The sequence below is a fragment of the Rhinopithecus roxellana genome, chromosome 13 (genome assembly GCF_007565055.1).
Source record: "Rhinopithecus roxellana isolate Shanxi Qingling chromosome 13, ASM756505v1, whole genome shotgun sequence".
In the NCBI taxonomy this organism is placed as follows: Eukaryota; Metazoa; Chordata; class Mammalia; order Primates; family Cercopithecidae; genus Rhinopithecus; species Rhinopithecus roxellana.
The window spans coordinates 77,584,506-77,871,358 of record NC_044561.1 but is presented as its reverse complement, the minus strand read 5'-3'; the positions used below and the strand labels follow the sequence as shown (position 1 = coordinate 77,871,358).

Below are 286,853 nucleotides of genomic sequence, written 5' to 3'. Positions count from 1 at the left end.
ACCAATGTAATCGAATAGAGAATCCAGAAATATTTTCTTGTACGTATGGTGGAATGATTTTTGACAAGTGTGCCAAGAACATTCAATGCAGAAAGGACAAATTTTTCAACAAATGGTGTTAAGAAAACTGGATGTTCACGTGCAAAAGATACGCAACATTACCTTACAACATATATAAAAATTAACTCGAAATGGATCAAAGACCTACATATAAGACCTAAAACATTAAAACTCTTAGAAGAAGATAAGGCGAAAGCCTTCATGACATTGGATTTAGCAACAATTTCTTGGATATGACATCAAAAGCACAGAGAAAAGAAAAACAAGGAAATTGGATTACATCAAACTGTAAAAATTTTATCGCTGAAGGACTCTATCTAAAACAGAGTGAAAAGATAACCCATAGAATGGGAGAACATATTTCTAAATTACATATCTGATAAGGGGTTAATGTCAAGATTAAATTTTTAAAAACTCCTATATCTCAGCAACAACAACAAATGCAAACCAGTTCAAAAGTGACAAAGGACTTGAATAGATATTTCTCCAAAGAAGATATACAAATGGTCCATAAACATCTGAAAAGATGCCAAAAATCACTAATCATTAAGGAAATGCAAATAAAAATTACAATGAAATAGCATTTAATACCCATTTGGATAGGACTATTTTAAAAATGACCCAAAAAACAAAATAATGGCTATGAGGATGTGGAGAAACAAACATTTACATACTGCTGGTGGGAATGCAAAATGTTGCAGTCACTATGGAAACCAGTGTGATGGCTCCTCAAAAACCCTTTCCCACTGTGACTGTGCATTGAGGAAAAGGAGATCATCAGGCCTTCAGAGACCAACAGACGCTGGCTCTGAGGTAACACTAATTCCAGGAGACCAAAACATCACTGTGGCCCACAACTCAGAGGTCAGGTGATCACTGGAGCTTTAGGTCAGGTTTATCCCACAGTGGGCTCAGTGAGTCCACAAACACATCCTGGAGTTATTTCCCAGTCATGGAATGGATTATTGTAATAGACATACTTAGCACCTGACAGAATCCCCACATTGGCTCCCTGACCTGTGGAGCAGGGCTATTGTGATGAGAAAGGCCAAGTGGAAGCCACTAGGACTGACTCTGCCTAAAAAAGTAGTAAACCAAAAGCAATGCCGCATTCCTGGAGGGATAGCAGAGATTAGTGCCACCATCTAAAGATAGTTAGGGCTGGGCAAGGTGGTTCACGCCTGTAATCCCAGCACTTTGGGGGGCTGAGCAAAAGGATTGCTTGGGGCCAGTTCAAGACCAGCCTAGGCAACAGAGTGAGATCCCACGTCAACAAAAAATTTAAAAATCAGCCAGTCAGGGTGGCATTTGCTTGTGGTCCCAGCTACTTGGGAGGCTGAGGTGGGCAGATCACTTGAGCCCAGCAGTTCAAGGCTGCAGTGAGCTATGACGGTTCCACTGCACTCCAGCCTGGGTGACAGAATGAGACCTTGTCTCTTAAAAGAAAAAAAAAACAAAAAAGCCCGGGCGCAGTGGTTCACGCTTGCAATCTCAGCACTTTGGGAGGCCGAGGCCGGTGGATCATGAGATCAGGAGATCGAGACCATCCTGGCCAACACAGTGAAACCCCGTCTCTACTAAAAATACAAAAAAATTAGCCAGGCGTGGTGGCGGGGGCACCTGTAGTCCCAGCTACTCAGGAGACTGAGGCAGGAGAATGGCATGAACCCGGGAGGTGGAGCCTGCAGTGAGCCAAGATCGCGCCACTGCTCACCAGCCTGGGTGACAGAGCAAGACTCTGTCTCAAAAAAAAAAAAAAAAAAAAAAAAAAAAGTGGGGTGGGGTGAAAGATGCAGGGGTGATGATTCCCACCACATCCCACAACATCATTCAACTCATCTATTTGGCATGTGCTAAAAACAAATAAATCTTGGAAAATGACAGTGGCTTATCATAAGATTAACCAGGTGGTGACTGCAATTGCAGCTGTTGGACCAAATGTGTTTTCATTGCTTGAGCAAATCATCACATCTCCTGGTACCTGGTATGCAGCCATTGATCTGACAAATGTTTTTTCTCCCTCCCTGTTAATAAAGCCCACCAGAAGCAGTTTGCTTTCAAGTGGGAAGGCCAGCAGTACACCTGCACTGTCCCGCCTCAGGGTGCGTCAGTGCTCAAGCCCCTTGCCACACTTTATTTCACAAGTGAACTGAAGGATCTTGGTTGCCTTCCCCTTCCAGAAGACGCAACACTGGTCCGTTACGTGGACGGCATGTTGATTGGTCCTTGCCAGCAAGAAGGAGCAACCACTCTAGACTTATTTCTAAGACTCTGTCAGAGGATGGGAAATAAAGCCAACAAAAATTCAGGAGCCTTCTATCTTAGTGAAATGTCTATGGCCCTAGTGGCCTTTCTAAAGTGAAGGATGCATTGTTTCCTCTGGCCCCTCCTGGAACAGAAAAAAAAAGCACAATGCTTGGTGGGTCTCTGGATTTGGGGGGCAACATGTTCCTGACTTGGGCAGCTACTCCAGCCCAGGTACCAAGCAACTAAAAGAGCTGCTAGTTTTGACTGGGGCCCAGAACAAGACAAGGCTTGGAAACATGTCCCTGCTGCTGTGCAAGCTGCTCTGCCAGGTGGGCCGTGTGACTCAGCAGATCCGATGCTGCTGGAGGTGTCAGTGGCAGATGGGGATGCTGTGTGGAGCCTTTGGCAGGCCCCTCTGTGTGAATCACAGGGAAGGCCCTTGGGATTTTGGAGTGAAGTTCTGCCATCTTCCTCAGATGACTACCCTCACTTTGAGGAGCAGCTCTTGGCCTGCCTTAGTACAGGTTGAACACTTAATTAACCATGGGCCACCAAGTCACTGTGTGCCCTGAGCTGCCCGTCATGAGCTGGGTGTTATCTGACCCAGAAAGCCATAAACTTGGGCATGCACAGCTGCACTCCATCACCAGTGGAAGTGGTCTTTACAAGATCAGGCCTCAGCAGGCTCTGAAGACACAAGTAAGTTACACGAGGAAGTGGCCCAGATGCCCAAGGTTCCCACTCCTGCTACACTGTCTTCCCTCTTTCAGACAGACCAGTGGCCTCATGGGGAGTTCCCTACAATCAGGTGACAGAGGAGGAGAAGACTCTGACTTGGTTTACAGATGGTTCTGCACGATAGGCAGGCACCACCTGAAAGTGGAGGCTGCACCATCACAGCCCCTTTCTAAGGGACATCCCTGAAGGACAGTGGTGAATGGAAATCCTCCCTGTGGGCAGAACTCTGGACAGTGCACCTGGTTGTGCACTCTACATGGAAGGAGAAATGGCCAGATGTGTGATTATATAGATATTCATGGGCCGTAGCTAATGGTTTGGTTGATGATCAGGGACTTGGAAGGAGCATAATTGGAAAATTAGTGACAAGGAAATTCAGGAAGAGGCATGTGGATAGACCTCTGAATGAGCAAAAAGCATGAAGATAGCTGTATTCCATATGAATGCTCATCAGAAGATGACCTCAGCACAGGAGGATTTTAATAATCAACTGGATAGGATGACCCAGTCTGTGGATGCCAGTCAGCCTGTTTCCCAGCACTCCCTGCCGTCACCAATGGACTCATGAAAAGGGTGGCCATGGCGGCAGGGATGGAGCTTACACATGGGCTCAGCAACGTGGACTTCCACCCACCAAGGCCAAGCTGGCTACGGTCACTGCTGAGTGCCCAATCTGCCAGCAGCAGAGACTGACACTGAGCCCCCAATATGATACCATGCCCTGGCATGATCAGCCAGCTACTTGTGGCAGGTTGATTACAGTGAACAGCTTCCATCATGGAAGGGGCAGGGCAGTGCTTTGATCTTATTGGAATAGACACTTACTCTGAATATGGATTTATCTTCCCTAAATGTAATGTTTCTGCCCAAACTATCATCAATACTGTGGAATGCCTCATCCACCACCATGGTAGTCCACACAGCATTGCTTCTGATCAAGGGACTCATTTCCCAGCAATGAAGTGTGGCAAGGATCCATGCTCATGGAATTTATTGGTCTTATCATGTTCCCTACTATCCTGAACAGCTGACTTGAGAGAATGGTACAGTGGCCTTTTAAAGACTCAATTACAATACCAGCTAGGTGGCAATACCTTGCAGGGCTAGGGCAAGGTTCTCCATGAGGCTGTATATGTTTTGAATCAGCATTCAATATATAGTGCTGTTTCTCCCATAACCAGGATTCACAGGTCTAGGAATCCAGGGGTAGAGATGGGAGTGGCACCACTCACTATTATCCCCAATAACCCATTAGCAAAATATTTGTTTCCTGTTCCAGCAATTTATGCTCCACTGGCCTAGAAGTCCTAGTTTCAGAGGGAGGACTGCTTCCACCAGGAGACACAATGATTATTCCATTGAACTGGAAGTTAAAATTGCAACCCTGCCACCTGGAGCTCCTTATGCCTCTAAATCAACAGGCAAAGAAGGGAGTTACTCTGCTGATTGATCCAGACCACCAAGGAGAAATTAGACTGCTGCTTCACAATGGAGTCAAGGAAGAGAATGTCTGGAATACATGTGATCCCTTAGGAAATCTTAGTGTTACCGTGCTCTGTGATCAAAGTCATTGGAAAACTACAATAACCCAAGCCAGGCAGGACTACCAACGGCCCAGACCCTCAGGAATAAAGGTTTCAGTCACTCCACCAGATAAAGCACCACCAGCTGAGATACTCGCTGAGGGCAAAGGGAACACAGAATGGATAGTGAAAGCAGTTAGCTACAGATACCAGCTATAACCACATGACAGTTACAGAAATGAGGGCTGTAATTGTCGTATTTCTCCCTCATTGTATGTTATGAACAGGTTTGTGTGTGTGTATGTGTGTGTGAAGCAAATGTCTTCGTTTTATTACCCTTCTTATTCCCTTATCATGTAAACAAGCTGTACTGATTTTGTATCATAGTGTTTCAGTATTGTTAACCTTTTATCTGTCTTAGATTGGGCTGCTATAAAAAATTATAGCTGGGTGACTTAAATAACATTTTATAACATTTTATAAACCATCGGCTGAGTGACTTAAACAAGAAACGTTTATTTCTCACAGTTCTGGAGGCTCAGTCCAAGATCCAGGCACCAGCACATCTGGCGTCCAGTGAGGGCCTGCTTCCTGGTTTGCAGTTGACCATCTTCACATTGTCTCTTCCCGGGCTGAGAACAGAGAGGAAGTGAGTTATCTCATGTCTGCTCTTATAGGGCACTAATCACATTCACAAGGGCTCCACCCTCTCGACCTAATCACCTCCTAATTCCATCACATTGGGGGTTAGGACTTCAACCTATAGATTTCGGGGGAACACATTCAGTCCATAACAACATCAAGTATTTAAGTTACAGAATATGAAGAAATCCTGCCTTGCTCTTTCCAGGACCAGCCCTCCTCTGAAGTGCTCAGTCAACATTAGCACACAAAAAGATCACTTTGGAGATTCCAAGGATGTTAGGAGTTGTACGCTAGGAAACAGGACAAAGACCAAATACACATATTTCACAATATCACGTGTACACTTACAAATAATGAACTTTATGGTATGTGGATTATACCTTAATCAAGCTGTTTACTTTTTTTAAAGGCCAAAACGTGTTCAGATGTAACCCAAAACATCAGGACTTCAGGTGCCTCCTGACACTGACCACAGCTGGCACCTTTTCTTCCTCCCGCACCATGTCCTGCACTCTGTTGAAACTGGGTTTCCCATTAATTATTAATTTTTCTCCAGAGAATACTTGTTAAAGGAGAATTAATGCTATTGTTTTAGAGCAAATGCTGCCCAAATACTGTCTTTAGTAGAATTGTAATCAGCTTTACCCACTTTCCATCTAATCTGATTGAATCAGATTTTCTACAAAATCTTTTTTTTATTTTGTTGCTATTAAAAGGTCACCAATTTGATCTGCCTCAAACTCTAAGTTTTTGGGATCCATTTATAATTATAAGTTCACAGATGACCTAACCAAGGACTGAATTACAATGCTTTTAATTACAATAGAAAAAAGGGAGGAGAGAGAGGTGGACGTTCACCGCAGTGGAATTTGGGGGAATGCTGGGTGCCGCTTGGCTGAATCTATTTTAGCCTGTCTTCTCTAGCCCCTGGTTAGAAGTCTGTTCACCATAATGCCTTCTGACCCTCTGCACTTACTCCATCATAATTATCCTTTAATACTCTTATAAATGAACTTTTAGCTTATCTTCCATTAATTCTCCAGAACAAGCAAAGCCATCTAAATAAAGTGTTTAACCCTTTCCTGGTCTTCCCTTTCCCAGGGGTCCACGGAAAGTTGCTAGGCAGGGAATTTCATTACCCTCCTGTGTAGAAGTGAACTTGAATCAGTCACCTGTCTCTTCTCCTGACCACAAGTGAGGCTCACAAGTTGCATGTGGAGTGAAGTGGGTACCCCAAGGCCTCTTGACATGAGGCATGGGAAGGGCACAGCTGCCCCAAAGATGAGAAACACCCAGGGCACCGCAGGAGTCCAGGTGCTTGGCGTGGAGCACTCGTGGCCTTTGCAGCATTGTGTGGGCTCCGGGTCACACTGGCCAGGAAGGGTGGTCCACAGAGGACTGGGGCTTGCTCTCGTCCTCATACCGTGTGGGGAAGCTCCACTTTGGGGGCCAAGCAGCTCAGTGGGGGCAGGAAAAGAGCTCCAGGCCAGGCTGATGTGAGGCTCCGATCTCCACCCTGCCACTTGGTGGCTGTGTCCTTGGGCAATGAACTTGGCCCCCTCAGTCAGTTTCCTTGTCTGTGAAATGGAACTGGGCTTAGTGCATGTTCCACAGGGATGTGGTGAAACCTAAAGGAACGCAAGGCAGCTAGAGCTCAGTACAAGACCAGTAAAATTCCCTACATGGCGCTGTCGGGCCGAGCCTTACCTACCCCACTCATCTGCACGCCCTGGTGGTGCTTCCTGCGAACACCTATAAATAGGATTTTTGGACGGAGAGCTCACGTGGCAGCCAGGAGTGCCAGAGAGTGAATGCCTGGCCCTCAGGTACACATCTCTCATCCCTCAGGTGGATGCCCCTCAGATGGAAACCTCTCAGGTGGGACTCCCCTCAGGTAGATGCCTCTCAGGTGTGATTCCTCTCAGATGGACGCCCCTCAGATGGACTCTTCTCAGGTGTGTGCCCCTCAGGTGGACGCCCCTCAGGTGGATGTACCTCATGTGAGATTCCCCTCAGGTGGATTCGCCTCAGGTAGATGCCCCTCAGTTGTGATTCCTCTCAGATGGACGCCCCTCAGATGGACTCTTCTCAGGTGTGTGCCCCTCAGGTGGACACCCCTCAGATGGATGCCCCTCAGGTGGATGCACCTCATGTGAGATTCCCCTCAGGTGGATTCCCCTCAGGTGTGTGCCCCTCAGGTGGACACCCCTCAGGTGGACACCCCTCAGGTGGACGCCCCTCAGGTGGATGCACCTCATGTGAGATTCCCCTCAGGTGGATTCTCCTCAGGTGGATGCACCTCATGTGAGATTCCTCTCAGGTGGATTCTCCTCAGGTGGATGCCCCTCAGGTGGATGCACCTCATGTGAGATTCCCCTCAGGTGGACGCCCCTCAGGTGGATTCCCCTCAGGTGGACGCCCCTTAGGTGGATGCCCCTCATGTGGATGCACCTCATGTGAGATTCCCCTCAGGTGGATTCCCCTCAGGTGTGTGCCCCTCAGGTGGCCGCCCCTCAGGTGGATTCCCCTCAGGTGGATGCCCCAGGTGGATTCCCCTCAGGTGGATGCCCCTCAGGTGGACACCCCTCAAGTGGATTCCCCTCAGGTGGATGCCCCTCATTGATATTCCCCTCAGGTGGACACCCCTCAGGTGGACACCCCTCTGGTGGACGCCGCTCAAGTGGACATCCCTCATGTGAGATTTCCCTCAGGTGGATTCCCCTCGGGTGGATGCCCGTCAGGTGGATTCCCCTCAGGTGGACACCCCTCAGGTGGTCACCCCTTAGGTGGACACCCCTCATGTGAGATTCCCCTCTGGTGGATTCCCCTCAGGTGAATGCCCCTCAGGTGGACGCCCCTCATGTGAGATTCCCCTCCGGTGGATGCCCCTCAGGTGGATGCCCCTCAGGTGGACACCCCTCATGTGAGATTCCCCTTAGGTGGATGCCCCTCACGTGGGATTCCCCTTGGGTTTGTACTCAGTCTCCAGAGTCCCCAGAGGTCCCTGCTGGGATGAGGCCCTGGTCACCTACCACAGTCACTTGCAGAATGATGCTGGTATTGGTTCCTCCCCTGCCTGCCTCACTTTCCAATCCCTTATTAGAGTTTTCTGCAATCACCAAGAAATGATTAGTTTTGTCCGTTTTGTCCCTACCCCATCTCCCACTTAGCACCAAAGCTGGGCCGCAGTCAGCTGCCTCCACTCTGTTTTCCAGCTTCATGTTTGGGTTGCATCTCCCTTCCAGGCCACCAGTCGACCACCTCTGGTCAAACCATACCCACAGGTGAGCCGCCTTGCACACTGGGAAGACTGCAATCATCACCTACTGTCTTATTCAGGTGGGCTTTTCCCAAGCAGACGCAGCCACTGTCTAACCAGTGTCTCCACCGCCTCTGAACTCCACGGAGCTCCCACACTGTGCTTGACCTTCAGGAGATTTTTTTGAATACCAGTTCGTGTTCCCTGCCCCCAGGGAGTTGGAGAAACAAGAATGACTCACATCTCTGTAGGGTCAGCCAGAATGGACATCATGGTTTGGAGTCCACAGAAGCAAAGCCAAGTCGGGGATTCATGTGCATGTGGTTTATTGGAGGGTGCTCACCAGAAGAGAGGGAAAGGAGGAGGCAGGGACTTTGTACCCCACCCACCCACTTCTCCACCCACCCCTCCTGGCACTCAGAGGCCACAGGCAGTCGGAGAGGTGGAAATTGTAGCTCTGGGCCAGGCAGCTTCTGCTCCCAGAGGGGTCCAGGAGCAGGTGGCAGGAGTGAGGCCTAAGCCCCCACAGCACCTGGGAAGGACACACCCTTACACGAAAAGGGGATAGCAGGGTGTCAGAGCAGGGACCAAAAGGCATGTGCTAAAATGGCCTAAAGATTCAGACTGTCTTAGTCCGTTCAGACTGCTATAACAAATACCTTAGCCTGGGTAATTTACAAACAATACGAATTTATTGCTCACAGTTCTGGAGACTGGGAAAGCCAAGATCAGAGCACGAGCAGATTCAGTGTGGGTGAGAGCCTGTTCCTCATAAATGGTACCTTCTAAGTGTCCTCACATTGTGGAAGAGGCCAGAGGCTCCTTGGAGCCTCTTTTATAAGGGCACTACTCCCATTCATGGGGGAGGGGGAAATCCTTATAACCTAATCACCTCCTAAAGTTCCACCTTCTATACCATCACATTGAGTATTAGGGTCCAGCATATGAATTTGCGGGGTGGGGGTGTATCTGAGTCCAAACTCACTCTGCTCACCACATGGCAGCCAATAAGTCATGAGCAAGGAGCTAGGGCAAAGAAAGTCACTTATTTCAGAAATTCAGCAAACCAAGAAGATGGTGACTAGTGTCCTAAAGTACCATCCTAAAAGGCATGAATCCCAAGCTTCTTTTTACATTGAGGAATGGGGGAACAAGAAGGGGGTTGAGGTCAGGAGGTGACCGATGACCACAGACATGTTGGAAGCAATGAGGATCTGAGGAGGTTGTGAAGTGTCTTTGTCCTTGGTCAGGTTGCAATCCTCCTACAAATCCTTAACACAACATTGTTACTTGTGTGTGCACCCTATTTATCTCCTTGGGGGTTAGTTTTATAAAGGAACTATGGTCATCCTTGCTTTAGTTTAACCAAATTCCTCTCATAGTTAGCTTGGCCCATGTGCAAGAATGAGCAAAGACAGCCCGTGAGGGTAGAAGCCAGAGTCAGCTATGTTCCATTTCTCTCGCTGTTATGGGGGCACCAACACTCAGACCAGAGCACAAGCAAGGGTATGTCTAGAACTCCAGGGCCAGAGGTCCCAAAGGATCTAGAAGGTGTAGAAGGACCAAGACTCAAAGTCAACACATAATCCAGACAAGGAGAGCTTCTGGTTCAATCATGTTGGTTAACATAAAAACATTGTGTACGAAGTGTTACGTAGAAATAGAAATACATCGCATTTAGTGTAGAAATAGAAATACATCACATTTAGTTATACAGTTGATGAACCCAATCCTACAGAAAAATGTAAAATGTTATAAAAGTTGGGCTGTTCCAGGAAAGCCAGAGCATCGGGGACTACCTGTGCCCGTGAGAGGCTTCCCTAAGAAACCAGAGTGTTCACAAGAGGCAGACGGTGCTGGGGGGCCGGGGTTCAGGAACCAGAGTGTTCACAAGAGGCAGACGGTGCTGGGGGGCCGGGGCTCAGGAACCAGAGTGTTCACAAGAGGCAGACAGTGCTGGGGGGCTGGGGCTCAGGGGCCTTTAACGCTTTTGCCTGCTGACCTTGGAAGCAGCCCTCACAGCCAAGGCCCTCCCTCCCTGCAGCTGCCTCACACCTGGGTCCTCCCTGGCAGGAGACTCTCGTCTCTGTAGGGTCAGCCAGTTTCTCCCATGTTTATACTACAGAAGAGCAAAGCAGAAATGTCTGCACATAATCTTAGGACAACCGTGGTGCCGCCAGCTGGAGTGCAGCGCCTGCCTCCCTGTGGGCTGAAGAGGGTTCAGGTCATCAACTGAGAAATCACACAAGTATAAGTTTGGAAAGAAGAGACTGTTTTTTATCAAGAGTTATGGCCTGAAGGTGGTCATCCTGCAGGCTGGGAAGCACGGCCTCCAGCAAAGACCAGAGACAAGCAGGAGACAAGCAGGAGGAGCTTCATGTTGAAGAGGTTGGCTAAACATACATATTCAATGGCTGACAAGGGTAGCTATGAATATTTATGAGAATGGTCCTGATGCATGCATATTGAACAAACATGCGTATAACAAATGGCCCATGTTCACTTTAGGGTAGAAACTTAACATTGAAATGTATTACAGTTAGGCCCTATACATCAAAGGCCATACATCTTTCCAGGACACAGGGCACACCAGCACAGCCTCTGTAAACCGGCTAGGACCAGTCCATAGTCAGTGGCCTTTTGATCAGGAGAAAGTTACGAAAATCAATCTCCTGTCCAGTGAAAGCTGTAGTTATGACTGGTGGAACAGGAGGTCAGCTAGGCAGTATTTGTGAGCTGGACAAGTTGTAACTGTTTGAATATCGCTTATCTCAAAGCCAGTGTTCATTTACTGCTAGAGAAAAAGAAAAACCTGTGGCAGTTAGGACACCATTTATTATTTAAGTGGAGGGCACACGACTTGACCCTCACCTGGAATGGCCTTAGGTCAATCCAGTTTATGATTTAACATCTTACTGCCACACAGAATCTGTTCTGTCAGTCTTATGATCTCTATTTCAACACAAATCCTGGTCAGTTGTGTCTAAACCACAAAAGGGAGGGGGAAAATGAGGTATGTCCGACCTCCTGCCCCATCATGGCTGGGAACTCAGCTTTTTAATTATTTTTCTGGGGTCCCCTTGGCCATGAGGGGATCCATTCGGTGGGTGGGGGGCTTAGGATCTTCCTTTTAGTTTACAAGATCCACACCCTAGACAGAGTGAGTGGAAACAGCACGGGGGTCAAAGGCTTTGAGGTAAGCGGCCTCTGAAGCTGGGCCTCTCTGGCCTTGATGCTGTGACAAGAAAGAGGGCATCAGGGACCTGCGTGGATCCCTCCTCCTCCTTCTTGCCTCCCTCCAGTCAGCATCAGCTCAGGCCGAGGAGGCCCCCATCCTTGGTAAGTAGAGTCTCCTTTGGTCTTGGGTCCCACCCTGGCCACACACTTTCCTTCCTTCAGTCTGCACGGCCCTTGCTCCACTCAGGCCCCACACTTCAAGCTTCCTGCAGCTGAAGCTGCACGATGAGATCCCAACAGTTGGCACTACCTGAGCCTGCCCTGGGCCTGTTTCTCTCCTGACCCTCTGAACTTCCTCTTGGGCATATTCATCCATTCCAAAATGTTCAGCCGGGCTCGCCACACCTGCTGGTGACTCCCAAACCCAGACCAGCAGTCTGGTCTCTGTCCTGAGTCCCGACTGGAATCCAGATGCCTGCTCAGCACAGACAGCTCAGCCCAGGGGTCAAGCCCGCCCGCCACCTCTGCTGGGTCACTTCTCCCCACCTACACCAGGAATGGGGTGCCTACCTGAACTTTCCCTGAACCCCACATGCAATTAGTCCCCACATCCCCTCCTAACCAATTCTTAGGGCGTGCCTCCTCCCAGCCCAGGGTTACTGCCTGCTGCAGGCCCCATCCTCTCCCTCGGAATCCATGGTGTCTCCCACAGTCTCCCTGCACTTGGTCATTGCCTGCTGGGACCATCTCAAGACCAGCTGACCCCTCTATTCCCCTACTCAAAACCCCCTGTGGCTCCCCCTCGTCTTTGGATGAAACTCACATTTCTTAGCTCCCCTCTGTTATTTCCCCCATTCCAGCCTCACCTAACCCCACAGAGGCCACACTCTCCGCCCCCTCCAGTCTGCCCTCCTGGAAGCCCCCTCCTCTTTCTTTCCTTCCTGACTCCTGTGCGTGGTTCCAGCCTTGGCCAAGAGTCCCCTCCTCCAGGAAGCCCCTGCATCCCCGCTGAGCCAGGCACCTTCCTTTGAGGTGCTTTGTACCCTGAGAGGCCTCCAGCCAGGTGCATAGAAACAGGAAGAGCCTCCATGCATGCCAGAGGAGTGGCTGAGACCATGGCAATTGTGGGCATATGCTGCTTGCACGCTGTTTGTTCCATGAGCAAACCACTCAGCCTTTCTGAGCTTCAGTTTCCCTCTCTGTGAAATAGAGATGGTAAATGTGCTTTTAAAAAAATAATAATAATGTTGTCAGTGTAAGTGCACAGTGTCTGGCACATAACAGATGCCTGATAAACATCATGAAATGGAGTAAAAATCATTAGAGATACCTAAACCCTCCATTTTAGAAAAACTGAAAACACAGACCTGAGAAGAAGAAAGTCATTAGAAAACTCTATATGTGGGTCTCTGTAACAATGGCTCAGGTAGCTAACCGTGTCATGTTACTTACTGTGTTTTTCAGGCCATGTGGACAATGGCTTCAAAAAAGGGAGGCATCTACAGGGAGAGACCAGAGGACCAAGTTGATGCCCAAATAGATAAAAGCAAGAAATGGTCAGCAAGGGATACAACATCTGAATTTATGAAATAGCAGTTACCTAACTGGATCTGGAAAGAGAATGGAAAGCATGTAAAGCACAACCAGATGGAAATGGTATGGGCTCCAAAAATGTCCCCATTGCATACAACCCCCAAAACCCCTCTCAGGAGCACGGTCGGTCTGACCTCTGCAGAGGAAGACTGGCTTTTTGTGTGAGTTCAGGCCTCATGCTTCAGGCCTACCCCTCCTAATGGACGCACACATCCATGAAGTCTTCGCAGCCCGAACGGGGAGCTTCAGAAAGCCCTCCTCCTAGCTCTGCCTGTGAGTGGCCCCTCCTCATTCTACCACCTAGGTCATCCCCATGGAACATGAGGTGCAAGGAGCCAGTAGACACGCCAGAAGGTCCTGACAAGTGATGACAAAGAGAGAGGAAGTTGGAAGACCCGTATTCCAGTGCCAACCCCATGGCTCACCATCGGCCGTTCTCTAGTCTCCATTTCAATCATCAGGAAAATGGGAGGGTAAAATAGATAGATTTGTGTATTGTATGTTTTAATTTTATTCTTGGAAAAGAAATACATGCAGATGGTTCAAGTTTAAAATTACAAAAGATATTCGGCAGCGAGTCTCCCTCCCACCCCCATCCCTGCCTGTGTCGCCCCTCCTGGAGGCAGCTAGCCTGTGCGTGCTTTAGAGGTAGTTCGTGCATTTACTAACAAGTGCATCCTTTGCTTTGTTTACACAAATCGCAGCTCCCACACACACCTCCCATACTTTGCATCACTTGCTCAACACTGGGCTTTGGAGACTGTCCAGTGCACACACACAAGTGCTATCTCGTTTCTTTTTCTTGAGGCTGTCTTCCACTCCATGGAGGCATTGAAATTCTGGGCAGCTTCTCAGGGTCCCTTCCAGCTCTGAGATTCCAAGTTGTCCATTCAAATGTGTCTTTCAGTTGCCCACAGTGGGCTGAGGTGGGCACCCCTGCCACAGAGGAGGCTTCACCTGTCCTCCCCTAGAGGTGCTCTGGAGAGGACCCCCTCCCATAAACCAGGCCACTCCTCACAGCAGACCTGGGACAGTCACTTTCTAGCCACGTGGCAGACTGGCAGGCAAACCGGACCTGAACATCTTTGTTTCTAGGCTGTGAGGGACAAGGCTTCCACAACTACATGGGAGATTCCCGGCAAATTCACCCCATAAAATAACCAAACACATTTTAGGAAATGCCTGGCCATAAAAGACGGCCCTCACCTTTCCCCAGAGCTGGTCTGGTCCCTGTGTCAGGATAACGTCCCACTAGGCTGGTTTGTCTCTTAGAAAAGAAAAAGAGAATTAGGTTCTGAGGACAAAAAAGGCTGCATCCTCATCTGGTGCCGGGGTTCCCTTGTCCAGCTACAAAAACAGCACTGGGGTCAGCCTACAGAACTGCCGCGAGCCCCACGGAAGTCTCAGGCAGACCACACACTCGCTGGCGAGCCTCCTCATCCAGCAGGGAGCCAGCAGGACAGAGGGGGAGTGAGCACCACAGAGGGTAGAGGAGAGAGGTGGGCAAGCAGAGAGAGAGGGAGCAGACGAAGCCAGGGAAGTGGGCGTCTGAGGCCAAGCAGGAAGATGGGGAGCACACAGACCTACCTGTTAAAGTCACCAGAGGCCCCAGACCTGAGAAACAATGGCATAGAAAGGGTATCCGGAGCAGAAAAAGACTGATTAGTAGGCCAGTAATTAGCTGTTACCTAATGCTGCATAGCTAAATGTCCATGACTTAGTGGTCTGAAACTGCAACAATCATTTATCATCTCTCACAGTTTCTGTGGGTCAGGAATTCACTAATGGTCTGGCTGGGTGATTCTGACTTGGAGTCTCCTACAGCCTGAATGTGGCCCCTGGAAAGCATGTGCTGGAATCGTAATCCCCAGTGCAACAGTGCTGGGAGGGGGCTACTGAGAGGTGATTAGACTGTGAGGGCTGTGCCCCCTTGAATGGATTAATTCTGTTACCATGAGAATGGGTTTGCTATCTCAGGAGTGGATTCATTATAAAAGAACAAGTTTGATCTCCCTCTCTCTGTCTCTCTCTCCCTCCCCTCTCCCACCTTTTGCCATTCCACCATGGGATGATGCAGCAAGAAGGCCCTTGCCCCCAGTCTTGGACTTCCCAGCCTCCAGAACCATGAGCCAATAAATTTCTGTTGATTATAAATTGCCCAGTCTATGGAATTCTGTTATAGCAGCACAAAGCAGACTAAGAGGGCTGTAGTCAGATGTCAGCCTGGGCTGCCATCATTTGAAGTCTCTGCTGTGACTGGGGGATCCACTGCCAAGGCAGCCCTCACTGGCTGCTGAGCTGGTGCTGGCTGCTGGCAGGAGGCCATAGCGTCTCTCTGCATGGGCCTCCCCAGGGTTGCTTGGTCGTCCTTTTGGCATGTGGCTGGCTTCCTCCAGCATGAGTCACCCCAGAGAGCAAGGTGGGAGCTGAAGTGCCTTTTCTGACCCATCAACATTCTGCTGGACACAGAGGCCAGCCCTGATTGAATGTGGAAAGGACTGCATGAGAGTGTGGCTCAAGGAGGCCAGAACCATTGGCAGCCACCTGGGAGACTTGGCAATCACAAAGAGAGGGAGATAAGACATTGTATGGAAACTGTGAGTGGCTGTGTCAAGTTTATAATATTCCGTAAACATGGGTAGAGGAAGATAAGGATGAGTGATTAGCAAGGGGAGGAGAAAAAATAGAAAGCAAACTTTGTGCTTCCACTAGACAGTGGTACCTGAAACTTTTTTTCTTTTTTTTTGAGACGGAGTCTTGCTCTGTCACCCAGGCTGGAGGGCAATGGCCCAATCTCAGCTCACTGCGAGTTCCTCCTCCCAGGTTTACGCTATTCTCCTGCCTCAGCCTCCCGAGTAGCTGGGACTACAGGCGCCCGCCACCTCGCCCGGCTAATTTTTTGTATTTTTAGTAGAGACAGGGTTTCACCGTGTTAGCCAGGATGGTCTCGATCTCCTGACCTCGTGATCCGCCCGTCTCGGCCTCCCAAAGTGCTGGGATTACAGGCTTGAGCCACCGCACCTGGCCAAACTTTTTCTTTTCTCACCTTCCTTGTTACTTTAAATGGTTTTAAATAATATCAGTAATGCATGCATGTATCTTCACAGTAACAGTGTCTAACAAAGCCCTCCTTAACCAAACCACCTTGAATGCCACCCCTCCCCAGAGATCATCACTGTAACCACGCTGAGTCACAGGCCGGCACTTGCCCTCACAGCTTTCCTTTTACGTTGCAGTGTGTGTGTGTGTGTGTGTGTGTGTGTGTGTGTGTGTGTGTAGGAAATGAATTTCATTTCATGAAACATGTAATTCCATTTTGTATTTTTTGATGTAAATTGTATCATATCGTTGCTCTTAGAATTATTTTTCCATTTATCAATACGTCTTGGACATCATTGTATGCGGATGTATGTAAGTGGACCTCATTCTTTTTGACCACTGCATGGCATTCCACAGTGTGGCTACACCATGACTGTAACCATTTCCCTAATGAAAAATATCCAGGTGTTTTGCATTTTTTCTATTACTAGCAGTAAACCTTGTACGTGCATCTTTGTACACTTACTTCTAGACTATTATTTCTGAATATATATGTGTCTTCAGTTGTCAATTCTTAATTTTATTATGTTGTAATCAGTAAGTGTGACCTATATCATGATTTCTATTTTTTGGAGTTTGTTGATCATTTCTTTACAGTTTAACACGTGACCAATTTCTGTGACTCTGCTATGTATACTTGAAATAATATACACTCTCTGGTGGGTAAAAAGACCCATTAGCTATTATGTGATGTTTGTCTCTGTTATTCAAGAGTTTTGTTTATTTTTATCTTCTTGATCTCTGTCAGTTTCAAAAGCTGTGCATTAAAAATCTCACACGATAGTAGATTTTTAAATTTATCTTTGTATTTCTATCAGTTTCAATACAAGTTGCTAATATTTATTCACCGCTTGCTGGGTGTCAGGTCCTGTGATAAGGACTTAGCATATATTATCTCATCTGATCCTTACAACAGCCTGTAAGGGAGGCATTATTATTATCCTTGTTTTTCAGATGAAAAACCCAAAACAAAGAGGAACCTGATATCATATACCTAAAAAGTAGCAGAGTTGAGACTTAACCTACTTTTGGCTCTAAGTATGCAGCACGGACCACACATCATAATTGCTTTTCCTGGAGCCCTGCTCTTATTTTATGTAGCCCTGAGAAAGAAAGAAAAAAGCTGCCAATTTCTATGACACAATGCTTTCTTATACATGAGAGTTTTTATATTTATCGAAAAAGTTCTTTTAGACTTTTTTTTTTTTTTTTGAGACAGGATCTCGCTGTGTCACTCAGGCTGGAATGCAAGTGGTATCACGGCTCACTGCAGCCTCAGCCTTCTAGGCTCAAGCAATCCTCCTACCTCAGCCTCCTGAGTAGCTGGCACTACAGGTGCACATGACCATGCCTAGCTAACTTTTAAAATTTTTTTTGTGGAGAAGAGGTCTCACTATGTTGTCTAAGCTGGTCTCAAACTCCTGGGCTCAAGCAATCCTCCCACCTCAGCCTCCCAAAGTGCTGGGATTACAGGTGTGAGCCAATGAGTCACCATACCTGGCCTTTTAGACTTATTGATAAATCATTTTGTCATAGATTTCTCCTGAGCATATACAAAAAGGATACATATGTGTCCTAAGACTTGCTTCCTCCCAGAACCCGATGCCTCTGTGTCACTTTTGAATTAGAGCCAGCTCTGTCCCCTGAAGAGCATTGGGGATACAGGATTTATTTGAACGTGCTCCAGTATTGTCTCCAAGGTTTTCTTCCAAGGCATTCACATCCATTCACATCAGCACTGCTGCTTTATTGATGTTACCAAGAAATGTCAACAGAAATTAGGAATCACGGACACATGCTGTTTTGCTCTCGCTCTCAGCTGTGTGTTGAGAACGCAGTCGTAGGACAGCAGGGTGATGCAGGAGAGCTGCTGGCATCGGCAGAGAGAAATGGGAAGACAGCCACATCTTCAACTGAAGGCAAGCTGCCCAATGCATGGAGCCCCTAGGGCTGCCTGCACTTACACGAGCTGTTCAGACACCATGGACACCAAGGGTATTTGAGTGGTTGAAAGGTTGAAGATGATTCTACAGGATGGCAGCAGAACCAGGACCAGGGGAGCACCACCAAGGAAAACCTGGACACAGCCACCTGGGGGCAGGAACCACACCTCCTTCACTTTATGAGAAACAAATTCACTCGTCCAAACCCAAAGAATGGACTCAGAGACCCGGAGAACGGCAAAAGTGAGAATCTTAATGACAGTCTCGCAAGATCGTATATCTGACGGACAGGCGCACCCAGCACAGTTTCAACAAGCAAGTTATCCCCTAGTGCACAGGCCCCTCCCCCGGTTCCTCAAATGCCAAGTACTATGGGGGTCACAGTCTTCCTGGACGTCACCTATTGGTTGTTGGGTAGGGGTTTCAGGCATTTTCTTTAGAGTTGTCTTGCTGCATCTTGTTGCAGCCACAATGCATTGCAATCCTAGTTAGCTCAAGGGCTCCTCAAGTATTTGACTTATGACCTAAGTAACTGGGCAGGCTGATAAGAACAGACAAAGTGAGCTATTTTGCAGGCTAGTAAACTTTCATCTTAAACTAAACTTCTTTGGTTCTGGTGAGGGCAATTAAGGGGGCGATGGGCGACAAACATGCATCGGCTCTCCAAGCAGGGGCCTAGTATATCCTGTTTCTTCTGTAGTTTGCTGACCTAAACTGATTCAAGGCACTATGTCTTGGAAATAAACCACTATATACATTATTTACTTCAAGTTCATCATCATGTTCCCAGCGCTCAGCATAGTGTGGGAAACAGAGACAAGAGACAGCAATGGAGCCTTCAATGCTCTAACGGCCCCCAGATCGCTGTGTAAACTCCTCCTGCCCATCTGCCCTGATGTGGAGAGTGCCTGGCAGAGCTGTGTCAGGACTGGAATTTAGTGAGCAGGTCCATGGCATCCCCGCTCTTTTAGTGGAAGAAACTGCACCAGGACGACTATCTTTAGAGCTTCCCAAACCACACTGTTACTCTGCCTTCTGTTTAAAATCTCTTGAAATTCACACTGCAATGGCACAGTCCCTCAAGTCTCTCCAAAAAAACTGGGGTACTTAGCCCCCCGTGATGGCAAGTGAAGAAGACTCCACCGCGTTCATGGGCAAATTATCCAAGCATTTATCAGCCCCTAGCTTGGAAATTCTTTGGCTGACGAGTTTCTGCCTCCTGGTCTGTCCACATTAGGAGAGGACTGGGCGGGGGCTTGGCCAAGGTGAAGTAGCTCCAGGAACGCTCACAGAGACAAATCCTTTGCCCTTTTCTGTCCTCTCTCCTGCCAACACCCCACATGGGTATTTTGCTGAGGAATGAGCGTGCCTTCACCAGCACGGGGATGTCCAGCATCTGTTGGCACATGTTTTCCGAGTGCTCCCCATCCCTCCCTGGTTCCAGAGTGGGTCATACAAAGCACAGAAAACCCTCTCTGTCTCAAGACAGTGTAGCTAGCAAGTCAAAACTAGCACCACTCATTAGATAGTGAGCAATTCAGTGCTAATTGACAGAAAATGGGTAAAAAAAAAAAAGTTCACAATCATATTTTTAAAGTAGTTTTTATGAAAGTATAATATTCATACAAAATCATAAATGTACCAATCATAAATGTATAGCTCATTGAATTTTCACAAAATGTTTACACCCAGATCAAGAAGAGAAAATTATCAGAACCTACCAGCACCATCCCCCCCATGCAAGGATCCTACTGTCCTGGCTTCCAGCACCACAGCCTAGCTCTGTCCGTTTTTGAACGTAGTGTAGCTGGAATCGTAGAATGTGAATGCCCTTCCTCCTGGCTTCTTCCACCCAATATTACGCTGGTGAACTCACAGGTGCTGGGGTTCACTCATCGCCGTAGATGTGTGGCATCCATTTATCCATGCTGCCCCATTGGTGGGCATTTGCCATCTCTCCCATTTAGGACTATTACAAACAGTTCTGCCCTGGAGGGCTTGGCAGCCACACATCCCCATGCCTGTTGCATGACTGTCCAGCCAAGGACTTGCTGGGTGCAGGGGGCACCTGTGGTCAGCTCTTATGGATATCCCCAGCAGGTGCCCAGAGTGGTTGCCTCATGGTTCTATTTAGTGATCCTTATGGCTTCAAATTTAAATAAAACTACCACCCAGGAGGGAAAACACACTACTACGGAGCACCTCATGTATCCTGGCATGAGACACAGCTCTCACCAGAGGACGGCATTGAGTAAAGGAAAGGAAAGCAGCCATGCAGTCACAGGTGCCCTTGAATTTCCCCTGGGAAGTCACTCGGAGGGGAGAGGGGGAGCGAGGAGACTGAAACTTCAGCTTTCAATAGACACAGCTGTGAAGACGATCCCATGTCCAGGAAACCTGGAGTGCCCCCAGAACATCTCTCATCATTAAGAAGGCAACGACAGGCTTCCATGCAGAGGCTGCCAGTAGCCAGGAGGGAAGGCTGTCTGGGCTCACGCTTGCCAGGCTGGGTGTTGGTCCACTCCCCACTGTTGTTTACATTGTTTATCATTCATTCTCATTCTCTCTCTCTCTCTCTCTTTCTCTCTCTCATTTCTCTTTCCCCAATTCTCTCTTCCCATCGCCACAACTTGTGTCATTGTATTTATAAAAGTCAAATAAGGTGACTCCATTTTATCATCCTCTTTTTCAAAGCTGATGCAGCTAAGGCTCAGAGAGGCTAAGCAGTTAGCCCAAGGTCACAGAGCATTCACACACACACACAACTCCCTGGCGCCTCAGGGCATGATCTTTCAGCTGTACCATCTCTCTACAAAGCCACCAGGATCATATAATGAAGAATGTAAAGAGACTCTCTTCCTACCAGAAAGTCCCTTAATGTGAGCAAACCCCTAGGACACCAGAAGGACTCTGTGAGATTTGCGTAGAAATCCCCTGATATTTCAGTTCTCCCAGTGAGTGGACACTATTTCTCATCAGGAGGCTTCGATGTCTCTAAATTTGCCCCCAGTGTTCTGAAAGGGGTAGATTACGCCTAGGAGTGACCAGCCAATTGTTAAAGAAGATTTCAGTCGAGGCTTTGCTTGTGAAGGTGCACTGCTCACAACTTAGCTTCCCCTGTACGGTTCACAAATGTGAAGGACCAAGCAGAGCATTTATGAGTACCAAGGCTGTGGCTCACTCTCAGGTCAGAGTTTTAATTGTCCACTGTCTGCATCTGAGTAAAGATGCATCCGTCAAGTCCTAACATGGAACCTAGATCAGAGCCTTTCTGCCCTGAGTAGGTCTTGATCCAGAGATCCAGTAAGGGCCCCTAGAAACAAGCATGAATGCCCCTGGTCCTTCCAACCTCCCCAGAAGCAGAGAGAGGGCACGCAGCTGGACTGGGTTGCTTTACCTAAGCTGTGGCTCATGGATGGGGTGCCTGCTGGCTGCCCCGACCAGTAAGGAGGGGACTGCTGTTCCGGAAAAGCATGGTCCTCTCCTCTGGCAAGTCCACCACCATATTCCAACAGGGTAAGCACAGTGGCACGCAGGGAGGGGAATAACCCAGTATCACAGGCAGCCCCAAAGAAAGGGCAGTGGGACGAGTGAGTGTGGTCTCCAGTTTTCTCACTGGAAGCCTACAGGCCTTCCAGGGCTGGGCTACCTGGAAGTACCAGACCTTTTAGTTTACATCACTAAAAACCAACCACATTCTTACATCTCAAAGAACTTGCACTTAAATCAAACTGCCAAAATATAATCAAGTTGCATGACTCTGATTTTAATTTAAGGCCTAAATTTCTCCAGTAGTGTAGGGAACACTCAGGTGACCAGTGTTGGGAGCCATATCACCAAGTGGCATTTGCTGGGGAAGCCAAAGTCCCCCAAAAGGAACTGGGCCTGGAGAACCTTATCAATATGTCATCAGTAACGTTAACTGCCCCTTGATTAACCTTTTCCTCCACGACTCCTATGACATTCTTTCCAACGGTTTTGAAGACAAAGCAAAGTGTGCTGCCAAGCCCTCTACAGGCTTCCTTGGGCATAGACAGGCCACATAACATTTACTGCAACTTTAAGAAATTGTTTAATAGGAAAGGAATCTTCCTAAAAGCATTTTCTGATCATCATTAAAGAATTCAATCCCCTCTTTTAGCTTAGAGATAAATAAAGTCCTGATTACTGGAACAAAGTACCTTGAGAATTTCCCATTTATTCCCCGATGATATAATCCTCATGCCAATAAATTGACCATGTGATGTACATGCTCCTGTAATGCCACGTGTTAATGTCAGGGAATAAATTCACAATCTGATTTGATTTTTTTTGGAGGGGAGAGAACCTGAAATAACATAATGCAGACACATAATCAGCAGACACAAAATAAGCTGTTCATCCGATTTCACACACACTCACAACCAAACCTCACTTCTGAAATCACCATAATTACTTTTTCAAATAATTCATTTTTTAATGATTATAAAAGTCTGCATTCCTGTTGTGGAAAATATAGGAAATAAGAAAATAACAATCACCACTAAGCCTATGATCCACAAATAAGCCCTGTTAACATTTTTGGTCTTTTGTATTTTAATACTTTTCAAAACATACATAATTTACAACCCAATATCACATTGTAGATGCAACTTGTACTGATTTTTTTTTCACTCTACATGCAATATCATCAAAGTATGTCAAAATGTGGAAGGATATATGCTAAGGTGTTAGTGATAACCTCTGGGTGTTATTTCTTATTTGCTTTACGCTTTATTGCCTATATTTTCTAATTTTCTATAATGCACATTCATTATTATGAAAAGATTATTTTTAAATTCAGAAAGATTATTTTCCATGGCTGCATACCATTACATCTTATGGATATACCCTGATCTACTTAATCTTTATCAAAATGGTGGACAGCTGCCCTTTCCAATATCTTGGGATGTGTTCATGTGGTTACATGTTTTTGTGAAATTTGCAAGAGTAAACTATAACCACAGTCATTTGAGACCACTCTAACTTCCCTCCTGCACATCTTTGCTGTCAGGTTGTACTGCGAGGAAGTTGAATTGAGGGCATTTATGGGACTCACCATCATTTCTCATTGTACCTGTTACTGCAGCCACCTTAGCACGGGGATGCTTTCAGGATGCTCCCAACATCAGCAAATCTATGAGGATTTAAGGGGATTCTAGGAAGATGGCAGCAGTGACATGGGTTTTGAATCTCCTTGAATCCTACACAAAAATAACATGGAAATTAGATAGTAAAACCAAAAACACATGGACAAATTCACAACAAAACTAGATGATACAGTCCCCACCCCCTAGGCCCTACATACAAGCAAGTGGGGGCGACCACCATGGCCACAGCCCTGCGTGATACCAGCATCTGCGTGGAGGGAGAAGAGGGAAGCAAGGGAAACCTGGGAAAAGGATGACTTGGGAAAGAATTCAGGACAAATGAAAATCATCTCAGAAATGAGGGCTAAACTGGAAGGAACACAAGAGCAAATAACAGGCAGTCAATGCACTGAGAGAAATAGGAGGAATTTGTTTTAGTTGTTAAGGACATAAAGGAAAAAATAAAAAGGACTTTTAAGGAAATGACAAGTAGGCAAAAATGATTCAGCATATAGGTAATAAAGTATCTAGAGAAAAAACCCGAAGTAAAATAGTAGAACAAATACTGAACTCTGCAATGGCAAAACAAAAACAAACCAAAAAAACTTTCCCATAATTTAAAATTCAGGAAACAACAAAAAAGAGTTGAAACTACATTCTGAAAGAGCACAGTGAGTACCTGAGAATATCAACCCAAAGGACCAGCACCAAGACATAGGCTAGGAAAACTACTGAACTCTATTTTTTTATTTATTTATTTTTTATTTTATTTTATTTTTTTTATTTTTTGAGACGGAGTCTCTCTCTGTCGCCCGGGCTGGAGTGCAGTGGCCGGATCTCAGCTCACTGCAAGCTCCGCCTCCTGGGTTTACGCCATTCTCCTGCCTCAGCCTCCCGAGTGGCTGGGACTACAGGCGCCCGCCACCTCGCCCGGCTAGTTTTTTGTATTCTTTAGTAGAGACGGGGTTTCACCGTGTTAGCCAGGATGGTCTCGATCTCCTGACCTTGTGATTCGCCCGTCTCGGCCTCCCAAAGTGCTGGGATTACAGGCTTGAGCCACCGCGCCCGGCCGAAAACTACTGAACTCTAAAGACAAGTAAATGATTCCTTTGCGAATCTGGGTGGAATAGACATGAATGAACATAAAATCAAAGGGAGAGAAAATCTGATTACCATTCATGTGGAGAGCAACACCTACTCCAAAAGGAGATGGAGGAATCAATTCTGCAACCCAAGGAGCTGCTCTCGGTCAGTGCCATGGGGCTTCGTCTGTGCAGGGGGCACAGGCAGGCCTGGACGCCCATGTGTGGCAGCATGATAAGGCCCGGAAGGGAACATCACACCCAGCCCAGACTGGCATGGAGCCACCAGTTGGACACCCGCATGGGAGCGTAAGCCAAGAGGGAATCCTCTAGGAGGAGTGGGCCAAGCCACACAAGTGCAGGGAGGAGAGAGGAGGGAGGAGGGAGAGCCACATTGTGTCATGCTGGAGTGAGTAGGTTTGTGGGGACTCGAATGGGCCCTTTCTACCAAAGCACAAGCATTCAGGACAACCATCACCAAGTTCAGCTGCAGTCCTAGCACCCTACTGCTGTCTGTTTCCACAGGAGCACCAGTCCAAAAAGTGTATCAAGGCACATGTACATAGAACTGTGACATGCAGTTTGGCTTTGGAAATCTTGAGCAATGCACCATGCCCAGGAAAACCGTAGATGTCCTTGACTGTCCTGTACCAGAATGACCAAATCATCGCCGCATCTGCACAGTCCCAGAAATAAAACCACCAACCTAGTTTTCAGCCAGCTCAGTTTTTAAGTTAGTAAATATACAGCTGTAAAGTTCAAAGTCATGAAAAACAAGGAAAGACTGAGTGACAAACGAAAGATTAAGGAGAGAGACGTGGTGACTAAATACTGCAGGGCATCCAGGATTCAATTCTGAAATGGAAAAATTACATTGGTGGGAAAACTGGTGAAACCCAGCTGAAGTGTGTCATTTAGTAAATGGCATTGCACAGGGTGAATTCTTAGTTTTGATCAATGTCACATAGCTATGTAAGTTGCTAACATTTGGGGAAACTGGATAAAGGGTATTTGGGAACTTTGTACTATGCCTGAAACTCAGCTATAAATCTAAAATTATTTCAAAATATAAAGTTTAAAAAATAGCTAACACTTTGCAATAGTAGCACAGAAAAAAACAACTAGTTATTTGGCTGAATCAGTTTCTTTTTTACCTTTTCGATGGTCCTTAGAACATCACAAGGTACTGTGGGTGGGTCCCAAGTGTTCTGCCCCTGTGTTGAGGTCAGAGCTCTCCCTGGACTTGCCACTATGATCCCCTTAGCAAGGAACTGCTGGGGATGCCCAGGAGCTCTGGTACTGGTCCCTACTGTGGCCATGAACTCCCGCATGGAGAGAAGTCAGTGGGTGACACCTTCCTGGACTTTCCCTGTGCCTGTCCAGCCACTGTCCTCGACAGTTTTGCTCTCTGACTACAACTGGATGTGGGGATGTTGTTGATGCACTTGAAGGGTTGATGCCTCGCCCATCCTTTCTCACCCTGCAGCACAGTGCTGATGCAGCTAAGACCATGGCCCTGCCTTGCATGCCCACAAAACCACACCCACACCGTCCCAGAAGGTCTCCCTTAGTCTGGCACCAATGCAAACAGCTCAGCACTGTCATCACGTCCTGGGCCTCCGACTCTGCCCCATTTGCTAACCCGGACCCTTGCCACGTCTTCTGGCTCCAGTCCCCAGATAGCAGAGCCTGACCCCAGCCAGATGCAGGCTGTCAACCCCGGAGGGAACCCAGGGGCAGGAGTAAGGCTGGGGAGGCAGAGCTGACAGAGGTGGGGTGGGATATTGAGTCAGCTCCTCTGTCTGCTTTTGGGAGTGTGTCTGAGAACAGTCCCGGGGAGGAAGGGGAGCATTCCCCCACTGGCCCCCGTGCATGGCTGGTCCAGGCCCCTGTGCGCTGGCTCACCACCGGCAATGCACACTCCATGACCAGGGAGCCCCACGCAGGAAGGCAGAGGCCATGCCAGGCCACATTACCTCTGGGCAAAGCTCTCAGAATCCTGCCAGCATGCAAGGAGAAACTGAGAGGATGGGCAGTGGGGAAGGTAGGGTCCAGGGCAGCTGCCCCATCCTCCCAACAGAGCAACTGCGAGTCTCTGAGGCATTCTCTGCCCAGGAACCCAGCCAAGCCCACATGAGGGCAGGTGGGAGGGCCAAGGGGCTAACACCCCCAGGGCAGCCTCAGCCGCTTAGTGTTAGTGGATCAAGACCCCAGCTTCCCCACCTGCCAGGTAAGACAATGCTGAGGTATGGTCCGCACATGGTCCTGGGGGTCCCTAGTAGGTGTGAGCCCCTGCTGCCCACAGTGGAAACCTGTGTCAATGAACACTCGCCGGCTGGCTTCCCTCCCTCCCACATCCCCTCCCCACAACTGCCTTCCAGGACCACATTCACCACTTGCACCCAATCCTACCCATAGGGACTGCTTTCAGAGAATCCATTTAAAACTGATTAAGTGGGCGTTGGAACCCTGCACTGTCTGATTCAGACCCAAAACGTTTAAACACAATGCCACTACCCTCGGTTGTTGGGAATGTTGGGTTATTCGTGGGTTCCATTTGGATACTGGCCCTGTGACGGCCACAGGACATGGGACGCCACCCATCCACTGATGCCACCTTTCTACCTCCTGCCCCAACAATGCCTCGCAAAATGGGCACCAGAGACTCTGGGCACGTTCCGTGCTTCTCCAGATCCAGGGACCACGGAGGAGGGAGACTGTCTTCACCTCTCTGCTCTGCAGCTTTAGATCCTGCAAGCCACACACCTTCCCTGTGGCTCCAAACCCCTCCACGGGTTTATCTCCCCCAAGGAAAAATCATCACGGGGTTCTTCCTTTTACACGCACTGGCTGCAGCCACAGCCTGGGGGACCAGGGCTGGACGGCGCCACAGGCAGGAGAGGGCCCGGACTCCCGAGTCACCTCCCGAGTCACCGTGGGAGGCTAATCAGGCCACGCTGACCTTCGCCTCCAGCACGGCCTCCGCTTCACTCCCTTCATGGGCCTGGGCATCATCTCTGGGCCTGGGCACACCCTAGGACAGTCAGAGGCGGCGGCTTCCATGCACCTCCCTCCCTGGGGCCTCACCCCCTTAGTTCTCTCACTCCAAAACCTCCCGGACCCACCACTAAAAACCCTTCCTTTAAATCACCGGGGAGTAACAATGCGGCTGTTGCGGTGGTGGGTCATTTGGTTTTGGGTCGCGTGACCTCAGTGAGTGTGTCTCCATGGGGGAGCCGAGAGCGCTGATGTGCCCCCCGGATGCGGGAGGGTCCACTCCAGGATCGCTGCTCCTGGAAAACCGCGTCCTCAGTGAGGGTGCAGCCCAAGCCCCTCCAGTTGGGGGCTGGCGGGGGAGGGAAGGCACTGGAGGAGGAGGCCCAGAGGTGAGTCCGCAAAGCCAGGCTGCCAGGCTAACCACGCCCAGCTTCCGCCAGCCACCGACTAGGCTGCAGAGACGCTTCCAGAACATCATGCGGGTGCGCTGGCCGGCCCTGGGTGTCTGGGTCGAGGCCCCTCCAAGCCCACCTGGGAGAGCACTCCCGCCTCCCACTACCCGGGGCGCCCACCACCCCGGCCTCCGCCGTCGCTCCGCGACAGCACCCCCAGGGCCCGGCGTCCTGGGCCTCCGACTCTGCCCCGTTTGCTAACCCGGACCTTCGCCGCATCTTCCGGCTCCAGTATCCCCAGGAACCTCCTCCTTTTCATCGCTTCGACAAGACCTTTTGAGGCCACATCTCGAGGCAACATCTCTCTGTCCCCGCTTTGTTTGGCTCTCAAAATTGTGCTGTGCTCCCTCATCTCAACAGCGTTACGTTGATTTTCGAGCTCTTCCTGGCTCTCCCTGGCTCTCCCTGGCTCTTTGCTGGCGTCACTCGGTTCTCCGCGCATCCCCGTGCGCACGTGTTAGCTGTGCCAGCTCCGTGCGAGCTGCCATTGTTAGGGTCGGTAGATTACAGCGAAGCTGCAGTTAGCAGCTCCTCTGCCTGGCCCTGCACACCGTGAGACCCCAGGCAGTGCCTGGGGCCGCCTGGGGAACAGAGGAGGGAAAAGCCAAACCCTGCAGAGGAAGGACTAGAGCTGGCAGCCAGGTCGGCTGCAAAAGGAGAGAGAGGTGGGCAGTCCAGGCCTGGGATGAGCCAGCCTAAGCTCAAATCGCAGTGTCAATGGGCTGGTCACTTAGCCCTTTTAAGCCTCAATTTCCTCATCTCTAAAATGTGGATAATAACAGGATCCTCACAGGGCATCCAGAGGTGGAGGCTGTGCGATGAACCGAGCCTAGGCCTGTGGAGTTTTCTGTGCTCCCTGCTCTTGCTGTTGTCATCATTAGCCACCGTTTTTGCAAATCTCGGAAGCCTCTTAGACAGAAAACCAGCTGTTCTTGATGACCACTCGTGAAAGGAGAAGCAGATTTTTTAATCAGAATGATTCAAAGAACTTTCTCCCAGCAACAGTTGTTAAATCCAGGCCTTGGAATTTCTCCGAACGAGAATTCTGCTGGGTGCCCTGCCTCACACCTGTAATCCCAGCACTTTGGGAAGCCGAGGTGGGAGGATTACTTGAGGCCAGGAGTTCAAGACCAGCCTGGGCAACACAGTGAGACCCGTATCTACAAAAAGATTAAAATAAAAATAAATTAGCAGAGTAAGGTAGCGCATGCCTGTAGCCCCAGCTACTCAGGAGGCTAAGGCGAGAGGATTGCTTAAGCCTAGGAGGTCAAGGCTGCAGTGAGCTATGATTGCACCACTGTGCTGCAGCTGGACAACAGAGTGAGACCCCGTCTGTAAAGAAAACAGTAAGTACAAATAAATAAAAGAGGATTCAGTATCATCAGGCTTGAGTGGTTCCTGAGAGAGAAAAGACCTAGATCATTCCTTAAGTTCCTCCTGGAGCCCCAATATCTTGATTCTGTGATTCTTCACATCTCCCTAATTAAATTGTCTGGTTTAATCCTCTCCTTGAGTCCTCTCCTCGGCCTCTGTCCTCCCCAGCCTTGCATCCATTCCATGCCCACCTTCCGTGCTGGGGATGACTTACTAACTGCCGGCTTGCAGATTCACAACCACTCAACAATATGCTGCACAGACAGACTGCCTTGCTCCATGGACACCCTCCTTTGTGTGAAGACCAACTGCTTATGGGCAGTTGGAATGTCTTCTAAGCAGACAAAAGGACTGCTCAAGTGTGCAACTATTTGGGGGCAGTGGCCACTCCCTCCACTGGTGGTTAAGGGCTGTGCTGCCTGGAGCCAGCTGCTGAGTCCTGGAGAAGAATAGAGCAGGCATGTGGACGCCACAAAAGCTGCCCAGCCCCGTGCCCCAGGCCAGCCCAGGACGCAGCACATCCTCAACATATGGGTCCCCGGGGGGTGTTCCCCTCATTTAACAATCATGACTTTCCCCTTCAGGAGACAACAAGATTTGGAAACCTTAAATGGGCTGTGTGACTAAATTAAATTCCCAAGGCAGCCAGAACCAAGACGCTAATTGCCTTGGCTCATGGTTCTTACCCTCCATGAGACAGATTGGCTCATTTTTCAGGCGACTAATTATTAATTTGAAGCCATGAATAGAAAGAGATGGGAAGGACCTGTCACCTCCGGCTTGGTGAATGCTAAAGCTTTGTCATTTGCAGGCACAGGAGAGTGCCGGCAGGCCTTTGAGTGAGCCAGGCGACAAGTCAGGGGTCCCATATGTACAAACTGCATCCTGGCATTGCTTCTGCTCTGTGCAACGTGGTGGGAGCCCACTTAGAATCAACTGCCAACATCAGAGTTCATGGGACACAAGGACCATGTTATCTGAGGCCTCAACAAATTCAGACTTCGGAGAGATCTCCAAAGTTTGTATAAAAGTCTCTGCTGGTATAAAACAGTGTAATTCTGAGTTACACTGTCAGAATTTTAAAATGTTAAAGTTCTTTATACAACTTTAAACTTGTGTCCTAGCCGGGAGCAGTGGCTCACACTTATAATCCCAGCACTTTGGGAGGCCAAGGTGGGCGGATCACCTGAGGTCAGGAGTTCAAGACCAGCCTGGCCTATATGGTGAAATCCCTGCCTCTACTAAAAATGCAAAAATTAGCTAGGCATGGTGGCAGGCACCTGTAATCCCAGCTACTCAAGAGGCTGAGGCAGGAGAATTGCTTGAACCCAGGAGGTGGAGGTTGCAATGAGCCAAGATCACGCCACTGCACTCTAGCTTGGGTGACAGAGTGAGACTCTGTCACAAAAAAAAAAAAATTGGGGGGGGGGGGGCGCCCAAGATGGCCGAATAGGAACAGCTCCCGCCTCCAGCTCCCAGTGTGAGCGACACAGAAGATGGGTGATTTCTGCATTTTCAACTGAGGTACCGGGTTCATCTCACTGGGGCATGTTGGACAGTCGGTGCTGGTCAGCGGGTGCAGCCCAACCAGCAAGAGCTGAAGCAGGGTGAGGCATCGCCTCACCTGGGAAGCACAAGGGGGAAGCGAATTCCTTTTCTTAGCCAAGGGAAACTGAGACACACAACACCTGGAAAATTGGGTAACTCCCACTCTAATACTGCACTTTGCCAAAGGTCTTAGCAAACAGCACACCAGGAGATTATATCCCACACCTGGCCCAGAGGGTCCCACACCCACGGAGCCTCCCTCATTGCTAGCACAGCAGTCTGAGATCTAACTGCAAGGCAGCAGTGAGGCTGGGGGAGGGGTACCCGCCATTGCTGAGGCTTAAGTAGGTAAACAAAGCCGCCAGGAAGCTCGAATTGGGTGGGGCCCACCACAGCTCAAGGAGGCCTGCCTGCCTGTGTAGACTCCACCTCTGGGGACAGGGCATAGCTAAACAAAAAGCAGAGAAACCTCTGCAGATGTAAAAGTCCCTGTCTGACAGCTTTGAAGAGAGCAGTGGTTCTCCTAGCACAGAGGTTGAGATCCAAGAATTGACAGACTGCCTGCTCAACTGGGTCCCTGACCCCTGAGTAGCCTAACTGGGAGGTATCCCCCACTAGGTGCAGACCAACACCTCACACCTCACACAGCTAGGTACACCTCTGAGACGAGGCTTCCAGAGCAAGAATCAGACAGCAACACTCGCTGTTCAGCAATATTCTATCTTCTGCAGCCTCCGCTGCTGATACCTAGGCAAACAGGGTCTGAAGTGGACCTCAAGCAAACTCCAACAGACCTGCAGCTGAGGGTCCTGACTGTTAGAAGGAAAACTAACAAACAGAAAGGACACCCACACCAAAACCCCATCATTACATCATCATCAAATACCAAAGGCAGATAAAACCACAAAGATGGGGAAAAAGCAGTGCAGAAAAGCTGGTAATTCAAAAAATCAGAGCGCACCTCCCCCTCCAAAGGAACGCAGCTCATCGCCAGCAATGGAACAAAGCTGGATGGAGAATGACTTTGACGAGTTGAGAGAAGAAGGCTTCAGTCGATCAAGCTTCTCAGAGCTAAAGGAGGAACTACGTACCCAGCGCAAAGAAACTAAAAACCTTGAAAAAAGAATGGATGAATGGATAACTAGAATAATCAATGCAGAGAAGACCATAAACAAACTGATAGAGATGAAAACCATGACACGAGAACTACATGAAAAATACACAAGCTTCAGTAACCAATTTGATCAACTGGAAGAAAGAGTATCAGTGATTGAAGATCAAATGAATGAAATGAAGTGAGAAGAGAAGTATAGAGAAAAAAGAGTAAAAAGAAATGAACAAAGCACCCAAGAAATATGGGATTATGTGAAAAGACCAAATCTATGTCTGACTGGTGTGCCTGAAAGTGACGGGGAAAAATGGAACCAAGTTGGAAGCACTCTGCAGGATATCATCCAGGAGAACTTCCCCAACCTAGTAAGGCAGGCCAACATTCAAATTCAGGAAATACAGAGAATACCACAAAGACACTCCTCAAGAAGAACAACTCCAAGACACATAATTGTCAGATTCACCAAAGTTAAAATGAAGGAAAAAATGCTAAGGGCAGCCAGAGAGAAAGGTCAGGTTACCCACAAAGGGAAGCCCATCAGACTAACAGCAGATCTCTTGGCAGAAACTCTCCAAGCCAGAAGAGAGTGGGGGCCAATATTCAACATTATTACATAAAAGAATTTTCACCCAGAATTTCATATTCAGTCAAACTAAGTTTCATAAGTGAAGGAGAAATAAAATCCTTTATAGACAAGCAAATGCTTAGAGATTTTGTCACCACCAGGCCTACCCTACAAGAGATCCTGAAGGAAGCACTAAACATGGAAAGGAACAACTGGTACCAGCCATTGCAAAAACATGCCAAAATGTAAAGACCATTGATGCTAGGAAGAAACTGCATCAACTAACGAGCAAAATAACCAGCTAATGTCATAATGACAGGATCAAGTTCACACATAACAATATTAACCTTAAATGTAAATGAACTAAATGGTCCAATTAAAAGACACAGACTGTCAAATTGGATAAAGAGTCAAGGCCCATCAGTTTGCTGTATTCAGGAGACCCATCTCACATGCAGAGACACACATAGGCTCAAAATAAAGGGATGGAGGAAGATCTACCAAGCAAATGGAAAACAAAAAAAAGCAGAGGTTGCAATCCTAGTCTCTGATAAAACAGACTTTAAACCATCAAAGATCAAAAGAGACAAAGAAGGCCATTACATAATGGTAAAGGGATCAATTCATCAGAAAGGGCTAACTGTCCTAAATATATATGCACCCAATATAGGAGGACCCAGATTCATAAAGCAAATCCTTAGAGACTTACAAAGAGACTTAGACTCCCATACAATAATAATGGGAGACTTTAACACCCCACTGTCAACATGAGACAGATCAATGAGACAGAAAGTTAACAAGGATATCCAGGAATTGAACTCAACTCTGCACCAAGAGGACCTAATAGATATCTACGGAATTCTCCATCCCAAATCAACAGAATATACATTCTTCTCAGCACCACATCACTGTTATTCCAAAATTGACCACATAGTTGGAAGTAAAGCACTCCTCAGCAAATGTAAAAGAACAGAAATTATAACAAACTGTCTCTCAGACCACAGTGTAATCAAACTAGAACTCAGGAATAAGAAACTCAATCAAAACCACTCAACTACGTGGAAATGAACAACCTGCTTCTGAATGACTACTGGGTACGTAACAAAAGGAAGGCAGAAATAAAGATGTTCTTTGAAACCAATGAGAACAAAGATACAACATACCAGAATATCTGGGACACATTTAAAGCAGTGTGTAGAGGGAAATTTATAGCACTAAATGCCCACAAGAGAAAGCAGGAAAGATCTAAAATTGACACCCTAACATCACAATTAAAAGAACTAGAGAAGCAAGAGCAAACACATTCAAAAGCTAGCAGAAGGCAAGAAATAACTAAGATCAGAGCAGAACTGAAGGAGATAGAGACACAAAAACCCTTCAAAAAGTCAACGAATCCAGGAGCTGGTTTTTTGAAAAGATCAACAAAATTGATAGGCCCCTAGCAAGACTAATAAAAAAGAAAAGAAGAATCAAATAGACGCAATAAAAAATGATAAAGGGGATATCACCACTGACCCCACAGAAATACAAACTACTATCAGAGAATACTAAAACACCTCTATGCAAATAAACTAGAAAACCTAGAAGAAATGGATAATTTCCTGGACACTTACACTCTCCCAACACTAAACCAGGAAGAAGTTGAATCCCTGAATAGACCAATAGCAGGCTCTGAAATTGAGGCAATAATTAATAGCCTACCAACCAAAAAAAGTCCAGGACCAGATGGATTCACAGCCGAATTCTACCAGAGGTACAAGAAGGAGCTGGTACTATTCCTTCTGAAACTATGCCAATCAATAGAAAAAGAGGGACACCTCCCTAACTCATTTTATGAGGCCAATATCATCCTGATACCAAAGCCTGGCAGAAACACAACAAAAAAAGGGAATTTTAGACCAATATCCCTGATGAACATCGATGCAAAAATCCTCAATAAAATACTGGCAAACCGAATCCAGCAGCACATCAAAAAGCTTATCCACCATGATCAAGTGGGCTTTATCCCTGGGATGCAAGACTGGTTTGACGTATGCAAATCAATAAATGTAATCCAGAACCAATGACAAAAACCACATGATTATCTCAATAGATGCAGGAAAAGCCTTTGACAAAATTCGACAGCCCTTCATGCTAAAAACTCTCAATAAATTTGGTACTGATGGAACATATCTCAAAATAATAAGAGTTATTTATGACAAACCCACAGCCAATATCATACTGAATGGGCAAAAACTGGAAGCATTCCCTTTGAAAACTGGCACAAGACAGGGATGCCATCTCTCACCACTCCTATTCAACATAGTGCTGGAAGTTCTGGCTAGGGCAATCAGGCAAGAGAAAGAAATAAAAGGTATTCAGTTAGGAAAAGAAGAAGTCAAATTGTCCCTGTTTGCAGATGATGTGATTGTATATTTAGAAAACCCCATCATGTCAGCCCAAGATCTCCTTAAGCTGATAAGCAACTTCAGCAAAGTCACAGGATACAAAATCAATGTGCAAAAATCACAAGCATTCTTACACACCAGTAACAGACAAACAGAGAGCCAAATCATGAATGAACTCCCATTCTACAATAGCTTCAAAGAGAATAAAATACCTAGGAATCCAACTTACAAGGGATGTAAAGGACCTCTTCAAGGAGAACTACAACCACTGCTCAAGGAAATAAAAGAGGACACAAACAAATGGAAGAACATACCATGCTCATTGATAGGAAGAATCAATATCATGAAAATGGCCATACTGCCCAAGGTAATTTATAGATTCAATGCCATCCCCATTAAGCTACCAATGACTTTCTTCACAGAACTGGAAAAAACTGCTTTAAAGTTCACATGGAATCAAAAAAGACTCCGCATTGCCAAGACAATCCTAAGTCAAAAGGACAAAGCTGGAGGTGTCACGCTACCTGACTTCAAACTATACTACAAGGCTACAGTAACCAAAACAGCATGGTACTGGTACCAAAACAGAGATATAGACCAATGGAACAGAACAGAGCCCTCAGAAATAATACCACACATCTACAGCCATCTGATCTTTGACAAACCTGACAAAAACAAGAAATGGGGAAAGGATTCCCTATTTAATAAATGGTGCTGGAAAAATTGGCTAGCCATAAGTAGAAAGCAGAAACTGGATCCTTTCCTTACTCCTTATATGAAAATTAATTCGAGATGGATTAGAGACTTAAATGTTAGACCTAAAATCATAAATACCCTAGAAGAAAACCTAGGCAATACCAGGACATAGACATGGGCAAGACTTCATGTCTAAAACACCAAAAACAACAGCAACAAAAGCCAAAATTGACAAATGGGATCTAATTAAACTAAAGAGCTTCTGCATAGCAAAAGAAACTACCATCAGAGTGAACAGGCAACCTACAGAATGGGAGAAAATTTTTGCAATCTACTCATCTGACAAAGGGCTAATATTCAGAACCTACAAAGAACTCAAACAAATTTACAAGAAAAAAACAAACAACACGATCAAAAAGTGGGCAAAGGATATGAAAAGACACTTTTCAAAAGAAGACATTCATACAGCCAACGGACACATGAAAAAATGCTCATCATCACTCGCCATCAGAGAAATGCAAATCAAAACCACAGTTAGATACCACCTCACACCAGTTAGAATGGCAATCATTAAAAAGTCAGGAAACAACAAGTGCTGGAGAGGATGTGGAGAAATAGGAACACTTTTACACTGTTGGTGGGACTGTAAACTAGTTCAACTGTTGTGGAAAACAGTGTGGCGATTCCTCAAGGATCTAGAACTAGAAATACCATTTGACCCAGCCATCACATTACTGGGTATACACCCAAAGGATTATAAATCATGCTGCTCTAAAGACACATGCACATGTATGTTTATTGCAGCACTATTCACAATAGCAAAGACTTGGAATCAACCCAAATGTCTCTCAGTGACAGACTGGATTAAGAAAATGTTGCATATATACACCATGGAATACTATGCAGCCATAAAAAAGGATGCGTTCATGTCCTTTGTAGAGACATGGATGCAGCTGGAAACCATCATTCTCAACAAATTATCACAAGAACAGAAAACCAAACACCGCATGTTGTCACTCATAGGTGGGAACTGAACAATGAGATCACTTGGACACAGGAAGGGGAACATCACACACCGGGGCCTATTGTGGGGAGTGGGGAGTGGGGAGTGGGGAGGGATAGCATTAGGAGATATACCTAATGTAAATGACGAGTTAATGGGTGCAGCACACCAACATGGCACATGTATACACATGTAACAAACCTGCATGTTGTGCACATGTATCCTAGAACTTAAAGTATAATAAAAAAAAAAACTTGTGTCCCATGAATAAACCACACCTTTGACACTATTAATATTTTTAATAAACTCTACGATTATCTTGGGAATGGTACAACTTCTTTGCACTGTATTTTGGTATATTAAAGGCATTCATTACTCATTAAACGCAAACAACTAGGCCAGGCATGGTGGCGCACGCCTGTAATCCTAGTACTTTGGGAGGCTGAGGTGGGTGGATCATCCGAGGTCGGGAGTTTGAGATGGGCCTGGTCAATATGGTGAAACCCCATCTCTACTAAAAATAAAAAAAAAAATTAGCCAGGCGTGGTGGCAGGCGCCTGTAGTCCCAGCTGCTCGGGAGGCTGAGGCGGGAGAATGGAACCTGGGAGGTGGAGCTTGCAGTGAGCCAAGATTAGGCTACTGCACTCCAGCCTGGGCAACAGAGCGAGACTCCGTCTCAAAACAAACAAACAAAAAAATTATCCAGGCTTGGTGGTGCATGCCTGAGGCAGGAGAATCGCTTGAACCCAGGAGGTGGAGGCCGCAGTAAGCAGAGATCATGCCTTTGCACTCCAGCCTGGGCAAAAAGGGCAAAACTCCATGTCAAAAAAATAAATAAAATAAAATAAATGCAAACAACTAAAATTTACCATAACTTTTGGTAACTCATTTTCTCCCCAGCTTTCTATTATTTAAAGTTTCAAATATATAGAAGAATTGATAGTATTTACAATGAATCCCCATAGATCTACCACATACATTCTACAATTAATGCTATCAATTGTAAATCAAAGAACATGACTGAGGCAAGCCTCAATCATTTTAGGAAGTTGATTTGCCAAGGTTAGTGACATGCCCAGGAAAGACCATAGATCCACAGGAAAAATTGTGGTCCATACCTTTCCTGAAGAGGGTCTGGGGATGTCAATATTTAAAAGGAAAAGAGTGGGTATTGGAGAAAGAGGAGGAAATTTTTTAAAGATGTGGGTAGATAAGAGGCAAATGGTTGTACTCTTCTGAGCCTTGATCAGCCTTACATGTGAGAGGAGGACAGAAAAACAGGCACTTATGCTTTCATGTAGCTCAGTGACTCTACATTTTTACATGAAATAAAATAGACATGGGGCAGAGGAAGTAATCAGATATGCATTTGTATCGGTGAGCAGCAAGACGAATTTGAGTTCTGTCCTTTGTACCACAGTCTATCACATTTGTCGTGCATCTCACATGAAGTTGCTGGCATCAGGGCGCTTTGCCTCTAAACACCTCAGCATGTATACCATTACCAGCCATGTTTATGGGGATTTGTGGGTAAAATGTATATAGAATGTCACATCCACTACAAAGCTCACCTTCTGTGAGTTTGGACATGTGTACTCCTGTCAAGATGCACAGGATTCATGCCCTCAGAAGCCTGGCGTCCCTTCCCAGTCAATCCTGTCCCACCTCCAACTCACCCCCAGTCCAGCCCCACAGGCAACCACAGTTCATTTTTTTCACCATAGTTATAACTCATTTTTGCTATAATATTTATATCCCAATATACCTGGAACCTCAATAAGTAAAAGTGGTCCAGGGCCCTGTCATCTTCCATGAGGTCCAGAGAGCCTCCTTACTATTCTTCTTTTTTTTTTTTAATCGGCAAATCATCAATGTGCCCCTCCAGGTCTAAGAAGGTGAAGGGCAAATTACAAAACACAAGCTGGCTTTAAGTCCATGAGTCTGCAAGATGTCTTTTTCTTTTCTGCAAACAGGGAATATTAAGCCTGGTTGCTTTGCCTGTTCTCATGGGACACTTTAAAACAAGCAAAGTGTACACTTTGTTGGAGAACACAGAGCTCTTTGAATATTTTGAATTGGAAATACAATCTCAAAAAAGAAAAAACAGAATGAGATTGATGTAAAAATCCCAGTTTTTAAGCAAAAATCAACAATGGATGCTAAAATTAACGGGTGGAAAGTTGAGTAAGAAGATATTTACATAGTCTCAAAGTATCTCCAATGAGATACTTAGCAATTTCAAAAGGAAATATGGTAACGTGGCAGTGGAGAGGCCTGGCAGATGCCGCCTAAACCAGGGATGAACTCCAGCATCATCAGTGACCAGACAAACTCAAACCCACGCCTTCTTGCAGGACGCGCAGAACAGGTACATCACTGCGGTGGTATTGTTAATGAAACCACATCATCTGAATCTATCAGATGAACCCCAAATTAAGTGTCATTTAATAAAATAATTTACTCTCAAAAACAGTCAAGGTCGTGGGAAAAAAAGACTGAGGAATTGTTTCATATTAAAGGAAATGAGACATGACAGCTGATTGCAAGACATGATCAAAGACTTTCTTTTGCTATAAAGGACATTAAATGGAACAACAGCAAAATCTGATGAAGATACATAAATTATAAAGAGTATTATATCAAGGTGTGTTAATTTCCTAATTTTAATAACTGTACTGCTGTTGTGAAGAGAAGATACTTGTTATTTTATAACAGCTTTGCTGAGATATAATTTTTATACCATAAAATTCATCCTATTAAAAATTCATTCCATGGTTTTAGCATATTCATAGTTATGGTATTATCACTTAGATTGTTTTAAAATATTTTCTTTGCTCCAAAAAGAAAACCATTAGCAGCCATTTAGCCACTGTTCCTTCCTTCCTCCTTCCAGCCTCTGGCAACCAAGAATCTACTTTTTATCTCCGTGGATTTGCCTATTTGAACAGTCCATGTAAATGGAAACATCCAATATGTGGCCTTTGTGTCTGACTTCCCTCACTTAGCAGAATGTCTTCAAGGTTCATATGGGTTGCAGCATGTCAGGATGTCACTCTTGTTGTGGCTGAGTAGTATTCCACTGTGTGGGTCTACCACCTTGTGTTTATCCATTTATCAGTGGACAGACATTCAGGTTGTGAATAGTGCTTCTATGAGCATTTGTGAATAAGTATTTATAAGTATTTGTTTGAATACCTGTCTTCAATCATGTAGGGTATATATCCAGAAGTTTAACTGCTATATGGTATTTTTATTTTTAATTTTTTTTTTGTTTTTTAAGTTAGGGTCTTACTCTGTCACCCAGGCTAGAGTGCAGTGGCGCTATCTCAGCTCACTGCAGCCTTGATCTCCTGGGCTCAAGCAATCCTCCCATCTCAGCCTCCCAAGTAGCTGGGACTACAGGCATCCACCATCACGCCCTGCTAATTTTTTGTATTTTTTTTAGAGATGGGGTCTCACTGTGTATCCCAGGCTGGTCTTGAACTCCTGGCCTCAAGCAATCCTCCTGCCTTGGCCTCCCAAAGTAATGGGATTACAATAACGAACCACTGTGCCAGGCCTATTTTTAACTTTTTGAGGAATTCTCAAACTGTTTTCCAGAACAACTGCTCCATTTTACAATCCTACCAGCAATGCATGAGAATTCTAATTTATCTCCCTTTTATTTTTTTTTCCAGACAGAGTCTCACTGTCACTCAGACTGGAGTGCAGTGGCATGATCTCGGCTCACTGAAGCCTGTTTCCCGGGATCAAGTGATTCTCCTGCCTCATCCTCCAGAGTTACTGGAATTATAGGCCTGCACCACCACGCCTGGCTAATTTTTTTGTATTTTCAATAGAGATGGAGTTTTGACATGTTGGCCAGGGTGGTCTCGAACACCTGACTTAAAGTGATCCTCCCACCTTGGCCTCCCAAAGTGCCAGGATCACAGGCTTGAGCCACTGCACCCAGCTGAGAGTTCTAATTTCTTCACATCCTCACCAACACTTGTCTTCCTCTCCTTTGTTTAAATCAGAGACAACCTAATGAAAGTGAAGTGGTATCTCATAGTTCTGTTTTTCATTTCCATGATGTCTAATGATGTTGAACATCTTTTCACAGCTTTTTTGGCCCTTTGTATGTTTTCACTGGAGAAGTCTATTGAAGACCTTTCACCATTTTTTAATTGGGTTGTTTAAGTTCTGAGAGTTATTTATATGTTCTGGAAAGTAAGCCCTTCTTACACATACAATTTGCAAATATTTTCTCTCATCCTGCAGATTTTCTTTTCACTTCTTGAAAGTGTTCTTTGATGCACAAAAGCTTTTAATTTTGATGGGTTGCAGTTTATCTAGCTTTTCTTTTGCCATCTATGTCATAGCTATTGTCATAGCATTATATTGCCAAATTCAAAGTTATGAAGATTTATCCCTACACTTTTCTCTGAAAAGTTTTACAGTCTTAGCTCTGTGTTTAGGTCTTTGATCCACTTTGGGTTTATCTTTGTATACAGTATGCAGTATAGTCATTCTTTTGCATGTGGATATACAGTTGCCCCAGTATTATTTGTCGAAGAGACTTTTTTCCAATAAATGATCTTGGCACCCTTGTTGAAAATTAATTGAACATAGATGTACTGGTTTATTTCTGGACTCTCAGTTCCATTTCACTGATCCATCGTTATGCCACAACCATGCTTCTTTGATTACTGTAGCTTTGTAGTCAAACTTTGAAATTGGAAAGTGTGTGTCTTCAAACTTTATTTTTATTTTCAAGATTGTTTTGGCTATTTGGGGTCTCTTGCAATTCCAGATGAATTTTAGAATCAGCTTTTTCATTTCTGCAAAAAAAAAAAGACCATTGGTATTTTGAAAGGCATTGCAATGCATCTGTAGGTCACTTTCAGGAGCACTGTCATTCTAACAATTCTTCATCTCCCAATCCACAAACACAAAGTGACTTCCCATTTGGGTCTTTTTAAGTTTCTTCCAGCAATGTTTCATAATTTTCAGTGCATAAATCTTGCACCTCTTGGTTTAAATTTGTTCCTATGTATTTTATTCTTTTTTATGCTATTATAAATAGAATTGTTTTCTTTTTTGATTTTTTTAATAGAGACAGGATCTTGCTCTGTTGCCCAGGCTGGAGTACAATGGTGATCCTAGCTCACAGTAGTCTCAAACTCCTGGGCTCAAGTGATCCTCCTACCTCAGCCTGCTGAGTAGCTGGGACTATAGGCAAACGCCACCACACCTGGCAACTTTTTTTAAGAGACTGGGTCTTGCTCTCTTGCCTAGGCTGGTTTTGTACTCCTGGCCTCAAGCAATCCTCCTACCTCCGTCTCCAGAAGTGCTAGGATTACAGGCATGAGCCACCACACTCAGACAAGATTGTTTTCTTAATTTGTTTCTCAGGTTGTTCATTGCTAGTGTACAGAAGTACAATGAATTTAATGTATTGACCTTGTACACTGCAAATTTGCCAAACTTGTTTATTAGCACTAGTGGATTTTTTAATGAATTCTTTAAATTTTTTATATGTAAAATTATGTCATGTGCAATAGAGATAATTTTACTTCTTGCTTTCCAATTTAGATGCCTTTTTTTCTTGTCTAATTTCTTTGGCTAGAACTTCTAGTGCAATGTTGAATGGAAATGGCAAAAGTGGGTATCCATTCCTTATTCCTGATTTTATAAGGAATGATGTCAGTCTTTCACCTTTGACTGGGATGTTAGTTGTGGGATTTTCACAAATGTTCTTTATTATATTGAAGAAGTTTCCTTCTACTCCTAGTTTGTCAATTGCTTTTATCATAAAAAGGTGTTCAATTTTGTCAAATGCTTTTTCTGCATTGATGGAGGTGATCATGTTTCTTTCCTTCATTCTATTAACGTAGTATATACAACGGATTGATTTTCATATATTGAACCACTCTTGCATTCCTGGAATAAGTCCCACTTGGTTATGATGTGTACTTCTCTAAAGACGTTGAATTAGATTTGCTAGTTTTTTGTATTTATACTGCTATGGACTGAATTGTGTTCCCCCAAAATTTATAGATTAAATCTCTAACCTCTAATATGGCTGATTTAGAGATAGGGCCTTTAGAAGGTAATTAAGGTTAATAAGTTCATAAGGCCTAATTCAACAGGATTGGTGGCCTTATAAGAAGAGGAAGAGAGAAATATCTCTCCCTCTCTCTTTCATCACATGCACTCAGAGCTAAGGCCATCTGAGTACTGCAGTGACAAGGTGGCCATCTGCAAATCAGGAAAGAGCCTCCTCCAGACAACCTCACTGGGCCTTCATCTGGGACTTCCAGCTTCCGGTACTGTGAGAAATAAATGTTTGTTGTTTAAACCACCCAATCTATAGCATTGTGTTATGGCAACCCAACATGACTAATATGTGTACTAACAAGGTATATGATCTATATTTTTCTTTTCCTGTGATGTCTGTATCTGACTTTGGTATCAGGGTAATCCTGGCCTCAGATAATTAGTTAGAAAGCTTTCCCTCCTCTTCTATTTTTTGGAAGAGTTTGAGAAGGATTGTTGTTAATTCTTGTGTGAGCACTACTTTGCAATCCTTAATGACACACATGCAGATATTCACATAATAAATCTTAAGATATCTATGTATTGACAAAGTATTGAAATACATACATAACCTACCAGGTAAGACTAACAGTCTGAATATAGGGGTTCAGCATTTTATTCTTCCTTAAACAATATCTTCTGTTTGGGAAAATAATTTTAGTGTTAAATTTGCAATAACATATTGTTTTTAATGTGTATGCCCAACAGTGATTTTTATAAACAGTTTTCAATATTTCATTGTTTCTCAGCATACTCCAACTCATTAAATCTTTCCCAGTCTTCCTCCTGGGCATGCATATATGTCAACACCAGTTCATTTTCCCATCCAGGGTACTCATTGAGCCTTGTGTTTTGGGAAACTTTGACCTGAGTATAACATACCAAGGACAAAATCTCTGTGACAGGTGACACAAATAAATATCGAAAACTTAAATTCACCAGAACAGAGAACCACCACAGTCTCATGTTGGATGTCAAGAAAAGTGCCATGAATTTCATCACCAAGAAGGTGTCCTAGAAACATCAATAAAGCTCTTAATACTAAAAGAAAAAAAATAATTTCTGCAGTTTTCAAATACTATCTTTTCAGAAGATACTTTCACGACTCAGCCTCCTGACATAACTGGGACTCCAGGTGCACACCACCACACTCAGTTGATATTTCTTACATTTTTTTTAGTGATGGGGTCTTGAAATGCCCAGGCTGGTCTGAAACTACTCCTGGAATCTAGCAATCCTCCCACCACGGCCTCCCAAAAAGTTGGGATTACAGGTGTGAGCCACCACCCAGCCAGAAGATACTTTTCCTACAAACTTGTGTACATAGCTTATATGTCTGTTATACAACTAAAGTGAAACAGCAATGAACAGAGTAAACACATATTTGGTCTGAGGTATAATTCCATGGACCTTCCATGGATCATCAATTTTCAAAAATTTAGAATGCATGGAATTGTACTCAACATTACACTGTGCTGAAAAGACTGCAATGGCACATTAGGGCCTTGCAGCCATCTCAGGCTGTCATTGTGAACACTAGTCATAGTTTAATAAAACTGGGGAAATGCTGAAGTCAGCTTAAAAGAATTCTGAAGAATAAGATTTACTATTATTACCCTGAGAAGTCTTGAGCTACCTTAGAAACAAGAAACAAAACCTAGTAACATTTAAAGTTGGAGCAGAAAAAAATCCAGTCAACCTGAAATTTTTTTTTAATGACAACTTTTCAGTTAGAATTTTTGTTTTGAGAAAAATAAGCTTAGTATAGAAATAAGATAAGAAGAAGACATAAAAGATAAGAAATAAGATAAGAAAAATAAGTTTAGTATAGAAATAAGATAGCCAATTTCTTTTCCATAAAATCAGTAAGTGGTAGTAAATCTGTCCATTATATTGAAGACCATCAAAAATGGGATTGCTGCCATGCATTTCAAATAGGAAAATGTTACGGACATTTTAACGTGTAAAAGGTATTTTCCTGAAGTAGCCCCTGCGGTATTAATATTTTGTTTTTCAGGAAGTTGACTATTAGGATATACCTATTTTTAAAGATTAGTAACTAATCATAATTTCCTTAATAAGGGAGCAAGTACCAAATTTCAAGAGAGCCATTATGATAATTCGTTCAGATTTTTCACAAAGATTTCTCTAGCTGTTTCCAAACAGTCTATGGAAAACTCACCCTTTAGGGATAAAACACTTGAGAACTGAAGTGTACAATGTAATCCTGAAATAACATAGCAATTATTTTACAAAAAAAAAAAAGTCTCTATATCAACAAGAAAAATAACCTTTGGGATAACCGTAAAAGAAAGAAACAAAATGAATGTAAATGACTCCAAAGCTGAATTTACCTGGACTTCTTCAGAAACTCCATTTTATGCCATCCAGGTCTGAGTTAATTAAAGGAACCTGTGAAAACAGTCACATGTGTCTGTGTTTTTGTGAAAAGAAAAAAACAGTTTCCTTTATTTGAGGTCTAAAGTATTTTTCTCTTCCTTCATTCTTCCTCTTTAATGGGTCGTAAATTCTTATCAGTAAGTTAGAATTCATAAGCTCTTCATGGGTGGGTGTGTCTTGTGTATTCTAGCCCACTAAGGAATAAATTTCCAAAGCAGTCTTGTTTTTCCCTTAAAATAATTAATTAGCTAACCAGTTTAAGAAGGAAGTTGCAGAAGGGAGGACAAAGCACCAGTGATCTCGCTTCTCAGTTTCAATCATTTGAAATTATGACTCATCAGAGAAAATGTATCATCAGAGAGTATCAGACTGATACTCTGCTTATCAGAACACTGCTAACTTTCTATCGATGAATGTGAGTCATACAGCCACCAAAGAAAAAATGAAGAGCCACCTGGCAGAGACAAATATATTGTGGCTGGAAGAAAGAGATTATTCGGAGACACACATAGGTCTTTGACTTCTTTGATCCCTAGAGAATATTTCAAAGTCTGCAGAAAAGAAAAGCAGCAGACGTCTTCTGGAGGAGAATCAATCTGATTTTCAAATTTAATGGCCAAAAAGATGGCATTTGTACTTGGCCTCACATTTAAATTAGTTAGAACTTCAAAAATGCTAACTTCCCTAGTTCCAAGAAACAAGCATTCATTTTCCTCTTTGAGTGTCTAATACTGGTTAAAATTCAGTGTTTCTAGAGACTTCAATCATCAGTTCTACTAAGCAAGGTAACGTTATCATTGTATCCGGGGCTGAACACTCGAAGTTCTCTAAAACTTGTAAACAGGATTGCTCTCATTGCCATTCAGAGAGATGACTTCTTTCTTAGCAGTGGATGTCAGCTTACTCTAGGTAATGTCAGTATTTTTAGAAGCATGTAGAAGAAAGATGCCAAAGATAAGATGCCAAAGATGGCAAAGATGCTATCCACTTGGGATCTTGATGATATCTCCAGCCTTCATGCCATACCACTCTTGGAGTAAGATGGCAGAGCAAGTCACTACCATGGATGTGAAGAATGCAAAATAAATGGGAGTCACAGGAGATGTAGTTAACGGTGTCCAGTGCCTTGAGATAGTTAATCTGTGTAGTCACCAAAAGCACAAGTATAGCCAGCAAAACAGTGACCAGGGTATGCTTCTAAACTGTCTTCCATTCTAGTAATTCCTTAATGGCAATTCCCAGGCCTTTGGCAGAAGAAACTGAAAATGCTCCAGTCAAAGAACAGATTGAAATATAGACCAATATATTGATCTGTCCTTTCTTGGGAGCCACAATCAAAATCAGTACCAAGAAGATCACAATTATGATCACAGCAAAGGAAATAAATCCTGGGTCTCTCAATTTCATTTCCATTTCATGCAAAGAAGTGACTTCCTCTTCTTGTGGGGGATGGATAACCATCACAGTTGACCCCAATATGCAGCCTGTTTTCCCATAAATGTTCAAGTGCTCATTTAAAAAATAAGAAGATAATATTGCACTTACGAGAACACTCAGAGGGCTGGGAGGGTGGGGGTGACCAAGATGGCAGGTGCAAAAGCATAAGCCGCAAAATGTGCAGCCTCCCCTGCTCCCACAGCTAGCACTCCTGCCCCCCAGAGCCATCCTTCAGGTCAGAATGTCCACCTTGTCCAGCTCTAGTGATGCCTTTTTTGACCAGTTGCAAGAGACCCTTCTTTTTCAATATGAAGCTGGAGCTAATAAAAATACTGGAGGTTACTGCCAGTACCTAGACCACATAAAGACTGTATTTGTTTTCTACGTTTGCTGAAATGCTCAAGTTGGTTATGCTGGAATTCAGGTCCGTGTAGAGGACCGGAGAAGCCAGCAGCTGTGACACTTCTGTGATCTCACACCAAGCCTGGGAGGAGTTTAGACAGACCAGAGACAGCACATATCCTTCTCGGCAGGGTTCTCTGTGCCACAGCCTAACATGTGCCCCCATGTCCCTGGACGGGGCTCCTGGATGCAGATGCTCTCTCCTCAGTCACCTGGGCCTCTCCTCCCCATGGACCTGCCAGATTGTTGTTAATTCTTTTTTTAAAAAAACTGCTCTATTGAGGTAAAATGAACATATAAAAAGCTGTATATATTGAATGCATACATTTCGATAAGTTTGGGGATAAGTTGTACCTGTGAAACCATCACCACCATCAAGGTTATAAACACATCCATCACCTCCCAAAGTTTCCTCCCACCCCTTTATTATTGTTATTATTATTGTTATTGAGACAGAGTCTTGCTCTGTCACCCAGGCTGGAGTGCAGTGGCATGATCATGGCTCACTCCAACCTCCGCCTCCCAGACTTAAGTGATCCTCCCACGTCAGCCTCCTGAGCAGCTGGGATCACAGGCACAGGCCACCATGCCCAGCTAATTTTTGTATTTTTAATAGAGACAGGGTTTCACCGTGTTGGCCAGGATGATCTTGAACTCCTGACCTCAAGTGATCCACCTACCTTGGCCTCACAAAGTGCTGGGATTACAGCTGTGAACCACTGCACCCAGCCCCTTTATTATTTGTATTTGGATTTTGTTTTTATCACTGTTTTGATAATAACACTTACCATAAGATCAACTTGCCTTAGTAAATTTTAGGTATACAATGCAGTATTGTTAGCTATAGGCATCATGCTGCACACATCTCCAGAGCTCATTCATCCTGGATAACTGAAGCTTGGTACCTTCTGATCATCATCTCCCCATTTCCCCCTCCCTCCAGCCCATGAAAACCACCATTCTACTCTCTGCTTTATTTTTATTTTTTTATTTTATTTTTTTTTTTTTTGAGACAGAGTCTCGCTCTGTCGCCCAGGCTGGAATGCAGTGGCCGGATCTCAGCTCACTGCAAGCTCCGCCTCCTGGGTTTACACCATTCTCCTGCCTCAGCCTCCTGAGTAGCTGGGACTACAGGTGCCCGCCACCTTGCCCAGCTAGCTTTTTTTTTTTTTTTTTTTTTTTTTTTTTTTTTTTTTTTTTTTTTTTTTTTTTAGTAGAGACGGGGTTTTACCGCGTTAGCCAGGATGGTCTCGATCTCCTGACCTCGTGATCCACTCGTCTCGGCCTCCCAAAGTGCTGGGATTACAGGCTTGAGCTACCGTGCCTGGCCTACTCTCTGCTTTTATGAGTTTGATTATTTTAGAGTCCATATTGCTATGGTTTGAATGATGACATCCCTCCAAAATTTATGTTGAAGCCATCCCCAATGCAATAGTATTAAGAGGTATGGCTTTTGGGATGTGATTAAGTCATGAGGGCTCTACTCTTATGAATGGGATTAGCACCCTTATTTAAAGGCTCGAGGTCAAAAGGAGTGCTCTCTCACCCTTCTGTCTTCCTCCATGTGAGAACACACGCATCTCCTCTGGAGTAAACAGCAACAAGACACCATCTTGGAAGCAGGGAGTAGCCTTCATCAGACACCAATGCTAGTGTCTTGATCTCAGACTTCCCAGCCTCCAGAAACATAAGAAACAAATTTCTACTGTTTATAAGTTACCCAGTCCCAGATATTTTGTTATAGCAGCACAAATGGACTAAGATACACCCATAAATGAGATCCTGCAGTATTTGTCTTTCTGTGCCTGGCTTACTTTGCTTAACATAAAGCAAAGTCCTCCGGGTCCATCTATGTTGTCACAAATGGCAGGATTTCCTTCTTTTTAAGGACTAAATAATATTCCTTTGTGTGTATATACTATAATTTCTTTTTATTAAGTGAAATCAAATTTGTTAAGGAAGTAAAGGAATGTAAGAATGACTACTCCATAAGCAGAGCAGTCCTGAGGCTGCTGGTTGGCTGTTTTTATGGTTATTTCTTGATTATGTGCTAAACAAGGGATGGATTATTCATGAGTTTTCAAGGAAAGGGGTGGGCAATTACCAGAACTGAGGGTTCCTCCCCTTTTTATACCATATAGGGTAACTTCCTGACGACGTCATGGCATTTATAAACTGTTGTGGTGTTGGTGGGATGTCTCTTAGCATGCTAATGCATTATAATTAGTGTATAATGAGCCAGAGGTCACTGTCATTGCCATCTTGGTTTTGGTGGGTTTTGGCCAGCTTCTTTACTGCATTCTTTTATCACCAAGGTTTTTGTAACCTGTATCTTGTGCCAACCTCCTACCTCATCCTGTGACTTAGAATGCCTAACCTCCTGGGATGCAGCTCAGTGGGTCTCAGCCTTATTTTACCCAGCCCCTATTCAACATTGAGTTGCTCTGGTTCAAACACCTCTGGCATATTTCCCCCCTCCCTTTTACAAGGGAACCCTTAATCCTAAAGGCTGTAAGCAGATGAAATCTATCCTCTTTAACTTCTTCAGGCTGAATAGGGGCAATGATATTCCCACCTAACTATTAGGGCATCTCATATCCAGGGTAGAGAGGAGCTGAGTCAGAAAGCATGATTATGGTGAAAAACAGCCCCAAAACAGCTGATGAGACTAGAATCTAATAACAAGTGTACCACATTTTTGAAACATAATTTTTCTCTCTCCAGTCTCACATTTTTACAAGACAAATCATGGTAGGATGGATTTGTTTCAAAAAATAAGCTTTAGCCTTATACTTGGTCAGATTATTTATAAAGTACAGCAAGAATAATTTTTCACATAGGCTTTTTTAATTGGCTTTGATGGAATGTTGTTCCATAAAATGAATCTCAGATAAGACTTTTTTCAAAGCCAAGCCCAGGGTTGAGTTTGTACCCTCAAATACCTATAAGTTGGAAAATTCCTTTCCTCTTGAGGTCACAGGGTAATTTGGGGCTCCTGGGCCTGTTAGAAAGTGACATGCTTGGCCAGGCACTGTGGCTCAAGCCCGTAATCCCAGCACTTTGGGAGGCCAAGGAAGGCACATAATGAGGTCAGGAGTTTGAGACCAGTCTGGCCAATATGGTGAAACCCTGTCTCTACTAAAAATGCAAAAATCAGTTGGGCGTGGTGGCATGCACCTCTAGTCCCAGCTACTTGGGAGGCTGAGGCAGCAGAATCGCTTGAACCTGGGAGGTGGAGGTTGCAGTGATCTGAGATTGCACCACTGCACTCCAGCCTGGGTGACAGAGTGAGACTCCATCTCAAAAAAAAAAAAAAGAAAAAGGTGACATTCTTTACTTACCACAGGTTGGAAACCCTGTACAGGGACTATGCAGACAATGTATGAGGCCAGTTTTCCCAAGGGGCTTTTATTGGCTCTATAAGTCAAGTTTGATTCCTAAAAGGAAAGCATGCCATTCCAGTCAAAGCCTTGATAAATTAAGCAGCTTCTCCAATTGTGTCCTGTTACAAAAGAAAACAGATTATTATTGCACTTATGCAAATAACTATATTGCCATAAGTTAAGAATACTCACAAATAGTTTTCAAATTCTGGAGAAAACAGGTAGAGAGAAACAAATATGCTCCAAATTTTGTTCACAGGAGTATACTTTACTCAATTGTTAAAAGCTGTATATAGCTCAAAAGAAAAGTTTCCTTGACTCTGGAAAACAAAACAAAGGATCCTCAGCATTTTAAGCAAAAAATTTCAAAAAGATTACTTCAGTTTTCTATTAGATCAGTCCATGCAGTTAACTCCTGTTCTGTTTGATATTCATGAACATTTCAGCTCTCCAAGAGAGTTCCAAAAGTTTTTTTTCCCCTATTTTAACATCACAGTCTCCAAAGGTTATCAGATACCTGCATTCAGGAACATCTGTCAAAGTCCTATAGCTGATTATAAACCTCATTTTAAATAGGATCAAAGCAAGACAATTGTCTGTGAATGACAAAAAATCTTAGGACAGTCACTATTAAAGCCAAAATAGACTAAGAAATTTGGTTACTTCTTGCTGGCTGTCAAGATGGCTGACAGTAACTCCCAGTGAGGTCAATGCGGAAAGCAGGTGATTTCTGCATTTCCAACTGAGGTACCCAGCTCTTTTCATTGGGACTGAATAGACAGTTGGGTGCAGCCCACGGAGGGTGAGCCAAAGCAGGATGGGGCATCACCTCACCCAGGAAGTGCAAGGGGTCAGGGAACTCCCTCCCCTAGCCAAGGGAAGCCGTGAGGGACTATGATGTGAGGAATGGTGCCTTCTGGCCCAGATACTATGCTTTTCCCACAGTATTGACAACGTGCAGACCAGGAGATTCCTTCGGGTACCTATACCACCAGGGCCCTGGGTTTCAAGCACAAAACTGGGCAGCTGTTTGGGCAGACACTAAGCTAGCTGCAGAATTTTATTTTTCATACCCCAGTGGTGGGTGGAACACCAGTGAGACAGAAATGTTCACTACCCTGGAAAGGGGCTGAAGCCAGGGAGCCAAGTGGTCTAGCTCCACGGATCCTACCCCCATGGAGCCCAACAAGCTAAGATCCACTGGCTTGAAATTCTCACTGCCAGCACAGCAGTATGAAGTCCACCTGGGATGCTCAAGCTTGGTATGGGGAGGGACATCTCCCATTACTGAGGCCTGAGCAGGTGGTTTTCCCCTCACAGTGTAAACAAAGCCACCAGGAAGTAAACAAAGCCACTGAACTTGGCAGAGCCTACCACAGCTCAGCAAAGCCACTGTAGCCAGACTGCCTTTCTAGATTCCTCCTCTCTTGGCAGGGCATCTCTGAAGGAAAGGTTGTAGCCCCAGTCAGGGGCTTACAGATAAAACTCCCATCTCCCTGGGGCAGAGCACCTTGGAGAAGGAGCAGCTACAGGCTCAGCTTCAGCAGACAAAGATTCCTGCCTGCCAGTTCTGAAAAGAGCAGCAGATCTCCCAGCACAGTGCTCGAGCTCTGCTAAGGGACAGACAGCCTCCTAAAGTGGGTCTTTGACCTCCATGCCTCCTAACTGGGAGACATCTGTCAGCAGGGGTCGACAGACACCTCATACAGGAGAGCTCCGGCTGGCATCTGGAGGGTGCCCCTCTGGGACAAAGCTTCCAGAAGAAGGAACAGGCAGTAATCTTTCCTGTTCTGCAGCCTCTGCTGGTGATACCCAGGCAAACAGGATCTGGAGTGGACCTCCAGCAAACTCCAGCAGACCTGCAGCAGAGGGGTCTGTTAGAAGGAAAACTAACAAACAGAAAGGAATAGCATCAACATCAACAAAAAGAATGTCCACCCAAAAACCCCATCCAAAGGTCACCAACATCAAAGAACAAAGGTAGATAGTGCCATGAAGATGAGGAAAAACCAATGCAAAAAGGCTGAAAATTCCAAAAACCAGAATGCCTCTTCTCCTCCAGAGGATCACAACTCCTCACTAGCAAGAGAACAAAACTGGATGGAGAATGAGTTTGACAGAAGTAGGCTTCAGAAGGTGGGTAATAAACTCCTCTAAGCTAAAGAAACATGTTCTAACCCAATGCAAAGAAGCTAAGAACCTTGAAAAAAGATTAAAGGAATTGCTAACTAGAATTACCAGTTTGGAGAAGAACATAAATGACTTGATGGAGCTGAAAAACTTCGTGAAGCATACACAAGTATCAACAGCCAAACTGATCAAGTGGAAGAAAGGATATCAGAGATTGAAGATCAACTTAATGAAATAAAATGTGAAAACAAGATTAGAGAAAAAGAATGAAAAGGAACAAACAAAGCCTCCAAGAAATATGGGACTATGTGGAAAAACCAAACTTACACTTGATTGGTGTACCTGAAAGTGACAGGGAGAATGGAACCAAGTTGGAAAACATTCTTCAGGATACATTCTCCAGGAGAACTTCCCCACCCTAGCAGTACAGGCCAACATTCAAATTCAGGAAATACAGAGAACACCACAAAGATACTCCTCAAGAAGAGCAACCCCAAGACAAATAATCATATTCACCAAGGTTGAAATGAAGGAAAAAAATGTTAAGGCTAGTCAGAAAGATCAAGTCACCCACAAAGGGAGGCCGATCAGACTAACAGAACTCTCTGCAGAAACTCTACAAGCCAGAAGAAAGTGGGGGCCAATGTTCAACACTCTTAAAGAAAAGGATTTTCAACCCAGAATTGCATATCCAGCCAAACTAAGCTTCATAAGTGAAGAAGAAATAAAATCCTTTACAGACAAGCAAATGCTGAAAGATATTGTCAAAACCAGGGCTGCCTTACAAGCGCTCCTGAAGGAAGCACTAAATATGGAAAGGAAAAACCGGTACCTGCCACTGCAAAAACATATCAAACTGTAAAGACCATTGACACTATGAAGAAACTACATCAACTAATGGGCAAAATAACAAGCTAGCATCATAATGACAGGATCAAATTCACACATAACAACATTAACTTTAAATGTGAATGGGCTAAATGCTCCAATTAAAAGACACAGACTGGCAAATTGGATAAATAGTCAAAACCCATTGGTGTGCTGTGTTCAGAAGACCCATCACACATGCAAAGATACACATAGGCTCAAAATAAAGGGATGGAGGACTATTTACCAAACAAGTGGAAAGCAAATAATAATAATAATAATAATAATAATAAAGCAGGGGTTGCAATCCTAGTCTCTGTTAAACAGACTTTAAACCAACAACGATCAATAAAGACAAAAAGGGCATTACATGATGGTAAAGGGATCAATGCAACAAGAAGAGTTAACTATCCTAAATATACATGCACCCAATACAGGAGCACTCAGATTCATAAAGCAAGTTATTAAAGACCTACAAAGAGACTTAGACTCCCACACATTAATAGTGGGAGACCTTAACACCCCACTGTCAATATTAGACAGATCAACAAGACAGAAAATTAACAAGGATATTCAGGACTTGAACTCAGCTCTGGATGAAGCAGACCTAATAGACCTCTACAGAATTCTCCACCCCAAATCAACAGAATATACATTCTTCTCAGCACTGCATCACACTTATTCTAAAATCGAGCACATAATTGGAAGTAAAACACTCCTCAGCCAATGCAAAAGAATGGGAATCATAACAAACAGTCTCTCAGATCACAGTGCAATCAAATTAGAACTCAGGATTCAGAAACTCACTCAAAACTGCACAACTACATGGAAACTGAATAACCTGCTCCTGAATGACTACTTGGTAAATAATGAAATTAAGGCAGAAATAAATAAGTTATTTGAAACCATTGAGAACAAAGGCACAACATACCAGAATCTTTGGCACACAGCTAAAGCAGTGTTTACAGGGAAATTTTTAGGACTAAATGCCCACAGGAAAAAGCAGGAAAGGTCTAAAATCGACACCCTAACCTCACAATTAAAAGAACTAGAGAGGCAAGAGCAAATAAATTCAAAAGCTAGCAGAAGGTAAGAAATAACTAAGATCAGAGCAGAACTGAAGGAGATAGAGACACGAAAAACCCTCCAAAAAATCAATGAATCCAGGAGCTGTTTTTTGAAAAGATTAACAAAATAGACCACTAGACAGACTAATAAAAAAGAAAAGAGAGAAGAATCAAATAGACTCAATAAAAAATGATAAAGGGGATATCACCACTGATCCCACAGAAATACAAACTACCATCAGAGAATACTATAAACACCTGTGCAAATAAACTAGAAAATCTAGAAGAAATGGATAAATTCCTGGACACATACACCCTCCAAGAGTAAACCAGGAAGAAGTTGAATCCTCGAATAGACTGATAACAAGTTCTGAAATTGAGGCAGTAATTAATATTCTACCAACCAAAAAAATCCCAGGACCAGATGGATTTCCAGCCGAATTCTACCAGAGGTACAAAGAGAAGTTGGTATACCATTCCTCCTGAAACTATTCCAAATAACAGAAAAAGAGGAGCTCCTCCCTAACTCATTTTATGAGGTCAGCATCATCCTGATACCAAAACCTGGCAGAGACACCAAAAAAGGAAAATTTCAGGCCAATATTCCTGATGAACATTGATGCAAAAATCCTCAATAAAATACTGGCAAACCGAATCCAGCAGCACATCAAAAAGCTTATCCACCATGATGAAGTCGGCTTCATCCCTGGGATGCAAGGCTGGTTTGACATATGCAAATGAATAAACGTAATCCATCACATAAACAGAACAAATAACAAAAACCACATGATTATCTCAATAGATGCAGAAAGGGCCTTCAATCAAATTCAACACCCATTCATGCTAAAAACTCTCAATGAACTAGGTATTGATGGAATATACCTCAAAATAATAAGAGCTATTTATGACAAACCCACAGCCAATATTATACTGAATAGGCAAAAGCTGGAAGCATTCCCTTTGAAAACTAGCACAAGACAAGAATGCCCTCTCTCACCACTCCTATTCAACATAGTATTGGAAGTTCTGGCCGGGGCAATCAGGCAAGAGAAAAAAATAAAAGGTATTCAAATAGGAAGAGAGGAAGTCAAATTATCTCTGTTTGCAGATGACATGATTGTATATTTAGAAAACCCCATCATCACCAGGCACGGTGGCTCACACCTGTAATCCCAGCAGTTTGAGAGGCCAAAGTGGGCAGATCACCTGAGGTTGGGAGTTTGAGACCAGCCTGACCAAAATGCAGAAACCCCATCTCTACTAAAAATACAAAATTAGCCGGGTGTGGTGGCACATGCCTGTAATCCCAGCTACTCAGGAGGCTGAAGCAGGAGAATTGCTTGAGCCCAGGAGGCGGAGGTTGCAGTGAGCCAAGATCGTGCCCTTGCACTCCAGCCTGGGCAACAAGAGTGAAACTCCTTCTCAAAAAAAAAAAAAAAAAAAAAGGAAAAGAAAAAGAAAAAGAAAAGAAAAAATAAAAAGAAAAGAAAAGAAAACCCCATCTTCTCAGCCCAAAATCTCCTTAAGCTGATAAGCAACTTCACCAAAGTCTTAGGATACAAAATCAATGTGCAAAAATCACAAGCATTCCTATACACCAATAGCAGACAAACAGAGAGCCAAATCATGCGTGAACTCCCATTCATAATTGCTACAATGAGAATAAAATACTTACGAATACAACTTACAAGGGATGTGAAGGACCTATTCAAGGAGAACTACAAACCTGTTCAAGGAAATAAGAGAGGACACAAACGAATGGAAAAACATTCCATGCTCATGGATAGGAAGAATCAATATCGTGAAAATGGCCATACTGTCCAAAGTAACTTATAGACTCAATGATATCCCCATCGAGCTACCAAAGACTTTCTTCACAGAATTAGAAAAAAACTACTTTAAATTTCATATGGAACCATAAAAGAGCCTGTATAGCCAAGATAATCCTAAGCAAAAAGAACAAAACTGGAGGCATCATGCTACCTGACTACAAGCTATACTATAAGGTTACAGTAACCAAAACAGCATGGTACTGGTACCAAAACAGATGTATAAACCAATGGAACAGAACAGAGGCCTCAGAAATAATGCTACACATCTACAGTCATCTGATCTTTGACGAATCTGACAAAAACAAGCAATGGGAAAAGGATTCCCTACTTAATAAATGGTGTTGGGAAAACTGGCTAGCCATATGCAGAAAACTGAAACTGGACACCTTCCTTACACTGTATACAAAAATTAACTCAAGGTAGAGTAAAGACTTAAACATAAAACCTAAAACCATAAAAACCCTAAAAAAAAACCTAGGCAATACCATTCAGGGCCCAGGCATGGGCAAAGACTTCATGACACAAAAAGCAAAAGCAACAAAAGCCAAAATTGATAAATAGGATCTAATTAAATTAAAGAACCTCTGCACAGCAAAAGAAACTATCATCAGAGTGAACAGGCAACCTACAGAATGTGAGAAATTTTTTGCAATCTATCCATCTGGCAAAGGGCTAATATCCAGAATCTAAAGGAATTTAAACAAATTGACAAGAAAAAACAAACAACCTCATCAAAAAGTGGGAAAAGGATATGAACAGATACTTCTCAAAAGAAGACATTTATGCAGCCAACAAACATGAAAAAAAGCTCATCATCACTGATCATTACAGAAATGCAAATCAAAACCACAATGAGATACCATCTCACTCTAGTTAGAATGGTGATCATTAAAAAATTAGGAAACAACAGATGCTGGAGAGGATGTAGAGAAATAGGAACGCTTTTACACTGTTGGTGGGAATGTATATTAGTTCAACCATTGTGGAAGACTGTGTGGTGTTTCCTCAAGGATCTAGAACCAGAAATATCATTTGACCCAGCAATCCCATCACCTGGTATGTACCCTAAAAATTATAAATCATTCTACTATAAAGACACGTGCATATGTGTATTTATTGCAGCACTATTCATTATAACAAAGACTTGGAACCAACCCAAATGCCCATCAAAGATAGACTGGATAAAGAAAATGTGGCACATATACACCATGTAATACTATGCAATTATGAAAAAGGATGAGTTCATGTCCTTTGCAAGGACATGGATTAAGCTGGAAATCATCATTCTCAGCAAACTAACACAGGAACAGAAATCCAAACACCACATGTTCTCACTCATAAGTGGGAGTTGAGCAATGAGAACACATGGACCCAGGGAGGGGAACATCACACAACGGGACCTGTCAGGAGGTGAGAGGGCTAGAGGAGGGATAGCATTAGGAGAAATACCCAATGTAGATGACGGGTTGATGGTTGCAGCAAACCAGTATGGCACACGTATACCTATGTAACAAACCTGCATGTTCTGCACATGTACCCCAGAACTTAAAGTATAATAAAATTTTTAAAAAGGAATTTGGTTACTTCTATGGCATACAACAATTTTACATAACAAATATAACTATTAATAACATACACTGAGTCATATCAGAATTATAGGAGTTTTCCATAATTTTGGAACACATACCAATAATATATTTATACAAATATAGCCCAAAGCACTTCATATTTGACAATAGTTTCTGTATGACTTTTATACCAAATAAACCAAATTTCACCTTTAGATTAGTGTACTCTTATGTCAAATCCAATTCTTAAGAAAACCTTATAGACAAATCTACCTAATTTTAATATTTGACCATAAAATAAGATTCTCATAAACCTTTTATAAACCTTTACAAATTTTTGTGAAAGAACAGATCAGTGCTCTAAGAAAAACCTGTTGTGTTCAATTTACGGAAAAACTAAGTAATACGCCTTTTACTTTGGCCGATATGTTCATACAGAAAATTTTTTACAAGATTAATTTTTCACAAACTTTCCACAACTTGTTCAAACCTTCAACTTTATCCTACCTAACTTAAAATAATCCTTTAGCCTTCTAAACTAGGCCCAAGAAAACCCATATTCGATTGCCTTCTTATAATCTCTTACCAAAAACACATTTCACTTTCCTCACACACCTTGCATGTAAAACTGTTTCTTCAGTAACCTACTAAAAATCATTACAATTTTTATTTTTCTGACAAAATATTTGATTTAAACACTTAATATTTTTAAGCCAATTAATCAGAGCTCTTTCATATATAAATATCACACACAGCACATATAAATGCACAGTCAGACAAAAGATCCAGTAGTTGTAGGGTTTTTCATTTGCCAGTTTCTTACTTAGATTACTGGTTTCAGGGTGGAGCCCTTGGAGGAACAGGGCCAGGAAAGCATGCAGTTTCTGCAGCCTAATAAGTGGGCACAACTGGAAGGCAAAAAAAAAAAAAAAAAAAAAAAAAAAAAAATCCCCAAAATTAAAGATCCCATTTTTCATATTGGATCCTAGATCCCCAAAAAAGAAACACTACAGAACAACAGTGTAATTATTTTACCATGCGTTTCATTGCAAAGCAATCCAAAGACAATCAGCACATTATATGATTAGCCCATCCCCCTGAGAGTCTTATCTCTCACTGTGGGTGTGGGGACATTTTCATACCTTCTAGGTAGCCAAGAGCATGCTTCTCTGATCCAAACATACAAAGAGCTGAGTATCTCCCCATAACTGCCATTAGCCACCCCTGAAAGTATATTTCCTACCTAGTCATTACACACCAAATCTCTCTCGCAATGTGAAGTAATATCTGATATCCCCAGAAGTCAAAAATGTTGGATAACACAATACAAAACAGAACAGAGCCTTAGATTTTGAGAGAGATCTATCCACTTTCAGTTCCTGGGGTTTTATGAGGAAAACAGAGGATTTTCCCAAAACAGGGTCTGTGGCATCTCCTATTTTTCTCAAGGAGTTCCAGGCTGTTAGAGCTTGAATATGTGGTTTTAATTAAGCTGACTTTTAATCATAGTGCTCTCTTAAAAAATCCTTTTAAATCTCTTATTACCCAACATTAGTCTTGCCAAATCACCAGTATTTCTGACTTTTGAACTTTACCAAACATAACCTCCTGGGTGCTCAGAGAAAGGAAAATTCAAGATGGTTCATGGAGGGGAGGAGAATCAACAAACGGTAAAGGTCATATAGATATCAAACAAGGAGTGACTCATTCCCTAAGCCAGGAATTGAACCCTGAACCAAGGCTGCCATTGGAAACAGACAAAGCCTTAGCCACAAAGCTTCAGCATTGGGCAGTTTCCACTGCTCTTCCCAGAAGGGGCCTAGAGTAGCCAATTTTGAGCTTTCGATGGCTTTTAACTGCTTAAGATAATTTTTAGAGCCAACTATGACATGAATTCCAAAATTCCTGTTCTGTGGATGGTGGAGACCAAGAGAAAGTACTGAGTACTGCCACATGGTTACAAGGTCAAGCTCCCAAGGACATGAAACAAGATGAGAGGGAAACTTTATCCAGTTTTTTTTTTTCAGAGACCTGCAGCAAAGTTTGTAACTGACCAGTTTGCTGGGTTGACTTGTACAGCAGTCTTATGGGGTCCTAAGCCTGTGTTCTATCCTAAGGTACTCGTCTTTATGACAGAACAATACAGAAAGACCAATTTATAGCACAACGTACACCAGATTTTCTATAGTAGCCACTCCACTTAGCCCCCAATATCAAACTGGCAAGGCTCAACCTTGCCCCCAGATGGGCCCTGTCATGTTTAATCCACTGCACTCCAGTGGGTGCTCATAGGTGTAAGAAGAGAGTCATGGATCTCTTGGCCACACTTGTCTGTAATAGAGCTTCTGCAACATCGAGCTGGAGAGAGATGTGAGATGCCATCTACTATGGTGCATCCATTGCCCCAAATCAGGAGCTCAGGTGGGGAGGGAGTCCATCTTCTTGACCACATCCACCTGGAATCAAACTTCAAGCAGGGAGAGGAAGGAGATCATGGATCAGTGCCACAGACCCCACCATTCTTACCAACATTTAGTACTATTCTTGAATAAATGCTTTTCCATTTGCAGGATGCCTTTAGGAGAATTTCAGAGATTTTATGTGGCTGTTTCTTTTTAATAATTTTCACCAATGATGGTTGTTTTGCTTAGGAGAGGGTCTGCAGAGCCCTTGATGCCCCCATTCCAGAAGTGCACCTCCAGGGGGCAATGAGTTCGGGCTGGTTGATATATAGCACTGTTTTGGCAATAGCTGACTAGTACAACAAGCCTACTTCTTTCTCCTAAAATACCATCAAGCATTCACTGTTTACTCTTCGCTACTCATGGAGTAGATATTGTTTTTAATCCCCATTTTACACATGATAAAAGCAAAGCTCAGAGAAACTGAGCTTCATCTCACCATCAAACAGCTGCTAAAGCACAGTGGTAGAACATGAAGCAGAGCACATTTAAGTACATGTCCTACTGAAAGAGCTGTGTTATTCACATGTTAGTGTGTGTGTGTGTGTGTGTGTGTGTGCATGCTGGTATTTATTTCATATGAGGAGGGTCACCTTCTTCCTAAATTTTAAGTATTTTTAAAAACATATTATTTGGGTTCATAATGGAGTGTGAGTAAAGTAGTTAAGATATATTGGCCGGGTATGGTAGCTCACATGTATAGTCACTCTGGGAGACTGAGGCAGGAGGATTACTTGAGTCCAGGCGTTTGAGACCAGCCTGGGCAACACCGCAAGACCCTATCTACAAAAAATGAATAAAAATAGCCAGGAGTAGTGGCATGTGCCTGTGGTCCTAGCTATTAACACTTTGGAGGCTGAGGTGGAAGGATCCCTTGAGTCCAGGAGTTCAAGATTGTAGTGAGCTGTGATTCCACCACTGTGGTCCAGCCTGGGTGACAGAGCAAAATCCTATCTCAAAACGAACAAAACAAACAAATAAAAAGATCTATCAATTATAATAATAACTTTTCTGCATTTAATTCATAAACAAGAAGATTCCAAACTTACCTAATAAAATGCAATTATGTCAGGGTCTCTCCCTTTTGACAGATTCGGAGAGAAAATGCGGTCTGCAGGATGTTCTCCTGTCTGAGCCTACTCGTCATGATGGGAACGCAGTGCTCAAGAAGCACATCCTGGCCCATGAGAGAAGGGAGGGAGTAGGCTAGAATAACTCTGAGCTCCCTTTCTGCTCCAAAACTTTAAGATTCCATGAGCTAGGATGTCAGTGACTCTCCCCACTATGGCCTTCGGACCCTAGTTTTCCAGCACCAACTTCAATCAGCTCCAACCACCAGCATCTCATCTCTGTGCCAGAACCTGCAAATGCAGCAGGTTAGACATACAGAGGGATTCACACTCAACAATGACCGACAGGACCCAGTGTATAAATACCCCAGCTCCCTCCTTCCTCAGGCTCCGTGTCTGGGAAATCCCAACCAAGGCAGCGTGAATCCAGAAGTGTTTCTGTGAAGCAGAGAAAACGTGACTGAGCAGAAATCAGGAGCAGAGCTGTGTGAAGCCATGAAGAGGAGGGCACAGCCAAGGGCAGCCCTAGTCTGGGCAAACTGTGGGGTCAGCAATGCGGGAAGAGCAGGGGACTGGAGGCTCAAGGGTCAGCTCTTGCTACATGACATTCCAAAATACAGATCATCCCTTTTTGTTCATGATCTAAGGTGTGGCAAAGCTCAAAATTGGGGGCACATCATGACCCCTCAAAAGTTACAAGGAACTTTGACATAAAATGGGGCCTCGGAGCTGTAGTAACCTCAAGCCAACCCAGCCCTGGCTCTCTAGAGGGAGAGAGCCAGGCCCGGGTTGGCACCAGCCACATCTCATGCCCATCCTCAGCAGAAGTCACCCCTGCAGGAATGCCAGGGTCCAGGGGACACCATGGCCAAGCAGACACTGACAGAGGAACTCCAGGCTTAGCAGCACTGCATTGACCTTTCTGCCTATCCATGTTACCCCTCTTTCAAGGCCAACCTCCTCCAGGCCCAGTTGCAGCACTCTGCCTCCTATGCGGTCACGAGGAGTACTTGCCTGGAGCCAGGCCCAGTGGGTTAGGATCCTGGCTTGTGAGCATGACTCTCAGCAAGTCTTTTTTTTTTTTTTTTTTTTTTTTTTTTTTTTTTTTTTTGAGACAGGGTCTCTGTCACCCACGCTAAAGTACAGTTGCATGATTTCGGCTCACTGCAGCCTTGACTTCCAAGGCTCAAGCAATCCTCCCACCTCAGCCTCCCAAGTAGCAGGTACCTCAGCCTCCCAAGTAGCACCACCACGCCTGGCCAATTTTTTATATTTTTGGTGGAGAAAGGGTTTCACCATGTTGTCCAGACTGGTATCAAACTCCTGAGCTCAGGTGATCTGCCTGCCTTGGCCTCCCTGGAATTACAGGCGTGAGACACTGTGTCCAGCCACGGCAAGTCTTTTTGCCTCAGTCTCCTCATCTGTAAAATGAAGATAATAATAATTATCTCAGGAACTGATTTAAATAGTGCATGTACCAAAGTCAAGAAACCTGGCAGACACTGTCTTAAATAAGTGATCAAAGTTAACATCACCAACAAGGAGACATATTGACATCACAGGCCTCCTGACAAGATACATTACTTCTGTGGCATTATTACCAAAAATGTATAATCTGAACTTAGTTGTGAATAAACATCAAACAGACTCAAACTGAGAGGCCTTCTACAAAGTAACTGGCTCGTACTCTTCAAAAATGGCAAGGCCGTGACATATACAGAAAGCCCAAGGAACTCTTCCACATTGTGGACAACTAAATGCAGTGTGTGATCCAGGAGGCAGTCCTGGGGCAGAAAGGAAGAGGGAAAAGGAAAGACATTTTTCGTTCTGCTTTGTTTTTGCTCTGAAAGACCAGACTGGTACAGTTGGTGAAACTTGGGATGCGTGGACTGGATGGCAGTGTTGTGTCAGTGCTAAATTTCTGGTTTCGATGAGGGCACTGTGGCTGTGTAGGAGAGTGTAGGAGCTTAGGAAGAAGACTGACTCTCCAAAGGGAGAGGGCCAGGCCCAGTTAACAGCTGTAGTTATTAAACTCTGGAGCAATTGCTGTCTGCCCCGCACAGTCTATGATTATAGATAGTCTTGTTGCTTAACTGCTCAGCAGACAGATGCTCGATTTCTGGGGCCGTTGCATATTTGTAACACTCAGGAGGTCTAAAATATTGGCAGGCAAGTTATTTTATCCAACATGAATGGGATCTAGATTTGCCAGTCACTGTGCCAAGCACAGGGAGGCAAAGGGACCCGAGGATCAGGCCCAGGCCTTCGTAGAATGTGCCCATTCCAGCAGGAGTGGCTGGAGAGCTCCCCACAGATAAGGGCAGGATGGGGTGCTCTGTACCAACTAGTGAAATGAGAACAACCTCAGGAATGCAGAGGAGGAAAAGGAATGTGTGTGGAAAAAAGACAAATGACACGGAGAAGTAGTAAGAGCAGAAAGACTGTTTAACATGACCTTCAATGTATTTTCTTTGAGATGAGTGTGGGCTTGCCTGAAAAGGTGAGAAGACAAGATATGTTCAAGGCATTCAGCCATGATGGCACCATTGCACTCCAGCTTGGGCAACAGAGCAAGACCCGGTCTCTGAGGAAAAAAAAATACATATATAAATATATATATACATATATATGTAATATATGTATGTATTATAATAATGACTTTTCTGTTTTTAATTCGTGAGAGGCTTCCAAACTTACCTTAAAAATGTACATATATCAAGCCACAATCTCTCTCTTGACAGAACTTGGGAGGAAAATGGGGGCTGCAAAATGTTTTCTTGTCTGAGCCTCCTCTTCACGATGGGAATGCAGTACTCAGCGAAACACATCCCACCTCCACGAGAGTAGGGAGGAAGTAGACTACAATAGCTCTGAGCTACCTTTTTGCTCCAAAATTCTAAGATTCCAAGAGCTAGGGTGTCAGTGACCCTCCCCCAATGGCCCTCAGACCCTAGCTTTCCAGCACCAACTCCAGTAAGATCCAACTGCCTATATCTCATCTCTGGGCCCAAAGGCTCTTTCAAGAACTTCAGTGTGCAGCAGGTCAGATATGCAGAGGGAAAAACACTCAACAATAACTGACAGGACCCAGTGTATAAGCACCCAGCTCCCTCCTGACTCAGGCTCAAGGCATTATGACTTATGACTCAAGGGATTGAGTCATCATTTATAATAGCAAAACTTGGAAATATATGGCAAGATATGTAATAGCCACACAACACCTCTATCTTCCTTTGGAGTGCAGTGGTGCAATCACAGCTCACTGCAGCTTCTCCAGCCTCAGACTTTCCAGTAGCTAGAGGTCTTGCTATGTTGATCAGGCTGGTCTTGAACTCCTAGGCTCAAGCGAACCTCCTCCTCGGCCTCCCAAAGTGCTGGAATTACAGGTGTGAGCCATGGTGCCAGGCCAAAAAAAATGTGTAGACAGCCCCAGCCTCCTCCTTGTGATACTATACTGCCGCCTAATGTCCTCTTAATAAATTACACCAAATACATTCTCCACGTGAATTCAGAAATAATGGAATAAACAAGGTTGAAGTTGAACCATTTTAGTGTGATAGAAAAACTTTTTGGAAACCAGTCTGCACATATGCACGTATGCTTGTGTATGTATGAAGTACATCTGGAGAACACAAATAAGCTGTTAACAGCAGATGCCTCCGGGAAAGGGAACTGGCAGGCTGAGAAATCTACCAAAATAATAGTGATGATGGTGATGGTGATGATGTTATTTTGTATCTTTTAAATTTTGAGGCATACGATGTCCTGCTAATTGAAAAAAAATGTTTAACTTAAAAAAAGCATTTATTAAATGTTGCTGCTATGATGACTAAGGGGCCATCTTTTCTTCATTCATTGATTCGTGTTCTTAACAAATACTTACTGAAAGCTTCCTGTGTGCTGGGCACTGTCTGGAGGAAAAACAGTGAGGAAGACACGCTCCCACTCTCCTGGAGCAGAGATGCTCAGAGGACAGCCCGGGACACCACATAGTGAAGGCGGCCGAACCCACAGCCTGGGTCCTAGGCTGGCTGGCCATGTGGAGCGGCACCCACCCAGCCCTGCGGCCGTGGGTCAGTGCCGTGGGGAGCAATCACATGCAATGGGCTTCAGCCCTGCATTGGGTCTCTGTTTGGGCACTTCAGCCTTATCCTAATTAATATGCACTTCACAAGCAGCATATAAGGGACATTTTATTCACCCAGCAACAGAAGCACACACATTCTTCTCCAGTGCCATGGAAAACTTACAAAAAGTCACAAAGAGGGATACAAAGCTCATGTCGACAACCTCCACAGAGTGGATATCAGAGATGACACTCCCTGGCCACAGCTCAATCAAGGGACAATTCACTGATTAAAAGGTAAATTTAGAAATTAATTCAAAAATTTAAAAATGTTTCTTTTTTTATCTTTTTTTAAAGTTTATTAGCAATCTAAAAAAAATACTGGTTCATAGGACATAAATCAAAGAAACCACTAACTTGCTAATCTCTACGACATACAAGTTCTATTTATAGTTATGAACTTGACAGTAGGCCAAATTTAGGGTTTAAAATCCAAGAAACAAAAAAATATATATAGAATTTTAACCTCATAATTATTTGAATGTCATTTTGGAAAAGTGCTACTTGAGACGCAGACACTGAGGACATATCTGTATGTGCATGTTGGTCCTGACCCCCACCTTCCTTTGTACTCACACTAAGAAGCACCCCAGTTACTAGAGTAAACAGAATAAAATGAAAGAAGCTGTGAAAAATTACTTATGAGAGAGGGGACATGACCACAGGCAGAGGTGCTTCCTAACTCGTACTGTGAAATTCTCTCTCTTCAAAAACTGTCCTTAAATGTTTGAGGTGATGCATATCCCAGTTATACATATGTATAAAAATGTCACATGTACCTCAAAAATACATACAACTATGATATAGCAAATCGTTTTTTTTAATTCTTTAAGTTATAGGGTACATGTGCACAACCTGCAGTTTTGTTACATAGGTATACACGTGCCATGTTGGTTTGCTGCACCCATTAACTCACCATTTACATTAGGTATTTCTCCTAATGCTATCCCTCTCCCTACCCCCCACCCCCCCACGACAGGCCCCAGTGTGTGATGTTGCCTGCCCTGTGTCCAAATGTTCTCATTGTTCACTCCCCACCTATAAGTTAGAACACGTGATGTTTGGTTTTCTGTCCTTGCAATAGTTTGCTCAGAATGATGGTTTCCAGCTTCATCAATGTCCCTGCAAAGGACATGAACTCATCCTTTTTTATGGTTGCATAGTATTCCATGGTGTATATAATCCAGTCTATCATTGATGGACATTTGGATTGGATCCAAGTCTTTGCCATTGTGAATAGTGCTGGAATAAACATAAATGTGCATGTGTCTTTATAGTAGCATGATTTATAATCCTTTGGGTATACACCCAGTAATGGGATTGCTGAGTCAAATGGTATTTCTAGTTCTAGATCCTTGAGAAATTGCCACACTGTCTTCCACAATGGATGAACTTACAGTCCCACCAACAGTGTAAAAGCGTTCCTATTTCTTCACATCCTCTCCAGCATCTATTGTTTCCTGACTTTTTAATGATCACCACTCTAACTGGTGTGAGATGGTATCTCATTGTGGTTTTGATTTGCATTTCTCTGATGGCCAGTGATGAAGAGCATTTTTTCTTCCGTCTATTGGATGCATAAATGTCTTCTTTTGAGAAGCGTCTGTTCATATCCTTTGCCCACTTTTCGATGAGGTTGTTGTTGTTATTTTTTTCTTGTAAATTTGTTGAAGTTATTTGTAGATTCTGGATATTAGCCCTTTGTCAGAAGGGTAGATTGCAAAAATTTTCTCCCATTCTGTAGGTTGCCTGTTCACTCTGATGGTAGTTTCTTTTGCTGTGCAGAAAATCTTTAGTTTAATTAGATCCCATTTGTCTATTTTGGCTTTTGTTGCATTGCTTTTGATGTTTTAGTCATGAAGTACTTGCCCATGCCTATGTCCTGAGTGGTATTTCCCAGATTTTCTTCCAGGATTTTTATGGTTTTAGATCTAACATTTAAGTCTTTAATCCATCTTGAATTAATTTTTTGTATCAGGTCTAAGGAAGGGACACAGTTTCAGCTTTCTACATATGGCTAGCCAGTTTACCCAGCATCATTTATTAAATAGGGACTCCTATCCCCATTTCTTGTTTTTGTCAGGTTTGTCAAAGATCAGATGGCTGTAGACGTGTGGTGTTATTTCTGAGGGCTCTGTTCTGTTCCATTGGTCTATATCTCTGTTTTGGTACAAGTTCTGTGCTGTTTTGGTTACTGTAGCCCTGTAGTATAGTTTGAAGTCACGTAGCGTGATGTCTCCAGCTTCATTCTTTTTGCTTAGGATAGTCTTGGCTATGCAGGCTCTTTTTTGGTTCCATATGAACTTTAAAGCAGTTTTTTTCCAATTATGTGAAGAAAGTCATTGGTAGCTTGATGGGGATGGCATTGAATCTATAAATTATCTTGGGCAGTATGGCCATTTTCATGGTATTGATTCTTCCTATCCTTGAGCATGGAATGTTTTTCTATTTGTTTGGGTCCTCTTTTATTTCCTTGAGCAGTGGTTTGTAGTTCTCCTTGAAGAGGCCTTTCACATCCCTTGAAAGTTGGATTCCTAGATGTTTTATTCTCTTTGTAGCAATTGTGAATGGGAGTTCACTCATGATTTGGCTCTCTGTTTGTCTGTTATTTGTGTATACGAATGCTTGTGATTTTTGCACATTGATTTTGTATCCTGAGACTTTGTTGAAGTTGCTTAGCTGAAGGAGATTTTGGGCTGACATGATGGGGTTTTCTAAATATACAATCATGTCATCTGCAAACAGGGACAATTTGACTTCTTCTTTTCCTAATTGAATACCCTTTATTTCTTTCTCTTGCCTGATTGCCCTGGCTGGAAATTCCAGCACTATGTTGAACAGGAATGGTGAGAGAGAGCATCCCTGTCTTGTGCCAGTTTTCAAAGGGAATGCTTGCAGTTTTTGCCCATTCAGCATGATATTGGCTGTGGGTTTGTCATAAATAGCTCTTATTATTTTGAGATACATTCCATCAATACTGAATTTATTGAGAGTTTTTGGCATGAAGGGCTGTTGAATTTTGTTGAAGGCCTTTTCTGCATCTATTGAGATAATCATGTGGTTTTTGTCATTGATTCTGTTTATGTGATGGATTAAGTTTATTGATTTGCATATGTTGAACCAGCCTTGCATTCCAGGTATGAAGCCGACTTGATCATGGAGGATAAGCTTTTTGATGTGCTGCTGGATTTGGATTGCCAGTATTTTATTGGCGATTTTCACATCGATGTTCATCAGGGATAATGGTCTAAAATTCCCTTTTTTTGTTGTGTCTCTGTCAGGTTTTGGTATCAGGATGATGCTGGACTCGTAAAATGAGTTAGGGAGGATTCCCTCTTTTTCTATTGATTGGAAAAGTTTCAGAAGGAATGGTACCAGCTCCTCTTTGTACCTCTGGTAGAATTCAGCTGCGAATCCATCTGGTCCTGGACTTTTTTGGCTGGTAGGCTATTAATTATTGCCTCAATTTCAGAGCCTGTTATTGGTCTACTCAGAGATTCAACTTCTTCCTGGTTTAGTCTTGGGAGGGTGTATGTATCCAGGAATTTATCCATTTCTTGTAGATTTTCTAGTTTATTTGTATAGAGGTGTTTACAGTATTCTCTGATGGTAGTTTGTATTTCTGTGGGGTCGGTGGTGATACCCCCTTTATCATTTTTTATTGTGTCTATTTGATTCTTCTCTCTTTTCTTCTTTATTAGTCTTGCTAGTGGTCTATCAATTTTGTTGATCTTTTCAAAAAACCAGCTCCTGGATTCATTGATTTTTTGAAGGGTTTTTGTGTCTCTATCTCCTTCAGTTCTGCTCTGATCTTAGTTATTTCTTACCTTCTGCTAGCTTTTGAATGTGTTTGCTCTTGCCTCTCTAGTTCTTTTAATTGTGATGTTAGGGTGTCAATTTTAGTTCTTTCCTGCTTTCTCTTGTGGGCATTTAGTGCTATAAATTTTCCTCTACACACTGCTTTAAATGTGTCCCAGAGATTCTGGTACTATTGTGTCTCTGTTCTCATTGGTTTCAAAGAACATCTTTATTTCTGCCTTCATTTCGTTATGTACCCAGTAGTCATTCAGGAGCAGGTTGTTCAGTTTCCATGTAGTTGTGCAGGTTTGAGTGAGTTTCTTAATCCTGAGTTCGAATGTGATTGCACTGTGATCTGATAGACAGTTTATTGTGGCTTCTGTTCTTTTACATTTGCTGAGGAGTGCTTTATTTCCAACTATGTGGTCAATTTTGGAATAAGTGCTATGTGGTGTTGAGAAGAATGTACATTTTGTTGATTTGGGGTGGAGAGTTCTGTAGATGTCTCTTAAGTCTGCTTGGTGCAGAGGTGAGTTCAAGTCCTGGATATCCTTGTTAACATTCTGTCTCATTGATCTAATATTGACAGTGGGGTGTTAAAGTCTCCCAGTATTATTGTGTGGGAGTCTAAGCCTCTTTGTAGGTCTCTAAGGACTTGCTTTATGAATCTGGGTGCTCCTGTATTGGGTTCATATATATTTAGGATAGTTAGCTCTTCTTGTTGAATTGATTCCTTTACCACTATGTAATGGCCTTCTTTGTCTCTTTTGATCTTTGTTGGTTTAAAGTCTTTTTTATCAGAGACTAGGATTGCAACCCCTACTTTTCTTTTTTTTTTTTTTTTTTTTTTTGCTTTCCATTTGCTTGGTGGATCTTCCTCCATCCCTTTATTTTGAGCCTATGTGTATCTCTGCACATGAGATAGGTCTCCTGAATACAGCACACTAATAGCTCTTGACTCTTTATCCAATGTGCCAGTGTGTCCAGAATTGGTGGGTTCTTGGTCTCACTGACTTCAAGAATGAAGCCTCGGACCCTCGTGGTGTTATAGTTCTTAAAGATGGTGTGTCCAAAGTTTGTTCCTTCAGATTTTCAGATGTGTCTGGAGCTTCTTCCTTCTGGTGGGTTCGTGGTCTCACTGTCAGGAGTGAAGCTGCAGATCTTCGTGGTGAGTGTTACAGCTCTTAAAGGCAGCGCATCTGGAGTTGTTCGTTCTTCCTGGTGGGTTCGTGGTCTCATTGGCTTCAGGAGTGAAGCTGCAGACCTTCGCAGTGAGTGTTACAGCTCATAAAGGCAGCATGGACCCAAAGAGTGAGCAGCAGCAAGATTTATTGCAAAGAGCTACAGAACAAAGCTTCCACAGTGTGGAAGAGGACCCGAGCAAGTTGCCACTGCTGGCTCAGGCAGTCTGCTTTTATTCCCTTATCTGGCCCCACCCACATCCTGCTGATTGGTCCATTTTACGGAGAGCTGATTGGTCCACTTAACAGAGAGCGGATTGGTCCGTTTACAATCCTTGAGCTAGACACAGAGTCACAGAGTGCTAGTTAGCTAGATAGAGAGTTAGCTGGATACAGAGTACCAACTGGTGTATTTACAAACCTTGAGCTAGACATAGAGTACTGATTGGTGTATTTACAAACCCTGAGCTAGACACAGAGTGCTGATTGGTGCGTTTACAATCCTTGAGCTAGATACAGAGTCACAGAGTGCTAGTCCTCCAAGTCTCCACTAGGTTAGCTAGATATAGAGTACCAATTTGTGTATTTACAAACCTTGAGCTAGACACAGAGTACTGATTGACGTACTTACAAACCCTGAGCTAGACACAGAGTGCTGATTGGTGCATTTACAATCCTTGAGCTAGACATAGAGTGCTAGATGTAAAAGTTCTCCAAGTCCCCACTAGGTTAGCTAGATACAGAGTGCTGACTGGTGCACATAAGATCCTCTGGCTAGATATAAAAATCCAAGTCTTCATCCAGTTCAGGAGCCCAGCCGGCTTCACTCAGTGGATCCTGCACTAGGGTTGCAGGCGGAGCTGCCCACCAGTCCCCAGCCACACCTGCACTCCTCAGCCCTTGGGCTGTGGAAGGGACCGGGGCCATGGAGCAGGGGGCGGTGCCCGTCAGGGAGGCAGCTAAGGCCTGGCGAAAATTTGAGATTTGAGTGTGGTGCCAGAGGGCCAGCACTGCTGGGGGACCTGGCGCAACCTCCGCAGCTGCTGGCCCAGGTGCTAAGCCCCTCACTGCCCTGGGTGGAGGTGCCGGCCAGCAGCTCCGTGTGCAGGGCCCGCTGAGCCCACACCCACGCCGTTGGAACTCACATTGGCTGGGGAGCACAGCCCGGTTCCTGCCCGCGCCTCTCCCTCCACACCTCCCTGCAAGCAGAGGGAGGTGGCTGCAGCCTCAGCCAGCCCAGAGAGGGACTCCCATGGTGCCATGGTGGGCTGAAGGACTCCTCAAGCGCTGCCAGAGTGGGTGCCGAGGTCGAGGAGGCACTGAGAGTGAGGGCTGCTAGCACACTGTCACCTCTCACCAGTCTGTGTCTTTTAATTGGGGCATTTTCCCCTATTTACATTTAAGGTTAATATTGTTATGTGTGAATTTGATCCTGTCATTATGATGTTAGCTGGTTATTTTGCCTGTTATTTGATACAGTTTCTTCCTAGTATCAATGGTCTTTACAATTTGGCATGATTTTGCAGTGGCTGATACCGGTTGTTCCTTTCCATGTTTAGTGCTTCCTTCAGGAGCTCTTGTAGGGCAGGCCTGGTGGTGACAAAATCTCTCAGCATTTGCTTGTCTGTAAAGGATTTTATTTCTCCTTCACTTAGGAAGCTTAGTTTGGCTGGATATGAAATTCTGGGTTGAAAATTCTTTTAAGAATGTTGAATATTTGCCCCCACTCTCTTCTGGCTTGTAGAGTTTCTGCTGAGAGATCTGCTGTTAGTCTGATGGGCTTCCCTTTGTGGGTAACCTGACCTTTCTCTCTGGCTGGCCTTATCATTTTTTCCTTCATTTCAACTTTTGTGAATCTGATGATTATGTGTCTTGAGGTTGCTCTTTTGGGGTGTTCTCTGTATTTCCTGAATTTGAATGTTGACCTGCCTTGCTAGGTTGGGGAAGTTCTCCTGGATAGTATCCTGAAGGGTGTTTTCCAACTAAGTTCCTTTCTCCCCGTCACTTTCAGGTTCACTAGTCAAACGTAGATTTGGTCTTTTCACATAGTCCCACATTTATTGGAGGCTTTGTTCACTTCTTTTTACTCTTTTATCTCTAAACTTCTCTTCATGCTTTATTTCATTAATTTGATCTTCAATCACGGATACCCTTTCTTCCACTTGATTGAATCAGCTATTGCAGCTTGTACATCTGTCACATAGTTCTCATGCCATGGTTTTCAGCTCCATGAGGTCATTTAAGGACTTCTCTACCTGTTTATTCTAGTTAGCCACTTGTCTAATCTTTTTTCAAGGTTTTTGGCTTCCTTGAGATGGGTTCCAACATCCTCCTTTAGTTCAGAGAAGTTTGTTGTTACAAACCTTCTGAAGCCTTCAGCTCATCAAAATCATTCTCTGTCCAGCTTTATTCCATTGCTGGCAAGGAGCTGCAATCCTTTGGAGCAGCAGAAGAGGCACTCTGATTTTTAGAATTTTCAGCTTTTCCGCTCTGGTTTCTCCCCATCTTTGTGGCTTTATCTACCTTTGGTCTTTGATGCTGGTGACCTACAGATGGGGTTTTGGGGTAGATGTCCTTTTTGTTGATGTTGATGCTATTCCTTTCTGTTTGTTAGTTTTCCTTCTACTAGTCAGGTCCCTCAGCTGCAGGTCTATTGGAGTTTGCTGGAGGTCCACTTCAGATCCTGTTTGCCTGGGTATCACCAGCAGAGGCTGTAGAACAGCAAATATTGCAGAACAGAAAATATTGCTGCCTGATCCTTCCTCTGGAAGCTTCATCCCAGAGGGGCATCTGCCTGTATGAGATGTCAGTTGGCCCCTACTAGGAGATGTCTCCCAGTCAGGCTACATGGGGGTCAGGGACCCATATGAGGAGGCAGTCTGTCCATTCTTGGCGCTTAATGCTGGGAGAACCACTGCTCTCTTCAGAGCTGTCAGACAGGGATGTTTAAGTCTGCAGAAGTTTCTGCTGCCTTTTGTTCAGCTATGCCCTGCCCCCAGTAGTGGAGACTACAGAGGCAGTAGGCCTTGTTAAGCTGAGGTGGGCTCCACCATGTTCAAGCTTCCCCAGCCACTTTTGTTTACCTACTCAAGCATCAGCAATGGCAGACAACCCCTGCCTGCCAGGCTACTGCCTCACAGGTCGATCTCAGACTGCTGCACTAGAAGTGAGCAAGGCTCCATAGATGTGGGATCCACCAAGCCAGGTGCGGGATATAATCTCCTGGTGTGCCGTTTGCTAAGACCATTGGAAAAGCACAGTATTTGGGCAAGAGTGTCCCATTTTTCCAGGTACAGTCTGTCATGGCTTCCCTTGGCTAGGAAAGGGAAATCCTCCGACCCCTTGCTTTTCCCGAGTGAGGCAATGTGCCACCCTGCTTCGGCTTGCCCTCTGTGGGCTGCATCCACTGTCCAACCAGTCCCAATGAGATGAACCAGGTACCTCAGTTGGAAATGCAAAAATCACCCATCTTCTGCATCGATCATGCTGGGAGCTGCAGACTGGAGCTGTTCCTATCTGGCCATCTTGGAACGGAGAGAGCAAAAATATTTCCAAATAACACATGGACAGAGAAACATTGTAGTAGTAGACTTTAGAAAATGTTCCAAACTGACAATTACAAAAATACAACATAGCCAAATGTGTGGGACAGAGCTACAAGGGTGCTTACAGGAAATGCAAAGCTCTAACTGCATTTCTTATAAGATAGGCTGAAAGTTGACTTCAAGTAAGACAGCAGCACATCGCTCCCACTGGGCAGCCTGGCTTGGGGCTCCCTAGTAGGGATGGTTTTTGAGGGTGACCTCATCATAGTTCTGGGGTCATGTAGAGGACACTCTGGTGTTACTGTTTCCAATGCACCAAGGGTGACTGTCTTCTGGTGACCTAGCTACCTTGGCCCAAGCATTCTGGGGCCTGGGAGACTGGGAGGCAGGAGATGGGTGGGAGGAGAGGCAGGCCCCAGGTAATAGGGGAGTAGGGCTAAGGAACACAGGTAGCCAGCCTGAGTCAGCTCCCTCAGCCTCTGTGCTGAGAAATCTCGTTCTCCACTTCTCTGCCCTGAGAAACCTTGCTGTCTGGAATCCTGTCGCCTGCAGATGCTCAGCCATGCAGGTCACTCCACAGAGAGAAGCAGCCTGGAGCTCTCACCTTGGCTCACAGCCTCAGATGAGAGGCTTCCGGATATAACATGGCACGTTCATCTTGAGCTTGTGCCCCCAAGTCAGCCTTTCAGCCCAGTGTGATGTGTTGCCATGTGACCCACAGCCCTGCTTTCAGCCTGTCAAAAAAGGCTTCATTTTAAACTTCACCTGAACTCCTCCCTTCTCCGCAATCCTGTCTATCCCATGCTGAAGACAGGAGGCCTCTGATCTGGCTTCCTCGCCGCAGTTACTAACCCTCACTTTGTCGTGGACAGCTGTGCCTTGGTGCCCTTCACCAAAGGGGCTTTATCAGGCGTCAGAAACACCCTTCCTGATGGCGAGGCGCTGGGCTGTAAAATATATACACATTTTTTAAAAAGGCAAATGCTTGATGACACAGTGCTATTTGGATTTTATTTTTTTGAATGCTTAGCAATGCCCTTTCTCAACAAAACAAAACACCATTTTACTTGAATTCCTTAGATAATGGAATTGGCTGCAGGCAGGGTTTGTTTTTTCACCCCTCGAACGTTAAAAATAACCTGGAGAGAGCTATCTGTACTGAGCATGAAGGAAATAACACATACAGTGGTCCATTTCCAAGACAGGGTGCCTTGAATTGGTTTAGGTCAGCAAACTACAGAAGAAACAGGATACACTAGGCCCCTGCTTGGAGAGCCGATGTCTGCTTGCCATCTCCCCACCCTCCCCCTACCCCATTGTCTTAGTTGCCCTCAACCAAACCAAAGAAGTTAGTCTAAGACGAAAGTTTACTAGCTTGCAAAATAGCTTACTTTGTCTGTTCTTAACAGCCTGCCCAGATACTTAGGTCATAAGTCAAGTACTTGAAGAGGCCCTGAGCTAACTAGGATTGCAATGTATTGTGGCTACAACAAAATGCAGCAGAACAATCCTAAAGAAAATGCCTAAAACCCCTACCCAACAACCAACAGGCAATGACCAGGAAGACTGTGACCCCATAATACTCGGCCTATGAGGAACTAAGGGAGGGACCTGCGCACTAGGGGATAAATTGCTTTTGAAACTGCTAGGTGTGTCTGCCCATTAGACACCCGATCTTGCAAGACTGTCATTAAAGTCTCACTTCGACTGTTCTCCGGGTCTCTAAGCCCAAACTTTGGGTTTGGATGGGTGAGTTTTTTTCTCACAGCATGACCTACTCTCCACCAGTGATGTGCAGCACTGCAGTGAGCAGAGCAGAAGAGCTCTCCCTCCCCACTCACCCACCTGCCTCTTGGTTAGACATAAGTTCTCTTGTAACTTCTTTGGCTTCATTTCTTTTAAGTAAGAATAATAAAGTTTTAGTCTTTAATTTAAAAAAAGAAGATAGGCTAAAAATTAATAAGTGTTTAGCTTAAACTAGAAAATTTTAAAAAACAATACACTCTAAGTACAAAGAAAGAAATACTAAAGATGAAATAAATTTAAAAATATTAAACAAAGATACAGAGGAGTTCCACAAAGCCAAAAGTTAGCTCTTGGGGAAGAGAAGTAATAAAACTTAGGCATTTCTGGAGATGCTGACCAAGGAAAAAAGGAAAATTTACAAATTAATTGTTATGAGTGAAATGGAGGCTATCGCTGCAAATACTAAGAAGACGTGAATAATGTTATACCAATAACACTGAAAACTTACGTGAAATGGGATGATTCCTTTAGAAAAATGCCAAAACTGCCTGGAAAGGAGAAAGCTTGATTAGAAATGGAATCAGTGGTTTAAAATATTTCACACAGAAAACAGAAATATTCCACACAGAAAACAGAAATATTCCATCAAATATCCAAGAAATAGAAACTTCAAAACTTAAACACATTCAGAAGATTTAAAAGCAGAAAATCTCCAACTCATTCTGTAAGGCTAATTTAATCTTGATAGTTTCTAAACAAATACTATATTAGAAAGAACATTAGAAGCCAATCTTTTTGTGAATGTAGGAGCAAAGAACCTAAACACAATGTTAGCAAGTCAAATCCAGCAATGTATTTTAAAAGTATGCTTTATAATGGGAATGCAGGAATGATTCAATGTTAGAATTTATCATATTAACAAATTAGTGGGCTGGGTGTGGTGGCTCACACCTGTAATCCCAGCACTTTGGAAGGCTGAGGCAGGTGGATTGCCTGAGGTCAGGAGTTTGAGACCAGTCTGGCCAACATGGTGAAACTCTGTCTCTACTAAAAATACAAAAGAATTAGCTGGGCGTGCTGGTGTGTGCCTGTAATCCCAGCTAATTGGGAGGCTGAGACAGGGGAATTGCTTGAACCAGGAAGGTGGAGGTTGCAGTGAGTCGAGATCATGCCACTGCACTCCAGCCTGGGTGACAGAGCAAAACTCTGTCTCATACAAAAAGGAAAATTAGTGGAAAAAAATAATATCATGTATAGATGAAGGAAATGCACAAAATAAAATTGAATATTCATTAATGATTTTTCAAAACTCTTAAACTAGAAATAGAAGGAAATTTTCTTAATCTGGTAGACGACAACCTATACAATGTAAAATGCTAAAGGCCCTCGTGGAGAGAAGACAGTCCATTAACAGCTACTCTAAATGGGACAATCTGTTCACACCAGTCTCCCCCTACCAGGACAGTCGACCAATTGCCCAGAACATTATTACCTGTGTTGCAGCTGCACTTCATGTGGTCCCAACAAGACTGTCACTACAGTGCAAGGTGACGTCTGTTGGATTATCCATTGGGAAGCTAAAAGAGACCACACAATGGCCCATGTGGCAGGCAGGAATCATAAATGCCAAGTTCTCTTGGGGAAGAGTAGGGTTTCCCTCACATTTTTTCCTGTTTGTAGTAGATTTTGGAAAATGGAAGGCTAGCCATGAGCAGGGAAGATCTTACTTTTTTGTTGAGTTATAGGAAAAATATTTGGTAGAGAAAGCAGTGATTTGTGGTTATAGATTTCAGAGGAAGAAATCAGAGCAGTGGCTAAGATGTTTTGTTTGATATTATTAAATAATGACCTATGAGTGATGGTATGTTAGGTTGAATTCTTCTAAAACAAATTCTAAAGAACAATTTGAGTGCAAGTAGTCTATTTAGGAGGTGACACCAGGAAAAATCAGTAGAGGAGTGGGGCAGTGAGACAGGGAAAGGAGGAAAGCCAGTATGGGTTACCACGTGGGACCACTGTGCTCAATTCCACGTAGACACGCCAGAGAGTTGTCCTGAGCAGAAAGGGAGCCAGGGTCTTTGCACCTGACATGGGCTGAGGGCTGCTCTCAGAAGCATTACCTCCTGGCACTTCTTCTGCCAAAAGAAGGCCCTGCTGTGGAGAGTCATGGGAGCACACAGTGGGATAGACATGGGCAGGAGGCCTGGCAGCCTCTGCTACAGACACTGCGCAGTCCACGTTCTGTTCCTTCACTGAGCAGACAGCTTTGCAGCTGTCCTCCTGGACTTTTGTGAGTAGGTGGGCACATGTGAGCAAGTCATACACAATAGTGGGCTTCCTCCACTACTACTCAAGTTAGGTAAATTGAGGCAGCTTGATAACTCATCAACCTCTTCTAAAACATTCTCACCCCCAAAAAGCAGGGCCAGGCACTCCTCCCTGCTGTCAGAATACTTGCATACATTTTCTGCTGAAGCCCATGTCTCAGTTATCTGCTCCTGCATTCTTAGGGTGGGTGCCCATTGGCTTCCTTCACTTTCTGCCTGCAGGGCTGAGCTGCTTCTGGCTGACAAGTGAAAACATCAGAAGCACCCTCATCAATCGATCCATTTCTTCAACAAATATTTTGAATACTGACTTAATTTGAGTTTACCTAAAGGCAATTTGAGTCAAGAGCTTAGATGCAGGTAGTTGACCTGGGAGGTGATTCCCAGAAGCAGGAGAGAGAGAGAGTGTGTGTGTGTGTGTGAGAGAGAGAGAGAGAGACAGCGCGAGAGAGAGCGAGAGCACACCGAGGAAGATCAGAGGACCACCCAAGGGGGCATTATTGAGCTGATCACCACTGAGGGTCACTGAGGCTCACTTCTACTGAGGGCTCAGAATTGGTCCTCTGGGGACAGAAGGCTGAGGCATACATCCCCAAGTTAGTTAAGGGTTGCTGTGAAGCAGGTTCACTGTGCACTGGTTACCAACATGTCTGTGTCCAGTGAGAGAGAATGCATTCATACTCAGTAAGTTATATGAAGCAAATGTATTACTTACAGACAGGCAGCAAGGGACAAGAGGAGCATTCATTGCAAGCTAGTCGTCCAAGGCTCAGGAAATCTGCTCAGGGCAAATGGAGTCTCAACTGGGCAAGCCCCACTTTCACCACAGATGAGGGATGCCAGAGAGCAGCCTGCCCTGGGTTTAACATCCCAGGGTAATGTGATTTGCTGGGCTGTGTTGAAGGACGTCCTATTTTCAGCAGGAGACTGGAACTGACCTTGGGCTGTTCAGCCAGCTCTCCCTTATCTCACGATGTTGCAATCCCAGCACATTCTGCAGTTATTCCTGAGAACTACATGGAAAAAGGGGGACTGGGTCTGTCCAAGGCCAGCCAAACTGTCCTGCAGTTACCCCGGGGATGTTAAATTTCCCTGAATTCCAGGCTGTGCCTGCTCCCAAGGCTTCTGGAGAAAGTCACAAGATAAGCCTTAAAGAGGACAGCAACAAGATGCTTGAGGAGGCAGCATTTAGGGGAACTCTCCAAAACAACCAGAGAGCTGACGGCAGAGGCAGGCAAGGGGCATTAGCACTGCCAGTGTATGCTACAGGCACCTACCATGTTCCAGGCAGAGTGCCGGGCATGCAGCAGTGAGCAGGACAGACCAACTTATTTCTTCTCATGGAGCTTCATTTCAGTAGTGGAACAAAGAATTTACCAATAAACAAGTCAGCAAATAAGTAATGACGGGTGTCGTCTTTGCAAAAATTATGACAATAAGAAAAATATGACATAGGAAAATTACCACAGTGAAAAAAACCTGACCTAAACCAACTCCATCGTCTAACCTCCAATCTGCCCTTGTTCATTCCCAGGCATAGGCCAAACAAATTTGTGGAGAAACTTAGTTTATAATTTCACTTAAAACCAAATATAACAGCCCGTCCCTGAAACAAACCTCCTTCTTGCTTGGGGACCAGACCACCTTTGTGAGAATAACAAATTAGCTACAAGATTAAAAATTATGGGCCAGGAGTGGTGGCTCACGCCTGTAAGCCCAGCACTTTGGGAGGCCAAGTTGGGCCGATCATCTGAGGTCAGGATTTCGAGACCAGCCTGGCCAACATGGTGAAACCCTGTCTCTACTAAAAAATATAAAAATTAGCTGGGCATGGTGGCAGGTGCCTGTAATCCCAGCTACTCAGGAGGCTGAGGCAGGATAATCATTTGAACCCAGGAGGGGGAGGTTGCAGTGAGCCGAGATCGCGCCCTTGCACTCCAGTCTGGGGGACAAGAGCAAGACTTCATCTAAAAAAAAAAAAAAAAAATTATGGCTTAGGAGTCATGCAGCCCGAAGCCACAAGATTCCTAACCCCCTCAATTGCTCTAATAAATAATACTACTACTACAAAACATAAAATTGGTGTTCAAGGTATTTTTCAGACCCTGCATTGTGATAGACTAGCCACCCAGACTGGTAAACTGGCTAATCTGGTCTTGTGATCCCAACCCAGGAACTGACCCAGAGCAAGACAAAAGCTTCATCTCCTCGTGATTTCATCCCTAACCCAACCAATCAGCACTCACCATTCCCTAGCCCCCTGACTGCTCAACTATCTTTTAAAAACCCTAGTCTCCAGACTGGCACAATCCCAGCACTTTGGGAGGCCGAGGAGGGCAATCACTTGAGAGCGGGAGTTCAAGACCAGCCTGGCTAACACGGTGAAACCCCGTCTCGACTAAAAATACAAATAATTAGCTGGGCATTGTGGCGTGCACTTGTAATCCCAGCTACTATGAGGCTGAGGCACAAAAATCACTTGAACAGAAGGTGGAGGTTGCAGTGAGCCCAGACTGCACCACTGCACTCCAGCCAGGGCAATGAAGCAAGACACTGTCTCAAAAACAAACCCCCCAAAAAATTCCTTAAACTCTGAATCTGAGGAGAGGCTGATTTGAGGAATAATAAGCCTCTGAGCTCCTATTTAGCCAGCTCTATGTGTACTGAACTCTTTATCGCAATTCCCATCTTGAAAAATTGGCTCTATCTGGGCAACAGGCAAGAAGAAGCCGTTGGGTGGTTACAGTGTGATGAGTGCTATGAAGGAAATAACATAAAGGGTGATAGAGAATAACTAGAGGAGGCATTCTAGATAAAATGGTCTGAGGAGGTGACATTTGAGCTGCGTATTAAACACTGAGAAAGAATCTACAAACGGAAGATCTGGTGCAAGACCTTTCCAAGCAGTGTATATCACACACAAAAGCCTATGCCAGCAAAAAGATTTTACTTTCACAAATTCTAGAAACTCTAAGAGTAAAAAAAATGGTGAAAAGAAATGAAGTGATAACACATATTGTGAGTGCAGCAGGCAGAAACAGCGCCATCACCGTTTCACGACAGGATCTCATAATACTAGGAAAAGTGCAAATTAAAACCGTGAGATACAGTTTGGTCATTATTGGATGGGGAAAGATCCAAAAGTGTGGAAAGACCCCACTGGTGAAGATGTATGGAAACCCAAGGTCTTACACATTATTTGCCAGAGTGTAAATTAGTACAGTGTCTAAGGGGGGCAATTCAGCCATGGTTAGCTAATATATTATTCTAAAGGACATATCCCAGTATAGCCAATTCCAACTCTAAGAATATTTCTGACAGACATACCCACATGCATGCACAAAGACAGTCCATGGGATCCAGTCGCATTATTCCTAACTGCAAGCAACTGGGAAAAACTTCAAGGTCCATCAGTGAGGGCCCGCCATAGGCTAACCTCTGTAATAACCAAATCTCAGTGGCAGTGTCCAACCAGGTGCTTGTGGGTGACCTTCCAACAGGGACTGCATTGCCCGGCTGACAGGCCTGGTCTATGTACTGTCCGGGCATCCCATACAGTTAGCACTCATTCACCCTCAAAAGCGTCCCATCTTGAAAATAAACTCTTGCCCACTTGGTGCTTTAGGAACCTGGGCTTCTTCCACCAGTAACTCTCCCAGATGTCCCAGTGCGCAGGTGGGGCCGTCCTCCAAGGCCAGGCCTGGCTAGGGCGCACCCACACCTCCTTGGCCAGATGCTGTGGGCCAGGAAGGGGCTCTGGCCCTTGCGGGAATGAGGGTGCCTAGCATAGGTGTGCACGTGGGCAGCCCCCACTGTGGGGCCCCTAAGTAAGCCGGGGCCTGCGAGCCAGGACAGTCCGGAGTTGCAACCTTGGTGATTTCTAGGCAGACATTAGAAAATGGGGTCAAAGGCCGGGTGCGGTGGCTCATGCCTGTAGACCCATCACTTTGGGAGGCCGAGGCAGGAGGATCACCTTAGGTCAGGAGTTCGAGACCAGCCTGGCCAACAGGGTGAAACCTCGTCTCTACTAAAGATACAAAAATTAGCCAGGAGTGGTGACGCACGCCTGTAATCCCAGTTCCTCAGCAAGCTGAGGCAACAGAATCGCTTGAACCCGGGAGGCGGAGGTTGCAGTGAGCCGAGATCGTGCCACTGCACTCCAGCCTGGGTGAGACCCTGTAAAAAAAAAAAAAAAGAAAAGAAAATGGGGTCAAGAAATGGGGGGTGGGGAGGAGTGGATTTCATTAACCTGCCTGCTCTAATGTGGCTGCATTTCCATCATGCATTGTCCTAAAAAAAGAAAAAGAAAAAAATAAAATGTAGACGTGGAGGGATGGGGGAAACTGCACGGGGCGGTCCAGGCTGTGAGGCTGCCCCCTGCCAGGCACGACGAGGGTCAGCTCTGCCGCGCCGTGAGGAAACCGGCCAAAGAAACCCCTTGAATCTGGCGAGGCCCCGCCCTGAGACGCTCGGGGAACCAGACTGCCGACCCCTGTCTCTGGGCCGACGCCAGCCCGGCTGTGGACTGGAGAAAACCGCAACGCTACCAACGGAAACAGGACCCGTCCACCGCACTTGCTCAGGTGGGTCTCCGACCCCGCCCGCGCCTGCGCAACTGGGTTCCCCCGGCCCGCGCCTGCGCAACTGGCCCCGCCCCCTACCCAGTCCGCGCCTGCGCAACAGGGACCCCGCGACCCCCCCCCCCCCCCCGCCTCCTCTCCCGCCTGCGCCTGCGCGGCTGGGTGCGCCCGCCCCGCCCAGCCTGTGACGCCACGTGCATGTGGGCGGAGCCCTAGGGAATCGTGGGGTCGTATCCCGCTGTTGGAGGTTGGGGTGGCGCCGGCCGGGGCTGGGGAGCCCGAAAGACCGGCTGTCGCCTGCTCCCCGGAAAAGGGCACTCGTCTCCGTGGGTGTGGCCGAGCGCGCGGTGCAGGGTAAGCGGCGGGCCAGGGCGCTGGCGGGGGCGGCCGGGGATCACCGACTGCAGGCGGGCCTCCACACGCGGGCGCGCTGCGCTCCGGAGGACGGCCTCGGGGTCACTCGCACCCGGGCTCCCACCTCCTGCTGCCTTCCTGTCCAGGCTTCACTAGGGCTCCCTGGACGTCTGGGCTCCGCTGGCCGGTGGGGGGCAAGTCCAGTGTTTTGGGCCACAGGGCGGGCCAAATAGCAGGGGCCTCTAGCCCCAGGGGGCCCCAGCCCTGCTGCGTTCATTCATTCAGCCAGCTTTTGCGGACCCGCCCCCAGTCTGCGTCAGGAACAGGCCCCTCCGCTCCTGGATGAGCCTGGCGGGGAAGCCTCGCGTAGCAGTTTCTGGGAAACAGGATCAGGCCGCTTGGACAGGACTGAGAGTGTAAGGACGATTCACCCTGGCATTGGGGTGATGTCCCGAGGAGCTCATAGGTGGTCAGGGCGGTTCTGCCCGAGCTGACTTGTGAGCCGCGGATGCCCGGACCGAGGGAGGGAGAGCCCCTGATGTGGACAGACTAGACTCCTTCAGTGGAAAACATTCAACAGCCAGGAGAGCGTGGAAGAGGAAGGAGAGATGGGAGGGCCCAGGGGAGCGTGGAAGGGAGGGTGTTTTTATTATAAGTGCAAAGGAACCAGCCACCGGGAAGTGCCTGGGCAGCTCTGGGTGTCCCTCCAGGCACCTGTATTCCAATCTTACCTGCGCGAAGCCACACACCCACGTCACACAGGATGCGGGGAATTCAGCCATAGCCTGCAGGCAGGGAATCTTCCTTGGGAGAGGTGGATTACAATGACTCTTCCTCCCACCCGCTGTGCAAGAGCCATGGGCGGCGGGTAGTCATTTTTGAAGGACCTGGCAAGCACGGTACCAATCTCGAAAGAGCTTTTTGTCTCCCTCCCCTTGCCCTGGAGAGAGTGACTGGCTAGCGTGTGTGTCTGCCTCCTGAAGCTTCGGGTAAAGGACCAGGAAGATGGGCAGCCCGTTGTGTCAGGAGATCTGGAAGCGCCTCCCCTCCCACCACCTCCTGTATAAAGGAAACAGCAGGTGGTGTTGACGGGCCTTTCATGCACCGGTTTTTGCCAAGGAGAGAAAAACCTATTGAAACCTACCAGGAGGATGAGTGGAAGTTTCTAATGTGCTTTATTTTTGGATACAGCGTGCGTGGCAGGCATTTGCATTCATGGCCCTTCCGTGTACTTGAACTGAAAACCTGAAGAAACTGGCCAACAGATTAGGCAGCCATCAATCCACATCAGATGGCGCCTGTATTTCCAAGAGGTGGCTTGCCATCCCCATCTCCTAGAAAGCCAACCAGGGGACAGGGCAGCTCCTACCACCGACAACACTGCTCCACCCTCAGATTCTCCTCTCTGACTCCTGCCTGGAGGGTGGCCTCGGCAGGAGCCACACCTCTCTGTTTGCCTGTGTGCACCCTACTTCCTATCCCTGCCTCCCCTTGGTTCCCACCTGCTACCTGCCTTACAGCCTCATCCCACCCTCTCTCTCCTTTAAAGAATAGACTGAGATGACATCGTTTTCCTCAATGAGTCTGTCAGGGAGAACGTGATCAACAAATTCACACAGAAACTCCATTGCCCCTCCTGCAGGTGTCTCAGCCATGGGCAACACCTTAATCTAGTGGAATGACATCGGTGTTAAGATCTGGGCCACAGGGACATGGAGGTGACCTGTTCCTTGGGGAGAGGGTATGGTGAACATGACTGTAAGAACTCTTCTTCCCACCCCTATGCATGAGCAAGGCTGTTCCTGGTTCTGTGCTCTCAGTACTGTGTTCTAGTTAGACTCTTGTTTTTGTCTTCCTGAACTTGGTGTGTAACGTCAGTAATTATGTCTATGTAAGGTATGTCTATGCATGTGAGTGTTTTTGGATATCTAAGGTAGTATTGTACTTACAGGGAAGGCGAAGTGATAAAGCACGTTCAATGTGGGGACTGAAGCTGGGGACTTTTGTGTGCTCCACTACACACTGACTGCAATCTCAGGCAGGTCCGTTTACACACATGCCCAGGGCCTTGGTGCTGTCTTAGGGAAACCCAGGGCTGTGAGGTGGGCTTTGTGGAGCACTGGACACGGGACATGGCACATAAAGGGTTATTTTAAATGGGTAGACAATAAATAACTAGCAACTTTGCCTCTAGATTTAATATGCCACCTGTGAATCTGATCATGTAGAATATGGTTCTTAGACTAACAAAGGACATGATAAGACTTGATTATGGTGCAGGTGCGGTGTCTCACACCTGTAATTCCAGCACTTTGGGAGGCCGAGGTGGGCAGATCATTTGAGGTCAGGAGTTTGAGAGCAGCCTGGCCAACATGGTGAAACACCGTCTGTACTAAAAATACAAAAATTAGCCGGGTGTGGTGGCGTGTGCCTGTAATCCCAGGTACTTGGGAGGCTGAGGCAGGAGAATTGCTTGAACCTGGGAGGCGGAGGTTGCAGTAAGTCGAAATTGTGCCACTTCACTCCAGCCTAGGTGAGAAAGTGAGACTCTGTCTCAAAAAAAAAAAAAAAAAAAAAAAACTTGATTACATAAAAAGGATTTTATTAAACATATTCACAGTTGTAGGGTGTTACTATTGCTTTTTGTCCTCACTATTCATCCCTGGATTGTTTCAGAACTTTCTCTATAAATACTGTAATTTAATTAAACATTTGATGATCACTTAGAAACCTGAAACTTTGGGTTATAGTCCACTAAGGAAGGGAGACTGTTGTGGTATGAGAGGCGCTACCTTGGAATGGACATTCCTAGTGCCACGTCTCTTCTCCCAATCTCAGCTAACGTTGCCTTAATGTGCATCATTCCCAGCCCCAAGCCTGTCACCTCTCATAAGGCCTGTCCTGTTTCCCAATGATGTCCCTCTGGCATATCAAACTCAGCATGTTGAAAACCTGATCACTGCTGCCTCCTGCCAAACGGTCCCTTCCCAGATGACCTGTTTCAGCTCATGGCCATCACCCAGTCCTGTGGCATCTGTGATGCCTGCATCTTCCTCCTACTGCCCATTCTCCCCCTCAGGGCACTGCTGAGCCATCAGCAGACCCCCTTCAACAGGTGCTGGCTGAGCTGCTGCTGGGCTCTGGTTTTGTGTTGGGTGTTGGAGGTTCTGGGATGGGGGCTGGTCCCTACTCCTGGAGTAGGCAGCATCTAACCAGAGCGAGAGGGGCCTGGAAGAAGAACTGCACATGTCATGTGCTATGGAAATGGCAGAGCAGCCAGGAGCCCAAGGGAGGAGCTCCGCCAGCACATTTCAGCAGGAAGAATCTTAGTAAGGCATGATCTGTCTCCTTCGTTGAGAGAGTAGGGCGTGAGTGTGATCAGAACTGTAAAACGTTTTGTATTTGACACAGTGGGTGGGCCCTGCTCTCTTTATCCCCATCCCTCACCCCACAGAGTTCCTTAAGTCCTATATCAACAGAACTTATTTCTGTTACCTGCCTGGCCTAGCCATTGAAGGATTTTTTTTAAAGTTGCAATAAAATAGGCATAACACAAAAGTTACCAATGTAACCCTTTTTAAATGTACAGTTCTGTGGCAATAAGTGCATTCACAACCACCATCACCATCCTTCTCCAGAACCTTTTCATGTTCCCCAACTGAAACTCTTTACCCAGTAAGTCCTCACCCCCCTGCCCTCAGCACCTGCCCTTCTACTCTCTGTCTGTATGATTTGACAGCTCTAGGTAACTCATGTAAGTGGAATCCTACAATATTTGTTTTTTTGTGACTGGCTTATTTCACTTAGTGAAATGCCTTTAAGGCTCGTCCATGTTGTAGCATGTGCCAGAATTTCCTTCCTTTTTAAAACTGAATATTTCATTCAAAATTCAATTCAGTTCTAAACTGAATTTTGTGTATCCATCTGTCAGTGGATGTTTGGATTATTTCTGTCTTGTCTGTTGTGAATAATGCTTCAGTGAATGTAAGTGTGTAGCTCTTTAAGATCCTGCTTTCAACTCTTTTGGAAGTGGGATTGCTGAACCATATGGTAGTTCTGGCTTTGATTTTCGGAGGAAGCTCCATGCTGTTTTCCAAGGCAGCTGCACCATCTGACTTTCCCACCAGCAGAGCACAAGGGTTCCAGTTTCTCCACATCCTCACTACTACTTGTTATTTTCTATTTGTTTGATAGTGGCATCCTAATATATGATGTGATAGGTCATTGCAGTTTTGCATTTTGCTAATGACTCATGATGTTGAGCCTCTTTTTGTATGCTTTTTATCTGTTATTTTTTAATCAGATTTTTGTGGTTGACTTTTAAGAGTTCTTTATATATTCTGATTATTAACCCCTTTCAGAGCAGATGTACTGTTTGTCTATTTTCTCCTGTTCTGTAGGTTGTGTTTTCATTTTGGTGATTGTTTCTTTTGCTGGGTAGAAGCCATTTAGTTAATGTAATTCCACTTGTTTATTTTTGCTTTGATTGCCTGTGCTTTTGGTGTCATATCTAAGAAATCATTGCCAAATTCTTTATTATTTATCTTGGTGGATTTTGTGTTCAGGAATTTGTCCATTTCATCTAGGTTATCCAGTTTGTAGGCATACAGTTGTTCATAGTACTCTCTTATAATCATTTTTATTCTGTAAAATAGGTAGTAATGTCCCCTTTCATTCCAGATTACAGCTATTTGAGTCTTCTTTCTTTATTCCCTAGTCAGTCTAGCTAAAGGTTTGACAGTTACGTTGACTTTTGAAGAACCAAATTTTAGTTTCATTTATTTTCTCTATTTTTCTATTCTCTATCTTCCTCTAATCTATTATTTTCCTCCTCGTTTTTTACTTTTTTTCTCCTCCTTTTTTCCTCTTCCTTTTTCTAGCTTTATGTTTAGTTTGTTCTTTTAGTAGTTATTTAAGGTGTACAGTTAGGTTGTTTGAGCCCTTTCTTCTCTTCTAAAGCAAGTGTTTATAGCTTTTCCTATTGGCACATTTCCCTGCTGGCACTGTTTTTGCTGCATCCCGTAAGTTTTGGAAGGTTGTGTTTTTGTTTTCACTTATCTCAAGGTATTTTCTGATTTTCGTTATGACTTCTTCTTTGACTCTTTGGTTGTTTAAGGTTGTGCTCTGCTGAATTTCCACATGATTGTGAATTATCCAGTTTTCCTTCTGCTGTTGATTTCTGGTGTCACCTCATCATGACTGGAAAAGATGCTTTGTATGGTTTGGATTGTGTAAAATGCATTAAGGCACGCTTTGTAGCCCACCGTCTGGCGTTGCGCGTAGGCTGTTCTGTTACACTCTCGCTCTGTAGTGTGTAAAATGCATTAAGGCATGCTTTGTAGCCCACCGTCTGGCGTTGCGCGTAGGCTGTTCTGTTACGCTCTCACTCTGTAGTGTGTAAAATGCATTAAGGCACGCTTTGTAGCCCACCGTCTGGCGTTGCGCGTAGGCTGTTCTGTTACGCTCTCGCTCTGTAGTGTGTAAAATGCATTAAGGCACGCTTTGTAGCCCACCGTCTGGCGTTGCGCGTAGGCTGTTCTGTTACGCTCTCGCTCTGTAGTGTGTAAAATGCATTAAGGCACGCTTTGTAGCCCACCGTCTGGCGTTGCGCGTAGGCTGTTCTGTTACGCTCTCGCTCTGTAGTGTGTAAAATGCATTAAGGCACGCTTTGTAGCCCACCGTCTGGCGTTGCGCGTAGGCTGTTCTGTTACGCTCTCGCTCTGTAGTGTGTAAAATGCATTAAGGCACGCTTTGTAGCCCACCGTCTGGCGTTGCGCGTAGGCTGTTCTGTTACGCTCTCGCTCTGTAGTGTGTAAAATGCATTAAGGCACGCTTTGTAGCCCACCGTCTGGCGTTGCGCGTAGGCTGTTCTGTTACGCTCTCGCTCTGTAGTGTGTAAAATGCATTAAGGCACGCTTTGTAGCCCACCGTCTGGCGTTGCGCGTAGGCTGTTCTGTTACGCTCTCGCTCTGTAGTGTGTAAAATGCATTAAGGCATGCTTTGTAGCCCACCGTCTGGCGTTGCGCGTAGGCTGTTCTGTTACACTCTCGCTCTGTAGTGTCGTTGGAGGCCTCTGTTTCTTTGTTGATCTTCTGTCTCATTTTTCTGTCTATTATTCAAAGTGAGACATTTCAGTCTCCTAGTATAATAATATTACTATTATTGATAGTTGTCTATTTCTCTTCAATTTTATCAGTGTCTGGTTTATATATTTAGGGGTTTTGATGTTTGTTGCATGTATGTTAACAATCATTTTATATTCCCGGTGAATTGACTATTTTATCATGATATAATGTACTTCTCTGTCTCTTGTGACAGTTTCTGACTTAAAGTCTCTTTTGTCTGATATTGGTATAGCAACCCCTGCTCTCCTTTGGTCACTCCTTGCGTTGACTCTTTTCCGTTCTTTTACTTTCAGCCCATATGTGCTCTTAGATCTAAACCGAGTTTCTTGTAGATAGAATACACAGCTGACCCTTGAACAATATGGGTTAGGGATACCAACCCCTCACCTGCAGTTGAAAATCCAAGTGTAACTTCAGTCTAGAATGCAGTGGTGCAATCATGGCTTACTGCAGCCTTGAACTCTGGGGCTCAAGTGATTCTCCCACCTCAGCCTCCCCAAGGAGCCTGGGACTATAGGCGCACACCACCACGTCCAGCTAATTTTTTGATTTTTTATAGAGACAGGTTCTCCCTATGCTGCCCAGGCTGGTCTCAAACTCCTGGGCTCAAAAAAAACCTCTCGCCTTCGCCTCCCAAACTAGTAGCCTACTGTTGAAGAAGCCTTACTGATAACATAAATAGTTGATTAACACATAGTTTGTATGTTATATGAATTGTAATCTGTATTATTACTATGAGGTAAGCTAGTGAACAGAAAATGTTATTATAATAAGAAATCATAAGAAAGAGAAAATGTATTTGCTATTTAGTAAGTGGAAGTGGATTATCATAAAGGTCTTCATCTTCATTGTCTTCATGTTGAGTAAGCTAAGGAGCAGGTGAAAGAGGAAAGGTTGATCTTGCTGTCTCAGAGGTGGCAGGGGTGGAAGAAAATCTGGATATAAGTAGACCTGTACAGTTCAAACACATGTTGTTTGAGGGTCAGCTGTAGTCAGGTTTTGTTTTTTAATCTATGCTGTCAATCTGTGTCTCTTGATTGACGAGTTAATCCATTTATATTTAAAGTAATTACTCATAGGAAAGGACTTGTTTTTGCTATTTTGTTGTTTGTATATATTTTATACCTTTTTTTATCCTTCATTACTACCTTCTTTTATATTTAGTTGATTATCTGTAGGTTCTGTTTTTGATTCCCTTCTCATTTCCTTTTTTGTATATGCTACAGATATTTTCATTGTGGTTACAACCATAGGGATTGCATGCATAACATCCTGAAGTTATAGCAATCTATTTTAAATTGATATCAACTGAATTTCAGTCAGTTCACAGTAACCTCTCCTTTACAATTCCATCTACCCCCACTTTGTTATTGATGTCACAGATTACATCTGTTTGTATTGGGTGTGCACCCATTAGCATAAACCTGTAATTATTTTTATGCATATATCTTTGAAATCCTGAAGAAAATATTAAGTAGTGTTGCAGACCAATTGTACACTAATACTAGTTTCTAAATTTGTCCCTCCATTTGCCTTTGCTGGAGATGTTTGTATTTTCTTACAGCTTTTAGCTGCTGTCTAGTGCCCTTTTGTTTTAACTTCCAGGACTCCCTTTAGCAGTCTTGTAGGGCAGATCTAGTGGCAGTGAACACCCACATCTTTTATTAATCTGGAAGTGTCTTCATTTCTCCCTCATTTGTGAAGGACAGTTTTGCTGAACATAGAATTCTCCATTGACAGATTTTTTTTTTTTTCTTTTAGCAGTTTGGGTGTATCGTCCCACTGCCTCTGGCCTCCGAGGTTTCTGGGAAGACATTGGCTAACAGTGTTACTGAGGATTCTTTATACATTATGAGCCGTTCTTTTGCTGCTTTCAGTATTCTGCCTTTGTCTTTACACAGTTTGATTACATTGTGTCTTAGTGTGGGTCTCTTTGGGTTTATCTTATGTGGGGTTTACTGAGCTTCTTGGATGTTTATATTCATGTCTTTGGTCAAATTTGGGAGGTTTTTAGCTATTCTTTCTTCATATAATTTCTCTGCCCCATTCTCTCTTCTCCTTCTTAGACTTCTATAATGTGCATGGTGCATGTGAGGGAGGCCCCTAAGTCCCTGAGGCTCTGCTCACTTTCCTCATTCTTTTTGCTCCTCTGGCTTGATATATTCAAATGTCCTGTGTTCAAGTTTGCTAATTCCTGTGCCGACTCAAATTTCTCCGGTCAGCGTTTTCAGTTCAGTTTTGTATTTTTCAGCTCCACAATTTCTGTTTGATTCCTTTTTATAATTTCTCATTTTGTTGTCATATGTTGTTTTCTTGATTTATTTTCATTCTTTATCTGTTTTCCTTCAGCTCTTTTAAAAGGCATATTTAAGATAGTCATTTTTAAGTCTTGGTCAAGTACGTCCAGTGCCTGCATTTCTTCAGGGATGGATTCTGCCGCTTCATTTTCTTCCTCTGAGTGAGCTGTGTTTTCCCGTTTCTTTGTATGCCTTGTGAGTTTTTTGCTCAACATTGGGCATTTGAAAAACAGCTCCATGTCGCAGTCTTTGCAGACTAACTCTGTTTTGGGAATGGCCCCCACCAAATAGCAGGATCTGTCTAAGCCTACCGATCAGCTCAGGATGAAGGCTGAAGTCTCCTCAGGTTTCTTCTGAGGATGCATCTTCCCTGGGCCTGTGTATGTGTTTTTTTCAATTTCCCCATGTTCGTGACTATTTAAAAATATCTTCAAGCTTCCCTTTGGAATATACCAAGAAATGTATTTGGAGTTACCTTCGTTTTTCTTTTCTTTTTTTTTTTTTTTTTGAGGCAGAGTCTTGCTCTGTCGCCCAGGCTGGAGTGCAGTGGCTTAATCTTGGCTCACTGCAAGCTCCGCCTCCCGGGTTCACGCCATTCTCCCGTGTCAGCCTCCTGAGTAGCTAGGACTACAGGTACCCACCACCACGCGCAGCTAGTTTTTTGTATTTTTTATTAGAGACAGGGTGTCACTGTGTTAGCCAAGATGATCTTGATCTCCTGACCTCGTGATCCGCCTGCCTCGGCCTCCCAAAGTGCTGGGATTACAGGCGTGGGCCACCGCGCCCGGCCTGGAGTTACCTTTGTTTTTCTATCGTTGTAAGTTTCGATTCTGGAATTGGGGTTTGGTGGTGTGATGTGTTGCTCACATATGCCCGGAAGTCCTGTTCCTAAAAGGACTTTGAGATCAAGGAACACATATTTAATCTCCCCTTTATGGCTTGGTTTTAGTTCCTCTTTCCAAGTTGAATAACCAATTTTTCATTGCTGTTTTGTTTAAGTTGGTGCTCTGAAGCTTAATCTCAGTACCCTTAACTCTGAATTGTCAAATTTTGATAAAATGTGTGCCCCTTTTTTTTTTTTGTAAGAGAAAGCAGGTCTTAATGTCTGCCAGAACATAATTTATTTGCCTTGTTGGCTCCATTAAACTTTTATAAAGCTTTAAGTACATATACATCTTACTTTCCCAAAGTCTCCCCCAGTCCCTCCTTGGGCTTGAGATGTTCTACTGTATTTCTCACCTGTCATTCTTGCCCCAGGTGTGCGTGGGGTTGTAATCACCCTACAGCTTTGCCTAACAGTGCCCACAACCATTTCCCTGACTTCCTATCTGAGCTCTGAGCTCAGAGTCAGGTGAAACAGAGATCTGTTCCTCAGGCAGCCCAAGACAGATTAGGATGTTGCAGAAAGGTCCGCTCCGCTGCCTCCAGGTCAAGGGAAGGAATTGGGAACTGGGCTGCTGCTTTCATCAGGCGGCACCGTGCTGGGGAGGCATGGGGCGGGAGCCAGCAAAGCACCCCAGAGTTCCTGACATCCTGAATGTGGCTGCTTCTGGGCTGGGCATTCTCTTGGTTGCTGTAGATCGTTGCCTGTTTTGCAGAGCTCCTATGCAATATTTTAACCAGTCTCTAGTTGTTTTTAATGTTTCTCTGTGGGAGAATGAGGGCCTTTGAGCTTCTTTTACCGTCTTGCTGTGTCCTCTCCCTGTTAATGGATTTTCTACAGGATTCTGTTGTGTGTCTGGTGACGTTATAGAAGGTGCAGGGGTGGAGGAGCAGCCTCTTCCATTCTAAAGAAGGGCTTGGATACCATGCTGGGCAGCAGCAGCACAAGACAAACTGAGTCCCTGCCCTGGGGGCTCACGGCCTAGACGGGAGACACAGACCTACAGGAACCAGGTCTATTAATACTGGTTTCATCACAGCTGGTGGTGGGTAAAGGGAGCTCAGAGAGTATGTGATGGGGTATGTGGAGGTTGGGGGCATCCGGGAAGGGGGTGGCAGTGACATTTCAGTGGAGGTTTCAGAATGAAAACACGGTGCCAGGGTGGTGGACAAGTATTCTGGGAATGGGTATCAGTCTGTGCCAGGGGCCTGAGGCAGGGAGAGGCTGAGTTCAAGGGGCAGAAGGCGGCACTGTTCTCAGAGCACTGTGGGCAAGGACAAAAGAGCACGATGAAGCAGCAGGGGCCGGCAGGAACAGGCCCAGGCAGAGGCTGCAACATGATCCTGAGAGCTGTAGGAAGCTCCTGAGTGTGGTGGGACCCAGGCCCAAAATAGGGCTGGGGAGGGGCTGCACCTTGGCACCTGCCAGGAGAGCCTTTTTGCAGCCCTGCCCATGGCAGATGCTCAAGGAAGGGTGGTTTTCCTGTCTCCTGCCTCAGTGTGGGTAGCCAGGCCACTGGTGAGGCTTCTTCCCTCGGCACGGGGCACTATAGCAGTGCTTGTCTTACCTCTCTGGGCCTGAGAATAGCCAGCTGTGGCCACAGGTGGGGCCTCAGTAAGGAGGGGCCAGGAAGGGCCTGCTCCCTGTGCTCTGCCCCACGGGCCCTGTCCTTCCATTCTGCTGTGCCCAGACAGCCTCAGGTAGTGCAGGTCGCTGCTGACTTGCCCCTTGGACTGCCACTGCCCCCTCCTCAGCAGTGCAGCCATGCTGTCCTTGGCTCCACAGAGATGTCACCTCCTGCTGCCCTTCTGTAAAGCCCGTGTGTGGCACGTGCTTTCTCTGCAGCCTGTTCTGAGCACACTGAATCCCCAAAGTCACGAGGGGCTCTCCCATGAGCAGCCCCACCTTACAGATGAGGCTGGCCCCCTCGAGGGGCATCTTGCCCACTGTCATACGTGGCTGCAGGCAGAACCGGTACCCCTTCCAGCCCAGCACCCTCCTGACCCCTGCTCCCCTCGGAGTGGCCACTCACCAGGACCGACCGAGAGAGTGAGCGGGGGATAGGCTGATGGACGTTCCCCAGGGTTGGCGGCCCTAGAGTCGGCCCACGCTTCTTGTCCTTTGAAGCCTCAGGCTCCTACATGCTGCCTCACACTGGAGTAGCCAATGAAACTTGAACAAATGCTTTCATTTTGGGTGTATTGATCCAAAAATATTGGTACCCAATGAAGTTTTTGCTACGCTAGTAGAATTTTTGTAGGCTTTGAAAGTATACAGACAGTATTTTCTCCTTGGCAGAAATGGGCTATGTGAATGAAAAAAGGTATTCGTTATGAAACTTCCAGAAAAACGAGCTACATTTTTCAGGTTTGTCTGGGGCTCTCAGTAGTTGCCCAAGGGCTGGAGTTTAAACCTTTCGAAAAGTAAATTGCCTGAATAGAAGTATAACTGAGGATTGAAAGACTGAATCAGATATGTGCTTCTGTTCCCATGAACAGTTTGGGAACACCATTTACATGTGGCTTTTTTTACATAAATCACCATGTATCCCAAGCTGCCGGTGGGACCCTCCCTTGGAGGAGCCAGCAGCTGTGGCCTGTGCGCCAGGTCAGCAGCTGCAAGGTGTGCGACCTTGAGCAGGCTGTCCTACCTTTATAAACCTCAGTTCCTCTTCTGTGAGATGGGGATCACACCTTCTGGAATCATTATGAGGATCAAATGAAGCTTCTGATTCCTGGGGGGAACATGGAGCGGTTTCAGGTTGAACATTTTGTCCCTAGACCTGGGGACGTCTGACTCTCCTTGGAACTTGGCACCCTAACGTGCTCTTCCTGCCTCTCCCCCTTCCCACCAGCAGCCGCAGCACGGTCCTTGGCAGACAAGGATGAGAAAAATATCCAACCACGGGAGCCTGCGGGTGGCGAAGGTGGCATACCCCCTGGGGCTGTGTGTGGGCCTGTTCATCTATGTTGCCTACATCAAGTGGCACCGGGCCACCGCCACCCAGGCCTTCTTCAGCATCACCAGGGCAGCCCCGGGGACCCGGTGGGGTCAGCAGGCCCACAGTCCCCAGGGGACAGCTGCAGACGGGCACGAGGTCTTCTACGGGATCATGTTTGATGCAGGAAGCACTGGCACCCGAGTACACGTCTTCCAGTTCGCCCGGCCCCCCAGAGGTACCCGCCTCTCATGGCAGGGCTCTCGGGATCTTCTCCCCTGTGCTACGGTGTTGGCCAGGCCCCCTGCCGCAGACTCACCTGGGAGCTTGTCTAAACGCAATTTCCCAGAGATGCTGATGCCGATGTAGGCTGGGGTCCAAGCATCTGAATTTCCTGGGAGTCCCAGATCATTCTTACACTAGTGAGTGGTGATCGTGCTGAAGGACAGCTGAGACCTTGAGGGTGTTTGGTGGCCCATCCTCCCCACATTCACCAGCAGGTCAGGTGGCTAGGACCAGGATTTAGGCCAGTGGCTGTCTGGGGCTTTGTGGGGAGTTCAGGCAGGAAGTATCCCCAGATTCAGGCCCATGGGAGGCAGAAAATCAGGAAAGCCAGATAAATAGCAAAGGCTCCTGGGCTTGACCAGGAGCTGCCAGGTGGGCCAAGATGGCCAGGGGCAACAGCCGAGAGGGGTCTCAGCTGGAGAAGGGAGCTGGAGCCTGGACCCCGTTGGCTGTGCTTCTAGGGTGGGCCTCAGGCCGGGATGGGTGACTTCTCTTGAGGGGTCCCCCTTGCCACCCGTTCCTCTGCTCTCCGACCACCCTCTTCCCTTGGTTCCCTGATGCCTGTCTCTTGCCCGTGACCCTGAGGTTCGCCCTCCATGTGTCTCTAGCCATAGCCAGTGAGAGATTGCAGCTCCTGTCAGGCAGGTCCCCTGGGTGTCCCACGCTCTTCTTGGCTGACCTGGAACCTGTGGGGTAGACACCATCCTGGCATTGCATGGTTCTGCTGGCGCTGGAGACTTCTAGCTGCTGTCTCCAAAGCTGGGTGCTGTATTGTATTTACTTTTGACTCCATCTGCTTTATTTTTTAACTTATTACAGTAGTGAAATATTTAGATGCCATATATGCTTATCTCTAAAAGTGGCTTCGAAGCCTGTAATCCCAGCTTCGCAGGAGGCTAAGGCAGGAGAATCGCTTTAACCTGGTGGGCGGAGGTTGCAGTGAGCCAAGATCACACTATTGCACTCCAGCCTGGACAACAAGAATGAAACTCCATCTCAAAAAAAATTTTGTAATGGAACTTTTAAAAAATTAATAATTAATTAAAAAGTAAAGCTTCTTCGAAGCTAAGTGTGCAACAGACATCAGCCTGCGATGCTTTTGGAGCCATGTCCCAGGGTTTTCTCTTTGGAGAGAAAAGACCTTGCGAAAAGTTTTGTCCCTGATCTTTTCTGGTCCAGTCTTCGTGTCTGAATTTAGTATTCCTCCCTGTTGTACGCATGAGTTCATGCCACTCCTAATAGTACTGCATTTTTTAAAATGCAGAAAAAACCCTAATCTTGAGAACCCTATAATAAATTCATTTCAGAATCAACGAAATGGTGTTCCTATTTTCAGTTTGAAGTCACTTGTCCTATTCCACTGTTTATTGAATTGGCAAGAATTAACTGTGTTAAAATTGTTTTTTTTTTTTTTTTTTTTTTTTTGTTTTGAGACGGAGTCTCGCTCAGTCGCCCAGGCTAGAGTGCAGTGGCCGGATCTCAGCTCACTGCAAGCTCCGCCTCCCGGGTTTACGCCATTCTCCTGCCTCAGCCTCCCGAGTAGCTGGGACTACAGGTGCCCGCCACCTCACCCGGCTAGTTTTTTGTATTTTTTAGTAGAGACGAGGTTTCACCGTGTTAGCCAGAATGGTCTCGATCTCCTGACCTCATGATCCGCCCGTCTCGGCCTCCCAAAGTGCTGGGATTAAAGGCTTGAGCCACTGTGCCTGGCCAACTGTGTTAAAATTTCACACCGATGTAGTTGTTTCATATGTAAATTATCTTCAGTTAAGTTGGATTTTTATTTTTTATTTATTTTTTTATTTTTGAGATGGAGTCTCGCTCTGTTGCCCAGACTGCAGTGCAGTGGTGTGATCTTGGCTCACTGCAACCTCCGCCTCCCGGGTTCAAGCAATTCTCCTGCCTCAGCCTCCCGAGTAGCTGGGACTACAGGCACCTGCCCCCACACCCAGCTAATTTTTTTGTATTTTTGGTAGAGACAGGGTTTCACCATATTCTCCAGGATGGTCTCAAACTCCTGACCTCGTGATCTGCTCACCTCGGCCTCCCAAAGTGCTGGAATTACAGGCGTGAGCCACCGTGCCCGGCCGTAAAGTTGGATTCTTAAAAAGTAAAATGCAGGGCACAGTAGCTTGCACCTGTAGTTCCAGCTACTCAGAAGGCTGAGATGGGAGGATTGCTTGAGCCCAGAAGTTCAAGACCAGCCTGGGCAACATAGCAAGAGCCCATCTCTTTAAAAAAAAATTATTATAATAAATATAATTTTTAAAAAATAATAAGTAACGTTCTGGCCAAGACATTAGGTATTATACTCATCTTGTTCTGATGAACAAAGAGTCAGAATTTAGACAAGGAGTAGCTGAAGGGCCCCTGCCACTTGGGGATTGGTCTGTATTGTCAGCGTCTGTCTTTAAAAAGTGTGGCTAGTTGTGATTGTATGTGTTCTCATGTGTGTATTCATAGTTGTACCCTTTTCAACATGTTTTCCCCTTAGAAACTCCCACCTTGACCCATGAAACCTTCAAAGCACTGAAGCCAGGTCTTTCTGCCTATGCTGATGATGTTGAAAAGGTAAGGATCCTCTCCCGTGTCTCCCTGTTCAACTGCGGAATGTGTTCAAGCCAGTTATTTTCGTTTGAATGTGGTAGGCTATCTTCACAAGGGAAGGGGGCTTTGACGGTGCTGCCTGGGCATTTCACGCCATTTGGGATGGTCAGATGAGAGAAGGTGTGCAGCGCGTGAGCCCAGAGGAGAACGCGCCCCCACCTGGCTCCATCCTCTGACTCCACTGTGTCAGCGCTCAGTTCTCCAACCTGGGGGTCCCAGGGTCTTGGTACAGGTCAGAAGCACAAATCCTACAAACTTACAAAAATCATTATTTGACAGTTTACTTATTCATATTTTTACACTAATTTTGTCTTGTGAATTTTGCATAATACATTTTTAATGTGGTTTCTGATTGAAGATAGCAAACATTGACTGAAATAAAAAATTATTGTTGGCCGGGCCTGGTGGGTCACACATGCAATCCCAGCACTTTGGGAGGCTGGGGCAAGAGGATCTCTTGAGCCCAGGAGTTCAAGACCAGCCTGGGCAACAGAGTGAGAACCCCATTACTACAAAATTTAAAAATCAGCTAGGCATGGTGGTACACACTGTCATCCTAGCTACTTGGGAGACTGAGGTGGGAGGATCACTTGGGCTTGGGAGGTCAAGGCTACAGTGAGCCACGATTGTGTCCCAGGTGACAGAGTGAGACCTTATATCTAAAGAAAAAAATTAAAAACATGTTGCGGGCTGGGCAGAGTGGCTCACGCCTGTAATCCCAGCACTTTGGGAGGCCGAGGCGGGTGGATTACCTGAGATCAGGAGTTCCAGACCAACCTGACCAACATGGTGAAACCTCATCTCTACTAAAAATACAAAAATGAGCTGGGCGTGGTGGTTGCAGCTACTCGGGAGGCTGAGGCAGGAGAATCACTTGAACATGGGAGGCAGAGGTTGCAGTGAGCCGAGATTGCGCCACTGCACTCCAACCTGGGGGACAGAGTGAGACTCCGACCCCATCCAAAAACAATGTATTATGCAAAATCCACAAAACCAAATAAATAGAAATTTAATTAAAATTGTCAAATAATGATTTATGTAAGTTTGTATCATTGCTACTTCTATCTCAAGTCCTTAAAGCTTACAGCTGCACTAATGCAGGATGCATTACTGCAGGATGCCTGATTTTCTACTGAGGCACCCACAAAATGGACTATGGAGAGAGTTGTAACTTCCTTTTGGTTCAGGCATTTCTTAAGTCATGAGCTAGTACATTGCTCTTGTCCACAAATGTGTCATGGTCTCAGACGATGTAGTTCAAGCCTTGCTTTCCTGTAGCTTAGTTAAAAAAGAAATTGAAATTGGTGATTCTAGAGTGACCTTACAGTTAAACCTGATTAAATTAGATAAATTTAGAATAAGCTCCTAGGATTTTTAAGGCCTTAGTTGTTTGAGTAGGTGACACACATTCAAGTGGGACAAATGTCCACGCCCTCCAGGGTGACAGCACAGATGTCCCTCCTGCTCCGAGCTGCCTCGGAGGCCCACGTCCTGGCTCTCTTAGCATCCTTTGAGGCTGGGTGATGTGTATGTAAACAGAGGCATCTGTATTCTCCCCATTTTTACCTCACACCCATGGTGGTGTCCGTACCGAGGCCCTTGGCTTTGCTGCTGAGCAGGATAGTTGGACAGCGTTTATGTCTGCATGTGCAGAGCTTCCTTAGTTTTTTTGGCTGAATGTTACTGCATGGATGCTGCACACTTATCTAATGGAACCAGTCCCCTTCTGAAGGACATTTAGATAATGTCCAATCTTTCTCTCTTGACAGTAGAAAAAGGCTGCACCTGACACATGCTTCATTACCCACACATGCAAGGGGCATCTCCCAGATGAATTCTCTATTTTTTTTTTTCCCAAGATGAGGTCTCTCTCTGTCACCCAGGCTGGAGTGCAGTGACACAATCACAGCTCACTGCAACCTCTGCCTCCTGGGCTCAAGTTATCCTCCCACCTCAGCCTCCCGAGGAACTGGGACCATAGGTGCACACCACAATGCCCGGCTAATATTTAAATGTTTTGTAGAGATGGGAGTCTTGCTGTGTTGCCCAGGGTGGTCTTGACCTCCTGGGCTCAAGTGATCCTCCCACCTCAGCCTCCCAAGATGAATTACTGGAATGGGATTTCTGGATAGGAGGAATGTGTTTTTCTCTTGGACAGATGCGGCCCACGTGTCCCCACAGAATCACGCCGTCTACAACACCCGGCCGCCTTCCCAGGCCTTCACTCTCACGCACACACCAACATAGGGCCTTATCCAGCCTTGGGTTCTGGATCCAGCACTCTGGCAGGTGAAGTGACTCCTCGATGTAGGTGTCATGGGGTTTAGTGCCAGGAGGGACCCCAGAATTGCCTAGTGCCACACCTTTGCAATGTCCAGCGAAGCTGAGGCTCACCTGAGATTGCCCGTGAGGATTGGCACAGGTCTGGATGTGGGCTTAGGTCACCAGGCTCAGTAGAACAGCTTATTCTCCTGTAGAATAAGCTTATTCTACAGGAGAACAGGCTCATTCTCCTGACCTGTCCTCCCCCTGCCGTGTTTCACCTGGTCCCTGTGTTCCCACACACCTGCCAGTACCACTTGCGTCACTGTTTCCTGCAGATTTTGAAAATCAGGAAAAAAAATTGTATAAAAGCAAGGGCCAGGGATGGTGGCTGACACCTCTAATCATAGCACTTTGGGGGGCTGAGGTGGGAAATGGCTTGAGGCCAGGAGTTCAAGACCAACATGGGTAACACAGAGACATAGTGTCTCTATAAGAAGTTTTTTTTTCTTTTCTTTTCTTTTCTTTTTTTTTTTGAGATGGAATCTCGCTGTGTCGCCCAGGCTGGAGTGCAGTGGCGCCATCTCAGCTCACTGCAAGCTCTGCCTCCCAGGTTCATGCCATTCTCCTGCCTCAGCCTCCCGAGAAGCTGGGACTATAGGCACCCACCACCACACCTGGCTAATTTTTTGTATTTTTAGTAGAAACGGGGTTTCACTGTGTTAACCAAAATGGTCTTGATCTCCTGACCTTGTGATCCACCTCGGCCTCCCAAAGTGCTGGGATTACAGGCGTGAGCCACCGCACCCGGTCAGAAGTTTTTAAAAATTAATTGGGCATCGTGGCTTACGCCCTTGTTCCAGCTACTTGGAAGGCTGAGGCAGGAGGATCACTTGAGCCCAGGAATTCAAGGCTGCAAATGAGCTGTGATCAAGCCACTTCACTTTAGCCTGGGCAACACAGACTGTCTCCAGAAACCAAAAAAACCCAAAAGGGTGGAAGCAGCACGTGTGACCCTGTATGCTGCATTTGACAAACCCTGCTTTGCTCTTACCATGTTCACAGAGTGCTCAGGGAATCCAGGAACTACTGGATGTTGCTAAACAGGACATTCCATTCGACTTCTGGAAGGCCACCCCTCTGGTCCTCAAGGCCACAGCTGGCTTACGCCTGTTACCTGGAGAAAAGGCCCAGAAGTTACTACAGAAGGTGAGCCTGGCCATTCCCCAGTGCCATTAGCCAGCCCCCAGGACCTCCTGATGACTAAAAACACCTGCTGTCTCACCAGTGCCGCACCATCAGGCAGGACACAGATGCTTCTGAAGAAAAGTTTGCAGCATCACTTTTAGGTGGATGGATGATGGGCAGATGATACTTTGTTCCTTATGACATTTAAGGTTATTTGTGTTTTCTAGAGTGAATCTGTGTTTTATAGTAAGGAAAGCAGCTTGATTTTAGAAGTGTACTGTGGGCTGGGTGCAGTGGCTCATGCCTGTACTCCCAGTACTCTGGGAGGCCAAGGTGGGCAAATCATTTGAGCCCAGAAGTTCAAGGCCAGCCTGGCCAACATAGCAAGACCCCATCTCTACCAAAAACACAAAAATTAGCTGGGCGTTGTGGCGCATTCCTGTCATCCCAGCTACTTAGGAAGCTGAGGTGGGAGGATTGATTGAGCCCAGGAGGTCAAAGCTGCACTGAGCTGGTGATTATGCCACTGCACTCTAGCCTGGGCAGCAGAACAAGACCTTGTCTCAAAAAAATAAATAAAAATAAATAAAAGTGTGTGGTGCCTTCAAGGGACTTGATCCTGGTCAGAAGTTGGTGTGTGCTGAGCCCCGGTGCTGCAGCTGAAGCCTGCTTGTTCCCCATGGCAGCTGCTCATCCTGCTCCTGGTCCGATGCTCATACATGACTGTCGAAGAGGCCCTGTGGCCTCTCCCAGTCCCGGCACGTCAGGGCCAGTGTGTCCCCAGCCGCCCAGAATTCCCCAGTGGGTCCTCCTCACCCTCTGTGCTGCCTCCACCCATTTACTTGTGGGAGGAGGGCACCCGGCACGCCTGTCAGGGTCCCTCACAGGGTTGGATTGTGGGGCCTGCGTGCAGGTGGGGTGTGCAGAGGTGCTGAGGCTTCTGTGGGTAGATTTTGCTGAAAGGTGGGCAAGGAAATACCTCCAGAGGCCAGGGCCCTGGTGAAGGTTGCTGTCTGCCTTGGAGGACTTCCGGCTCCTTTATCTCACATCCCAAAGCAGGGCAATGTTTAGAGCCCAGCAGGCCCAGTGTGCCCCAGCTTCTCCCAGTCTGTGCAGCCCCCAGAGCCCTTCTAAGCCCCAGCTGGCTTAGGACAGGGTCTCCAGGGCAGCATGGGCCTCAGCGAGCCCTGGCGTTAGATTAACTTGCAATGGATTAGAGAGGCCTGAACAGACTCACAGAACATTGGCAGGTGCCCCTGGGGTTTCGTTACTGCCTGCCAATAGCATGATGCAAAACCCTTGACCTTAAATTCTAAAGGATGAAGAAAGCTGATCTGAGTGCAATAGTATTTACGACTAATTGATCACAACCAGTTACAGATTTTTTTGTTCTTCTCCACCCACACTGCTTCACTTGACTGACTAGCTAGCTAGCTAAATAAATAAATATATTCATTCATTCATTCTAAAGGATGAATTAACATCTCTCTTTACATTTAGGTGAAAGAAGTGTTTAAAGCATCGCCTTTCCTTGTAGGGGATGACTGTGTTTCCATCATGAACGGAACAGATGAAGGTAAAGTGTCTGGAAGCGCCTCTGGACAGTGGGGCTGTGCAGTGAGGTGGGCGGGAGCGATCCTGCTGCTTCTAACCACCCCCCACCCGGCCCCGTGTGGGAGCCTCTTCCCCTGTCAGGTGCTCCAGTGAAGAATCATGGCCGTTACAGCCCTGTTCTGAGTCACAACTGACATGTCACAAAAGGGTCTTTTTGGGGTCATTGTCAGAGACAGATTATCTTGACCAACCCCAAACCTGGCACGAATGGAGTTTCTAAAAAACATCGTGTTTTTAGTTTTAAGAACATTTGGAGAGAATCTCCAGTTGCCGCCACATTTAGAATATTGTTGCATTGTTAATTCTAAGAGACATTTAAGGTTCCTCACTAGCTCGTGATGGGTCTTCAATATGACCTTGAGAATGAGTGTGTATAGAGGAGGAAGGGGAGCACTGGGTTCTTTTTCTACTTCTTCCAAAAAGAGGAGGCCAGTAATAACCAGAGGAGAGAAGTGGCATTTGGTGAAGTGCTTTAGGATTCAGTTTGCTGTGTCCCAGGACAGTCGGCCGGAAGCTGCTGGATTCATTTATGAGAAATGCTCCTCTCTGCCAATGATCCAAAGGCTGGGTGTAGTGCAGAAGTGATCCCTTCGTGCTCCCTAGATCTGAAAATTGTCATTTAATGGTCCTGTGTGTTATGCTCTCAGCATCTCAAGTGATTAAAATAATGCCTGTGACACTCTCTTGTAGGCGTTTCGGCGTGGATCACTGTCAACTTCCTGACAGGTGTGTGTACACTGCATCACAGAGGCTAGTCGCCATAGTCGCCTGTGGAGGGCTCGGCCAGGCCTTTTGAGAGCAGGAGCCTCATTTCTGCTCTTTAAGATAACCCCTCAGGGTTTGGCAATGTTGCTGACTGACCATAGGGTGTTGGGGATGGATGGGGTCAGCCATCTGACTCACAGGTGTAGATGCTAGGAGTGGGGTGCTTCTCTGCAGATCTGGGGCATTTTTCTCCCAGCACAGCCCCTGCCCTGTCGCCTGCAGAACATCCACCAGGACCCCCATCCTCTCATTTCTAAGAGAAGTAATGAATCAAACCAGTCATATCTTCCAATATTGAATGTGATGTGAACGCTATTCACCTTCTAATTGGATTCCTCTGCTGTAGGTGGAACAGGGAACAGAAACATCTGTTTTTAGAAACAAGTGACAAGGAGTCATTTTTCTTAGCGCATGTGGATTTTTGTCCCTTTGCTCGAATTATGGGAAAGAGCAGTGTTTCTGATGTACGTACAAAAAGGAAAGAAGTTTCCTGTCAGGTTTGCCCATTTGCCACTTTGGGGGATAGAAGTGTTAGGAGGTGGGTTGGGAGCCTCTGCCTGAGATGCTCTGGGGAGTGGAGACGGGCTGATCAGAGCAGGGCCCAGCTCTTCCTGGGAGCTAGGCGAGCAGCCTCCCTCTCAGTTGATACGGCAGTTTCAGTATCTCCCCTGAAGGTTCGTGCTGTCCCGTCAGGATCCAAATTAAACCACTGCTGGTGGAGCCATTACTCTTGTCCCTTAGATATATAGTGTATCCTTAAATGGAGATTTGTCAATAGTTGAGAAACATCTCTGTCTTGTTTTTCTTTCCCCTGAGGGCCTGGCTTTCAGCCTGGCTTTTCTGCTGTTCTCGCCATCTTACTAATCCCACGTGCTGTTTTTGCTTGCTGTGCTCCAGGCAGCTTGAAAACTCCAGGAGGGAGCAGCGTGGGCATGCTGGACTTGGGCGGAGGATCCACTCAGATTGCCTTCCTGCCACGCGTAGAGGTAACGAGCCCCTGCCGACCGCACGCTCTTCCCACCCCAAGGCCACCCCAGCATGGGGGTGCAGGGTGGGGCCTGCTGAGGTGCTGCGGGGTGGGGTTGGCCAGGCCTCTGGACCCCTGTGGTCATTTCCTCGTCTGAGAGCTGGACTCACTCACAGATGATGCTTCTGGCTGGGAGTTTTAATTCCACCAGGAAAAAAGCCAAAAACAGAAATTTGGTTTTTAGAGGGGTGATAAATTAGAGAATAACTAGAAACGTTTGGGCCAGAGGGTGTGAAGTGCTGCCTCCCTCCCCTTCAGGGTTCCGAAAGGAACAAGAGCAGAAAGATTTCATCCAGTTCGTAGGTTGGGAGGGAGCTTCCAACCTTTTCAAGATAAATATCCTAAAGGAGATGAAAACACTTCCCATTGAGGCGTCTGCTGCTTTAAAAACAGTTCCTTCCTCACCCATTCATCCTTCTGTTGTGGGTAGTTTTCCATGGTAGGGTGGGCTTGTAGGTACTGATATGAGCGTCGTCGTGGCTGTGCTGTGTTTGTCAGCATGGGAGAGGTTGCCTGTGGGAAGGAGGCACCGTTCTTCACTGGGATGTTGGCTCCTCATTGCCTGCTCCTGTCTCGCAACCAGCAACCTAGTGAACAGCTCCTTTAATTGGCTGCACCTGACCATCCCCTTTCTTTCACATGAATTCAGTGGGTGGAGGAGAAGTTTCTAGAAAGACCAGCAGCAAGCATAGTTACCCTCGTTCTTCCCTAGGGCACCCTGCAGACCTCCCCACCCGGCTACCTGACGGCACTGCGGATGTTTAACAGGACCTACAAGCTCTATTCCTACAGGTCTGCTTTCGGGAATAGGCGTGGGGAGGCGCCATGGGGCGGGTATGCAGCTCCCGGGACCTCACATGGCCCTCTTGAGGTCATGGATGGCAGATCCTGGTATTCCTGTGCTGGGAATCCACCCAGACCTCTCTCTCCTCCTCCCACCTCTGTCCTCCTTTGTCCTTTAATTTGTCTACAGTATAGCATATTCCTCCTTGTGTGCTTATTCTGTTCTGCTTTGGAGAAGGTTTGAGAAGTGGGAGGAACCAGGGCTGCACAGGAGTGTTCCGGGCCACCTATTGCCATGTGCAGGCTTCAGTCGATTCTTGTTAGAAAGCAGGAGCATCCCAGACTGGGGTCGAGTCAGTCCCACTCACCACAGTGTCTGCAGCTCCTGGATGAGCTCCTGCCATATGACAGGCCCCTCGTGTGTTGAATTAATTAGCTAAGTTTCCTCAGCTGACAGAAAGAGGCTTTTAGAAGGAGCAGAGAAGCTCACTAACTGCCTTGCTGCAAGCTCCCCCTTCCCCACTCGGGCTGGGTCTCAGAGGTGAGCCTGCCATGCCCTGTACCTGCCATGGCAGCTGCCCTCACTAAGGTGTCGTTCCCACAGCTACCTCGGGCTCGGGCTGATGTCGGCACGACTGGCGATCCTGGGCGGCGTGGAGGGGCAGCCTGGTGAGTGGACATGTTGCCCCGGGCCCGCTCTTGCAGCCTCTGCCCTCCATTCTCAGTGGGAATGAGGAGTCCCTCGGGAGGGCGGCAGCTTGGCCCTGGGGGAGAGGTCCCTCCTCCCCTTCCGCCCCACTGCTGTCCTGCTGCACGCTAGGCACCCGGCCAGGCTGGGGCATGCAAGTGGAGGGCTGTGCTGCAGATCTTGTTGGTGGCAACCTGATGGGGCAGGAACCCAGGGTGGTGGTGTACTTGTCCACGTTCCAAGGTATTTCTTTCTTTATTTTGAGACAATGTCTCACTCACTCTGTCACCCAGGCTGGAGTGCAGTAGCATGATCCCAGGTCACTGCAGCCTCTGCCTTCCGGGTTCCAGCAATTCTCATGCCTCAGCCTCCCCAGTAGCTGGGACTACAGATGTGTACCACCACACCCAGCTAATTTTGTATTTTTAGTAGAGACGGGGTTTCACCATGTTGGCTAGGCTGGTCTCGAAATCCTGCCTTCAAATGATTGCCTGCCTTGGCCTTCCAAAGTGCTGGATTACAGGCATGAGCCACGACACCCAGCCCCAAGTTATTTTTTAAAAGATGCTGGTGAAATCCCTTCTGAAGCACTGAGCTGAAACTGAGGGAAACAGAGAACTGCATACTCATTCCCTACGTTGGGAGCCAGCTTTAGGGATATGAAGACAGGACCTTGTTCAGACAGCATGGGAGGGCCGTGGGGTGGGTGCTGGGCTCTTGCCATCGGGAAAGGTTTTCTCTCTCGCTCATGATTCCAGCCTTGCAAGAACATCCCTCCTCCCTTGCTCTGCGAAGGGTCATGAAATGTGGCTTGGCCCTTCCTGAGATGTGGAGTTGGCCTGGGGACACAGCCTGCATCAGGGTCAGGACCTCTGCTCCTTACAATGGGCAACACAACGGGCATGGACTTAGGAGATCTCAGGATTGCCATGGTCTGCTTCAGGGTCGGGGGCACGGCCCTGAGGCTGGTGGCACCTGTCTTCCCTGATAGAACTGACCAGGCCACAGAGGCCTTCCCAAGGCCTTAGTGTCTGATGTGTGTATGAGGCGCTCAGCAGCGCCCACGTGTGCTCCCGCCAAATGCCCTTACCTCAGCCCCCAGTGCCCCATTGGCCCAGCACCCCTGCCCACCTCTTCCAAGGGCCTGGTATCTGACAGAGAGGTTGTTCAACTGGAATTTTCATTCTCCCATGCATGCCCTACTTCAGTTCTTTCTTTCAGATCTTGGTGTTTATCTTCATAACGGTATTTCTTTTGTTGCAAACAAAAACCATGTCTATGTCTCAGAAACACCTGCAGCCCTTATTCTGGGGCCAAAAAACACCTATTATTTAGCCAATGAGAAAAGCCAGGTACCTCTTTGCCGCTTGTGGTTCCCCGGGAGTCGCAGCTCGGACACTGAGTCCTCTCCCACCTAGCAGAGCAGCAAGAAGGTCTCCTCGTCAGGGTGTACAGAGTGCCTGTTTTGGACACCTGGGGGCTGTGAGGACCCAGGAGAATGAGTCTCTCTGTTTTGTTACTGGTTATTGCATAACAGACCCCCCAAGTAGAGTGAAAGAACAGCAAACAGCAGTCATGGCTGGAATCTCATGGCTGACCACACAGGCTCATCTGGGTGGCACCTCTGCTGGGGTTCTGGGGATCTGTGCACGTGCCTGTGGCTGTGGTGGCTGTCTAGATCCCCCCTGCTGGGGTCCTGGGGGTCTGTGCACATGCCTATGGCTGTAGTGGCTGTCTAGACCCCCCCCCAGCTGGGGTCCTGGAGGTCTGTGCAGGTGCATATGGCTGTGGCAGCTGTCTAGACCCCCCTGCTGGGGTTCTGGGGGTCTGTGCAGGTACATGTGGCTGTGGCAGCTGTCTAGATCCCCCGCTGGGGTCCTGGGAGTCTGTGCAGGTGCATACGGCTGGGGTAGCTGTCTAGACTGGGTCTGTGCATGTGCCTGTTGCTGGGCGGCTATCTAGACCTGGGTGCTCTTCCACGTGGCCTCGCCCCAGCAGAGCAGCCTGGGATGCTTTTGCAGTGGCTTCAGAAAAGGAAGGCTACCCTGAGGCCACCATTTCCTGCCCATTCCATCAAGGAAAGCAGGCCCAGGCCAGAGTCCAGGGATGGGACCAGCACCTTTTGGTGGGACAGCAGCCTGCCGTCCTCGAGCATGATGCTGGGGCCAGCCCTGGGACCAATACGCTTCCTTTGCTGGTTTTGAGCCCCCGGCTTGTGTGTATTGGAGCAGCAGATTCCATTCAAGGCATAGTGGCACCTGGCGGCACTTGTCCTGGCCCTGCCACCAACCTACCAGCTATTCACCGCCTCAGTCACCTATAAAACTGGGTGATAGCCGGGTGCGGTGGCTCACGCCTATAATCCCAGCACTTTGGGAGGCCAGGGCAGGAGGATTACCTGAGGTCAGGAGTTCAAGACCAGCCTGGGCCAAGACGGTAAAACCCTGTCTCTACTAAAAATACAAAAATCGGCCAGGCGTGGTGGCGGGTGCCTGTGATCCCAGCTACTGGGGAGGCTGAGGCAGAGAATTGCTTGAACCCGGGAGGCAGTGGTTGCAGTGAGCCGAGATCGCGCCACTGCACTCCAGCCGGGGCGACAGAGCTAGACTCCGTCTCAAAAAAAAAAAAAAAAAAAATGGGTGATGATGGCTCCCCTTCTAAGAGGACTGTTGTCACACTTCACTGAACAGCCCTTGACCCAGTGCATGGCACCCAACATGCCCAGGGCCGTGGGCTGGGCATGGTCCTGGTAGCAGTGTGCTTCCTGGCCGAAGAGGCTTTGCTGCCGCTTCCCAGGGAGGTGTTGCCTTCCCAGTGGACCTGGAAGCCACTCAGGTTCCCCCATCCAGTGTCAAGCCAGGGCCTCCATGACTCCTGGCTCGGCCCTAGTCCATGGCAGTGATATACCTTCCTTTCTCTTTCCTTTTTAATCTCTGTTTCAGCTAAGGATGGAAAGGAGTTGGTCAGCCCTTGCTTGTCTCCCAGTTTCAAAGGAGAGTGGGAACACGCAGAAGTCACATACAGGGTTTCGGGGCAGAAAGCAGGTATGGGGAAGGTTGCTGCTTGTTGGGTTTTGCGGGAGAGACTGGCGGCCTCCTCTCTCCCTTGCCTTTCCCACATCCCATGGGATGCTCCACAGGAGGCTCCTGACCTCTCCTTGAAGAGCCTGTGCCTGCCCTGGAAGTGAAGGTGGTTTGGCTGAAGGGGCCTGTGCCTGTGCTGAGAGCTGGTTTCTTCCCTCTGCCTCTGCTCAACACTCCCCTGACTGTCACCAGAAGCTTCCTCCTGAGGGCTGATTTCCTAACAGGCCTGCAGGGAGGAAGGACTGGACCAGCTCGGGGCTCAGATGCAGGACAGGAGGGAGTGAGGGAGGGTCTGCTCCTACCTATCCTGCTCAAGGCCATGGAGCCCACTCTTGTCCACTGGCCCTGGGCAGGCTCTGGTGCTCTGCGCCCTTGCAGTTTCTTCTGAGAGAAATGTTCAAACACCACTCCCAGACTGGGCACTCAGCATAAGGAGTGCGTGCCTTCAGGAACCGTACAGGTCCCTCCAACTCAGTCACCCACTGGTGCATGTGCTGGGGGGCCGCATCAGGCACAGCAGAACTGCGCAGCTGCGTTCCACAGGAGGAGCCAGACAGTGAAGCTCATCGGAAAGGCCTTCCAGGAGAAATAACATGGGGGTGGGGGTCTGAGAGGGCGATTGCAGCTGTAACTAGGACAGCCAAGGACGGCCTCGTGGGGTAACATGGGATCTAAGACAGGAGGAGGTTTAAGGGAACTGCACAGATCTGAAGCAGCAGCACCCCAGGCCGGGCAAGCAGCACACCCCGGGGCCCTCTGGCAGCTGCTGTGTTTAATGAATGAGGAGAAGGTGGTGTGGCTTGGCGAGGGACAGCAGGAGGAAATGAGATCAAAGGGTCGGAGCGTGGGTCTGTGGACCATGGGAACCCTGGAAGCACTCGGAAGGACGGGGCCTGGTGGAGCATGACTGGGAAAGCCGGGAAGCCGGGTCAAGATGTGGGGTGTAGAGGCGCCCTCAGATGTCCACACGGTCCATTGGCCTCCGGGGTCCTCTGTTCCTGCTCTCCCCTAAGCCATGGGAGCTTGGCAAGTGAGCTGGGCCTCCACTTCCTTATCTATGACATAGGGAGGGTGCCGGCCCCCCGAGGAGGTGGGACGCAGGGCTGGCAGAGGGGGAATGCAGGGCAGATGGTCCCGACAGGCCAGAGGCCGGCTGGTATCAGGCATCAGCAGCTGCCTCCTCAGAGTCCAGGTCTGCGGCTGCTTCGTGCCCACAGTCTTCGCTCCCTGTCCCAGGACCGACAGTGCCCTGGCTCCTGAGGGCTGCTTTGGACCTGCTTGAGGAGCCGCCCCAACTCAGGGTGGGGTCTTAGGGGCTTCTGGACCTGCCTTTTCCTGACCATTCAGGTCAGGGTCTCAAGTCCCCTGGGAGGGGCCCCAAGCAGCTGTGAGGCCTGGGTGCTCGGAGCCCACTGACTGCTAGCCTTGTGCTTGTCCCCAGTGGCAAGCCTGCACGAGCCGTGTGCTGCCAGAGTGTCAGAGGTCCTTCGAAACAGAGTGCACAGGACGGAGGAAGTGAAGCATGTGGACTTCTATGCTTTCTCCTACTATTACGACCTTGCAGCTGCTGTGGGCCTCATAGGTAAGGGGGACCGGATGGGCTGAGCAGGAAGTTCGGGGCGGCGGGGGGCGGGCGTGGAGGGTGTGTGCTCCCCAAGGCAGAGGGCTAGTGTCAGGCAAGCAACCCTGTTGTCACATCCCGGCAGGAGGCCAGAAGTAGATTTGAGAAGGCATCTTGTCCTGAGTAGGAAAAGATCAGTTCTTTGAGCCCTTCAGTAAAACCTCATGGCTGGTGACTTGCTGTTGATTCCAGTTCCTGGTAGAAGGCAGGTCCTGCCCTGCACTGGCCCACGTTGTCTCAGACTCAGCCGCTCTGCCCCACCCTGTAGCCCTGGCTACAGGAGGCCTCCTGTGACCTGCGGGTGGCTGCCCTGTCCCCGTGGGAGGAATCAGCTCACTGAATGTGGAGTCTCTCTAACTCACCCTGCACAGCCCAGGAAGCCAGATTAGGGCGGAAAAGGGTATTCAGAGTTTGCTGAGGCTGGTGGTGGTCAGGCTGTGTGGGGACTCTGGAGGGGGTTGCAGAGTCACTACCATGGTGAGAACATCAGAATGTATGGCCTGTGGTAAGGATAAGAACACTACTGTTTTAAATAAGCTAACACAGTGCTGGCTCTCTGGGCCCCACGGCCTCCGGTGGGTGTCTGTGCTGACAAAGCTACCGCTGACTGGGCCTCGGTGGAAGATGGGTGGTCAAAGTGGAAGGCCACCAATAAACCACTCCTCACTTTATTTTTCAATAACTTTTCTTTTTTTTTTTACATTTGGGAAATTGAAACCAGAATACTATTGCTGAGCTCAGTGCTGTGGTTTCAGGAAACATTTCAATTTCTCTACTTTTATTTTTCTTAACTTAAAATTTTACTCAATTTGGGGTCCTGGGTTCCTGGTGAGCTTTCTCGGGCGACATTGCAGGGTTGGGATGTGGGGTAACCCTCTCAGCCCCCAAGCCCACCCCACGCCACATCACCCAGAAGCTGCCCTCAGAGCATGTGAGTGGCCATCTACAGCTGGAGGTCCTGCCTCAGAAGCCAGTCAGTGCCTTGGGGCTCTCAGGCCGGTGTTCCCCACGCCAGCCTCGTGTCTCAGTGGCATCGCCAGCCTCACGGTGCTCCTGCAGACTGGGTGTTGTGTCTCCCACAGATGCGGAGAAGGGAGGCAGCCTGGTGGTGGGGGACTTTGAGATCGCAGCCAAGTACGGTGAGTGATGCTACGGGGGCCGTCTCAGCAGGTGCAGGTGCTGCATGATGCTCATGACGCTCATGACGCAGGCGCTGGCCCTGACTCTCCTGGGTGTAGCCCCTCCTAAACGGTGGCCACAGGCAGGGGCCTTGGCGGCCCCAGCTGAGAAAGGACCACTGTCGTTGTCCCACCCCCATGGGTCGTGAGGAACTGGGTCCCTCGATTCTGCTTCCTCTGATGCCATTTTACTGCTACTAGGGTAACCCCAAGAGTGATTTCCCCTGGGATGTCCCAGTAAGTTCATGATTGTCACAAAACCCTTAAGAAGCCGAGGGCCTACAGAGTGGAGCCTGGGATGTGGGGTGGAGGGCTGTCCCCGGGGTTGCAGGTGACTAGCCCAGCAGAACCTGTGCCACACACCTCGCCCCTCCACTGTCTCCTTCATGCCTGGTCCAGCAACCAAGCCTTGGCGAACATCTCCTGCTCCTGGTTGCCCTTCCCAATGTGTGGGTCCAAAGAGCTGAACTTTGTACATCTTTCCAGAAAAAGTACTACCCTTCCCCTCCCCCAAAAGTGGCTTTTTTTAAAGCTTTTGTGTCATTTTCCCAGTTGTGCTCATGGACACTGGGTATCCACAACTACAGCAGGAAAAGGCTTTGAGCCATAATCCCAGGACAGTTCTTGGTGGATTTGACCTTCCTCAAGAGCAGGAGTGGATTGTTCTGAGCTGGCTTTGGTGTTTTCTTTCCCCAGAAAGCTTACGTTTTATTCAGGTTGACACCTGGGAGAGATGTCCAGGGTCTTAGGTGTAGAAATGTGGCTTGGGAGACGTTGGCCCATGACCCTAACACCAGGCGTGCAAGTCCCCTTGGAGCCCAGAGCCAGTGGCAGCTGAGGTTGCTGCCCACCTGCCTGTGCTGTGCACTAGGTGCCTTCTGCGCTCAGCTGCAGTCTTGTCTGTGAATCCGGAGTGTGGAGCCAGCGGGTGCCTGTAGTGGGTGGAATTGGGGTCTGCACTTGCCCCTCCACCCCTGGGTGGGAGTCACCTGGAGCCTGAAGGGATGTGTCCCATTCCCAGTGTGTCGGACCCTGGAGACACAGCCACAGAGCAGCCCCTTTGCGTGCATGGACCTCACCTACGTCAGCCTGCTACTCCAGGAGTTCGGCTTTCCCAGGAGCAAAGTTCTGAAGGTAAGGATGCCCTCAGGGCACACCGCAGCCCCTTTATGGAGTGAGGGGCCTGGAACCACTTCTCTAGTTGCTGGGGTTGTGTCCCCCAGCCCATCCCTGGCTTCCAAGGAGCTGCAGTCTCTGATGCACAAGCCTTTCTTGTCTGCGTGATGGTCCCCTCTCCCTCTCTGTCTTTTCAAGCTCACTCGGAAAATTGACAATGTTGAGACCAGCTGGGCTCTGGGGGCCATTTTTCATTACATCGACTCCCTGAACAGACAGAAGAGTCCAGCCTCGTAGTGGCCGAGCCACCCCTGTCCCCGTCAGCAGTGTCTGCATAAATCCTCCTGTCCTGGACGTGACTTCATCCTGAGGAGCCACAGTACAGGCCGTGCGTGGTGGCACTTTCTGCACACTGACTCTGGGACTTGCAGAAGGCCTGGTGCTGCCCTGGCATCAGCCTCTTCCAGTAACATCTGGCCAGAGGGCTGTCTGGACCTGGGCCCTGCCCAGTGCCCCCTGCCTGCCTGGGCTCCAAGTGGGCAGGACCAGGACAGAACCACAGGCACACACTGAGGGGCAGCATGGTTCCCTGCCTACCCCATCCCTGCGCCCCGTCCGCGGGGCTGTGGCTGCTGCCGTGCGTGTCCCTGCGATGGGAGTCTTGTCTCCGAACCTGTCAGTTTCCTCCCCAGGGCAGATCTCCCCTTCCTGCGACTCTGGGAGGTGGTGCAGGCTGTCCTGGCTGCTCTGGGGAAGCCAAGGGACAGCCATCACACCCCTGAGACAGTGGGTCTGGGTGGCAACACTGGCAACTCTGGACTTGAGCGTATTTGCCTCTTCCTTGGGTATGAATGTGTGAGTTCACCCAGAGGCATGCTCTCCTCACACCCTGTGTGGTTTGGGGTTAATGATGGAGGGAGACACCTCCTCACGGATGGCAAGTGCCCATTCTTCAGGGAATCTCCCAGCATGGGCGATGCCAGGCGTGAGCTGCTGTAAACAATTTGTGGCTGTGCTGCTTGAGTGACGTCTCTGTCATGTGGGTACCAAGTGCTTGTGTAGAAACTGTGTTCTGAGCCCCCTTTTCTGGACACCGACTGTGTCCTGTGAATGTATCGCTACTGTGAACCGTTGCCGCCTAGCCAGGGCCATGTCTTAGATGCAGCTGTGCCGTGGGTCGGCTGAGCCACAGTCCCAGAACCAAGCTCTCGGTGTCTCGGGCCACAATCCATCCACCTCAGGCTGACCCCACCTCCTCCATGGACAGTGTGAGCCCCGAGCCATGCGTCCTGCTCAGTGTGGCATGGGTGCCCAGGGCCGAGCCCGCCCCGCTGCTTCAGTGAATGTACAGTGCCCGGCATGAGCTGAACCTCATGTGTTCCACTCCCAATAAAAGGTTGACAGGGGCTTCCCCTCCTCTGGGCTTCCTCTCGTTGAGTGACAGCAGTACTTGCCCACCTGGCACCTGAGATCCCTGTTTACTAAAGCTTAGAAAAACTGCCAAACGGGGTGGCGTATTTCCAGTCCTGTCGATGTCCCTCCTGAGGACGCAGCAGTGGAGGGCCCCTGGGGGCCGGGGCTGGTGAAGGGTCTGGCTAATGGCCCCAGCCCTCCCAGCGTCTGTTGAGCACAGAGCTCCTCCCATGCCAGGCCAGCAACCCACAGCATGGCCAGGCGAGGCCTGGGCACATCACCTCGGGTGAGCTGCAAGTCTCCGCGTCATTGTGTTCAGCAAGGATCTGGTTTTGGTCTGGAAGCGTCCCAAAGGTGTTGCATGCCAGGGAAACTGCAGACCAGCCCATACCCTGAGTGCTTGTGCCTGAAGCCCCCGCAACCAACTGTGACAGGAGGACAGGGTCTGGCCCTAGGGCCTCCCAGGGCTCAGCGAATGCTGATGGAGCCACGTGGTAGAGGCCTGCGCAGAGCAGGAAAGGACAGATGAAAAGAGGAACAGTTTCCTCCCTCCCAGAGCCCGGGCCTCACAGTGGGCAGGGGCAGGAGAGGGGTCTGGGCGGAAACCTTCCTGAGGTCTGAGCAGCTGTGTGCCTGCAGGGCACTCGGGGAAGGGACGAAGGGAGGACAGCCACGCTGCACACCGGTGCGGCCCCAACCCTGGAGGCTGGAGGGAGACCCTGGGACAGGTATGAACCCCTCAGAGAACTGGAGGCAGCTATTCTCTGCCTAGCAGTCTCCTCAAAACGTAAACCTTGGGGAAGAGGTCTGGAGGTCAGCGTATGACACAGGCTGAGAAAGAGCAGGAGAGATGGTCCCTCAACGAGTCAAAAGTCACATTAGGACTAGGGCTAGGAAGCTTGCTTCTGGTGGGCATGATAAGGCCTATCCTCCCCAGGCTCACCTCCCCCGCCTGGGCTGGGTCCCCGCCAGCGCCTTTACTTCCGTAATATCCACTAGCTTAAATCTTTAAAGAACTCTGGAGGCTGAGAATCAAACGCATGAAGGTAAAGCCAAAATCAATTTGGTCCATTTAAAGAAGGTCGGTGACCTCATGCCTGAAAAAGGCAAACAACTGGAAGTTTTCCAAAGGTGCACCAAATAAGTCATGGAATATTTCTGGGCCCGGCAAATTATGCAAGTAATTTCTCTCTGAGTGTCTTTTGTGATAATGAAGTAGGCTCTCATTTGTCAAAAATAGCTACACATGTACATCGTAAAAGAAGCAAACTAGGATTGCTTGAAAATTCTGTTCCCTCAGAGGATGTGTGCATTGACGAGCTCAGACAGGTCTCACACACCCCAACGCCACCCCACCCCACGTACCCCACGTCACTTAGCACCCACTGCTGCCCACTGAGCTGCCTCAGTCCTGCAGTCCCCGTGTCTGGATGGCAGGACCGCAGAGCAGTGAGTTTCAGGGCATAAGCAGACGTCGCCACGTTGCCTTCAATCCTATTGAACAAGCATCGGTGCTGGCCCCCTCCATGTCCTAACAGCCACAGCCAGTTTAATCTTTGCCATTCTGGCAGATTTTAAAAGATGGTAACTGATAGTTTTAATGTGCATGGATATCTGGTATATCTAAGTTGTATTTCTTTGAAACATCTGTTCATATCCCTTGCCAATTTTCTATAAGATTATCATCATTTTTTTAAATTGTAGATCTTTATTTATTAAGGAAATTAGCCCATTGTGATACAATGTGTTCAGAATTTATCTTTTTGTGACTTCTGTTTCATGTCATAATTAGGAAGGCTTCTCCACAGAGATAGTTTTAAAAGTTAACCAAAAGGTATTTTTATAGTTTTAGTTTCTTAACTTTTTGTTTGTTTGTTTTTGAGACACAGTCTCACTCTGTCAGCAAGGCTGGAGTACAGTGGCACGATTTTGATTTCGGCTCACTGCAACCTCTGGCTCCCAGGCTCAAGCAATTCTCCTGCCCCAGCCTCCCGAGTAGCTGGGATTATAGGCACGTGCCACCACGCCCAGCTAATTTTTGTATTTTTAGTAGAGATAGGGTTTCACCATGTTGGCCAGGCTGGTCTCGAACTCCTGACCTCAGGTAATCCACCCACTTCGGCCTCTCAAAGTGCTGGGATGGGAGGCATGAGCCACCACGCCTGGCCTTGTTTTTTAATTATTCATTTATTTATTTATTTTTGAGATAGAATCTCCCTTTGTCACCCAGGCTGGAGTGCAGTGGTGCAATGTGGGCTCACTGCAACCTCTACCTCCCAGGTTCAAGCAATTGTCCTGCCTCATCCTCATGAGTAACTGGGATTACAGGCACCCGCTACTGGGCCTAGCTAATTTTTGTATCTTTAGTAGAGATAGGGTTTGAGTCTTGTCCAGGCTGGTTTTGAACTCCTGACCAGGTGATCCGCCCATCTGGGTCTCCTAAAGTGCTGGGATTACAGGCATGAGCCACCGTACCCTACCTTGACATTTTTAAATATGTTCAGGCACAACAAATCATTGTCGCAGGGTGAATTTGATTTTTAGAACCATTTCAGAGTCGTCAGAAGGCAAATGTGGCCGGGCATGGTGGCTCACGCCTGTAATCCCAGCACTTTGGAGACCAAGGCGGGTGGATCTCTTGAGGTCAGGAGTACAAGACCACCCTGGCCAACATGGTGAAACCCCGTCTCTACTAAACAAACCAAAAAAAAAAAAAAAAATTAGCCACGCATGGTGGTGTGCTCCTGTAATCCCAGCTACTAGGGAGGCTGAGGTGCGAGAATTGCTTGAACCCAGGAGGGAGAGGTTGCAGTGAGCCGAGATCGTGCCACTGCACTCCAGCCTGGGCAACAGTGAGACTCCGTCTCAAAAAAAAAAAAAAAAAAAAAGGCAAATGTGATATTCAGACTAGGTTAATACCATTTTTGGATAAAATCAAGGATGATGGCTGGGCGTGGTGGCTTATGCCTGTAATCCCAGCACTTTGGGAGGCTAAGGTGGGTGGATCACAAGGTCAGGAGTTTGAGACCAGCCTCACCAACATGGTGAAACCCCCGTCTCTACTAAAAACACAAAAAATTAGCTGGGCCTGGTGGTGCATGCCTGTAGTCCCAGCTACCCTGGAGGCTGAGGCAGGACAATTGCTTGAACCCAGGAGGTGAAGGTTGCAGTGAGCAGAGATTGTGCCACTGCACTCTAGCCTGGGTGACAGAGCAAGACTGAGACTCCATCTCAAAAAATCAAGGATGATGATAGAAATGAGGCAGTTCCACGAGGGAGCTCTCAGGAGCACATGGGTCTCAGCCATCAGTGGCAGAGTCCTCCGGCAAGGTCTTTGAGGAGCCACACTTGGGCGTGCAGTCTCTGGTAGAGATGTTTAATATGACCTGTGTGGAGGCCATGAGATGTGGGGCATGTTTGAAACAACTGGGGCTGTTCATCCTGCAACAAGGAGCTTTTGGCTGGACAGTAATATGACAGGTATCTTCACTATTACTGGAGGATTGTCAGACACTGGCTTTTGCCATGTGGCTCCAGGGGCAGCAGAAGTTATGGGGACACTGCTGTCGGGTTTCTCACTCAAGCATTGCTCACTCATGCAATGAACGATGTCCAGGGCTAAGGTGGGCTCGTCCTTGGGATGTGCCCCTTCACCTGTGGGCACTGGGGTGCTTGAGAAAGGAGCCTGCGTGAATGAGAGGTTAGAGTCAGGTTCTTCCAGTGTCTTCACACTCATCAGATTCTTGGACTCGCCTTGAAAATGATTTTGAAAATCATGGTCAGGTAAGCATTACGTCTTTCCCCCTTAATTGTAAATGAATAACGGTAGTTGTGTTTATGGAGTGCTTGCTGTGTGTCAGGCATGGTGCAAACTGGACTGTGTCTCGTGTGGTCAGAGATTGAATGCTCAGCCTCAAGGCAGGTACCGTGCATCTCCATCCTGCCACCGAGAGAGAAGCAGGCCTGCAGGAGCTTGGGGACTTACCTGGACCCGCTGAGACCCGGTTCTGCAGGCGTCCTACACCTAAAACAGTGGGCCACCTTGCCTCCCTAAGTGGGAAGTGTTTCCAGAGGAATGTTTACTGATCACATCAGGCCATGTGCTCATTCTCAAAGGCAGGTCTCTCCACTGAAGAATCAGCCATCTCCATAACAGTGTGCTTGTAATGCTTACAAAAATAGTTACACAGCTGAGAGAAATAATAACTCCCTCTAGGCCTCACTGCCCCTTTATCATTTTAACAGCCTCTGATTATTTTCCTGTTATTGATTCAGTGGATAAAGGTTTCCATTTAAGAACTTAAGTGCAGCCTTGTGAATCTTACTACCTGCCACATGATTTACATAGTTCAGAAGCAGACATCCCCCTATAAGGCCTCCTGTTTCAAGAAACCTCTCTAGAGGTCAGAAGAGCCCACAGCCAAGTTTTATGGCACAGCACAGGGTGGTAGGATGGCTCTAAATAAGCTTCCAAGAGGGTCGAGTGTTCAGCTGGTACAGAGATGTGGTTCCTCCAGACCTACCAGGGAGGACAGCCAGGGATCGCATGGTTTTGTAAATTAAAATGCCCAAGCTCAGAGGTCTGCAAGGATTTACCTTAAAGCAACAGGGAGGCTGGGTGTGGTGACTCACACCTATAATCCCAACACTTTGGAAGGCTGAGGTGGGCAAATCACAAAGTCAGGAGTTTGAGACCAGCCTGGCCAATATGTTGAAACCCCATCTCTACTAAAAATACAAATACTGGCCAGGCATGGTGGCAGGCACCTGTAGTCCCAGCAACTCGGGAGGCTGAGGCAGGAGAATCCCTTGAACCCGGGAGCGGAGGTTGCAGTGAGCTGAGATCACGCCACTGTGTCTCAAATAAATAAATAAATAAATAAATAAATAAATAAATAAATAAAGCAACAGGGGAGGCTGGATGCAGTGGCTCATGCCTGTAATCCCAGCACTTTGGGAGGCCAAGGCGGGCGGATCATGAGGTCAGGAGTTCAAGACTAGCCTGGCCAACATAGTGAAACCCTGTCTGTATTAAAAATATAAAAATTAACCAGGCATGATGGCCCATGCCTTTAATCCTAGCTGCTTGAGAGGCTGAGGCACAAGAATCACTTGAACCTGGGAGGCGGAGGTTGCAGTGAGCCGAGATCGTGCCGCTGTACTCCAACCTAGGGGGCAAAGCACGACTCTCAAAAAAACAAAAAACGAAAAAACAGGGAGAGTTTTCCTGTTGATAGTCTCTTGGGCTGTCTCTTGTTTGGGGCTTTATGAATAAGGCTTCTGTGACCATTCTTGTGCAAGTCTTTTATAGGCACGTTTTTATTTCATTTGGATGAATATCTAACGGCAGAATGGCTGGGTCATATGGCATGTGAATGTTTAACTTTATAAGAACCTACTGGGCTCGGCGCAGTGGCTCACACCTGTAATCCCAGCATTTTGGGAGGCCGAGGCGGGCAGATCATGAGGTCAAGAGATCAAGACCATCCTGGTCAACATGGTGAAACCCTGTCTCTACTAAAAATACAAAAATTAGCTGGGTGTGGTGATGTGTGCCTGAGTCCCAGCTACTCAGGAGGTTGAGGCAGGAGAATTGCTTGAACCCAGGAGGCAGAGGTTGCAGTGAGCCAAGATTGCGCCACTGCACTCCAGCCTGGCAACAGAGTGAGACTGTGTCTCAAAAAAAAAAAAAAGAACCTACCAAACCATTTTCCAACACGGCTGTAACAATTTACACTCCCATTAGCAGTGTGTGAGAGTTCCTGTATAATATAAACCAGGGTTTTCAGCTTTCTATACATTAAGAGATTTCAAAGGACTTTTTTTTTTACTGACTCTCCAGACATTGGCATAGTATTCAGCCTTAACAAGAACTGAATTTCTAGCCAGGTGCGGTGGCTCACGCCTGTAATCCCAGCACTTTGGGAGGCTGAGGTGGGCGGATCACAAGGTCAGGAGTTTAAGACCAGCCTGGCCAACATGGTGAAACCACGTCTCTACTAAAAATACAAAAATAAAATTACCTGAGTGTGGTGGTGAGCAGCTGTAATCCCAGCTACTCTGGAAACTGAGGCAGGAGACTCGCTTGAACTCGGGAGGCGGAGGTTGCAGTGAGCTGAGATCATGCCATTGCATTCCAACCTGGATGACAGGGTGAGACTCTGTCATTAAAAAAAAAAAAATAGCTGGGCGTGGTGGCAAATGCCTGTAGTCCCAGCTACTTGGGAGGCTGAGGCAGGAGAATCGCTTGAACCCAGTAGGCAGAGGTTGTGGTGAGCCGAGATTGTGCCACCACACTCCAGCCTGGGCAACAAAGCGAGACTCAAAAAAAAATTAAATTTCTGACCCATGCCGCAACATGGTGAACCTTGGAAACGTTATGCTAAAGTGAAAAACGCGAGACACAAAGGACTCCGTAGTGTATAATTCTGTTTTTGTGAAATGGCCCATCCACAGAGACAGATTGGTGGTTGCCAGGAGCTGGGGTAGGGGAGAAGGAAGAGTAACTGACTGGTGCGCAGGGCTTTTGGGGGGTGATGGAAAAGTTTAACACTTAGATTATGGTGATGCTCGCACAACTCCGTAAATATACACTAAACCATGGGCTTGTGCACTTAAACAGGTAGCTTTCTGCTATAAAAATTATATCTCAGTAAAGCAGTTTGAAAAATGAAGACTCGAACTCTAGAAGGCAACAGTCTGAAAACAATAGGTTTCCTCCAGAGAGTTCCCTTTAGGTAAAGCTCATGCTTGTCTGAGAGCAGATGACCTTCCCTTGTCTTTTCAAACCTTAGACTCTTTCAGTCTTGTCCTTGTCTCACCTTAGACCCTGAGAGGAGCATCAGACCTGCTCGTTTGCTGGTGAACCCAAGTCCAGCAGGTGCTGCCCTGGTGCGGGGGTCCCTCAGCCACCTGTTGAGTGGCGGGAGGTTGCCTGTAAAAAGGAAGGAATTGAAATCCCCACTCTAGGGATATTGGTCCTCCTCCACACCCCCACCCCGGCATTTCCTAGTGCGGCCAGCGATCATCTTCTGTTTTCTCAGTGGGTGCGCCTGGCCTGGACTCCACCCAAGCCAAATAGCCGAGGTGAAATGGTTGGGCAGAGCAAACAGGCTTTCGCCAGGAGCCTTCCTTTACTTCCCCTTGGACAAATCACACTGGGCTCAAAGCCTCCGCTGGAATTCCTCCTGCTGCTGCAAGGCCCAGAGTGGCCACATCACCTGCCTGATGGAGTCGTGAGTCACTAGCTCTCTCTGGGTTTTACCTTGACCTAGTGAATGTTTTTCTAAGAATATTTTCTTATTGAGGTATCATTTTCATATAATAGGACACACAGATCTTAGGTGTACAGTTCAAATCATTTTGGCAAATGCATGCACCCATGTGGCTCACACCCCTGTCAAAATAGAGAACATTGCTATTACCCCAGAAAACTCCGCGAGTACCCTGCCCCTGGACTCTAGCAGCCCCTGTCTGATGTCCATCATGACGTATTACTGTCACCCGTTCTGGAACGTTATGTAAATGGCATCGTCCAGTGTCTGCTCTTGTGTGTCTGGCCTTCAGCTAAGCATGATGTCTGTGAGATTCATGCAGGTGGATGTGTGCAGCTCATTCCTTTCCATTGCTCAGTAGTAATCAATTATTTCAATATACCACACTTTGTTTCTTCATTTGCCTGTTGATAGTCCCCTGGGCTGTTTCCTGTTTGGAGCTTTATGAATAAGGCTTCTGTGACCATTCTTGTGCAAGTCTTTTATAGGCATATGTTTTTATTTCTTTTGGATGAATATCTAAAGGCAGAATGGCTGGGTCATAGGGCATGTGAATGTTTAACTTTATAAGAACTTACCTACTGGTTATAACCGGTTATAAGAACCTACCAACACGGCTATAACATTTTACTCTCCCATTAGCAGTGTGTAAGAATTCCAGTTGCTCCACATCCATGCTAGCACTTGGTACTGTCCGTAATTTTAATATTAACTGTTCTTGGGGGAGTACTGCTATCCTATTATGCTGTTGTCGTTTATTTAACAGATAGGGTCTCACTAAGTTGCCCAGGCTGGACTCAAACTCCTGAGCTCAAGTGATTCTCCCACCTCAGCTTCGGAGTAGCTGGAACTACACCTGCATGCCACCAAACCTGGCTCCATTGAGTTTTAATGTGCATCACCCTGAGTGAGGTAGTGAATTTTAAAGGAGCCTCCAAGAATCCTCCTGCCCAGGCCAGCCTGCCTCCCCTCCCAAGCACCCTATTGCCTGGCATGCTGCATAGAGAGCCAATGGGACTCCTTCATAAGGATTCACCTGTGAGCCTGTATGTGCAAGGCAGCGCTACGGACGTGGGTTCCTCACCCAGAGGTCCACACTCCAGGGTAGTGAGTGGCCAACTCCTTTCGTAAAGAGCAGCCAGTAGGGGCCGGGCGCGGTGGCTCAGGCCTGTAATCCCAGCACTTTGGGAGGCCGAGACGGGCGGATCACAAGGTCAGGAGATCGAGACCATCCTGGCTAACCCGGTGAAACCCCGTCTCTACTAAAAAATACAAAGAACTAGCTTGGCGAGGTGGCGGGTGCCTGTAGTCCCAGCTACTGGGGAGGCTGAGGCAGGAGAATGGCGTGAACCTGAAAGGCAGAGCTTGCAGTGAGCTGAGATCCGGCCACTGCACTCCAGTTTGGGCAACAGAGCGAGGCTCTGTCTCAAAAAAAAAAAAGAAAGAAAGAAAAAAAAGAGCAGCCAGTAAATATTTCAGGCTTTGCAGGTCATGCAGTCTCTGTTTTGGCTGCTCACCTCTGCTGTCGAAGGGTGACAGAACCTTAGACAACTGTAAATGAATGAGAGAAGCTGTGTCCCTACTTGATTTCTGGACACTGAAATTCAATTTTCATATCATTTTAACACCATGATTACTTGGATTTTTTTCAATAATTTAAAAATGTAAAAGGTATTCCTAGCTTGAGAGCCGTACAAAAACAGTGGGGTTACCAGATCCAGAGGCTCCTGTGCTTGGTGCTCCGTTTCAGGCAGGCAGAGCAGCCAGCTTGGGGCACTTCTGCACTAGGCAAGCTCTCAGGAGCGGCTTCACAGTGAACCAGGCCAGCCCTGCGGAGCTCCAGCATCCCACCTGCTCCAGGAGGCAGCTTCCCCAGGATGAGTCCAGGTGGGGACCCACACCACTCCCAAGGGAAACACCAATGGGCCAGAGGAGGGCGAGAGACAGGCGGGGAAGGGCTTGAGAGTGCCACATTGGTGTCCACAGCCCCTTCCTGCCCAGCAGGCGGCTCCCAAGCTCCCTGATTACGGGCTTCCTCTGTCTCCCTCCAGCCTCGCTGACCTCAGTACTGCTCCCTGCTCACCTGGTCCCTTCGGAATCCACACATCAGGATGCCCACTAGCTTTGGCCCAGTGTTCGCCTTCACCCTGGCCACCTCCTCAAGTCTGTCTTTGCCCTGCCCATGCCCAGCCTGGGGACCTGCCAGGAAGGGGTCTGGGGTGGGGGTGTAGGATTATTGTCTTTCTTGTGAGGTAGTGGTTTGCAGGAAGGGTGTTGGGCTCAGATCTCCATCTGGGGAGTGGAGTCTGCACCCTGTGGAGGCTCTGAGGAGGGGCCCAGGGGGCAGGAGGACCTGTGCGGAGTCTACTGCAGGGCCCCAAGCAACAGGACCCCAAGAGCAGTAGCCATGGGTTGGAAGAGGGTTGTGCATCCTCACAAGGAACAAAACAATGGCCGGGGATGGCGGCTCATGCCTGTAATCCCTGCACTTTGGGAGGCCGAGGTGGGTGGATCACCTGAGGTCAGGAGTTTGAGACCAGCCTGGCCAACCTGATGAAATCCCCTCTCTACTAAAAATACAAAAAATTAGACGGGCACGGTGGTGGGCGCCTGTAATTCCAGCTACTCAGGAAGCTGAGGCAGAAGAATCGCTTGAACCCAGGAGGCAGAGGTTGCAATGAACCTAGATCGCACCAAAAAAAAAAAAAAAAGCAAGTCAAGTCCTGAGCTGGTGGCTCCTGGCCTCCTCCTGGGAAGACTGGCTGCTGGGCAGATTCCTTGTAGCTTGTGGAGAAGGCCTGGGTGTCGCTGGCACCACTGGCCTTAACAAAGGACCTAAAGCCCTGTTGGGTGTAGGGAGGGCCAGGAGGCATTGGATAAAGTAGGGAAGACGATGGCAGGCCCGTGACGGTGGGATGTGGGACCCCGCAGGCCCGTGGCCCAGGTCCGGGGAGGTCCACCACACCCATAGATGCTGCCCATAAGGGGGTGGTTGCCAAGTGTGCCCGCAGTGCACTTTCACACTTGTATACACCAGACAGCAATGAAGAGCTTCTCCAGACCCCACTCCTCACAGCCCCTCCAGTTGCACACAGCGAGAGGTTCAGCCGCTTGCTTCCTAACAGGGTAGAGGTCTGACTCCTGAGGGCTTCAGGGAACAGGATGTGCTCTTTTGGGCCGGTCCCTCACAGAGGATTACTCATCCATGTGGGAGAGCAAAGTCGTAGATGACTCATCCTTGTGTTGGTGTGAATATGCCACAGTGTATTTATCCATTCCAGTGATGATAGACGTTTGCATTGTTTCCAGTTTGGGACTGTTCTGAATAGGGCTGTTCTGAACGTTCTTGTACATGCCTTGGGGTGAGCAAAAGTATTCATTTCTGTTGGGTGTTTTCTTTGGAGTAGAATTGCTAGGTCATAGGGAGGCGTTTGTTTAGTGAACACTGCCAGTTTTTCAAAGGGATTGTACTAACCTATAAGGAGTTGTGTTGATGTGGAAACTGAAGGCGCCGAGAAGCACATAAGGGTCAGTGGGTGACATCAGGGACACCCCCAAACTGATATTGAGGGGGTCCAACCTGAGGTGTTCAGCACCATTTCACAGGCGTCCCAAAGGACAGGGGCTCCAGCTGACACTGTCAGTCCTGACAAGAGAGGACTGAAATAGTATCTCCAGCATTTGCTGTAGGATTTGGATTTGAGGGGCTGTGAAAGGGGAGAATCTTGGAAATGCCAGGCTGGGAGTCTGGAGACGGAGAGCAGCATGCTTTGATGGAACTGTGGGCTGTGGAGACACAGGCTGAGGAAGGAGTCGGAGCCCAGGCAGGCTGGCAGGCTGGGCAAGTCCCATGGGTTCAGAGAAGGGGCAAGGGTTTGAATGCCTTCCCCTCCAGAACTTGTGTTGAATTTCGATTGCTGGTGTAATAGTATTGGGAGGTGGGGCCTTTAAGAGGCGATTAAGCCGTGAGGGCTGCACCTTTATGGTGGGTTTAATGCCTTAGTGAAAGGGCTTTGGGAGTGGGTTCTCTCTTGGCTTTTCACTTTCTGCCATGTGAGCATGCAGTCCTCCTCCCCTCCGGAGGACACACCGTGCAAAAGACACCATGGAAGAAGCAAAGGGCCTCACCAGGCCCCAAACCTGCTGGCATCTTGACCGCGCACTGAGAAGGATACTCCATCCTTAGACTTTTCAGCCCCCAGAACCGTGAGGTTGTATTAGTTCATTTTTGCATTTCTCTAAATACTTGAGACTGGGTAATTTATAAAGAAAAGAGGTTTAATTGACTCATAGTTCTGCAGGCTGTACAGGAAGTGTAGTACCGATGTCTGCTCAGCCTCTGTGGCGGCCTCAGGAATCTTACAGTTATGGTGGAAGGTGAGGTGGGAGGCAGCAGATCACATGGCCAGAGCAGAAGCAAGGGGTGGGGCCCACACTTTTAACCAGATTTCACGAAGACTCACTATCTTGAGAACAGCGTCAAGGAGATGGTGCTAAACCATTCATGAGAAATCCACCCCATTATCGAGTCACCTCTCACCAGGCCCCACCTCCAAAACAACATGATTACAATTCACCATGAGGTTTGGGTGGGAACACAGACCCGAACCGTATCAGAGGTCTTTGTGTTTTGTGTGGATGTGAAGCTCAGTGCCTGGCTGGCAGTAGGTGCACTACAGATGGAGCCAGTGTCTGATGAATGAAGGAAGGGTCCTTTGCTGGTGGGGTCCGGGTCTCACTGACCTGCTGTCCCCTCAGGGCCTAATGGGTGGGAAGTGGCCAGATGGAGGACTCCTCCTGGGTTGTCTGAGGACACCGGGCTGGCGCACTTGGGTGGCGCAGAGGCAGTTCCTAGTTTTCCAGGGCCACTTGTTTTCCAGCGCCATTTCCACAGGTGCTGTGCTGATCCTTCTCACCTTAATTCAGGCCACCTGGAGAGAGCCAGACTTTCTCAGTGTGAACTTAACCTGTCCTCTGGAGAGGCAGGACATTTTAACAGCCAGGCCCGCGGGTGCACTGGAACCTTCCACTCATTGCTATGCTGGCAGGTTTGTGTTGGCCAGACCGGGTGGGAGGACCCCTGAGCGTCTAAGTGCCGATTTCATCCCGGGCCTGATACTGACTGAGCAGGAAGTGGTGGGGTGCAGACATGCATATCAGTGGCTCAGCCTGGCCTTCTGAGCCCTGCCCCTTGGATGAAACCCACCGCCTGGTCACTCTGGGGCAGTGGGGAGTGCAGTCCATTGCTCAGCTCCACAGTGACCACCACAGCTCCCAGGGTGGGCCCATTTAACATATACCCTCTCCCCCAAAGTCATGTTTCTGACTTGGAAGACAGCAGGGTGGTGGCCCCAGGGTGTGATCAGCTTGCTGTCTCTTTAGCATGCTCATCTGTCCCTCACTAACTCCTGTCAGGGGAGGGTTGGGGCAGGGTACCAGACCCACTCTCGTCCCAGCTCTGGAACTCATCTCCCGGTCATTCAGTAGCAGCGGTTAGGCCGAGCTCACAGATGCCTTGAGGCCCCCTGAGAGCCCCTGCGCCCCCATCTGCATACTGGGGAAGTCCTGGTAGAACTGGGCCACTGGGTTAGAAACGCAGCCCGCCCTGCGGCAGAGATTCCCACATTGCACAGTGAAAATATGCCCGGGAGATGGCCAAGTGCGGTGGCTTATGCCTGTAATCCTAGCACTTTGGGAGGCCAAGGCGGGTGGATCACCTGAGGTTGGGAGTTCGAGACCAGCCTGGCCAATATGGTGAAACTCCATCTCTACTAAAAATACAAAAATTTAGATGGGCGCCTATAATCCCAGCTGCTCAGGAGGCTGAGGCACAAGAATCGCCAGAACCTGGGAGGTGGAGGTTGCAGTGAGCTGAGATTGTGCCATTGCACTCCAGCCTGGGCAACAAGAGCAAAACTCCGTCTCAAAAAAAAAAAAAAAAAAAAAAAATGCCCTGGAGGTGCTCACTAAGCAGGTGGAATTCTGGGTTTGGGCTTTGGGAATGTGCTAGTCACAAGCCCTGTCAAGAGTTTTTTTTTTTGCAAGTTTGGGAAACTGCCTTAAGTATTACCTGCACTTCTACAAACAGTGTCCTAGAAGCCTGTACTGTGTTACTAGGGAATGTAATATACTACATATGTTAGTGTGCAATACACTGCATTATGTTACAGCAGAGTAAGTGATGTTTATCCTTCTCGGTGTACTGAATCAGACTCAGTGTGGGTTTGTCCCCCAGGTGGCGATGCTAAGTTGCGTCACTTCATGAGGCTGGAGTCTGCCATACCTCTCCGTTGCAAATTCCTTTTCCCTTTCATAGCTAATAAAGGTAAAGTGTAGGGTGAGGCTTTGAGATGCAATGAATCCCCTGTTCCCCTGTGGCCACTGTCCAGTAGTTCTCAAAATCTCCTGTATTGATTTGGCATCCTGTAGAGAGGAACGACTTCCTTCTTCCCCATCTCCATTTCGTTTCTTCTTAGTATCACTCTGGTCTCATGGATTCTTTTTCCTTTAATGTCACTGTGTTAAAATCATTCATGTCATGAAGAATATCTGTTGACACACCCCAGTGAAGGGAAGGCATCAGTTCCACAGTGTCATTCCAGCTGGTGGGCTCTTTATTCCCTTGAGCTTTATAATTACCAGCCTCTCAAAAGTAATGCATTTGTTATTTATCTTCATTTCCTGAAAGCCTGGGTCTGTGTTCCTTTCTAACATGAAATTGACCAGCACAGATCTGCCAGTGGTGTTGCTGGGATCCCAGAGAGATTTTCCCTCCACACCTGTGGTCTCAAGGGCTGGCGGTGCTTCTGAGTCACTCATTTTGTCAGCAATCAATGACATACTCTTCAGGTCCTCAAGAAGCTTAAGCCTAGCAGACCAAAAATATGTTTTCCACACCCCACTTCTAAGTCCCACAGCATTTTAATTCATTCACAAGACATCTTTCATCTCTTTTTCTGAGGCAGACGACAGGGGACTTGCTACAGTTCGAATCTTAAATACCTATTTAAAAGAACTTTAGGCTGGGCACAGAGACCGAGTTGGGTGGATGGCTTGAACCCATGAGTTCAAGAGCAGCCTAGGCAACATAGCAAAACCTCATCTCTATAATAAATACAAAAATTAGCTGAGCATGCTGGCATGCACCTGTAGTTCCAGCTACTTGGGAGGCTGAGGTGGGAGGATAACCTTAGCCTGGGGGATCAAGGCTACAGTGAGCCGTGATCACACCACAGCATTCCAGCCTGGGCAACACCATGAGACCCTGTCTCAAAAAACAAAAAGATAAAAGAACTTTAAAGGTAACGTATTATCTCCAACAACACAAAATAGCTCACTACAATAGTAACTAAACCAGAAGCAGCATCCATCCCTTCTTAGTGATTTTTAAAAAATGACCTCCCAAAAAGAGAAGACAGAGACGTAGAGGACAGTCTAAAACAGGGATTCCCTGATGCTGAGGTTAGTAGATGCTCTGGCCTGGTCACTGCTCTCATCCAGGCTGCCAGAACAATCCTTTCTCTTAGAAGGGTAAACCTGCTTTTCAGCTTTATATAAAATAAAAGCATAGCCCAATTTCTTTCCCTTTTGCCTGTTCTGAAGCCTGGCAGTTTTGTTGCTAAAATGGAAGATGAAGCTGAATCCAACTCTTGGTTATTTACAGAAGGAAAAAAATCTTTTCCCTGGCCCATGTTAGGGTCTCCAGCTAGGGTGCCTCTAATTACACCAGCCAAAGACAATTCAATCAGGCAAGAGAAAAACAAGTTAATTGGCATGTGCATTGTACTTACACATGGCAGTACCTGGCAATGAATAACCCAAAGTGTGGTCAGAACTTGGGTTCATCTGTCATCTTAGGCTGACACAAAGGAAAAGGCCTGGAGCTTCTGGGCAGGAGAGGCATGTTATGGGAAGGTGTCTCGGTCTATTTTGTGTTGCTGTAACAGAATACCACGGACTGTGTGATTTATAAAGAAAAGTGGCTTATCTGGCTCATGGTTCTGAAGACTGGGAAATCAAGAGCATGGCACTGGCATCTGGTGAGGGCCTTTATGCTACGTTGTCCCATGGAAGGAGGGTGGAAGTGCAAGAGAGGGTGAAAGAGACAGAACAAGAGAGGGCCAAACTCATTTTTATAACAACCCACTCCCACAATGGCATTAATCTATCCTTGAGGGTGGAGGCCTCATGGCCTAATCACCTCTGAACAGTCCTACCTCTTACACAATGGCAATTAAATTTCAACATGAGTTTTGGAGGGCATATTCAAACCTTAGCAGAAGGTGCCCAGGAAAAGTGTGGTAAACAAGGGTTCTTTAGGAAGGTTTGTTATGCAGAATAAGTCAGTACCTTCTTCCACTGATAAGAGTTGTTACAAGATATCCTCTTCCTTGCATGGAAGAGGGAGACATGGAAATTTCCTTTATAATAAATGTGAATTTATTGTACAAAATTAAAATGGTTTTTAGAGCCTTTCCTGTGGTCTGCTGGTCTTAATGGCCTTTAACTCAAAATAATCCACATGCAAAGAGGCATATTTTGGGGTGGCGTATCCCAGTGCCCCTCAGATGCTTCGTTTGTTAACTGTCCAAGTGGATACCCACTTCAGGACCTTTGCATTTGCTATTCCCCCAGATTCATTCATTCCGTTGCCCTGTGGCCTAGACTGTAACCTCAACTCACTGCAGCCTCCACCTCCTGGGTTCAAGCGATTCTCCTGCCTCAGACTCCCAAGTGCTGGGATTATGGGCATGCGCCACCATGCCCAACTAATTTTTGTATTTTTGGTAGATACGGGGTTTCATCATGTTGGCCAGGCCGGTCTCGAACTCCTGACTTCAAGTGATCCACCCACCTTGGCCTCCCAAAGTGCTGAGATTACAGGTGTGAGCCACTGCACCTGGTCCATTCTTTCACTTTTTTTAGTCTCAGCTCAAATATCACCTCCTGTAACTAACAGCTCAACCTGCTTTTCTTCACAACACTTTATCTAAAAATTATTTATTTGAAAATGATGGCCAGGTGCGGTGGCTCACGCCTGTAATCCCAGCATTTTGGGAGGCCGAGGCGGGCAGATCACCTGAGGTCAGGAGTTAAAGACCAGCCTGGAAACATGGTGAAATCCCGTCTCCACTAAAAATACAAAAATTAGCTGGGCATGGTGGCGGGCGCCTATAATCCCCAGCTACCTGGGAGGCTGAGGCAGAAGAATTGCTTGAACCCAGGAGGCGGAGGTTGCAGTTAGCAGAGATTGCACCACTGCACTCCAGCCTGGGTGATAGAGCAAGACTCCATCTCAAAAACATTAATAAATAAATAAATAAATAACCTGAAAATGGCTGAGATAATTAATCCTGGGACTCATTTAGCCACTCCAGCAATATTAGCAGCCAGAGGAGGTGAGGAGACATGATGGTGAGAGGGCTCCTCCTTGCATCAACCTATATGCATTATGAAGAGTCACATCATGAAGATTCAGTATTGGACTAAGTGCTGCAGGAGAGGGGAAGTACCATGGCGGCTCCCAGGAAGAAGAAATTACATCTGGGTAAGATAACTGTTAAAGAAAAAAAAAATCAATAGCATTTGTTAAAGCATGGTACCAAAGACTTTATTCACAACCATCATGATAGGTACAGGGACCACTGCAACGGGGTCTTGCAGCAGGGGAGAGAGATTGGGCTCAACTCCGAAAACAGCATGGGCAAGTCGGCATTTATAGCCAAGGACCAGGGGAGGGGTCAGTGGATGGACAGTTACTAAAAGGACACTTCAGGGGTCTGAGGGATTGTGGCTAAACCACCTCACAGGATTCCTGCTGAAGGCAGGCCAGGGTGATTGGACATCATGGGGGATGGTGGAACACGGGGAGCCTGATCAGATGTCACCGAGGGGGATCAGCTATCAGGGGCAGGGAGTCCTTGCTAAATTGACAAAGCAGGGATTACTAAAACGGATGTCACAGGGAAGCGTACAATGGCCCTAGGAGAAGGCTCAGAAGCCTGACTAGAGTTTGGTCAAAGAATTTTTGTCAGGATCTTGGAAAATTTCATAAAGTGTAGCTATGAAAGAAAGGACTTAAAATTTATTTAACCAGAGCACACAGAATTAGAAGTCAATTCAGTAAGAGAATATATAGGCCTTAAATCAACAGCCATTAGTGAAGTCTGTGGCCTCTAGTTTTTCTTACTAAAACTTACTCCAATTATAAAAGAAATATTGTGGAAAAAACAGGCAATACAAAATGTATGGAGAAAATAAGGAAACCCCCCCCAATAATTCTTCCATTCAGAAATAACCAGTGTTTAGGTTTGGATATGCACCTGTGTTTCTAACACAGTAGTCCATAGCCACATGTGGTTATTTAATTTAAATTTAAATTGACTAAATTAAAATAATATTTAAATCATTACTGTCATTTCTGCATTACATCCTTATTCTTGTCTTTCATTTATCAGTATTGTGTCATCTATCACACCTTCCTAGCTAGCTATTAAAATAGTCATTCCTTTTAGCAGCACAGTGGTTTATGATATTAACTTTGAGCATAGATACGTTGTTCTGGGCTTGTGCAGTGGAGCAGGGCTTGGCTGGGGTGAACCTTGGCTGTTTCCCTTATTAGCTGTGTGGGCTTAGGGAAGAGTTAACTTCTCTGTGGCTCACTTTCTCCATTGTCAAGCAGGGGTAATAGCAGGCTATTTGCAGAGATCAGGAGTTAATATATGTACACTGCAAGTAATGATCAATAAGTGTCAGCTCCTCCATTCTTTGCCAGGTGTGCACCACAGCTGGGGGATTAACCTTTACCACACCACAGCAGAAAACATTTGCATAGCTTGCTTTTTGTCTTTTGAAGCTTTCCTTGAACTCTATTCCCCAGAGTGGTAGAAGTGGTCATGGGGCACTATCGTTTTTTTGACTTCTGAATTGCCAGATCACCCTCAGAGAGATTGCATCAGTGTTTGGAGCTTGCAGCCAAGCTCGACCCCACAGCCCTGCCATCTGTGCCTGAAGTTCGATCTTGTTGGCTCCAGAATCCCTAGGATATAGTGCAGGAGTGAATCCCGAGCTGGAGCTGGGTGGGCTGTGGGGTCATTCCAGATTGATTAACCTCAGACCTCTGAAGTCTGCAGCTGGAAGGGGCTCCAGGTAAGAAGATAACTTTGAAGCATCACACCAGGAAACCTACTACACCTGGACTTTTATGACATCTCCCGCGGGCAATTTTTACCTCCATGAAATTCAGTAACCTTCGCAGCCCCTTCAGCCCAAGACCACCAGGAGCAAACCTGTAGTCCCACAAAATCGGGTGTACTGACCCACTGCAATGAGGGAGAGCCTCCCAAGAACGAAGGGAAAGGCAGAGTTCTTATGGGAATGGGGGAAGGCAGAGTTTAGGTGACCTTTACATGAAGCAGGGTTCCCATAGGCTGAGGCCAGCAGGACTGTATTCCGCGGGGACCAAGTTTGGGAAGCTATGTGCAGACGCCCCCTATCTGGAGCTGCAGCCTGGGTTGGGATGGCGGAGGCTAAATCTTGGTTAGTGGCTGAGCTCCCCGGCCAGACACGCATGTGTCCTTCTCCCTGCTGTAATCTCAAAGCGGACAGCGTCTGCCGGGTGGTTTCGGGAGCAGGGTTTCTCGGAGGGCTAGGGGGCTGCGGTCTCTCCGAGGCGGGGTCATGGTGGCACTTGGCTGTGGCTGCCTCGCGCCCTCGGGAATGGGCATCTCCCGTTCGCTGGCAGTTCGTTTTCTCCACGTCTGCCATCGGCCTGGAGTGGCAAGCAAATAGCTGGTATTTTCAGAGCCGCCCTGCCCCCGACACAGAAGACCGGGCCCAGCAGGCGTTGGTGGATGCCTTTCAAGCTGTAATCAGTTTCCCCGAACGTTTACCAGGCCTCGGCCACAGCCCGGGCCCAGCGAGCTCCCGCGAGGCACCTGGTGACCCGGTGTAGGGCGTGGGGACCGGCCCCAGGAAACCCCAGGGCCCGAGGGCAGGGCCCCCTCCCGCACCGCCGCCGGGCTGGCAGGAGCGGCCAGGACCGCACGCTCCAAGGCTCCGGGTCTCTTGCCCCCTCCAGTAGCTCCCACTTTCTGCCGGGCTTCCCCAACGAGGGGGCAAACCCCAATCTCAGATGGCGTGGACAGGTCGCTGCTGCCTCGGACCACACTAGCGCTCTCAGCTGTGAGCCTGGACGTCCGCCCCGCCCCCCCGAGGCTCCGCCTCGCCGTCCCGAGGCCCCACCTCGCCTCCCCGGAGGCCCCGCCCCGGCGCAGCGCGCAGGCGCGGCCCGTCCCGGCCGCAGAGCCGCAGTGCCGGGCGCCAGAGCAGTTGCACTATCCAGGCGCTCTCGTGTCTCGCCGCTTTCCTTCTCCATCTCTTTTCCTCCGCCTCGGCCGGCGCGATGGCGAAGCCGCTGACGGACAGCGAGAAGCGGAAGCAGATCAGCGTGCGCGGCCTGGCGGGGCTGGGCGACGTGGCCGAGGTGCGGAAGAGCTTCAACCGGCACTTGCACTTCACGCTGGTCAAGGACCGCAATGTGGCCACGCCCCGCGACTACTTTTTCGCGCTGGCGCACACGGTGCGCGACCACCTGGTGGGCCGTTGGATCCGCACGCAGCAGCACTACTACGAGCGCGACCCCAAGGTGAGGAGCTGCCCCGCCCTCTGCTCCCGGGCCCGCTGAAAGGGCGCCAGTCCCGGAGCCGCGCCGGCGGGGGTCTTTGCGGGGCGGCCCGCTGGGCGTTACCCGCGCCCGTATCTTGCCGGCGGCCAGGCACAGCCGACTGGGGAGTCGCCTGGAAGCCGCGGTCGGCGGGGACCGGGCGTTCCCTGCGCAGGGCCGCGGCCACAGGTCCCCTCCACTGGGATCCCGCGCCGTCCCCCGCACATGATGCTGAGCCCGGGAGCCTGGCGGATGTTCCCGGTCTCTTTCTGGCCGTGCGCTTCCGCGCTGGCTGCAGAGCGGGTGCTCCCCGCCCCTGCCTCCAGCCACCTTTTGTTTTGCTGCAGCGGCCTGTGGGAGAAGATGGGACTGGAACCCGGCCTGTGCAGCCTTGTGGGTTGGAAGGGGGTGAGCTCGGTAATCTGCAGGGAATTGTGAGACTTTTTTTGTGTGCGCTGCTTAGAAGAAAATCGCTGAAGGTGCCTGCTTCACGCAGAAGGGTTACGAAGCTCAGAGCTGGAGATGGAGCCCTTGAAGAAGGCTCTGTCTTAGAGGTTCTCATACCTCCCTTGGAGAAATTTACTTGGGTTAAAGTTCACAGAGATTGCCTTACTAATTGTTACTTTTTATGTCTTGCAAAAATTTGAGTAGTTGAAGTCACTGATTGTCCCCGTTACTCTTAACCATATTAACTATGGGCCTGTGTTCCTGCCGATTTTTTGGTATTCCTAAACATACATACACATTTTTGAAAAGTATAATGCACATACAGTTTTTTAGATTTTCTGTTTCATTCGTAAACATTTGTAACTTTTTCACTGATAAACAGCTTTGCAAGTCAATGGATAGGATGGTAGGTGTCAGTTTGATAGGTACACGGTAGTCTTGCACAGCCCCCTATTGCCAGTTTTTTGTTGTGTTGTTTGTTTTTTAACTTTTGACCATGGAGAATTGTATCTTTCTACTACACTAACGTAGAGGGAAAATTGGTGAGGAAAAGACACACTTCCAGACCTGAAGCCACTTGGCAAAGATTTTACTTGCAGTGTACACCTGGGCACCGAGGACTTGCTTTATGGATGGTATTTTAGAATATTTTTGTAGGGCATTAAGATATGTTTAATACAGTAATTGCTAAGAGATTGATTGCTTTGCCATACTTTTCTGGGACATTCTTTTTTTCTAAAATAGAGAGGGTAAAAGGGACAGATTTGTTAGAATACCAACTGGGGCTCTTCATATTTAGTATGCAAAACATAGAAAGAAGTGGCAACAAATGGCCAAAACGGGTTATAACAAGGGCTTGGGATGACTTTGCCAGGAAAAGCAGCCAAGAAGCAGTGGCTCCCCCAGAATTCCCTGCTGTTGGGAGAGTTCTGATGCACAACACCATTTTTTTTTTTTTTTTTTTTTAATTCTGAGATGGAGTCTTGCCCTGTAGCCCAGAGCTGGAGTGCAATGGCGCGATCTCAGCTCACTGCAACCTCTGCCTCCCGGATTCAAGCGATTCTCCTGCCTCAGCCTCCCTGAGTAGCTGGAATTACAGGCGCCTACCACCATGCCTGGCTAATTTTTTGTGTCTTATTAGAGACAGGGTTTCACCTTGTTGGCCAGGCTGGTCTCTAACTCCTGACCTCGTGATCCACTTGCCTCGGCCTCCCAAAGTGCTGGGGTTACAGGCGTGAGCCAACGCACCCAGCCTACAACATCATTTTTATTGTCTAAGTGGTTTATGGCAAGGACATAGCTCTGCCTTCACATTCAAGGGCATTTCCTTGGAGCTGCACCAGGACTCAGCTCTCCACCTTAGGGTGCCCATTGGAGTGTTTATATATAATCAGATCATGGAGAGGCCAGCGATGGGCTCAGGGATTACGGAAATGACCTTCATGAACAAGATAGTCCCTGCAACAAAACAGGTTTTCTGATCCACTGTGAGATCCGTTTTGATTGTCTACTGTGGTGGCTCTTGGTGGAAACCTTTCTCTTAAACCACAATCTGTAAGGTGTAAAGTTGTAAACTTTTCTCTTAAACCTCACAGTCTGTAAATAAGCTGTGTGCCTATGCTGAATAGGAAGGACATATAAAAGTGGAAAATTGGAATTTAAGTGCTTATTTGGCTAATTCATGATGAAAATAAACTTGCCATCCTTTCTCTGGAAAAGTTTCATGTTTGCTGGTGATGGACCAGCAACCAGTCCCACCAGAGCCAATGAGAGGAGGTGGGCTCCCAAGAAAACACCTGCTGTGCCTCCCCCTCAGCCAGAAATGACCTCAGATATTCACCGGTACACTGCAGACTGGTAATATGACACTCTAGAGTTCCTAAATAGAATGCTTGTTTTTGTTACTTTTGTCTTTTTAAAAATTATGCGGCCGGGCGCGGTGGCTCACGCCTGTAATCCCAGCACTTTGGGAGGCCGAGGCGGGTGGATCACGAGGGCAGGAGATCGAGACCATCCTGGCGAACACGGTGAAACCCCGTCTCTATTAAAAATACAAAAAATTAGCCCGGCATGGTGGTGGGCGCCTGTAGTCCCAGCTACTCGGGAGGCTGAGGCAGGAGAATGGCGGGAACCCGGGAGGCGGAGCTTGCAGTGAGCCGAGAACGTGCCACTGCACTTCAGCCTGGGTGACAGAGCGAGACTCCGTCTCAAAAAAAAAAAAATTATGCAAGTCCTGAAGGAAAAATTATTACTGGAGGAAAAATTAGAAAATATAGATAAGCCAGAAAGAAAAAAATTAACTGTAATACTGTAACCCACTTCTATCACCCACTTTGTAAATGCTATAAATATTTTGTGTTCTGCATTGTTTTTTCTGTATTGACAGAAACTTGTTTTTAATACATAAAGTAGCATTATACAGAACCTATTGTTTCATAACTCTTAGCACTTTATTTGTGGTAAATAGCAGAAAGAGTAGAATTTGGAGTGTTCAGAGGAAGATTTGTCAAGCTTTGCCATGCTTGGCGAATCAGCACATCAAAACATCTGGCTAACATAGAGAACTTTGTGCTTGGCAAGAGGGGGCGGTTGGTCATGAAGATGTTTAATGGATTCTCTGAAGTGGTGGCAAGGTGGCGAGAAGAGTCCAACCTGAAGCTGCAGAGCCTGGCATTGCACTGCATGGAGAAGAAAGGGTGTGCGTGATTCCATGCTCCTTTTCATCCTGGCCTTTCCATTCGGTCTGTGCAACTGTGGGCTTGAATGCATTTATCTGCCATTCTTGGCCTCAGTTTTCCCGTCTTTAAAATGAGCGGAATCAAGCTGATGATCTGTTTCTGAAGTCTGTTGCCATTCTGAAATGTTAGAGTTTCCATTTCATATTGAATTGACATTCCATCTCCATCCAAAGAGAATTTGAGAATGCTTGTGCTAGATGCAGCACAAAAGGTTCACATTAGAAGGCCTCAAAGTGAAGGTTGGGGTGGGACAGTGAGGGTCAGGACACAAAACGCAGACCAGGATCCTGGCAATGAAAGCAGCCCATGCCCAGTTATGAGAGTCATGGGGCCCCTTCTATAACATCCCGAAAGGACAGGTGCACAGTTGATTCTGTGGGCCTTTGTGAAGCAGTGTTGTCGATGTGCCGACCCGCTGACCTGCAGCACCCCTGCAGTGGATTTAACAATCAGTTTTTGAGACTCTTCCCGTAAGCTCCCGGCATGACTACGACACAGATTAAGGAAAAGCAGCTCTACCTTGGGGCCCACACTGCTGTCCTAAATATTCCTAATAAGATAAACACAATGAAATACCATTAATCTTTTGGTTTGGCTGGACCCAGGAGTTAAAGATGATCTAGAGAAGTGGTTTGCAGCCCCTGCTGCTCTGTGATCCCCGCTTTTGGGATTTGTTTTAATTAGTCAGTTGTGGGACCAGCCTCTGGAATCTTAACACTCCCAATTTTTCTGATGTATTTCTACTTTTATGTGTGAAGTTCAGCTTGCATCTCCTGGGCAGGCTTCCCTGACAGCAGATCGCTCAAAGTCATTTTCTCTGGCCAGTAACTGATGGTGGGTGCTGTTTTGTGTTGCTGACAGCCAGCCACTTGGAAGGTAGGCCCCAGCTGTCATTTTAGCAGATGGAGAAGCCTGCAGTGTGTGTGCCTTCAGTTTCTGCAGAAGACTGCCTGGCCTTTGCCCTTGCAGGCTGTGGTGGCTGGTTTTTATGTGTCAGCTTGGCTGGGCTGTTATGCCTAGATAGTAATGTGGATGTGCCTCTGGGGGTGGGAGTAGTGTTTCCCACACGGTCAGTCAGTGACTGTCTACCTGGATGTAGCCTGAGATCCCACAGGCCAGAGGCTCAGTCCCACAAGACTTCTCCACCCCAGATGTCAGTTGCACGTCAGGACCTCCCTTCTGACCTCTGACCAACAGCCTCCTCAGGTTTGATGATTTGCCAGAATGGCTCAGGAAACTCAGGGAAACACTTCACTTGCGTTTACCAGTTAATTATAAAGAATACAACTCAGGAACAGCCAGACAGAAGATATGCAGAGGGCAGGTCTGAGGAAGGGTGCAGTGGCTTCCATACCCTCTGCAGGTGCCACTGTCCCAGCACCTCCAGGATTCACTGAACTGGAAGGAAGCTCTTCCATCCCCTTCAGCTGGAGATTTTATGGAGGCCCCAGTTACCTGGCGTGATCATTGGCCATTGGTGATGAGCTCAGCCTTTAGCCTCTGTCCCTTCACTGGAGGTTTGGGGGTGGTGGGAGGGGTGGACCTGAAACTTCCAATCCTCTAATTACAGATCTGGTTCCCCTGGCAACCAGCCTCTGCCCTTAGGGCTTGCCAAAAGTCACCTTGTTAAGGTGTGTTGGAAGGGGTTTGTTATGAATAACAAGACACTTATTTCATCTTTATTGGTCTTATCACTTAGGAAATTACAAGGGTGTTAGGAGCACTGGCCAGGAAGAACAAACATATATATCTCATTACATCACAGTTTCACAGCCTCCTATGGGGGAAGGCCTTGCAGAACAAACCCTGCCACCAGCTACCTTGCACTGGAGCTGCAGCTTGCCTGGGTCTCCAGCCTGCTGGCCCACCCACCCCCCCCCCCAACAAGTTGCAGCCTTGCACTTCCAGAACCACTTGAGCCAATTTCTTATATCTGTCTCTCTCTCTACACATACCTTACTGTTTTGTGTCTCTGGAGAACCCTGACTAATCCACAGGGGCCGTGGTTGCTTTATAAAAATATGGCCGGGCGTGGTAGCTCACACTTGTAATCCCAGCACTTTGGGAGGCAGAGGCGTGTGGAGCCCCTGAGGTCAAAAGTTCTAGACCAGCCTGACCAATATGGTGAAACCTAGTCTCTACTAAAAATACAAAACTTAGCTGGGCGTGGTGGTGTCTGTAGTCCCAGCTATTTGGGAGGCTGAGACAGAAGAATTGCTTGAACCAGGGAGGTGGAGGTTGCAGTGAGCCAAGACTGCATCATTGCACTCCAGCCTGGGCAACTCTGCCTAAATAAAATAAAATGAAATAAGGTAACCGACCTCACCTCCACATCTCAGCCATATTTCCTTTTAAACTTTATGTGATTTCAGACTCTTAAAAAGTTGTAAGAATAATACAAAGATTTCTTGTAATTCCTGTATACCCTTCATCTGGATTCCCCAGATACTAAACATTGTAACACACTTTTTTTTTTTTTTTTTGAGGCGGAGTCTCGCTGTCTCCCAGGCTGGAGTGCAGTGACTGGATCTCGGCTCACTGCAAGCTCCGCCTCCCGGGTTCACGCCATTCTCCTGCCTCAGCCTCCTGCGTAGCTGGGACTACAGGCACCCGCCACCTCGCCCGGCTAGTTTTTTGTATTTTTTAGTAGAGACGGGGTTTCACCGTGTTAGCCAGGATGGTCTCGATCTCCTGACCTCGTGATCCGCCCGTCTCAGCCTCCCAAAGTGCTGGGATTACAGGCTTGAGGCACCGCGCCCGGCCACATTGTAACACACTTGTTAGGTCATTTTGTCGCTGTAAGTTCATTTTTCTCTGAATCATTTGAAAGAAAGTACCAGCCTGACCAACAAGGTGAAACCCCATCTTTACTAAAAATACAAAAATTAGCCAGGTGCGGTGGCAGGCGCCTGTAGTCCCAGGTACTTGGGGGACTCAGGCAGGAGGATCACTTGAACCTGGGAGGAGGTTGCAGTGAGCTGAGATCACGGCCCTGCATTCCAGCCTGGGCAATGGAGCGAGACTCCGTCTCAAAAAAAAAGTAAGTTGTAGCCTTGTTGCCCCTTCACCCCCGAAAACAGCAGTGTGTACTCCGGAGAAGCAGGGAGGCTCTCCTGCACACCTATATAGAGCTCTTAAACTCTGGGCATTTTCATCGACACAGTGCTGTCGTCTGCAAATCTTTCCAATGTCACCAGCTGTCCCGCTTAATAAATACAAATAAAATGCAAAAATACAATTATGAAAAATACAAATAAGTAAATTGGGAGAACTTTAGAAGTCTTTTCAGATTATACCTATTCTTTTATTATTATTAAACAGATCAAAGCTTTAAGCCATTTGGAAAGTCACAGCATCCTAAGACATGCAGCAAATAACTGCAGGAGATAGGAGCTGGCTCTTTCTCCCCCATGCAGAATGGCGTTCTTAGGATACGGTGAAGGGCAGAGAAATGAACACAGATTTAGAAAGGTAATGGACACTAAGATAGGTTTGGTTAACAGTGTCTTCAACAGTATCTTGAGGAGGAATGACATGTAATTTTAGGTGTAGCTAAGTGGCATTTCTTGGCCGGCAAACACTTAAAATGAAAGATTAAAGTAGTGGTTAAAAATGGTGACTGGTAGCTCACTAGTTATAAATATAGTTTGACACGGTCCAGATCACTTAGTGTAAGTTGGTGAGGCTCTGTCAGTGATAAGGAGAATGCTCCCATCGCTTTCTGGCTCTGGATTAGTACTGAGTAGACTTTTTGTGGAGCTTAATTGAATAGAAGGCAGGAGACAGTGGACTGTGGCAATGTGTGTCTTGGATGTAGAAGGAATTTGTTCACTGCAGAACCAAGTGATCTCTAAGATCCCTGTAAGTTCTAAAGTTCTATAATTATTTTACATTTCATTTTCAGAATTGAGCAAACAGACCTGTGTTTGAGTCTAGGTACTAGAGTGAGAAGGAAATCCACGATACATGTTGAGAAGCCTGTCCACTCCTCACGGGAAGCCAAGATTCCCTGGCATTTAATTCATTAAGAAAGTGCTGTGTGACTTCACAGGCTGGGAGCTTGAGAGATGTGCTAGCTAATCCTCACGTCCTTACAGCAGATACAGTAGTAGGTTATCAGATTGCTCTGTGAGCAACTCCCCAGAAGCACCCTCAGACACGGTGGAGTGGACACTGTGACACTGTCAAGGAAGCCAAAGACCAACCTCAGCATCTGGTGGGTGGGAGGCCCCTCAGCGTCTCTCCTCCCACGGGACCTTGGTTCCCCTGGATGGTGTCTTGAGACTGCTTAGCTCACCAGCAGGAGCCAGCAGGTCCAGCCCAGGGAGGTGACCCGTTTGTGTCTGGAGGGGCCAGGAGCCCCCTCTCCAAGGCCTGGCTGGTGGAACGTGGTGCCCACTGGCCTCCAGCTGGCTCAGTGGACCGTGTCCCTGTGTCTTATCAGGGCCAGCTCTGTCCACAGTGCCTGGGTGGCAGGGAGGGACAGTCTGCCTTGTGAGTCACTCTGTCCCCATTTAGGAACCAGTAGAGGGTGGCTGGTCTGAGGCATGCTGGCACTGATAGAATCGAATACACAAAAGGAGAGTTGCTGTGCTTTCTTGGGGACAGGAGGACCAGTTTCAGATTTTAGACCAGATCTACCTGCAGAATGAGGCTCTTCAACTTGGTGAAAGCAGCTGCCCAACTCTTTTTTTTTTGAAGTGGAGTTTCGCTCTTGCTGTCCAGGCTGGAGTACAGTGGCACAATCTCTGCTCACTGCAACCTCCGCCTCCCAGGTTCTAGCGATTCTCCTGCCTCAGCCTCCCGAATAGCTGGGACTACAGGCGTGCACCACCACGCCCAGCTCGTTTTTGTATTTTTAGTAGAGACGGGGTTTCACTACGTTGGCCAGGCTGGTCTTGAGCTCCTGACCTCAAGTGATGTACCTGCCTCAGCCTCCCAAAGTGCTGGGATTATAGGCATGAGCCACCACGCCTGGCTCCAGCTCTTTCTGTTGTTTCCCTGAATGTTGGGAAAGTTCTTTCTTTTCCCACCAATTCAGACACCAGTGTTATTAAATGAAGACTCTAGTTAAAAATCCCTTCAGAAAAGGGAGAAAAAATTGGCGGTCTCTACAGGCCTGATTCTGTGAACCTGTGTCTGTGAGAGCACAATGAGGCCCTGCCGGTTGGTGTTACATTCTCTTTTCAGAGTCTGTTAACTCCTGAGGTGTCCTTAGATGATTGCTATGTTGTGTACTGTTTGTGTCGATCACATTTTCATCTATTTTTGAGCTTTATGCTTTTCTATTATTTGCCTGGTTGTGTCGGCTTTGCATGTAATAAATAAACTCTATTTAAAAAAACACACACACACACTGGGGGGCTTGGCTTGAACCCAGGAGGCGGAGGTTGCAGTGAACCAAGATTGCACCATTGCATTCCAGCCTGGGCAACAGAGCGAAACTCCATCTCAAAAAAAAAAAGAACAACAGAAAAAAACAGGCTGGCTTTAGGCTAGTTAACACTTGTTATGGTCATATTGCAAGAAGGGACCATGCTGGGAAAAGCAATGGCCCAGTTCAATCCCAGGCGGCAGGGCCTCTTTAGAGCGGAGCTGCTGAGCGGGGAGGTTAAGGGATCCTGTTGGCATTTTCAGGCTGAAGCAGGTGAGTCCAGTTCTCCAACCAGCACTGCCTGAGCAGGGAAGCCCTGTTCACAGTTGCACAGGAGATGCCAGAGGGGAGTGAGTGGAAAGAGACTGTCCTGCAGCAGCAGGATTTGGGGTCATGGAAGAGCTAGGTCCCTAGGCTGTTGCTTGGACAAAGCCTATGGCTTTACATGATTTTTTTCAGAACTGCCACCTGCCAACTTATTAGGCTCTGCATTTCTCCTTGAGAAGTCTGATATGGTGAGGGGAACCAACTTTGCCTGAGTCCAAGCCTAGCCCTGTGCGAGCCCACAGGTTAATGTGGTCCTCTCAGAGGCTGAGTGACTTGCCCAGGTCACCCAGCTAGCCAGGGCGGGGAGCTGGGATGGGACCCCAGCCTGTACCATTCGAGTCTGCATTTTCTTGGCCAGCTCCTCCAGCAAGCCTCTTTCAGTTTCATGGTTTTCACTCGTAACCATCTTAAGGTAAAAGCAAAATAGACACATCTCAGCAAATGATGAAAGTTCTTAAATTGAAACAAGTCGCAGAAAAGCCTCACAACAACAAAACACATTGCAGTCCCCAAGGACAGAGCCTGTGGCAGGGCAGGCCCTGGGCAGTGCCTTGGGGACTCTGCTTCAGCAGGAGGCTGCAGAAACCTCGATGTCTGCATGCAACCTGGAGGACAATTGGAGACGCGCAGGCTTCGAGTCTAGGCCCAGCACTTCCCGCATCAGGACTGTCCCTTACAAACAGAGATCATCAAGCTCTTGGGACGTAACTGGTAAACTTCTTCCCCACAGTAGAAAAGTTCCTAAGTAGAAGTTAGGAACTTTTGCAGAAAGAGCAAACTACAACCTAAAAATACACATTTTAGCCAGGTGTGGTGGCGCACACCTGTAGTGCCAGCTGCTTGGGAGGCTGAGATGCGAGGATCACTTGAGGCCAGGAGTTTGTGGCCAGCCTTGGCAACACAGTGAGACCGTCATCTCTTAAAAACACACACACACACACACACATTTTTAGTTAAAGGCAAAATCATTCTGATCGTGTTCCTAGCCTGTCAGCTTTTTATAAAACCTCTTGTTAATAATTGACCCACAGTATTTTCTCAGACAGCCAGGGTCTAGCTGGTCTCAGTATGATTTCACACTGGTTAATAAACCCCGCCTGGACAGTGCCTGTGGCTTCCTCTGCAGGCGGGGAGTCGGGTGCTATGGAAACCCCATAGAATATTAAGTTCATTCAAATAAGTCCAGCGTGATGAAAGTCTGCCGGAGGCCTGGCTGTGAGTGACAGCAGCAGTAGTTGTACTTATAGTGGCTATGAGAACACATTAATTATACTGCTGTAATGTCTTGTGATTTAAAAGACGTTGGAATTTGTGCAGTAATGTAGAAGCCTATATTCAAATGGACAAAAAAGTAAGAACAGGCCATTAAAGACAGAGCTATGATTTGTGTGTGTGTGTGTTCTTTCAATTTGTAGATTTTGATATTTATAGAGTATTCTTAAATTATGTATTAAAAACTTGATGGGCCAGGAGTGGTGGCTCACGCCTATAATCCCAGCACTTTGGGAGGCTGAGGCGGGTAGATCACCTGAGGTCAGGAGATTGAGACCAGCCTGGCTAACATGGTGAAACCCTGTCTCTACTAAAAATACAGAAATAGCTGGTGTGGTGGCGCACGCACCTTTGTTCCCAGCTACTTGGGAGGCTGAGGCAGGAGAATCACTTGAATCTGGGATGCAGAGGTTGCAGTGAGCCAGAATTGCGCCCCTGCACTCCATCCTGGTCAACAGAGTGAGACCCTGTCTCAAAACAAAACAAACAAAAAAACCCTTTATATATATATGTATATTTTTTATTTTTTGTAGTGATGGGGTCTTGCTATGTTGCCCAGGCTGGTCTTTCACTCCTGGGCTCAAGTGATCCTTCTACCTCGGCCTCCCAAAGGGTTGCGATTATAGACCACCACACCTGGCCAAAAATACTTGAAACGTTTTATTCAGCCTCTTTTCAGTGAGCCTGGTGATGCAGACATTAGGTGTCCTCGGTCTTCCACGCCAGTATCTTTCTCCCCAGTCCCTCTCATGCTTCTCCCGCTCTGGTTCACTTTTTTCTCAGCCAGGTTTTGTTTTCAGCTTTGCTTTTGTTTTGCATTCAGTGGTACCTTTAGTTCTGTGGTAGTTTTATTTACTTATTTATTTTACTTTCCTATGCTTGGTTGGATCCTTCTGTAACAGTCATCATTTCTTGACTTCCTGGGTAAGTCTATGTTTATGTGGGTAAATGCTTTGTGCTCTTTGGCCATTGTAGTTTTTTGTTTTTTGTTTTTGAGACAGAGTCTCACTCTGTCACCCAGGCTGGAGGAGTGCAGTGGTGTGATTGCAGCTCACAGTAACCTCTGCCTCCTAGGCTCAAGCGATCCTTCTGCCCCAGCCCCCCGAGTAGCTGGGACTACAGGTGTGCACCACCATGCCTGGCTTTTTTTTTTTTTTTTTTTCTTTTAAGACTGAGTGTCGCTCTGTAGCCCAGGCTGGAGTGCGGTGGCACGATCTTGGCTCACTGCAACCTCCACCTCCTGGGTTCAAGTGATTCTCCTGCCTCAGCCTCCTGAGTAGCTGGGATTACATGTGCCCACCACCACGTCCGGCTAATTTTTGTATTATTATTATTATTGTTATTTTTGTGACAGAGTCTCGTTCTGTTGCCCAGGCTGAAGTTCAGTGGCACGTCTCAGCTCACTGCAACCTCCGCCACCTGGGTTCAAGTGATTCTCCTGCCTCAGCCTCCCGAGTAGCTGGGATTACAGGTGCCTGCCACCACCCCCGGCTAATTTTTTGTATTTTTAGTAGAGATGGCATTTCCCCATATTGGCCAGGCTGATCTCAAACTCCTGACCTCGTGATCTGCTCACCTTGGCCTCCCAAAGCACTGGGATTACAGGCATGAGCCACTGTGCCTGGCCAATTTTTGTATTTTTAATAGAGATGGGATTTCACTATGTTGGACAGACTGGTCTCAAACTCCTGACCTCAACCTCAAGTGATCCGCCTACCTCGGCCTCCCAAAGTGCTGGGATTACAGGCGTCAGCCACTGTGCCCGGCCTTTTTTTTTTTTTTTTTTTTTTTTTGTAGAGATGGCCTTGAACTCCTTGACTCGAGATCCTCCCGCCTCAGCCTCCCAAAGTGCTGGAATTACAGGTGTGAGCCACCGTGCCTGGCCTCATCTATTACTTTCTTTGACAAGAGGTATATTAACATAAAATTCAGATACTATACAGTTCACCCCTTTAAAGCATACAGTTGGATATACTGGTTTCAGGATATTCACAGAGTTGTACTTCCATCACCACAATCAATTTTAAAACATTCTTCACCCCAAACAGAAACTCTAAGCCTTTTTTATCACCCACCAAAACCTCTAATCCCCTACCCTTAGGCAATTACCAATCCCCTTTTGGTTTCTTTAGATATGCCTGTTTTGGACATTTCAGATCAACGGATTCATAGAATGTGTGGTCTTTTGTGGCTGGCTGCTTCCGTTGAGCATGGTGTTTTTGAGGTTCCTTCATGTTGTAGGACATGAAGGACTGACATTTGGGTTGTTTCCACCTTTTGGCTATTATGTACAAGTGTTGGAGGGGACACAGGCCTTCATTTCTCTTGGGCGTGTATATACCTGGGAGTGGAATTGCTGGGCCAAATAGTACCTCTGTTTTTCACTTTTTGAGGAACTGCCAAACTCAAAAAGTGCTAGAATTAGAGATGTGAACCACTGCGCCTGGCTCATTGCAGCCTTGACCTCCCAGGCTCAAGCAGTCTTCCCACCTCAGCCTCCCTTGTAGCTGGGACCACAGGCATGCGCCACCACGCCTGGCTAACTTTTAAATTTTTTGTGGAGAGGGGTCTCATTTTGCTGCCCAGGTTGGTTTCATACTCCTGGCCTCCAGCAGTCCAAAGTGTATGAGCCATAGTAATTGTTTTATTAATTTTATTTTTGGAATGTTCATTGCTAATGAACATTGGATAGTTATATTAATCATGAATAATTAATTAAAAACAATAAAGATAACTGATTTTGTGTTAGTCTTATATTCTGCTACCTTGCTGAATTCATTTATTAGTTCCAAAAGCCTGAATGTGGCTTAGATTTGTGACAATTTGTTGATCACTCCTTGTCTTTTATGACTTTACAAATTTGATGACTACTGGTCAGGTATTTTATAGAAAATTCCTCAGTTTGGGTTTGTCCGCTGTTTTCTCATGATTACACTGGGGTGCTGGTCAGCGTGCTCAGCGTCTCCGCTGTCAAGTTGCTGCCGTTTCCTTTCTGTGCTCCTCAGCGGGATGTCGCTACATCCAGCCCACCCTCAAGGTGGCAGACAGGGAAGTAAGCTCCTCCTGGAGTGAAGAATATCAGAAAGAGTTTGGCCCCTGGTTAAAACCACCACAGCAATTAGTAAATATTTCAGGGGAGATGTTGGCTGTGCAGATACCCTGTTAGTCCTTGGAGTTGTGCCCACAGATCTTATCATTCAGCCCTGGCTGCTGCAGGCCCGTGGATGGCCATGAGAAGTACTTGGTAGAGAAAGTAGGGCACCTAGAACCCCGCTCAGGGCCCAGGAGGCACTGCATGGGTGGCCGCCCTTGCTACAACACCTCAGAGGCACAGAGCTGGCTCATGTGGCAACCCCAAGCCAGCCAGCCAGCAGGCATCGGCCAAGAGACTTCTGCTGGGGAACATGGATGCGTGCATTCAGCCGTCTCTGCTGGCGTTCATTGGTGCTTCACGTGGGTGCTGGAAGTTGTGCTCAGGGCTTTACATTGAGTACTTGAAGACATGGCCTACATTACATCCGTGTTAGAGATGTGAAGTAACTTGCCCAAGGGCACATGTGTGGTAAGAGGCTGAGCTAAGTGCAGACCTGGGTGTGTCCAGTTCTGGGTGCCTTGGCCCTAACCACCAACCTGCCCTGCCTCCCCACACATCATGGAAGTTAGTGTGCGTTCATCCAGGTGCTTGAGGGTCAGGGAAGAGACGGCCGTGTTGAGGAGGGATCTCCCAGGTGGGCTGCTATGGTGGGCTGCAGTCAGCAGGCTGCTTGACAGAGCAAGCCCAGTTTTTGTGCATGGGATTGACATAAATGAAATCCCGAGTGGGGGCTTCATGGGTCCTGTCATCTCTGTAACCTTCCTAAAGTGCAGAATGGAATGAGAAATGTGATTCTTTCTTCTGCTTCCTCAGCGCATTTATTATCTTTCCCTGGAATTCTACATGGGCCGCACGCTGCAGAACACGATGGTGAACCTGGGCCTTCAGAATGCCTGCGATGAAGCCATCTATCAGGTACGGGGCCTCGTGGCTGGGCTCCTGGGTGGCCCCTCGTGGTGCTTTGAGGTCTGAATCCATTTTCCCACGGAGGTGAGCCCTGATGTTAAGACTAGCAGCTATCTGGGAATCGGGAGACTTACAGCCTGTTCTCCCCTCCTGGAAGGAATGGGTTGGTGGGGCTGCTCTCTGTTTTTGAGAGGAGAAAGTGAGAATTGAATGGACCACAAGCATGAGGTTGAATTGGGATGCGAAGGTGTGGAGGTTCTAGAGGCCATCCCACACCCCACCCCACCTCGGGTGGATTTAGAGCACCGTACCAGTGGTTGGTATTATTCCATTTTGACTTCATCAAACTGTTAACCCACATCTGGTTTCCCTCCCTCCACTCCTGAGGTGACTTCCGGAGCTTACCCTAGTTGTCTAGTTGTAAAAGCGTCATTTCTCCCCTAAAAACAAAAACTGTCTTTCCTTGGGAGTCCGTCATTAGCACTTGCTCACTTTGAACTTAATCCTTTCATGGTTCCTTTGTGGTTTTAGAGCAGAGCAGCCATTGGCTTCCTTGTCTGTCTTCGCTTCCCTTCCCAGCTGAGTCTCTAGAGTATAACCTTTTACCTGCGTATAGATGGGTGTCTTCATGGCAAGGCCACTCCACCTCAGCACCATGCCATCGCCTTTGCTTTGCTTGGGTTTGGATGTGGGTGGGAGGAGTGGGGAGGTTTCACTGGGGGCAAATGTCTTGCGTGGCTGGGAGGCAGCTCAGCGTTGCCTGGGGCTCTGTCTCCCTGTGCAGGACGTCATGGCTGTGTCTGTGCACAACAAAATGCAACAAAAACTTTACTCCCCGTGTTCAAAATTAGCTAATGGCGCTGAAGGTTACCCTGGCAGGTGACATGTCATTTATATCTGTTTACAGACTGTTAACATTAGGACATGTCTGTAAGAAGTACAGAACATGCAATATCTTAGTCTTGTCTTTGGATTTTACCATTATAGAATGCATTTTATTTTTTGAAACATTTTATGCAGTTCTTACATATAGTAAAAATTTTAGGGAATAGTTTGCATCATAACTATGCAATATGTTTATAATTTTTATTCACAAAAAAATGAATGTTAATTATAGAAATTTAGAAATTGCAGGCAAGCATATATCCTTTTAAACTTTGTATACTTGATGGGAGGTTCCAAGATGGCCGAATAGAAACAGCTCCAGTCTACAGCTCCCAGCATGAGCGACACAGAAGACTGGTGATTTCTGCATTTCCAGTTGAGGTACCGGGTTCATCTCACTGGGACTTGTCGGACAGTGGCTGCAGGACAGTGGGTGCAGCCCACTGAGGGTGAGCCAAAGCAGGGCGAGGCATCGCCTCATCTGGGAAGTGCAAGTGGTCAGGGAATTCCCTTTCCTAGCCAAGCAAAGCTGTGACAGACAGCACCTGGAAAATTGGGTCACTCCCACCCCAATACTACGCTTTTCCAACGGTCTTAGCAAACGGCACACCAGGAGATTATATCCCGCGCTGGGCTGGAAGAGTCGCACGCCCACAGAGCCTCGCTCATTGCTGGCACAGCAGTCAGAGATCCAATTGCAAGGAGGCAGCGAGGCTGGGGAAGGGGCGTCCACCATTGCTGAGGCTTGAATAGGTAAACAAAGCCATTGGGAAGCTCAAACTGGGTGGAGCCCACCACAGCTCAAGGAAGCCTGCCTGCCTCTGTAGACTCCACCTCTGGGGGCAGGGCATAGCTGAACAAAAGGCAGCAGAAACTTCTACAGACTTAAATGTCCCTGTCTGACAGCTTTGAAGAGGAGTTTGAGATCTGAGAACAGACAGACTGCCTCCTTAAGTGTGTCCCTGACCCCCGAGTAGCCTAACTGGGAGACACCTCCCAGTAGGGGCTGACTGACACCTCACACGACCGGATGCCCCTCTGAGACAAAACTTCCAGAGGAAGGATCAGGCAGCAACATCTGCTGTTCTGCAATATTCGCTGTTCTGCAGCCTTGCTGGTGATACCCAGGCAAACAGGGTCTGGAGTGGACCTCCAGCAGACTCCAACAGACTAGAAGGAAAACTAACAAACAGAAAGGACATCCACACCAAAATCCCATCTGTACGTCATCATCATCAAAGACCAAAGGTAGATAAAACCAAAAAGATGGGGAGAAACCAGAGCAGAAAAGCTGAAAATTCTAAAAATCAGAGGGCCTCTTTTCCTCCAAAGGAACGCAGCTCCTCACCAGCAATGGAACAAAGCTGGACAGAGAATGACTATTGAGTTGAGAGAAGAAGGCTTCAGGCGATCAGACTTCTCCGAGCTAAAGGAGGATGTTCGAACCCATTGCAAAGAAGCTAAAAACCTTGAAAAAAGATTACATGAATGGCTAACTAGAATAAACAGTGTAGAGAAGTCCTTAAATGACTTGATGGAGCTGAAAACCATGGCACGAGAACTACATGATGCCTGCACAAGCTTCAGTAGCCAATTCAATCAACTGGAAGAAAGGGTATCAGTGATTGAAGATCAAATGAATGAAACGAACTGAGAAGTTTAGAGAAAAAAGAGTAAAAAGAAATGAACAAAGCCTCCAAGAAATAATGGGACCATGTGAAAAGGCCAAATCTACTTTTGATTGGTGTAACTGAAAGTGACGGGGAGAATGGAACCAAGTTGGAAAACACTCTTCAGGATATCATCCAGGAGAACTTCCCCAACCTAGTAAGGCAGGCCAACACTCAGATTCAGAAAATATAGAGAATGCCACAAAGATACTCCTCGAGAAGAGCAACCCCAAGACACATAATTGTCAGATTTACCAAAGTTGAAATGAAGGAAAAAATGTTAAGGGCAGCCAGAGAGAAAGGTCAGGTTACCCACAAAGGGAAGCCCATCAGACTAACAAAAGATCTCTTGGCAGAAACTCTCCAAGCCAGAAGAGAGCGGGGGCCAGTATTCAACATTCTTTTTTTTTTTTTTTTTTTTTTTGAGACGGAGTCTTGCTCTGTCGCCCAGGCTGGAGTGCAGTGGCCGGATCTCAGCTCACTGCAAGCTCCGCCTCCCGGGTTTATGCCATTCTCCTGCCTCAGCCTCCGGAGTAGCTGGGACTACAGGCGCCCGCCACCTCGCCCGGCTATTTTTTTGTATTTTTAGTAGAGACGGGGTTTCACCGTGTTAGCCAGGATGGTCTCGATCTCCTGACCTCGTGATCCGCCCGTCTCGGCCTCCCAAAGTGCTGGGATTACAGGCTTGAGCCACCGCGCCCGGCCATCAACATTCTTAAAGAAAATAATTTTCAACCTAGAATTTCATATCCAGTCAAACTAAGCTTCCTAAGTGAAGGAGAAATAAAATCCTTTACAGACAAGCAAATGCTGAGAGATTTTGTCACCACCAGACCTGCCTTACAAGAGCTCCTGGAGGAAGCACTAAACATGGAAAGGAACAACTGGTACCAGCCACTGCAGACTCATGTCAAATTGTAAAGACCACTGATGCTAGGAAGAAACTGTATCAAATAACGAGCAAAATAACCAGCTAACATCATAATGACAGGATCAGATTCACACATAACAATCTTAACCTTAAATGTAAATGGACTAAATGCCCCAATTAAAAGACATATACTGGCAAATTGGATAAAGAGTCAAGACCCATCAGTTTGCTGTATTCAGGAGACCCATCTCACATGCAGAGACACACATAGGCTCAAAATAAAGGGATGGAGGAAGATCTACCAAGCAAATGGAAAACAAACAAACAAAAAAAGCAGGGGGTTCAATCTTATGCTCTGGTAAAACAGGCTTTCAACCAACAAAGATCAAAAGAGACAAGGCCATTACATAGTGGTAAAGGGATCAATTCAACAAGAAGAGCTATCTATCCTAAATATATATGCACCCAATACAGGAGCACCCAGATTCATAAAGCAAGTCCTTAGAGACCTACAAAGAGACTTAGACTCCCATACAATAATAATGGGAGACTTCAACACTCCACTGTCAACATTAGACAGATGAGTGAGACAGAAAGTTAACAAGGATATCCAGGACTTGAACTCAGCTCTGCATCAAGCAGACCTAATAGACATCTACAGAACTCTCTACCCAAATCAACAGAATATACATTCTTCTCAACACCACATCACACTTATTCCAACATTGACCACACAGTTGGAAGTAAAGCACTCCTCAGCAAATGTACAAGAACAGAAATTATAACAAACTGTCTCTCAGACCACAGTGCAATCAAACTAGAACTCAGGACTAAGAAACTCAATCAATACCGCTCAACTACATGGAAACTGAACAACCTGCTCCTGAATGACTGCTGAGTACATAACAAAATGAATGCAGAAATAGATATGTTCTTTGAAATCAATGAGAACAAAGACACAACATACCAGAATCTCTGGGACAGATTTAAAGCAGTGTGTAGAGGGAAATTTATAGCACTAAATGCCCACAAGAGAAAGCAGGAAAGATCTAAAATTGACACTCTAACATCACAATTAAAAGAACTAGAGAAGCAAGAGCAAACACAATCAAAAGCTAGCAGAAAGCAAGAAATAACTAAGATCAGAGCAGAACTGAAGGAGATAGAGACACAAAAACCCTTCAAAAAATCAGTGAATCCAGGAGTTGGTTTTTTGAAAAGATCAACAAAATTGATAGACTGCTGGCAAGACTAATAAAGAGGAAAAGAAAGAAGAATCAAATAGACGCAATAAAAAACGATAAAGGGGATATCACCACCGACCCCACAGAAATACAAACTACCATCAGAGAATACTATAAACGCCTCTACGCAAGTAAATAGAAAATTTAGAAGAAGTGGATAATTTCCTGGACACATACACCCTCCCAAGACTAAACCAGGAAGAAGTTGAATCCCTGAATAGACCAATAACAGACTCTGAAACTGAGGCAATAATTAATACCCTACCAACCAAAGAAAGTCCAGGACCGGACGGATTCACAGCTGAATTTTACCAGAGGTACAAGGAGGAGCTGGTACTATTCCTTCTGAAACTATTCCAATCAATAGAAAAAGAGGGAATCCTCCCTAACTCATTTTATGAGGCCAGCATCTTCCTGATACCAAAGCCTGGCAGATACACAACAAAAAAAGAGAATTTTAGACCATTATCCCTGATGAACATGGATGCAAAAATCCTCAATAAAATACTGGCAAACTGAATCCAGCAGCACATCAAAAAGCTCATCCACCATGATCAAGTGGGCTTCATCCCTGGGATGCAAGGCTGGTTCAACATACGTAAATCAATAAACGTGATCCATCATATAAACAGAACCAAAGACAAAAACCACATGATTATTTCAATAGATGCAGAAAATGCCTTTGACAAAATTCAACAGCTCTACATACCAGCAACTCACAGTAAACTAGGTATTGATGGAACATATCTCAAAATAATAAGAGCTATTTGTGACAACCCCACAGCCAATATCATACTGAATGGGCAAAAACTGGAAGTAGTCCCTTTGAAAACTGGTACAAGACAGGGATGCCCTCTCTCACCACTCCTATTCAACATAATGTTGGAAGTTCTGGCCAGAGCAATCAGGCAGGAGAAAGAAAGAAAGGGTATTTAGTTAGGAAAAGAGGAAGTCAAATTGTCCCTGTTTGCAGATGACATGATTGTATATTTAGAAAATCCCGGCCGGGCGCGGTGGCTCAAGCCTGTAATCCCAGCACTCTGGGAGGCCGAGATGGGTGGATCACGAGGTCAGGAGATCGAGACCATCCTGGCTAACACGGTGAAACCCCGTCTCTACTAAAAAATACAAAATACTAGCTGGGCAAGGTGGCGGGCACCTGTAGTCCCAGCTACTCGGGAGGCTGAGGCAGGAGAATGGCATGAACCCCGGAGGCAGAGCTTGCAGTGAGCTGAGATCTGGCCACTGCACTCCAGCCTGGGCGACAGAGCGAGACTCAGCCTCAAAAAAAAAAAAAGAAGAAGAAAATCGCATCGTCTCAGCCCAAAATCTCCTTAAGCTAATAGGCAATTTTAGCAAAGTCTCGGGATACAAAATCAGTGTGCAAAAATCACAAGCATTCCTATATACCGATAACAGACAAACAGAGAGCCAAATCATGAGTGAACTCCTATTCACAGTTGCTTCAAAGAGGATAAAATACCTAGGAATCCAACTTAACTTACAAGGGATGTGAAGGACCTCTTCAAGGAGAACTACAAATCACTGCTCAATGAAATGAAAGAGGACACAAACAAATGGAAGAACATTCCATGCTCATGGATAGGAGGAATCAATATCGTGAAAATGGCCATACTGCCCAAGGTAATTTGTAGATGCCATCCCCATCAAGCTACCAATGACTTTATTCACAGAACTGGAAAAAACTACTTTAAAGTTCATACAGAACCAAAAAAGAGCCTGCATTGCCAAGACAATCTTAAGCCAGAAGAACAAAGCTGGAGGCATCACACTACCTGACTTCAAACTATACTACAAGGCTACAGTAACCAAAACAGCATGGTACTGGTACCAAAACAGATATACAGACCAATAGAACAGAACAGAACCCTTAGAAATAATACCACACATCTACAACCATCTGATCTTTGACAAACCTGACAAAAACAAGAAATGGGGAAAGGATTCCCTATTTAATAAATGGTACTGAGAAAACTGGCTAGCCATATGTAGAAAGCTGAAACTGGATCTCATCCTTACACCTTATACAAAAATTAATTCAAGATGGATTAGAGACTTAAATGTTAGACCTAAAACCATAAAATCCCTAGAAGAAAACCTAGGCAATACCATTCAGGACATAGGCATGGGCAAGGACTTCATGTCTAAAACACCAAAAGCAATGGCAACAAGAGCCAAAATTGACAAATGGGATCTAATTAAACTAAAGAGCTTCTGCACAGCAAAAGAAACTACCATCAGAGTGAACAGGCAACGTACAGATGGGAGAAAATTTTTGCAATCTACTCATCTGACAAAGGGCTAATATCCAGAACCTACAAATAACTTGAATTTACAAGAAAAAAATCAAACAACCCCATCAAAAAGTGGGTGAAGGATATGAACAGACACTTCTCAAAAGAAGACATTTATGCAGCCAACAGACGTGAAAAAATGCTCATCATCACTGACCATCAGAGAAATGCAAATGAAAACCACAATGAGATACCATCTCACACCAGTTAGAATGGCAGTCATTAAAAAGTCAGGAAACAACAGATGCTGGAGAGGATGTGGAGAAACAGGAATGCTTTTATACTGCTGGCCGGAGTGTAAACTAGTTCAACCATTGTGGAAGATGGTGTGGCGATTCCTCAAGGATCTAGAACTAGGAATACCATTTGACCCAGCAATCACATTACAGGATATATACCCAAAGGATTATAAATCATGCTACTATAAAGACACATGCACACATATGTTTATTGCGGCACTATTCACAATAGCAAAGACTTGGAACCAATGCAAATGTCCATCGGTAATAGACTGGATTAAGAAAATGTGGCACATATACACCATGGAATACTATGCAGCTATAAAAAAAGGATGAATTCATGTCCTTTGTAGGGACATGGATGAAGCTAGAAACCATCATTCTCAGCAAACTATCGCAAGGATAGAAAACCAAACACCGCATGTTCTCACTCATAGGTGGGAATTGAACAGGGAGAACACTTGGACACAGGAAGGGGAACATCACACTCCGGGGTCTGTTTTGGGGTGGGGGGAGAGGGGAGAGATAGCATTAGGAGAAATAACTAATGTAAATGATGAGTTAATGGGTGCAGCACACCAACATGGCAAATGGATACATATGTAACAAACCTGCACATTGTGCATATGTACCCTAAAACTTAAAGTATAATAATAAAAAATAAAAATAAAAATAAAAAATAAACTTTGTACACTTTTTTCTTTTTTTTTTTTTTGAGGCGGAGTCTCGCTCTGTCGCCCAGACTGGAGTGCAGTGGCCGGATCTCAGCTCACTGCAAGCTCCGCCTCCCGGGTTTACGCCATTCTCCTGCCTCAGCCTCCCGAGTAGCTGGGACTACAGGCGCCCGCCACCTCGCCCGGCTATTTTTTTGTATTTTTAGTAGAGACGGGGTTTCACCGTGTTAGCCAGGATGGTCTCGATCTCCTGACCTCGTGATCCGCCCGTCTCGGCCTCCCAAAGTGCTGGGATTACAGGCTTGAGCCACTGCGCCTGGCCCACTTTTTTCTTAAAAGTGATATTTTACTTGCAGTTTAGCTTTTATTTATTCTTGTGTTTGAAATATTTTCGTGATCACTGGACTTTCAGTGTTTCCAGGTTCCTGTGCTGGGTGGGTGTATCTAGGTGCGAGACAGACTGCCAGATGCTTCAGGTGGAAGAAAACAGTGATGCTCCCATTTCTAATGGAATACCAAAAAGAAAATGTGGCGCAAATGCATTGTCAGGCCTGAGTTGTCCAGAGGAGCAGTTTATACTAAAAAGTAGTGGTTCAAAAGCAGCAGCCCACTCTTGATTGAGCTATTAAGGACGCATTAAAAGTGATCTTCATTATGAAACATTTTACACATACACGAAGATTGAGTGACTGTTACAGTGAACCTGTGCCACACACCCACCTTCTGCCTTCTCCAGTCACCAGCTCCACCTCACGGCCAGTAGTGTGTTCGTCATACCCCACCACATGCAGGTTATTTAAGCCAATCTGAAGCAGCATGATATTCACTTGTAAATATTTCAGTAGGTGGCCGTGCGCGGTGGCTCACGCCTGTAATCCTAGCACTTTGGGAGGCCGAGGTGGGCGGATTACCTGAGCTCAGGAGTTCGAGACCAGCCTGGCAACAATGGTGAAACCCCGTCTCTACTAAAATACAAACAAACAAAAAAAAATTAGCCGGGCGTGGTGGCATGCGCCTGTAGTACCAGCTACTCAGGAGGCTGAGGTAGGAGAATTGCTTGAACCCAGGAGGTGGAGGTTTCAGTGGGCCAAGATTGTGCCACTGCACTCCAGGCTGGGCAACAGAGTGAGACTCCGTCTCAAAAAAAAAAAAAAAAGTGTGTGTGTGTGTATATATATATTTATTTTTGTAGGTGTCTCAAAAAGATAAGGAACTCCTAAAAATAGTTATATCATTATTCCTAAAATACTGACAGTAATTCTTTTTTTTCTGAGATGGAGTCTTGCTCTGTCACCCAGGCTGGAGTACAATGGCGCGATCTTGGCTCACTGCAACCTCTGCCTCCCGGGGTTCAAATGATTCCCCTGCCTCAGCCTCCTGAGTTGCTGGAATTATAAAGCACATGCCACCACTCCCAGCTAATGTTTGGAGTTTTAGTAAAGACTGGGTTTAACATGTTGATCAGGCTGGTCTTGAACTCCTGACCTCGTGATCTACCCACCTCAGCCTCCCAAGTCAGTAATTCTTTAATGTCAACTTCTCAGGCAGTGTATAAGTTTTTCTGATCACGTTATAACTTTTTAACAGCATGTTCAGAAACTAAATTGCATTTGTTTTTTTAAACCTTTCTTTTCTTTTTCTTATTTTTTTTGGAGACGGAGTCTCGCTCTGTCACCTGGGCTGGAGTGTAGTGACACTATCTCAGCTCACTGCAACCTCTGCCTCCCGGGTTCAAGCAATTCTCCTGCCTCATCCTCCCTAGGAACTGGGATTACAGGTGTGTGCCACCTCGCCTGGCTAGTTTTTGTATTTTTAGTAGAGACAGGGTTTTACCATGTTGGCCAGGCTGGTCTCAAACTCCTGATCTCAACTGATCCATCTGCCTCGGCCTCCCAAAGTGCTGGGATTACAGGCATGAGCCACTGTGCCTGGCCACATCTTTCTTAATCTATAGATATCTCCTCTTTTTTATTTTCTGCCTTGCAATTAGTTTGTTGGAACTGGGTTTGTCCTGTAGAGTTTTCACAGAATTTACATTTGACAGACTGGGTCCCCATCTGGTGTTTAACCTACCACTGTGTCCCAAGGATGTCTGCTCTCACAAGTTTTTATTTTTTTGAAACAGAGTCTCGCTCTGTTGCCCAGGCTGGAGTGCAGTGGCTTGATCTCGGCTCACTGCAAACTCCGCCTCCCGGTTTCAAGTGATTTCTGGCTAGTTTCCGCGTTTTTAGTAGAGACGGGATTTCACCGTGTTGACCAGGCTGACCAAACTCCTGACCTGAAGTAATCTGCCCACCTTGGCCTCCCAAAGTGCTTGGATTACAGGCGCGGAGCCACCACACTCGGCCTGGTCTTACAACTCTTACTCAACATTGTACTCAGAGTCTTGGCCAGGGTATTTGGCAAGGAAATGAAATAAGAATCATCCAGATTGGAAAGGCAGAAGTAAAACTAACTCTATTTGCGGATTACATGATCTAGAAAACCCTAAGGAATTGACTAAAGACCATTAGAACTAATAAATGAGATCAGCAAGATTGCAGGATATAGGATCAATCTACAAAAATCAACTGTATTTCTATGTATTTGCAATCCAAATGGAACATTTCATTAATTCAGTCCAGATGGAATAAATCCAAAATGAAATTAAGAAAATAGTTTCATACCATTTACAATAGCATCAAAAAGAATAAAATGCTTAGGTGTAAATTTAACCAGAAAAATGCAAAACCTATACCCTGAAAACAAAGACATTGAGGAAGAGCTAAATATGGAAAGGGATCTCATGTTAACATCTTGGAAGACCCAATGTTGTTAAGATAGCAGCACTCCCCAAATTGATCTACAGATATAGTGAAGTCTCCATCTAAGTTCCATTTGGCTTCTTTGCAGAGATTGACAAGCTGATTCTAAAACCTTGCTAGAAATGCAAGGGAAGTCCGGGTGTCGTGGCGGGCAGCTGGAGTCCCTGCACTTTGGGAGGCTGAGGCAGGTGAATCGCTTGAGCCCTGGAGGCAGAGGTTGCAGTGAGCCAAGATTGCACCGCTGCACTCCCGCCTAGGTAACAGAGCAAGACAGACTCTGCCTTTGAAAAAAAAAAAAGGCCAGGCATGGTGGCTCACACTTGTAATCCCAGCACTTTAGGAGGCCAAGGCAGGCAGATCACCTGAGCTCAGGAGTTCGAGACCAGCGTGACCAACATGGAGAAACCTCATCTCTACTAAGAATACCAAATTAGCCGGGTGTAGTGGTACATGCCTGTAATCCCAGCTACTCAGGAGGCTGAGGTGGGAGAATTGCTTGAGGCAAAGATTGTGAGCCGACATCACGCCATTGCACTCCAGCCTGGGCAAAAAGAGTGAAACTCCGTCTCAAACAAAAAAGAAACAAAGAAGAAAGAAAAAACAAGGGACCAGGAATAGTCAAAATAACCAAAAAGAAAAGAATCAGAAGACTCACACTTCACAATTTCAAAATTTACTGCAAAGCAGCAGTCATCAAGACTGTGTATTAGAAGCATAAGAATAGAACAATGGAGTTAGAATTAAGAGTCCCAGAAATAGGTTGGGCATGGTGGCTCACACCTGTAATCCCAGCACTTTGGGAGGCCAAGGCGGGTGGATTGCATGAGCTCAAGAGTTTGAGACCAGGCCGGGCAGCATGGTGAAACCCTGTCTCTACAAGAAAATCTAAAGAAAAAAATTAGTCAGGTGTGGTGGTGCTCACCTGTGGTCCCAGCTACTCTGGAGGCTGAGGAGGATTGCTTTAGTCCAGGAGGTCGAGGCTGCAGTGAGCCGAGATCGTGCCACTGCACTCCAGCCTGGGTGATAGAGCGAGACCCTGTCTCCAAAAAAAAAAGTCCAGAAATAAGTCTTATATGTATGGTCTGTTGTTTTTCTGCCAGTTAAAAAAATTGCGGTAAAATATACATAACATAAAATTTGCCATTGTAACCATTTTTAACTGTACAGTTCAATTGCATTAAGTACCTTTACCTGTTCTTTATCCATCACCGCCATCCATCTCTAGAACCTTTTCATCTTTCCTAACTGAAACTCTATACCCATTAAAAAATAACTCCTCCTTTCCTCTTTGCCTAGCCCCTGAAAACCAGTGTTCTGCTTTTTGTCTCTATGAATTTGGCTACTCTAGGTACTCATGTAAGTGGAATCATACGTTATTTGTCCTTTTGTGACTGGCTTATCTCAGTCAAACAAAATGTCCTGAAGGTTCATCCATGTTGTAGCATGTGCCAGTACATTCATTCCTTGTAAAGGCTGAATAAATTTTTATTATGTGTATATACCATATTTTGTTTATCCATTCGTCTGTCAATGGACATTGGGGAGCTTCTACCTTTGGCTATTGTGAATAATGCTGCTGTGAACATAGGTGTACAAATATCTCTTTAAGATCCTGCTTTCAGTGCTTCTGATTATATACCTAGAAGTGGAATTGCTGGATCATATGGCAGTTCCATCTTTAACTTTTTTTGGAACCACCAAAATGTTTTCCACAGCAGTAGCACCATTTTACATTCCTACCAAAAGTACACAAGAGTTCCAGTTTCTGTACATCCTCACCAATGCTTCTTTTGAATTGAAAATAGAATGACTACTATTTTTTGATAGTAGTCATTCTAAATGGGTGTAAAATGGTGTCTTATAGCTTTTATTTGCATGTTCCTGATAACTAATAATGCTGAGCATCTTTTCATGTGCTTGTTGGCCATTTGTATATCTTGTTTGAAGAAAAGCCTGTTCAAGTCGTTTACTCATTTTGAATCAGGTTGTTTTTTTGTTGTCGAATTTTAAGAATTCTCTATTTGTTCTAGATATTAGTAGCTTATCAGATATGTGATTTGTGAATATTTTCTCCCATTCTATGGCTTGTCTTTTTACTGTGTTGATAGTACGTATTATATTACTCTCTACATAAAGACGAGGTTTCACCTTGTTGGTCAGGCTGTTCTCAAACTCCTAACCTGAAGTGATCCACTTGTCTTGGCCTCCCAAAGTGCTGGGATTACAGGTGTGTGCCACTGTCAATAGTATCTTTTGATTCACAAAAGTTTTTAATTTTTATGAAGTCTAGTTTGTTTATTTTTTCCTTTGTTGCCTGTAAGATTGGTGTCATATAGATCAATAGATTTTTTTGAAAGGAAATAGGTACCAAAACAATTCAGTGGAGAAAGATGTCTTTTCAACAAACGGTATTGGGATCTACATGCAAATAAATGAAATTGAACCCCTACCTCACACTACATACAAAAATTAGCTCAAAATGGATCAAAGACCTAAATGGTAAGAGCTAAAAGAATACAACTTTTAGAAAAATATATAGAGATCAATCTTCGTGACCTTGGTTTAGAATGATTTCTTAGATATGACACCAAAAACCCAAGCAACAAAAGAAAAAATAGATACATTGGACTTCATCAAAATGAAAAACTTTTGTGCGTTAAATAAAGACAACCTACAAAATGAGAGAAAATATTTGTAAATCCTAAATCTGATAAGAGTCTAGTATCTAGAATATATGTGAAGAACTCTGACAACCACAAAAAGACAACCCAATTGAAAAATGGGCAAAAAGACTTGGATGTTTCTCCAAAGATGATATCCATGTGCACAAAAAAGATGCTTAATGTGATTAGCTATGAGGGAAATGCAAATCAAAACCACAATGAGATGCTGCTTTATACCCACGAGAACGGCTATAATCATAAACACAGAAAACAAGTGTTGGTGAGGGTATACAGCCATTGGTGTGATTGTCAAATCTTGCAATCACTTTGGAAAATAGTCTGGCAGTTACTCAAAAAGTTAAGCATAGAATTCTCATGTAGCCTAGCAATTCCATACGAAGGTATAGGCCTGAGAGAAATGAAAACATGTCTACATGAAAAATTGTATATGAATTTCACAGCAGCATTATTCATAACAGCCAAAAGTGGAAGCATCCAAATGTTTATCAGTTGATATGTAGGTAAACAAAATGTGGGCTAGCCATACAATGGAATAGTACACAGCAGTACAAAGACGGGAAGGGCTGACATATGGCACAACATGGATGAAGCTTGAATACATGCTCATTGGAAGAAGCCATGAAATATCCGAAGTAAGTAGATCCATAGAGATGGAGGGTAGATCAGTGATTGGCAGAGGCGGGGGAAATAGGTTATGACTGCTGATGGGCACGGGACTGCTTTTTGATACGATGGTTTGGAATTAGTGGTGATGGTTGCACAATTTTGTGAACATACACTTTTAAAAGGTGAATTGGCCGGGTGCGGTGGCTCAAGCCTGTAATCCCAGCACTTTGGGAGGCCGAGACGGGCGGATCATGAGGTCAGGAGATCGAGACCATCCTGGCTAATACGGTGAAACCCCGTCTCTACTAAAAAACACAAAAAACTAGCCGGGCGACGAGGCGGGCGCCTGTAGTCCCAGCTACTCGGGAGGCTGAGGCAGGAGAATGGCGTGAACCCGGGAGGCGGAGCTTGCAGTGAGCTGAGAGCCGGCCACTGCACTCCAGCCTGGGCGGCAGAGCAAGACTCCGTCTCAAAAAAAAAAAAATAAAAAAATAAAAAAATAAAAAAAAATAAAAGGTGAATTTTATGGTTAATGAATTATATCTCAATAAAGAGATAAAGGTTACTGGGTGTACTGCAATGCACTTTTTCTGTCTTCAGTTGAGAAGCCCACTTCAGCAGAGTTTTGGACTTTCTGTCAGCTACTTTTTGTGTCGTTGTTGTTGAGACAGGGTCTTGCTCTGTCACCCAAGCTGGAGTGCAATGATATGATCACGGATCACTGTAGCCTCAACCTCCCGGGTTCAAGTCATCCTTCTGCCTCAGCCTCCCGAGTAGCCAGGACTGTAGGCGTGCGCCACCACACCCAGCTAATTTATTTTTTATTTTCAGTAGAGACATCTCATTATGTTGCCCAGGCTGGTCTTGAACTTCTGAGATCAAATGATCCTCCCACCTTGGCCTCCTAAAGTGTTGGGTTGACAGGCTTGAGCCACCGCACCCAGGCTTTTTGTGTCTTTCTCGAATGCTCACAAAATCAAGGTGATATTTGCCCTCCTAGGTGGGATGAGTGTGCTGTAGGCACTCAATTTAAAAACATGAAGGAACTAAACATCTTTCCCTATGTTGACTTGTAGCCTGTCTTTAGAAAAATATAGAGAGATATTTAAAAAGTTTAATGGATTTTTTGAATTTAATAGATTTTTTTATGAACGAGAGGTTTTAAGATCGGTTTAGACCATAAACTTAGAGGTTTTCTGGTCGGTTATGTTGTAGTTAAACTTATTTCTTAACTTTGAGCCAGTAATGCATTATTGAGTAAATCCTAGCACCCCCCTCCCTATATCCAAAATATTGTTGGTGGAATGTGTCCTTTGAAATTGCTTTAGGAATTAAGTTCAAGTCACAGTATTTTGAAATTTTACCCTGAATCAAATTACTATATGTGTCAATATCATTCATTTGACTTAGTGTATGCTAAATCATTTGTAACTTTGCTGTTGTTATTTAAAACACTACCACTCTTCTCAGTGGATATTTTTTTGGTTTCAAAAATGTACTTTTTTAAAATTAAACTTTGTTGTTTATGTTAACATATATTGGGTTTACTATTTTTAAATGAATTCATATGTATACTTTAAAAAGGTCTGCATTTTAATTTGTAATTTGATAAATATCAATATATGTAATTCAAATGAACAAAAGTTGTTTGGATTCTTCTGAGACCAAAAAGTTTAAAGACTTCCAATCCAGATAATGTGAGCAATTTGTCAAGTTCGTGCCCTAAATCCAGATTAATGGAATATTTATCCATATGCCATAATGAGAGTACTGAGTTCGGCTTCTGGAATGGCTTTAAGTGTCAATCGTGATTGTATTGCTTTTTCTCTGATTTTTAGCATGACATATCTATTTCACAACATTGTTTGAATACAATTGGAATCACCATAGGAAAAGTGCTTTTAGGTTTCAGTTTAAAAATATGTCATGTAAATGTCTTTAGCCCATGTGAAATTAGAGAATGACAGAACCATTGATTTCATTTTTAGGATACATGTTATAATTTGTTCACTATTAATAGGTTAACTACCTGGCAATAAATGTTTTTGAAATATTTGTAAACTTTCATTTCCATGCGTTAACATCAAAGTTTAACATTGGATTTTCAAGTCTAACAGAACCCAGACTCTAATTTTTAGCATAAGCTCACAAGACTTACATATCTTTCAGCCTGTCATTCAAGGGAAAATATTGAGTAACATTAAAATGCTGCCTCTGTTTTTGTTTGCAGTTGGGGTTGGACTTGGAGGAACTCGAGGAAATAGAAGAAGATGCTGGCCTTGGGAATGGAGGCCTGGGGAGGCTGGCAGGTAAGCTGCCCCATCCAGGAGGAGCTCTCTTGGACCCGCTGGCTTGGTTGGTGGCTGTGTGGTGAGGCCAGGGTCAGGTAAATTGGCTTCAGGGTAAATTAGCTTTGAGTAGATGGGCCAGTGTGTTCTTCAGATTGAAATCTTTGCCACTATTTGGGGGAAAAGGGGAAAATACATGTTTTCTTTCACACAAGGGGCATGTCATCATTATCATGAAGACCAGTCCTGCCAGCATGGAGTAAGCTGGTGCTGGGAGGGACCCCCGATATGCTGACCACTTTCCAGGGCACAAGAGCCAGCGATTGGCAGACAGCCCAAAGGATGGAAAGATGATTTATGAACGTGGTCCTGCTTGCATCAGGCAGTTTCAACTCTGATACAGTCAGCAGATGGCCTTGAAATAAGAAGGCAGGGCACTGAGCTTTGAGGGTTTTCAGCCCTCTCCACGCCCCGGCCTTCGCGACATGTGATGGGCCACCACCGTCTTCCTGCTACGTCCCTTCTCATCAAATGCAAAACAGGGCTTCCTACACTCAAGGGAAGCTCCAGCCTCCTTTGTCCCCATCTAGTGACAACCCCAGGGGCTGCCATTCACCCCACATCTTACCTCCAAGCTGGAGACTGTGGACTGCTCCCTCCCCGACCCTGAGACCTGCTTCCATTTGGGGCGTTCCGGGTCCTTGGGCTTTCCCAGTCACCTTGCCTGCCCCTCGCCTCCTCCCTCCATCCTTCTCCATGGCCAGATGTGAGTAGAGCCTTTGCCTTCTGCCCACAGGGCCCCGTACCCACAGACCCAGGCAGCACTGAGCCCGCCATGGCTTGATGTGCTTCCCTCCTGTAGGCAAGTCCCCAGAACAAGAGTCCGTGAGGCTCCCTCTTCCCTCTCCCTCGGCAGAGGGCCTGACAGGCATCTGGGTGTTCCATGGATTGGACATTTTATTTTAGTTACTAGTGTTCCATGTCGGTGTTTTTTTTATTTTTTAATCCTAAAGTTTTTTTTTTTTGAGATGGAGTCTTGCTCTGTTGCCCAGGCTGGAGTGCAGTGGTGTGATCTCAGCTCACTGCAAGCTCTGCCTCCCGGGTTCACGCCATTTTCCTGCCTCAGCCTCCCGAGAAGCTGGGACTATAGGTGCCCGCCACCTCGCCCGGCTAATTTTTTTGTATTTTTAGTACATACGGGGTTTCACCGCGTTAGCCAGGATGGCCTTGATCTCCTGAACTGGTGATCCGCCCGCCTCTTCCTCGCAGAGTGCTGGGATTCCAGGCGTGAGCCACCGCGCCCAGCCGGTCCTGAAGCGTTAGTAAGGCTGCACTTCACTCTTGCCCGGGCTGGAGTGCCGTGGCACAGTCTTGCCCAGGCTGGAGTGCCGTGGCACAGTCTTGGCAGGCTGGAGTGCCGTGGCACAGTCTTGGCAGGCTGGAGTGCCGTGGCACAGTCTTGGCAGGCTGGAGTGCCGTGGCACAGTCTTGGCAGGCTGGAGTGCCGTGGCACAGTCTTGGCTCACTGCAGCCTCAACCTCTTGGGTTCAAGCAATTCCCCCACCCCAGCCTCCCGAGTAGCTGGGACCACAGGTATGCGTCACCATGCACGGCTAATTGTTTGTATTTTTTATAGAGACAGGGTCTCACTGTGTTGCCCAGACTGGTCTCAAACTCCTGGACTCAAGTGATCCTCCCACCTAAGCCTCCCAAAGTGCTGGAATCACAGGTGTGAGCCACCACACCTGGCCTCTAAATCTTTATTCAAAACATTGTTTTGTTTTTCTTCCAAGAAGTTTTGATTGGAACAAGGGTTGGATTTAATGACACGTGCTATAGCGCCTTGGGGCCCCTGGTACTGCGGTATTTGCACAGGTGGACGTTGATTTGCACATGGCCAGCTGCCACTGCTGTGCCAGCTTCACTTAGGAGTAGGGTGAGGCTTGATGTGTTGATGTGTCCCTGCTGTCAGAACAGCTTGGGTTTCAGTGGAATGTGCAGGAGATTGGCGAGGCCTCAGCCTGAACTGGGATATCCGAGAGTGGGGCAGTGGGGGGCTTCGTGCTTAGAGAGGTTCCAGGCCCGGCCGAGTTCTCTGGGATTCTTCATCTCCCCACCCTTCCATGCCCTTCGAGTAACCACGTTGATGTCTTCTGTGTGTGGCCCCAGGATCTCATGGGGAGGGTGAGGGCTCCAGTTTTCCTCTCAGTGAAGCCTGAAGTCAGTGTGATCCCCTCTGAATCTCTGCCTTGCGCCCCGTGGGCTGCCTCCCCATGGGACCTTGGTGCCGTGCCTTCGATTCTGACTGATCTGTGATTGATTTTTCAGCGTGTTTCCTTGACTCAATGGCCACCTTGGGCCTGGCAGCGTATGGCTATGGAATCCGCTATGAATTTGGGATTTTTAACCAGAAGATTGTCAATGGCTGGCAGGTGGGTGAGATTTCATTTCTTCACTGGTTTCCAGCTCTTGTTCACACAATAAAATGGCAACACTTGCAGTTTGTCTTTTTATACTTCCTGTGCCCCCGCCAGGGAACTACAGGCCGGCCAGGGCAAAATGGAGCAAGTCAGGGCAGCTCTCTTGCTCTGGCTCCTTGGCCCACATGGCCTGGGAGAGCCTGGGCCCTGTGTGAGCTTTTTGCCAGCTGCCTCTGCCTGGTGACGGGGAAGTTGGGGCATGCAGGACACAGAAGCCTGGCTGAGCCTTACAGCAGCTCCCAGTTAGGGCCAATAGCAGCCAGGAAGTGAGGGTCACTCTGACGACCCTCTGCACCAAAATGCACAGTGCAAGGTGGTGCTTTTGGGGTCAGCCTCAGTGGGATGTTGGCCCTAAGTAGTTAGAAGAGCAGCTGTAGCTTTTGCTCTCACCTTCTGCCTTCACTCCCTGACCCCAGTGAGGGGACAGTGCCCTTGGGGTTAGAGACTGGACTCTGCATAGTACAGTGGCCCTTGGAAGGAGTGAGCCTCAATCTTGAAGCCTCACATTACAGCTAAGTGAGGTGATTGAGACCGTGGCAGGGAGGAGGGCGTGGCCTTAAATTGCAGCCTCCTCCTCCCCGGGGAGGAGCTCCCTTCCCATGTGCCTCAGAATGAAAGTCACCACTATTCCATTCAGTTGGTGAATGGTTTATTTAATATCATCTGGGGCCTGCAAGTCACAAATAAAGCTGGTCTGGGTTAGAATCAAAAGATTTGTAGCATCAGAGTGTACAGCCCCAATGAATGTGTGTGTGATGGGTGGTAGAGATGTCCTTGGGGCAGGGGTGGGAAGTGGGGTTGGGCCGCATGGCAGGTGCAGCCTCCAGAGCTCGTCCTTGGCATCTGTAGGACTCATGCCTCTCACCGTAGAGAAATTAACCCAAAACATAAAAACGCAAGGAGCTGCTGTCCATGACACGCACAGCGATGTGTTTAGGGGGAATGTGGACTCATGTCTGCAGCTTGCTTTAAATGCACCCCAAAATCAATGGATTGGCGGACGGAGAAACAACAGACTATTTACAGCACCTAGGTGTGGGTGCATGACGTTTCTGCATGTTTGAAAACGCTCATAATAAAATGTTGGTAAAGAAAAGTAATGGCTAAAGGTAAACCTAAAACGGACTTGGATCCATTGCTTGATTTGTGGAGATGCCCTCTGCAACCTTAGAAAGGCGCCTTTCTCCACTGCCTCAGGACAGCTCTGCCCCAGCCCTCCATGTGCTGCCTGAGCGCCAGGGCAGTCCAGTCCATGCACATGCTGATGCTCTGACTCATTCTGGCCCCCAACTGTCCCCATGTCACGTGTCGGTTTATAAGGCAGAAGCTCAGAGGCTCCCCTCGCCTCCTTGGTGTTAAGGTTTTCAGCAGGAAGGTATTGGTGGTGGTTTTTGTTTTACCACGGAGACATTTTTCCTTCTGGTGGTCCTCGTTCCTGTAACTCTTGCCACCTTGTGTGATAGTTCAGGATGATCAGTAAGTGACGCCCACCCCTCCTCCCATCCCCTTTTCATGGGAACTGGTCATATTCAGTGGGTTTTTAGTTGGCTTTAGCCGTGGAAGAAATAAATACAGGCAGAGTTGGCCAGCAGCGTGGGGCCAGAGGGGCCGCAGGCCAGCCTGCTTGGCACCCTGGCTGAGGGGGCAGGGAGGCCCTGGAAGGGAGACTCAGGCTGCCTTTGTATGTGGGAAGCTGTTGCTTCTGCCGTCGACTCCTGGAGCAACTCTGCAGGAGATGGTCAGGCCCTGGTGTTGGGGAATCTCACAGCAGACAAGGAGACGCCGCCAGAAAGGTCTTGCTGGGAGTACCATGGGGAGGTGCCTCACGAAGAGCACAGCCCAGACAGTCTTGCTCATGACTTTATGTCTGTGTAGGAACCATTAAGAGGAAATCCCTCAGTGTAGCATACTAGGGCTGCTTGTTGGTTCTTGAGAGAAGAGGCTTGATCTCATTTCAGTTTTAGTAATTTAGATTTCAGAACCCACCCTTGCTGCTGTACCAGACAGAGTTACTCTGTCACTTGGTGGTAAAGCAGCCCCTAGTGCTTCTGCGCAAGGGTGGCTCGAGTCTGCAGGGCTGCTTTTAGTGTGGGAATTGGTTTTGTGTATTCACTGGTCTCGGGTGCCACTGGGCACAGATTTTGGGAATAAGCCCTCCCGGAACAGCTTGTCTTCCTGGGTGCATCCAGGGCACCCTCACTGCCAGCTGCCAGCTTGGCCCCAGCACTTGTGGATTTGCAGCGTCACTTTCTTTCTTTTTAAAATTTAATTTAATAATTGTTTTTAGAGTTAGGGTCCTGCCCTGTCGCCCAGGCTGAAGTGCAGTGGTACAGTCATAGCTCACTGCAGCTTCGACCTTGTGGGCTCAAGCGATCCTCCCACCTTGGCTTCCCAGAGTGCTGGGAACTGTAGGCGTGAGCCTCCGCCTGGCCAGTGTGTCCCCATCAAAGCAGTGTCTTCTAGTGATTATTCTGTAACAGCTTTATTGAAATAGAGTCGATTTCAGTATATTCAGAGTTGGGTAACCATCACCACTCTCTATCTTGAGAACATTTTCATCACCCCAGAAAGAAGGCCTGCTCCAATTTGCCGTCATACCCAGCCCCTGACAGCCTCTCGTCTGCTTCTCTGTGCAGGTGCCCATTCTGAACATTTCCTGTAAATAGCCTCATGCGGCGTGTGGTATTTTTGTCTGGCCTCTTTCACTGAGTGTAGGTTTTTCAAGCTCCATCCAGGTTGGAGCATGTGTCAGTCAGTGGTTCTTAGTGTCTTTTTTTGGGGTGCATATTTCTGAATTTTGAGTTTGTTACTTTAGTGTCCACCGTGTTCATTTTACCCACGTGGGCTTGGCCAGAAGTGGGAATCCCGACGTGGTAAGTGGCTGTAGGTAAGTTTAAGTGCCAGGTGCTGTGTGATCTCGGCCGCACGGTCTCCTGGGTCCAGGACAGGGTGGTAGCCTGGGACATCTGTGCTGAGGGTGCTGTCACAGCTCTCCCCTTTTCAGGTAGAGGAGGCCGATGACTGGCTGCGCTACGGCAACCCCTGGGAGAAAGCGCGGCCCGAGTATATGCTTCCTGTGCACTTCTACGGGCACGTGGAGCACACCCCCGACGGCGTGAAGTGGCTGGACACACAGGTACCTGGGCTGAAATGTCCACGGCAAGGCTGGGACCGGGTGAGGGGGCTGCTGCGGCTCATTCACAGTCATCTCGACTTCTTTTGGCTTGGGGGACTTGCTGCCTCCCTGGAGGACTTAAGGTAAAAGCTGGGGGAGGTTTATTCTCCTCATCTCCCCAGTCTCTTACGCTTTGATGGGAGCTTCCCAAACAGTGGAAGCGCTGAGCACAGCGCGAGACTCTGCAGGGGAAGCCCCGCTGGGCAGGAGGTGTGTGTTGGGGCTGGGCAGGGTCCACTCACAGCCAGATGCTCACGAGAACCCCGCTACTTAAGAGCAGGCAGGAGGGTGTTCTGATGGGATGGGGGCACGGGCCCCCGGGTGGTTGAAAACAGCTCCCGCTATCTGTGGAGCATGCGACAAGCTTGCTTGGCCTCCTGGTGCCATACGTGGCCCATGGCTCTCAAAGCGTCAGCTCTCAGAGCTTCTGGAGTATGTGTGAGGTCTGGGCGACATCCAGGGATGGGGCCAGGTCCTCCTGCCCAGCAGGGTGCTGATGGGGGACCAGGGCAAGAGCCTAGAGTGCTCAGCAGCGAGGGGTGCCAGGCATGCAGAGGCCACGTGAGGGAGCACCCAATCCAGGCTCAGGGCAGCTGGGAGCCGGGGTGACGGGGGCAGGGCAGGGGCCGGCAGGAGAGGCTGCAGGAGAACGTCGGGGCATCCGTGAGATTTGGCCACCTGTGATGGAGAAGAAGGGGCGATAACAGGAGAACCTGGAGGCTGGGTGGTCACTGCTGTGCAGAGGGAGTTGTCCTAACTTTGTACAAGGACACAGTTTTAAATCAAATACATGGGCTTAGAGTGGCTGCGGCCATGCCATGGAGGCTGAAAATGCCATGAAAAGTTGTATTTAACTTGCAAAAGCAGGGCAGGGGACTGGCGCTGTAGATGTGTTCGTGGATGAGTGTGTCAGTGTGAGTGGGGATGCTGGAGAACCAGGACACTGCAGGCAGGCTGTGAAGATGAGCTTAGCCCCGAGGACTGGCCAGGATGGAAGGGGCTGGAATGCCTTGCCGGGGACTTGTCGCTCACTTGGATGTCGCCTTGTGGGGCAGGGGCAAGGGTTGACAGGAGAGAGGAAGGGAAAGGGATGCTGGGGTTTTGGTCTTGGTGGCCCTGGTGTGCCCCCTGTGTGGCTGTCTGAGCTGACTGGCACGCGTGTGCCGGGATGAACCCAAGCATCCCTGAGTGCGCCTGCCGGGAAACTGGGACCACAGGCCAGCCTCCGCTTTGTGAGCCTCCTCCTGCCCTTGGTGGGAGTGGAGCTGATGTCTCTGGATGCAAGGGAACCTGGGGGCTTGTCAAGGAGAGGGGGAGCCAGGCTGGGGCGGAGAGAGCACGGCTGGGCTTGTGCTGGGGGGCTGGGAACATCGAGGGTAACAGGCAAGGCAGCTGCAGGAGCAACCTTCCTGCAGGTGGAGCTGAGGGAGGTCATCTCCGGGGCGAGCATGTGTGTATTGGAGTTCCTAGAGCAGAGTTGAGTGAGGAGGGGAGGCGTGGAGGGCAGAGGGTAAGGAGGCAGGTGGGGTTTGGTGCTGCGGCACCTCAGGAAGTCGGGATGGGGATGATTCTTCAGTCGAAGCCATTCCTGGGGAAGGTGAAGTGAGAAGACAGGTCTGGTCTGGGGAGGGTGGTGGGGCGGGTGGTCCTCTCAGGATGACAATGTGGCACCACAGGGGCGGGCGCGGACGGGGACTGTGGTGCCGAGCATGGGCTGGGTGGATGTGTTTGGGCAGAAGGGGGAGACTGGGGGGGGCCAGCAGGGCGCCAGGTGCCCAGGAAGAGGCTGAGGCGGGGAGAGGCGCAGGGGCCGTTGGGGGCCCTTGCCACTTTGTCCTGAGCAACCTGTTTTGTGGCCAGGTGGTGCTGGCCATGCCCTATGACACCCCGGTGCCCGGCTACAAGAACAACACCGTCAACACCATGCGGCTGTGGTCCGCCAAGGCTCCCAACGACTTCAAGCTGCAGGACTGTACGTTCTGTGGTTCTCACCGCCCTGTGTCCATGTGGGTGGCTGGTCCCGGAAGCCCTCGCCCACAGCCTTTACCACACCCTGCGGCTCACTGTCCTGGAGGCTGCGCGGCCCTCCTCTAGGGTGAACCTGCATCCTGGTGAAGAACGAGGCTGATGCAGCTTACCTGTGTGTGGGACCTGCCTGGGAAGGGCCTACAGGCAGAGCGACCGAGACACCTGGGCCCTGGGCACCCAGGGTCTGCTTGTGCAGATCATGTGCCCCTGGGGAGGAGTGAGGGGGATGGAGTTGTATGCGGTGCGTAGGGGAACTGCTGGAGGAATCACATTTACCTCCAGGGGCGAGGGTGAGGTGAAGTAATGCAGCGGCTAGGGGAGTCCTGTGCTCGAGCGAGTTTCATTGGCCTTGGCAAGTAGGCCCCTGAACGGTTGCGGTGCTGGTGCCAGGAGGCATGTGTGTGCTGACCCTACTCCGCTTCTTCTTAGTCAATGTGGGAGACTACATCGAGGCAGTCCTGGACCGGAACTTGGCTGAGAACATCTCCAGGGTCCTATATCCAAATGATAACGTGAGTAGCTGGCCTGGGCACTCTTGCTCAGACTGCGTCGCTTTCCGGCTTAGTGGGGTGGGCTGACTGGCCGGGCTCCCCGGTGGGGCCTCTTGTTGGCCTTGGCAAGCAGCCACCTGGTGGCCCTCCCGCCTCAGGTGCACACACGATGCCCTTGGGGAGGAGAGGGGTGCACTGTCCTCCATAAAGCCCAAGCGGGTCCTCATGTGCCTCTTGGCAGCTCTGTGGTCCTCTCTCTGAGGACACTCTGCCACCTTCCCCTCTTATCCATTCCCCTCATAAACACACAGCCAGCCGCTCCTTGGGGCCAGCTGGAGCCTGTCAGCCCTCCAGCCTGTGTGCTGTTCTAGCCTGCAGTGCTACTTCCCCAAGTAGGTGATCTGTCTCTCCGGCGGACGGTAGCGCCTACTTGGCATTGATGCCTGGGGACATTCGAAAGGTACTTGGCATATGCCCTTCCCATGCTAGGTGATGGTGTCACAGCCATGTTCCCCACTGCCACCTACATTTAGTGCCCAGTGGCTTTCTTTTTGTTGTTGCCTGACAAGTCCTTAGAATATGCCCTAGTGGGCAATAAAAAGTTAGCTTTTTATTTTATGAAAGTAACCTGTGCACACAAGAGCAAAGGCCTGGGTGCCGGAAGGCTCATCAAAGAGTGTACTCTCCTGTCCCCATGAGACTGTTGGCAGACCCCAAGCCCCAGGTGCACAATGTTCCAGAAGGCCTGTGCTTGGACAGTGCAGCTCCTGAGTGGCGCTGGCATTGTACTTCTCCTGACAGATGGACACTGTGTCCCGGGGTCTGTCCCAAGGCAGGGTGACCCTCCTTCGTGACCTGAGGGCACACAGGCAGGCCCCAGTGTCAGGTGGCTGGGCTGGGCTCCTCTCGGCCTTCTGCCTGTGCCCTTGAGCCAGGTCACTGACCTGGGCTTCCTGGGGGAGCCCTGGGACTGGGTCATGGGGCATGCGCCCCCAGCCTGCACCCTCTAGCTTGCTCTGCTGTGTGCAGTTCTTCGAGGGGAAGGAGCTGCGGCTGAAGCAGGAGTACTTCGTGGTGGCCGCCACGCTCCAGGACATCATCCGCCGCTTCAAGTCGTCCAAGTTCGGCTGCCGGGACCCCGTGAGAACGTGTTTCGAGACATTCCCAGACAAGGTGCGTGGTGGCCCTGGGAGGGATCTCAGTGCCAGGGGCTGGGCGCCTTCAGGCTCTTGAGGTTGCTTTCTTGTGTCTGTCCCAAAAGGGGCTAGAGTGGGATGGCACATGCCCCTTGTCTTCGGGTCTCATCATCCTGGGCCAGGATCCCACCTGGGCCCTCCCTCCCAGAACAAGGGCCACCGGCCTTGTTAGGACTCAAGTCAGCAAGGGACATGGTGAAAGGCTCCTGAGCAAAGTCAGATGTGCTTGGCGGAGCTAAGTGCAGTTATTTCAGAAAAAAGCCCTCACAGCTCCAGTGAGAGAGCCCCCAGCCCCAGTGGCCACGGCTCCTCCCCTCCGGCTGCAGCACACACTGGCAGCAGAGCACACCGCTGTGGGGCACTCACCAGCAGGCACGTCGGGCACAGCACACACCTGCCACAGTGTGAGCCCGGCTGTCCTCCCTGCTCCCTCCCCAGAACCCCTCCCTGTTCTCCAGGCTCCTCAGGGCTGGGTTGGCTCCTTCACTTGGGGAGCTTCATATGCCAACAACCGTGGGTGCCCACACGGGATGAGATGACTGAATGGCACCCCTTGTGCGACCTGCAGGTGGCCATCCAGCTGAACGACACCCACCCTGCCCTCTCCATCCCTGAGCTCATGCGGATCCTGGTGGACGTGGAGAAGGTGGACTGGGACAAGGTGTGCGTGGAGGAGAGGGGCGGCACCTCCCCAGAGCCTGGAGCCCATGCAGACCAGGGCTACGAGGAGCTGAGCTGGGGTCCTCTCCCCTGGCCTAGGGAGAGCTGTGTGGTCATCATGCCTGGGAGAGATGCGAGCTGTGGGAGGGGTCTGATTCCAGGAGACAGAGGTTCTGTGGGCCAGGTTGCGGGGGGCCAGAGTGTGGGGGACAGGGTGCGGGGGACAGGGCACGGGGGAGAGGATAAGGATAGGGCTCTGACACTTCTCAGGGTTTCCCGTTGGTGCATTCTCATCTTGAAGTTTGGTGACAGCTCCCCACAGCGTTAAGTGTTTAGAGCTCTGTGCTCTGTTCATGGCACCTGCTCTCACGACTCAGCGTATTTTGGAGTTTAATACGTTTGTGTGGTGAGATTTTCTTAATCTAACCGTTATCCAATCGACATGTAGAACCATGAAACTGGACAGTGTGGTGACTCACACGTGTAATCCTAGTGCTTTGGGAAGCTGAGGCACGAGGGTCACTCGAGGCCAGAAGTTAGAGCCTGGGCAATACAGCAAGACCCCACCTCTAAAAGCAAAAGATAGCCAGGTGTGGCAGCACACACCCAGAAAAACAAAAAAGAAACCATAGAACAAATTTTTTTAACTCCGTTTTGTAGAAACCCAAGCCCCTCTCTGGCCTTGGTGTGTGTGCACTTCAGGTGAGGCTGTGCCTGTTGTGGGTACCCCAGTTCTGGCCAGCATGGGGCAGGTCCGTGTAGTAACCAGTGTCCTCCCCACTGTGGTTGTCCGGCTACTTTAGTGGAAATAAATAGAAAACCGCTCAGCGGTCCGTCCATTTACCAGTGATGGGAGAGTGTGAAGGTGACCCCAGGTAGCAGGCGAGTGTGTCTTATTTGTGTGTGTGTCACGCACTGGACCATAACGTCACATTTCGATGGGTTGCATCAGCACAGTGAGGGCTCTGGGCTGCATGTCAGGCTTTCAGAGGGCTCCAGATCCACCCTGGAGAGCAGAGGGGAGGGTGGCCCATCCTGGGGTACCCAGCATCTGCCTGGGATCCTGGATGCTCACCCCGCCTAGGCAACTGACCAGAGAGCTGCTTGTTTCTAAACAAACACATGGGAACATTCTCGAATGGCCTAGGCCTGGGAAATCACGAAGAAGACCTGTGCATACACCAACCACACCGTGCTGCCTGAGGCCTTGGAGCGCTGGCCTGTGTCCATGTTTGAGAAGCTGCTGCCGCGGCACCTGGAGATCATCTATGCCATCAACCAGCGGCACCTGGACGTGAGTGTGGGCCCAGGTGGCCGTGTGGGGTGGCGGTTACACCCATGCCAACGGCCCCGCACCTGGCCTGGGCGAGGAGGTGCTTTACTCCTTGAACGAGGCACCTTCCATTTAGCAGAGGATGCTTGGGGCTGGGGGCTGTCCCTTGGCAGAGCTGTTGGCTGATCCCCACGCCTGACCCACAGCTGTCCCAGGTTCCTCTTTGTAAATTAAATTGCATGTCCTCTCCGTCAGACCCATCTTCCTCAGACACAGTAGCCCTGTGCGTCCCTGGGCCGGGCTGGGCCCTTTCCTGGGCTGGGGAGTGGAGTGAGCAAGAGCCTCCTCCTGGAGCTGGCCCCGGGCCCTTGTGAGATGCCTCTGAAGTGCCTGCACGCCGGGAGCACTCGAGTGAGGTCTGGCTGTCGCAGCCCCAGGACTTGCCTGGAGGCAGCAGAGCTTCCTGTGGGTGGTCATGGACTGTCCCCTGGTCATGGGGAGTGCTGGGTCTCCGTGGGGCCTCCCGTGCCCACCTACCTGCCTCTGTGTTTTGGTACCAGCACGTGGCCGCGCTGTTTCCCGGGGATGTGGACCGCCTGCGCAGGATGTCTGTGATCGAGGAGGGGGACTGCAAGCGGATCAACATGGCCCACCTGTGTGTGATTGGGTCCCACGCTGTCAACGGTGTGGCGAGGATCCACTCGGAGATTGTGAAACAGTCGGTGTGAGTGGGGCGCTTGCCCGAGGGGGGCCAGCTCTGTCTGACACCCAGGCCTGCATCTAGGACCATCCACCGAACACATGGACGCAGCTGTACGGCACACATCCCATGCCACTAGGCCCCTGCCTCCATGGGAATGACAGAGCTGCCCAGAACACCCCGTCAGGGTCACGCCTTGTGCATTCACCTGTGGGCAATAGGGAGACGGCTTTGTCTCCTGTTGCTGTCCCGCGCCCCTGCCCTCCTGGGGGTCCAGCCGGAGGCTCTGCACCACTGGTCTTCCTGCCGCTGGCGGGGCTTAGACATGGCTTGCAGGAGGGATTCTTAGGTCAGATCTCGTTCTTGCCCGTCTTAGGTGGGGCGTGATCTAGGAATCACTCCCACTCTTTCACCTAGCATGTGCTGGGCGTCTGCTGTGTGTGCTGGGCAGGCAGAACCCGGCAGGAGCGGGGGCTTCTGTGCCCGGGGCTGGGCTGCAGGCTCTGTGCATGGCACCCACAGCAAGCTTCTGTGTTGGGCCCCTCCCCAGTAGCGATGAGGAAACCGACCACAGCTTCTCAAGCCCTACAGTCCTGCGGTCTCGGCTGTCATGACTTGGACACCTGTTTCCGCATGGACCGCTCCGGAGAATGGCCAGGCTCTGATGCCTGCGAGGGTGTAGTTGGACAAACCGCACAGCCAGCCACAGAGGCCCCTGGGTGCAGGCGCTGCCTTTGTATGGCTCCCAGAGCCTGTGGCGGCCGCGGTCACTCTGTTCTCAGAAAACAGAACAGAAACACTGAGCTTGAGGGATCCTGGGACCTCCTTAAAAGGGCCTTAAGGTCTCTTGCTCACCTGATTCAAGGCACAGCATTTGTGACAGTTCCCTGTTCTCTGTGTTTGCAGCTTTAAGGATTTTTATGAACTGGAGCCAGAGAAGTTCCAGAATAAGACCAATGGTATCACCCCCCGCCGGTGGCTGCTGTTGTGCAACCCGGGGCTGGCCGATACCATCGTGGAGGTGAGCGCCAGGCCCCACCTGTGCCTTTGGGTATGCCTGGGCTGAGAACCACTGGCCATGTCATCAGCCCCTGCTGAGTGGTTGCTGAGTAAGCAGGAGTCTGTCCCTCACGTGTTGACCTGCAGGCTTCCGGACATGAGGGCTGAGCCCCTGAACATGGGCGCTGAGCTGGGCAGTCACCCAGTGGGGCCTGGCAGGTCCTGTGTGCAAGTTCAGAAGCTGAGCTTTAGAGAGGGCTGGGGTGTGGCTCAGAGCAGCCACAGGGCCATTGCAAAAGAGGCAAGAGGCAGCTAACTGCCAGGAAAGTCTGCCAGGCTGGGCACCTATTTCCTGTTTGTATGTCGGCTCCTATGCAAGCTCCCGAGGGAAACGAGTGCTGAGGTGTCAGGCCCCGTGCTACAGGCCAGGACCAGCGGCTGGGAGGGTGGGACCACTCACCTGGGGCTATGGTCAGGGAAGGCTTCCCAGGAAAGCTGAGGTCTGAAGAGGGAATGAAGAGGAAGGGAGCAGTGCTCTGAGGCAAACTGGTCCAATGCCCTGTGCTGGGGGACGGGCCCCTGGGACCTGGAAGCCAGCGTGGCTCCCGTGCAGTCTGAGGTGGGCCTGGGCACAGTGAGGAGAGGTGGCCGAGTGTTTGCGGGCAGCACCTCGGTGAGGTGCTGGCTTTGAGGGGGCTGCCTGCTGCATTGTGGAGGCAGGGAAGGTGCTGGTGGAGGGCAGCCGGAGGATGGCTTTGGGTTTTGGGTGGTGATGGGATGTTCAACGTCAGAGAACCCTGGGAACGGTAGCTGAGGGAGGCTTGTGTGTTTGTTGTGGGCATTTGAACTGGTGGGACTAGGCCACATCCCAGAGCCCTCTCAGAAGATCAGAAGGGGTGGGAGGGGCTGCCGGGGTGACCCTGTGGCCTGAGAGGTGGGATGCGTGGAGAGGCTGGACGAGCAGATCCCAGGGGAAAGCAGGGGCATGGGCAACACCGGGAGGAGGGCAAGTGGCTAGGGCCCACAGTGAGCGGAACCTTTACATTCTCCAGAAAATTGGGGAGGAGTTCCTGACTGACCTGAGCCAGCTGAAGAAGCTGCTGCCACTGGTCAATGACGAGGCGTTCATCAGGGACGTGGCCAAGGTCAAACAGGTAGGCACAGCCTCGGCCCTGGCCCGAGCCCCGGCCCCAGCCCTCCCACAGCCAGGCAGGTACGCCCTGGCCCCAAGCCCTCCTGCAAGCCCAGCACAGGTCCTGGGGTACCCACTGGGGCTTTAGCGGGGACTCGGAACTGGACTGAGGGTGAGGCTGTTAGGGTCCCCTGAAGTCTCTCTACCCCACTCAGCCTTTCAGATGAGGGCCCCGAGGAGGACAGGTCACGTGGCAGATAGCTGAGTGCAGAGCCCAGGCCAGCCCTGCCCGTTCCTCAACCCTCCACCACGGGTCAGTTCTGTATGGAAGCCTCTAGAAGCCAATTCCAGCATGATGCCCTCTTTGCCCCTGGAGAGCTGTGCAGGTACACGAACTGTCTGCACCGGCAGCAGCCCCTCGGCTAGTCCAGGGCCAGTCACGGCAGCCTTCAAACCTCAGCAGGCTGGAGGCCGTTCTACACAGCCTGTCGAGCTTGGCCTCCTCCCAGAGGCCAGAACTAGTTCTCCTTGTAGTCCTTTCAGCTGTCCCGCTCCCACGCTGCTCCCCTGCCTACACACCTGGCTCTGCAGTGTCTTCTGCTTGGCTCCAGGCATGCTCCTGGGCCAGCTCCTCACTTATCCCCTATTCCTGGTACAGACCCACCTTCAGCATCGCCCTCTCCCCTTTTCCCCTGAGAAGACCCCTGGTGCCATCTCTGCCCCGCAGCTCCATCCTGTATACCCCTGCCCCTTCCCTGCGGCGCTCCTCACAGGGCACTCGAAGCAGGAAGCCACAGGGTCAGTGGTGGAGTCCTGGTGAAGTCTCCAACCATCCTTCCCCCTCACTCTCCCAGGAAAACAAGCTTAAGTTCTCAGCCTTCCTGGAGAAGGAGTACAAGGTAAAGATCAATCCCTCCTCCATGTTCGACGTGCACGTGAAGAGAATCCACGAGTACAAGCGGCAACTGCTCAACTGCCTGCACGTTGTCACCCTGTACAACCGTGAGTGCTGGCATCACCTGCACGACTGCACTGCGGGGCCCAAGGCTTACCCTTGCCCGCCAGCTGTGCACAGACCTGGGCCTTTGTCATGGTGGGGGCTGTGCGTGTGTAGGCGTGGGCATGTGTGATGTGGCACATTTATTTTAAGCAAAAGCCACGTTTTTCTTTGTGCCCCATGCCAGGCCTCACGTGGCAGGTGAACAGTTAAACACCCGAAAGGCCCAGGCTGGAGTGCAGTGGCACCATCATGGCTCACTGCAACCTCCACCTCCCAGGGCCCAGGAAATCCTCCCACCTCAGTCTCCCAAGTAGCTGGGACTACAGGCGCACGCCACTGTGCCCTTGTGTTTTTTGTAGAGACAGGGTTTCACTGTGTTGCCAAGGCTGGTCTCGAACTCCTGGCTTCAAGTGATCTACCCACTTCTGCCTCGCAGAGGGCTGGGGTTATAGGCATGAGCCACTGTACCGGGCCTTCAGTTTTTATTTTAAATGTAGTTATTATCTCTGTGAGAGTAATCTTATTTGGAAAGATTATGCTTGTTAGAGGCATTTAAAGCATACTTATAAAAACTAAGATAGTATGTGTTAAATTTACACATGTGTCTTAGATTGTCTAAGGACATTTAATTATGAGAACAAACATGAATCAGAGACCTCCAGAGGCCAAGGTGACTATTTGCGAAGGTTTAATAGATAATAAAACCTTAAGGAAAAACTAGGTTTCTAAAATTTTGTAATTTAATAAAGTAGGTATTTTAAAAACCAAAGGAACCACACATCCTCCTTTCTGATACAAAGCTCCTCTTGGAAATACATCTCCTATGCCCAATGAGTAAGCCTCGATGGGGTGGAGGATCTGGGTGCGTTTGAGACACACGCAGTAGGACAGGGGCTGGAGGCCACCCCCACTGAGGGCCCCTCTGCTGTGTGGGCACCACGGGAGGTGCTTCCCAGGGCTGTGGCTTCCCGGCTCCGAGGTGGTGCGTGGGAACTTTGCATCACCTTTCTTTGCCCCACTTTCCTCCTGCAGTTGTGACGCTCTGTGTGTCCCTGGTGGTGACCCGGAGTCCTCCGCTTGCACAGCGCTTGGTCCCATTCATGAGCGACAGTGAGAGTCGCGGGTCACCCCTCCCTCCCTCCCACTCCGCTGCCCCCACAGTCAGTTGTTGCGTCGTCGTTCAGTGTTGGCCGTCAGGCTTCCCAGACGCTCTGCTTCCGCTTGCTTGGTTCGTTCGCTTTGAACAACCCGCTGTGATTTCCAGCCGTTCACAGGAGGCAGCCAACAGGGTGGTGGTCGCTCCCACTGGTTTTCCCCCTTGCCCCATGTCTGTGTGTGCATGCATAAATGTATGTGTGTGCATGCGTGTAAACACGTGTGCTTGTGTGTGTGCATGTACGTGTGGACATGCATCTCCTTGCCCCACTGTCAGAGCTCACAGCATCAATACTCTGCCCTTCCTCCTGTCTCTAGCTCTGTCGGTTCGAGTCTGCAGGTGAGTATGCTCACTGCTCCTCACAGTCCTCCTGCAGAGTGCTGCCCAGCCCTGCCGGCCGCTTTGTGTCTAGTTTGTGTCTAGTCCACGACTGGCTCATGGGAACAACCTTCCCGAATTCTTGCTTGTTCAAAATGGCCTAGATCCTTCACCACGCAGGTCGATTTGGCTGAAGGTGCCAGTCTCGACTCCACTTCCTTCCCCCAGTGCCTTTTGGGGCCCTCCTGGGCACTGTCTGGAGGGTGGATGTGTGTGCAGAAGTCTGGTGAGGTCTGAGTTCTCGATCTCATGAGTGACTCGCTGTCATTGCCGTGTCTTGGTGTTGGCTGTTAACGCGGCATTTTCGTCAATACTCAGGGTGCTTGTTGAACATGTTGCTGGACTTCAGGGAAGTTGTCTGTTTGAAACGTGTGTTTGGTTCCGTTTGTTTTTTTGCTTCTGGGCTGCAGTGTGGCATGAGGTGGCTTTCTCTGGCCTGCCTCCTTGGTACCTACTTCTCTCTGTCCTTGTCCTGTGGGGTGGCACTGCTCTCTAGAGCGTCTCCCGGCTGCACTTTCCTCCCGTGCCCTCTGCTCCTCTCATCTGCTCTCTGCCCCCCTCCCTGAGGCCTTGCATTCGGCTCCATGTCTTTCCAAGTTGGTGGTCACCAAGGGTATGTGATTTGCGAAGGGGTTCACTCCCCTCCTGTGGCCTGTGGCAGGGCTGGGTGCTGACTTCCATTGCTACATTAGAGTGAGCTGGATCGCCTGGGGCTATTCGGAATAGGCTTCTCAGTCCTCCAAGGCAGCTCTTCTGCTGGGCCAAGGCCGTGCTTCCCCAGTCTGTGGCACCTCCCTGTGGCTGCGTCTCCGCTGTTTCTCCAGGTCTCACCTGGGCGGGAGGCTCCCCTGGATGCCAGGACCTGCCTTGTGAGGATGCCCTTGTGAGAGAGGCGCTTGCCTGAGCCTGCTGTCCCCCGGGAGCTCCTTGGTGGCCCCCAGAACCGGAGCTCTGCCCAGAGTGCCCCTCCCCAGAGGTTAGGATTCCCAGGACCCCATCCCCTGCCTACTGTGGCCTGGAGTTTGCATGGTTGCCTTCTTTCCTAGTTGTGCTGAAATCATCATTTGTGTGTTTTGTTTTTCCTGTTCTCTGCTGATTTCCAGAAGTGACAAGATCTAGCACTAAGGGGCAGCTGTGTTCCTCCTGGAGCCTGGGGCCAGGTGGTACACATCGGCCCGACTCCCTACTGCCCCACCCAGGCCCCGCTCCCCTTTTTGTAGGAACCTCCTGTGAAATCTGCAAACCCATGACCTGGCAAGGACAGCCTGTTTGCTGGGCTGGCAGTGAGCTGGCCGTCATGGCTTGACCCTCCATCCACTTCTGTGAAGAACTTCGGGGGCCCTCCTCCCGTCCCAGCAAGGCAGAAGGGAGACACGAGGTCTCACCCAGTGCCTCTGCAGGCTGATGGCACCGCAGCCACAAGGCTGAGGTTGCCACTTTTCTTTGTGTCATCCAAACAATGTGTTTAAAACATAATTTAAGGTCAGTGTGGTGGCTCACCCCTGTAATCCCAAGGATTTGGAAGGCTGAGGCCTGACGACTGTTTGATGCCAGGAGTTTGAGACCGGTCTGGGCAAAAAAGTGAGACCCCGTCTGTACTAAAAGTGAAAAAATTAGCTGCATGTGGCAACCTGTCGGTGCCTGTAGTCCCATCTACTTGGGAGGCTGAGGAGGGGAGGATCACTTGAGCCCAGGAGTTTGTGGCTGCTGTGAACCCCAATTACACCACTGTACTCCAGCCTGGGTGGCAGAGCTAAACCTTGACTCTTAAAAACAAAAACAACAAAAAAAACACAAGAGTAGTAGAGCGCGAGGCGCGGTAGCTCACGCCTATAATCCCTGCACTTTGGGAGACCGAGGCGGAAGGATTGCTTGAGCCTGGGAGTTTGAAACCAGCCTGGGCAATATAGAGAGACCCTTATCTCTACAAAAAGTGAAAAAATTAGCTGGGCACAGTGGCACATGCCTAGGATCCCAGCTACTCAGGAGGCTGAGGTGGGAGGATTGCTTGAGCCTGGAAGGTAGAGGCTCCAGCCTGGGCGACAGAGTGAGCCGCTGTCTCAAGAAACAAAACCAAACAAAACCCACAAGTGTGCCCTTCATGTACAGGGGCCTCGAACACTGTGACCAAACCCAAGGAGGCTCCTGTATTGGGCTTTTCTGGAAACTGAGGTGCAGCTTTTCCTCTGAGCCCCTGGGAACAAACAGCATCTTTGCTCGGGTCAGCTGCCGGGTTCGTCATTGGTCCTGGCTGGCCTTCCTCACCAGCTGGGAACCTAAGTGCAGACCTCAGGGTGGCCTCGCTCCCTTGTAAGTGGCAGGTTCCTGGTGGGTGGGCAGGTGGGTGGCCAGTGGCCCTGTGCCGCTGCCGCCCGTGTCACTGGGGCTTGACGCACACTCACGGCGGAGCCTGCCTGTCCTGCCTCAGGGTCGGCCTCTGATGTTGCTGGGCCCCGGCAGGGGCTTGTCCGGCTCCTGGTTCCTTGTGTGAGTCTCTTCCGTGTGTCCTGCAGGAATCAAGAGAGACCCGGCCAAGGCCTTTGTGCCCAGGACTGTTATGATTGGGGGCAAGGTGAGTGACGTCCTCTGCAGTCCTCTCTGTGGTGTTTGGTCCAGGGACGGTGGGTGGGCAGTCTGCATGCTTCTTGTGGTGCCACATCCATACTGAGGAGCCGGGTGCCCAGCGGTCACTGGCCCTACTGGTGTGCCTGTGGGGGCGGGGACCCTGTAGAGGGTCAGAATGGGATGGAAGCCTGCCTGCCCAGCTCACCGGAGGGGTCCCCAGCCTAGAGGGCCAGTCCCCAGTGGGCTTGCTGGTGCCCACCTCAGAGGGGGCGGTGTCCTTTCTCTTTGTGCCCATAGGATTGCATGGTGCCCAGTGGGCACAGGGCGCTGTGGCTGCTTCATCACCTGCACATGCCCTGAGCATTGCCTGCTTTCAGTTCACTTCATTTACTATGACACACACTTTCAGAGTCCTAGATGTGCTGTCATCGAGTCCCAGGTCACATCGTCATACTCCTCAGCCCTCTGTGGCCAGTGTCCCCACCTCCTGCCACGTTTCCCTAGTAGCTTGGTCTTTATCCAGAACTGTGGGGCTGCCGTGGGGTGCAGCGTCCTTAGGAGGGTCCTGCTGGAGCAGTGGCCCTAAGTGAGTCTGGACTGTGTGAGGCACCCCAGCTCTTCATGGCAAGGCTGGGGCCTGGGGGTGCTGGTGCCTGTGTGCAGCCTGAAGGACACCCTCTCCCTGCCTTCAGCGAGTGGGAAGCTGGTCAGAGGAGCGGACACTCCTCAGGGCTCCACCACCTCCTGGCACACCCCATTTGGTCGCTGTCCACTCCTGTCACCTGCTGTTTTTGAAGTAAATTTTGGAATTGCATCATTTTATTTGTCAGTATTTCAGTATGTGAAGTCTATAGAGATACGGAGTTTGAAAAAGTTTTAAATGTTATTATGAAAATTTTAGGCCGGGCACGGTGTCTCACGCCTGTAATCCCAGCACTTTGGGGGCTGAGGTGGGTGGATTGCATGAGCCCAGGAGTTCCAGACCAGCCTGGGCAATGTGGTGAAACCCCATCTCTACAAAAAAATGCAAAAATTAGCTGGGTGTGGTGGTGGATGTCTGTAGTCCCAGTTACTTGGGAGGCTGAGGTAGGAGGATCGATTGTCCTGGGTGATTGAGGCTATAGTGAGCTGTGATTGCACTGCTGCATTCCAGCCTGGGCAACAGAGCCAGACTCTGTCTCAGCAAAAAAAAAAAAAAAAAAAAGAAAAGAAGGAAACATTTGAACCTAGAGAAAAGCAGGAAGAACTGTAGCAAAAGCATAAACCTATCCCTCAGACTAGCTGAAGCATTTCACAGTAAATGGCAGACACTCTAGCTCTTCAGTCTTACATATGTCAGCATTCCTCTTCATAAAACGATGTTTTCCACCAGAACCACAATGGGAGTAGACTGAAACGTCAGCACACAGTACCACCCACCATCCGTCACACCTAAAGCACTGGACAGGAGTCCTCCGTGTCATGAAGTGCTCACTCAGATACCTCATGGGTCCCTGGCCCAGTCGTCTTTGTGAAGTGACAGATATTTCTAAAAGTTGGTCTGAGTGAGGGCCCAGTGACTTCTCACCTTGGACTTGCCGTGGTGTCTCGGTTCTCTGTAGGTTTTCCCCACGGTGTGTCTGTTCCAGACATTGGCTTGTCTGTCTGCCATAGCCTGGCTCTTTCCGAATGTGTCCCTCCAGTGTGTGTCCCAGTATGTCCCTAGGGACAGTTCTCTGTTTCCTGACAGTCAGCAGCTCTAGAAATCCTGGTCTCTTTTACATTGTGATTTCTGAAAACGTGACAACAACCAGAAAACCAGGCTTGAGGCAGACACATTTCTGGATGTGGTGAGGTGGCCACCATCCTGAGCGCTCAGCAGAAGCTGAGGCCTTGGGGCCGAGGTGGGCTCCCTAGCTCCTCTACTGACCGCCCCGGCGGCAGGCTCCTGTGGCTCTGGCCTCACCCTCCTACAGACCCCAGGAACCAGGAGTGCCTCCGAGGGCCCGAACAAGGCGTTTATGCTAAAAACCTTCACCCCTCTCCAGGCAGCGCCCGGTTACCACATGGCCAAGCTGATCATCAAGTTGGTCACGTCCATTGGCGACGTCGTCAATCATGACCCAGTTGTGGGTGACAGGTTGAAAGTGATCTTCCTGGAGAACTACCGCGTGTCCTTGGCTGAGAAAGGTAACTCTGGAAGCCTGTGTCAGACAGAAAACTCACCCCTGCCCAGGAACGGGCGCTGTACTGCTGTACTGGCCCCCGGGCCTTTCGTCCTCAGCCGGTTCAGCTCTGCCTGGACACCCAGACCTCACCAGCCGGGCTGCAGGCGAGCAGGGAACGGCTTTGGGGAGTGTTCCCTGTGCAGTGTGGAGGACTCAGTGCGTCCCGGGGCACCTTGCATGTCACAGGCGGTATCATCCCCCATCTGGGCACCCTTACTGCCACGCCTGCCTGGCCTGCTCTCTGTACCCTCCCTCCCCTGCCCTTTCCTTCTGCCCCTCAGCCATGCCTTCTGCCCTGGGCCCCTTTGGTGGCAGGACATGCACCAGGCCAGTGGGGGTGTGGGCCCACAGCTTCCCCCAACGCCGCTGCCCCTTCTTCACCCACGTCCTTGCTCCTCACTGCCTGCCTACTCTTGGGCCCACCACTGTTCTCAGGTGGCAGCACCTGCCTCATCTGTGCTTCCTGAGGGCAGCCTGGGCCGGTCTTGGGGAGACCCTGGGATGCGCTGCTACATGCCCTGGAGCCCATCGGTTCCCACCTCTATGGGCCCTTCTGGGCAGAAAAGTGATTTGCCCACCAGATGGTGGGAGATCTGAGCCTGGCCTTCTCCTGCTCCCCTCCTGCCGCTGAGGGCCAAGGGCCCCACCTCTAGTTCAGGCCGCCTGGACTTCCCAGGCTGCCATGGTGTAGGTGAGAGGGCTGATCTGCTGTTGTCCTGCAAGCTCAGTCAGTGGTGGAGGGGGGTCCCTGGGCACCGTCCCTGTGGCCTGGCTGCTGCCTTGGTGTCCGTGTCGCTCCCCCTCTTTAGTGGTTCCTGGCCAGTGAGGTCCCTTGAGGCACTCATGGGCCAGCTTGCCTCCGACTTGGCCAGGAACTCCAGTGGCGTGGCTCTTCCTTCCCTGCTCCTCTGACCGAAGCGTCTCCTCTCCCCGGCACTGCCTGAGGCTTCCCTCACGTGTCTTTGGGGCCAGCTGACTCCTGCTCATCTTTAGAGGAGGCCTTCGGGCGCCTGGTCTGGAGCCTCGGTGCTGGCTTCAGGGCCCTGTTCTCCCCAGCACTGTTGCTGTGGCTGGGCTGCAGCCCGAGATGAGGGCGGAGAGCAGGTTGTATAGTCACTGTGTGCAGTCACAGCGTGCCTGGGAGCAGTGACCAGTCCAAGGGACAGGCACAGAGAAAGCACAGGGCCGTGTCATCTGGCAGCTACTGGTGCCCACGAGGTCGCTGCCCCTCAGCCTCTCCAGCCCTCTGGCTGTATGCAATTCTGCATTCCTCCTGAAAGGATCCAGGGAGCTGCTGGGGCTGATCAAGGTCACGGGGATCCAGGGAGTGAAATCGTCAGCGAGCCAAGACTGGCTCCTTGGCTAGGCCTGGTTTTGGTGCAGAGATCCTTTGCCACCTGGGGGGCTCCTCCAGGAGCCTCCATCTTGGACCCTCTGCCTCAAGGCTGCCCCAGTCATGAAGGGGAGCCCTGCAGAGGCAGGTAGCCGTGTCCAGCCTGGTCCCCTGTGGGAGCGGGAGTGGGAGCAGGAGCGGGAGTGGGAGTAGGGGTGGAGCGGGGCCACCGCATTGGTCCCTCCATGCCCTAGCCCTGAGTGGATGGGCCGGCTCGTCCTGCAGTGAGCCTTGTGGCTGAGGACATTGGGGTCCTGTTCCTGTGCTCCCCTCCACAGTGATCCCGGCCGCTGATCTGTCACAGCAGATCTCCACTGCAGGCACCGAGGCCTCGGGCACAGGCAACATGAAGTTCATGCTCAATGGGGCCCTCACCATCGGCACCATGGACGGCGCCAACGTGGAGATGGCCGAGGAGGCTGGGGCCGAGAACCTCTTCATCTTCGGCCTGCGGGTGGAGGATGTCGAGGCCCTGGACCAGAAAGGGTGCGAGCCCCCACTTGTGCCCCTGGGCACCTGGCAGCGTGAGGATGGAGAATGAAGGGTGTTGGGCTGGGGGTATTGGCTGGACCGGGCTCTTGGGGCCAGGCCACGGTGTGCCAGGGTCAGTGCCTGCCCAGGGCTGTGTGCCTGCCGGCAGGGGTGACCATTCTCTCCAGGTGCACGGAGCGGATGGGGTCCGGGCTTTGGGCGAGGCCGTGGGGATGCTGGACTGCTGCTGTCTTGGCTCTGAGGCTGAATCCGTGGGGTCCAAGCCAGGGGCTCCTCCTCCAGGAAAGGCCTTTTCCCCCTGGGGAAGGTCTCCTAGAGGGATGCCCCCTGGGGCACAGGCTGGACGCAGCCCCACACAAATGGGTTGGGGCTGGGCGGGACCTCCACTGCCAGGGGGGCTCTGCCGGGAGCACTCTGCTGATCTGGGGCTTGCCTGCTGTTGAGGTTCCCTAGTCTAAGTTGTAACTGTTACAAATAGTTTTAAAATAGTATTTTGGAAACATTTTAAATGTGCGGGCGGGGAGCGGGGGCAGCGGAGGATCCTGAAGACAGTACCCAGAGGTTCATCCACCTTCTCCCCACGCCCCTCCGTTGGCTGCACTGAGCTCGGAGCACTGGCCCTCCTGCAGCCCACACTCCATTCCGACTCCACCAGGGCTCTGTTACTGTCTTTCCCATCCCAGGATCCCATCAGGGCACTCAGCTGTGTGTGGCCATCAGGTCTCCCCAGTGTCATTTGGTCTGTGACAGATTCTCAGTCTTTCCTTGTTCTTCATGACCTGGACGTTCATGAGGAATCCGGCATGGGCCTGATTCCAAGCGATAATTACAAATAAAAGGCAGTGTTGCCTGATTGTCTTGAAGTGCTGGGGAGCCCGTGAGGCCTTAGGTGCAGTCAGGTGAAACCGCACATGCCATCTGAAGTCAGAGCTGTGCCTTACCGGCCCGAGCACACAGGCCTATGCACCCTTTCTGCACCCTCACACAGCTTCTCCCGCCCGGGTCCTGTCCTGGGATGTCCATGTCTGCCCGTCCTTCCCTCACCCACTTAGCTCTGCCTTGTCCTTTCTGGTCTTGCTTGCGTTTTTCCTTTTCCATCTTTGAGGTCCCAGCCAAGGGTGCTCCACTTCACTTCCTGCCACCCTGGCAGTCTGTTTTTCAAAAGCTCTGCCCAGGATTTCACAGTGACCAAGTTCTGAGTGGCCCTTTCAGGAATGTGGCATGAGCCAGTATATCCTAGCAGATTTGCTAGTGATGACATTTCTTTTTTTTTTTTTTTTTGAGACGGAGTCTCGCTCTGTCGCCCAGGCTGGAGTGCAGTGGCCGGATCTCAGCTCACTGCAAGCTCCGTCTCCCGGGTTTACGCCATTCTCCTGCCTCAGCCTCCCGAGTAGCTGGGACTACAGGCGCCCGCTACGTCGCCCGGCTAGTTTTTTGTATTTTTTTTTTTTTTTAGTAGAGACGGGGTTTCACCGGGTTAGCCAGGATGGTCTCGATCTCCTGACCTTGTGATCCGCCCATCTCGGCCTCCCAAAGTGCTGGGATTACAGGCTTGAGCCACCGCACCCGGCCTACACATTTCTTTAATAGTCAAAGGAGCAGATGGGATTGGCTTTAGCCTGACTTCACATCTCTGCTCAAGCGGGTCCCTGCTCAAGGGCCTCATAGCCACCCATGGCCACTGGCTGCTGCCCTGGACCGTGCAGGCCTTGAGCTCCCAGGGCCATCCTGGGGCAGGGGCTGTGCCAGGCACCAACGTGGCTCGTCCCCCAAGGTGGCCCACCTGGGGTGCTGGCTGCTGACTCCTGGCCCATTGCCTCGCAGGTACAATGCCAGGGAGTACTATGACCGCCTGCCCGAGCTGAAGCAGGCCGTGGACCAGATCAGCAGTGGCTTTTTTTCTCCCAAGGAGCCAGACTGCTTCAGGGACATCGTGAACATGCTGATGCACCATGACAGGTGGGACTGACTGCGCCCTGGTTGGCCGGCTGGGAGGGAGGGAGGGAGGGGTCCTCTTTCTGGGTTGGATATTCCACCTCGTTTGGAGAGCGAAACCCATGCTTTCAGGACGTCTCCACTGTGCCCATGAGACCTTACTGGGCAGAGCCTTAGACCCCAGCTGGGAGTTTGTGATGGCCTGTGGCAATGCCAGGGGGCCCTGGGCAGCAAGACACAGCAGCAGAGTCCAGCCCCCAGGCCTTGTGGACCAATGTGCTGAGCAGGAGGAGGTGTCATCTGGTGGTTGGAAGTCCCAGGGGCAGCCATGTCCCAGCAGGCCAGTAGAGGGAGCATGGGCCCAGAACTCCCTGGGGTGGGGTAGGGGGCGCACAAGGGCTGTGGAACCCGGGCAGGTGTCAGTGCCAGTGACAGGCAGTGGTGAAAATGGATTTCACTTGCAATGATGAAACATTATAATGTACTTAGTGTTTTATTTCGGTGAAGTTAGCACATGATATGGTTTATCTAGAGTTACAGACTTTGTAAGGTTTGCAGCACAGGGCAGTTCTTTACCCTGCCCGCAAAAGTTGAGTCTGGCGAGTGCTGGGAATTCACCTGTCCTCCCCTTTCGGCTGCCTTTGGGTTAGTTTTGTCTGCTGCTCTTTAATGACTGTGTCACCTATTGGCTTCAGTCACACTGGCTCTGACCACATGCTGGGATCTGGACGGGAACCTGGGTCCTGCTGAGGTCTGTGATAGAGGAAGTGCTTTTAAAATTGTGAACTCTGCATTTCGTGAAGTGTGCTTCTGACTCGATAGTGAACAGAAATGCATTTGTAGATTCATAAATCTGGCATTTTTGTTCAGCACATCAGGAACTGCAAGTCAGTATTTCCTGTGTAGGCAAATCCCAGTTAGACTTGAGATAAGACGGCAAATGGAGATGCTGTTCCCCAGCAAGTGCCCCGTCCCGAGGAGGTGCTATGGGCTCTCCACTGTCTGCCCAGGAGGCCTCTCCCATGTGCAGCTCTAACTGCCCTGTGTGTGGAAGATGCAATTTAAACGCCAGTTTATTTAAAGGAGTGTTGGGTTGAAATAAGGTTTTCCTGCAATACCGTTCCAGGACGTAAGTCCTTGCTCACAGAGAAGCCCTGTGGCCAAATGGGCCCGGTGCAGCCTGGCTCTGACCAGTTGCAAGGGCCCCTTCGCTTCAGGCAGGACCAGGTGGATGGTGCCTGGCCTCCTGCCCCGGGACTCTCCCCTCGGGACAGTGTGGGCAGGGCTCCCTGCTGCCCCGGCCCAGCCTCCTTTCTCCCATTCCAGGTTCAAGGTGTTTGCAGACTATGAAGCCTATGTGCAGTGCCAGGCACAGGTGGACCAGCTGTACCGGGTGAGGCTCCTGGGCCCAGAGGCTGGGGGAGCAGCTGGGTGGGTCCGTGTAGACATGTTGGGTCGGATTGTTTATTTCCCAAGCTGAGTAGGTTGTTGGCCCAGGCCAGAGGGGTTTGTGTTTCTGATTTGTCATCATTCGGCTGTGGCTGCCTTTAGGGAAGCTGTCACTGTCACTCCCTCCCTTGAAAAAACAGCTCCTAATGGCCAAGAAAAGAACGTGGGGCCTGGGGCCTGGGGCCTGGAAACTGAGTGCCGGGCAGGGCCCTGGGAGGGACCTTCTCTTCCCTTAGTCAGGGCTGGCCTCGAGGAAAGCCTGGCCTGGTGCAAGATGCAGCTTGCGGCAGCTGTGAGGCTCCCTGGTGGAAGGAGAGTGCCTGGCCATGTCCCCTGGCACTGGATCTGCCTGGGCAGTTTTTTTTTTTTTTTTTTTTTTTTGAGACAGAGTCTCGCTCTATCACCCAGGCTGGAGTGCAGTGGTGCGATCTCGGCTCACTGCAAACTCCGCCTCCAAGGTTCACGCCTTTCTCCTGCCTCAGCCTCCTGAGTAGCTGGGACTATAGGCGCCCGCCACCACAACCGGCAAATTTTTTGTATTTTTAGTAGAGCTGGGGTTTCACCGTGTTAGCCAGGATGGTCTCGATCTCCTGACCTTGTGATCCGCCCGCCTTGGCCTCCAAAGTGCTGGGATTGCAGGCATGAGCCACTGCACCTGGCCCCTGCCTGGACAGTTCTTACCTGGTGCTATCCCTATCATCGTCTTGGGGGCCATGCCCTAGCAGGAATTTTCAAGGCTGGGACCTTCTCTCCAGCTCCTTGCTTCCTGTATCTAGGTATATGGTAGCTTTCCTGGTCTGTGGGGTCCCCTTTTCAACGAACCATTGATTCCTGTAATGTAATGTAATGTAATGTCCTCCTCTTCCAGTGGACAGCCCCAAGGCTCAGAGCTCATTTGGAAACAGTCCTAAAGTTCTGGAATCCCATGCTGTTAGCAGCCCCTAGCCCTGTGACACCAGAGACTAATTTCATCTCCTTCCCTGCAGAACCCCAAGGGGTGGACCAAGAAGGTCATCAGGAATATCGCCTGCTCGGGCAAGTTCTCCAGTGACCGGACTATCACGGAGTATGCACGGGAGATCTGGGGCGTGGAGCCCTCCGACCTGCAGATCCCGCCCCCCAACATTCCCCGGGACTAGGCGCACCCTGCCTTGGCGGGACCAGCGGGCTTTTGTTTTCTTGCTGACTTTGCACCTCCTTTTCCCCCCAAGCACTTTGCCAGCCGCTGGTGGTCCCTGCTTTTCTGAGTACCATGTTTGCAGGAGGAGCCGTGGGGGTCAGGGTGGTTTTGAGAGAGCAGGGCAAGGAAGGAATGTGCTAGAAGTGCTCCTAGTTTCTTGTAAAGGAAGCCAGAGTTGACAGTACAAAGGGGAGGTTTGTGCAGAGTCGACAGTACCAGAGTGGGTGGCAGGTGAAGTCGCCTGCTGGGCTCCCTAGAACTTTGCACGCATCTTGCTATGTATTAGCCGATATCTTTAGTGTTGAGCCTCTGGATTCTGGGGTCTGGGCCAGTGACTGTAGTGAAGCCTGGGGACGTATTACTGCAGCATCTGGGCGGCCAGCCACAGGGAAGGGCCAAGCCCCATGTGGCCCCAGTCACCCTGCCCAGCTCTGCCTCCTGGCCATGCTGGGAGGGGTCGGATCCTCCAGGTATTGCCTTCACAGCCCTCTGCCCTCTGTCCTGGCTCTGCACCTGGTATATGGGTCATGGACCCAGATGGGGCTTTCCCTTTGTAGCCATCCTGGGCATTGTGTGGGTGCTTGGAACTCGGGTGACTGAGGGGTACACTGGAGTGGGTGCTTGTGTCTGCTGTCTCAGGTCTTGGTCAAGATGAAGTTGGCTGATGCAGCTTAGCTTGGTTTTGCTTATTCAAAAGAGAAAATAACTACACATGGAAATGAAACTAGTCTTGTTTTAGCAACTGAAAATTGTACTTGGTCACTTTTGTGCTTGGGGAGGCCCATTTTCTGTCTGGCTGGGGGCAGGTCTGTGCCCTCTGACTCCCGCTGTGTCCTGATGTGCATTTCCTGTTGTACACACAAGAGCCAGGCTCCATTCTCCCTCCCTTTCCACCAGTGCCACAGCCTCGTCTGGAAGGACCAGTGGTCCCAGAAGAACCCATTTCTGCTCTGCGTGGACACCAGGCCTGGCACTGGGAAGTGGGGGTGAGCCCCTCACAGCTTTGCCCCTCCCCAAGGCTGCCAGCCTGCCTCCCATTGCCCGAGAGAGAGAGCAGGGAACAGGCTACTGTCCTTCCCTGTGGAACTGCTAAGAAATCTAGCACCTTGCATGCTGGATCTGGGCTGCAGGAAGGCCCTTTTTCACCCTGGCCTCCAGTGCCCACCAGGAGGATCTGCGCGCGTTGCACAGCCCACCAGAGCACTACAGCCGTTTATTGAGTGGGGCAAGTGCTGGGCCATGGTCGTGCCCTGATAGCATCTGTCCCAGGCAGTGGCTGTGTGGAGGAGGCCATACTCCCTGAGCTGGTCACTGGGGCCACCACCCTGACCACCACTGTGCCCCTCATTGTTCCTGACTTGTGAGATAAACTGATTAAACCTTTGTGGCTGTGGTTGGCTGATGTGGGGTCTGTGTTTCACTAACTGCAGGTGGTATTGTGAGGCTGTGGGAAGCAGAGAACATAGGCCTGAGGCCCAGGGTGGTGCCAGTGCAGCGATGAGACCTGCAAGTGGGCTGCAGGTTCTCCCTCTGAAACTAGAGCTGGGGCTGAATTATACCCCATCATTCTGGGATTGAGGGCAGAAAAGTTTGCATCTCCACGAGGTGCAGGACCTGGGGCCATGTGTGCCTGAACAGCTAGCTTTTTTTTTTTTTGAGATGGAGTTTTGCTTTTGTTGCCCAGGCTGGAGTGCAATGGTGTGGTCTTGGCTCACTGCAACCTCCACCTCCTGGGTTCAAGCAATTCTGCCTCAGCCTCCTGAGTAGCTGGGATTACAGGCGCCCACCACACCTGGGTAATTTTTGTATTTTTAGTTTCGCCATGTTTGCCAGGCTGGTCTCAAACTCCTGACCTCAGGTGATCCACCCACCTCAGCCTCCCGAAGTGCTGGGATTACAGTTGTTGAACCACTGTTTCTGACCAAGCTAGCTATTTTCTTAAAATCCTATCAAATCCAGCCATTACTAAACATGCTATCTGGGGATAAGAAACACTGGCCTTTCTGGTGTGACTTGTGCTGGTCCCTTTGCACCTGCGGCTTTTGTCTCCCACTCCTGGCCCTGGGGACCAAAACATCCCCCTCAATTGTACAGCTGCAGATGAAGAAATCGGGAGAAACGAGCCTAGGGCTCAGTGCTACCCTGAAGACCCAAAAAACTGGGATGCCAGAGTGCCGTGGGCATCCTTGGCCCGAGACCTGCTCGTGCAGGGCTTGGTGCTGCCACGTTGTCCTCATCCCCACACCCACCATGCACCTGGGTGGGCGGCACCAAGATGGTGCCCTGGGAGTCTGCCTCCCCAGGTCTGTGGGGTTCTCTCCCAGGGATTAGTTGCTTGGACAACGGAGCTCAGCAGCCCTGGGTAGGGCACTTGGATGTAATGAGCTGACAGGTGATGGTGGAGCAGCTGCCACACAGTGCACCCATCTCACTCTGATCTGCATCTGTCAGTTTTGTAAAAAACACTAGCAGCTTGGCTGGGTGCAATGGCTCATGCCTGTAATCCCAGCACTTTGACAGACCAAGGCAGGAGGATTGCTCAGGAGTTCGAGACCAGCCTGGGCAACGTGGCAAAACCCCATCTTTACAAAACATACAAGAATTAGCTGGGCATGGTGGCATGTGCCTGTAGTCCCACCTACGTGGGAGGCTGAGGTGGGAGAACTGCTTGAGCCCAGGAGGTGGAAGTTGCTGTGAGCTATGATTGTGCCACTGCACTCCAGCCTGGGCAACAGAGTGAGACTGTCTCAAAAAACAGAAAACACCCACTAGGAGCTTGTATTGTTAGTTTGTATCTTGCCGCAGTCCCCCAGCCAAGGATCCAAAGTAGCTTACATGGACAAAAAAATGAGGAAAAGATGAAGGGCAGCCCAGGTAGAGCAGGTCGCCTCTGCTTCGTGGTCAGGACCCACAGTGCGGGACAAGGCCAGGAGAGCAGCCTCGGGCTCTGTGCTGGAGTCGACCTGCGTCTTAAAGAAGGGGCTGCCTGGCTCCCCTAGGGGTTCCTATAGCCTCACAGAGACAGTCTGGGATGCCAATGTGGGTTCCCGGCTCAGATGGCCGTACAGGGAGATCCCAACCCAGGGGCAGGTGGTGTCTCTGGGGCCATGGGTGGGCAGAACAGAAATGAAACCCTAATTAAAGACTAGGAGCCAGGGCATACCCTTGCCAGGAAGGGGGCCAGCGTTTTCATGACTGACCTCAGGAGGAATGTCTACTCAGCTGCTCCCCTGTGTAGGAAAAGAGTTCTCTAGATTTGAGAGCCACTGTAGGTAGCTCAGGGTACCCCAGCGAAGAGGGAGTGTAACCGCAAGGACCTCTGGGCTCCCTGGCAGCCCACAGCTGCTGATGCTGGGCCTGCAACCTGGAGAAAGGGGTGGGCAGGCGAACAAAACTTCCTACTCCTGACAAATTTCTGAGCTGCTGGGAATGGAAATTTCATAGCCCGAGGCTGAGTCATGGAGTGGCTCCAAAGCGGCTAGAGGCTGAGCTCTGAGCCTGGCTGGGGCTGTGGGTGGCTCTGGGGCTTTGAGAGTGTGCGGGGCAGGAGGCAACATTGACCCTTCTCGCGCTGCAGAGAGACAAAAGGACCACCACCACAATTTTATTATTAAATAAAGCTCAATCTAAGGCCAGGTTAGGCGTACAGGTGGGTGAAAGGGGAGAAAGTACAGATCCTGGGCACCTCCACTGTGGGTGAGTGGGCCAGCCCAGAGGAGGCAGGGCAGCCGAGGAAGGCAAGCAGGTACACAGGGCAAGGGGACGATGGAACCACTGGAGTCATTCTGCATGTGCTGGGAAGGGGCAGAAAGAACCTGGACCCCATGTTCTCTGTGGGTGGTGCGGAAAAGCTCAGCATAGTCCTGAGCCCTAAGAGTCCCCTGCCCAGACTCCCCCTGCCCAGCTCAGTGCAGCATCAACCAGGCAGTGATGGCTGCCTGCTGTCAATAAGTCTCCCAACAAGATCTCAGGTTGCGTAGCGGCAAGGAGAGCCACATGCCTGCCACCCACGCTTTCCACACAGAGCCATGCTCAGGCCTCCGGGCACTGCAGGCCTGCAGGGTCCTCCCCACCTGGCATCTGAGTCCTCTCCAGGTGCAAGTTGGGCTCCTGAGCATTGCAGGTGCTGGCCCCCCGGGGCTCCAGGATGCCGGGCTGCTGACTGGAGGAAAATGGGAGGAGGGCAGAGGTCTTCATGTTTCCTTCCCCCAGCCAGGCTCAGTGCTGGTGCTCAGGCTCCGACTTCCCCAGGAATTCCCTAGACCACAGGACAATCAGGAGCCAATCATGTGAGCTCAGATTTGAGCAAAGATACTTCTCCCCAGTCCTCACATTGCTATCTAAGGAAGCAGAGGCTGTGCAGAGAGGAGGCAGCCAAGAGCCCTGTGAGGACTCGCTGTAGCCCAGAGCAGCATTCAGTGAGTTAGGCAGGGCGCAAGCAGCACGGTGCCAAGTCAAAGGCCAACACACAGGCACGGACACAAGGCCTCTGATTCTTGACCCTCAACTTTAGAGCTATTCTCTGGTCTAAATTTTCTATAATCTTCCTTTTATAATGGGGAAAATTATAACCGCAAAGCAAACCCATACTCTTTGAGCCCACTGTCCCCTCAGCAACCCAGGTCCCTGTGCCCAGGAATGGCAAACCGCTAAAGGGACACAGCTTTGCCTCTGGAACTTCCAAAGGCGGCTGGAGAAAAGCAGAAGTTTGCAGTAGAATTACTCATAGGATATACAGCACTGGGAGGCAATTCAGGCCACCAATTTCAGTCCCCTTCTGGGAGAAACTGGCACCTTGACCTACTTCTTGGAGCCGACTGGCACGACACAACAAAAAACCCTATCACCATTAGCAGCAGCTCCTCCATGGGTCCAGTGCTCAGGGTCGAAGTACCACATGCCCTCTTGGGCTCGGAAGCCTTGTCCCATGCACAGGGAGGGTTAGCATCTTGCCCAAGGCCACACCAGCCAGAAGGTGGGGTGGAGCCTGTGTCCTCTGACAGGCAGGTAGGCAAGTCTGGGCAGCAACCTGCATAGGGCCCAGGGCAGTACAGAGAAGGCTGGGGGTTGGTCCGTTCCACACGCTGCCCTTGTCACTACTGCCAAGGCCTCACCCTCAGGCTTGGGCTCTGCACTTAGGCCCAGGTAGGTACTCATGGCTCTCTGGGCTGGCGCCCATGTCCTGCCAGTGCAGGGCAGTCAGGAACACAGCGTCCCTTCAGGAAGCAGCTGGGGACAAACAGGCTTTTGAGGAGCTGGCCCAGGAGCAGCATGTACATCTGAGAGGTGTGTGGAAGAGATCTGAGGTCTGCGAGCATCTGGGGTGTCTGTGTCTGAGTGCTCTCAAATGTGTGGCCACCTGTGAGCACGTGTGCCCCTCTGTGTGGGTCTGTGTGAGTCTGTACATCCTGTACAACAGGGAGGCGGCTTACCCTGCATGATCATGGGAACAGTTCTGGAGCGGGAGAGAGGCACTCCCTCACACCCCTCTGCCAAGGAAATGGAAGGCTCCCAAATCACTGTGACTCTTGGCCCCACTGAGGCCCCCCGAGCAGCTTCAGCAGCTGCCACCTGCTGCATGCTTAGATGTGAGCCACTGCTGCCCAGACGAAGCCCCTGGGTGGGAAGAGAATGTCTCACCTCAGTATCCGTGGCAGCTCAGGGCTCTTGTAAATGTATTTGTGCCTGTAGCCAAGGTCTGAATGAAAGGGCACAAACTGAACTTTGAAGTCTCGGAAGCTTCGAGCTGGTGCAGCGATGCTATAGAGCTGGGGAGAGAAAGGGGTCAGAGACTGAGGCAGTGGCCTGGCATGGGGGTCCCAGCCTGAGGAACATCAGCTTGGCAGCCTCCCCTTCAATAGAAACCAGTCCAGAGTCCCACATACACTGCTTGTTGCCACAGCCAGTCACAACCAGGAGGCCCAGGGGTGGGCTGGCAGGAGCCAGGCCCCAGGCTTGGCTCCTTGGCACACACACCACTCAAGATACTGTCCTCACACCTTCCAGACTGCCCTTCCTTTGGGGAGTGGCTAGGTGGATGGGCCAGACCAGGTGCCTGGGAGGCTCTGATGGCAGGGATGGCACAGTCTTAGGGAGCTGGGACAAAGGGTATGTGCCTCAGGCTTAGCTAAGATGGGCTTGATGTGCCCATCTCAGCCCCCTCCCTCCCATGTCGGCAAGGGTGGGTGGGCCTGAGCTGTACGCTGCTGGGCAGCTCTGCATCCTGCCCCTACCCTGTATGGCTCCATCATCTGTGTGCCTTATGCAGCCTCACTGCCTGGGGGCTGTCAGAGCAGAAAGTGCTCCCAGCCCTGGGCTGAATCCGTGGACGAGGCCTGCACACACCCAACTAGTTTACCCTGCCCTACCATTACCAAGACCCAGGCTGCGTTCTCTTACCCTACTCTGAGCCACAAATCCAATCCAACTTGCTGGCAGTCAAAGCAAATTCAGCAAAAGCAAACACTGAGGCCCCACAGAAAACATGGTCTGGTTCTGATATCAGTGCAATTCCAAAGGCAAGGAAACAGGCTAGAAATTTCTGTATCAATTTTGACTGTGACCCCTGCAATGGGCTTGGCAGATCCTCATCAAGGGGTTCTTTGCCTTCAGCCCGTAACTGATGAGCCCTTCCAGCCGAGTGCCAGGTTGGCCTGGGCTCTGATAACACAGGCAGCCTGCCCTGAGAACCCCTGTGTGAGGACTGGGAACTATCTGCTTATTTTTCATAGTTCTTGGAGACAGCATCAGTGGGCAAGATGCAAGATGCCAGCTACACCAGAGCCAGAGGCCAGGACCCACCTTTCTGCCAAGCTGGAAGGGCACCACCGGGTCGTCCTCAGCGTGCAGGATGAGTAGGGGACAGGAGATGTGCTTCACACTGTGGGAGGGAAAAGGGGCTAGGCCAAGACCAGGAAAGGACAGAGTTGCCCAGACCCTCTGAACGTGGCAGGGATCTGGGTTCAGGGTGTGTTTCACGGAACAGTCCGATTTCTGCTGGATTTCTTTTTACTAGACAACCGAAAGTTAACTCTTCATTGTCTCTATGAACATCTATTCCAGCTAGATGACAGGTGTCAATCACAGCTATATAACTGGCCCCGGGAATGTCTTCTAAAAATTGAAAATGATTATTTTTCCACCATATGTATTCTTTAAAAGTCACAAAACAATTATTTTTAAGCTGAATAATTCAGGTGGGCCAAGAAACTTAGTGTAAATGAATGTTACTAGGAATCTGCTGGTAAAAAAAAGTCAATGTCCTCTAATTTATCTTTGTGTAAGTGACATTTATGGTCACTCCAACTCTGAACATTTAGAAGTGATTTAGGATTTTCAGTAGGTTTGATAGATCCAAATCCTTCAGCAAACCACATAACAGAAGCATGGGCTGCCAGGACCGGCGGAGCCTGGGCTGTCCTGTGTGGCCCTCACTGAGGTGCACCTGACCCAAGTCTCCTTTATCCCCAACAGGGATGTGTGCTCCATGAGGGCAGCGCTGGCGCACTCCTGGCACCTGGAGCAGGACCTGGTGGGGAGCCCCCTCCCTGTCGCTGCTGCTGGCAGGAGGCACACACTCTTGCTTCCCAGTAAGGCTTTTCTGATGTGCGAAAATGATGAGGCTCTGGTCAGAGCCTCCCTCTGACCAGAGGCTCTGAAGGAAGCGGCAGTACTTGGGATTTCCCGGCCCAAGGCCCACCTGAGCTCAGGAAAGCCCCTCCGGCCCTCAGAGCTGTGCCCCTGACTTCCAGTGAGCTGAGGCTGGGGGTCTCACCCAGGGTCAAACTTGCTTTGTTTGTTTTATTTTTTTTGAGACAAGTCTTGCTCTTTCGCCAGGCTGGAGTGCAGCGGTGCAATCTCAGTTCACTGCAACCTCTGCCTCGTGCTTCAGCCCCCCGAGTAACTGGGACTACAGGTGTGCACCACCACGCCCGGCTCATTGTTTTGTATTTTAGTAGAGACAGGGATTCACCATATTGGCCAGGATGGTCTCAAACTCCTGACCTCGTGATCTGCCTGCCTCAGCCTCCCAAAATGTTGGGATTACAGTGGTGAGCCACCACACCCAGCCGAAACCTTGTTTTTAAAGAAGGAATCCAGTTCATTCAGATAATTCTTTTTCTTTTCTTTTGGTTTTTTTTTTTTTTTTTTTTTTTTTGAGACGGAGTTTCGCTCTTGTTGCCCAGGCTGGAGTGCAATGGCATGATCTTGGCTCACAGCAACCTCTGCCTCCCGGGTTCAAGCGATTCTCCTGCCTCAGCCTCCCAAGTAGCCGGGATTACAGGCATGCGCCACCACGCCCAACTAATTTTGTATTTTCAGTTGAGCTGGGGTTCACCATGTTAGGGTGATCTCGAACTCCTGACCTCAGGTGATCCACCTGTGTCAGCCTCTCAAAGTGCTGGGATTACAGGCGTGAGCCACCGCGCCCAGCCTGGATAATTCTTTTTCAAGTTCCAAAACAGTAATATTTACAAACAAGCACAGTTTGTTGCTTAAAATATTTGCTCAACTTTTAATTTGTTCTATTTTTATTTTTAGAAGCAAAACATACTTGAGGGGAAAAAATACTCCTTTTTTTTTCCAATATTCTGTTTCAAATTAAATTAAATATTTATAGGGTGTTTTACTTTCCCTCTTTTTTCTTTGACACAGAGTCTCGCTCTGTGGCCCAGGCTGAAGTGCAGTGGCGCCATCTCGGCTCACTGCAACCTCCATCTCCCGGGTTCAAGTGATTCTCCTGCCTCAGCCTCCTGATTAGCTGGGATTACAGGCGCAAGACACCACACCCGGCTAATTTTTGTATTTTTAGTAGAGACAGGGTTTCACTGTGTTAGCCAGGATGGTCTTGATCTCCTGACCTTGTGATCCACTCACCTCAGCCTCCCAAAGTGCTGGGATTACAGGCGTTAAGCCACCGTGCCCAGCCTACTTTCCCTCTTTTTTAAAGAAATCAAAATCCATGATATAAAAATGTCACAAAGACAATGTCAATACAATCTGAAAAAGGTTTAAAAAAAGAACCCTTAATTAGAATAGTTAACTTTTGGTTTACCTAATAGATTTTTTTTTTTTTTTTAGACGGAGTCTCGCTCTGTCGCCCAGGCTGGAGTGCAGTGGCCGGATCTCAGCTCACTGCAAGCTCTGCCTCCCGGGTTTATGCCATTTTCCTGCCTCAGCCTCCCGAGTAGCTGGGACTACAGGCGCCGCCACCTCGCCCAGCTAGTTTTTTGTATTTTTTTAGTAGAGACAGGGTTTCACCATGTTAGCCAGGATGGTCTTGATCTCCTGACCTCGTGATCCGCCCGTCTCGGCCTCCCAAAGTGCTGGGATTACAGGCTTGAGCCACCGCGCCCGGCCTACCTAATAGATTTTTAACAATAAACTTTGTAATATTTTTCTATAACCAAACACAAATCAAATGGCTGAGGCAAAGTCACTTTCTGAATAAGTTAGTTATCAGCCGGGCACAGTGGCTCACGCCTGTAATCCCAGCACTTTGGGAGGCCAAGGCAGGGAGATCACCTGAGATCAGGAGTTCGAGATCAGCCTGGCCAACATGGTGAAACCCTGTCTCTACAAAAATACAAAAAATTAGTGGGGCATGATGGTGGGTGCCTGTAATCCCAGCTACTCGGGAGGGAGAATCACTTGAATCTGGGAGGTAGAGATTGCAGTGAGCCGAGATCACGCCATTGCACTACAGTCTGGGTGACACAGCAAGACTCTGTCAAGAAAGAAGAAGGGAGGGAGGGAGGGGGGGAGAGGGAGAGGGAGAGGAAGAGGGAGAGGAAGAGGGAGAGGGAGAGAAAGAGGGAAAGAGGCCGGGCGCGGTGGCTCAAGCCTGTAATCCCAGCACTTTGGGAGGCCAAGACGGGCGGATCACGAGGTCAGGAGATCGAGACCATCCTGGCTAACACTGTGAAACCCCGTCTCTACTAAAAAATACAAAAAACTAGCCGGGCGAGGTGGCGGGCGCCTGTAGTCCCAGCTACGGGAGGCTGAGGCAGGAGAATGGCGTAAACCCGGGAGGCGGAGCTTGCAGATCCCGCCACTGCACTCCAGCCCAGGCGACACAGCGAGACTCCGTCTCAAAAAAAAGAGGGAAAGAAAAGAAAGAAAGAAAGACCAACCAGTTAATATCACTGTTTTAATATGTGTTTTGGCTGTCACAAACCATTTTGAAATAAAACAACTATATGGGGCCGGGCGCGGTGGCTCACACCTGTAATCCCAGCACTTTGGGAGGCCGAGACAGGCGGATCACCAGGTCAGGAGATCGAGACCATCCTGGCAAACACGGTGAAACCCTGTCTCTACTAAAAATACAAAAAAAAATTAGCCGGCCGTGGTGGCGGGCGCCTGTAGTCCCAGTTTCTCGGGAGGCTGAGGCACGAGAATAGCGTGAACCTGGGAGGCAGCAGAGCTTGCAGTGAGCGGATTGCACCACTGCACTCCAGCCTGGGTGACAGAGTAAGACTCTATCTCAAAAAAAAAAAAAAAAAAACAAAAACTATATGGACAAAAACTAAGTATTATTTTAATATTGCTTTACTTCTATGATCTTTTCAGATTTCTTATTTCTTTCTCTGTCAGCCAGGCTGGCGTACAGTGGTGCAATCACGGTTCTCTGCAGCCTTGACATCCCCAGGCTCAGGTGATCCTCCTAACTCAGCCTCCCATGTAGCTGGGACCACAGGTACATGACACCACCATACCTGGCCAATTTTTGGATTTTTTGTAGAGACAGGGTCCTGCTATTTTGCCCAGGCTGGTCTCAAACTCCTAGGCTCAAGCAATCTCCCTTCCTCAGCTTCCCAAAGTGCTGGGATTACAGGTATGAACCACGGTCTAGAGAATGACCCTAAATACTCTGAATTCCATCCTATTTGATTACTGTGACTAAAGAGGCTCATCCAAGGGTTCTCAGAGTTTTTCTAAATAGGAAAATTAGTTCCTATCCCATAGTACTCACTTTTCGTCATTTGCAAATTTAATTCCACTGCTTGTAATAGGATCAAGGAAGAACCAGTCAAACCCAGGGAAATATCGATATATCTGGAGACAAGATGGAAATCATTTTCAGAAGTGTTGGTTAAGATATCCAGGCAAAGGTCAAGGGTGCAGACAGTTTAAGTTCAGGAATCTACAAGGCGTTGCCCATAACTACCCTACCTAAGGGAGCAGGGGTGACATTGCCAAGGGGCCATCAGAGCTGTGCCCTGGCACCTTCTGCCCTGGCCGTGTCCTGGCTTTGCTGCTAGGGACAGAAGAATCACCTGACAGGCCCCACAGACTGGCATGGCAGGGGCTGCGCTGCAAATGGTGTTCCCGCACCTCCCAGCCAGGGCGGAATCCAGCCCAGAAACCAGTCTTCCCGCAGACACCAGGGCCGCCACCCCTGAGAAAATGGGGTCTATGGACAGTTTCCTCACACAATTTAAGAAAAGCAGCACCAAAAAGTAAGATAAGATAAAAGGCTCTTCTGGTCGGTAACAGAACAGCATGAGGCCAGGATGGGCTGACACAGGCCCAAGAATCCATGGCCAGTGGGGAGCACGAGGACCACAAACCAGAGCGAGAAGGAGGGGAAAATAACTGGCTAGGTTTTAAGAGAAGGTCCAAGGTTCCATTCCCAGCTGGGGAGGGCACAGGTTGGGTAGGGCCTGGCTTACCCAGAATTCCCACTGGGGTTCACCCAGGCCTTTCCCCAAGATACAAGTGGGAGGCCAGACTCCCTGGTCCACAGAGGTCAGCCCCCCAAGCACTATCCTCATACACAGAGAGGGGGGCACCCCCAGCTCCACTCCTGAGCGGGAAGGCAGGGCTGTCAATATAATGCAGTCAATGACACCACATGGACCCGGCCTCCACTGGGCCTCGCTGCCCTCACATGACCCAACTATGACCTGTCATTTCACCTGGCTACAGGTTACAAACTTCTCAGGCAGTTCTGTGGCCAAAACTAGTATTAATTTTTAATGAAATCTGTGTTCATTAGCATATTTAAATAATTTTTAATAATCATAACCTATCCTATAATTATTATTTCTACAATTATCTTAATAATGAGTTATTTCTATAATTATCTTAATAATGAGAAGTCAATTTTTAATAAAATATGTACTTGCCACTGAAAATGGATGGCTCTTAGCTTCTTCGCGGATATTAGTGAATGGAGATTCCAATATAAGGGCATCTGGAGGCGTCTCTAGATAAACAAACAGGGAACTGAGAGGTGGGCATGAAGCCAGTGACATACACCTGCCCTGTGGGGCTCTGAGGGGCTCCCAGAAAGCACAGGGAGACCACAGGGCCTCCCCCAAGGCATCCACCTTGGCACGCCTCAGATAGCTCCAGGGGCACCCGCGGCGCGCTGGAGATGGCTCTGGTCACTCCTAAAAAGCAGACTTGCTGATGCAGCCTCTCTGGGGCCAGGCCTGTGTGAGGCTCCTAGCTTCTCAGGTGTATCATGGGAAGGGCGGCCTGGTCAGCCCCGGGGCCCCCAGAATGCCCAGCTCATGCTGCTCCGTGAAGATGCTGAGCACTTGCAGCAGGGCCGGGACTGGGGAGCACCCTGAATGCTCACGGCCACGGATGGGGCCCAAGGCACTCACCTCGCTCACAGAGACGCCGCACCAGATTTGTCGCCACACTAGGAAAAAAGAAAAACAGCTTAGTTGAGTTATGATAAAATTGTTTGAGATGATATGGGCCTTATGCTGGAAAGTGCTCAGAGGAGCCATGGGGTCTGTGGAGCTACTGGAGTTTGAGGACAGAGTGGGGGAAATGGAGATTCCTCTAGCACTGGGGGTGACCTGACTGCCCTACCACAGGTGACCCCTGCAATGAGGGTTGTACCCACAGCCAGTCTCCTTGTCCCCAAGGTGTGTCCTGCTGCCTCTCACTGCCCATGCCCTCCCATTGGCAAGGCCGCCTGTCGGGTGGGGGTGGCCAGCATCTGGCTGCACCTCTACTGGAGCCACCACACCCAGTGCCTCTCGCCATCCCAGGACCACACCTGGCAGACCATGCAGACGGACAAAAGGATGGCCAGTGCCCCCCACCCACTCCTCTCCTGGATGCTTCCCAGCCTGCAAGAGGCCATTCAGGCGCTGGGAGAATGGGCTGCCCCGAAGGGAAAGGCAGCAGAAAGGGAATGGCAGTGAAGGTCTGGGGACGGGGGCCGAGAGCAACGGTTCCCGCAGAGACTGTGGACCTCGCATCAGCAGAGATGACTCAGGCTGCCCACAAAGGGTGTGAGGAAGTACCTCCTGTCCGGGCCTCTGTGAGAAGCAAACCACCCACTGTGCCCTCCCCCAGCTCTGAAGACGCATCTTCCTCAGGGCCAAGTCTCCCTGCGGAGACGCCTCGACCTCCACGGCCTATGTCTGTCCTGAACTACTTTCTGGATGAGGAACTCAAATCCTTTGGAGTATCTTTGGAACTTCCCCTCCTGCCTCTGCCATGGGGACGGGAGCAAGGCTGATTGGGACTAATGGTGCCACAGGGTTTTCAGGGATGGCGGGCTCTCTAGATCCAGGCATGGGAGTCATCAGGAATACTGGCTCCCACTAAAGGCTGCCTCCTGCTGGGGTCCCTTACCCAGTGCCCAGAGAGTGGCCCCAGATGTACACAGGGTTGTCACCACTTCTTGCTTTGATCCAGTCAAAAACGTGGAGTGCGTCATAGGTCATGCCCCGCTCAGATGGCGTTCCCACCGAATCACCCCAACCTGGGAGGGAGAAACGGCAGGACAGGGAGATCAAAGGCAGTTCACAAAACCTGGACAAACATACTTCCCCAGGGGAGCCCAGGGTCAGGAGGGGACAGGGAGGGGCCCGCTCAGCCCGCCCTTCCAGAGTCCACAGACCCACCCAGGCCACTGGGCAGAGCAAACAGTGGAGAGAACGGGCACACCCCCACATCCCCACCAGCCCTGGGGAAGGCAGCCCAGCAGCAACCCTGCCCCGCCCCTGCTGACTGCACAAACCAGACGTCCCCTCACAGGGTCACTAAGTTGGTGAGCTACGAATTTGAATGGCAACTAACCACAAGCTGAGTCAACAGATCACACAGCTTCAGAGCTGGCACCAGCATCCTCAGGCCAGGGCTGCGGCTTGCCTCACCCTCTTGTGCAGGGGGGTGAGCTCACCTTCTCCCTCTCTCTTTCTTAACAGACAGGCTAGTGAGGTCTGAGACAGTGGAAGCCTTTGCCACCACCATCCTCAGCTCTACACTTCTCCCCCCAACCCCAGCAGCATCCATGTGTCCCACTCCGAGCCCCGACGAGCATCAGTGCAGCTGGTGTGGTCAGATGAGCAGCCCCCGGGCCGCTGGCTGGACACCAACCTCCTTAAGGCCGAAGGCTTGGTTAGGGGCAGGATAGGGAGTGGAGTCCGGATGCTCCCAGAACAGGGAGGGCATTTCTGGGTGCAAGGCAACTCTGACCCAGGAAGGGGAAAGGGGCTGTTTTCCCTTAGGGTCTAATTAGCATCTTGTTTGCGTAATGGAAAACACTACCATCTCTGCCCCCAAAATTACAACCTCCCAAGGGTCCCCCCCCAGTCTCCAGCAAAGATGGAGTGCAATTATCTTTCCAGCAGCCCAGCAGTGAGTCATCATCAGATGATCTGAAAGCACCACAAAGGTCAGAAAGAGCAGGTTGTGCAGTGTAAGCAAACCCCACAGTTAGTGCAGGACTTGCTGTTTCCCGACTCAGACACTAGAGGAGGGAGGAGGCTGTGCAGAGGGCCAGGGCCAGGCTGGGAGGCAGGGGTATGGGGACATGAGACAGAAAGAAAAGAACAGAGATAGGGACAGGAGACAGAGACAGACAGGAAGACTGAGAGACAGGGACAGAGAGGCACAGAGACAGGCAAGAAGACTAACAGGGATAGAGACACAGGCACAGAGACGGGGACAGGAGGCAGAGGGATGTAGACAAAGAGGCAGATGCAGTGAGAGAGACAGAGGGACAGTCGGAGACGGAGCTGGCAGTCTTGGTGCCAATTAGAAACGTGGAGACTCCACGAGAACTGAAACAGAAAGTGCTGCGTGGGATTTCATTTCCTGACAGAAGTGCGGGGAGATGAATGCAAAGAAACCACCCCTTCTCCCTCTCCTAAGGTCTCTAGCATGCAGCAGAAGAGAACCCGTGTCAGCAGAGAGAGAAGGAGAGGGCACACCAACTTCCCACTCCTCATCCTGTGAGTTTCATCCCAGCCCACACTTTCTTCCCTGTGGGTGGCAGGCAGCATGGCGGCCCCCACAAGTGTCCACGACCCTGGCACTTGTGAATGTGTTGGGTCACATGGCTGGGGAATGAAGGGTATGGAAGGAATGAAAGCTCTAACTGCTGGCCTTGAGAAGGGGGTGATCCTGGACAAGCTGGGTGGGCCCAAAATAACCACAAGGGTCCTCATCAGAGAAAAAGGGAGGAGTCAGGGTCAGAGCCAGAAGACCTGGGATTCAATCACGGAAGAGGTGTGAGCCAAGGAACATAGGCGGCTGGAAAGGGCAGCCAGGCATTCTCCCTGAGAGCCTTGCTCCCGCCCTGATTCCAGCCTGGGGGCTGCAGATTCTGAATTTCTGACCTCCAGAACTGCAAGACACTACATGTGTGCTGGTTTAAAGCACTGTTTGTGCTAACATGTTACAGCAGCAAGAGAGAATTAACACAACCCCCATATCCGGGTGACAGCCTCTCTCCTCTGTCCCCCTCATATCTCCTCTTGGTCTGAGGATAGAGATACCGCCTGCCCCCCCGGGAGGTGAAGGCAGCCAGCCATGCTGCCATCAACTCTTTGATCTCTCCAGCTGAGGACTACATGGTGGAATACACTTTTTGAAATTTTTGAGACAGGCTCTCGCTCTGTCACCCAGGCTGGAGCGCAGTGGCATGATCTTGGCTCACTGCAACCTCCACCTCCTGGGCTCAAGCTTTCCTCCCACCTCAGCCTCCCGAGTAGCTGGATTACAGGCGCCTGCCACCATGCTCAGCTACTTTTTTTGTATTTTTAGTAGAGGTAGAGTTTTGCCATGTTGCCCAGGCTGATCTCGAACTCCTGGTTTCAAGCAATCCTCCCAAAGTGCTGGGATTACAGGCGTGAGCCACCATGCCCAGCCAGACTACACTTTAAAACAGTCTCTCAGCCAGGCACAGTGGCTCACTCACACTTGTAATTCCAACACTTTGGGAGGCCAACGTGGGCAGACTGACTGAACCCAGTAGTTCGAGACCAGACCGGGCAACATGGCGAAACCCTCTCTTAAAAAAAATAAAACAACATTAGCCAGGTGTAGTGGTGAGTGCCTGTGGTCCCAACTACCAGGGAGGCTGAGTTGGGAAGATCACTTGAACCTGGGAAGCAGAGGTTGCAGTGAGCGGAGATCACACCACTGCACTCCAGCTGGGTGACAGAGTGAGACCCTGTCTCAAAGCAAAACCAAAACCAAAACCAAAACAAACCAGTCGTTCACTGTTAACACCAAGTTATTTCTGTTGCCCATTAAGCCATAGTGTCCTTGGTATGTATCAAACTGTGGATTCTTGATATGTTCAGTGGCAAGCCCTGGTTCATTCAAAAAAGCAGAAATGCTGAGGTGCAGAAGAATCTATCTTCTCTCTTAACAGTTCTTTTTTTTTTGACATGGACTCTTGCTCTGTCGCCAAGACTGGAGCGCAGTGGTGCAATCTTGGCTCACTGCAAGCTCTGCTTCCCAGGTTCCAGCGCTTCTCCTGCCTCAGCCTCCCCAATAGCTGGGACTACAGGTGCAAGCCACCATGCCCAGTTAATTTTTGTATTTTCAGTAGAGATGGGGTTTCATCATGTTGGCCAGGCTGGTCAAAAACTCCTGACCTCAAGTGATCCTCCTGCCTCAGCCTCTCAAAGTGCTGGGATTACAGGTGTGAACCACCGTGCTCAGCCTTTCTTAACAGTTCTTACTGTCTTCATAACTTTAACAAGACAAGCTTTGATGAGCATAAACCGTGTCTGACGTCCAGCTGCAGAGACAGTGTGAGTCCAAAAAAGACAGGATCTTCTAATTTAAAATGTTGCAGGTTGGGTGCAGTGACTCACGCCTGTAATCCCAACACTCTGGAAGGCTGAGACAGGAGGATCGTTTGAGGCCAGGAGTCTGAGACTAGCCTAGGCAACATAGCAATACCCCATTTCTACTAAAAAAAAAAAAAAAGTAGCGCGTGTGGTGTCGCATTCCCATAGTCCCAGCTACTTGAAAGGCTAAGGCAGAAGGATCCCTTGAGCAAAGGAGTTCAAGGCTGCAGGGAGCTATGATCATGCTACTGCACTCCAGGTTGGGTGACAAAGTGAGAGCCTATCTCCAAAAAAAAAAAAAAAAAAAAAAAAAGTTGCTGACAGGGCATCTGCTGGGGGCTCCAGGTGCTGAGCCTCCCCTACCAGAAGGGGCTCTCCCAGCAGCTCCATCAGGGGCTTTGTCAGGACCCAGGACACCATCACAGCACAGCCAAAGCAGGTGCTGGCCTTGCTCCAAGCCTCTTCAAGTGAGGCCTGCCCATGGGATACTGCCAGCAAGCAGTGGAAATGTGCTCAGATGCTCTTGCAAAAGAAATCTCACCTCTGTAGTCAAAGGTGACCACATGGTAACCAAGGGAACTCAGCACCTGTAAAGTGAAAAATAAACATCTTTGGCAACAAATCCAAGCGTCTGTGTTGAGGGTAGCTTGCCGCTTACTAAACTCATCCGACTTTCCCTCCCGTGCCTTGTGCGTAGTGGCAGCTTCATAAAGACTGTGACATGCTGCCTGACTCCCGGCTGGGTTTTATGAAACCCAGATGCCAACTGCTGCTTCTGGACCTGTTGACATCCCTGCCTGGGAGCACAGGAAGGCTCTCCCTTCTTGCTGCTTAGACGCTAGGGAAGGATCCCCCTTCCTCCTGCTTAGAATTAGAGGGCCAGGTGCAGACTCCCGCAGGTCCCAGGTCCCAGGCCACAGCTCCACGCGTGCTGCAGGGCAGCCTCTGGGGGGGCCTCCTCCGGGGACAGACAGCTCTCGGTGCTGCAGTGTGATGGCAGACCCCCAGGAGGAGGGCTATACTGTGTAGAGACCCCATCTGAGGACCTTGCTGCAACCCAGTATTTCTTGGATTTTAAGCTCTTGTCAATTTTTTTCTGTTACTTTTTTTTCAATCCCTACAGACTAGCTGACCTCTCTCATTTAGATCACTACTCAACGCTCCTGTGCCCTTGCTGGGGTGTGCCCAGAGCAACAGGGGAGGCTGCCGCACCATCACGTCACCCAGAATCACAGCTCCCCTCTTCAGGGAGGGAGTTGGGTGCTTCCCCAGGGCAGCCTGCACTTCCCTGCCAGCTCCTAGCCACTGCAGAGTCTATACCCAGAGCCAACCTGCTCCAGCCCTGTTGACCTCAGTAGGGTGAATCATTTCTTTTAACAGAAACCTAAAGAAAGAACCAATCACTTCTCAAACTCTCCCCACCTTTCCTGACTTAATGCAATTTACTCCAGGGGTAAAATCCTCCAATAGCTCAGAGCTGAGTGTGCCCCTACCTCTGTCTGTGCCCCTGCCTCTGTCTGTATCCCCTTCTGTCCTGTGGGCCAGTGCAGATGGCCCTCTGAAGGGAGGAGAGTGAGGCTGTTCCAAGAGTAGCTCTTCGGCTCCAAGACCCAGATAACCAGATGAAGAACAAAATCAAGCAGCCAAGCACAAGTGAAGGTCTGCATGCCCTGTCCTAGACACCCCCTGGACGTGGGGAGATCTGTGGGTGCTCCCACTGTGTGCCTGGAAGCTGATTCAAATCCCACCTGCACCCCCTGCTGGGGTGAGCCTGCGATCTGGCAGTCAGTGTAGCACCTGGGGCACCTGGTTTCTCTTTTCTTTTTTTATTTTTTTTGAGACGGAGTCTCGCTCTGTCACCCAGGCTGGAGTGCAGTGGTGCCATCTTGGCTCACTGCAACCTCCGCCTCCCTGGTTCAAGCAATTCTCTGCCTCAACCTCCTGAATAGCTGGGATTACAGACGCCTGCCACCACACCTGGCTAATTTTTTTTGTATTTTTAGTAGAGATTGGGTTTCACCATCTTGGCCAGGCTGATCTTGAACTCCTGACCTTGTGATCCACTCACCTTGGCCTCCCAAAGTGCTGGGATTACAGACATGAGCCACTGTGCCCGGCCCTCTCTTTTCATTTTATACACAAGTAATGTAACATTGAAAAACAATTTCCAATGCCATTTATGTAGTCTGCCAATATCCGCACTTGGTCTACTAAGCCCATACATTCTGATTTTGGGGCCCAGGCCTAGAGGCAGTGTGATGGGCAGTCACAGCAGAGGTAGCTAAGGCCCTACCTTCCAGCACACCCGTCCAAAGGCAGTGTTAAAAAGGCCAACAAAAGGTCAGACATGGTGGCTCACACTTGTCATCCCAATACTTCGGGAGGCCAAGGTGGGAGGCCCAGGAGTTCGAGACCAGCCTGGGCAACATAGGGAGACCTCATTTCTATAAAAAAACAACAAAAATTAGCTGGGTGTGGTGGTGGCATGCACCTGCAGTTTTAGGAGGTTGAAGTGGGAGGATAGTTTGAGCCCAGGAGGTCGAGGCTGCAGTGAGCTGTGACCGTGCCACTGCACTCCAGCCTGGGCAACAGAGCAGGAGGACTCTGTCTCACACACAGAAACAGCCCAGCAATAGTTAACTCTCAAGCTGTGAGTCTGGTGACTCCCTTCACTTCCTGCCCTGGAAAGAACAGCCCAGGGAACAGGTGTGGGTGCCACCTGCACTCACCTTATAAAGCTCCACGCGGTGGTCACCTCCTCTGGAGAAGAAAATAGGACATGGTGTGAGCACATCTTCTCAGAGTCGGGTCCCAGGTCAACTTGTCCTCCGTACCCCAAACCAGGGAGAGGCCAAGGAAAGAGGGCAACCTCCTCCTTGGGTCCCCCTAAGTGGCCCCACACGCGCCTCTGGCAGTGCTGTGCCAAGGGGGAGATAGTCTTAGCACTCTGGGGAGATTTCTTAATGACTGCTTTTATTTTTCAGTAGGTAATGCACACCTATAGTCCCAAACTAGAAAGACACTAAAGGAAACACAGCAAGCCCTCATCCACCACACCCCAGCCCCTCCCAGCTTCCCCGTGCCAGGGACACCCTGTGTGGACGGAGGCTGTGCTCTAACAGGGCCTGTGTGGACACCTCCTGCCCTCACTTCTTGCTCCACACGTCTCAGCCAACCTTCAGAACTCTGCTTAGCTGCGCTGCCCTGGCCTCTTGTGGTCATCTCGGCTGTTTCCCATCTGGCACTAACTTCTATTTGCTGTCACGGCCACCCTGCCTTACAGCCCTTCACATGTGTGTGCTCCACGCATGGGATATGCTCCTAGAATCTCCTCAGAGAGACCCTGAAGTGCAGGAATGGCTGCCTCCTGGCCCTCACAGTCAACTACAGCTTCATCGTGCATGTCGCTACGGAGACTAAGTGGGCTCGGCACACACACCCCCATTTGTACTTCCTTGTCTGAGGCCTGTCTAGGCTCCCTTCCCGCTTTCTTTCCAGTTGTTGGCCAGCTGTTAACCTGGACCGACCCCACAGCAGGGACATGGGCCAACTGGGAGGGGGGCGGGTCCACACTCTCCACACTCCCTAGCTGTGCTCCTCCTTCCTCAGGAGCGGTTTCACCATTTCAGGTATGGGGGCAGGAGTGTTGCTGGTGGGAGACCAGGATGAGATGAAGGAGGAATCCAATAAAGTGCAGAAACAAAAATATAAAGGGTCAGGCCGGTGGCTCATGCCTGGAATCCCAGCACTTTGGGAGGCCGAGGTGGGCGGATCACTTAAGCTCAGGAGTTTGAGACCAGCCTGGTCAAACGGTAAAACCCGTCTCTACTAAAAATACAAAAATTAGCTGGGTGTGGCGGTGGGTGCCTGTAATCCCAGCTACTCGGGAGGCTGAGGCAGAAGAGTCACTTGAACCCGGGAGGCTGAGGTTGCAGTGAGCCAGGATTGCGCCACTGCACTCCAGCCTGGGCGACAGAGTGAGACTCTGTCTCAAAAATTAAAATAAAAAATAAAGGAAGAAGTTTCAAGACAAGGAGGAAACACTGCAAAATATTTTCAGTGATCACTGTAAGAGTTCATAGTAGCTCTTTCCTAAGTTTCTAAAATTTCCTACATTAAGCAAAAAAGTAACAGTTGCTGGGAATCCAGGGGGTCTGGACCTCAGGGAGACCCGTGTGGTGGATCCCGCAGACCAGCGAAACCCCACTGGGATGCACAGGACAAAGAAAGCAGGCAACATGGCTGCAGGTGAGGCCTGCAGCCAGGCACTCTCTGCAGGAGTGGGAGGGGGCAGCAAACCTTGAAGTCACAGCATCACTTTCTAACCTAAAGTTACAGGCAGGTTCTTTTTTTTTTTTAACCATGTGATGGGCACTGCAGAACTGAACCTTATTCACAGCCAACCACAGTTCTCTCATTTATAAAAAGATGCTGCAAGAGCTGTTTGTAGCCGCTTGCTCTTTGAAAAGCAGAAGAGAAACCCGCTGCAGCTTGTCCCAGACAAAGAAGAAAGGAAACTGTGCAGCACATGCACGATTCAGTAGCTAGACACGCCGTCCCTGGCACAGAAACCGCCTTATGCACCATGCCGCTGGGCTCTTTCAGCAATGCCCTCTGCAGGGCTCCACCATGCAGACACCCACCTAGGCCTGCTTTCGCCTCCAGAAGGGCCCAGCACGGCTCTCCTTGCCGGCTCTGCCTATAAAATGTTTGGCCCCAGCCCTGACACACCCTGGTGCCACAGTGGACCTCGGCCCTGGCCCTGCAGCAGCCCTGTCTCCGTGCTGGGTCTGCCTCTGCGCTGGCTCCTGGCTGCCTCTCTCACACACGAAGACCTTGGTGGTTTTCAAACAATGCTTTGTTCAGAAAATGTATCCCCCCTACACCCACCCTGGGCTCTCCCACAGAGGTTCTTCTGAACAGCAGTCACATGGTGTGGAAGGAGCACCCTTTAAGGCAGGGAGGCCAACTCCAGGGCAGCCAGTGGAAAGGACAAGCCATTAGGCCCACTCAGGAAAAGCATCTGAGATAGCACTGGGCAGGGCTGATCAAACAAAGCGCATGTACTTCACCAACAGCCCGTTAGTGAGCGGAGAGCCCACACTGTAGGGTGGCCTGCAAGGACCCCAGCACCTGGTACATTCAGCCTCTCCCTCCTGCCCCTTCTCAGCACCTGCCACTTTTTTCCAGGAAGTATGCCTCCTCCTCCAGGGCTGCCCAGGCTCTGGCTTCACCTGTCTGCCACCTGGAACTATCTTACAGGTAACAAAGATCTGCCTGTCACTTCAGGCTGCATGACAGATATGGGGAAAACCAGCTGCCAGTGAGCTGGAGCCGCCCATTCCCAAGGGCATGAGGCTGCCACAGTCAAGTGCCACCACGACCCCTCCTCAGAGGGACCCAAAGCCCTCACTCTCCAAGAAACCTGCTCCCCAAATCACATAACAGCAGATACTGTGCCCTTTGCGATTACAACAGGGAGAAAAAAACATGCCCCTCTGGCCGGGGAGCTCAGCCCCTGACCGAGACTCAGCCTCCTCCATCCCAACCCAGGCTGGAGTTCCAGATAGGCGACAGTCTGCACACAGCTTCCCACACTTGGTCCCTGCAGAAGACAGTCCTGCTGGCCTCAGCCTGTGGGAACCCTGCTTCATGTAACGTTCACCTAAACTCGGCCTTCCCTCAACCCCTTAAGAACTCTGCCTTTCCCTTTGTTCTTGGGAGGTTCTCCCTCATTGCAGTGGATCAGTACTCCTGATTTTCTGGGGCCGCAGGTTAGCCCCTGCTGGTTTCTGGCAGACTGGGCCAGGACATTCCCACCCCAAAAAGGAGCCGTGCTCCACAGCGAAGATGGGCTCCTCTCCCTCACCTGGTACCTGCGTTCCCATGCAGGTACAGAATGATAGCGTGGCTGGAAGCCAAGGCATCCTCATACCACATCTGGTCTTTGCCTTGGGCGTTCTTCCACCAGACTGCGGGGACGGTATGCCTGGAGACAGAAGCAGAGGGGAGCGCAGGATCAGATGCTCCTTCCGTCCTCATCCAGGCGACTGCATGTGGTATTACTTAATCAGCTCAAGTCCAGACAGCAGGGAGCTGTAGACCCCATCTAACTACAGGGGAACAGATGGGGGTGGGTGGTAGAAAACTAACCCCATCACTAGAATCAATAACTACAGAACTGCAGGCTGTGTGGATGGTGCTGATAACTTCAGCAGGAGTGTTCCCTGATTGGCAGGCCAGCCTCCTATGGGGCCACAAAGGCTTGCAATGTGCCAGTTACCACCGACGCCTGGCAGAGAAGCAGCACTTAGTTCATCCTAAGTAATAACATTTTCCTCATATGTGCCCCACATCCCACTTAACCCCATGCTTAAACTGTCCACAGTTTAACTCACAATGGATTTTAAACAGTACATGCTGTCACATTTGCTAATTCAGCAACACCAATGTTTGTGAGCCAGACTAGAAACCGGGCCATCGCTGACGCCATTTCTAACGTCGAGTATGCACCAACTTCCCGGCCTGCTCATGGTCCACGCCTGGCTGGGCACTCTGAAGCTGCTGGTCTAACTAGCCAAACCCTCCTTCAGAGAGATACTAAGTTTAATTTTAACTCAGGCCAAATCGAATATTGTTAATCACTGGGGAGGGTCGAAATTAATCACTTTTCTGTAAAGTTTCTTCAAATTCACTCTGGATACCAGTGACAAGAATCTTTAAAAAAAATTTAATGGCCAACTTCTTATTTTCTAGATTTTAAGCTTCAGCATCTCATCTAACTTCTGGCTCTGATCCGTTCAAGAGGATCACATTGTGGGGTGGATCTAGTCACTATGATCATCACTCCCATACGGTTATAAACTTGAGGGATACGATGGCACATTTTGAAGGTGCTGGGAGCAGATGTGCTTCCAGTAGCCAGCCCACCCCAAACCTGGGTTCCTGACAAAGAGCCAGGGAACTCCTAGCCAGCAGAGAAACCCATTCCTGGGCCTCTCCTCTCAGCAGACAGGCGATGGCCAGGCATGGCCAGGTATGGCCCGCAGGCTTCACGCTAGGCCTTGAGGCCCTCCTTTCAGGAAGCTGGTGGGAGGGTCTGATTAAGTGATGGTGGGGGCAGTTGGTGAGCTGGGCCTGCTGCTGCCTGAGGGCCCACTGTCATTGTGACTGCCTAGGGCATGAGAGTGGACAGCAGCCACACCCACCAACACACAGCAACACACGGCATGGCACCGCCTTGAGACTTGCCACTAGCATCACTAAACAAAACCTTCTCTGGTAACTGATAATATATGCAGGTGTTGTTAGTACTTCCAGCCTAAGTCTTACCACCATAAACACCCTCCTGCAATAGGACAGACTCATATTAACCAAGAAGAGGGCTAAGTCCCACTCAGCAGCTCTGTGCAAAACAGGTCACACTTCAGACAGAAACCTGGAGTCCCACAGTCACACGTTGGTCAGTAAATGCTAGATTAAATCAAATCAGGAAGTGACAAAAGACTTTAATCCCAGCACCAACCACTAAGAACAAAAATCTCTCTTCTTGTTTTATGTTCTTTACCAAGGACCACTGTTAGAAATGTCTGAATGTTCTCTCATCCACACTGGGAAGCTACTCACAGCATTTCATTTAGAAGCTTCTCACATACACAGTGGTTTTCTGAGACAGTGGAAAGGGACATTATGGCTACTGAAAAATAAATTCAGCTAGATAAAGGGGCTGTGATTCAGGATCACTTCTCAGAGAAAAAGGGAAATGCCACAGTGATGTTGGTCGATTTTAATTCAGTTGTTCAGAAGCTGTGATTCAGGATCACTTCTCAGAGAAAAAGGGAAATGCCACAGTGAGGTTGGTCGATTTTAATTCAGTTGTTCAGAAGTACCACTTGTGTACAGAAGAAAACATTAAAATGTATTCCAAGGAGACACAGAGAAGTCACGAGGCTTATGTCCAATGTAAATTTATGGCTTAAAAAAGTAAATACTTAGAAGACAGCCAACACCATCATCGAAGCTATATGTGAAAAGAAATCAAGCTGTTTTCACTTCTTGGAAAAGATACATACATATATATATATATATATATATTTTTTTTTTTTTTTTTTTTTTTTTTTTTTTTTGAGACAGAGTCTCCCTCTGTTGCCCAGGCTGGAGTGCAGTGGCACAATCTCGGCTCACTGCAGCCTCTGCCTCTTGCGTTCAAGCAATTCTCTTGCCTCAAACTCCCGGGTAGCTGGGACTACAGGTGCATGCCACCACGCCCGGCTAATTTTTGTACTTTTTTTCAGCAGAGACGGGGTTTCACCATGTTGTTTAGGCTAGTCTCGAACTCCTGATCTCAAGTGATCCCCCTGTCTCGGCCTGCCAAAGCGCTGGGATTACAGGTGTGAGCTACCACACTTGGATGGAAGATATATTCAAAAGAGTGTTTGTGATTCTTCCCTTATATTCTTTTTTTTTTTTTTTTTTGAGACAGTCTTGCTCTGTCACCCAGGCTGGAGTGCAGTGGCGTGAATTCAGCTCACTGCAACTTCTTCCTCCTGGGCTCAAGTGATTCTCCTGCCTCAGCCTCCCAAGTAGCTGGGATTACAGGCGTGCACCACCATGCCTGGCTAATTTTTGTATTTTTAGTAGAGACAGGTTCACCATGTTGCCCAGGCTGGTCTCAAACTCCTGGACTCAAGTGATCCACCCGCCTCGGCCTCCCAAAGTGCTGAGATTACAAGTGTGAGCCACTGTGCCGGCCACTTATATCCTGTTTCTAGCTTCTTTGTTTTTCCTAGAAACAAGGTTCTCTAAAAATAATAATCTGTTCACAAAGCCTTTGCTGTTTTGAAAGCCTGGGAATAGAGTTTGAAGTCACTGAATCCCTCAACATTAGGATCAAATGTACTGAGATCTTTCCTTTAGGAAAGGAAGAGGTAAAGATAAAAATGAACAACATTTCAGAGGCCAGTGTTAAAGACAGCACCAGCTCAGCCATGTAGGGCCTTTTCCTGCTGCTGCAAGGGCTACAGAGCTCACCAGCACTTACCAGACTCCAATGGTCACGTCTTCCTCTGGCTGCAGGTAGTAGTTATATGTGTGATTCAAACCTTGATCCTGTGGTTTTTTCAAATCAATGAAATAGGGAACCCTTACTGTAGGAAATAAAGAGATGGAAATTAGGATTACTGGTGGATTAATACACATACGTACACACAGACATGCACACAAACATGCATACTCACACACATGCACACATATGCATCCACACGTACACACACACATGCACACCCACATGCACACACTGCAGAAGCTCTCAGAAAGCACCAAGTCCTTTTCCTGTGCAATCTTACAATGGTGCCAGACCTGCAGGCCCAGCCTCAGGCAGGGTATGGGCTGAGGCCAGCATGGGCAGGGACAGATACTGCAGTGAGGGTGAGGTCTGTGTAGAGACTGGAACGCTAAGGTCTAAGGTCACTCAAGGTGTGAGAAGATGCAAATAAGGGAAGGAAAGATCCCCAACAGGTCTTAAGGATGGGCCAGCCAGGAGGGAGGCTAGGGAGGCTGAGCCTGCGAATAACTCAGGTGCCTGGTGGAGTGGGACATACACAGCAGAAAAGGGGATGGCGCTAAAGGATCTGATGAGCAACTGAACGTAGGGTGGCAAACAAGGTAAAGGGGATTCCAAAGTTTCTAGGACTGTTGCCTAACACAGAAAAGATAGCAGAAGGTGAGGTGTGGGGGCAGCAAGAGGGATGAATCCACAGGACCCATGCAGAGCAGAGTGAAGTCAGTGCAATGGCCCAGCAGAAGTCCTGCATTGACCAGGTCATCTGCCAGCAGGACAGCAAGTGAATTAACCAGCACTCCACACTGTGGAAGACCATGAGGCCCTTAGACCTGGAGGAACCTCCAGGACCTGCGGGCAGATGAGAGGAGCAAGGTGACTGTGGGTGCAGGTGTGGTAGCCCCACTTTGCTATTGTAAAAACATGCCAATGAAACACGACCCCCACATGTGGCTGGGAGGAAACACAGAAAGACAGAAGCCAGGCTGCTCATATAGCTTCAAAGTGTGTGTGGGGGGGGAGAATGGGGGCAATTTTTTCCTTATATACCATTGTAGTCTTATTGCTTTTGGTGAACACGACTGAAAAATAAAAAATTTAAAATAAACCCATGAACCCTGAGGTGGGATTTTCCTGCTTTATAAAATGGCAACTTCCAAAAGAGGCAGTGACAGAGACCAGTGTGGGCCTGGCTTCCCTATGACAGGTCCTGCCCCTGGGGAAGCTCTGCTGCTGACAGCTGTCTCTGGTGAAGACAGGGGTTGCATGACCCCCACGTCCGCGTGGCACACTGCACATCTAGCCTCACTTCCTCAAATGTCACCAGACTGGACTCACGAGGACATGGGGACATACACACTCCTTCCCAGAAACTCCCTGAGCGTCTGTCCCAGACCACGTGGGGAGACAGTTCCCCCGACCAGGGCTGCTGTTCATACCACACCTTCTTAATCCATCTCTTCCCCAGGAAGCAGATACATCTTCAAAACTTTAATAAGAAGTTTCTCTCAAACTAAAAAATGGCAAAGGAGGTGATCCGCATCCACATCCCCATTAGCTCCGGCTGAGCCAGGCCACACAGTCTCTGAGGCAAGTCACCATCATCACCATCTGACGGCTCCTATTAGATTGCCGGCTCACATGATAGAGCTGGATTTTTTGATACCAGCCTGGGCAACATGGCAAAACCCCATCTCTACAAAGAATATATGAATTACCCAGGCAAGGTGACATGCACCTGTGATCCCAGCCACTTGGGAGGCTGAGGAGGGAGAACCACTTGAGCTCAGCAGGTCAAGGCTGCAGTAAGCCAAGATTGTACCACTGCACTCCAGCCTGAGTGACATACAGACCCTGTTTCCAAAAAAAAAAAAAAAAAAAGAATTGGCTTTGAACCCGGCAGCCCGGCTGCACAGCCCTGCCTCCTGGCTGGCTGGACAGGAAGTCAGGGAGGTAATAAGCCTGGCCCCTGAGAGGCCTGGAAGGCCCACCTGCCCTGTTATGGGCTGAGTTGTGCTCCCCAAGAAAGACTATGTTCAAGGCCTCACCCCCAGTACCTAAGAGTGTGACCTTACTTGGAAACAGGGTCTTTATGGAGGTAATCAAGCTCAAATGAGGTCACTGGGTGGATACTAACCCAAATGACTGGTGTCCTTATAAAATGGGGACATTTAGACATAGAGACAGAGGGAAGACCATGAAAAGACAACCAAGAAGATGGAGAAGATGGAAGCAGAGATTTGAGGGAAGCTTCTCCAAGCTGGGAATGCTGCCAGACAGACAGGCAAGAAGAGTCCACCTCAGCATCTCAGGAGGAGCTGGGCCTGCCCACACCTCAACCTCGGACTCTCAGCCTCCACGACCATGAAAGGATACATTTGTTTTAAGCCACCCAGTTTGCAGGTTTGTTAGAGTGGTCCCAAAAAATAAATGCAGTCAGCCGGGCGTGGTGACTCATGCCTATAATCCTAGCACTTTGTGAGGCCGAGGCGGATGGATCACCTGAGGTCAGGGGTTCGAGACCAGCCTGGCCAACATGGCAAAACCCCATCTCTACTAAAAATATAAAAATTAGCCAGGCACCTGTAATCCCAGCTACTTGGGAGCCTGAAGCAGGAGAATGGCTTGAACCCCGGAGGTGGAGGTTGCAGTGAGCTGAGATCATGCCACTTCACTCCAGCCTAGGTGAAAGAGTGAGACTCTGTTAAAAAAAAAAAAAAAAAAAAAAAAGAAAACAAAAGAAAAGAGAAGAAAAGAAAAGAAAAGAAAAGAAAGAAGGGAACGGAAAGGAAGGGGAGGGGAGGGAAGGAAAGAAGGGAGGAAGGGAGGAAGGGAGGAAGGGAAGAAAGATAAGAGAGAAAGAGAAGAGAGAGGAAGGAAGGAGGGAGAGAGGGAGGGAAAGAAAGGCAGGCTCTTCTGCAACAGGAAACAATTGAAGAAACTGGTTATTTTACCAAGGCTTTGACTGGAATGGCCTGCTTTCCTTTAAGGATTCAAAGGACTTATAGAGATAATAAAAGCCCCGTGGGTAAAACTGGCCTCATACCTTGTCTATACAGGGTTCCTGAGCTGTGGTAAAGAATGTCACTTTCTAATAGGCCCAGGAGCCCCAAGTTATTTCAGGACCTCAAGAAGAGAGGAATTTACCAAACTCATAGGTATTTGAGGATACAAACCCATGACTGGACTCAGTTTTTAAAAAGTCTTATCTGAGATTCCTTATGGAACAGAGCTCTACCAAAGCCAATTTAAAAAGCCTATGTAAAAAATTATTACTTGTGTTGCAATTTATGCAAATAATCAGGCCAAGTATAATAAGACTAAAGTTTATTTTGCAAAAAATCAGTCCTATAATGATTTGTTGTTTAATAAAAATGGGGACTGGAGAGAGAAAACCTATGCTTCGAAAAAATATATATATAGTATACCTGTTGTTAGATGTTCTTGCATATTTCCTGCAGTTTGGAAGGACTAAATCTTAAATTCCTTGTGGGCTACAAGTCACCAAACTAATGCATTCAAATCTTTACTTTTAAAACTGGGAATTGCACTCCTTACCCTATTCCTCATTAACCTTATAGTTCACTGTTCCCTTAAATGCAGTGCTAAAACTATAGATGACAATAGTAATGCCTTTGCCATGCAAGCCTTGGATCCCCAGCCATGCCTGTGTGAGTATGCTCAGAGCTGCAAAGTGGTTCCATTCCTTTCACCTTGGGGTAAACACCTACCCCCACTACACTCCTGGCCAGCAGGAAGAAGTTAGAGCTGACTTTGCCCTTTCTCCATCTTCATTAGCTAACACCTGAAAATAAAGGTGTTATGAAACCCAAAGGGGTACCAGACGCGGCGGGGCATGCCTATAATCCCAGCACTTTGGGAGGCCGAGGCAGGCGGATCACGAGGTCAGGAGTTCGAGACCAGCTTGGCCAACATAGAGAAACCCTGTCTCTACTAAAACTACAAAAATTAGCCGGGCATGGTAGTGTGCACCTATAGTCCCAGCTACTTGGGAGCCTGAGGCAAGAGACTGCTTGAACCCGGGAGGCAAAGATTGCAGTGAGCTGAGATCACGCCACTGCACTCCAGTCTGGGTGACAGAACAAGGCTCCATCTCAAAAAAAAAAAAAAAAAAAAAAAAAAAAAAGGTAGGGAGGGATTGGAACTACCATTCCAAAACTATAACTGAGACACTGAAAGAGATCTGACCTGACTGACTCCATCTTGGTTCTAACCTCCACACTGTCCTTGTTCACTCCTGGCCATAGGCTAAACTAACTTTGGGAGGAACTTAGTTTATAGTTTAAAGCAAAGATGATACCCTTTCTGGAAACAAACCTCCTTCTTGCCTGGGGACTAGACTGCCTTTTTAGGACTAACATTTTGGCTATAAGATTGGAAATTGTTGTGGTTTAGGAGTCATGCAGCTGGAGGCTACAAGACTCTGACCCTCCCCAAATTGCTCCTGGGGATAAAATCACTATTGTAAAACCTAAGACCAGTGCTTGAGATATTTTGCAGACCCTGAACTTGATGGATCAGGTGGCACCATCCAGATGATAAACTAGCTCATCTTATCCTGTGGCCCCCACAACACAGGAACTGACTCAGTGCAAGAAGACAGCTTTGACTCCCTATGATTTCATCTCTGAGCTGACCATCAGCACTTCCAGCTCACTGGCTTCCCCACACCCACCAAGTTGTCCTTAAAAACTATGATCCCTGAATGCTACGGGAGAGTGATTTGAGTAATAATAAAACTCCAATCTCCTGAAAAAAAAAAACAAACAAAAAACCACGGCCATACAAGTGTTTAGATTTTATCCTGGCGAGGGGACTCAGAGAAGGCTCCCGACCAGAGAGAGTGCCTGGAAAGTGAGTCCACTTCAGGCTCTGGAGTGGGAAAATGAATCCACTTCAGACTCTAGGGCCCACTCCTGCCGCCTCATTCTGGGAATTCACCACACACTTCGGGAGCCTGAGAGCTGCAGCCCAGGGCACAAGTCTCTCATCTGACAGCCGGGAGAGGGGGTGGCCTCCCCAGTACAACTCTGAATATCCACGCCTGGGGCCCACTGCCCATCCCACATCTAGACCCACTCAGCCAAATCCTGCCTCTGATGCTGGAACCAGCCCTGATTCTGCCAGATGGGGAGTGGGCACCATTGAGGGCCGAGGACACTGGGCTTCCACCGGCTCCACTTCAGGCCTCACTCAGTTCTGTGCCTGGAGAAGGATGCCAAGCTCTTGGGACACAAACTGTCCAAGAGTTCTGAGAGCATTCCCTGGCCAGTGAAAAGTATTTTACAAGGATTAGCAGCTAATCCAGAAAGCTTCCAAGCCCAAGAAATCTAAGAACTAGGAAGCCAAATTCTACTCCAGGATGGCCTCATTCCAGGAAGCTGGTCTTCCAGTTCTCTTTTACTCGGTTTAGAAACAACCATGAGGCTGGGCGCGGTAGCTCACGCCCATAATCCCAGCACTTTGGGAGGCCGAGGTGGGCGGATCACCTGAGGTCAGCAGTTCGAGACCAGCCTGACCAACATGGAGAAACCCCATCTCTACTAAAAATACAAAATTAGCCGGGCATGGTGGCGCATGCCTGTAATTCCAGCTACTTGGGAAGGCTGAGGCAGGAATATCGCTTGAACCCGGGAGGTGGAGGTTGCGGTGAGCTGATATTGTGCCACTGCACTCTAGCCTGGGCAACAAGAGCGAAACTCTGTCTCAAAAAAAAAAAAAGAAAAAAGAAAAAAGAAACAACCATGAAAAGGAGGCACAGTGACTGCTCTGAAGTCCCCCAGATACTGCCTGGCACCTTCTCTTCCGCAGCAGCACCTCCAACCAGCGTCATGTGGAATGGGAGGCATGGAGCTTGGCTGGTCCAAGGGATCACACAGCCCCAGAGCGGATGGCTGTAGGAACCACCTGGCCAGTATTACTCTAAATGAGCAGAAATGCTTCAAAGTGAGATGGGTTGGTGTGCGCAGGGTCACAGGATCCACCCAGGGCCAGAAGCACTACTGGCTTACTCCTGCAGACCAGTGCCAGGCAAATGCCAGGATCCTCTGGCCTCCTGCGTGGTCACATCACCCATGGACACCGACTCTTTGGGGCCCCCGTGACTCTGGCATGCTGGCTGGAGTCCACCCTGCCCAGGCCCCTGCTTCATCCACAGGCCTGGGGTGGGGACAGAATGCTCAGCCCTGTGGCAGCCCCACAGGAGAGGCCCGGGCAATGTGCCACCACTGAGGTTCAGCTCTCCCATGGCTCCCTCTCACAGGCTCTTCTGAACTGGGAGCTCCTCATAGGGGCCCCAGCACCATGGGCAAGCAAGGCCCACGGGGCTGCTGGGACTGAGGCCTGTAGCTGCTCTTGCTTCCCCCAGTTTTCACTGTCCACCCTCCAGTTACGTCATCACGGACCAGCAACCACAAACATCAACAGGCAGGATGGAGAACGGATTCTGCACGCACGGGTGCCGTGGAGGGTGAAGGAGTGAGAATGTGAGGGTGGAGAACGACCTGCTCTGTCATACTTCTTTTAGCTCACCTGCAAAATATTTGGTGGGGGAAAGGCTAAAACTACTGAGCTGTGATGGTCTTTACGAGTGCTGAGGGTCTGAACACGGGGCTGTCTCATTCCAATCACTGTGAGTAACACAGCAGCCTTGATACCGGCAGCCATAAGAGGTGTGGTGTCAACAAGGGAAAGCCTGGGTTGGTTATTCGGGTTTTATCAAATTCCAATTACCTGATGCAGGCTTACAGGGCCTTCCGTGTGAGAAAAGAGGGACAAGAAAAGAAAGGTAACCGGAGTTAACAGGGACTGCTCAGGGGAAGGACAAAGAGGAATCTGGCCCTTTGCTTTAAAAACAAATGCATGATGATAGATCTGACCTATTTCCAAAAAATCCCTCCCTAGCCTCTGAACCAAGACATGACTTTCACCAAGAGATTCCTTCTTGATCTGAAGGCAAATAAGGGCTGGGAAGATATTCTAGGCTTCATAAATGCTGGGTCTCATCCAAACATCTTTTGGATGGAATCAGACTGTGAATACAAGTATTGAAAAGCACATATATTTATGTGTATGTAAACGGACACATATAAAAAAGGTCAGTAGGAAATAAACTACAGTGTTAACAAGGATTTTCTCAGAGTAATGTTCATTTTCTTATTTATACTATTGAGAGTTCTTTTTTTAGCTAATTCTTTGTTTCTAGAATAATCATGATGTTTTGCTCATGAAAATTTATTTAAGGCCGGGCGCGGTGGCTCAAGCCTGTAATCCCAGCACTTTGGGAGGCCGAGACGGGCGGATCACGAGGTCAGGAGATCGAGACCATCCTGGCTAACGCGGTGAAACCCCGTCTCTACTAAAAAATACAAAAAAACTAGCCAGGCGAGGTGGCGGGCGCCTGTAGTCCCAGCTACTCGGGAGGCTGAGGCAGGAGAATGGCGTAAACCCGGGAGGCGGAGCTTGCAGTGAGCCGAGATCCTGGCCACTGCACTCCAGTCTGGGGGACAGAGCGAGACTCCATCTCAAAAAAAGAAAAAAAAAGAAGAAAATTTATTTAAAGTAGAATAATGCCTTAAATTGTAGTTTCTTTAAAAGCTTATTTATCTAATTTACACATTTGGTTTCAGATAGATTTGCTATGAAGAATATTTTAACCACATTCTGGGGCCCAAGAGATTGCTATTCCTCCTGTAATGTTGAATGGATGCCCAGGTCATGCTTGTCTGGAGACAAGAGCAGAGGCACCTCCCCAACAAAATTCCAAATCACTGCAGGACCACGCCACAGACCCCACCTCCTCGGCGCCACAGACAGGCACAGACCTGTAAACCTTGGATGCACATTACAACTGGAAAACCAACAAGCTCCATGCTGCTCCTGTGAAGACTGCCCTTCCTCCCAAAGCGGGAGACAGAGACCCACACTTGGAAGGGCCTCACGCGCTGACAAAATACACTGTGGCTTCCTGGGGAGGACAGTAGGGCCTGGAGATGAGGGTCGCTCATCGTGGAGAGGAGGGAGGAGTAGGGTGTGGGGGTCAGGCAGATGCCCAGGGGGGTGAGGCAGAAAGCATGTCCAATCGCTGCTCCCAGGGACAGTTTCTTGGTGCGAGACCTTTGGTCAACTTTTCAAAAGAGGCTGGAAACATAGATTTTTATCATACTGGCAACTAAAAATCTCTTTCAAAAACAACGCTGGGCTGGGTGCAGTGGCTCACGTCTGTAATCCCAGCACTTTGGGAGGCCAAGGCGAGAGGATCTTTTGAGCCCAGGAGTTTGACGCCAGCCTGGGCAACATGGCAAAACCCCATCTCTACTAAATATAAAAAATTAGCCAGATGTTGTGGTGGTGGGTACCTGGAGTCCCAGCAACTCAGGAGGCTAACGTGAGAGGATCACCTGAACCTGGAAGATCGAGGCTGCAGTGAGCCATGATCACACCCCTGCAGTCCAGCTGGGACAACAGAGCCACGCCCTGTCTCAGAACAAAACAAAACAACAAAACAAAATGCCACTGTAGGCTCTCCTACTCCACTGTGGCAAACAGGTGGAAGGAAATCATTAAGGATGGGCAACACCCTGGGAGGCTCAGCCTCCCCTGCCCAAGCCCAGCCCTACTCTCCCATGCCACGGGGCTGGACAGGAGAACCCAAAGTTCTCCTCCCTCACAGCAGTCTGCCACTTCCTTAGAAAACCCACTGAGCAAAATCTGTAGGCTGTGTGTCTACAGTAGCCCAAACAATCAAGTTAAAGAAAATCTATTCAATTCAAACATTTGCTGGGAGCCCACAATGTATTAGGCCACACAGGGCAATGCACCCCACACACCCTCCCTTAAGAACCAGCTCACGTGCCCAGCAGCAAAGGCACCTGCCCAAGGAGGCCAGCAAAGGTGGAAAAGCTGTGAGGGTCAAGTCTGAGGTCTGTTGATGGTGAATCTGCAGCCCTTGTAGCTTCGTGTTTATACCTAAGCCCCAAATCCTTTCTGGGCTGTACTATGTACATTTAAGGAACATTAAAGTCAGAAAAACAAAACTCTCATCATTTTGGTATACGTTAGTTTCTTTTTGAGTTTGTGCTTCTTACAAGTGGCAAAACTTAGAGATGAAAAATTCCTAGAAGTTCTACTTTTCCGTTAGAAAAATCAAATGCCTCTTAGTACACGACATGTGTTTTACAGTTAAGACACCCAAATAAAAACATTAGATTTACAAAGTATTAAATAGCCTTACAATTTCTGTTCTTCTCACCAGCATTAAAAAAACAAAAACAAAATAAAAGAAACAGAAATTCCTTTTTTAGCCAGTCATTTCCTAAGTTTCTGTGATTAAGTCTATTATAGACTGAACACCCAAACTCATAAGCCCAGATGCCTGCAGAGGGAGTCTGGAGCCTCTCAGTACCTCCTGTGTTCCTCTGTGGCCTCCTCCTTTCCTCCTCCTCCCACCCCACCAGCTCACCTGCTGCCTCAGCAATATCAGGCCCAGCTTTGCAAGCCTTAAACTCCCAAACACACAAGGCCAGACTCACTATGTGCAAATCAATCTAGCTACAAAGTGATCCCAGAGCCCCTGCCTCATCCTGTTCTAATGCTGTCAGCACCTGCTTCTCAGGCTGTCCTTCACAGAACACCTGCTGTGTGCGAGCCCCATTGTTCTCAAACCTCATACCCACAGATGCAGCCCTTTCCTTGGAGCCTCGTTTGTAGGATTGTTCCCAGGGCCATGTGCCCAGGGCCTCTGCCTTCAACCTCATGGGCTTGATACATCTGCACCTTTCTCCTTCCACATCTCCAAAAGTAAATACACAACGTGAAAAAACACACAAGATCCAAGTTCACTCAAGGAGACTATAATACCTACAAGGCCAGCACAAAATTCCACAGAAACCAAAGTACTATATATCTGGATTTTTTAAGGGTATAAAAAACTAATTTGTTTTAAAAAAGAAACTATAGTTTTCAGTGGTCATCTTTTCCAAAGGCAGTTAGGCTCCTAGAACGCACAACTGACAAGGCATCTCCAACATGATGGCTTCAGCTGACTTCTCAGGTTGTCAACATTTTTACTCACCTTAGCTGAAGACAGACACACTGGGCCCCCAGTGCAGTGTAGTCTTCTGTGGACACGAATCCAGCACCGGAGAGCAACACTAGCACAGAAAGTCCTCCAGCTGGGAAGGGGCACAGGGACCTTTCTGAGTAATAAAAGTGTTCTATTTCTCAATCCGGGTGGTAGCTCTACCTATCTGTCTCTAAAGATATAGGTATTTAAACTGTACACTTAAGATATATACCCTTCACTGCATGTAAACTAAATCACCATTAAAGTAAAAAGACTCCCCCTAAAATCAGACATCATGATGAAAATGAACCCGTACTAAAATTAAAGGAAAAATGGACACATACCACTTACCGAAATTCAAGAAAATCAGTTTGGCCTGTATTCCAGGACATAGTTTGATGAGAAATGGAATGGCAATGTACAACCCCAAAACACAGAAGAGTATTTTCCTCAGGCGCAACCATAGGCTCTTTCGCCTGCAAGAGAAAAGCAATGAATCGGTCAAAAGGCAGTAGGTGCCATTTTGCTGTAGTTTGTCAATAGTGTTATGAAAATCCCTAAAGAGCCATACGTATTTTTTTTTTCCACAAGGATACTGCCAATAATAAAAGTAGCCTCCCACCTGCCTTTGCTCAAGTAATTATTTTAGATAGTCTTTAATTTGAGCTTACAACTCTACTGGGGGTAAGAGGAACTTTTTTTCTTGAAAGACAAAGAAATAGCTAATGATTCCTTACATTCGCCCTTGCGGAAGAATCCAGCAGAGAAAGCAGACCCCACAATGCCCCCCACCTGACATCAGACCCCAGCTGTAACCTCATATCAGGGAAGAGCGGCCTCCTCAGGCCTCCCGATCAGTCTTCTGTGAGCCAACTGCAGGCAGGCGTAGGTTACTCATTAGCTCCTGGTAGGAAGCACGCAGACCAAGGACATCAACAGAACCTGCCTGACCAGGTCCTCGGAGAGCAGGAGGCTAAGAACTGGCACGGTGTGTTCTTGCATTTACGTGTGGGCGAGCCCCTCTGTACCCACTCAACAGAGGACCCTTTTCCAGGCCCGTCAAGCCAGGTCGCCAGATCAGGGTCTCATGAACCTCTTCTAATTCCTCTCCAGCTCCAGAGTTCTTATCATGTTCCCAAACCTCCTTTCAAAACTATCTCTAACCCGGTGATTCTCAAACTCCTTGGTCTCAGGACTTCTCTACAGTACAAAATTGAGGACCCTACAGAGCTTCTGCTCAAAGAGCTTCTTAACTTCTCATTTGACAGACAGTCAAAAACAGTTTATATTTACGATGATCTGTCATATGAGAAGTTAAAGATAAGACATTTTAAAATGTCTATTAATTCATCTAATAATAACAATCCATTACAAGTTGTTATAAACGATATTTGTTATGAAAAATAATTTTCCAATACAAAAAATTTTAGTGAGGAGAAAAACAAAAAATTTTAGTGAGAAGAGTGACATTAATATTTTTACACCTTTCTCTAAGTCAGAGAGCTTAACAGAAAGATAGACTCTCCTATCTGCTTCTGCATGCAATGTGCTGTGAATCCACATATCATGTATCATCTGGAAAACCTCACTGCACACCCATGAGAGGAGGGTGAAAAAAGGCAAATCACACCTTGACACTATTATGGAAATCGGTCTGACCTTACTGACCCTCTGCAAGGATCTAGGAACGAAAGGGTGCCAAGGGCACACCTGTAGGGCCACTGCTCTAACTTACCATATGACTCTAAATCTAGTGGGACAAGCTATCTCTGGACTGTTTCCAAACAGTCTTAAATCCACATATTGAACTGCTGATACAAGCAACAATACAGATGAATCTCAAAAGGATTGTTATGTTAAATAAGACATCCAAAAAAGACTGTATACTATGTAATTCCATGTCTAAAATTCTAGAAAAGGTAAAACTCTAAGGACAGAAAAACAGAACAGAGAGAGGTTGCTAGGGGCTGGGGGTGGAGCAGATTGACTGTAAGGGCCAGGAGAGGGTCTTGGAGTGATGGAACATACTTTACCTTGATGTGGCTGTGGCTACATGATGGCATACATTTGTCAAGACTCACTCAATTGTACACTTAGAATCCATGAACTTTGTCATATGTAAACAATCTCAATAAAACTGATGTAAATAATAAAGCTTTCAAACACCTCAGTAAAGCTGATGACAAATATGCACATCCGATAATGTAACTCATTCACTCATTTTCCTGGTTCATTCAGAGATCATCATCAAGAGCCTGGCACTCTGAAGTGGTGGACAGTCAGGGCAGCAAAGGATGGCGCCCACACTTGTGCTGTGCTCACAGCCCAGTGGGCGTTAATCAAGCACAAGGGCCGTGGCAGGCTGGGTGAGAGGTACCTGCTGCTGGGGATACTGTCCAGGGTGATCTGAGCTAGTTGGGCTACCAGGGACAAGGCCATTGGACTGACACAGTAATTTAGGAATACAAGAGTTAACTAGATGATGGGGAGAACAGTTTAAAATGGCATCGTAAACACCATACATGATCTAGCTTTTCAAAGAGGGTATATTAATCACAATATTGAGGTTCAAAGTGCCAGCTCTGAAGTCTGGTTCAACATCTAACCCATCACTTACTATCTGTGTAATTTTGAACAAGCGATTTAACCTCTCTGAGCCTTGTTTTCCTTAATGCTTGGTAAGGATGATAATGGTACCTCCTTTGCGTAGGTTCCTGGAAGGATTACACACAGTAACACATGTAGACTGCACATGTGAGTCCTTGCACCAAACCTGCAACACATCTTAGCTTCCATCACCAACTCTTTATTCTTGTTAGAGAAAAGAGCAGGGTCTGACATAGCTAATGGCCCTGGCAGGGAGAAACTGGGAAAATGTGAGACGTTGGAAGAGGACCAGAAAGACTCAGGACGTTATCCTGAGAGAAAATGAAAAGCCCATAAAAAGAAAAAAGCCTGCAATCAAGTGTGCCACCACTTCAATGCCTGGTGCCTATGCTTGGATCATCTGTGGTTAGTTCTGTATCCCTCCCACAATCTACTTACTCATCCTTCAGCACCTGCACAGATCTCTGCCCTACTGTAAGGCGTCGAGTGGTTTGCAATTTTGTGCCTCAAGAGAAAGGAAAGCCTATGTCCACACAAAGACTTGTTCAAAAATGTTCACAGCTTCAGCCTGGGCAACAACAGTGAAACTCTGTCTCAAAAAAAAAAAAAAAAAAAAAAAAGAAAGTTCAGTTTTACTCACAGTAGCCAAAAACAGAAACAACCCAAATGGCCATCAATGAGTGAATGGATAAACAAACCATGGTATGCCCTTAGAATAGAATATAATGCAGCAATAAAATGAAATAAACTATTGATACATGCAACCATGCAGATGAATCTCAAAATAACGTGCTAAGCAACAGAAACCATGTGAAAGATGGCCAGGTCACTGGCAGATTTTCACTGACATATGATTTCACCCAAAAGGTATCTCTACTCATTAGCAAAACCAGTACAGACACAACACATTTTATTGCACTTCACTTTACTGCACTTTGCAGATACCACATTTTTTTTTTTAACAAATTCAAGGTTTGTGGCAACTCTGCACTAAGCAAGTCTGTCAGTGCCATTTTTCCAACATTCCAACAGCATGTGCTCACTTTGTATCTTTGGGTCAGTATTTTTTACTGGTAAAGTTTTTTTGTTGTTGTTGTTTGCTTTGAGATGAGGTCGCATTCTGTCACCCAAGTTGGAGTGCAGTGGCACAATTATAGCTTACTGCAGCCTCTACCTCCCAGGTCCAAGCCATCCTCCCACCTTGGCCTCCCAAGTAGCTTGGATCACAAGCATGTGCCACCATACCCAGCCAGGTTTATTTTTTATTTTGTAGAGACGAGGTCTCCCTATGTTGCCCAGGCTGGTCTTGAACTCCTGGGCTCAAGTGATCCTACCATCTTGGCCTCCCAAAGGGTTGGGATTATGGGTGTGAGCCACAACCTCCCAGACTCAAGTGATCCTCCCACCTGAGTCCCCTGAGTAGCTGGGGCTGTTATAGGCATGTGCCACTATGCCCAGCTAATTTTTAAATTTTTTGTAGAAACAGTGTCTCCCTACGTTGCCCAGGCTAGTCTCGAAGTCCTGAGCTAGGGCAATCCACCCACCTTGGCCTCCCAAAGTGCTGGGATTACAGGCATGAGCCACCACACCTGGCCTAAAGTATTTTTAAATTAAGGTATGTAACTGTTTTCTTAGATAAAACCTGCCAAAACTCACATAAGAAATAGACAATCTGAACATGCCTGTTTCTATTAAATAAATTGAATCAGTAATTAACAACCTTGCAAAAAACAGAAATCACTGGGCCCAGATGGGTTCACTGGGGAATTCTACCAAACATTTAAGGAAGAAATTACACCAATTCTCTGCAATCTCTTCCAGAAGACAGAAGCAATCTCTTTTTAACTTATCCTATAAGCTCAGCATTACCCTAAATGAGACAAAGACATTACAAAAAAGAAGACTAAGCTGGGCCTAGTGGTATGTGCCTGTGATCACAGCTACTTGGGAGGCAGAGGCAGGAGGATGGCGTCAGCCCAGGAATTCAAGGCCAGCCTGGGCAGCATCTCGGAAAAAAAGAATGAGATCAGGCACAGTGGCTCACACCTGTAATTCCAGCACTTTGGGAGGCCAAGATGGGTGGAGTTCAAGACCCCCTGGCCAACACGGGGAAATCCTGTTTCTTCTAAAAATACAACAATTAGCTGGGCGTGGTGGCAGGCGTCTGTAATCCCAGCTACTTGGAAAGCTGAAGCAGGAGAATCGCTTGAACCTGGGAGGTGGAGGTTGCAGTGAGCTGAGATCACACCACTGCACTTCAGCCTGGGTGACAAAGCAAGACTGTCTCAAAAAATAAAATAAAATAATTAAAAAATAAAGAAAGCTAAAGACCAATACTCTCATGAACGTATATGCAAAATCCTCTAAAAAATATTAGCAAAGCAAATTCAATAATGTATAAAAAGAATTACACACTATGGCCAAGTGGGATTTGTCTCAGGTATGCAAGGCTAGTTCAATATATGAAAATCAATTAATGTAATACATTACATCAACAGGCTAAAAAAGAAAAATCACATGATCATATAAATAGACGCAAAAAAGCATCTGACAAAATCTACACCCATTCATGATTAAAAAGCCTCAGCACACTAGGAATAAAGGGCAACTTCCTCAACTTGATAATATCTACAAAAAACAGTTAACATCTTACTTAATGATGAAAAGCTTGAAGCTTTCCTGCTAAGATTAAGAACAAAGCAAGATTACACAATAAAACAAGAAAAGGAGATAATAGGTATAGAGACCGGGGAAGGAAAAAAATAAAATTCTTTGCAGATCACATGACTGTCTATGTAGAAGATCTAAAACTTGGAACTAATTAGTGATTATAGCCAGGTTCCAGGATACAAAGTTAATATACATAAGCCAATAGTTTGCATATACACCAGCAATGTGAAATCCAAAACATACTGCCATTTACATTAGCAACCCCCAAAATGAACTACTTAGACACAAATCCAACAAAATATGTACAAGATCTAAATAAGAAAAACTATAAAACTCGGATGAAACATATAAAGGAAGAACTAAATAAAGAGATTTCCATCTTCATGGATATGAAGGCCCAATATTGTCAATATGTCAGTTCTTCCCAACTTTATAGATTCAATATAATCACAATCAAATCCCAGCAAGTTATTTCCTGGATATTGACAAACTGATCCTAAAGTTTATATAGAGAGGCAAAAGACTCAGGATAGACAGCATTAAAGGAGAAGAACAAACTTGGAGGATTGACACAACCTGGCTTGAATACTTACAATAAAGCCACAGTAATCAAGACAGTGGTGTACTGTCAAAAATACGAATAGACCAACGAGCCTAGAAATAGACCCACATAACTATAATCAACCGATCTGTGACAAAGGAGGAAGGGCAATACAATGGAGCAAAGATGATCTTTTCCACAAATGCTGCTGTAACAACTGTACATTCATATGGGAAAAAATGAATGAAGATATAGACCTGATACCCTTCACAAAAATAAAACTCAAAATGTGTCATAGACCTAAATGTAAAAACCAGAAAACCATAAAACTCCTAGGAGATAACAGAGAAAAAAATTTAGGTGAACTTGGGTATGAGGAAGACTTTTTTTTTTTTTTTTTTCTGGAGACGGAGTCTCGCTCTGTCACCTAGGCTGGAGTGCAGTGGCACCATCTCGGCTCACTGCAACCTCTGCCTCCTAGGTTCAAGCAATTCTCCTGCCTCAGTCTCCTGAGCAGCTGAGACTACAGGCGAGCGCCACCACCCCCAGTTGATTTTTTGTATTTTTAGTAGAGACAGGGTTTCACCATGTTAGCCAGGATGGTCTCCATCTCCTGACCTTGTGATCCGCCCACCTCAGCCTCCCAAAGTGCTGGGATTACAAGCGTAAACCACCGAGCCCGGCCGATGAAGACTTTTTAGATACAAAACTACCAAGGTATGATCCATGAAAGAAATATTAACAAGCTAGGCTTCATTAAACTTGAAAACTTCTGCTCTGTGAAAGACAATGTCAAAAGAATGAGAAGATAAGCCACAGACTGGGAAAAACATATTGACAAAAGTGTATCTGATGAAAGACTGTCATACAAAATACACAAAGAACTCTTAAAATTTGATAATAAGAAAACAAATAACTAGATTTTACAAGGAGCAAAGGACCTGAACAGACACCTCTCCAAAGAAGATGCACAGATGGCAAGTAAGCATACGAAAAGGTGTTCACATCATATGTAATCAGAGAAAGGCAAATTAAAACAACAAGATACCACTACACACTATTAGAATGCCCAAAATGCAAAACACTGATAACACTAAATGCTAGGAGAATGTGGAGCAACAGAATTCTCATTCATTCCCAGTGGGAATGCAAACATGGTACACAGTCACTTGGGAAGACAGTTTGGCAACTCCTCACAAAACTAAACATATTCTTACTATATGATCCAGCAATCAGGCTCCTTGGTACTTACTCAAATAAATGAAAAATATACGTCCACACAAAAACCTGTATACAGACATTTACAGCAGCTTTATTAATAACTGCCAAAAGTTTGCCATTTATATTAGCAACCCCCAAAATGAACTACTTAGATACAAATCCAACAAAATATGTACAAGATCTAAAGAAGAAAAACTATAAAACTGCCAAAAGTTTGGCAGGTATTAATAAAGATAAGATAACCAAGATAAGATGTCCTATGATAGGTGAGTGAATAAATAAACTGGTACATCCAGACAATGGAATATTATTCAATGCTAAACAGAAATCAGCAATCAAGCCATGAAAAGAACATGGCAGAAACTTAATATTACTTAGTGAAGCTTATTAATAAGTGAAAGAAGCTCATCTCAAAAGGCTATATACTATATGACTCCAAGTATGTGACATTCTGTAAAAGGTAAAACTATGGAGATGGCAAAAAGATTAGTGGTCATCCAGGGATGGCCCAGATTTTTAGGGCAGTGAAACTATTGTGTATGATATAATAACAGTAAATATTACACATTTGTCGAAATCTCATAAAATGCACATCAAGCGTGAACCCTACTTAATGCAAACTATGGATGTAGGGTGATGATATGTCAGTGCAGGTTCACTGATTCTAGCAAACATACCATTGCAGTGCAGGATGTGGATAGTGTGGCATACCATGTGTGGTAGGGGCGGGGAGGGAGTGCACGGGAAATTTTGTACTTTCCACTCGATTCTGCTGCAGACCTAAAACTGCTCTTAAAAATAAAGTTTATTATTATTATTATTTGACACGGAGTCCCGCTCTGTTGCCCAGGCTGGAGTGCAGTGGTGCGATCTGCAGGCTCCCCCTCCCGGGTTCACGCCATTCTCCTACCTCAGCCTCCCGAGTAGCTGGGATTACAGGCGTCCGCCACCACGCTCGGCTAATTTTTTGTATTTTTAGTAGAGGTGGGGTTTCACCATGGTAGCCAGGATGGTCGCAATCTCCTGACCTCGTGATCCACCCGCCTCGGTCTCCCAAAGTGCTGATATTACAGATGTGAGCCACTGCGCCTGGCCAAGTCTATTAATTTTTTAAAGTCAACAATAAAATGTTACTCACAGCTGTCAAGTGTCTTTGGACTCCACAGAAAACCTGAAGCACAGGATGAGAGATGAGGGTGGTACAGGACAAGAGATGAGAATGGCAGTTAGTGTTCAGAAACTTGAGATGGAAATAAAAGTAAATATTACACTAAGAAATCCACAGAACCAGAAAGAGAAAACTACCTAATTTTGAAACCTTCACAGCTTACATATTAGAAGTTTCATATCATTATTTTTACCAGACAGATATACGTTCTTGTAAATAATTAAGTTCTGCAAGAGTCTCATAAGGGACAAGAGTTGGTCATCTGGAAATACTGCCAACATGGTGTTTTCAGCAGGGTACTCCCCAGCACCCTTCTCTCTCCCGGACTGTAACCATTATCTGTCTTTAAAACTGTACCAGGATGTGTGATTGGGGATGCCTCTTTCTCTCTCATCCTGTGAGTTTTTTCTTCATTTAATTATGAACTACTATATTATTTTAATACCTAAGAGTATAAGTTCCCATAATAAAATTTATTTTTTCTAGATTCCATTTCAGGCAGTGTTATGGTCAAGGATAAATCTTGGCCAGGTGTGGTGGTTCACACCTGTAATCCCAGCACTTTGAGTGGCCAAGGCAGCAGGACCCCTTGAGCCCCTTGAGTTTGAAATTGGCCTGGGCAACACAGGGAGACTCTGTCTCCATAAAAAAAAAATTAAAAATTAGCTAGGCATGGTGTGCGTGCCTGTGGTCCTAGAGGATCGCTTGAGCCCAGAAGGAAAGATAAATATCTTCAGCAAGTCTGAAAATCTCTTGGAAAGGCAAACAAATTCTGTAAGTCTGTATTATATTTGAAAAGCATAGGGCCAGGCGCGGTGGCTCAAGCCTGTAATCCCAGCACTTTGGGAGGCCGAGACGGGCGGATCACAAGGTCAGGAGATCGAGACCATCCTGGCTAACACGGTGAAACCCCGTCTCTACTAAAAAATACAAAAAACTAGCCGGGCGAGGTGGTGGGTGCCTGTAGTCCCAGCTACTCGGGAGGCTGAGGCAGGAGGATGGCGTCAACCCGGGAGGCGGAGCTTGCAGTGAGCTGAGATCCGGTCACTGCACTCCAGCCTGGGCGACAGAGTGAGACTCTGTCTCAAAAAAAAAAAAAAAAAAAGAAAAGCATATCAGAAAAATAAAAATGTTTTCATGTTTTTAAAAACAGTTCACATATAATGTTGGCTGTGGGTTCAAAAAAAAAAAAAGGAAAAAAGGCTGGGTGCTGGGGCTCACGCCTGTAATCCCAGCCCTCTGGGAGGCCCAGATGGGTGGATGACAAGGTCAGGAGATCCAGACCATCCTGGCCAACATGGTGAAACCCTGTCTGTACTAAAAATACAAAAATTAGCTGGGCATGGTGGCACACGCCTGTAGTCCCACCTACTCGGGAAGCTGAGGCAGGAGAATCGCTTGAATCCAAGAGGCAGAGGTTGCAGTGAGCCGAGATGGCGCCACTGCACTCCAGCCTGGGCAACAGAGTGGGACTCTTGTCTCAAAAAAAAAAAAAAAAAAGTTCACAGATAAAAGCAACAAATACAAGAGCAACAAATAAAAGAAAAAGCAAGAAATAGACTAATAAGTTTTGGGCTAGAAAGAGAATATGAATATACAAAATCAGGGATCAAAAAGGTCAGATGGCTGTAGATGAGATTTTTATTTTTAATAAAGAATACTATGTACTTTGCTAAGCCAAAACAATTGTGATAATTCAATGACACAAACCATTTGGTTAAAAAAAAAAAATGCACTGGGTGTGCTGACTTGAGTCTGTGGTCCCAGCTACTTGGGAGGCTGAGATGGGAGGATTACTTGAGCCCAGGAGGTTGAGGCTGCAGTGAGCTGTGACTGAACCTGTGACTAGCCATGACACTTCAGTCTGGGCAACAAAGCAAGGCTCCACCTCAATAAATAAGTAAGTAGTGAAAACTCACTCAAATTGTGCGAAAAAAAAACTAATTAAACCTTTCTCTGAAGGAGGTGTTAGACAAAGTTATCAAAGAATTACATCCCTGAAAGCCACTAATCCCAGAAGGATTGACAAGCATTTCCCCCTAAATTGTAAGAAATAGATATCATATCATACAATCTGGCAAAACGGGGAAAATAAGAGAGCACATTAAAAATCAAAGCTGGCGGCCGGGTGCGGTGGCTCACGCCTGTAATCCCAGCATTTTGGGAGGCCGAGAGGGGCGGATCACGAGGTCAGGAGATCTCGAGACCATCCTGGCTAACATGATGAAACCCCGTCTCTACTAAAAATACAAAAAAATTAGCCGGGCGTAGTGGCGGGCGCCTGTAGTCCCAGCTACGCAGGAGGCCGAGGCAGGAGAATGGCGTGAACCCGGGAGGCGGAGCTTGCAGTGAGCCGAGATCGCGCCACCGCACTCCAGCCTGAGCGACTAAGAAAGACTCCGTCTCAAAAAAAAAAAATTAAAATTGGCTTTAGTGTAATGTGAACATGGAATCAACATAGCACCACAAAGCAAACTACCAAGGGTTTCAAATATGAAGAGATACAAACATGCTGGTAGTATAAAAACAAATCAGGTAGGAATATAAAATAGTCCAGCTGCTATGGAAAACAGTTTGGCCGTTCCTCAAAAAGTTAAGCCTAGAATTACCATATAATCTAGCAATTCAGCTCCTCGATATATACTCCAAAGAATTGATATCTGGGACTGAAACAGATACTTGTAGATCAATGTTCATAGCAACATTATTCATAATAGTCAAAAGGTGGAAGTAACCCAGTGTCCATCAACAGATGAATAAATCAACAAATGAACAGATGAATGGATATACATACAATGGAGTATTATTTAGCCATAAACATGAAATTTGGATGCATGCTACAACATGGATGAACTTTTAAAACATTATACTAAGTGAAATAAGCCAGACACAAAGGATAAATATTGGCCGGGCGCGGTGACTCAAGCCTGTAATCCCAGCACTTTGGGAAGCCGAAACGGGTGGATCACGAGGTCAGGAGTTCGAGACCATCCTGGCTAACACCCCGTCTCTTCTGAAAAATACAAAAAAAAAAAAAAAAAACTAGCCGGGCGAGGTGGCGGGCGCCTGTAGTCCCAGCCACTCGGGAGGCTGAGGCAGGAGAATGGCGTAAACCCGGGAGGCGGAGCTTGCAGTGAGCTGAGATCTGGCCACTGCACTCCAGCCTGGGACACAGAGCGAGATTCCATCTCCAAAAAAAAAAAAAGAAAAAAAAAAAAAAAGGATAAATATTATATGATAAATATTATATGATAAAGAATAGGCCGGGCGCAGTGGCTCAAGCCTGTAATCCCAGCACTTTGGGAGGCCGAGACGGGCGGATCACGAGGTCAGGAGATCGAGACCATCCTGGCTAACACGGTGAAACCCCGTCTCTACTAAAAATACAAAAAAACTAGCCGGGCAAGGTGGCGGGCGCCTGTAGTCCCAGCTACTCCGGAGGCTGAGGCAGGAGAATGGCGTAAACTCGCGGGCAGAGCTTGCAGTGAGCTGAGATCCGGCCACTGCACTCCAGCCCAGGCGACAGAGCAAGACTCCGTCTCAAAAAAAAAAAAAAAAAGAATAAATATGACACATTTATGTGATGTACCTAGAATAGGCAAATTCATACTGAAAGTCTAACAGTGCTTACCAGGAGTTGTGGGAAGGGATAATGGGGGGTATTACTTAATGGTTTCAGAGTTTCTATTTGGGATGGTGAAAAGTTCTGGAAATGAATGGTGGTGATGTTTGCAAAACAATGTGAAAGTATTTAATGCCACTAAATTATACACTTCAAAATGATTAAAATGGTAAATTTTATGTTATATATATTTTATACCAATAATAAATGAAATCTAGGGAACATAATGAAAGGCTAACATAACATCAACAAATAGGTTTTATTTCAGGAGCACACGTATCAGCTGCATCAATAACGTGGATAAAAGAGAGGGGCGCCGGGCGCGGTGGCTCAAGCCTGTAATCCCAGCACTTTGGGAGGCCAAGGCGGGCGGATCACGAGGTCAGGAGATCGAGACCATCCTGGCTAACACGGTGAAACCCCGTCTCTACTAAAAAATACAAAAAACTTGCCGGGCGAGGTGGCGGGCGCCTGTAGTCCCAGCTACTCGGGAGGCTGAGGCAGGAGAATGGCGTAAACCCGGGAGGCGGAGCTTGTAGTGAGCTGAGATCCGGCCACTGCACTCCAGCCTGGGCCACAGAGCGAGACTCCGTCTCAAAAAAAAAAAAAAAAAAGAGAGAGAGAGGGGCTTAAAAGGTTAGTAAAATTCAATATGTAGTCCCAATAATAAAACCCCTAGTGAAATAGTAATAGAGGACATTCCCTTAAGATGATCAAGTTTATACCTATTTCAAACCAGTGATCAAACCCAAGCAAAACACAGCAGTAAAATACTAGACAGAGATAGGATATTCACTAGCATCACCATAATTAACACTATTCTGGAAGTGCAAGTTAAAAGAATAAGGCAAGAGAAAATACAAAGTATAACCAAAAAAACTGGAAGATAAAAAAATAGTTGTGTTATGATTTGGCTGTGTCCCCACCCAAATCTCATCTTGAATTGCAATAATACCATGTGTCAAAAGCAGGGCCAGGTACAGATAGCCGAATCATAGGGGCAGTTTCCCCCATACTGTTCTCATGGTAGTAAGTCTCACGAGATCTGGTGGTTTTATAAATGAGAGTTCCATTGCACAAGCTCTCCTGTGTGCCACCATGTAAGACATGATTTTGCTTCTTTGCTTTCCACCATGATAGTGAGGCCTCCCCAGCCATGTGGAACTGTGAGCCCATTAAATCTCTTTCCTTTATAAATTGCCCAGTCTCGGCCGGGCGTGGTGGCTCAAGCCTGTAATCCCAGTACTTTGGGAGGCCAAGGCGGGCGGATCACGAGGTCAGGAGATCGAGACCATCCTGGCTAACACGGTGAAACCCCGTCTCTACTAAAAAAATACAAAAAACTAGCCAGGCGAGGTGGCGGGCGCCTGCAGTCCCAGCTACTCGGGAGGCGGAGGCAGAAGAATGGCGTAAACCCGGGAGACGGAGCTTGCAGTGAGCTGAGATCTGGCCACTGCACTCCAGCCTGGGCGACAGAGCGAGACTCCGTCTCAAAAAAATAAATACATAAATAAATAAATTACCCAGTCTCAGGTATGTGTTTATTAGCAGCGTGAGAACATACTAATACAGTAAATTAGTACCCCAAGAGTACTAAACATAAAACCCTAAGCCCCTCAACAGACTGAATGGACCCTCTTTGGGGATCCCAGAGAAACCTGTTAACATAATTACAGCAAATGCAGAAAACGTCTTATCTGAACTTCCCTTATCTGACTAGAGCAGAACTTTATGACAGTCAGCTGCCACAAACCTCGCACTCTGGGAAGATCTCCAGTCAGGTTGATGATTGACCTTGGGTACCAGAGCATTAAAAAAAAAACTGTAAAAAAGCCTCATCAGAGGCTTCCGTCCTACGAATCCTTCACTCACACACACGCGCACACACACACACCCTTATTAAGCTGGTACATAAATCTTCACCTCTTCTTCGGAGAGCTACTCTCTCTCAGAGTATTGCCATATGCATAATAAACATTTCTTCTGTTAATCTATCTATTGTCATTTAATTCACAGGCCCCCTAACAATTTGGATCTAAGTTGGTGGAAGAAAGGTTTTTTTCTTCCCAAAAGTGACATCATTGGATCTGGCTGTCTTTCTTCTCCAATATGATGGATTCCTGCCAGCAAAGACTTTGTCTTTCACCTTTGTCTCCAAGGCACTTAACTCAATGCCAGGCTCATAGTTTGTGCTTGATGAACCCATAATCAAAGAATTACTGTCTCATAATCATTAGTGCAAAAAAAAACGATCAGAACCACCATCACCTTCTTTGGGCTTCCACTGTACTTAAGAGTTTCACACCTTTTTCTATTTCACAGGGTGTGCCTTGCTCCCACTGAAATAATTGCATTGGAAGTTACTCTGCTTGACAGTCACTTGGCTGTGTACTGCAATCTCCTGTAACATTTACAAAATACTGATGCTTGGGACTTGCCCTGGAAATTCTAATTTTATTGGCCTCAAGTTGACCTTGGCCCTTACCCTGTAGACTAGGACTTTTATTATCATTTAAAATAAACTGGACAGCACGGTGGTTCACCTGTAATCCCAGCACTTTGGGAAGCCAAGGCAGGCGGATCATCTGAGGTAGGGACCTGACCAAGATGGAGAAACTCCGTCTCTACTAAATATAGAAAATTAGCTGGGGGTGGTGGCACATGCCTGTAATCTCACCTACTCGGGAGGCTGAGGCAGAATTGCTTGAACCCACGGGGTGGAGGTTGTGGTGAGCTGAGATGGCACCATTGCACTCCAGCCTGGGCAACAAGAGTGAAACTCTGTCTCCAAAGAAAAAAAAAAAAACACTATACACTGTATCTAACATGGTGCTAGACACACAGTAAACAACCACATTTGATTTTTTTTTATTTTACTTTTATTTTTTGAGACAGAGTCTCTCTCTGAAGCCCAGGCTGGAGTGCAATGGCATGATCTCAGCTCACTACAACCTCCACCTCCTGGGCTCAAGAGATTCTCTAGCCTCAGCCTCCCAAGTAGCTGAGATTATAGGTGCCCGCCACCATTCCTGGCTAATTTTTGTATTTTTAGTAGAGACGAGGTTCACCACATTGACCAGGCTGATCTCAAACTCTTGACCTCATGTGATCCACGTGCCTTGGCCTCCAAAGTGCTAGGATTACAGGCGTGAGCCACCACACCTGGCCTTTTATTTTATTTTTGAGACAGAGTCTCGCTCTGCTGCCCAGGCTGGAATGCAGTGGCAGGATCCCAGCTCACTGTAACCCCTGCCTCCTGGGTTCAAGCGATTCTCCTGCCTCAGCCTCCCAAGTAGCTGGGACTAAAGGCACATGCCACCACACCTGGCTAATTTTTGTATTTTTCAGTAGAGACAGGGTTTCACCGTGTTGGCCAGGCTGGTCTCGAACTCCTGACCTCAGGTGATCTACCCACCTTGGCCTCCCAAAGTGCTGGGATTACAGGCCTGAGTCACCACACCTGGTACAACCACATTTGTATATTAAAGTGATAGGCTAAATGAAGGGACTGCTAATTAAGTGACTATCTGTATCTCTCAAGCTCAGGACAGTGTTCTTGAAAAGGGTATCTATTTATTACACATATCTGTCAAAAAGATTTCTCAAAATTAAAATGAATTCTAATTAAAACACACACAGGCCAGGCATGGTAGCTGATGCCTATAATCCCAGCACTTTGGGAGGCCAAAGCAGGAGAATCGCTTGAGGACAGGAGTTCAGGACCAGCCTGCGTAACAATTAAGAGACCAGGTTCCTTAATTAAAACAAAAAATTAACCAGATGTGGTGGTGCGCACCCGTAGTCCCAGCTACTCTGAAGGCTGAGTCTGTAGTGAGCTATGATCACGTCATTGCATTCCAGCCTGGGCAACACAGCGAGACCCTGTCTATATTTTTATAAACAAACAAACAAAAAGAGCCTCCAAAATTGGTGATTTTAAATTAGCAGCTCTATCACCACTACAGTTCTGTCATCTAATTATGGAGGACACATATAAAGAATTTATAAATGAAAATTAGCTAGTTTAAAACTTGAATCTCTAAGTAATACCAAAATAATAGACAAAATAAATCAGAAATCTCATATGTTTTTTCCAAATTCTAGAGCTGAGCGCAAGTGTTAGGTGTTTTTTTGTTTCCTGGCAAACATGCCATGTTTAATGTACCTTTAAAGTTAATTCCCAAAGTATGAACAAGCACCTGTAAATGAAAGTAAATAACTCAAAGAAAAAATTTAAAGAATGAGCAAATTTATAAGCAGAATATGCAAATATTTAAGCAGAATATGCAGCATTACCCTCTAACTATTCCAAAAGACAACGCTCTCAAAACAGGTGTTTGGGAATATGGTTATTTATGCAGCACTCAGGAGGGCACACAGATAAAGGCCCCGAAGGGAAAAACACAGCTGAACCTAAGCCTGACCCAGCTGTATTCTGTACAGGCTGTGCTGCTGCTGGGTCCACTTTAGAGCAGGACTGAGAATGTTAGTTTCTACCCCGGCAGGCAGACTCCAGGCTCTTACGGGACAGTCGCTGAGATCCTTCCAAGGTCCAGGAAATAATCAGGCACCCGAGGCACAGAGAAATCAAATTTGTCTTGGGCTTAGAGACCACAGCCTGCCTGGGCCAACGGCTGTCTGCACGCCTTGGAACACACTGCTCACTTTACCTTCCTGGCCTTTCCTTCTGTCCTCTGCAGAACCAAACTCAACGTCAGGCCATGCTTTCTGCTCATCCAACAATGACTACTCCGTGATCACTAACGTGCCACCACCTGCACTTCAGTGTCTCAAGGTCTCCCCTGCTGCTGACATTTGGAACAGGTTGGTCAGGATACTGAGGATGCTGGACTCTCGTTCGCGATGGTCTTTGTATAAACCCAAGGGGAATGGGAATTTGGAGACGAAGGTAGCCACTCTGGAGTGGCCAAATAAAGCCTTTAATCTTTAAGGACTAGGAGGTTCTTATTTCAAGACCCAAACCAAATTCCTAAGTGAATAAACAAATGAGTAGGAATTTCTAGCCTCAATAAATCAACTAAGGTGAATGTAGCAGTAGATCATATTTGGCAGTAAAGCAAAAACCAAAAACCAGAGTCTGGCCTGAAGGGCTGTTCCCACCTGTGGTGCCAGTTCACAGGTGTAGGGGTAGAAGATGGACACAGGGTACACGCTGTCCTGGAGGCAGGAAACAGGCAGGCAGGAAAGTCTAGGGAGAACTGGGGGACAGGACAGCAGGGAGGGGGCCGCCCCACTGACCCCAGCTCTGATGACAGAATACGTTCTACATTTTTATGTCCCCGTTTTTAAACATTCTGGTTTTTCAGCATCGATTGCCACTGTTTGCTAGTCATGCCTCATAGTCTAAAAGGCTATATATAAGCCATGTGTTACAGATGAAAAACTGAGGCTTATGTACAAGATGCACTGTCCATTGGAACTGGACACAACCCATCTTTCCTGATGGCCATGATAAGGACCCTCTTGGTTCACCATTTACACAACCACAGGATCCCAAATGGATGGTGAAACATAGTGACACCAAAAGAAATCTGACAAGCCAAACTATTAAGTGCAATAAAATCCTATATAAGATAGAATTGCTATAATTATTAGAAAAAAATTATTATTTTAGAAAAAAATTAACTTGTCTGGTTTCCTCAGCTTTTGACTGTCCTATTTTCTTAGAATGACGGTGTTTGGCCTCCCTCCAGCAGTTCAGAATTAGAAACCTACCCCAGGCCAGGCGCGGTGGCTCACGCCTGTAATCCCAGCACTTTGGGAGGCTGAGACGGGCGGATCACAAGGTCAAGAGATCGAGACCATCCTGGCTAACACAGTGAAACCCCGTCTCTACTAAAAATACAAAAAAAAATTAGCCGGTCATGGTGGCGGGCGCCTGTAGTCCCAGCTACTCGGGAGGCGGAGGCAGGAGAATGGTGTGAACCCGGGAGGCAGAGCTTGCAGTAAGCTGAGATCCGGCCATTGCACTCCAGCCTGGGCGAGAGAGCGAGACCCCGTCTCAAAAAAAAAAAAAAAAGAAACCTACCCCAATCACGTCTATCCCTTCTCTTATCCAACTTTGCTTTCTCTTTCCTATCTCTTTCTTCTCTTTCTGTACTTTCTGAACAGATACTCAAGCATAATTAGACTATTTTGAATAACAAAGACATTATGTCCTAAGAGGTCTGAGTTGTCAATGACTTTGTATTTGATTCAGGAAACGGGAAAAGTAAAGGTACAATAAGCCCAGAGGGTCCCCACTCTCAAACAATGTAGCACATTCCTGCTAAGCTACAGTGGGGTGTTCTGGGCATCACTGGATTCACTGGTGCCACATCATGCATGTACACACCTGACGTTTTCCATCCTGATGACCTGCAGGCTGGACAACACTTAATGCAGTCCCTCAAGACTACAAGAAAGGTACTTCCATTCTCTGTTGCTGCCTATCAAAGAGAAATATGCAGAAAAAAAACAAAGATTTTAAAAAACAGACCCTGTCCTCAATTTTAACAGCAATATAGAAAAAAAAATGAAGCTGAGCTCATCATGCTAAAAGGAGAAATGCTGTGTCTCTGAACTCAATCTAGAAAGCTTTCTGTTGCCACGTCCCCCTTTTTGTTTTTGCCATTTCCTGCTAAAAGAGTAAAACATTTTCTTTGGGCAAATGTAAAGGGTGTTTTTTTGTTGTTTTGTACTTTAATTTCCCACACTGCATTTGACAAAGTATAAAGGGTTTTTTTTGTTTTTGTTGTTGTTTTTTTTTGAGATGGAATCTTGCTCTGTCATCAGGCTGGAGTGCAGTGGCACGACCTCAGCTCACTGCAACCTCTGCCTCCTGGGTTCAAGCCATTCTCCTGCTTCAGCCTCCCGAGTAGCTGGGACTACAGGCACCCGCCACCATGCCCAGCTAATTTTTGTATTTTTAGTAGAGACGGGGTTTCACTATGTTGGCTGGGATGGTCTCTATCTCCTGATCTCGTGATCCGCCCGCCTCGGCCTTCCAAAGTGCTGTGATTACGGGCGTGAGCCACTGCCCATAAAGGGTATTTTTTAAGAAAAAAAAAGTTTCACCGCATGCCACCAAATAAAAGTTGTCATTTATATTTCAGAAGGCTGACTTCCTTTTGCATATGTTGAGCTGTGAAACTGGGCCAATAATAGGAGGTACTGATGGGCAGATACAGAGTCCTTTCCTGAGAGAACAAAAGCCAATCTAACAACCAGGGAGCCCACAAGATCATCTGTGTTGACGAAGCCTGTTTCTATTGATGCAGCTTCTGTACTTGGTGGTGACGAAGAAGGGCACACCCTAAGTGTGCTATGTAGAGCCTTCCCATCAAACAGCATCTGTAAAACTGCAAGGGAAAAAAACACATCCAGGGTCAGGCCTTCACGGTAGCTCCTCCAGGTCTCCACTCTCGCACCCGAGACTGCGGAGGTTTTGCTTCCCACGGGGGCCATCGGACTCCTTAGGTTGTCACATAGTAATAAACACTAGGTGCCTGTGAGAGGCTCTTCTATCAGCTCAGCCAGGTGGATGGCCACCTGTCTGCTTTCAGAGGTGGCAGATGGCTTTCCCATGCGCTGCTCTTGCACGCTTTCCTTGCGGGGTGCGGGTCCCTCTGTGGCCATCCCTTAGATTGCAGGACTGGGAGGTGTGGGCCTTCAGGGCCTTGCTGAACAGCAGCTGAGCAGGGAGTGTAGCAGAGGTGCCAGCGTTCCCTCTGCCGGTTTGACAGTGATTTCCTTTTCCTCCTACTGTCCAGGGTAACTGTTTGAACAACCTGCCTTGATTCCTCTGAGGGGGTTGGAAGAGAGCACTGGGCCCTCAGTCTGAGGATGTTAAAAGCCCTCCGGAGCACCAGGAGCACTGTGGCAGAGTGGCAGGTGGCAGAGTGGTAGGAGTGGGGTCTCCAGAGCCTCTGACTGCGATGGAATCTGCCCTAATGGGCTGCTGTGCATATGAATGAGACCGGAAGGGAAATGCTTAGCAAGGTGGGCATCTCGAATGAGGACTAGGCAGTGAGCAGCACACTGAGGCCGCACAGTGCACGCGCCTGTAATCCCAGCACCTTGGGAGGTCAAAGTAGGAGAACTGTCTGGGCCAGGAGCTCAAGGACAGCCTGGGCAATATAACAAGACTCTGCTCTCTACAAATGAACAAAGACAGACACAGTGAACTGAATAGGTCTCCTCAGAGGTTGGGGAAATACAACTAGAAGACCTGATATTTCCTTCCCAGACCCCAGCGACTATGTCTGGGGTCAATGCCCCCCTAATCCTGCCAAAGGCCGCTAAAACTGGTCCAGGACCCTGTGCCCCACGCTGCTGCCCCCTCTCTAGCGCTTGCTCATCCAACCCCTGACTCTCCAGAGCCTTTCAGTCTCTTGCAGGGGCCCCAAATCTTCTGCCTCCTCCAGACATACGCTTCACTGCTATTCTCCAAAGTCCCCTGGCCATCCAGTCTAATCGGGCTCTCTCACCATATCGTGTCAGACTCACTCCTTTCCCTTCTGTCTGCAACAAAACATTTATCTCTAACATGATAGACAGAATCTCTCCCCACGAATAAGTATCGTAGCTCTCATTGTTGATGCTCTATCACCAGTGCCCAGAACTTGGATGCTCAAGAAGTATTGGTGGAATGAAGCTAATGAATGAGGTCTGCAGTTTCTATCATGAACCACTTTCTTATTAGATAGAAAAATTGGTTCTGTAGGATGAGTTTCTTAAACACAACTTGGACCATTCAAAATATGTTCAAGGGAAAGTAAGAATTTATAAAAAAGTTTCAAGATTCAAGTGATATAAATATTATGCAACATATATATGAAAGGCAAACATCACACAAATTTCATTCTCACCCGTCGACTGACAGACTTTCATAATAATATCACCTAATGGCCAGGTGCAGTGGCTCACACCTGTAATCCCAGCACTTTGGAAGGACAAGGCAGGAGAATCACTTGAGCCCACGAGTTGCAGACCAGCCTGGACAACATGGCAAAACCCCTCCCTCTACAAAAAATACAAAAATTAGCTGGGTGTCATGACACGTGCTTGTAATTCCAGTTACTCCAGAAGCTGAGGTGGGAGGATTGTTTGAGCCTGGGAGGTCGAGACTGCCAAGACCATGCCACTGCACTCCAGTCTGGGTGACAGAGTGAGACCCTGTCTCAAAAACAATAATAATAATAATAGTATCATCTAATGAAGGCAGGGGTGGGGGCACTGAGACTCTCTTTGTAGGACGGCAAAACTTCCTAATCATGTTGGAAGTTACTTTGGCAACAGATTCAAAATTTTAAATATTCATACTCTTTGACTCAACAAATCTCAAATTACCCTAAATAACTGGACACTTTTAACAAAGGAACAAAAGTTAGACATATGAAAGTTGCTAATAACAGCAAGAAGAACTAGGAAGAAGCCAATTGTCCATCAACAGGAAGCTGATTAAATAAGCGATGAGCCCATTTTAGCACAAGGATGCTGGATGCACATCATATAGGATCTTTACTGGCAAAGTCAGTGATGATTTTCTAAGATTTCCCTGAAGTCATGATATGCTGCAACGAGGAGTTTCTTCCAGCTACCATTCCACCAACTGTTGGTCTATCCTCATGGGTAACAGTGAAGTTTGTGAAGGCCTCCTAACATTACTGCCTGTTTTCTCATTGGTCTGCATTTTATTCCTCTTTCTTTGCTTCTGTACAAGCAAACTAGCACCATCACCTGCACACCCTCCTCATTATGTGTCAATACACAGTCAGTACCCAGAAGAGGTCACAAAGATACAAACTCCACATCCACAGGCCTCAGGCTAGGAGGAGGCAGACCTGTGCAGAGTGCATAGGGTGGCACTCCGGGCACATGTGGACTTGATGTGGACTTGTCCACATCAGCCACCCCCCAGAACTCCTTTCAGGGTCAGACAGCACTGTGCCACTCCAGTGCCAAGGCAGGCTGGCATCAATGGGATAAGCAGGTCCTATGTAGTCATTCAAAGCAATGCCATCTCTATGTGAAGAGCTGGATGAAAATCCAGACTATAGTAGTTTTACAGCTTATAAAATCATATGTAAAAATGCAAAAATACAGGTGTATCCACAGTGTGAAAAAAGTTATAACCAAAATGTTAACAACAGTTACTGTTAAATTAATCTGGAATTATTTTAGCATATATGAGATGACAAAACTATTTCCTCCCAAACAACTACACAATTATCCTAGCATGCATTAATGATGCCTCCTTTGTAAAAAACAAAAAATTGCATATAACATTTCATTTCACTGCTTCTTCTACACATTTTTACAAAACAGAATAACATACTGCTTTAATAATTGTGGTTAATGACAAAATATTTCATATTATCTTCTCATTATTGATGTATAATAACTTTTTCTAACTAGGGGTAAGCGAGTAAAGAGTTTTGCTCTGTCGCCCAGACTGGAGTACAGTGGTACGATCTTGGCTCACTGCAACCTCCATCTCTCAGGTTCAAGCACTTCTCATGCCATAGCCTCCCAAGTAGCTGGGACTACAAGCATGTACCACCATGCCTGGTGAATTTTTTTATTTTTAGTAGAGACAGGGTTTCATCATGTTGGCCAGACTGGTCTCGAACTCCTGGCTTCAAGTGATCCTCCTACCTCAGCCTCTGAAAAGTGCTGGGATTGCAGGCGTGAGCCACTGTGCCTGGCCAAGAACTTTTTATATTAAGGATGCTAAATCTTCGTCTGACACTTTATAAATTTATGTTAAAAATATTTCCCTCTATCATTTGTCTCTATTTTGTTTAGAGTTTTTTAAATTAAGGAGCATTTTAAATTTTTATGTATTTCTACGCTATTCATCTTTCTCTTTATGGTGTCTTGATGTTCTCCTCTGTCCTTGAGAGTGGGTAAGTATTCTTTTTCTTTTAGGGCTTTACACTTTACATTCAGTCTCTCTGGAATTTATTTTGGTATACAGTGGGATGTACGGTTCTAAATTTCTGTATCCCTAAATAGTTACCCAAGGAATTCTTTGCTGTGCTTAAAATGTCACCTTGAACACATTACTTTTTTTTTTTTTCTGAGATGGAGTCTCACTTTCTCACCCAGCCTGGAGTGCAGTGGCGTAATCTTGGCTCACTGCAACTTCCGCCTCCCAGGTTCAAGCAATTCTCCTGCCTCAACCTCCCAAGTAGCTGGGATTACAGGTGTGTGCCACCACGCCTGGCTAATTTTTGTATCCTTAGTAGAGACAAGGGTTCACTATACTGGCCAGGCTGGTCTTGAACTCCTGACCTCGTGATCCACCCGCCTTGGCCTACCAAAGTGCTGGGATTATAGGTGTGAGCCACCACACCTGGCCACACATGTTACAGTTTTACGTTTGAGGTTAAAGATGGTAGATTTAACTATTTCCTCTTAAAATGCCACTAAAATGCCAGTAAAATTTTAAAAGCACATAAAACCATAGTGGTCAAGAATGAGAGGAGAGACACCAATACCATGTTAGAAGCTAGAAAACAGAAGGACAGGAATTAAGGTGACAGATCCAGAAAAGTCCGAAACCAGCAGGAGGAAGACAAGGCACATGAACAGCACCAGGTACCCGTGGCAGGAGGATCAGATGGAGGCCAAACTCGGGGGACAATTGAAAAAACCCCTCTGGGCTTCTACCTCACTAAACAGAGTGGGGCCACTGCCCCAATCCATCAAGAGACTGAAGATTTATTCTCTGCAGAGGGTACACCATAGAAGGTTTGAACTACGAAGGCCAGATACACTAAAAGTAGAAGACGTAGAAGTTTAGGAAACAGTGTGGAGAACCTCCAGCCATCTTCCGCAGCTCTCAGAGAGCTGGAAGCTGGAGGCAGGCCAAGGTGAGTTTACCAGCAAAAGATACAGGGCCCACTGCCCCTGCAACTCCACACTATGCGGCTGCTGAACCTCCAGTCCCTGGTCCACACTGAAGCTTGCCATCTGCAACCACAGAATCCCCATGTTGCCAGACTCACTCATGCCCCTGCACTCTGACTTCCCTAGATGGGAAGCTGAGGCTGACCAATCCCAGGCAGAACTGCATGAAATCTATTTGAAAAAGGAACAATATCTTTTCAATATTATATGTTCTCATCTAAAAACAAACTGTATCTTTCCATTTAAATATTATTTTATGTTTAATGATTTTCTTGATAAACATTCTATGTGTGTTTTTTTGGTTTTGTTTGAGACAGTCTCACTCCCTCACCCAGAATGGAGTGCAGTACTGCAAACTTAGTTCACTGGAATTACAGGTGTGCGCCACCTCGCCCAGGTAACATTCTATGTATTTCTTATGTAATTCTTAGATGTGTATTTTGTTGTTGCTGTTGCTACTGTGAAATAAAAGTTTATCCTGTTCCATCTTTCCAGCCAGTTGGTTACTGGTATATAAGAAAGCTATCAGTTGTATATTTATTTTGTGTTTGAAAATCTTACACCCGGGCACGGTGGCTCATGCCTGTAATCTCAGCACTTTTGGAGATCGAGGTGGGTGGATCACCTGAGGTCAGGAGTTTGAGATTAGCCTGGCCAACATGGTGAAAACCCGTCTCTACCAAAAACACACAGAAAAAATGAGCTGGGCGTGGTGGCACATGCCTGTAATTCCAGCTACTCAGGAGGCTAAGGCAGGAGAATCGCTTGAATCCGGGAGGCGGAGGTTGTGGTGAGCCAACATTGTGCCATTGTACTCCAGCCTGGGCAACAGAGCAAGACTCCGTCAAAAAAGAAAGAAGAGAAAAGGCCGGGCACGGTGGCTCACAATCCCAGCACTTTGGGAGGCCCAGGTGGGTGGATAATGAGGTCAGGAGTTCAAGACCAGCCTGGCCAAGATGGTGAATTCCCATCTCTACTAAAAATACAAAAATCAGCTGGGTGTGGTGACAGGTGCCTATAATCTCAGCTACTTGGGAGGCTGAGAAAGATAATTGCTTGAACCCCCGAAATGGAGGTTGCAGTGAGCTGAGATGGTGCCACTGCACTGTAGCCTAGGTCACAGAGTGAGACTCTGTCAAAAAGAGACGGAAGGGGAGGGGACTCCACGAATTTTGAGAATTTTTACTTGTTTTTGTTGTTGTTGTTGTTTGAGACAAAGTTTCGCTCTTGTTGCCCAAGCTAGAGTGCAATGGCTTGATCTCGGCTCACCACAACTTCTGATTCCCGGTTTTAAGCGATTCTGCTGTAGCCTCCCCAGTAGATGGGATTACAGGCATGCACCACCACCCCTGGCTAATTTTGTATTTTTACTAGAGACAGATTTCTCCATGTTGGTCAGGCTACTCTCAAAGTCCCAACCTCAGGTGATCTGCCCACCTCAGCCTCCCAAAGTGCTGGGATTACAGGCATGAGCCACTGTGCCTGGCTTTTTACTTGATTTTTTCTTGGAGTTTTTCAAGTAGAAAGTCACTGCAAGCAATGGCAATTTTGACTCCTCCCTTTTATAAGGGTTATCTAACTATTTCTCATCTTCCAGTAATGTCTAGAACATTCAGAGTATCTTATAGTAGAGGTGAGAACAAATAAAAAGTCTCGTTTCTTTATTTGAATTTCCATTCATTTAACAAATATTTATGAAGTATTGACCAGGTGCCAGCAGTAAATAAAATGATTGACATTTTACTTTTTTTCTTTTTTTTTGAGACCGTCTCGCTCTGTCACCAGGCTGGAGTGCAGTGGCGCAATCTCAGCTCACTGCAACATCTGCCTCCCAGGTTCAAATGATTCTCCTGCCTCAGCCTCCCGAGTAGCTGGTACTACAGGCACATGCCACCACACCCAGCTAGTTTTTGTATTTTTAGTAGAGACAGGGTTTCACCATGTTGGCCAGGATGGTCTCGATCTCCTGACCTCGTAATTCACCTGCCTCGGCCTCCCAAAGTGCTGGGATAGAAGGCATGAGTCACAGCGCCCGGCCATTTACTTTTCATTATAATGTTGGTTGATGAGATGGATGTCTTTAATCAAGATTTATTTAATTTTAAGGGTGCAGGCACAGTGGCTGATTCCTGTAATCTCAGATACTTGGGAGGCTGAGGCAGCAGAATCGCTTGAACCCAGGAGGCAGAGGTTGCAGTGAGTCGAGATCGTGCCCTTGCACTCCAGCCTGGAGAATAAGGGTGAAATTCTGCCTCAAAAAAAAGAAAAAAGAAATTAATTTTAAATGCAGTATGTGGCCAACTTATCAATGAATAATTAGAAATGAAGGTACAAAGAAAAAGCTTTAAACAAACACAAGCATCTGCATTTCCATCCAGTTGAGAATCTCTAAGCCCTAGGGCTCCTTGTGCTGAGAATGGAGCAGGAAAACCTCCTCCCCACTACTATATCCCACAGGCTTGATCATCGGGACAAGTCACAGGCCCCAGGACCCTGCCTTCCAGCCTTCTGGGTCAAGGCCATGCTGAGACTCTACTAAACTAGCTCTCAACATCATTAGCCTTCGCTTTTTATTCAAACAAAACAAAAACTCATGATAAGGCAATATTCTAGAAATTTATCTTCAGATGACAAAGGTGCCTTAGTCCATTTTTGTATTGTTACATGAGGAATACCAGAGGCTAGGTAATTTATAAAGAAAAGAGGTTTCTTTGGCTCACAGTTCTGCAGGCTAGACAAGAAGCATGGTGCCAACATCCACATCTGCAGGCTAGACAAGAAGCATGGTGCCAACACCCACATCTGCAGGCTAGACAAGAAGCATGGTGCCAACACCCACATCTGGTGATGGCTTCAGGTTGCTTCCACTCAGGGTGGAAAGCAAGGGGATCTAGTGGGACGAGATCACAGAGCAGGGGGAAGGGCAGGTGCTAGGCTCTTTTTACAGGAACTCAGAGTCAGAACTCACTCATTTCCGTAAGAGTGGCACCAAGCCATTTATTCTCCCCCACGGTGACCCAGACACCTCCTACCTTCCGCCAGGCCCCACCTCCAACAGGAGGATCAAATTTCAATATAAAACTTGGCAGGACCAAACAAACCGTATCTAAACCATAGCTAACGGACTACAGAGCTATTTTGTTATATTTCCTGTTCCCAGAACATATGGCACTAAATTAAGATGACACATAGAAATGGATAGAAATGCAAATTAAACCATGAGGTTCCATTTTCACCTAAATTATTGGCAAAGAATAAGAATATAAGAATACTGACAATATTAAAAGAGTAATTCTGGGCAAACACTCTCACACTGCCAATGGGGGCTGCTCTCTGACCCTCTGAAGAGGTGACCATACAGGTCGGGGGCCCAAGACCTGAGGAGAAGATGGCTAGGAGACCACCAAACCTTGTACTGTCCCTTCCCTATCGAGTGTACAGCTGGGGAGGGGAATGGCTGCCTAGCTGGGGGCTACATTTCCGAGCTCAACGCGGAGGCAGGTGGAGCCAGGTAAGTAGTTCTCACCTATGCAACGCTGAGTAAGGTCTCATGTAGCTGGCTGCTGGTACAGCAGCAAGTGTTATCCTAACTGATTCAAGATTAATACTCTACATGCTCATTTTTGTTTCTAGCTTAACAACAGCTTTTTTGAAAAAGACCGTATGTTTACACAGTTCAAAAAATAAAACAAAGTCTCACTGTCAACTTGTCACCATGTATCCTGTCCCCATCATGCCCACAGATAAGCATTTTTATTTGCTAATTATTTATCCTTCCAGTGTTTCCTTACACAAATATAGGTACACGTTCTCATTCCTTTTTCTCATAAAAAGGTAGTATTGTAAACTGTTTTACACCTTGATTTTTTTTTTTCTATTAACAAGATATCCAAGAAATTTATCCACATCAATGCTTACCTATTTTGCAGCTCCCAACTGGGTCGGCATAACATAGGTTATTAAGTCAGTCTCCCATTGCTGGACATTCATGTGGTTTCCGGCAATCAGTGCTACAATGAATCACTCTGTACATACCTTATTTTCTATGTACAGATAGGACACTCTTAGAATGGAAGTTACTGGATCAAAGAGTAAATGTGTCTATATTATTAAAAGATTATCCTCCCAAATCCTTGCTTCCCTCAGCCCTCACTAACAAAGTGGTTGTCAAAGATGCATTTTCTCCAATCTGATAGGTAAGAAATGGCATCTTGGTGGAGTTTTGCCTTTATCATTAATAAAGTGTTGGCCAGGTGCAGGGGCTCACACCTTTAATCCCAGCACTTTGAGGCTGAGGTGGGAGGATCGCTTGGGGTAAGGAGTTCAAGACCAGCCTAGACAACATAGGTTTCTACAAAAAATTTAAACATTAGCTAAGCATGGTGGTGTGTGCCTGTACTGCCAGCTACTCAGGAGGCTGAGGTGGGAGGTTTGCTTGAGCCCAGGAGGTCAAGGCTGTAGTGACCTGATATCGCACCACTGCACTCCAGCCTGGGTGACATAGTAAGACCCTTAAAAATTAAATAAATATTGTTTAGAATTCTTTCATGGTTGGGTGCAGTGGCTCACACCTGTAATCCTAGCACTTTGGGAGGCCAAGGTGGGCAGATCAAGAAGTTAGGAGATCGAGACCATCCTGGCTAACACAGTGAAACCCTGTCTCTATACTAAAAATACAAAAAATTAGCCAGCCATGGTGGTGGGCACCTGTAGTCCCAGCTACTTGGGAGGCTGAGGCAGGAGAATGGCGTGAACCCGGGAGGCGGAGCTTGCAGTGAGCTGAGATCACGCCACTGCACTCCAGCCTGGGCGACACAGTGAGACTCCGCCTCAAAAAAAAAAAGAAAAGAAAAGAAAAAGAATTCTGTCACATATTGAAGGGTTTTATTTCCTTTTCAATGAATTATGCTATCTTTTGCATATTTTTCACTGGGCCTTGAACTTCTTTTCAATTCCTAGAAGTTCTTTATTATTACACCTCTTTATGAGTTGCAAATATTTGTATTTTGTCTTTATTTACGTCATGCAGATTTTTTTCATATTATGAAGTCAAATTTATTTTAAGTCTTCATAATTTTTTTTTTTCTAAGATGGAGTTTCACTCTTGTTGCCTACGCTGGAGTGCAATGGTGCGATCTTGGCTCACCGCAACCTCTGCCTCCCAGGTTCAAGTGATTCTCCTGCCTCAGCCTCCCTAGTAGCTGGAATTACAGGCATGTGCCACCATGCGGGTTCTCCATGTTGGTCAGGCTGGTCTCGAACTCCCGACCTCAGGTGATCTGCCCGCCTCGGCCTCCCAAAGTGCTGGGATTACAGGCATACGCCACCATGCCCCGTCTTATTTTAAGTCATCTTAATAGAATTTGGACTCTGAGTTATAGTTAGAAAGCCCTCCTCCATTTCAAGACTTTAGAATTTCACTCCTGTTTTCTTCTAGTACTTCTTGGTTTCTTTTTTTTTTTTTTTTTTTTTTTTGAGACGGAGTCTCGCTCTGTCGCCCAAGCTGGAGTGCAGTGGCCGGATCTCAGCTCACTGCAAGCTCCGCCTCCCGGGTTCACACCATTCTCTTGCCTCAGCCTCCCGAGTAGCTGGGACTACAGGCGCCCGCCACCTCGCCTGGCTAGTTTTTTGTATTTTTTAGTAGAGACTTGGTTTCACCATGTTAGCCAGGATGGTCTCGATCTCCTGACCTCATGATCCGCCCGTCTCAGCATCCCAAAGTGCTGGGATTACAGGCTTGAGCCACCGCACCCGGCCTACTTCTTGGTTTCTTGTTTACAGAGTAAAATATGGATCCAGATTTATTTTATTTCAAATGGCTACTCAATTGTCCCAAAAACCTTTATTAACAATCAAAATCAACCTTGACTCCACTCAACTATTATTCCAACTTCACCTCAGACTAAATTCCCAAATGTATTTGGGTCTATTTTGGGAATCTCTGTCCTGTCACACTGGCCTGTTATTCCTGAGCTGAGCACTGTAGCATGGACCAGACTCCACACACCTCTCTTCTTTTTCCAGAGGCTCATGGCACTTCTGTAGGTCATTTTTTTCTTTTTTTAATATACCCTTGGTACAAGATCTCTGTATATTTTTTCATCTGAACTTCAGAATCAGCTTGTATTGAACAAGAAAGAAACAGATGGGCATTTTAAAATTTGGAATTCTGTTAGATGAATAATCTGAGGAATTTTTTTGGAATTTGTCTTCTCTTCCTTTATATCTTACAACCAACTACTGTTGTTTGTATACAAGAAAGCTACGGATTACAGCACACTAATCTGACATCGCTTTAATAGGGGATAGTGCATCCATACACCGAGATGACATGTAGTCATTAAAAACAAATAATGAGTGTTCATACAGCGACATGGAGGGGGCAGAACGGGCTTACAGTTTTGTGGGAGGAGGGACCATTCATATTAAGAATGGGGAAATGGGGGACAGAGAATTTGCCACATATACTTCAGCAATTTTAAAAATTTTACCATTTTTCCAATTTTTTTACACATAACAAAATTTACCATCATAACCATTTTCACGTGTACAGTTCAGTGGTAATATGTTCATATGTTCATACTGTTGGGTAATCACCACTACCATCCATCTCTATAACTCTTTCCATCTATAAAGCTGAAACTCTGTACCCATTAAACAGTAACTCCCATTCTCCATCCCCCAGCCAGGGCAACCACCATTCCACTTTCTGCTACTAGTACCTTGACGACTCTAGTGCCTCATGTAAGTGGAATTATACGGTACCTGTCCTTTTGTGACTGGCTTACTTCATTTAGCATAATGTCTTCAAGGTTTATTCATGTTGTAGCATATTTCAGAAATTCTTTCCATTGTACAGATATATCACATTTTGCTTCCATCGATCCGTGGGTGGACATCTGGGCTGCTTCCATGTTTTAGCTATTGTGAACAGTGCTGCTTACGAACATGGGTGTACAAATAAATGGTTCTTAGAGACTCTGTTTTCAATTATTTTTGGTAGATACCCAGAAGTGCAGCTGCTGCACTATATGGTAATTCTATGTTCAATTTTTAAAGAGACAGCCATATTGTTTTCCACAGTTTCTGTACCATTCTTATTCCTACTAACAGTGTGCAAGGGTTCCAATTTCTCATATCCTTGCCAACACTTATTATTTTCTGTTATTCAGTTTTTATTTCATAATCATAAACTTAACTCAATTCTGCAATCCAGCTAGGCACAGAAGGGAACAAGGAAAACATGGAACCCAAAGGGAACTGCAGCGAGAGCACAAAGATTCTAGGATACCGAGAGCAAATGGGGTGGAGGGGTGGACTCCTGAGCTACAGAAGGAATGGTCTGGTGGTGAAGATAAAACACAGGTCAAACTTATTAGAGTTGTTCACAGTCAGCAATGGTGATCTTTTTGCTGGTCTTGCCGTTCCTGGAACCAAAGTGCTCCATGGCCTCCACAATATTCATGCCTTCTTTCACTTCACCAAAGACCACATGCTTGCCATCCAACCACTCAGTCTTGGCAGTGCAGATGAAAAACTGTGAACTGTTTGTGTTGGGTCCAGCATTTGCCATGGAGAAGATGCCAGGACCTGTGTGCTTCAGGATGAAGTTCTCATCATCAAATTTCTCCCCATAAATGGACTTGCTACCAGTGCCATTATGGCGTGTGAAGTCACCACCCTGATACATAAACCCTGGAATAATTCTGTGAAAGCAGGAACCCTTAAAACCAAATCTTCTCACCAGTGCTCAGAGCACGAAAGTTTTCTGCTGTCTCTGGAACCTTGTCTGCAAACAGCTTGAAGGAGACGCAGCCCAAGGGCTTGCCTTCAACGGCAATGTTAAAGAACAGTGGAGTTGACCATGGCTGATAGTACAGGGCTCCCGGCAGTGGTGGCATCTGCAAAGCCTACTCTCTTTTTAAAAAATTAGCCATCCTCAGACAGGCGCAATGGCTCATGCCTGTAATTCCAGTGCTTTGGAAGGCTGAGGCAGGACTGCTTGAACTCGTGAGTTTGGGACCAGCCTGGGCAACATAGTCAGACCTTCTCTCTACCAAAAATTAAGAACCTAGCCAGGTGTAGGGGCATGTACCTACAGTCCCAGCTACTTGGTAGGCTGAAGTGGGAAGATCACTTGAGCCAGGGAGATCATGGCTGCAGTGAGCCATGATTGCACCACTGTAGTCCGGCCTGGGTAACAGAGAAAGACCATGTCTCAAAGGTAAAAAAAAGGTCGGGCGCGGTGGCTCACGCCTGTAATCCCAGCACTTTGGGAGGCCAAGGCGGGCGGATCACGAGATCAGGTGATCAAGAACATCCTGGCTAACACGGTGAAACCCCATCTCTACTAAAAACACAAAAAAATTAGCTGGGCGTGGTGGTGGGCGCCTGTAGTCCCAGCTACTTGGGAGGCTGAGGCAGGAGAATGGCGTGAACCCAGGAGGCGGAGCTTGCAGTGAGCCAAGATTGTGCCACTGAACTCCAGCCTGGGCAACAGAGTGAGACTCTGTCTCAAAAAACAAAACAAAACAAAAAAATAAATACATAAAAAATAAAAATAGCTATCCTAATTGGTGTGAGGTGATATCTCATTGTGGTTTTGATTTCCATTTCCCTAACGGATTAGTAATGTTGGGCAGCTATTCATGTGCTTATAAGTCATCTATTCATCTTTAGAGAAATGTCTCTTCGGGTTCTAGGCCCATTTTTGAATTGGTTTTTTGTTGTGGAGTTTTAAAAGTTCTCTATACATTCTAGATAAAGTTAAAATGCAGCAACAGCTACGAAATCTAAGAGGCCTAAAGAACTACAGTTTATTTCTTCCTCTAGCTATGGGTCCAGCACAGGTCGGCTGGAGTTCTACTAAACACAGTTACTCAGGAACCTGTCTTGCAGAAGCTCTATCACTTGGCAACACTGCCACCTCCACACAAGGCTTTAGGGTTTGCTGCAGCAGGGGTAGAGGGCACGAAGTTTCGCGTACAGGCTCTTAATTGCTTCTGCCTACAGAAGCAACATGTCACTTCCATTGAGATTGTGAGACCGCGTCAGTTCAAGAGGGAAAGATCCTGAACCAGGAGTGCCAGTGAGCACTGATGTTGTGTCCACTGGTTTCAATAGGTACACATGCATGCACAACACATTAAGTAAGCTATTTTATCACTTCACACTGGAAAAACTTGCTCTTTAAAGGAGCTTTGGCCAGGCATGGTGGCTCACCCCTGTAATGCCAGCACTCTGTGGGGGCTGAGGCGAGAGGAGTGCTTAAGGCCAGGAGTATGAGACCAGTGTGGGCAGCACAGCAAGACCCTATTTCTCTGTCTCTGCTTTTTTTTTTTTTTTTTTTTTAAAAAAAAAAAGCCCTTTGTAGATTTTTTGTTAACAAAGGACATTTTTAGACATAAGTGGATCCTTGCCCTTTGTTTTCACCTATCTGGAAAGATCGGCTTCCAGGTTATTTTCTTAAAGAAATGCACATAACCACTGCAGGAATTTAATTGATTACAGTGGACCTGAACGCACTCATCCTTCAAAGCTTTCAATGCCTTGGGGCAGACTGTGGGGGGTCCCCTTGAGTCACAGTGATGCATCAGATCTCTCATGCATCCCAATTATTACTGGGGTGCACAGGTCTCCCTGGAGGCCTTGCTTTACACAGCTTCCCAGCCACAACCAAAGTACTGGAGGTTGAAGGTGCCAAGCCAACAAAGGGGCCACAGAGAAGGCCACTAATTCCAAGAGAAGTCTCTGTGGAAGACTCAGAGGCCTCCGACTCCAAGAGAAGACTTCTGTGCCCTCAAGCAGAGCCGCAGAGTCACCAATGCTGTCAGAGAAGGAAAGCAATATGCTGATGAACAAACTATTTCTCTCAAGTGACACTGGCTCAATATTTTCAACCCATAATAATTTCCCCTTGTAATAGTCAGGATGTATCAGAGACACAGTCCTAAGCAGGAGTCCTAAGCAGGAGAGCACAGCGATTAGAGCATGAGTGATGGAGATGGCACAGGTCTGCCACTCGGATGGCTGTGTGACCCTGGGCAAGCTACTTAACCATCCATGCCTTGGCTTCCTCATCTGTGAAGAAGGTGACCCACCAACCTCATGAGGCAGCTGTGAGCATTACATGAATTCATACACGTAAAGCGCTTAAGGAAATGGTATCTGGTACACAGTCCTCAATCAATGTTATTTTTATTAATTCTTCTTGTGCCTTTGTTTATTGACTTTTTTTTTTCTTTTTGGTAGAGACGGGTTTCACCATGTTTCCTAGGCTGGTCTCAAACTCTTGAGCTCAAGCAATCCTCCTGCCTCAGCCTCCCAAAGTGCTGAGATTATAGGCGTGTGCCAACACACCAGGCCCTTCACCATTTATTTTTAATTGTTCTGCCTTTACTGTTCTACTTCCTCTTCCTCCCCTCCCATCATGAGCAAGCACCAACTTACCAGAAGCTATTTCTGAAAGACTGTGGAGTCCAGGAAGAACGAGAATGATCAGCTAATTAGGAACATTCTTATTACTTTAAAGGGTTAGCAAATACATCCTTCTTACTCTGGAGAGACCACATACTGAGACACTGGACTGGCGGTCACGGTTCCTACACAAAAGGCCCCTAAGGAGTGTCTGTATCCCCTCTCATCCCCATGGACAATCCGTACATCGGGGTGTGGGACACTGGTACCAAGCCGCTGTATGAGGGTGGCAGCCCTGCACTGGATTTCACTGTGGCTGGCCCTTAGAATACTTCACACACTGGAGGCAGCAGCAGGCTCTAATGCACAGAAATGCCTGATTTTTTAAAAACCAAAACACCTGGTTTAAAACACTTTGTAACCATCTTGACTGCTTCATCTTCAACCCTATTTGTCTCTCTTCAGAAGTGATTCCTCCCAACATAACCCTCCCTGCTTCCTGACACTCCCCAAAAGAACTGGTTCCTAGATTTTTAGTTTCATGAACTAGTAAAATGTTCTATAAAATGGGGACTGACCTAGTATTGCCGAGTTTTTATTTTGCCAAGTAAGGATCTCAGAAACTTGATAGAAAGGCCACTGTCTCAGGGTTCAACCATTATACAAAGTTACCTTCATGTCAGTTCTCTACATTTCTCATTTCCCTTCCTCACAGTAAAAAAGTAGTCCAAAATACTGTGGGCCCCAAGCTGGTCTCAAACTCCTTGGACTCAAGTGATCTGCATGCCCCAGTCTCCCAAATTGCTCGGCTTGCAGACATAAGCCATAGTGCCTGGCCCCCTAGATTTTTAATGTGAAAGCTAAAGTCATCAATTGAAGATCTTTCTTTCTCACTATAGGCATTCAGTGCTATATTTTCATTTTCCTCAAGCATGCTTTAGGGGCATACGTGTGTCTTCCTTTTCATTCCATGTGAGCAACTTTGTACTTTCACTTGTTTTTTTAGAGAGGGGATCTTGCTCTGTCACACAGGCTGAAGTGCAGTGGCACGCTCATAGCTCACTGAAGCCCCAAATTCCTGGGCTCAAGTGATCCCACCACCTTGGTCTCCCAAAGTGCTGGGATTATAGGTACGAGCCACCACACATGGGTGTTAACATTTCTGTTTTTTTTTTTTTTTTTTTTTTTTTTTTGAGATGGAGTCTCGCTCTGTTGCCCAGGCTGGAGTGCAGTGGCAGGACCTCGGCTCACTGCAAGCTCCGCCTCCCAGGTTCACACCATTCTCCTGCCTCGGCCTCCCGAGTAGCTGGGACTACAGGCGCCCACCACCAGGCCCAGATAATTTTTTGTATTTTTTTCAGTAGAGATGGGGTTTCACCATGTTAGCCAGGATGGTCTCTATCTCCTGACCTCGTGATCCCCCTGCCTCGGCCTCCCAAAGTGCTGGGATTACAGGCATGAGTCATTGCGCCCGGCCAACATTTCTTAAAGCATGAGTCTGCTGCTGATGAATTATCTCAGCCTCTTTTTTTTTTTTTTTTTTTAAGAGACAAGGTCTTACTCTGTCACCTGGGCTTAAGTACAGTCTTCACCTCCTGGCCTCAAGTGATCCTCCTGCCTCCCAAGTAGCTAGGACCACAGGTGCAAACCACCATGCTCAGCTAATCTTTTACTTTTTGTAAAGATGGAGTCTACAAAACATAGCCAGTTTGGCTATGTTTCCCAGGCTGGTCTGGAACTCCTGGGCTCATGTGATCCTTCCATCTTGACCTCCCAAAGTGTTCGGATTATAGGTGTGAGCCATCACGCCTGGCCCTCTTTCAGCTTTTTTATATCTGAAAACTTTAGTATTCTGCCTTTGAAGATACTTTTGGGGTGGGAGGAATGACAACATAAAAAGGTATTTTCACCTGGTAAATAATTTTAGACGGATGGCTTTTTCTTTCAGTACAGTCATGCAAACTGCATAATAGCGTTTCAGTCAACAATGGACCACTTATACAATGGTTGTCCCATATGATTACAATAGAGCTAAAAAATTCCTATTGCCTAATGTCATGGCTGTAACGTCACAGTGCAAAGCATTACTCATATTTGTGGTAATGTGGTATAAACAAATCACTGCAAGTTGTATAAAAACGTATAGTAATGTCCTAAGCCTTCATATTCACTCACCACTCACTCATTGACTCACCCAGAGCAACCTCCAGTCCTGCAAGATCCAATCATGGTAAGTGCCCTATACTGTACTGTTTTTTACATTTTATATTGTATTTTCACTGTACCTTTTCTATGTGTAGATACACAATTACTTAACATTGTGGCACAACTGCCTACAGGACTCAGTACAGTATCATGCTGTGCAGGTTTGCAGCCTAGGAGCAACAGGCCTCACCCCATAGCCCAGGCGTGTAATAGGCCATACCACCTATATCTGTGTAAATATACTCTGATCTTTGCATGACAATGCACTTGCCTAACAATGCGTTTCTCAGAAGGTATACCTGTTTATTGACATTACTACACGGCATGACAGCTTTAAAGATGTTGCTTCAAGGCCAGGCGCAGACTCAAACCTATAATCCCAGCATTTTGGGAAGCTGGGGCGGGTGGATCACCTGAGGTCAGGAGTTGGACACTGGCCTGCCCAACATGGTGAAACTCTGTATTTACTAAAAATACAAAAATTAGCCAGGTGTGGTTGCGGGCGCCTGTAGTCCCAGCTACTCGGGAGGCTGAGGCAGGAGAATGGCGGGAACCCGGGAGGCGGAGCTTGCAGTGAGCCGAGATAGCGCCACTGCACTCCAGCCTGGTGGACAGAGCGAGACTGCATCTCAAAAAAAAAAAAAAAATTAAAAAAATAAAGATGTTGCTTCATTGGCTTCTTACTTGCTTTTCTTTTCTGATAAGAAACCTTCTGTTGCCCATATCTTTGTTCCTATGTGCACAATATGTCTTTTTTCCTCTGGTTGAAGGTTTTTTTCTTTATCACTGGTTTTGAGCAATTTGATTGCGAAGTGCCTTGGTATAGTGCTTCACGTTTCTTATGCAGGAGATTAATCAGGCTTCTTAGCAGTGGGTTTACAGTTTTCACCAAGCTTGTAAAGTTTCTGGCCACTCTTTCTTCAAATATTTTTTCTCTCCTTTCTCCTCTTCATTGGGGACTTTACTTATCAGTATAATAGGCTGCCTGAAGTTGTCCCATAGCATAGCGATGCATTTATTTACGTATTTATTTATTTATTGACAGGGTCTCACTCTGTTGCCCAGACCAGATCATGGCTAACGCAGCCTTGACCTCCGAGGCTCAAGCAATCCTCCCCACCTTAGCCTCCCAATTAGTTGGAATCAAAGGCGTGCACACCATGCCTGGCTAATTGTTTAATTTTTTTCTTTTTTGACAGCGTCTCCCTTTGTTGCCCAGGATGGTCTCAGATTCTTGGGTCAAGACCCTCCTTCTTTATTCTCCCCAAGTGCTAGGATTACAGGTGTACTGGGATTACAAGCATGGTAGGAGAACAGGTGTGTGCCACTGCACCTGGCCTAGTAACGATGCTTTGGAAAATCTGTTTGGTTCTCTTTTCCCCAGGTTTCATGTTGAATAGCTTAGCAGTGTTTAATCTGCCCTTCAATGTAATTCCCTTCAGTGTAACCTTTACCTCACACACTGTGGTTTTCATCTTTAGAAATTCAATTTGGGTAATTTTTGGATTTTTCATGACTCTCCATTTAACTTCTGGAACACATGGAATACAATTACAGTAAGTGTTTTTTGTTTGTTTGTTTGTTTTTGAGATGGAATTTCACTCTTGTTGCCCAGGCTGGAGTGCAATGGCATAATCTCGGCTCACCACAACCTCCGCCTCCTGGGTTCAAGCGATTCTCCTGCCTCGGCCTCCCGAGTAGCTGGGATTACAGGCATGTGCCACCATGCCGGCTAACTTTGTAATTTTAGTAGAGACAGAAGACACAGTTTCTCCATGTTGGTCAGGCTGGTCTCAAACTCCTGACCTCAAGTGATCCTCCCGCCTCGGCCTCCCAAAGTGCTGCAATTACAGGTGTGAGCCACCATGCCCAGCCTACAGTGTTTTAATGTCCTTCTCTTCAACACTAATGTGCATGTCAGTACTCAGTCGGTTTTCATTGATTATTCTCTTCATTATATACACATTATAGTTTACCACCACTCTGCATGCCCGTGCTATGGGCTGAATAATGTCCTCTCAAAATTCGTATGTTGAAGTCTTAACCCCTAGCACCTCAGAATATGATTGTATTTAAAGAGAGGGTCTTAAGGAGGTAATTATGCTAAAATGAGGTCATCAGGGTGGACCCTAATCCACTATGACTAATGTTTGTAAGAAGAAATGCAGACAGAGCCACACACAAAGGTTAGACCATATGAAGAAACACGGAGAAGGTGGTCATCTACAGGCCAAGCAGAGGGGCCTCATGAGAAACCAGCCATGCTGACACCTCCATTTTGGACTTCTGGCCTCTGGAATTGAGAGAAAATAAACTTCTGCCATTGAAGTCACCTGGTCTGTGTTACTTTGTTATGGCAGCCCTCACAAACCCATACACCTGGAATTTCCCACCACTGAAGCATGCAGTTCCTGAATGTTTTACCCAGTAAATTACAGTCTTGCTCTAAGTAGCAGGGATTATTTCCTCTGATCTTTTCAGACAGTTCTTTCCCCAGCCACAGAGTTTCCTCACACATGTGTGCTGATCAAAGGGACCCTCTGCAGACCCCAGGGTCTCTCTCTGTGTTGCTCTCTCCTCTCTGGTACTCTGTCCTATAAACTCTAGCCATATTGGTCTCTCCAGATTCTCAGCTCCACACCCACAACCCTGGGAGTCCACGTAGTTCCCCTCGTTGTGCCATGGCGTGGAAGCTCTGTCAAGGTCAGCTAGGGTACTGTAGGGCTCACTTCCTTTATCTGTCACCTCTCCGAGTTAACTGTCCTTTGTTGCCTAGTGCTCAGTGTTTTAAAAATTGTTTCGTGTATGTTGTCTGTTTTTGTTGTGGCTGCTGTTTGGGTTATTTCCAGGTAAATTCAGCCACCTTGGTCAGAAGTGGAAGTTCCATGTTTCTTTTAAAATATGTCTATAATTAGCTGGGCGCAGTGGCTCACACCTGTAATCCCAGCACTTTGGGAGGCTGAGGCAGGCAGATCACGAGGTCAGGAGATCAAGACCATCCTGGCTAACATGGTGAAGCCCTGTCTCTACTAAAAATACAAAAATATTAGCCAGGCGTGATGGCGGGTGCCTGTAGTCCCAGCTACTTGGGAGGCTGAGGCAGGGGAATGGCATGAACCCGGGAGGTGGAGCCTGCAGGGAGCCCAGATTGCACCACTGCACTCCAGCCTGGGTGACAGAGTGAGACTCCTTCTCAAAAAAAAAAAAATAATAATAATGTCTACGACTAGTTTTCACCAATTCCTCCATTAATGTAACCATCAAAATTGTAGAGGAAAAGTGTTTTATCATTTAATGCCACGATATTCTCTTAGAAGGAACGAGAGAGTAATGCCGAGTCTCGTTCCCCAATAATAATAGATTAAATTATTCTTAGCTTTTAGGTGGAAATCTTAACAATAATCTCCAAAATCTTGTTCAAAAGCAGTCAGTGTTGAGAGCAATTTCACTCTAGTGAACTGAAAACTTTAAGGCCTTAATAAAACACACAAGAGCAGTCCATAAATGTCTCTTTGTTCCCAAGGAAGAAAACAAAAAATCATGAGGATTCAGTCAGCAGAACTGAACAACTGGGTATCCTACTGTGAGAAGGCCTTATTTTCCTGGCTGTGGCCCAGCATGTTACCAGGTGCTTTACACATGGCCACATTACCTTACCTTGCTTTATTTTTCTTTATAGCACTTTTATCACCCTTTGAAATTTGACTGTATACTTATGTGCTATCTTTTTTGCCGTGTTTCTCCTTCATGAGAACGGAATCCTCACAAGGACTGGGATTTGTCCCACTCTTGTGCAGCATTTTATCTACTCTAGCCTTCAGTGAAGTCTAGGTCAATGAAAAAGACATACTTGCTAAATGGATGGAAAAACACAGGAGCAATGCTCTCAACACAGGCCACACTATTCACGGCAATTATCCAGAGGGAATTTCACTTTCTTTGTTTTAAATTTTTATTAAGAACTCTTCATTAAATACTTTGGAATCAGAAAAAAAAAATCAAACTGTTTGAGAGAGGAATGGAGTGAGAGAGAGAGAGGGCCCCTCAGAGGCTGCCCTTCACCATGGCTATGACATCTCCCAGACCACCTCATACCTAGAGATGCTTCCCCGGGCCCTGCAGACTCTCCTTCAGCTTTTTCCTGAGGCCCTGGGGCTGCACTGACAGCCTCCCAGCTGGCCTGTACTGGCCTAACAGTGCCTTCCTTCCAGAACCCTAGCCAGATATTGAATGTCCTAGAATGGCAGTCTTCTTTTTTTCCTTCCTGTAGGTTCTGCCATGATGTGCCTTGTCAAGGTTTCCTGTGTCCCCAAACTGTGAGAATTTTTCTTATGTCTTTAGATGGCGCTCTATTGGCCAGCAATGCATTTTGCATTACATCCTGTCAAGCAAGAGGCTAAAAGAAGAGACCCTATTCTTAGTCTGTTTTTTGTTTCTATAACTAAGAAACTGAGATTGGTAATTTATAAGGAAGGAAATTTATGTCTTAAGAGTTCTGGAGGCTGGGAAGTCCAAGGTCACGGGGCCACATCTGGTGAGGACTTTCTTGCTGGTGGGGACTCTTCTGAAGAGTCCCAAGCTGGCGCAGGGCATCACATGGTAATGGGGATCAGAGGAGATGGCCACACTGCCTTTTACAACAGTGATAAGTCTCGTGATAACTAACCCAAACCCTCAATAAATCATTAATTCTATGAATGGAGTCATCCATTCATGAGAGCAAAGCCCTTATGACCCAATCACCTCCCGAAGGTACCATCTCTTTTTTTTTTTTTTTTTTTTTTTTTGAGACGGAATCTTGCTCTGTCACCCAGGCTGGAGTGTAGTGGTGCGATCTCAGCTCACTTTAACCTCTGCCTCCTGGGTTCAAGCGATTCTCCTGCCCTAGCCTCCCGAGTAGCTGCAACTACAGGCATGTGCCACCATGCCCAGCTAATTTTTGTATTTTTAGTAGATGGGGTTTCACCATGTTGGCCAGGATGGCCTTGATCTCCTGACCTCGTGATCCGCCCACTTTAGCCTCCCAAAGTGCTGGGATTACAGGCGTGGGCCACCACGTCTGGTCAGCTCCCACCTCTTTACTACATTGAGGACCAAGATTCCAACACTTTCCAACACATGAACTTTTAGGGGACACATTTAAACCATTAAACCATCAAGCCACAGAAGATGCTCTGAAGATAAATCAGCACATAATATGTCAGAGCAACACAGGAGTCTTTAACAAAGGATAAATGTGAATGAAAGCAGACTAACCTTCTCCAGCCATCCCTGTATTTTCTCTTTGCCAAAGGCATCACCAAAGCCTGGGGATGCAAGAACTGATGGTTGCCAAGCATAAAACATGACAGACAACTAGCTCCCTGAGGACAGATACTATCTCCTTGCATCCCCAGGGCCTGGCACAACATCTGGCAAACAACAGGAATACAGTAGCTACTGAATAAAATGACGTATGGGCACTTGGCATTGACAGGGCCACTTTCAGGTGGGAGCAATGTGGTCATCCAGGACCAGGAGTGGCAAAGGTCAAGGATGAAGGGGTAGGGCATATATGACACATACATTATTAGGAGAAAAAAACAGCTGAAAGTTAAAAATCGTATCTATTCTAGTGATCTGAACTACCGCATCAAAATGACCGGCATCCACCCTGAACATTCTTACCTTTCCATTACAAATAGTTCAGTCAACACACCCCAAGCTTTGTTTGAAGACCCCACCAGTCTGATAAGAACTGAAGACAGGCCGGGAGCGGTGGCTCAAGCCTGTAATCCCAGCACTTTGGGAGGTTGAGACGGGCGGATCACGAGGTCAGGAGATCGAGACCATCCTGGCTAATACGGTGAAACCCCATCTCTACTAAAAAATACAAAAAACCAGCCGGGCGACGAGGCGGGCACCTGTAGTCCCAGCTACTCGGGAGGCTGAGACAGGAGAATGGCGTCAACCCGGGAGGCGGAGCTTGCAGTGAGCTGAGATCCGGCCACTGCACTCCAGCCTGGGCGGCAGAGCAAGACTCCATCTCAAAAAAAAATAAAAATAAAAAAAGAACTGAAGACAATTTGATTTTTTTTTTTTTTTTTTTTTTTTACCATGAAGCTCAGGACAACTTCTTTCAGGCTTTAAGAACAAACCCTAAGTTTCAGCACCCCTGAGGTATGCATGTATTCCCTCACTGACAGCCTGTGTCCACCTTCACCTTTACAAACCCAAAAGTCCTGGCCTTTTCAGCCGCTCCCACACTGACACCCATCTGCCCTCTGCTCTCATTATCTCAGGGCATTTTCTCATTTGCTAAGCGTATCACAAGTGAGTGAGGCAACTCAGCCCACAAGTACCATCTCAAGATTAATTCTATTTAACAAGGAAGAAACTTAGCAATCTGTGTACCAGCAAGCCCCAGGGCCGAGACTTCTGCCTGGTCCCGCCTGAATACTCTGTCATGACCTCAGTTCATGTGGACCTTTCTCCCACCTTCGCCTCAAGCCCAGCCCTGAGCCCCTCCATGCTGGGATGTGTGCAGGGACCCCATGCAGACTTCCCAGAGCACTCAGCTATGCAGAACATGCCAACTCCACAGATACACAGCAGGTCACAACTGCAATGACTTCCCATGGGAACTGTCTTTGTCATCTTTTTTAAAAACATGACATGTCAGAAAGAAGAGTCCCTGCTAGGCAGTATGATTGCTGATGTTAATGAGAATTTAGCAAGTGTGATGGGAAGATTCTGGTTAGGCTGAGGAGTCAGAGCTCAGACTGGGCCCATGTGGGGAACTGAGAGACAGAGGCCCAGTACCTCCTCTTCCCTCTGCCCTCCTAGCAGAGGGCCTTGCCACTTCTTTCCTAAGGATGGCACAAGCACTCAGAACAGAACTGGCAGATTCCTTCACCCACAAATCCATCAACTTACCCACGTCTTTCCCCACAGCCTTGGCCTTCCTTCCTGAGGGGAGCTCCTCTGGTCAGCCTCAGAACACTGGGTCCCACCCCTTCTCACAGGCCCAGAGGCATCACTGCACCTACTCTGTCCCATGCCATCCATCTTCCCTCTCTCCTGGATTATTCCCATGCACACTCCAGATTGTTCTAATATCGCATGATTATGATATCATAATTATCAATATAATAGGCTGTTTGAAGTTATCCTGTAGCATAGTGATGCTTTTATTTATTTATATATATTTTTTGAGACAGGGTCTCGCTCTGTTGCCCAGACCAGAGTGCAGTGGCTTGTTCATGGCTCACACCACCTTGACCTCTCGGGCTCAAACAATCGTGCACACTACGCCTGGCTCATTTTTATTTTTTTTTTGGTCTAGATGAGGTTTCCCTTTGTTGCCCAGGCTGGTCTCAGATTCCTGGGCTCAAGCGATCCTCCTTCTTTATCCTCCCAAAGTGCTAGGATTACAGGTGTGCTGGGTTTACAGGCATGGTAGGAGTACAGGTGTGTGCCACTGCAGCTGGCGTCCTAATGATGCTTTTGAAAATTTGTTTGGTTCTCTTTTCCCCAGGTTTCACGTTGAATAGTCGAGCCCTTTCTTTAGCAGTGTTTAATCTGCCCTTCAGTGTAATTCCTTTCAGTGTAACCTTTACCTCACACATTGTGGTTTTCATCTTTAGAAATTCAATTTGGGTAATTTTCAGATATTCCATGACTCCACTTAACTTCTGGAACATATGGAATACAATTACAGTATGTGTTGTTTTGTTTTTTGTTTTTTTGAGATGGAATTTCACTCTTGTTGCCCAGGCTGGACTGCAATGGCGCGATTTTGGCTAATATATCACGTTAATTATGATAATATCATAATGATCAATATAACTGGCTGCCTGAAGTTATCCTATAGCATAGTGATGCTATTATTTATTTATTTTTTGGTATCTAATATCACTGCTAAGAAAACTTACCCCCTCCAGCCATCCCTCCCCGTCTTTCCCCCTTTCCTGCACAGCTCTCTGGAAAAGCTACCTACATTTCCTCTCTCCACTTCTTCCTTGAGGTCTCACCATTAGGCTTTTGCCCCCACCACTGCAGTAAGACACTCCTGTCAATGCTGATCTCATGTCACCAAATCCAATCGCAGATCATGCTTTCTTCTCCAACAGGCCTTCTTTAGGTGGCTACCTTGACACTTTTTCCCAGCAATCCTCCTAACTCAGTGCCCAGGTCCTGACTCTGTCCTGACTTGCCTGCTGGGCGAGTCTGCTGCAGGGCTCTAGGTACCACCTACCACAGCCATGGTCAGATACAAGCCCTAACCTTCCCCTTGAACTCTATCCCCTATCCATCTGGATGTTTAACAGACACCTCAGTATGTCCAAAACCAAACAGATTACTTCTCCTGCCCCAAAGTACTTGCTCTTTCCACATCTGTCCCCATCTCAGTATCTGGCAACTCCATTCTTCCTGTTGCTCAAAAAGTAGTTTGTGAATCCAGAATCACATGCTTCTTCTCATCTCCACAGCTGCTATCCCAGCCTGAGCCCCTGTCATCTCTTGCCTGGATGACTCTGGTAGCCCCTAGCTGGTCTCCCTGCTTGCCCACTGCAGTCTGTGCTTGTCACACAGTCAGAGTGACATGATGACACACACATCATGCCATTTCTTTTTTTTTTTTTTTTTTTTTTTTTTTGAGACAGATTCTCGCTCTGTCGCCCAGGCTGGAGTGCAGTGGCCGGATCTCAGCTCACTGCAAGCTCCGCCTCCCAGGTTTACGCCATTCTCCTGCCTCAGCCTCCCAAGTAGCTGGGACTACAGGCGCCCGCCACCTCGCCCGGCTAATTTTTTGTATTTTTTAGTAGAGACGGGGTTTCACCGCGTTAGCCAGGATGGTCTCGATCTCCTGACCTCGTGATCCGCCCGTCTCGGCCTCCCAAAGTGCTGGGATTACAGGCTTGAGCCACCGCGCCCGGCCTGCCATTTCTCTTTTCTAAAGCAGCCAGTGGCATCCGTTCACATGTCTCCTTGTCAGAAACGTCCCCTGTACACCCGGACTGTGCACACACAGTCACAGGGCCTCATCTGTGGCTATTTCCTCACTGGGACCATTTTCCTGCTTAGTGCCCTGAGCATGTGGCATCACATGTTTCTTCATGTACGTCATCTGCCTTCCCTACCAGAATGTAAAGGCCAGGAGAACTGCTATGGCCTCGGCATTCACAGGTGTTACTGGGCCTAACAGGTACTCAAACTGTTAAATGAGTGGCTGGAAAAAAGTGTTAAATAAGCAAATAGTAGTGCTATAAATGCTCTAATACCAACAGACACATTAACTGGTCAGGATGCACCCTATATGTATGACTGGCTGAGAAGCCAGACTCTTAATTATTTGGGGCAGAAAAGGGTAGAAGAAAATCCTTCTTGACATGCGCTAACAGATCTTTCTCAGTACCCTCAACTCGTGTTTTCTTGTTTGTTTGTTTGTTTTGTTTTGTTTCTGAGACAAAGTCTTGCTCTGTCGCCCAGGCTGGAGTGCAGTGGCGCAATCTCGGCTCACTGCAGCCTCTACTTCCTGGGTTCCAGCCATTCTCCTGCCTCAGCCTCGCAGGATTACAGGAGGTAATCCCTCATCTGGGATTACAGGTGCTTACAACCTTGCCTGGCTAATTTTTATCTTTTTAGTAGAGATGGTGTTTAACCACATTGGCCAGGCTGGTCCTGAACTCCTGACCTCAAGTGATCTGCCTGCCTCGGCCTCCCAAAGTGCTGGGATTAAAGGCATGAGCAACCACACCAGCCAGTACCCTCAACTCTTAATATTATAATCATCATGGGGCTAGTCACCTAGAAGATGTCACTGACCGAGCACACACCACGTGCCACGAACATTCCACACACCTGGGCCTCACCACAATCCTACAGGGAAGACACTCTAATCCCCATATCACAGATGAAAAAACAAACTCAGGGTGTTACACAACTCACCCAAGCCAGAGAATCTGAAAACTCACTTGAGACCCGGGTCTCTATGAAGTCTATCCTCTGCAACAGTAAATCACAATACAAAGGGGCCCAGGTCTAAATGAGAAGTCTTGCTGGTAATGGGACACTTTGGTTCTGGCATCCTGGCTCTTGGCCCCTGTTCACTGACTGGCTCTCAGTGTGGTATGAGATAGATGGCTTACCCACTCTCATACTGAAAGAGCCCCTGCCAAAGCACAAGCACACTGAGCCTGAAGTCTTGTGGCATCATCTCTGGGTGAAGAGCATCGACTTAATCTGTCAGCTTTTCAGGTTATATTTCAATAAACACTTTCCCTGCAGATTTCACTCTGGAAGGAAAAGTGTTCTAAGGGAGGAGGAGAGAAAGGAGGGGAATGAAGAGGAGGAGGAGAAGTAGCAGCAGGAGTCTGAAATGAGGTCCTGTCTCCAAAGCTGTTAGCAAAAACCTGACAAGGTGATCCATCTTCCATGCCTCTCTCCAAGGTTTCCTCCATGAAAGTGCCTCAGGTGCTTTCAGCCTGCCCAAAGATACCCCTCACAGTTCAGGCCTGTCTGCCATAGAAGGTGGGCACTCCCTTGGGAAGGGACACTGTGGCTGAAAGGAACTAGGAACCAAGCAGAGATACAGGATGCAGAGTCCTAATGAAGCAGAAGGCAGTGGCAAAGCACCAAGTCCCAGTGTGGCCAGTCCCTGGCTGGAGTGCAGCCATGATAAGGTACACTGAGTTAGGAAGAGGAGAACCAGCACCAGTTGTGGGGGGTGGGGGGCCAGCTGCGGCACCATAAACAAAGCCAGCCCCGTGCCTTGTCACAATCCTGGCACAGACTGTACTGAGAGTGGAGCAAAAGGAAAAAGGAGATGGACAAAGTGGACTTTAATCACAAAAGCTAGCTCAGAACTTGCTCCCATCTTCCTAATCTGTAAAGAAAAGATGAAGAGGCCGGGCGCGGTGGCTCAAGCCTGTAATCCCAGCACTTTGGGAGGCCGAGATGGGCGGATCACGAGGTCAGGAGATCGAGACCATCCTGGCTAACACGGTGAAACCCCGTCTCTACTAAAAATACAAAAAACTAGCCGGGCGAGGTGGCGGCGCCTGTAGTCCCAGCTACTCGGGAGGCTGAGGCAGGAGAATGGCATGAACCCGGGAGGCGGAGCTTGCAGTGAGCTGAGATCTGGCCACTGCACTCCAGCCTGGGCGACAGAGCGAGACTCCGTCTCAATAAAAAAAAATAAAAAAATAAAAATAAAAATAATAAATAAATAAAAAAAGAAAAGAAAAGATGAAGAGATACCACGCAGGGACACTTAAGAGGGTGAGGTTGATACTGAACCTGGGGCAGGCTGACACTGAAGAAGACAGATGTTAACCTCAGCCATCCACCCTTCTGGGTTAGGGGGAAGCCATTAGCAACCTTGGATAAAGTATCTTCTTTGGGTCAAGGAAGAACGAGGTGTGATGACTGTGTTCTTTGGCATTTATGTGTGAGGGTGATCTGGCTATGAAACCTCCCATGCAGCCCACTGATCTCTGTCCATCCAGCAGATCTGGCCTGTTGGTTGGGAGGCGGAGGATAAAGACTAGGTGACACACAGACCGTGTACATCTCATGACTGCCTTCTCAGGGTCCAAATTAGACCAGTCGTGCCTTCAACGCACATTCCCAAGAATTCCAGGGCTAATGAAAGGCCCACAAAATTCCCCATTTAGGCTGGGCATAGTGGCTCACGCCTGTATTCCCAGCACTTTGGGAGGCCGAGGCGGGCGGATCACAAGGTCAGGGGTTCAAGACCAGCCTAGTCAATATGATGAAAGCCCGTCTCTACTAAAAATACAAAAATTAAGTCTGGGCACAGTGGCTCACGCCTGTAATCCCAGCACTTTGGGAGGCCAAGGCGGGCAGATCATGAGGTCAGGAGTTCAAGATCAGCCTGACCAAATGGTGAAACCTCGTCTCTACTAAAAATACAAAAAATTAGCCAGGCATGGTGGCGCGTGCCTGTAATCCCAGCTACCTGGGAGGCTGAGGCAGGAGAATCACTTGAACCTGGGAGGCAGAGGTTGCAGTGAGCCGAGATTGCGCCACTGCCCTCCAGCCTGGGCAACAGAGGGAGACTCTTGTCTCAAAAACAAAAACAAAAAAAAATTAGCCGGGCATGGTGGCAGGCGCCCGTAGTCCCAGCTACTCAGGAGGTTGAGGCAGAAGAATCGCTTGAATCTGGGAGGCAGAGATTGCAGTGAGCCGAGATCATGCCACTGCACTGTAACCTGGGTGACAGAGCGAGACTCTGTCTCAAAAAAAAGAAAAAAAGAAGAAAAAGTCACTCATTTGCCCAGTACCTCCTCACACCAGACACCGTGCAAAGAAAAACTTATCTAGTTCCTCGTCCCAAGGAGTATAGAGTTGACCTATGAATGAGATAAATATTTACCTTTAAAAATTACCTTTCAGCCCAGAATTTAAAAACAAAAAAAAAAACTGGTTTAGGGTTCTTCTTGACCTCCAAAATTGCTCTCATCTGAATTACTTACCAATGTTAAAAAAGTTGGCAATACTACACACACACACAAGCACACACACTAAGACAAAAAAAAATTACATAAACAAACAAAAGGTTGGGTGCACTGGCTCATGCCTTTAATCCCAGTACTTTGGGAGGCTCAGGAAGGTGGATCACTGGAGCGCAGGAGTTCAAGTCCAGTCTGGGCAACATGGCAAAACCCTGTCCATACAAAAAATACAAAAATTAGCTAGGTATGGTGGTGGCTGCCTGTAGTCCCAGCTACTTGTAAGGCTGAGGTGCGAAGATCATTTGACCCTGGGAGGCACAGGCTGCAGTGAGCCATGACTGCACCGCAGCACTCCAGTTTGGGTGTAGAGCCAAACCCGATCTCAAACACAAAACAAAACAAACTAAAAACAAACACCAGCTAGTCTTTTCCAGAAAGACTGGACGATCTGGCCACTCTGGGACCACATTCCTGCCAGGCAGCAACAGGACAGGGTGTGGTAGCTGCTGTCCCCTTCAGACAGAACCTGTTCTCTCCACTTGTCTGATGCCCTCAGCATCCCCCTAATCTCCCAGAACTAAAAAAGATAAATATTTTTTTTGATGGAGCAGAAAATATGTATGTGTGTGTGTTTATATTTTTCCCCACTTCAGTGTATGTATGGATAATAGATATATTATTGACTAGCCTAAATCAAGAGGAAAAAGCAGGCCAGGTGTGGTGGCTCATGCCTGTAATCCCAGCACTTTGGGAGGCCAAGACGGGCACATCACCTGAGGTTGGGAGTTCGAGACCAGCCTGACCAACATGGAAAAACCCTGTCTCTACGAAAAATACAAAATTAGCTGGGTATGGTGTGGCACATACCTGTAATCCCAGCTACTCGGTAGGCTGAGGCAGGAGAATTGCTTGAACCTGGGAGGTGGAGGTTGCAATGAGCCGAGATCATGCCATTGCACTCCAGCCTGGGCAACAAGAGTGAAACTCCATCTCAAAAAAAAAAAAAAGGAGGAAAAACCCTAATTACAAAAAAACAGGGAACAAAACTGGGGAAATGGCCACAGGTACAGAGGAAAAAAGGTGAATTAAATTGATAATTTTATATGAATACATAAACTGCCAAAACTGAAATCAGGACATAGCAAATTTAAACCGGTCAATGACATAGAAGACACTGTAGTAGTTACCGAAGTGCTATATTCTGAAACAGCACTGGCTAGGATGGTGGCTCATGCCTATAATCCCAATACTTTGGGGGACAGAGGTAGAAGCACTGCTTGAAAGAGAAGTTCAAGACTAGCCTAGGCAACGTGGCAAGACCTGTATGTTCCAAAAAAGTTAAATAAATAAATAAATAGAAAGGCACCAGGTTTAGACAGTTTTACAAGAAAATTCCTACCAAATTTTAAACAAATAATTTTAATATTTTGTAAGCTGGCTAAAAGTTTAGAATAAACTGGCAGGGCGCCGTGGCTGACGCCTGTAATCCCAGCACTTTGGGAGGCCAAGGCGGGCAGATCACGAGGTCAGGAGATCGAGACCAACTAAAAAAAACACAAAAAATTAGCCGAGTGGGGTGGCAGGCGCCTATAGTTCCAGTTACTCTGGAAGCTCAGGCAGGAGAATTGCGTGAACCTAGGAGGCAGAGCTTGCAGTGAGCCGAGATCGCGCCACTGCACTCCAGCCTGGGCGACAAAGTGAGACTCTGTCTCAAAATAATAATAATAACAATAAAAATTTAGAATAAAATGTTATATAAGAAACTTTTTATAAAGCTATAGAAAACACTAAAACAACTTGATAAAGGTTGCATAAGAGAAAATTACACACTATTCTCACAGATAATGATGTAAAATTTCTAAATAAAATAACAATTAATAAGCGAGGTGCGGTGGCTCACACCTTATAATCCCAGCACTTTGGGAGGCTGAGGTGGGCAGATTATCTGAAGTCAGTAGATTGAGTCCAGCCTGGTCAACACGGCAAAATCCCATCTCCACTAAAAATACAAAAATTAGCAGTGCATGGTGGCATGCGCCTATCCCGGCTATTCAGCAGGCTGAGGCCGGAGAATTGCTTGAACCTGAGAGGCAGAGGTTGCAGTGACCCAAGATCGCACCACTGCACTCCAGCCTGGGCGACAGAATGAAACCCCGTCTCAAAAAAAAAAAAAAAAAATTAATAAATAGAATCTGACTATACAATAAGAGAGTTTATCCCAGGAATACAATGATGATTCAATAATACAAATCCATTACTATAACTCACTATGTTAACAGACAAAAGAAGAAAATCTCTATTATCATTCCACAGATGTACACTGGCATTTGAGAAAACTCAATTACCAGTTTTTATTTTAAAAACATCAGCAAGGGAGCAGGAACAAAAACAAAAAGCTCCCCACAACATTAGCAACACACCCCAGCATGGCACTTAATGGCAAAAACACTAACAGCATTCTCACTGAAGTCAGGAATGAAACAAGTTACTCAGTGTCATCCCTATTATTTAACTTTGTTCTAGAGATGCAATGCAAACAGAAAAGAAAAAAGAGGTCAGACATGGTGGCTCACGCCTGTAATCCCAACACTTTGGGAGGCCGTGACAGGCAGATCACTTGAAGTCAGGAGCTGGAGACCAGTCTGGTCAACATGGTGAAATGCCATCCCTACTAAAAATACAAAAATTGGCCGGGCGCGGTGGCTCAAGCCTGTAATCCCAGCACTTTGGGAGGCCGAGACGGGCGGATCACGAGGTCAGGAGATCGAGACCATCCTGGCTAACACGGTGAAACCCCGTCTCTACTAAAAATACAAAAAACTAGCCGGGCGTGGTGGCGGGCGCCTGTAGTCCCAGCTACTCGGGAGGCTGAGGCAGGAGAATGGCGGGAACCCGGGAGATGGAGCTTGCAGTGAGCCAAGATTGCGCCACTGCACTCCAGCCTGGGCAACAGAGCGAGACTCCGTCTCAAAAAAAAAAAAAAAAAAAATACAAAAATTAGCCATGCGTGGTGGCATGGGCTTGTAATCCCACCTTCTCAGGAGTCTGAGGCAGGAGAATTTAGGCCTGGCATGGTAGTTCACGCCTAGCACTTTGGGAGACCCAGACAGAAGGATCACTTGAAGCCAGGAATTCAAGACCAGCCTGAGGGGCAACATAGTGAGACTTCAGATCTACCAAAAAAAAAAAAAAAAAAACAAAGAAGATTAACCAGGAATGCATACACACAGCATCTCAGCTACTAGGGAGGCTGATGGGGGAGGATCACCTGAGCCCAGGAGTGGGCCGTGATCTGGACTGCAGTGGGCCATGATCATGCCACTGTGCTCCAGCCTGAGTGATAGAACTGCCTTAAAAAAAATTGTTTAAAAATATTCCAGGCCAGGCACTGTGGCTTATGCCTATAATGCCAGCAATTTCGGAGGCCGAGGCAGGTGGATCACTAGGTCAGGAGTTTGAGACCAGCCTGGTCAACATGGTGAAAACGCATCTCTACTAAAAACACAAAAATTAGCCTGGCTCGGTGGCGGGCGCCTGTAATCCCAGCTACTTGGGAGGCTGAAGCTGGAGAATTGCTTGAACCCGGGAAGTAGAGGCTGTAGTGAGCCAAGATCGCCACTGCACTCCAGCCTGGACGACAGTGCGAGACTCCTTCTCAAAAAAAAAATCCAACCTTTCATCCTACCAAAAAAAACAAGAAGATGAATGGATGATTCAAAATTGGCTAAACACTGAAAACTTAAAGTGATGGATACATGAAGGCTCATTAAATTGTCTTCTCTACTTCCGTGTATGTTGACAATAGAGTTTAAAAAATGTAGAGAAGGATCAAAAGGAGGATCATAAAAGACACAAAGGAGCCGGCTCTGTGGCGCAATGGATAATTTTGTCCAATCAACAAGTATTTTCTAACAACTACTAGGTGCCAGGTACTGGAAATACTTAAGTGGAGAAAACAAAGCTCCTGTTCTCATGGTGCTTCCATTCTGGTTGCGGGGGAGGCAGACAAGCAAAAATTACAATCTCGAGTAAGTGATAATAACGTCTACACGGGTGAGGAGCTGATGGTGGCACAGAGTCTGAGTGAGGAAGAGGAGAAAGTCCAAGGATGTCTGAGAGAGCCAGCCGGGAAGGAAGACAACCAGTAGCTGGCAAATTTGGTCTTCCTTCCCTTTGTTTTGCTTTTTACCCCTAACAGTCTTTTGCTTATCCAAAGGATATGGACACAACTGGAATGCCTCTCTTTGTCCCGACTAGAAAATAAAAATTAATTGGGTCATTTTAATACAGTACATTCTTCAAGGAAGGTGCCAGGTCAGCGCTGTTTCCCCAAATGTCGTGGAAAACAATTTGATTTTTTCTTTTCTTTTTTTTTTTTTGAGACGGAGTTTCGTTCTTGTTGCCCAGGCTGGAGTGCAATGGTGCAATCTCGGCTCTGCGACATCCTGGCTCACCGCAACCTCCGCCTCCCAGATTCAAGTGATCCTCCTGCCTCAGCCTCCCGAGTAGCTGGGATTACAAGCATAGGCGCCACCACGCCCGGCTAATTTCCTATTTTTAGTAGAGAAGGGGTTTCTCCATGTTGGTCAGGCTGATCTGGAACTCCTGACCTCAGATAATCTGCCCCGCCTCGGTCTCCCAGAGTGCTGGCATTACAGGCGTGAGCCACCGCGCCCCGCAATTCGATTTTTTCGAAGGAAGAATTTTCCAATTTATCTAAGCGTTGTGCTATGTCTGTTAATAAAAGTGTATTAAAGTTAAATCATGAGTTTTTAATGCAAATAAATCTTTCCATAGCAAAGAGAACAGATTAGTTTCACAAAAGATATTGATCAGATGCTGGATAATTTTACACCCATAAACACAAAGCTATCAGTCTCTGCCCTTCTGTCAAACCATCGACTTAGAGGTAGGTGTCTATAGTTTAATTTCATGATCTTTTAAGCAATGCAGTTGAAATTCTAATTTTCCTTAGGAGCGATTTGCATAAATATTTTACACTCAAGTGGCCAGCATCAACTAAGGGCATTCCAGATGGTCAAAAAAGAAGCGCTCTGCTACAACGCCCGAGATCACCACAGAGTAACTTCTTCAAACCGCCACGAAATATCAAGGCTTCAAAGCTGCCAGGAATGCTACGTTCTGCAAACAGCCAGATAATCAGGAAACCAGCAGATGGGAGAAGAAATCTGTCCGTATGAAACATGTTCCCATCTCCATCCCAACTCCATCCCAGTTTTGAAAGTGGCTTTATATAAACGCGTTCATCTTCTACCCAAAGGGAGAACACCACTAACCAAACGACCCAGGACTGCAAGGTGATTCCCAAGGAGGCGAACTTGTGCGGACAGATTTCCAGCACCACGAACCACCACCAGGAGAGGGAAGGACAAGCTTCCCTCCGACGGCTGCGATGCTCGAGTCCCTCCTTCCCCTACAACTTGCGGCCCACTGAGCCCTTCCCCAAAGGTCCCGGAATTCTGAGAGACGCACGCCCCCGACCCTAGTCATCTGGGAGAGGCGCCGAGCGCCCAAGGTGCCAGTAAGGCTCCGTGCACGCAGCCCAGCCTGAGGGGCGCCTGCCCGGGCGCTCGGTGCGGGGCCCGATGCAGAGCAGGAAGAGGAGGTCCGAGTGGGCCCCAGCGCTCTCAGGATCTGGCGCCGGCCCCTCTGCCTCATGCCTCTGCTGTGCCTGGCGTCCAGGGATCGCCCAAGGACTCCCCACCCCCTACCCTGCTCTCCCACGCGGGGTCATGACTTCGGGCAGCGCCAAGCCCCTAACGTAAGGGTCCCCAGGGCTTCCCAGGGAAAGGGTCGGGGTGCAAGGCTAGGCTGGGAGTGCCGAGCGCGAGGGCGGGAGGAGAACACAGGGGATCAGGGGCAGGGCAAAGCGCTCCCTCCGCGCCGCCCGGGGAAGGGAGCGGGGGTGGGGCCGCCGCAGGCCAAATGCGGGACACCAGCGCGGACCCGGGCGGCCGCGGATCGGGCGGGCGGCCACCCTGGGTGGGGCTGGGAGGTGCTGGGGCCCCCTGCGGGACGCACCTGAGCAGGTGAGCCCCCCCCCCCTCCGCGAAGCCTCACCTGCCCAGCGCCCGTTTCATTCCCGCGTCGGCTGCGCAGCGCGGCTCGGTCGCCCCCGTGCCCGTCAGGCGCAGGTTCTGCTTCAGGCGGCAGTCGGCGTCCAGCGCCGCGGCGGCCGAGCCGGAGGAGGACGAGCCCGAGGCGGCGCAGCGCTCATGCTCCAAGGCGACCGGCTCGGTCCGCTTCCTCATCCCGCGGCCGACAGGGCCGGCCGCCGACGGCGCCCGCTGGCCTCGCCTGCCGCTTGCGCCGCAATGCCGCTGCTCACAGCCGCCGCCGCTCTCAGTCGCCGCCACCTGGAGCCCGGAGCCCGGAGCCCGGAGCCCAGAACCCGCCGCTCCTCACATCCCAGCCCAGGCCGCGGCGCCGGCTACGAACCAGCGGCGGGGGCCCGCCGGCCACGCCGGCCAATCAGCGCCGGGCTCCCGCTGGCCCTGCCCCCCCGGCCCCACCCCGGCCACCTCTTCCCGGGTTCCTAGGGGCGCGCGCCCAGCATCCTCGGCGCCACCCGCAGCCATCTTGTGGGAGGGTAGGTGAAGCCGCAGCGGCGCGTCATCTGCAGGGCAGGGCTCTGGGCTCCATCCCGAGGCTGCAGCTGCCCTCGCCCGGGCGCTCGCTGTGAGGAGCGCCCCCTCCCTGTCGTGCCCTGGTTCATGACCCGAGAGGGGTGGCCCAGCTAGCCAGACCCGCAAGACGGGGCCCCTCGCACTTCTGCGAACGGAAACCCAGAGGTAGCAAATCGCATTTCCGTTCTGGTGATTCTTAACTCTTCTCACAAGGACTTTACCTTTAAAAGTATGCTTTCCGGTCGTCGATTTTTAATTTGAAGCAAATGGATAAACTCAGTTTTTACTTTTGGGCCGAACATATGAACTGCTTGAAAAATTTACTTTTTAAAAACCTGTATTAGATTTTAGATTTTTATAAAGCAATTAAGACTACCCGATGGGCCGGGCGCGGTGGCTCAAGCCTGTAATCCCAGTACTCTGGGAGGCCAAGCCGGGCGGATCACGAGGTCAGGAGATCGAGACCATCCTGGCTAAAACGGTGAAACCCCGTCTCTACTAAAAAATACAAAAAAACATCTAGCCGGGCGAGGTGCGGGCGCCTGTAGTCCCAGCTACTGGGGAGGCTGAGGCAGGAGAATGGCTTAAACCCGGGAGGCGGAGCTTGCAGTGAGCCGAGATCCGGCCACTGCACTCCAGCCCGGGCGAGAGAGCGAGACTCCGTCTCAAAAAAAAAAAAAAAAAGACTACCTGATGGGACGAAAATCCATTTCAAAGATAAATTCGCCCTTGTGAAACCCAAATTTAGTACTAATTCAACCCATCCTAAAAAGAGAAAAGGAAAGAAAAAAGGGCAGTTTCACAAATTTAGTTTTATAACTTTGGCTTTCCTTAATATGGCATTAATCTTACATATGATCTATAACCGAGAGAGATATTTGCTTACTTATTACAAAGTAACTTTAGAAATTTCAATATTTGTCACTTTGAAAACTATTGGCAATTGGTAATCTAAGATCAATTGGAAATGCATTTAGAAATTCAAAAGCTTTTTATATTACTTTTGTAGTGATACTTTGAAATTGCAATGTAAATTGTAGACCATATTACTAAGTGTTCAGCCTGCATTCATAATTGTGTCAATATCTCTAGATATACTTTTTAAAAACATATTATGGGCTGAGCTCTGTGGCTCATGTGTGTAATCTCAGCACTTTGGGAGGCGGAGGTGGGCGGATCACTTAAGTACAGGAGATGGAAGCCAGACCAGCCTGGCCAGCATGGTGAAATTCAGTCTCTACTAAAAATACAAAAATTAGCTGGGTGTGGTGGCACAAGCCTGGGTGACAGAGCAAGACTGTTTAAAAAAAAAAAAAAAAAAGACTGGGCGAGGTGGCTCACACCTGTAATCCCAGCACTTTGGGAGGCCGAGGCGGGCGGATCACAAGGTCAGGAGATCAAGGCTAACCTGGCCAACATAGTGAAACCCCGTCTCTACTAAAAATACAAAAATTAGCCAGGTGTGGTGGCACAAGCCTATAATCCCAGCTACTTGGGAGGCTGAGGCAGGAGACTCTCTTGAACCTGGGAGGCGGACGTTGCAGTGAGCTGAGATCACGCCATTGCACTCCAGCCTTGGGGACAAAAGCAAACTTCTCTCTCAAAAAAAAAAAAAAGAAAAGAAAAAAGATTAGCTGGGTATGGTGGCACGTGCCTGTATTCCCAGCTACTTGGGAGACTGAGGCAGGAGAATTGCTTGAACCAGGGAGTCGGAGGTTGCCGTGATCCGAAATTGTGCCACTGCACTCCACCCTGGCAACAGAGGGAGACTCTTCTCAAAAACAAACAAACAAATTAGCCGGGTGTGGTGACGCATGCCTGTAATCCCAGCTACTTGGGAGGCTGAGGCAGAAGAATTGCTTGAACCCGGGATGCTGGGATTGGGAGGTTGCAGTGAGCTGAGATCACACAACTGCACTCCAGCCTGGGTGACAGAGCAAGCCTCCATCTCAAAATAAACATACTATGAAATGTAAATGATAAATTCTTTATAGTGATGTAGTAACACATCCTGGAGAGATTGGAAATCTAGGAAATAACTAAAACGTAAAAGAAAAAAAGTTTTGACTCTATCACTCACTT

General features: G+C 47.8%; 3 protein-coding genes, 2 long non-coding RNA genes and 1 pseudogene across 11 annotated transcripts; 2 read left to right on the top strand and 4 right to left on the bottom strand.

The window, feature by feature from the left end:
• Positions 1-19,867: 19,867 nt before the first annotated feature.
• LOC104661053 lies at positions 19,868-27,473 on the bottom strand. The gene is made up of 4 exons (XR_747800.2): positions 27,241-27,473; positions 23,362-23,506; positions 22,466-22,611; positions 19,868-21,933 (listed from the first exon to the last, which is right to left on the bottom strand). It is a non-coding gene; the product is annotated as an uncharacterized LOC104661053 (long non-coding RNA).
• Positions 27,474-45,845: 18,372 nt separating this feature from the next.
• On the bottom strand, positions 45,846-47,090 carry LOC104661047 (annotated as a pseudogene).
• A 16,722-nt stretch (positions 47,091-63,812) lies between these two features.
• Positions 63,813-78,856, bottom strand: LOC115892776. The gene is made up of 3 exons (XR_004052686.1): positions 78,742-78,856; positions 76,208-76,247; positions 63,813-63,887 (listed from the first exon to the last, which is right to left on the bottom strand). It is a non-coding gene; the product is annotated as an uncharacterized LOC115892776 (long non-coding RNA).
• A 3,910-nt stretch (positions 78,857-82,766) lies between these two features.
• On the top strand, positions 82,767-114,828 carry ENTPD6 (ectonucleoside triphosphate diphosphohydrolase 6). Of its 4 annotated transcripts, none has more exons than XM_010361550.2 (14): positions 82,767-82,960; positions 95,120-95,441; positions 97,983-98,059; positions 101,423-101,566; positions 103,046-103,121; positions 103,850-103,885; positions 104,822-104,910; positions 105,664-105,743; positions 106,339-106,403; positions 109,365-109,466; positions 110,947-111,087; positions 112,209-112,265; positions 113,326-113,438; positions 113,619-114,828. In XM_010361550.2, the coding sequence occupies exons 2-14, from the start codon at positions 95,150-95,152 to the stop codon at positions 113,715-113,717; spliced, it is 1,371 nt and encodes a 456-aa protein (XP_010359852.1). In that variant the 5' UTR covers positions 82,767-82,960; positions 95,120-95,149; the 3' UTR covers positions 113,718-114,828. The 4 variants fall into 4 exon arrangements, with proteins under 4 accessions (XP_010359852.1, XP_030770782.1, XP_010359861.1 ...); XM_010361559.2 differs by having other exon boundaries at positions 82,794-82,960; positions 95,123-95,441; XM_030914922.1 differs by lacking the exon at positions 109,365-109,466.
• A 19,560-nt stretch (positions 114,829-134,388) lies between these two features.
• On the top strand, positions 134,389-194,500 carry PYGB (glycogen phosphorylase B). Of its 2 annotated transcripts, XM_010361538.2 has the most exons (20): positions 134,391-134,753; positions 148,837-148,938; positions 165,152-165,230; positions 167,538-167,641; positions 170,694-170,825; positions 172,725-172,836; positions 173,322-173,404; positions 174,413-174,556; positions 175,148-175,240; positions 176,387-176,533; positions 177,073-177,236; positions 178,119-178,233; positions 179,264-179,365; positions 180,198-180,345; positions 184,391-184,449; positions 186,470-186,611; positions 188,321-188,528; positions 190,359-190,493; positions 191,796-191,862; positions 192,905-194,500. In XM_010361538.2, the coding sequence occupies exons 1-20, from the start codon at positions 134,511-134,513 to the stop codon at positions 193,055-193,057; spliced, it is 2,532 nt and encodes an 843-aa protein (XP_010359840.1). In that variant the 5' UTR covers positions 134,391-134,510; the 3' UTR covers positions 193,058-194,500. The 2 variants fall into 2 exon arrangements, with proteins under 2 accessions (XP_030769740.1, XP_010359840.1); XM_030913880.1 differs by lacking the exons at positions 188,321-188,528; positions 190,359-190,493; positions 191,796-191,862; positions 192,905-194,500 and adding an exon at positions 186,706-188,273 and having other exon boundaries at positions 134,389-134,753.
• Positions 190,941-284,606, bottom strand: ABHD12 (abhydrolase domain containing 12). Of its 3 annotated transcripts, none has more exons than XM_030913883.1 (13): positions 284,206-284,553; positions 229,652-229,776; positions 219,199-219,304; positions 216,028-216,147; positions 212,888-212,918; positions 210,700-210,745; positions 206,704-206,833; positions 205,716-205,753; positions 205,230-205,309; positions 204,074-204,156; positions 199,900-199,978; positions 198,739-198,866; positions 190,941-191,222 (listed from the first exon to the last, which is right to left on the bottom strand). In XM_030913883.1, exons 1-13 carry the CDS (start codon positions 284,394-284,396, stop codon positions 191,165-191,167), a joined length of 1,215 nt encoding a protein of 404 aa, XP_030769743.1. In that variant the 5' UTR covers positions 284,397-284,553; the 3' UTR covers positions 190,941-191,164. The 3 variants fall into 3 exon arrangements, with proteins under 3 accessions (XP_030769743.1, XP_030769742.1, XP_030769741.1); XM_030913882.1 differs by lacking the exon at positions 190,941-191,222 and adding an exon at positions 196,679-197,356 and having other exon boundaries at positions 284,206-284,602; XM_030913881.1 differs by lacking the exon at positions 190,941-191,222 and adding an exon at positions 197,364-198,127 and having other exon boundaries at positions 284,206-284,606.
• Between the last annotated feature and the right edge of the window lie 2,247 nt (positions 284,607-286,853).

Bases quoted from the DNA above. Each gene is read 5' to 3' on its own strand.
- ABHD12 (XM_030913881.1), bottom strand. From the start codon at position 284,396: ATGAGGAAGCGGACCGAGCCGGTCGCCTTGGAGCATGAGCGCTGCGCC. The intron at 219,305-229,651 runs GTAAGTGGTATG...TATTTCCTACAG, and splicing joins ACTGATTTTCTTGAATTTCG to TAAGGGTTCCCTATTTCATT. The intron at 198,128-198,738 runs GTGAGACATTCT...GGCCCTATGCAG, and splicing joins GAGCTGCCACGGATACTGAG to GTTGCTGCCCAGACTTGCCT.
- ENTPD6 (XM_010361550.2), top strand. From the start codon at position 95,150: ATGAGAAAAATATCCAACCACGGGAGCCTGCGGGTGGCGAAGGTGGCA. The intron at 98,060-101,422 runs GTAAGGATCCTC...CCATGTTCACAG, and splicing joins ATGCTGATGATGTTGAAAAG to AGTGCTCAGGGAATCCAGGA. The intron at 101,567-103,045 runs GTGAGCCTGGCC...CTTTACATTTAG, and splicing joins CCCAGAAGTTACTACAGAAG to GTGAAAGAAGTGTTTAAAGC.
- PYGB (XM_030913880.1), top strand. From the start codon at position 134,511: ATGGCGAAGCCGCTGACGGACAGCGAGAAGCGGAAGCAGATCAGCGTG. The intron at 172,837-173,321 runs GTACGTTCTGTG...GCTTCTTCTTAG, and splicing joins CGACTTCAAGCTGCAGGACT to TCAATGTGGGAGACTACATC. The intron at 179,366-180,197 runs GTAGGCACAGCC...TCACTCTCCCAG, and splicing joins ACGTGGCCAAGGTCAAACAG to GAAAACAAGCTTAAGTTCTC.